The following is a 288,358-nucleotide window of genomic DNA, read 5'->3' as shown; positions in this document are numbered from 1 at the left end:
GTCTAAGTGATACATAGCAGATTTTTTTTTTTTTTTGTCTGAGACAGAGTCTTGCTCTGTTGCCCAGGCTGGAGTGCAATGGTGTGATCTCAGCTCACTGCAACCTCTGCTCCCGGGTTCAAGCAATTCTCCTGCCTCAGCTTCCCACGTAGCTGGGATTACAGGTGTGCGCCACCACACCCAGATAACTTTTGTATTTTTAGGAGAGACGGGGTTTTGCCCTGTTGACCAGGCTGCTTTTGAACTCCTGGCCTCTAGTGATCTGCCAGCCTTGGCCTTCCAAAGTGCTGGGATTATAGGTGTGAGCCACTGCACCCTGCCTAAGTGGCACATCTTTACCAGACAATCCATTAAATTTGAAAAATTCCATAATAAATAAGTGACATTTATCAAAAGCATATAATGTGTCAAGCACTGGGTTATCAGCCTTTCCACACAAACTCTTTCCTTTAAATTTCATGGCAACCCAATGATAAAAGTGGCATTATAATCCCTCTTTTTTTTTCTTAAGTACATGTGGAAACTGAGGCTTAGAAAATTGTTATGTCTCACTAAAAGTGACAAAGCTGGAAACTGACAGAAATAAGCCCAGGGATTGGACTGCAGCTGCAGAGTCCCACATAAGGGAAGCTCTTTCAGGAGCAGTTTGCCTGACTCTATGAATGGTGTCCTCCAGCCCCTGGAGGAAGGAACTGAGATCGTCTCTCTCTCCTTCGCCAGGTTTCACATACAGGAGCAGCTTCATGGACCCATCTGACAGGAAGGGATTTCTTACAGGCAAGCCAAGAAGTTGTCTTGCAGCTGACTTTCAGTTATGCATAACTACCACCCATCTGGGACCCGACGATTGGGCAAAGGAGCTCGGACGTCACCCAATAATGGCCCGGTGACTCATCTAATTGCCTCCTTGTCAATGCCATGGGACTACAACATTCTGGTGGCCTTAGTTGACTATTCATATCTCAAAGGACATGCCTCTGAGATGCAGCGTGAGGTATTTTGAAAGATTAGATATTGCTGAATTGAGTCACATGTGGGAAAGAGAGAAGAGGGCTCATTGCATTCCTCTCCGGTAGCAAATGATTTGGTGGGAGTGAAGCCCTGAGAAGAGATTGTCTGGGAGGATCGACCAAAAACCTCAAAACAAAGGAATGACTTTCAGAGACTGGCTAAGGATACAATCATTAAAATCATTCATTCAGTCACCATTTTCTGAGCTCACTGTCAGGCAGGCAAAGATACATAAGAGAAGTTGCTTACTTTCATGATCAAGTTGGAGACAGCAGTTAGCAGAACACTCTCAGTATTTCTGGGAAATCCTGCAAGTTATGTCACATTGGAGTACCTTTTTCTCTGAGCTTAAATCACCCTGTCTCCCACTCCGGTTACATAACCACTCTGAACTGCAGTTTCATCTTCCGTAAATTGGGAGTAATCAGTTCTAACTCATTTTTAAGGGAGATTCTTAATGTGAAAGTAACTTTCAGATGATTTAAGGTGAAGGGATATAAATACATTGGGAGTATTTTGGGAATCCATGAAGAGATTTACTTCTTTCGAATTCTGAGATCTTACTTTGCAGTCTTACAGGGATGCATGTGCTTTTTTTTTTTTTAATTATCCCCTGCTTTTGTTCTTCAAATGAGATGTACTCCATTTTTATAGATTTCTCAAGGTTGCAAAGCTCCAGAATTCCTAAGTCAGCGGTGACTATTGGATAATATCAAACCAAAGCATTGAGGGTTCCTTTAAAAACCAAAAAGGCTGTTTCAGGGCTAAGACAGTGAGGATTTCTGATATCTTGATAGGTGCAAGAAGCAGGCAAGGGAGCCTTGGAATTATTGACAAGAGCCTTTGTAAACACCTTCCAACCAGTTTTCCTCACAGTTGCCACAAAAGGAACAGGCTTGTGAGAGGGCCACAAAGGAGCTTAGGTTTCCTGACAAGCTCTGAATGGCCTTCCCTGTATTACCAAGGGCTGACTTTGTTCCTGGTGGTGCCAACAGTGGGCATGAAGCCAGCCCTTCTGTTTATGAGCAGCTCAAGGTCAGGTGGGCTTGGACTATCTGACTTTTCATTAGGTCAGTAAACATGTATATGAGTAAAGTGGCTATGGGTCAGCTGAACTGCTTGCTCCAGAGCTATTGACCTCTTGCCCAGCCTCCCAGCTTCCTGAATCCGTGAGGACACTCAGTGAATCAATGAGGACATCCACATCCTCATTGAGTTCTCCTTTGCCCTTCCCATTCCCTCCTTCATTAACAAGACCCTCTCCCCATTTCTCACCCTGTCTTGCCTTGACGACCTGTCCAGGCCCATCATCCACCTGACCTATAAACTTCAAACACTTTCTGGTGTTTCCTGCTTTCAAATATTCCTCAGAATTGAGGATCCTGAGTTGAATATCTGGAGTTCTCCTTTCTGATTTCTATAATGGTCGACATGCTCTAAGGCAGATTTTCCAAGCATTTCTGGACTTGCCAGAGGCTTTGTCCCTTGGCAGGTCTGAATCAGAAAATTCATGCACTGGCTGGGCACGGTGGCTCGTGCCTTTAATCCTAGCACTTTGGGAGGTCAAGGCGGGTGGATCACTTGAGGTCAGGAGTTCGAGACCAGCCTGGCCAACATGGCGAAACCCCATCTCTACTAAAATACAAAAATTAGCCGGGTGTGGTGGTGCACACCTGTCATTCCAGCTACTCGGGAGGCTGGGGCACAAGAATCGCTTGAACTGGTGAGGCAGAGCTTGTAGTGAGCCGAGATTGAACCACTGCATGCTATTCTGGGTGACAGACTGAAATAAAAGAAGATTCCTGCAGTGTCCAGGAATCTCTACCTTTTTTTTTTTTTTTTTTTAAGACGAAGTCTTGCTCTTGTTCCCCATGCTGAAATGTGATGGCACGATCTCGGCTCACTGCAACCTCTGCCTCCTGGGTTCAAGAGATTCCCCTGCTCCAGCCTCCCAAGTAGCTGGGATTACAGGTGCCTGCCACCACGCCCGGCTAATTTTTGTATTTTTAGTAGAGGTGCGATTTCACCATGTTGGCCGGGCTGGTCTCAAACTCCTGACCTCAGGTGATCCTCTCACCTTGGCCTCCAAAAGTGCTGGGATTACAGGTGTGAGCCACTGAGCCCAGCCAGAATCTCTACTTTTAACACATATCCTGGAGGATTCTTATGATCAAGTATGTTGGAGGAATAACTAGAATGCCTACTGGGGTGATAACAGTTGTAAAAAGTATTATGTTTTACTTCTTCATGTATATTTGCATGTTTTCCTAACAGACCCTCAATATTGCTAGATGACTGGCTATATGGATGATTTGACTGGGAGGTAGTGGCCCTAATGGAGTAATAAGAAACGCTGTGCATAAATAGTTGAGAAACAGCCCTGGGTGCTGACACATCCCAAACATTAAATAGGCCTTATGAAATATATTTTGGTGTTCTTGAGATACGAGGATGAATTTTCAAGAGGACAATTTAGTCTCATTTTAACTTGGAAGATAGAAGAGATGGTCAAGAGTCCTATCTAATGTTTATATAAAAAGACTGTAGAAAATGCATCAAAGCATTTGTGACATTACGCACCTCTATGCGCTTCTTGAGGTTAGACACCTCTACATGCTTGGTGTGGTATCTAGCACAGAGTAAGCTCTCAATACAACAAATAGAATGAATAAATAAATGAATGAATATGGTATTCATTGATGGTGACTGAGACATGTTCCTTTCTCCTCCCTGTCTGTCTAGGTCTTCTCACCTGAAGAACGTTGGGAAGACCTTAATTGGAATTAAAAGAATTGGGTGTAAACTTTGGCTCCACATTCACTATCTGTGGGACATTCACTATGGGCTTCATCTGTAAATGGGTGGGCTGTCTTTGGGTAGGTCACCCAGTTGAAACAATGGACCCCAAGGGTTTTATTACCTCCTAAGTGTTGAATAGGATTATTGTGTGTCTCCTTGGCTTAATCAGTCCAATTTCCTACCTCATGTAGCACAACCATCACTTCTCAATTTCATATTCTGTTTCTTTTAGGAAGAGTCAGTGCTCAAGATCTGTGAGACACCAAAGCACGTTTGCCTGTTTTTCTCAATATATGCACATTCTGCATATCTCAGTTCCAAAGAACTAAAGGTAAACTCTAATATGAGCAGTAGGAAATGGCCAGATAGGAGGAATGTGCACAGTGCCCTTGGGCAGATGTCTGAATTCTAAGGCCTTGTTTTCCTCCTCCACAACACGAGTAAATCAGTTTCAATCATCTGTTAGGTCCCTTCTGTGTCAGCCTGGAAGTCCCTGCTGGAGGTAAAGGGTGACACTGCTCAATGCACTGAGAACAGCCAGGAAGAGGCTCAAATGTGTAAGAATAGAAAAGGAAGGTTATGGCCTTTTTACTTGATTCCACGGTGCAAACACAGAAAGGTAAACAGTCATGAGAAAGAAAAGAGGTTTAAAAGAAAACAATAGTGACCTATCTGCTTTTCCTTTTGGTAAAGTAACCTTCGTAGGGCTGCTTACCATGTTGTATATATATTTTTATTCTTTCTGCCCATTATTTACATACTCATTCAACATATATTTATTGACAAGTTGCAGAGTTCTGCTGGCTGTCTCATCTTCCATCTTCTAAAGTGAAACAACAACAACAACAACACACAGTTATGCTAGTTTTTTGGCTTACCTTCTTACAAGGTCACACTGCTAAAACCCTCACTCTGGCATGCCTAATCTAACACATAGTTTGCCTTTGTTCTCCAGAGGTCTAATGAACAGCTCCCCGTATACCACCAGGTGCAGTCCACCCTCTTTGAGCTGGCCTTGAGCCCCTTGCCATCTGAGCGCCTCCCTTGTTCGTATTGTAGCTTCCTGCATGCCCAGGCAGCAAGTGACTTGGCTCCACAAACAGCCTGTTGCTATGATCTGCTTGTTCCTCTCACTCAAACCCTCGAGGCCTTGGGAAGTGGTGTAGCATGATGTTAAGAGCAAAGCTGTGAAGTCAGTGAAACGTGGGTTTTACCTGAAATCCCAACATTAACTGGTTTTGAAAACTTTGCCAAATTTCCTAAGCCCTCTGATGTATGAAAAGACGATGATAACCACTTTGCTGAATTGTCTTAAGGCTAAAAGGAGATAAATTATGTAACTTGTTTGCTTTGAAAATGGATTGATATTTGCTCATGAAATCTCCTTCAGGCGCACGTCACGAACCCTATTCTTGCAGTCCAACTTCTACTCAACTTTCAAAGTTGGGGTTTCGTGCCATTTTTATCATGAAATGTCCAACAGCGTGTGCTCCCTCAGTTGGACTCTCTGTTGTGGCCCATATTACATTTTATCATGTATTTTAGATATCTGTGTTGTTATTATATGGAAAGTAAACATCTTATTTATCTTTATTTTGTCTCAAAGCCTGGCACAGTTGATTGCCTATATGGTATGTAGTAGTAAAAAAATTCTTATGAAGTGAATTAGTGAATGAATATACAATGTATTAATAAATGATTTTGCTAGTAATAAATATTTCTATATGTAAGGAGCTAAAGGGGGCATGCCAGCTGATGAATCTTTCTGAAATAAAACTTTTTGAAAATCTTTCTCCAGTAAGATATTTGAGCTCATATAACTGACAAAAGTATTAGGATATAAAATATATAAAAATCATATGAATCAATAAGGAAAAAAGAACTAATTATAAAAAGGGGCAAAGGGCAGGAATAGGAGATTTCATAGAAAATAAAATCCAAATGGCCAATAAATATATGAAATGTTGTTCAACCTTGCTAGTAATTATAGAAATGAAAACTAGAATAATAAGAGAACATTTCATAAATTGAACACTTGGAAGTACTTAGTAGTGGTAAGGATGTAAGAAATGAGCATTCGAAAATTCAGATTTCAAATTGATTGTAGTAGATTCCTACAAGTAAATATAAAAATGCATGAGAATAATGAATCTGATCTACCTGTACCAACAGGAATAAATTCAGAAAACAACAGAAAATGATAAAGGTTACTTGCAGAGTTATAGAACAGTATGATGGTATTTCTATATAGCATCAACTCATACACACACATACACGTACACACACATGACTGTACCTGTATTAGTCTGCTTTCACCCTGCTGATAAAGACATACCCGAGACTGGGAAGAAAAAGAGGTTTAATTGGACTTACAGTTCTACAAGGCCAGGGAGGCCTCAGAATCACGGCAGGAGACAAAAGGCACTTCTTGCATGGCAGCAGCAAGAGAAAAATGAAGAAGCAAAAGTGGAAAACCCTGATAAATCCATCAGGTCTCATGAGACTTATTCACTATCATGAGAGAAGCAAGGGAAAGATCAGCCCCCATAATTCAGTTACCTCCCTGGTCCCTCCTGCAACACATGGGAATTCTGGGAGATACAATTCAAATTGAGATTTGGGTGGGGACACAGGCAAGCCATGTCATTCTGCCCCTGGCCCCTCCAAATCTCATGTCCTCATGATTTCAAAACCAGTCATGCCTTCCCAACAGTCCCTCAAAGTCTTAACTCATTTCAGCATTAACCCAAAAGTCCACAATCCAAACTCTCCTCTGAGACAAGGCAAGTCCCTTCTGCCTATGAGCTTGTAAAATCAAAATCAGCTAGTTACTTCCTAGATCCAGTGGGGGTACAGGTATTAGATAAATACAGCCATTCCAGATGGGAGAAATTGGCCAAAACAAACGGGTTACAGGGCCAATGCAAGTCTGAAATCCAGTGGGGCAGTCAAATTCTACAGCTCCAAAGTGATATCCTTTGATTCAAGGTCTCACATCCAGGTCATGCTGATGAAAGAGATGGGTTCCCAGGTCATGGACAGCTCCACCCCTGTGGTTTTACAGGGTACAGCCTCCCTCCTAGCTGCTTTCATGGGCTGGTGTTGAGTGTCTGCAGTTTTTCCAGGTGCATGGTGCAAGCTGTCAGTGGATCTACAATTCTGGGGTCTAGAGGATGGTGGCCCTGTTCTCACAGGTAGTACCCCAGTAGGGACTCTGGGGGCTTTGACCCCACATTTCCCTTCTGCAGTGGCCTAGCAGAAGTTCTCCATGAGGACCCCACCCCTGAAGCAAACTTTTCCCTGGGCATCCAGACATTTCCATACATCTTCTGAAATCTAGGCAGAGGTTCCCAAACCTCAGTTCTTGACTTCTGTGCACCCACATGCCCAACACCACATGAAAACTGCCAAGGCTTGGGGCTTCCACCCTCTGAAGCCATAGCCAGAGCTGTATGTTGGCCCCTTTCAGCCACAGCTGGAGCGGCTGGGACAGAGGGCATGAAGTCCCTAGGCTGCAAATGCTGCAGGGATCCTGGGCTGGGCCCAGAAAACCATTTTTTCCTCCTGGGACTCCAGGCCTGGATGGGAGGGGCTGCTGTGAAGACCACTGACATGGCCTGGAGACATTTTCTCCGTGGTCTTGGGGGTTAATATTAGGCTCCTTTCTCCTTATTCAAATTTCTGTAGCTGGCTTGAATTTCTCCCCAGAAAATGGGTTTTTCTTTTCTATTGCATAGTCAGGCTGCAAATTTTCCAAACTTACATACTCTTCTTCCCTTATAAAACTAAATGCCTTTAACAGTATGCAAGTCACCTCTTGAATGCTTTGCTGCTTAGAAATTTCTTCCACCAGATATCCTAAATCATCTTTCTCAAGTTCAAAGTTCCATAAATCTTTAGGTCAGGGAAAAAATGCTGCCAGTCTCTTTGCTAAAACATAACAAGAGTCACCTTTACTCCAGTTCCCAACAAGTTTCTCATCTCCATCTGAGTCCTCCTCAGCCTGGATCTTATTGTCCATATCACTATCAGTATTTTGGGCAAAGCCATTCAACAAGTCTCTAGGAAGTTCCACACTTTTCCTCATTTTCATATCTTCTCCTGAGCCCTCCAAACTGTCCCCACCTCTGCCTATTACTCCGTTCCTAAGTCACTTCCACATTTTCAGGTATCTTTGCAGCAGCGCCCCATTCTCCTGGTACCAATTTACTGTTTTAGTCTGTTTTTGTGCTGCTGATAAAGACATACCCGAGACTGGGAAGAAAAAGAGGTTTAATTGGACTTACAGTTCCACATGGCTGGGAAGGCCTCGAAATCATGGCAGGAGATAAAAAGGCACTTCTTACATGGCAGTGGCAAGAGAAAAATGAGGAAGAAGCAAAAGCGGAAACCCCTGATAAACCCATCAGATCTCGTGATACTTTTTCACTATCATGAGAACAGCATGGGAAAGACTGGCCCCCATGATTCAATTATCTCCGCCTGGGTCCCTTCTACAACATGTGGGAATTCTGGGAGATACAATTCAAATTGAGATTTGGGTGGGGACACAGCAAACTGTATCAGTACCCTATATTGTTTCTGGAGGGGGAGACATAGCAAGATTGTAAAAATGTAGACAAGAAGGAGTCACATAACATGGGTACCATGGTCTCCCCTGGGAAGGAATGAGAGAGGAAGGAATCAAGAGAACTGCAACCAGATCTTTGGCTTTATCTAAAGGTTTTCTTTTTTCTTGTTTTTTATTTTTGAGATGGAATCTCACTCTCAGCCTGGAGTGCAGTGGTGTGATCTTGGCTCACTGCAACCTCCGCCTCCCAGATTCAAGTGATTCTCCTGCCTCAGCCTCCCGAGTAGCTGGGATTACAGGTGTCTGCCACCACACATGGCTAATTTTTGTATTTTCAGTAGAGGTGAGGTTTCACCATGTTGGCCAGGCTGGTCTCAAACTTCTGACCTGAAGTGATCCGCCTGCCTCGGCCTCCCAAAGTGCTGGGGTTACAGGTGTGAGCTACTGTGCCCGGCCAAGGTTTTATTTTTATATTTAGAAACATCTAAATTAGATTAAGCAAAATATGGATGATGAAAAACTAGGTGGTAAATGTGAGTGTTTTTATTTTATTCTTATTTTTGAAATCAGTAATAACTTCATAGTTTTAAAAATTAAATGTAAATTTTCTATGACTCAAAAATGCAAAGAATTGACTTATGCCCAGATGTTTGTTCCCAGAACTTTCTACCAATAAGCTGAAGAATGGGGTAGGGCCTTTGTTGACCTGTACAGAATCATGTTTAAAGTGATATAATTATGAAAATGCCATTTAAAAGGCTCAAATTTTGCTTTCAGAAATGCTTCTTTCTGTAGGGTGACCATTGTGCCATTTTTTCTTTTCCTCCCTGCACGAATCACCTGCTGTCAATGCCTTGACCTTCAATGATGGATACTGAAGCCTTTTATAGAAATACAGAAAAACAGCTTTCCCCAGCGTTTTCTCCCCTACCTTCTCTCCTGAACAGTACTGACATGGCTGGTTGGTAGAAGTTTACCACTAAGGTCCTATGGAATAGACATACAGGACCTTCAGAACTGCTGTGGGGGAAGAAGAGAAGGTTAGTTTTGGGAATTGTTTAGTGGTGGGGAAGATCAGGGATGGACAGAGAAGGGGTGTAGATGCTAAATCTCTCTGAGATGAAATTTAACTCATCTCATTGTTGAAGTGGTGAATGATGTAACGTTTCCAGGTTTCCTCTAACATCTGCCGAACATACATTATGGCTTCATGGTTTAGGGGATCTAGGCTTTGTAGATGTTACTCCATTATTTCTCTAAACAACCATTGAGATTGTAGTTGTTTTTTTTTTTTGAGACAGAGTCTTGCCCTGTCGCCCAGGCTGGAGTGCAGTGGTGCAATCTCAGCTCACTGCAACCTCCGCCTCCTGGGTTCAAGTAATTCTTCTGCCTCAGCTTCTTGAGTAGCTGGCACTACAGGCATGCACCACCACTCTTGGCTAATTTTTGTATTTTTAGTAGAGACAGGGTTTCACCATGTTGGGCAGACTGGTCTTGAACTCTTGACCTCAAGTGATTCATCTGCCTCAGCCTCCCAAAGTGCTGGGATTACAGGGGTGAGCCACCATACCCAGCCAGAGATTGTATTGTTATTTCCATTTTTCAGACAAGGAAACCAAGGCTTAAAGAAGTTAAATGACATGCCTGAGGTTGTATAATGTGGGTGGCCAAGAGTTACAGCCAAGTCTCTCATTCTGTTTGCTGTTGCCTCTTAAATTCTCCAATTTGACCTGCTTTTCTCTGTTAAATAGCAAATCCTTCTCTCTCTTTCCAGGAAGTGTTCTTCAGTTGCCTGTAAACACTTATTTTGAGAATAGCACTGCACTTTTTCCTGCAATGTCCCATTTGAGAACGTCAGTAGACTCAGATGAAGAGAGAACCCTTTTTAATCACTTAAACCTTCATAAGTAGAATAGGCAATCAATGCTAAGTCAGAGTCAGAGCTTTCTGACACTCACCATGTGCGTTTTACTGAGACACTAACAGGAGAGAATCATGTATGATTACCTTTAAATGAGAATATTAACAAGTTTATGTTTCTTCAAAATATTTGGTAGCTTATGATGGGGTGTTAAGTGGTTTCTAATATTTTCCTAAGATCTGACATAAAATACTTGTTTCTAACGTTGTCTTTCAGTATCTGTTCATCTGTAGCTGAGTAACGCAGAGAGATTCTTCTCCAGGTCTTCCCTCTGAGTGACAGTCTTAAAGGCATCAGTTGTGGTAGTGGGGGCCAGCCATGTTCAGTCACTTAGGCCTTCCCTTCAGTGTGAAAAAATCTGGCTGGACCCACAGAAAATGGGTTGAGGGACTAGAGCAAATGGCTTCTGTTTCTCACATCGTTTAAGGAGTCCATGCCCAGATGGCTAAGACAGAGAGGATTGAAGAGGAAGGGTGTCAAGGATGGTACAGCTCCCAGTCACAGATATGGCGGCTTCCACGGAGATCAGGAGGAGTTCTGAGCTTTTGGAAACTACCTGAAAATCTTCCACTAGCTCTCTTTACATGCCTTGGTGACAGCAAGTTCCTGACCTTTTTTTTTTTTTTTTTTTAAATGGTGTCTCACTCTGTCACCCAGGCTGGAGTGCAGCAGTGTGATCTCGGCTCACTGCAACCTCTGCCTCCCAGATTCAAGTGATTCTCATGTCTCAGCCTCCAGAGTAGCTGGGATTGCAGCCACCTGCCACCACACCCAGCTAATTTCTATTGTATTTTTAGTAGAGACGGGGTTTCATCATGTTGGGGAGACTGGTCTCGAACTCATGACCTCAAGTGATCCACCCGCCTCAATCTCTCAAAGTGCTGGAATTACAGGCGTGAGCCACCATGCCTGGCCCTCCTTGATCATTTTTGAAAAGGAGAAATCCAGGAACAGACCCAAGGGAGTTACAAGGTGGAGAATGTTGAAGGTATTTCTCAAAGTGCTATTCCTCTTCTCAACACCAGTTCAGCATTCTCCTCCAGAGATCTGGTGTCTCACACTGCCTTTTGTGCTGTAAAAGCCAAATGAGAGGCATTTAAATTATTTCTGTTGCCTAGGAAAGAGAAATATTATCCACAGTAACAAAATCATCAAATTTTATTATGCACAAGTTAGTGCTGTATATTCAGGAGTTTTGCTTTAGAGGATGTAATTTAGAAAAATGGGACAGCTTTTCATTGGCTTGGAAGTTTCTATTGTCAAAACACATTACCAGGAAAGTACAATACATTGTAAAATTATAAGGAACTGCAATTCAGTCCTGTTTTGACTTTATTTATAAAAAAACAAATTAATAGCAAATGAATAAAACTTTTAAACCATTATCCGGGTAATAATACTAAACAAAACAACTAATAAAACAGCCGCATTCAAACAGCTGTTTAAGGAAACCCAATGATACTTCATCCATTGTCAAACTTGGCATTTGAGCAGAATAAAGACCAAAGTAAATATTTATTGATTCATGTGAGAATACTGAAAATTTCTCTTTTATAAGTAGAATAAGCAAATAAACCGTGATTTATAAAAACCCTGGCTAACTAAAATCAGCTAATGGGTCTATTCAAAAAATTCTTATCATGTAAACTGTGAACTGACAATTATAATTGAAAATTACCAGTTTCTCTATGAACTTAATATACATATAGTTAACCACCTGCTTGACTGTTATACAGAACCATTTAAACGTGCAAATGGATGTACAAATGTTTGAAGTCTTTTGAACCAAACACATTAATTGCCAGTCTGTGTTAATGGAAACACTGAATGGATGCCTGCCTCTCTCTGTAATAAATATAAAAATTCCCGGGGCTTCCGAGTCTCCATACTAAGCGCACATGGAGGCTTTTTATAGGAAAAGCTCATTTAGAGATTGAACCCCTCAACCCCACCCAAGTAGGTGATAAGGAGACAGGAAACGTTGTATTGGCCGGATTAACTACAAGCACACTTCATTCCTAACACTGTTCGGTCCAAGTAGGGGTCCGCAGCCCAGATGGCTACAGAATTGGCAGTGAGAAGTAAGGCAAAGTTCAAAGCAAGCCCAGGGGCACATTTAGTGCCCAGTTTCCTCCCTGTTGACACCTGGGCAGGTGACCTTGTGCTTTTCCTTAGTGGCCTGGGGACCCCCATTATGACTTCCCCTGGACCTGTCCTCACCATGCAGTGATCCACAGCTAAGATGCTCTTCCTCCTTAGCAAGATATATCAGCCCCCTGTCCTCTGGCCCCCAGGCCCTGGGTGTCTCAAGTAGAAACACAAGGACGGCCTGGGGTGCTCCCCTGCCCAGCCTCCCACTCAGCAGGGGCCATCAGCTGCCTGAGCTAGGGGCCTCTCTGAGGGCAGGTGGTAGGCCCCTCCTGCAGTCACTTTTCCATGACTCTCTGGCCATTGGGGTGTAGATGGAGGGGGCCCCAGCTTGACTCTGAGCCAGGGCTCAGTGATGTATGTTGATGCCTGGAAAACAGTTGGGGGCCTGTGGGGTCTGGGAAGACCCACCCTAAGGTAAGAGGATGCCAGGGAAGCTAAGCTTGGCTCAGTTCCAGAGCTTGAGTGTTCAGAAGGGAGGTGAGACTCGGGATCACCTGATTTTTGTCAGCAGCCCAGTCCTAAGATTGTACGTCTGAGTCTTACCCAGAGGAAAATCTGCAAACGAAAAGGTGAAAACAGCAGTTTCTCTAAAAACAAGGTAATAGGGTGGGGCACAAGAAGCTGTTTTTTTGTGGGGAGCCTCTACAAAACAAAATATAAATCGACCGGGTGCCGTGGCTCACTCCTGTAACCCCAACACTTTGGGAGGCCGAGGCCAGTGGATCACTTGAGGCCAGGAATTCAAAACCAGCCTGGCCAACATGGTGTAACCCTGTCTCTACTGAAAAAAAAAAAAAAAAAAAAATCAGCCAGGCATGGTGGTGCATGCCTGTAATCCCAGCTACTCAGGGAGGCTGAGGCATGAAAATTGCTTGAACCCAGGAGGCAAAGGTTGCAGTGAGTCAAGATCGCGCCATTGCACTCCAGCCTGGGTGACAGAGAGAGACTCTGTCTTAAAAAATATAAAAATAAAAATAAAACAAAATATAAAATGAAAAAAATCATTCTTCTTCACTTTCCCCAAATCAGTCCTAACCTGGGATTGTGAAGACTTCAGGGCATTAGAAGTGATGCTAAGAAGTAGTGGAGACTGACTTATTCCTTCACTTATTCTTGGAGACTTTTAGGAAATTCTTGGGAGTAGAAGATGGACTTGGCGAGAAGCTGAGATTTTTCAAGATCAAGTTGGGGTGAGAGTTAGCAACATGGGGATCTTGTTTTTAATGAACCCAATTCACCTCCCCAGGCTGACGATGCCTGGGAACACCCAGACAAAGCGAAGCATGAGTTCAGTATTACCTGTCGGATGTGTTTCTCACCTCCCTGTCAGATGTGTTTCTCGCCTCTGCTGCTGTCTTTCACCTCTCCTCTGCCTGGTTCCATCAGTGCCACACCCAGCCCGGCCTTCAGCTTTACTCTCCAGGCTTGTTTCTGAATGAGCTTTAGGTATTATCACAAATACTATCCTTTAACCTCAAAGGATAAAGACTCTTCCCTAGTGAAGATATAAGAAGACAAAGCCACAGTTTCTGAGGGCCATTTTGAGAGTGCTTTGGGCATCCTTTGAGCACATTTGTGTCACCCTCCTTTGCAGTTACTCCTCATACGATGAGCATACCACCCGGTCCTGGGATTAGACAGGGAGAAGGGCCCGCTTTCACAGGCCCCAGGCCACTGTTGACAGAGCCACAGGAAGAAGAAAGAGACCCAGATCTCTTGGGAAATCAGGTCCTCATTTATTTGTAGGCGAGAGAGAGAGAGAGAGAGCAGAAAATCAAAGACAACCTGAGAAACATGTCTGTAGCCTCTGACCATGGACACTTGTCCACAGAATACAAGTCCTGAAAGGAAATGGTGTGCAAATCATCTGTGGTCTGGCGACCTCTAATCCAGAGCCAGGCCTCGGTCCCTGGCAGCCCCTGTGGGCAGGCCCGGGGCAGGCTGGGCCTCCACACAGAATGGGGAAGGAGAGGGCACTAGAATTGGGGGAGATGGGAACTGAACCAGCTGTACTGCTGGTCTCTGTGGGGGATGCCATCCAAGTGCCAATGGCCAAAGGGGCCTGAGGTTTCTGGCCCCATCCCAGTGTCGTTGTTCATTTCTGGGAAGACACTCTGCATGGGGACTGTTTAGTGACAACAGGAGGAATTTAGTGCTAGAAGGCAGCAGGTGATGGAAGCTTCTTGGAGGACGACAGCTGGTGTCTGTGGATATGGGGAGCAGGGTTGCCCCAGTGGAAAGAATGAGGGGAAGGTGATCAACCACACCCCTTTACCTGGAATTTAGGGGTCCTGGGATGGGGGCTTTCAATGCTAAACCTGGGGAAACCCTAGGCAAACCAGGACAAGCTGGTCCTCTGGGGAAGGCCAGGGAATAGCTGTGGAGGGCATCAGGGCCCTGGCTGGGCAAGAAGAGAGCTGCCAACTTCAGCATTGTTTAGGTCTTAAGGCATAAAGCTCCTTCACAAAAATCAGATGCAAAGAAAACCCCAGTCCTCCCTCCTTTAACACACACGCACACACACGGGAACACAAACCTACAAAAAAGACAATTTCCTCACAGTGAACTTATCTAATGTATACAGCCCTCATTTCTGCTCATAGCAGCCATTTCTGATTTATTCCTTGCTGTAAGAAATTTCTTATACCTTCCTTCCCCTGGGGTTCCTGGTGTTGGAAGTGAAGTGTTGGGTCTCCACTAAGTGGGTTGATCCGGGAAGGGCTTCTTCCCAGTACAGGCCCAGTCCTCTGTGTGGGTCATCCAGCCCAGGGGAAGCAATGGGTGAGCACGGCAAGTGCTCAGGTGTCCAGGCTTAGACCAGTCTTGGGGCAAGATGACACATTCCAGCTCTCTCCAGCAGCTGCCATGGAGTCTGTGAAGGTATTGTTTATCTTGGAGCCAGTCACGCATTGCTAAACTTCAAAGACCCAGTGTCTCTGGCTGGCCAAGGCTGGAGAAAGAAGGTTAACATGTGGGTTTCCTGGCTTCCACCAATGTGTTTCTCCCCAGGAGACTTCCCTGTTGTGTTCAGTAGCAAGTCTGAGACCATTAGAAGTCTCCCTGTTCAATGTAGATACTGTTTTAAACATCTTCCCATTAGCAAAGGGAATTATTTTTGTTTTGTTCTTGGGAGGATAATTCTGGTTGTCTTAAAAAGGCTTTACGTAAAATGAGATTAATTTTCTTAAAAACACTGCCTTTATCTGATGTAATGCCGCCACTTTCTTAGAGGAACAGCTGTTGGTGTTTGCAGCCATACATGTTTGAGATGAGTTATCTTTTGACATCATGACCAAGCTTTTTTGTTATGTCAGATGAGATAAAAGTAAGTATTTGCTGCTACAGTTTCCCCTGATAAGCAGTATTCCACTTTTATAGGAGAGGGCCAGATGGTTGAATTAAGGATGAAATAACACATATTGAAATTTGCTTTTAAATCCACCTCTGTACACAGAGGTTCTCTTAAGAGAGGTTTGCCAGGAATCTTTGGCTTTGTCCTCTCCTAATGATACAGGAACTAGAAAGAAATTATTTAGGCATTTAGTGAGGGTAAGACAGTCTTTGTCAAGGTTTCCTTTTTTAAGAAAAAGCAGCCCCCAAAATTTCTTTTCTAACAAAGAGCAGCCTGAAAAATCAAGCTGCTGACGTAGAAAAGCAAGCTAGAAGCTTGCATGGGTGAATGCTGGCAGCTGTGCCCATGGGAAAAGGCTACCTGGGGGCCAGGCATGTTCTACATGGAGGCTCCATCTTCCCTTTTCTGTGTCAACCACATGTACAGTAAAGAAGCAGGCAACATGGTGCTGGCCAGGTAGAGAATCCAGCTGCCTCATAGAAGATTACCGTGGGCCTGCCATCTTCTTGCACTATGCAAATGACACACCTGGTCTGACCAATCCCTCGTACCCTATATAAATCAGACACCGCCTCCTCAAGCTCCTGTATAAAATCCCATGCATTTCACCATGGAACCGAAGACCTGCCCGGGAGCTCCTCTGTCTCTACAGCAGAGAGAGCGATTCTCTTTCTTTCACCTGTTAAAGCTCTGCTCTTAACCTCACTCCTTGTGTATCTGTGTCCTTGATTTCCTTGGCGTGAGGCAGCAAACCTCAGGTATTATTCCAGATGAACGATGCCACTTCACTAAGGAAGCTAAAGGAAACTAGAGACTAAGCTCAATATCACACCCCTCCCGTGTGTATGCATACTTACATATACTTCTTCGTTTTAATTTAAGCAGGAGAAAGAAGTTAGGAAAGTGTTTAGGTTCCTAAGCTGTTTTTCCATAACTTGAGCTTTGTCGGAAGTCTTAGAACAGATCTGTAGCGAAACTCAGCAACAGTGAACCCTCAGTGCAGTTTCTCAGATGTGCTCATGTGTGATCCTAGACCCATCTTAGACCTTGCTCTTCCAGTTTAATAGTAGGATATTGAATCTGGCTTCCTGTGCTGCAGTGATTTAGAAGGTGTATGAAATAGGGAATTGTTTTGTTGGACTCTTCCTTATTCCTTATCTGTTTACCACCCACCAATACAGCAACTACTAAAAATAAGGCTAGAGCTCTGTGTTCTTCTAGTAGTGAGATGACTCAGTGTTGATAATGTGCCCTCTCTTGATTCCCAGGTGTATAAACAATGACATTTTTGGTGAGTTTTCTTGCCCAAGGGGTGAAATCTCCAGCCAATAAACAGAGCATCTGTGTGTGAGTGCATGTCAGTGTGCACATGCGTGCATGCCTTGTGTGTCCATGTGTGTGCATTTGTGTGCTGTGTTTTGGGTGCAGCACACCAACATGGCACATATGTACATATGTAACAAACCTGCATGTTGTACATATGTACCCTAGAATTTAAAGTATAAAAAAAAGAAAGAAGCTAATTAACTGTAGACAATAAATCTTCAGATGTTACTGAATCAACTCAATCAACCAGTTCCAGCAAGTCCAAATGTTTGCAGTGGTGGCAAATATGAGTAAGCGATCACATACAGAACACTTGCCATGTGGACGATCAGATGCATTCTGTCATCTAAAATTTAAAAAGCAAAATAAAATACCACGGAAACCTTCATGTTATGGGAAAGTGACTGCATATTTGTAAAGAACACAGTCAGTACTAGATGTGTGAGCTGTAAATAATGTAATCATTATTATTTTGGTCTGGAATATTTTGTGTCCTTTAGTCATTACAATAAGGATCTATGAGGCTGGGGCAGCATGGAGAAATGACTATTACACCATGCAGTGACTTTTTTAAAAAAAAGAACAAAAATAAACTTAGGGCATCTATTTCCCCCCATTTTCTCATTTAATTACAATTCCCTGATACCTTTCTACTAGTCTCGTACTGTTTGGGGGCAAACTAGGAAGAAGCTGGGGGCGAAAGTCTTCTCTTCCAATAAATTCCTGTGGAAGTAGGAACCTATTATCTGTTTGTTCGTTTTGTAATGGAGCTTAAATTCTTACCTGAAATAGACACAGCTCTGGAGGTAAAGGGTGTGGAGGAGAGGAAGAAATAACAGCGTTTGTGTGTGCACATGCGTGTGTGTGCACATATATGGCAGGTGTTTGCAAACACGAGGGAGGCACCTGTGCTTTCCTTGTTTCCAGTGGGAGAAGCTGCCTGAAGCGTGTCTCTTCCTGTTCAGGAAGACATCTTGGTTCCCTGAAAATTTGTCAGGGATGGTGAAATCTCCATCAATGAACACAGAAACCTCCACCAAAGAGACAGTTCATGGTGAATTCATTTATAGTGATATTCTCTAGAAGTTGACACTGGCCAACCCTTTCTATCCACCTCTACCCCATCTCAGTGTCTTCCTTTTGCTGCTGCTGCTCATCACCAACAAACTCGTGTCTGGTTTTTGGGAAATATTAGTGTGTAATGGCTTCTATAAAATAAGAGCTCTCCTTTCTAGAAAAATTTAATAGTCTTAGCAAATAAGCCCATGTTTTATAGTATTGTTTCATCAGGAATAACCACATATATTGTAGTTAAAAATGTTCTCAGCTTCCGAGTAGTCTTTCCATTTCATCAGATATTAAGAAGTGGGAGTGTGAACGAAGGAATTAAAGAAGAAACAGAAGAGAAAAAATTCACAAAATTTAATACACAAACACACTAGGCAACTGTAGTCTCTTTCCTGGATAATTTATGTTAAAATTTATCAGACTCAGAAGCTGGTATGTTAAATAGCCCAATATAGTTTCTCCTTGTTGTCTAATTTCATCACAGGTCTATCTGGCTCATTTATAATGTAGTCTTTCTGTTTAAAGGCAAAATACTTCAAGCATTTGACAAGCTAAACATTAGCCCAAAAATTTGTATCAATCTGCATTTACATATTTTCTACATAAAAAGTTCTCAAACTCAAAATATTTACAAAGGTATCATGTGCTTATCGATGTCACACGTTTTCTTTGAAAAGTGCATAATGAAAATTTCAGAAGTAGTCGATTCTGTTTGTTTTAAAATGTCTCCATTAAAATACAAATAAACTATTGATGCACGGAGCAATTTGCATGGATCTTAAGAGGTGTTCTGCTGAGTAAAAAACTGCCAGTCTCAAAAGGTACATACTGAATGATTCCATTTTTCTAGCATTCTCAAAATGACAAAATTACCAAGATGAAAAACGGATGGGAAGGCTGGGGTGAGGGAAGGAAATGGAGAGAGGGAAGGGGTGACTATAAAGGGACAACCCAAGGGAGTTTCCCTGCGGTGATGGAGCAGTTCTGTGTCTTGGTGGTGGTGGTGACGATACACACTTCTACAGGAGGTAAAATGTCATGGGGCTAGACACAAAAACATACACAAGAAAAATGACTGCATGCAAAGGCTGGCAAAATCCCTGTAAGGTCTAAGCTGTAGTTAAATTGTATTCTCAATGTCCTGGTTTTGCTAATGTACTGTAGTTACTGCAGACGACCGGGTGATGAGTACACGCGACTTCCTTGTACTATTATTGCAACTTCTTGAGAGTCTGTAATTATTTCACTATATAAAGGCAGAAACATAAATCTCTGTTGAAGAAGAGATTCTGGCAACTAAACACACTTGGAAGCAACTTAGTCAAAGACTGGTATCCTTTCAGGAGGCAGAGCTCTTAAGTGTAAACACTGAAGACTGTTGATTTAGCATATGCTTAGTTATCCAGGTAACCAGGTCTGCAACTGTTAGGTTGTGTAACTGAAAACAATTAATTGTTCCCATTACTTTTATGAAGATGATAGAATCAGGACATTTCAGAGCAAGCAGGGACCACGCTGTCAGGTTACAACTCTCTGTTTTGGTATCCTGATTTGTAATGTGAGGGCTTTGTCCCAGTTTCTTTGCAGTGTCTTGCCTAGTTCTAAATTTCATACTAGACGTAAACTACAGAAATTGTAATGGTAATCAAAAATTTTGCCCCAGTATCGCATAAGACAAATATTTCAACTTACGTTGATTATAAATGTGGATACAGAAAGAACCTATTTATTATGTAACACTATCTATTAAAAATAACGGAAGAGCAAACCAGCTGGACTAATTCTTAGTCCTTAGTTCAGGTGGTAGTTTTCCAGGACAGAGGGGTCTGGGCGGTTTCCTTGAAGTGACACACCATTGCATCCTCCTTGTATAAAATTGAGTGCTCATAACTACTGGAGTGTTTGTGTAGAAAGGGGTGGCATACTTAGGTCAGTGTATCCCAGTAAGAGTCCCTTGACTGCCCATGAGATCTGCTAAATCGATCCTGGGGAGATTCTGGACAATCAAACACTCAAACTCAGGAGGCTTTAAAGAGTAATCCTTATCATTTGGGAATAAATGATGATAGGCTTTTTTAATCAATATAGCTTTAGTTTCCTTACTTGTCTCAACTACTTTTCTTCATGGAATGCTAAAATTGGACTACCTTGGGAAACTGAGCCCACTGGAAAAACAAAGTCAGGTTTTAGGGCTGTTCTTCCCTCATGACAACACGCCTAGAGAAAAGGATTTTAACTGCAGCAACATTTTTTTTGTGGTATTGAGCTCCCTTGTCTATAATAATTTATATTTGAAAAAAAACTAGCAACTCATAACATTAATGTAATAATTTTATTAATAAAACGAACCCATAGGGTTCAAACAAGTGTACAAAGTTTTTCCTGTGGGTTAAATTGTTACATTTTTAATAATAAAAATAAGAAAGCTTTCATAGTTAACTTACCAAAAACATAACCCTTGCCTATTGTTTCTTACTGTGCAAAACAAAAACATAAAGAGTTTTGCCCACAGAAGGATTTTGTGCACCAAAACATGCACATTGTCAATTTCAAAATTTCTGCATCAAAATGAAAAGTCCAAGGCCACGTTTTTGTTTTTTCAAACTAAAGAAGAGCAAGGGGGGAATAACCAAGCAAATAACAGCAGCTAAATTTTTAATCTTCATTCCCAGGTGTTTTCTGTTTCAATGTAGAACTCTCCACATTCATAAAATGATATCTTCAACCTACTGCTTATGGTCAGATATGCCAGTATCAGTTCAATAAGGCAAGTCACACCTTTTAGCTATTCTCTTAAGTCCTACAGAGATAGTTTCACTTCAATTTCACAGGGACACTTCATGATTTATCTAATAAAGATGATAAAACAATCCTAGTGAAGGATTCCTTAAAGTAGTTGCTTTTCTAGATGGAACCAAATAATTAAACTTTCCCTCTCTCCATACTGGAGTTTGTTTCTTTCATTATGTTTTAGTATCATGGAGTCGAACAAAGCCTTGACAAGGCATGAACTACCACTTAGAAGTCAATAAACAGTTGAAGATGATCTTTTCTAAAGTAAAAAATCAACTGTTTAGACAACACTTAAATACACATTAGCTGTTTAAAGACACACACACACAAAAGCAAAATTTAAAAACCAAATCAAGGAATAACGTTTTGTGACAATTTCAGTAGCACAATTACTGGTCTAACAGTTTTGCATTGTGGGAATTTAAATAGCGGCTTACAATGAAAGAACTATGCACGATGCTTCCATGATTGCAGAGAAGAGAGGTAAGCCCAGAGGGTGAAAAGCATACATTTGCCTAATGTGTGTAGAAAATTCCCTGATCAAATGGCCAACTAAGTTTTAAATACAAAATTTAACCTTAGAAGAACTTTTCTATTTTTGGTGAACATGCTGATTGAAAGAAAAATCAATCATTCTTTTAAATGAAGTACAGTATTCTGCAGGGGAAGCACCAGAGTTTCTAGATCAAACCCTTAGGACATGAAGAAAACTAAAGTACTCTGCTGGTTCAAAATCTCTATCACAGGAATCCCTGGCTCCCTTCCACGTGTCCAGAGATGCTCTCAGCTCACAAAACCAACAGATGGAAGGAAAAGCAAGTGAACATGTGACCATGTAGGAGAGGAGCTAGGGACAGTAAAACACTGCTCAGACTTTTAGCAGCAACACAATCCTGTTGGTCTGAATATCCTGAGGTTAAATGATAATAAAATATTGCACCAACACAATAAAGAAAAATCACAGTTTAAACAGAATTACTGAAGAACTGGAATAATATACAACGCAGTGACTGCCATCAGTAGACCTAGGTCTCTTGACAGGAATTAAAGTTGTGTCTTTTTTAAAAATGCCACTCCTACCTTCTTTTGGTTTGGTGTTTATTTTGACATTCTCTTAGGTATACATATATTTACTTCCATTTAATGCTAACTTACTGAATTTTCCCCTTAGCCCAGTTTCAGATTTCATGATAGCTGAGATTGTTGCTGTAAACAGCAGCAACTCCAAAGAAGAGTACTCAGGGTGAGAGATTTAAGAACATATCTGATAACCCCATTAGAGGTAGGTTAGAAAAAGGCCTTTTATTTTGGACTGTGTAGTTATCAAGGCATCCTGCAGATGCAACCTTTCTCCCTTCTTTCTCTGACGTGCTTCTAGGTAAATAAGATACGAGGAAAATCAAACATCTATCCTGTTAAAGCACTTAAAGGGGATAAAAAGTACAGCCTTCAACAAAACATGTTTTCACACTGAAATTCATCTTTCCCCTTTGAACCGACAAGCTTTTCGAGAAACCCTTTTTTGTTTTCATAATACTGTACTGCCAATTTATAAACTACATTTTCATCTACCCTTGAAACAATGAAAACTGTAGTACTTCAATAGGACCTCATATGACCATGATCTCAAGGAAAGATACTTTCGATGTCTTTAGGCCTGAATATGGTAGGAAATCATGAAGCACCCCCAACCTCAGGGTCTCATTTCGTATTTGGAGTGGGCCATTTTCCTATTCATGCACACCCTTGCTTTGTTACCCTCTCCAAAATCAAGTCTTCCCCCCTTCCGTTCATATCGCCTTCGTTCCACTCTTTAAAACACCATGGGAAACTCCCACAGTGTTTCCACTGTTTACAGATTCCTTTCTCTCAGGTCAGCGCAGGCACCCTTTCACTTACTCTATAACCATCAAGACTTCCATTACATTCTGTGACTTTGCACATCTTCATCCCAGTTTTTAACAGGGATATATACATGACCATCATGTAAACTTGTGCAGCAATCCTGTCGGCCCACCAGAAATTTCTCACATTCTTTAATTTCTATTGCCTTCAGTCTTGATGTTCATTTATGTTTTCAAGTGAAACTTTCCTGTCTCTGTCTCAAAAAGGCAGAAGGAAAAGAACCAACATTCTCATTTGCTGATGAACACAGTGATTTCTGAAATATGTTCAGAGAATGAAGGAAACAGGCTGGGTCTCTTCTACATCGCTAGGATGTGGATCAACCTGCAAAAAAAAGAGTGGACTGAGATTAGTGTTGTAGCATTATTTAAAAATGATTCTAGTACCTATTTCTAATTATATGACGGTTATATGCCAGGTTGATCAGAGCCTGTTATTAGTAAGTCCCAGAAGGTGCGTAAGTTCTCTATATTCCATGGCCAAATAACACACCTTAAAGGCAATCCACAATACTGTATATAATGCCATAGATCACGAGGAAAATAGTAAAATCTGGCAAATGAATCGGCGATGATCTATTACCACTGTATAAACAAATTTAAATGTATCCCTTACTAATTACGAGTCAGCAACAGACACTCTAATAAATGGATGACAAAAAATGATTATTTGAAAAGAATATAGTAAAAGTCTAATTTTCTTTCGCTTTGCTTACCTCTGAATAAAGAGGTGGGGGTTGAAACCGGAATTCTTGTATACAGGCAAACATAGGACAGCACACTTCTCCCTCACAGTTAGGCGGTTGAGGGTAAGGAGGAATGTGTCTAGAGAATTCTTCCTCTGATACCACATCTGCATAATTTGGTGGTGCTGAAATAGAAATGAAGTTGGAGTTAAGAAATCCACTCAAAAATTAATCTCAACTCTTAATTGTTACAAAAACAAGAAACAGCTAAATTTGAAGATAAAAATATGGCATTCTTTCCCTCTCATCAGCAAGGTTTTATGCATATTACAATAAAAATAGATTCTCCTTTTATTAAACTACTACTAATAGATTATATTCTAGTCTCTTGAGATGTAGGTAAACAAATATCACTGAAATATGACTACAGAAAATACATAACACACCATACATTTGACAATTTTTCATTGTTTTCCTATTACAAATAGGAATTAGGAAATGTACATCTTATTCCTGAACCTGCTATCCGCAGCTCTGCGTCCTAGATAAAGCTGAACTTTCAAAGTCCCTCCCAGGACTAATGCTTTATGACATTTTAGTAGTAGGAATAAAGATACCTACAGTAGCAGTACTAATCAACATTTGAGCATTTAATAGCTTATATATTCTGTTCTTAGGTATTTTCTAGGTAAAACTTCATTATGAAAGAACGCCAAAATATTTTACCTTCAGGCTGTTCTGGCAGGGTCAGTGTCAACCAGCTCATATCCATACTGAACTGGCTGGCAATGCTGGAGTTTCTGCTGCCAAAACCATTATATGGAATTGTACCAATCACTAATGGCAGTTCGAGCATCAATTTTTTAGCACCAGGAATGTGAATGTATACCTGATAAGCCAAAAAAAAAAAAAGAGAGAGGAACAAATGTAAGCTATACCTCCAGTAGGTAGCCCAATTAATTTCTTTTTTCATAGAAACAAATGCTTTTGTCAGCTGCCACCACCCCCATCACAATTCTCAATTGTCTTGATTAAACAAAATGAAGAGTATACAAAACATAGTGAATGCTCTGTGACAGAGAACTGTGTCCTTAACATGCACCATTGTAGGTTTGCATGGCTTATATAATAATTATAGAAAATTAAGGATATGTCTTCAATATAACAAACACCCCTTAATGTACCTCAATTCTTTTATGGCATTCTATTAAATCCCCTGTGGGGAATAGTTTTTTATTAAAAACAAGGGCCAGTCTTCATACAGTCCCCAACTGGTGTTAATGCTGAAATAAAATGACATTTTTATAGGTAACTCTACATACGCACAGTAACATGACATCAGCTATTGTCCATCATGCACATTTTTTTTTTTAAAGAGCTTTGCTTACAGCTAAGGAATAGTCCACTCTGATAATGCAGCAATCCAGGATGGACGGAGTAACAGGTGGAATTTTCAGCGTTTTCCCATTCCACGTGTCCGTGCTCCCAGAAGCGATGTGGTTTCCTCGCACATTGGCGACCATGTGTCGAATGGTCTTTGTTTTCCCACTAGCCAAATATGTCTGCGTTTGGAAAATAGCAGCCTTTGGAACAATCAGACGAGAGGAACAATTCTCTATTTCTGCATAGATTGGAATAGCTTCTCCTGAAAAGAAAACAAAACCAGGGAGGACTCAGAGACTCTTGAAAAAGTTCTCACCACAATGGATTAGGGCCAGATAGCTGAAATGTTCCAACATCACTTTAACAAATTGAGAAGCTTTGATGGAAAACATTGTAAATTCAAGCCAGAGAAATAAAAATTCACTGCAGGTTGTGGTAGATCTTACTTTCTAATTATTGCATTATTGACTTTTCTAAAGTAGCAATATTGCATTAGCAATTCTAAAGATATGTAAATGACCAGTGTCTATATAAATTAGGATAAGACATACAAATAAATGATTCAGGACTATGTTAAGTATAGAAGATCACTAACAAACTCATTAGTGCTTATCAAATTAAAATCTGCCCAACAGGAGAACAAAGCCTTTGCTTTTAAGGAATTCATAATGTTAAGGCACAGAAGGAATCAACGGATGAGTTAGGCAAGTTTTATAACATTATGGCTCCACATCATACCATTCCATACTGAATTCCTTTCTAACAAGTCAGAATCCTGGAGCAGGGGCCAAATCCACTGCTGGAAATGGGCCCTTCACTAATGGCAGTTCCAGTAACAATCTGATTGCTAAGTTTGTTAATACACTACATTCCAGTCCCATGTATTTGCATATATTAAGCCAGCATGGAATCAGAATGTCTAACAGCATTTCATACTCCAATAGTTCTCTTCTTAGCAATACAACCCTGGAGATTCTTTTGCAACATTAAAATCAGATGCTGGCATTTTCTCATTCCTCTAGTTATACTCTTTGTTACTAAAGTAACAGGATCGAAGTCAGAGACAAACAGGAGTTTGACTGGAAACAATTCCTCCGTTTAAAAATACTTAAATATCAATTATTTATATTAAAAATGTGTCACTATTCATGTTTTAAAATACTAAACACGTCATACAATCACAATAAAACACTATTTAAAATCACTTAAAATTAGCTAAGAAAATGAATAAAATCTTTCATTTGGACTTCCAAGCATTCTGCTTACCATTACAGTATCCCTTTCTTTCAATTTTGGCACTCAGCGAGACTGGACCAGAAGTGAAAAACCAACAGCCAACCATTTTCTCTTGAGTTTTCAATACAGGGGTCTTGAAAATTTCAAACAATAAAACAACCTTAATTAAACCACTCTAGAGAACTCATAGAACTTAAAATTATATCTTTCTTCACAGAATGGCTGTAAGGAAATACCAAAAAATGAATAAAACTTTCTTATCCTCATGTAACATATTAGGCCAAATATGCACAAAAACACAGGGTGTTAAGACTCCCCTTTTAGGAAAACTACAGTGAATTTTCAGAGTCAAAAATTAGCAGGACACCATCTCATTTTACCCTGAAGTCATTATGTTTCCAGGAAATAATATACCATGTTTTTTTTTAAAAAAAAAATCAAAAGCTGTATTAGTACTTATAAACATGACAGAATTATTTTTAAGACTTTATATATAAAAGTCAGGTGGAAGGATAAATGATATAAAAATAAAAAAGAATCAGAACATTATATTTATTTTGGCATTTAATAAGTGGAATAAGCAAACAGCCTTTTCCCATCACTTACTTCAAAATGCATTATCAAGCAGAAATTTCATATGTTCTTAATTTGGAATGGTTTTGGGGTTTTGTGTAATAGTACAATAACATGTGTAGTGTTAACAGATCTGAAAAGCTTATTAAACATACTGTCTCACTATAGTATTCTATAGTGTCAAGAGAAGTTACTGCAAGATTTACAATGTTCAGTTTACAAGGTACACACACCAAAGCTTTCTGCAAAACCCAGTTACTTGCAATATTTTTTCTTTATTTATATAAAGAATAGTAAGGGATCAAACAGCAGCTGTTTTTGGCAAAGACAAGTCCCTTTAAATCAATTCCCACAATGGTCATAAAAACTTTAAAAATATTTAACCTCCCAATTCTAAGTAGTTTTTAAAAATACAAGCTACTTGGCATCACCAATTTTCAAAAATGGTTTTAAAGCAGCTGTTAAAGTCATAGCTATAAGCCAGGCCAGCTGGGTGCTGGCTATTTTATGATTGCTACCACAAGAGGCCATGTAACTACAGCATATCTGCTATCTTTTCATAATCCAAAGGTGAACATTAAATTCTATTTCTTTTTCATGTGAAAATAAGACTTAAACAACAACTTCTAACTGCTAGCTTTCTCCTTGTCTTTAAAAACACAGGCTAGAAAAACCTCCAACATGAAAAATACATCTTTGTCACATCAGTATCGTGATGGAAAGTTTAAATTATCTCAGTATTTTCTATGAAGTAAAAAAAGTCATTCATTCATATTTAAATGAAGAACCATTAGGTCCTAGTAGCTGTCATGAAAGTACAAGGTCTAATTTTATATTATTTTGATAATATGGGTTTAGATAAAAGAATCTAACTCATTAGCTCCCATTTTGCCCATTCTGTTGTTACTTATAGCCTGATCTTTCTTATCAGTCTACAGTATTTCTGGTGATTATTAGAAGTTCAATGCTTTAATGTGGCCAAATCTGTCATAAGGAAATGATAAGTGAAAGGATCTCGGCGGCAGCTGCATGCACTTACTTAATGTTAGAAAATGACATGCAAAATGGCAGGATACATAGCATAATGGCCTGAGCTTCAATAACAGGCTGAGCATGATTAATACTCTTCCATAATTACTGTTCCTCAACCTGCTATTACTGAGGAGTTTAGAATACCCCAGTCCTGTAAATGTGGCCACTCTGGTAAAAGTAACTACTCTCTGTGTGTGCATTATTGTTATTAAGCCTTATTAATGCATTTCAAGCCTGTGTAACTTTTTGGCAAAAGAAGCCCTGAACAGCAGGGACATAATCAATAGTATTAACACACACAATTTGTAATTTGTCCAACCTAGAATCATATATTTATAGTGAATGCCTTTGGGTTACAAGACTGTGTTTTCCAAGCCATCAGAAAGTGACAGGACAGACTACCAGTAAACTGGCTAAATATAGACCCCACTGTTGAAAGGAAGGAGGAAGGGAGGGAAGGAGGAAGAGAAGGAGGAAGAGAAAAAGGAAGAACTTACTAATAATGCTGGTGTGTTGACATCGACATGACTAACAACCTGGAGTTCCCGCTTTACACTCTGATCAGGTACCTTGGGTCGTTCCAACACTGCCCGCACACAGTACTGAATGCTTCCATACTTCCCAGTAAATGAGGTGACCAAAGGCCTGAAACCAACCAAAGACATTAATTATGAGTTCACTTTTCAGTTAAACAAAGCCAAAAAAAGCATGGTTTAAAATGTTTTAGGTTGGAAATAAAAAAGAGTAAGTCTATTTAGGGGCTATGCAGTATAAACATGCATACTTGAGAATCAGAAGATACCTAGCAGTGATAAATTTGAATGGACATACTGCAGAGAAAGATAACCACAAAACTGTAGAGTTTCACTTACTCAGATGGAAGTTGAAAGCGAAATGGAAATTCATGTTTTCCAGGCTGTAATAAAATGATGCCTTCACCTGTAAGAGATTGTATTTTATTTTAATGAAGGGTGGTTAGTATTAGCTCAAGAGTTTTCACAATGTAAATAATTTTTTGAAGGAAGTTTTTCTCTCTACAAAATGCAGCATACTCCAAAAGTTCATTAAACAAATGTAGAGAATTAAATTTGAATGTGTGTGTGTGTGTGTGTGTGTGTGTGTGTGTGTGTGTGTGTGTGTCTATGTGTTTTAGAGATAAGGTCTCGCTCTATTGCCCAGGCCAGAGTGCTACAGCCTTGAACTCCTGGGCTCAAGCAATCTTCCTGCCTCAGACTCCCAAGGAGCTGGGACTATAGGCATGTGCCATGGTTCTTGACTAATTTTTAATAATTCTCTCCAGAGATGGGGTCTTGCTATATTGCCCAAGCTGGCCTCAAACTCCTGGCTTCAAACGATTCTCCCACTTTGGACTCCCAAAGCACTAAGCTTATGGGGTGAGCTACTGCACTTGGCCAGTTTTTACCAAGTACCATAACACTTACACATACATACACACATATATTCCACTCTCAAATAGACCAATTACTAAAGTGCTAAGGCTCAGAACTCTGACATACATATATATGTGTATATGGATATGTATATATGTGTGTGCGTGTGTGTATACGTAAAAATCACAACTGCCTACCCCCATTCTATTATACTAACGGGAAATGCCAATATTAAATTGGACCAAAAACTAATTTAGCAAAAGACAGATTTATTTTGGGTACACCAGAAACATCACACTGAGTGTTCTTCGAGCAGAAATGGAAAGGGGTGAAAACTTGATGAACATTATTAATACTGAGTATAACACAAAACAGCCAAACCAACAAGACAAGCTATTAAGCAAGTCATGTATGTATCATCCTTGAGCTCTCCTGACTAACAGAGAGTTTCTTGGTGGCTAACTTGGAATACAGAAAGGGCTTTACCAAGCATGGCCAGGGCCCTTTTCTCAGCTTTGGGTTACCAGCTCCATTTTATTTCATGCAGAAACTTATCACTGGATTGTGAGAAGGCCAAAATGCAAGGTGTGGAGGGACTTTGTAAGGCCAGAGGCACTACTGAAACCTCTGATGAAGGCACCAAGACAATCTGTTTAATTCAGATCCAAAGTAGACTTCATGGCTTTCACGGTTGGTCAGGAGGCTCTCTTGAGAGACTTATACACTGTCCTTTCATTTCATGCTCAGATTTAGTATTGAATTCCCTTATTGTGGATAGGATAAGATGAAGAAATGGGAACACAGAGACAGAACTCTGAGATTTGCCTGGTCATCTGACACTAAAATGAAGATTTCTACTTTATCCATTCACTAAAAAAAATTTAAAGAAATCAGTAGTGAAATGGGAATTTTTTATCCCTTAAATAAAAAAAGAGTTTTATTTTACGACCTTAACCAAGTCAGCTTACATTTCAACTTTGTACTTTTAGAAGATAGGAACACATTACTGACCCATTAAGTCTTCTGAATCTATCCCCAAATTTTTAATGTGTTAACATCAAGGGGGATAAAAAAGTGACACACCTGCCACTTAAGTCAATTTGAATACTCCACAGGTGGGTGACTGGAGGCAATGTGAAGAACGAGTCACAGGGGCATAAGATCATGTTAAATTCAGTTAAATTCAGTGGCAGGGCAAGTCCTAGTGGCTGAGGTGTGCTCAGGCAGGTTGCAGCACAGCTACAGTACCAGGGACCAGCTACAGTACCAGGGACCAGGGACCAGGGACCAGGGAAGCATCTCGACCTGACAGCTGTGGAGTGAAAGGCTCAAGGCAATCCCAGTGCTCCTAAAAGAGCTGGGCTAAAGTTCTAATTTGAAATTATTAGGTTACAGAACATGACCAAGTATTTACAAATGTTTTGAAATGTGTGTTTCATTTGAGTTTAAAATGTATAGTGCTTAGATTTCAGGCACCGTGGATAATCCTCAAATAGACCGAGGGAGGAAAGGAGATTACATGTTTGTACACAAGTAATGACCATAGAGTGCTAGAACCTAGAGCATCCACAAAGGAACATGGGTGGGCCCGACATCTTCAGGACCTGAGGGCTGGAATGAAGACAGGTAGGAAGGGAAATTTAGATAAGGGAATAGCATGAGGAAGAGCATGGCAGGCATTTGTGGGGAACAGAGTTGCCCAGGATACTGAAGAGAATGAGAGACATGAAGTTCCCTTTTCATTAAGAAACAAATCGACATAAGATCTATATCATTTAAAATGAGACTTTCAACTATCTCAAAACATAAACAGGAAAAAGAAATGGAAAAACTGATAAAAATGGGTTATAATATTTGGAATTCAATCTTTGTTTTCTTTTCCTCTTTCTCAATTTTTGTTTTTAATGTAAAAGGTTCACAAGCTGAACCACGTGCCCATTTCTGCTTGTGAACCAACCGCTCATTATTTCTGTCTTGTATACTGAGCACTACAAAGTCACAGGAAGATGTTTCAATCACTAATGGTCTTACAGCCAAAGCTCATAATTAAAGGTTTTGATGAGCCGTGGGATGCAGAAGACCATTACAGAGGCAGAGACTGGGGCTCAGGAAGGGTGAGGGACTTGCATAAGGTCACACTGCTGGTGGGTGACCAAGAACTGAAACCAACTCTCTGATTCTGTCTTGTTTTTCTACTACAATTTCTCAATAAAAATATGAAGAAAATCAATCACAATGATAGCAAGTAGTTGAATTAGATTAAGGATGTCAAAGAATTATCTGGAGAGCATTTGTGAAAACAGATCCCAGTGCTACATAATATGGATTTCTAAAAAATCTCCTTAGGTTATTGAAACACAGCCAGGTTTTGTAATTAAATTACCCCCAGAATCTAGACTGTGTCAAGATGCTAACTTCTTCCAGGCTATAGATATTAGGGGTGACTTATTTTTTTTCCTCAACTAAAAGAGACTATGATTTTAAGCAAAATGTAATTGTGCCAATATGTGCTATGATACATTCTAAAACAAGTTTAAGATTTCCAAATTGTCTAGTTTTTACATTCTGTTCCACATGTATATATGTGTGTGCGTGTGACGAATAAACATCTGACTTGTGAATTAAAAAAAAAATTTGTTAGCCCAGATTTTACCAAAGCAGTTTTTTATTGCTAATCCCAGGTTCAGCTGCTTTTAATTTTACATCTATTTACTCAGCAGTTATAGGCCCAGAGATAGAGTCCAAAGTCCTGGAGAAAAATCAATGTATGTCTCTCTCCCAAGGTCCTTGACTCCATTCAGCCGTCTTGCAAATTGTATTGTCTGCTTCCACTGGGGCCTGGGTTGATCCTGGAAGCCATACTGAGGAGAGTGCATGAAGGAGTAAGAACTATCACTAACACACTGTTCCCATTGATCCAAAAGGCAGTTTTGGTTCCAAATATGGTTTTCCTCACTACAGTTTTGGGATCACTCAGATGATCACTTACCTCGAGGACTTCACTGTGTCCACAGTAGGATAAGGCAAAACCACAACATATTCTATTATATTTTGTATAAGACATAGCACATAGATATAATGCGTTTACTTTTGAAGGAGAGGAGGTGCATACCATTGTTTTATTTGATAGATAAAAGCTCATGGCAAAAAGGTAAAAGTTTAAACTAGTTTCTATCCATGAAATAAGAGTAAGACTCACGGTTCTTAGTATTTTTGTGACTGAAGGGATCCAATCTTGGTATCTAATATTAATGAAACAGTCATGTAGTGTGTCCCCATATGGGTACTTCTGGAAAAGTCTACACTATGAACTGGACTTCACCACAGTGAGCAGGAAGGGAAATCCCGACACGCCCAGATGCCCTTGTCTCTAAAGGCATTTTGAGTGGAGAGAAGTGGGGGAGAGGGGAAGAAGCGGGTAGGAGGGGAGGAAGAGGATGCGGAGGAAACAGCAGCAGTATCAGGTAGAGGCACAACTCTTACTAAGTTGCCCTGCTCCCCAGAAGAGGGAAACCAAGCATGATGGTCAAGTCTAGAAAACACTTCCTCTGAACTCCTACCCCTCAGGAACTACTTCCCTATTCCCAAAACCAAATTTCTGCTAATTCATCATGAACCAAGAACGTACCCAGGATAGGGAGGAGTGGAGGCCATAAGACACGGGCACCGCAGAATGGAACCTCATAGCCGCCGGTTCCACCGTCCCTTCCTCGGACCAGAAGGAACAGGACCTAGATTTCTGGATCCCCCACTGTCCAATCACAGGTTCCCACCGCACGCAATGGCCCCCTCCCGTCGCGGTCCTAGGAAATCCCGAGCCACTGGTCCCGGTCAGGCCCCAGGGGCGGGTCGCCAGGTAGAGCTGCGCACCCAGGACTCGCGGTCTCTCCTTACCCGAGAGGCTAGGCCGGACCCCACCCCCGGAAGCCTGCCCTGATCTCACCTGCCAGGTGGGCATCCCGCGGGTGCGCGGCCTTCCAGCCCCTCCCCGGCCCCGCAGCCTGGCGGGGGAACCCCAGGCGCTCGCCTGCGCTTACCGGCCGGGGGCTCCCGCAGGCTGAGGCGCACGTTCAGGTACTCCACCTCCGAGAAGACAGCCAGGGCCGCGGCGCTGGCCGAGGCGCGGGGGCTGGTGCTCGGGCCCCAGGCGGCGGTGGCGCGCCCCTGGGCCTCCAGGCGCAGCGCGCGCAGGGCCACCGGCTCGGACGCCTCCAGCAGCACGTGCCCGGCCACCGTCTCGCCGCTGGAGTAGCAGCCCTTGCGCTCGTCCTCGAACACCAGACCCAGGCTCTTCACGCGGCCCTCGGCACCCACGGCCGCCGCGCACCCAGCCTCGCCGCCCATCCCGCCGGGCGACTCGTCCCTGCCCCTGAGGTCGGCAGAGGCCCGGAGCCGGGGTCGCGAGCACAGCGGCGCCGCTGTCACAGGCGCTCGCGGCAGGCTGAGGCCGCCGCGGCAGCCTGGGGTACCCGATGGAGCACCGGCTCGCCGAGAGGCCTGTCGCTTTAACAAACCCAGTTGGGGCTGGACAAGGGCCGGGACAGCCCACCCCCGGCGGGCGGCCATTGGTCAGCTGTGAGCCCTGCTTCTTGCTGATTTGTTGTAGATGGTCAGTGAGTCATTTCATTGGCGCTCCCACGCGTGGGTTGGCGCAGGAAGGCCGTGCGTGATCAGGGAGGGTTGGCCAATCGGGAGGCTCCGGCGTGCACGTGCACAGGCCGTTTACTGGCTGAGGCCAGGCACAGTCCTGGAGCCCAGGCCAATAGCGAGGCGGTGCGCCCATGTGGACAGACAGTGGGAAACAATATCTGTCAGGGAGGGGGCGGAACAGGGTTATCCCCGGCTCTCAGCGTGTCAGCCGTTCCCATAGTTACGAACGGAGGCGGGGTTTCTAGCAGCGTAAGGACTTTGCAGGAGCCACTGCGTTCTTGCTAGAGCATGAAGTTGTGGCTGTAACTGGCTTGTGGTTTATGGTTACATCTTCAATACTCGAGAGGAAATAGATGCTCTGGGAGACGAAACTCGGCAATATTTCCTTCTGAGATCTTGGGGGCCGGCCGCATCGGGACTTTAATGAATGACTTGGAATCTTCTAACCTCCAGGTTTTTGATCCCCGCCTCTCCCAGGTTTCAGAATTCCCAGCCCATGTAAGAGCCATAGATAAGAAAAATGAGGGTTGTGGTTTTAAACCTGATACATCCCCTAAGGCGTTCTCCTCCTAAGCTCCGCAGTATCGCTGTTAGGAATAGCTGGAACTCTGATTCTTCCTGCTGTAAATAAGGTCATGAATCACATTGTTTTTGAACAACATCTGTCACTCAAGTTTCTGCCCCACCCGAAAGTTTCCTGACATCAGTATCATATCCACAAAAATTTCCAATTGCCTTGATGACTTGTTCCTCACGCCCACTGTTCCTCTGGCTTGTCCTGTTACATTTTCCTTTTTAACCTTCCATTCTTTCTCTGTTCTGTTTTTTACCATCTTGCATAGCTGTCATTAGCTGGCCATCATTTTCTTAACTTTTAAGTTGTCCCCTTATCGACATGCCACGTTTGTGAGCTGTTATGTATTGATTAATCTCACAATGAAATTTAATAATTTTCCTAAAAAAAAAAAACAACTCCAAGTAAAGGTTGCTCTACTACCCTCGTCCCTCGTTGAGTTTAGATTATTAATGTGGAGCTTTAATAAAGTTTTATAAGTTCAAAATTCTCTTATTACCTCTCAGAGAAAGTGGAAAAGTCACAAATTAGGCTCTGTGTAAAGTTCTGAATAGTTGCTGTTCTCTGACCATTTCATCTGGAATAGCTCCCAACGTGCTCTTACTCTGCCTACTTTTTTTTTTTATAACACAACCTGACCTTACGTGTTTATCTGTGTATTATCCATCCCACTCATTTGAAACACAGAACTTGTTCTCATTCATTTTTTGACCTCTAGGGCCTAACACAGATCTTAGCATACAATAAGCGTTCAATAAATGTTGAGTGATTGAATGATGTATCCTAACCGTGTAGTATTATTGGCTCTGCAATACATGAATAGTGTTCTGCCTCTTATTCTACTAAACTTTCACTGTCTCCAGGTCATGCTTCCCTCCAAATTAAGTGGCCGGGAGAGGGAGAAAAGGACAATGGTCCTAACAGTGATGAAAGGACAAAATGGCAGGTTTTGCATTCTGTACTGGGAAAGACCAGACTCTCTGTTCTCATTTCAGTTCAGAACAGTTTTGGCCAGCCAGGCACGGTGGCTCACACCTGTAATACCAGCATTTCGGGAGGCTGAGGCGGGCACATCGCAAGGTCAAGAGATTGAGACCATCCTGGCCAACATGGTGAAACCCCGTCTCTACTAAAAATACAAAAATTAGCTGGGTGTGGTGGCTCGTACCTGTAGTGGCAGCTACTCCGGAGGCTGAGGCAGGAGAATCTCTTAAACCCAGGAGGCGGAGGTTGCAGTGAGCCAAGATTGCGCCACTGCACTCCAGCCTGGGCAAGAGAGCGAGACTCCATCTCAGAACAACAACACCAACAACAAAAACAATAGTTTTGGCTACAGGTAACAACAGAATGTGTGACCAACACACATTCTGCCTTTAAAAATATTTCTTGTTTACTAGACGAAAAGGTCAGCAGTTGAGTATGGACCCTTCAGATTGATTCATCAGAATCCTTTTATCTTTCTCCTTGACATACTCTGCTTTCTTCATGGTAGTAGGGATTACCACAGCTCTAAGCGTCTCCTTCTCTTCCTTACACCACAGAGTTCAACACATGAAGCAAGGGAGGGTCTGCAAGCAAACAAAAATTCTCTCTTCTCTCAGAAAGAAGATATATTTATATCCTAGATGCCCCCAACAGACTTCTTACATGTCATTGGCCAAAATTGAGTCATATGTACACCTATAGATTATTGACTGGCAAAAATAAGTCGGATTTTTACAATTCACTTACACCAGTGATTCTTCTCCGGGTGCTGAACACAATTAGAGCTCTGTTAACAAGGAAGAGGGGCAAATGGCTGTTGAGCAGTCAACATCGTAGAGCCATTTGAGTGGCTCAAGTGGGTCTGGCCAAATTTGCTATAGAGCAGAGCTGCCCCAGCCAGGCATTAAGAGGATATTAAATCAAAAATATTCTATAACTAGAGAGAAAGTAATTTATATGGTGACTCAACTCATTCACAGATACAATTCCATTTTTGTTGTGTATACATTACAATGAATATTTGAGTTCAGCTATTATTAATATACCAGCATATGACAGTTTAAAAAATTCAATCTGACAATCTCTTTTAATTGGCATGTTTACCATTTACATGTAATGTGATCTTTAATAACGTAACAACGTTGGTGCTATAACTTGCATCCCCAAAATTCATATGCTGGAATCCTAATGCCCAAGATGATGGTATTAGGAGGGAGGACCTTTGGGGAGGTGATTAGGCCACGAATGCCAGGGCCTTCATTAGTGGGATTAGCGCCCTTACAAAAGAGGCCCGAGAGAGAACCCTCACTCCTTCCACCATGTGAGGATGTAGAAGGCACCATCTATGAAGACGCAGGCTGCTATGGCTTAGATATGGTTTGTCCACACCAAAACTCATATTGAGATTTGATGCCTGAGGTGGCAGTGTTGGGAGGTGGGACCTAGTGGAAGGTGTTTGGGTCATTGGAGTGGATCCCTCATGAATAGCTTAACACCCTCTGGCAAGAGCGAGTGAGTTCTTGCTCTCATGGGACTGGACTGGTTCTCACTCGAGCAGGGTGGTAAAAAGAGTGTCGTCCATTTCTCTCTCTTGCTTCTTCTCTCCCCATCTGATCTCTTTGTGCATGCCTGCTCCCCTTCTGCTTTCTGTGGTGAGTGGAAGCGGCCTGAGTTCCTTACCAGATGCAGCTGCCCAATCTTAAACTTTTTGGCCACCAGAATCATGAGTTAAATTAACCCCCCCTTTTTTTTTTTGATATATTACCTAGCCTCAGGTATTCTGTTTCTTTAGCAACACTAAATAGATTAAGAGCCTGGGCATGGTGGCTCATGCCTGTAATCTCAGCACATTGGGAAGCCAAGGTGGGCAGATAGCTTGAGCTTAGGACAAAACCCTGTCCCTACAAATGATATAAAAATTAGCCGGGTATGGTGGCACGTACCTGTAGTCCCAGCCACTTGGGAAGCTGAGGCAGGAGGATTGCTTGGGCCCAGGAGGTCGAGGCTGCAGTGAGCCAAGATTGCGACACTGCGCTCCAGGCTTGGTCATAGAGTGAGACCCTGTCTCAAAACAAAACAAAACAACAACCACCACCAGATGAAAACACAGGTCCTCATGGGACACCAAATCTTCTGGTGGCTTGATCTTTTGACTCTGTAGTCTCTAAACTATGAGAAATTAATGTTTGTTGTTTATAAGCCACCTCGTTTTATGGCATTTTGTTATAACAGCCTGAACAGACTAAGACAGTCGGTTTTATGTGTGTCATTTTATTATTTGCTTTGTTTGTGCCTTCATCAGTGTGTCTGTTTCTTTATTCTTTTTTTCCTGCCTTCATTTTGATTATTTGAACATCTTTTAGTAATCCATTTAAATTTATTTCTTTTTTTACTTTATATATATATTTTAGCAGTTGCTCTAGGAATGATCGCCCTTCCCCTTTTATGCTATAGTTGTCATGTGTATTACATCCACATACATTAAAATTTACATTTATACAAACCTCAGAAAACCCACCAGACAATTTTACATTTTATGTTTATGCTACTCTCAAGGCATAAACCTAAAAATGGGGGAAAAGAGACAAATCTTCCTTACAGCAGAATCCCAAATAATTTATATAGATTCGCCTCCCACTCACTTGGAGTGGGTGCTAGACCTAGTGACTTGCTTTCAACCCAGCAAACACTCTTTTGACCAGGTGCTGAAGACTAACATCACCAGTGATAAGTTCTGTTGATAGTGTGTACCTCTCATATGATGTTATGTAAAGGGCACTTCACTTCTTTGATATTTTACCCTCAAACTGCAAGTCCAGTCTAAGCATGAGAAAAACATCAGCAAAACCCAATTTGAAGGACATTCTACAAAATATTCAATGCATACTCCTCAAATTCTCAAGGCCATGGAAAATAAGGAAAGACTGAGAAACTGCCATTGAGCAGAAAAGACTAAAATGATGTGATAACTAAATGCAATATGGTATCCTGGATTGGATCCTGGAACAGAATAAGAACTTTAGTGGAAAGACTAGCGAATCCAAATAAAGTCAAGTTTAGTTAACAGTAATTGGTATTAGTCTGTTTTCACGTTGCTGATAAAGATATACCTGAGACTGAGTAATTCATAAAGAAAAAGAGGTTTAATGGACTCACAGTTCCACGTGGCTGGGGAGGCCTCAAAACCATGGTGGGAGGAGAAAGGCATGTCTTACGTGGCAGCAAGCAAGAGAGAATGAGAGCCAAGCAAAAGGGGAAACTCCTTCTAAAACCCTCAGATCGCATGAGACTTATTCACTACCACAAGAACAGTGTGGAGGAAACCACCCCCATGGTTCAATTATCTCCAATTATGTCCCTCCCACAACGTGGGGAAATTGTGGGGGCTACAATTCAAGATGGGATTTGGGTGGGGACACAGCCAATCCATATCAGCAATGTACCCATACGGGTCTCTTAGTTTCAACACATGAACCATGGTAATGTAAGATGTAAATAATGGGGGAAACTGAGTGAACGTGTACAAGATCTCTCTGTACTATCTTTACAACTTTTCTGAAAATATAAAATTTTTCCAAGGTAAAATTTATTAAACAACAATCAGACCTACTCCCCCAAACTCTCCTGCTTGTAGATACCATTTTTCCTGTTACTCTGGATGAAAGATAGATTTGTCTCTAAGCTTTTGCTGTTTGTGCCCTCTGGTAGTTCCCCACTGAGACCGCCCTTGGTTCAAAGCCAGGAGGTAATAAAAGAGAAAACCCTACACAACATTTACTCTTGTTACAGTTTGCGCTTCAGATTTTGACCTCCCTCCCCAAACCACCTGCTAATGTCATTGGTGCTGAGATAATTGCTTTTATGATTATTCTTTTCAGAATTCTGGTTATGATGGCTAGGAGAGATAGGCTGTAATGTTTTAACTCTATGTTTTCCAATACCAGAAGTTCCAGTTTATCTTTTTGGACCCTTCAGGTTTTATGAAGGTGATTGAATCACTGCCTAAGTATTATGCCGATGCTCATTGGTTATCTTTTTGCATGGTGCATGCATTCATCTTGCTATTGCTTAGTTTTTTTATCTTGTGAATTTGTGTTTGCACACACTTCAGTTTTAATTGGGGGACTATATCTATATGTTTATTGATGTTGGAAATTCATTTATGGATCAAATTCCAGTTTCACAACTTCACAATTGGAAACAGTTTGCAAAGAAAATATCCGTAGAAAGAAGGACAAGACCTAATCTTTATTAAGCACCCACTGAACTCCTATTCAGATGTTCAACATAAACAATCCTATTCAAACTCATAAAAAGCTCTGGAAGTGCATCTTGGGATAGGGGTCTGAATTGACAGACAAGGCTCCCAAGGTTCAGAAAGATGGGCCATGTGTCTTGCTTTATTTTCCACAGCCAGTAAGTGGTAGGGACAGTATCACACCAAAGGTTACCTGTCCTGTTTTCACTATACTGCCTTCAAGGTTAAAAGGGAAAGAAAACTGAAGGAAGGGAAGAAGGATGGAAGGAAAAGGAGGAAGGGAAGAAGATGAACTTATTTTAATCAGTAGACAGGACAGATGTTCATCAGTTCCTGTGTGGGTTCTTTACCATCACGGTTATATGCACTGTTGACACTGAGGTACCGCTCTCTGAGTTACTAATACTTTACTGGAAATGGTTATCCCTGTACTAGAGCACTCCATGTATCCTCACGCCTAAATTTGCTCTCCCCCATCTCCCCAAAATGATTCTGGTAGCTGAGGAAGAAATAACAGAGCTTTTCTACTTGAAGGAATGTTTGAAGGAAAAAAGGGTATGGGGAAGAAGACGACTAATAACAGGACAATAAAACAAAACAAAAACAAAAAAATGAAAACATTGGAGACAGTTTTTGTTTCAGTTCGTACTTTGATGAAGAGACAGGTTACTATAAGGGCTCAGGATCCTTTTGCTAAAGGTATCTTATTCTGAATAGCAGAAAAGGTCCTGCCTTCTTATGTCATGGTTTACACATACATAACGTAGTTGTATTGCAATTACAACAGAATGAACAGAATGAGGAAGGAGTTTCCACGAAAGAACTAATAGTAGATTGCATTGCCATTACTAAAACTAAGCAAGCAAACACGAAATCAAGACACATAAGATGAGTAATAATTACAGGTCTTCAATAAATATAATTAGATTTATATTGAATGCAGAATCAATGGGAAAAGCTCATCTGTGATGAAACATTATTTGTTCTACATGATTGCCCTTTAATATCTCTTTTCCCCTAAGAAGGTCAGTTCCAATTGAAATTGCCCTGCGATAACTGACTCTATTATTGCTTAAAAAAAACCTGCTTATAAATATTTAGTGGCTCATGAAGTATTCTAATGGAATTAAATAATAAAATGATTATGAAAATGGTGGAAATTATAACAGCTTTCAAAAATCACGTTTTGAACTGAAGTCCAGAGAATTAAGACACTATGTTTTCCAATAGACTCATGGCAAAGAGCATGTGAGTGTGAGTGAGACCCATGCTAATGTTTTGGTCCTGTGCAGACCCTTCCACCCACCAGCACCCTTCTCCCTTGGTCTGAGGAAATATTCACTGCTCCCAGCCTTGTATATACAATTGCAAACACATGTGCATTTAGGAACATACGTATTTTTTATGTGACATAAAACCTGTCTTATATAATTGTATATATTTGCCTTACATACACATGCACACACACTGAAAACCACACCTTTCTTGAGGGAACTGCACCTTGCTTTTCTTCATTTCAGACTCTGGTCTGCTTCATAGTTTTCATGAGTAACATAGGATTTCATTGTGTGACTGAACTATTCTTTATATAATCTTCGCCTTGGCTGGTGCAGTGGCTCACGCTTGTAATCCCAACACTTTGGGAGGAAGAGGTGGTTGGATCAGTTAAAGTCATGGGTTCGAGACCAGCCTGATCAACATGATGAAACTCCGTCTCTACTAAAAATTAGTTGGGCACTGTGGCGGGCACCTGTAATCTCAGCTACTCAGGAGGGAGGCAGGAGGATTGCTTGAACCTGGGAGGCAGAGGTTGCAGTGAGCTGAGTTCATGCCACTGCACTCCAGCCTGGGTGACAGAGTGAGACATCATCTCAAAAAACAAAAACAAAAACAAAAAAACCTTAGCCTCACTAATAGGCATTTATGTTACTTTAGATTTAGGGTTATTAATAATAATAATGCTGAACACCCTTGCATGTGTCTATTTCCCCTAGCATAGGAACCTAATGGTATATTTGCCCTCCCAAAGATTTTATTCTCAAGTACAGTGAGTGAGATTGTTTTTTAACTGCCAGCATTGGATATAACGCATCTGAGATGCCAAATAAATAAAGTGATATTTAAATAAATAAATAAAAAAGTGATATTTCATTGTGGTTTAAATTTACTTTTTTGTTTTGTTTTTTGTTGTTGTTGTTTGTTTTTGAGATGGAGTCTCACTCTGTCTCCCAGGCTAGAGTGCAATGGCACAGTCTTGGCTCACTACAACCTCTGCCTCCCGGATTCAAGCAATTCTCCTACCTCAGCCTCCCGAGTAGCTGGGATTACAGGCGCCCGCCACCACGCCCAGCTAACTTTTGTATTTGTAGTAGAGATGGGGTTTCACTGTGTTGGTTAGGCTGGTCTCGAACTCCTGACCTCAAGCAATCCACCTGCCTCAGCTTCCCAAAGTGCCAGGATTACAGGCATGAACCACCACCCCTGGCCTAAATTTACTTTTTTAAGAATATGAGAGAATATTATTGAAGTTGAGAATACATTCATAATGGCATGTTTCTTCTATGAAATGGCAATTTATCTTTCTTGTTCTTTTTTCCGTTATGTTATTTTTCCTCTTTCTCATTGATTTATACATTTTTAAATGTATTCTGGGTATTAAAACTTGGTGTTATATACTAAAAATATTTTATCTTGTATATTTTTGTTCTTTTTTATTTCCAACTTTTGTTTTAAATTCAGGGATACATGTGCGTGATGTGCAGGTTTGTTACACAGGTAAACGGGTGCCATGGTGCTTTGCTGCATAGACCATCCCATCACCTAGGTGTGAAGCCCAACATCCATTAGCTATTCTTCCTGATGCTCTCACTCCTCCAACCTCCCTTTCCAACAAGCCCAAGTGTGTTTTGTTCCCCACCATGTGTCTATGCGTTCTCATCATTCAGCCTTTTATCTTGCAGATGCTTTTAATTTAAGTTGAATTAAATATACATTCATTTAATATAGTCATGTTCATCAATCATTTCCATTATGGCATCATTTTAAAAAATCATAAGAAGGTCTTCTCTCCCCACGGATTATAAAGACTTTACCTATATTTTCTTCTAGTACTTTTTGATTTTTTTTAACCATAAGCTGAGTATTTTGTCAAGAAAAATATTTAGTGGCCGGGCACAGTGGCTCACATCTGTAATCCCAGCACTTTGGGAGGCTGAGACGGGCAGATCACCTGAGGTCAGGATTTTGAGACCAGCTTGGCCAATATGGTGAAACCCCGTCTCTACTAAAAAAAAAAAAAAAAAAAAAAAAACCTACAAAATTTAGCTGTGTGTCGTGGCAGGTGCCTGTAATCCCAGCTACTTGGGAGTCTGAGGCAGGAGAATTGCTTGAACCCAGGAGGCAGAGGTTGCAGTGAGCTGAGATGGGGCCACTGCACTCCAGCCTGGGCAACAAGAGCAAAACTCTGTAACTCTGTCTCAAAAGAAACAAACAAACAAACAAACACAAAAGAGAAAGAAAAAAACAGAAAGAAAAATGTTTAGTCATTTTCCACCACAAAGAAAGTAAATTCCTCAAAAATAATTTATTGAATAATCTTTTTATCCACTGAATGGAATATTCATTTTTATTAAATAATTAATTGGTATAAATCCATCAGTCTGTGTTTGTTTTCTCTTGAACTGATCTACCATCTTTTTCTGCACCAAAACAACATTTTTTGTTCATTGCAGGTTTTTTTGTAGTATGTTTTGATAACTAGTAGGGCAAGGATTACCAGAATTCTTTTCTTTAAACTTTTTATTTTGGCCATTTTAAAATATTTTGTCACTTAGAAAAGAAGTTAGGACTCACTTGCTTGATTTTTATAAAAATTCTGGTTGATTGAAATAGCGTTGGGAAAATACTGAATTTATTCATTAAATTGCAGAGAACGAACATTTTTAAATGAGTTTTCTCATCCAGGAATTTGTTTATGTGTTCTTCAGTGACATTTTACATTTTTCTTCATATAAGCCTTGCACATTTCTGGTTAGATTTATTTTATAATAAGCATTTTCCCCAGTATTTTAGATGAACGGGATTTTTTTTTCTCCTTGACATTTTTGGATTGGTGATTGCTAGTGTAGAGGAAACCTGTTGCTTTTTGGATATGGATCTTGTACCTCAGCACTTGGGGGACTACATCTGTTAGAATACAGGGCTTGGACATAAACTTTCCTAAGGTTCTAGTAGATCACAGGCTAATGGGGAAATAAGGTGTTAAAATGATATAGTATTAAAATGATAAACCCACTTCTAGCTTATAAATTTTCACTTTCCTGTGTCCTTGCAACTGTTTGGCTTTACAAATGAACAGTATCAGGCTCGACAGAGAACCTTCCAGCTTCCTCTGTTCCTTGCCAGGCTGGGGGCACTGTTAGCCTTTAGCATCAGCTACAGAACTGCATGCTGGTGAGCATGGTGTGCTGTGTGAGGTTTAGAGGTACGTGGAAGGCAGGTAGGTCTCTGCTGCATGCCAAAGCCCAGGGACAGTAAAAAGATCAGGGGCTTTGGTTCCTGGGAGCAAGCCTTATTTTTAGCACTTGCTGCATAAAATTGAAGAAGGGACTAACTCTCTAGGCTTCAGATGTTAATGACGTCTTTATTGTGGGCCTGTTATGGTAAATGAAATATTACATAGAAGATGTCTGGTCAACGGAAAGTGCTCAATACTTCGAGGCCTTTGTCGTTGTTGACAAGGTGATGGTGGCTGAGGTGGACTTTGAGTCTGACGGGTCTGATTTGGAGTCGTGGCTCTACCACTTCCTGAAGGTGTGACCTGGGACAAGCCACTTGAATTCTTTAGGCCTCAGTTTTCCCAAAGTCGGGCTGGTCACAAATTCCTAAGTAAAAACATGTATGTCCGTGTATGTCTATTTCATGTAACTGTAGCTGGTAATCATGTCATTTCTGACTGTCTTCTTTCTCAGCATAAGAAAAGATATTCTCATTGAGATAGAGAGAAGAAATGTATTTCATTAGCTCGCATTAAAAGCACATTTTGTAATCACAACATGTAAAGGGAGCTTCAGATATCATTTGCATCCTGTGAAAAATTTCAGGATTTTGAGTTACTGGGTTTGTGTGCATTTTCAGGATGTTCTCAGCTAGGCTATTTTCCATAAAGATATGTAATAAGGATACCAGGTAATCAACCAAGCATTCACTCAAAACCAGGTGTCTTACTTCTCTCATGAAACTGAACATCTTGGGACACTGCTTTTCAAAGACATATGAGACTTTGACTTAAAGCCGTGGTTTCAAAAGCAATTTCAACAAAAGCAAATTGACAAATGGGATCTAATTAAACTAAAGAGCTTCTGCACAGCAAAGAAAACTGTCAAGAGAGTGAACAGACAACCTACATAGTAGGAGGAAATTTTTGCAAACTATGCATCTGACAAAGGTGTAATATCCAGTACCTATAGGGAACATAAACAAATTTACAAGTCTGAAACAAATAACACCATTTAAAAAGTGGACAAAGAACATGAACAGACACTTTCAAAAGAACACATACATGCGGCCAACGAGCACATAAAAAAAGCTCAACATCACTGATCGTTAGAGAAATGCAATGAAAACCATAATGAGATACTATCTCACACAAGTTAGAATGGCTATTATTAAAAAGTCAAAAGTAATAGGTTCTGGTGACGTTGCATAGAAAAAGGAACACTGTTGGTGGGAGTATAAATTAGTTCAACCGTTGTGTAAGACAGCGTGGCTATTCAAAGACCTAAAAACAGAAATGCCATTTGACCCAGCAATCCCATTACTGGGTATATACCCAAAGGAATTTAAATTATTCTATTATAAAGACACATGCACATGTATGTTCATTGCAGCACTACTCACAATAGCAAAGACATGGAATCAATCTACATGCCTGTTAATGGTACTCTGGATAAAGAAAATGTGGTACACATACATCATGGAATACTATGTAGCCATAAAAAAGAACAAGATCATGTCCTGTGCAGGAACATGGATGGAGCTAGAGGCCATTATCTTTAGCAAACCAAGGCAGGAACAGAAAACCAATTACTGCATATTGTTCCTTATAAGCGGGAGATAAATGAGAACGCATGGACACTTGCAGGAGAACAACACACATTGGGGCCTGTTGGAGGGTGGAGGGTGGGAGGAGGGAGAGGATCAGGAAAAAACAACTAATGAGTACTAGGCTTAATACCTCGGTGACACAGCCATCTGCACAACAAACCCCCATGACACAAATTTACTGGTATAACAACAGGTATCTGTTGAGCCTAATACTGTTCACTTGTAAAGTCAAACAGTTCAGAGGAGACAGGGAAGCTGAAATTTAGAAGTTACAAGTGGATTTATCTTTTTAATACCATATCATTTTATTGCCTTATTTTCTCCACTAGCCTGTGTTCTACTAGGACCTTAGGCAACTTTATGTCCAAGCCCTGTCTTCTGAAAGATGTAGTCCAAAAGTGCTGAGGTACAAGATCCATATCCAAAAAGCACATGTACCTTTAAACTTAAAAGTTAAAGAAAAAGCCTTGATTTCTTGCCTCAAGCCACAGGATTATGGATTACTTAGCGAAACAGTGAAGACATATCAGTTGTCTTAGGCCCAATATTCATTTGCTTTTACTAGCAAGACAGAAATAATCCTTCTCATTTAGTCATTGAATTTAGGCTGGGGTAAAAGAGGCATTTAAATTATTGTTAATCAAGAAGATTAATTGATTATCATAACTTTGAGTCTGAACCAGAAGTTCTTTATAATTGGACACAGTTGGTTGTAGTGTAAGAACTAACGTTTTATTGAAGCAAAACCTCATTGCTGAGACACTTTTTTTTTTTTTCCAAAGCATCATATCCTGATAGGTTGTGTACCCAAGCAGTGGCTGATTTGAACATTCTAGAAGAGAAGCCAGATATTAACCACTTACCAAGATGTGGCAATCATTCATTCTGTCCTTGAAAAAAGCTAGGAGAATTTTTGGTAAAGAAGCCATGAGAAGTAATGAATTGTTTTCCAAGTTGAGCTTTAAGACTGCCAATTAAGGCCGGGCGCGGTGGCTCACGCTTGTAATCCCAGCACTTTGGGAGGCCGAGGCAGGCGGATCACGAGGTCAGGAGATCGAGACCATGGTGAAACCCCGTCTCTACTAAACATACAAAAAAATTAGCCAGGCGTGTTGGCAGGCGCCTGTGGTCCCAGCTACTCGGAGAGGCTGAGACAGGAGAATGGCGTGAACCCGGGAGGCGGAGCTTGCAGTGAGCTGAGATCGCGCCACTGCACTCCAGCCTGGGTGACAGAGCGAGACTCCGTCTCAAAAAATAAAAAAATAAAAAATAAATAAATAAAAAAGACTGCCAATTAAATGATGTATCACCTTTGTCGCCAGTATCCAATATCCATCAATATCCAATATCCAATAAATATATTGCTCAGTGATTTTCAAAGAAGTAACTTACTTCAAGGGTTGACTGGAAAAACCCATTTCCTCTTAAAATGCCTGTGGAAGTGATGTACGCATAAAGATCCAAAGTGGACTTATGGGTGGGCATCTGATTACTAAACACCAAGTGACTCACCTGCAGCTTCACAAGCACAAGCACAGAAAGGCGTTGTGGGAGAGGTCAGAGGCTTTCCCCACCCTGCTTGTGAGTGACCTTTGTACATGGTGGGGAGGGGCAGAGGCAAAGATTCATAACTTACTGACAGGTGTTGGTTAAACTCGGCTTTTATTAGTATTTTTATAGGTTTCGGGATTAGGACTTAAGCAAGATTGTGCCTGAGTGAAAAATAAATGAATAGAAGAGCTGTTTCTTCACTGTCTCACATTTCCCAGGCTTGGGCACACCAGCTGCTCATGCAGAGGAAGCTTTGAGAGGCATGAACAGGGGAAGGTAAGGTGGTGCCAATTGCTTAGCCCAGATACAGCTCAGGGCAAAGGCACCTGGGAACAGTGTTTCTCTACCAGGGCTAGACTTTAGAATCACCAGGGGAGCACACATCCAGAGTGAGGACTAAAGCTTCCAACACTTACTGCCTGAAAGGTGAGTTTGTTTTCATTGTTCTCAACCAATGGAAAGCAAGCTGGTAAACAATGATAGGGTCAAGGTTTAAAGCTATAGTTCCAATGAAGAAATAAAAGTATATGAAAGGTACCAAGTGTGAATTCTTAACCTGAGGACCATGAAATCACAGGGGCTCTATAAACTGTTGAAATTGCATGCCAAACTTTGAGGGTACGTGAGTCTTTATATTTGGGGGATGAGGCAAGAACGGGAGAAGGCTTATCCCTTTCAGAGAGTTATGAGATGAATTCGCAGACACCAATCTTTTAGGAACCACAGAGTGAACATCCACCTTCATGAAATTGATGCCCACACAAGGGCTCAGCCACAGCTTTTTTTTTTTTGAGACAGAGTCTCACTCTGTCGCCCAGGCTGGAGGGCAGTGGCGCGATCTCAGCTCACTGCAAGCTCCACTTCCTGGGTTTACGCCATTCCCCTGCCTCATCCTCCCGAGTAGCTGGGACTACAGGCACCCACCACCACGCCCGGCTAATTTTTTGTATTTTTAGTAGAGACAGGGTTTCACCGTGTTAGCCAGGATGGTCTCGATCTCCTGACCTCGTGATCTGCCTGTCTCGGCCTCCCAAAGTGCTGGGATTACAAGTGTGAGCCACTGTGCCCAGCCAGCCACAATTTTTAAGAAAGAAAATCTACAGGTTAGGGAGAGGTGATCCTGAGTGCTTCCCCACATCTTCACTTTTCTCCCCTTGTTTCTTCATTCTGTACCTGCTCTGGCCACCTGTTCTTGGTTCCCAGGGGACTCCAGCAGCTGCCACCTACAATTCTGACCGAGATAAAGTCACCTTTCCTTGGTATTTAGCAAAGCTGAGTGAGTCTGATGTTCTCCAAACCACAAAGGATGCAAGGAAACTAACAATAAAGATGAGCAAACAATGAAGGAAATAATGACAAAATAGGTTGTGAGAATCAAGGTCAAGTGGAGTGTCTTTCTGTGCTCATGCTCCAAATTTCTGCCTCTTTTCAGATTTCTTCACTGGTTTCCACTCATTCCAACACCTCATCTCTGCTTGGCTGGGATGGTCTTAATACTGGCTACTTCATAACGTTCTCATAACCAAAAAACATCACTAATAGACTCTGTCCTTCTTTCTGAAATGAGGGATATGCTTCCTGCCTTCAGCATTCCTCAACGTCAGTCTATTTTCAAACCAGGGCTGGTGAATTGGTTAAATTCCATCAATGGAAAGTGCATCCTAACAGAACCTCTTAAACTGAAGTGTGCATTTGAACCCCATGGCACCTTGTTAAATATGCAGATTCTGGCACCCTCTGCGAACCACTGTGAGCAGCAAGGTCCTAGAGGATCTGTTGGGAATGTCTCTGCAGCTGGCAGCCTGCAACAGCACTGGCATTTTTTGGAGAGGGGACAGATTAGCCCTGAAGCCTCAGGTATCTGACATGCCAGTTGTTGCCTCCTGTTTTAGGTAATCAGCCCTGCTGTCTCCTGGAGCAACTCTCAGTGATTGTGTCAGATGTGCTATCACTGTGGGCTCTATGTTTTTCCCTTTCCTTGTCAAATGTATTTCTTCCTTCAGCTCAGAGAGCGAGATGGTATTAGCCCTACGTACAAGGACCAGCTCACATTAAGGTACTGCCTTCAGTCTGATGGAGAGCCAGTCTTGGCAGCACTGCAGAAGCTTCTCCTTTCTGCTGGTGGAATGGGTCTGGAGAGTTTCCACTGCCCAAGCCAGCACAGCATGAACAGAGCTCTGGGTGTTCGGTGGACATCAGTCCGCAGCCAAAGTCCAGGCATCTACTTCAGTTCTCTGCTGAGATTGGAGCCCAGCTCTGAAAGTTAGATGAGTTCTCACCTTTCTTCTGAGCTCTGACTCTGCTTCTGACACTCTTGGTCCAACCTGGATAGAGTGTGGAGGTGAAATGCTGACAGTGTCTGGTGTTGACCTCAGACTCTGGGCTCCAGCCCTACCTTCTCAGGTGGCTGCCCTTGGGGACTGATGCGAATCCTGGGTGGACTAGCACTAGTCTGCTGCTGAGGCTTGGTGAGTCAAATGTACCTTGTCTTGCTGTTCCAGTCTGGAAGCTACTGGCATGTTAAATTATTATTAGCAGTAGCAGTATTAGTAATTAGAATAATAAAAGCAGTAGCAATTCCATTTGAGTGCTTCCTATGTTCCAAGCTCTGTGCTAAGTGGATTACATATGTTGTTACGTTAATTATCAGAAGAACATGATGAGGCAGCTTCTATTTTTGACACAGTTTTCCCCATGAGGCAACTGAGGCCCAGAGAAGGGTTAAGTAGTTTGTCCAAGATTGCTCAGATAGTAAGAAGTAGAGCCAAGGCAGGAACTCATGGTTTTTGGGCTAAAAGGCTGTGCCCTTAATCACTAGGGCACAGTCTCTACTGTCAGACGCCAAAGCCCGTCCCTGATTAACAACTGCTGGAATTCCAGCCGAAAGACGCACTGATGAGTTTATTTTAGAAGCTGCTGATCGTAGACTGGTAGATATATTTGCGAGGATCTGATTGTGCATCATTCACACTCTCGGGTCTGCGTAAGCCAAGCTCTCAGAAGTTCGTGGGCACTCTTTCTGAATACAGATGACTGCTCAAAGTTTAAATACCCAAAAAGGGAGTTGATACCTTCTGTCATCCCCAAGTGGTGCAGTGGAAAACATGACCATGTAGTATAGTAAGGGAACATGACCAGCAGAAAGCAGAGTTTATTAAGCATTTCATGCCTGGAGAGATTGTAAAACTCAATTGCTCTAGACAAGCAAATAGAACAGCGGCCTGAAGCTGCCATATGTCAGTGGAAAGCAGGAGGCAGGAGACAGTTGCCTTCATAGCCTAAATATGAATATTTGGTACAATTGTCAAAATCTTTGGCCTCCTCTGGAATACGATAACCATGGCAGACAGCAGCACTGCCACATGGAAATGCTGCTAGACAATTCAGCCTTTGCAGAAAATAACATTTCAGGGTAGTTGTTGTCGCATTCATTGCTATTGCTTTGCATTAGTATATGTTTGTCCTTAAGGAAGTTTAAAGAGTTTTAAAAGCTATTTTTAAAATGCCAGTCATGTTCTGAGAGATTTCTCAGTGCTTTATTTATGGCATTTTCTGGCTTGTACCTCTTGTAAAGGACACTGGTGCTTATTAGAAGCACTTCCTAAGGAAACCATGCAGACACATGCTCCGTGCTGCCAAGGCCTCAGGCACAGGGACAGTGACTGGGAATGTAGGCTTCTTTGGTGGCAAGCCACAGAAACGGACTCTGGCTAACTCGACTAGAAAAGAATGGTGTTTGTTGGAAAGCACGTGGCAGTTTACAGAAAGGACTAGCTAAAGAACCATACAGAACAGAAAGTAGGGCAGCTACAGAAATGTAGCAGCAAGAACGAATGCCCCACCTCTTCAAACCGCTCATCATCGAGATAAAACCATTCATTTTCCCCCTTGAGGTCCTCCATCCAAGACTCCTGAGGTAGACAGCACTTGACTGCCCTTGCTTGGATGGAAAACCCACCCTTGGGACAAAGGAGAGGAAACACCTTGATTGACAAACTCCGTTGTGGTAGATGGATTACAAAAGTGACCTCAGATATTTTCCTCTTGTAATCCTTGCTCCTTGTCATGTGACTTTGAAGCTTTTTCACTCAAGGGGAGGTATTTATCTCCCCATCCTTGAACTTGGGCTGGCCCGGTGCTCACTTTAGCCAATGGTGTAGTTGACATGCCATTTCTGAGCATGGGCCTCAGGGTGCCCTGTAGTCATATGCTTTCACTAAACCTTGTTGTGATGGTTAATTTTATATTTCAACTTCACTGGGCTAAAGGATGCCCAGATAGCTGGTAAAACATTATTTCTGGATGCGTCTCTGTGGGTGTTTTGAAGGAGATCAGTATTTGAATCTGTTGACTGAGTGAAGAAGATCAGGCCTTACCCATGTGATCAGACATCATCCAATCCATTGAGGGCCCCAATAGAACAACAAGGCAGAGGAAGGGTGAATTCACTTCCTTTTTTTGAGCTAGGATATCCATCTTCTCCTGCCCTTGGAGACTGGAACCCGTGGTTCTCAGGCCTTCAGACTTTGGGGCTTATATTGCCCCCACTGCCCCTGCCTCTCTCTTCTCAGGCCTTTGGCCTTAGACTGGAAGTTATATCATTGACTCCCCTGGTTCTTGTACATTCAGATGTGGAATGAATTACATCACCAGTTTTCCTGGGTCTCCAGAAAAGATTGTGGGAACTTCTCAGCCTCTCTAATCACATGAGCCTGTTTCTATGATAAATCTCTTCCCTTCTTTCTCTCTCTCTCTGAATACACACACAAACACATATGCACACTGTCTTAGTCCCTTTTGTTCTGCTATCACAGAATAGGTAAGACTCGGTAATTTATAATGAATAGAAATTTATTGACTCACAGTTATGGAAGCTGTGATGTCCAACATAGAGGGGCTGGCATCTGGTGAGTGCCTTCTTACTGTGTCATCCCATGGCAAAAGGGGAAAGGGGATGAAAGAAAGAGTAAAGAGGTCCATACTCCTCCTATTGTGGGAAACTCACTCTGGCAATAACATCATAGATTCATGTACTTCACCCTCATGGCCTAATCACCTCTCATTAGGCCCCATCTCCCAACACTGTTGCATTGAGGATTCAGTTTCCAACACATGCTTTTTAGGGGAAACGTCCAAACCCTAGCACATGCATATCCTGTTGTGTCTGTTTCTCTGGAGATCCCTGACCAAAACACTTGTAAAGCCTTGAGAACAGATCTGGACTAGCATGATGGAAGATTAGAGTCCACGTAGAGCAGTGATGAGTTATTCCAGCTGAGGTTATCATAGCCCGTGTACCCATCATTCATTTTGCATGTCAGATTACTGCAAAAAATGTAGTAACTTAAAATAATAAAAAACATTTCTTATCTCACACAGTTTTTGAAGATCAGAAATGCATTGCAATTTTAGCTGAGAGGTTCTGCCTTGGGGCCTCTTATGAGGTTTCAGAGAAGATGTTGGTTAGGCTGTAATAATCTGAGGTAGGATTCACTTTCGAAGTGATTTGTTCATGTGACCAGCAAGTTGGTAGTTGGCTGAAGGCCTCAGTTATTCTCCTTGAGGGCCTCTGTCTACAGGCTGCTTAAGTATCAGCATGACACTAACTCCCACAAAGCAAGCAATTTAAGAGAGCAAGTGGAAAATGGAAATGCCTCTCTGCCATGTTCTTTTTTTTTTTTTTTTTTGAGACAGTCTTGTTCTGTCGCCCAGGCTGGAGTGCAGTAGCGCAATCTCAGCTCACTGCAACCTCTGCCTCCTGGATTCAAGTGATTCTCCTGCCTTAGCCTCCAAAGTAGCTGAGACTACAAGCATGCAACCCCACACCCGGCTAATTATTGTATTTTTAGTAGGGACGGGGTTTCTCTATTTGGTCAGGCTGGTTTTGAACTCCTGACCTCAGGTGATCCATTTACCTTGGCCTCTCAAAGTGCTGGGATTACAGGTGTGAACCACTGCGCCAAGCCTGCCATGTTTGATTCATTAGAAATGAGTCACCAAGTTTGGCTTACAATCAAGGGCAGGGGAAATAGGCTCTACTTTTTGTCTCTGTTTTTAAAATTTCCCTCACCATAGGCTCTACTTTCTGAAGGGAGGAATGTGAAAAAGTTTTCAGACATTTTTAAACCACTACAATGAGCCAGCCTCCAGTCAACCCTCCAGGTGACTACAGGTGTGTATGTAAGCCCCAAGATCAACCAGGCCGGTCCCCAGCAGCAAAACTTCCCAGTCTGACTGAAGATCCATGAGCCGAATGAATGTTTTTAGTTTGGAAACTAAATGAAGGTTTTAGTATGGTTTGTTATGCAGCAATAGTTAATTTATACACCTACTAAGATTGTGCAGTGATGGAGGGCTAATTCTCCAGAACAGAGTCAGGACACTGTCAGATACAGAGGTCAACTAAAATGCCCGTCTTCAAGGGGCTAGCAGCTCTGTAAGGGGATGGGACAGGTAGTTGTAATACAGTGAGATAATTACAATGGAAGCATTTTCAAGGTTCAGTTTTCACAGATGTTAAGCTCCCAGAGCATAAAGGTCATGTTTGTCTTGAGTAGCTCTGTAGCGTAGACCACTGTACATATGGTCGGTGGCTGAATCCTTCATAAATGGAGAGAATGGTCGAGATGTGAAGGGCAGTAGCATTGGATTCTCCTAAGAGATGTCTAATCCCCTAAGGTGGGTTTGAAAAGCCCAAGAAGCATTTCTGAAGCACTCAGTGGCGTTCTATCCAGAAGTCTTTGAATGTGCAAAGCCTTGAAGGTATGAGCAGCATGGCATATATTAAAGACTGTGAATAATTTGGAATTCTTAGAACCTGAGGTCTAAGGAAACACTAGTGGAAAACCAGACTAAGGAAAAGGGAAGACTATTATTAATAGGGTTCCTTTTTACAATCAGAAAGTCTTGTCTTGGATAATAAATTAAATAAATTAAACCATATGCAGGTTTAATCCTTTGCCATGATCAGAAGAACCAACACCCAGTTTGTCAACAACTGGATTTTTTGCTATATGATGAACAATGAAAAAATGCAACTGTTTTTGAGTTGAGAATAAATCAGAAAGAAGTAAGAATCATGGAAATTAATTTTCATGGATGATTGGCAAGTCAGGACTTTTACAAATACCTTCTTAGTCAGTTTTCCACAGATTATATTTTAACTTTTCCCATGGCCCTCTCTTTGAAATGCAAACTTAATTTTTAATATGAACAGGAATTCGTTTTGCTAAAGACACAAATTAGGAAGTTTAATGACTCATTATTTGAAAAAGTTGTATGAATTAACTATACTTTTTTCTTCTCTGATCGCAGAGACTAGTCATGAAAGAAACTTTATTGTTTTTCTTCTTTTTATTTTTGAGACAGGGTCTCACTCTGCCACCCAGACTGGAGTGCAGTGGTACAATCATGGCTCACTGCAGCCTCTGCCTCCCAGGCTTAGGTGATCCTCCCACCTCAGCCTCCTGAGTAGCTGAAACTACAAGTGCATGCCACCATGCCTGGCTAATTTTCGTATTTTTTGTAGAGACAAAGTTTCACCATGTTGCCCAGGCTGAACTCCAACTCCTGGACTCAAGTGATCCACTCACCTCAGCCTCCCAAAGTGCTGGGATTACAGATGTGAGCCACCACACGCCTGGCCTGTTTTATTTTCTCTAGAAAATATTTAATTAAAAAATGAGTGGTCCAAGTAATGACTCAAACCATACAGATAGGTTTATAATAAAAATTATTATTCAATTCCTTCTGATTTTCAATATACTCTCCTGAGTTAGGTAATGGTCTTTCTTACCTACCAAGTTAAGGTATTTGTCTTAATCCATTTTGTGCTGCTATAACAAAATACCCGAGACTGGGCAGTTTATAATAAACAGAAACTTAGTCTGGAGGCTGGCAAGTCCAAGATCAGTCCGTCTGACCTGGTGAGGGCCTTGTTGCTGTGTTCTCACATGGCAGAAGGTGGAAGGGCAAGATAGCAAGAGATTGAATCCATTATTTTCCCCCTTCTTGAAGTACTTCCTTTTGCATATTCTGTAGAGAGGGGCTTTCAGTGATGAATTCTTTTATCTTTTGCAAAGCTGACAAAGTCCTGATTTTGCATTCAGTGTTTGAAAGATATTTTTATTGGCTATAAAATTCTAGGTTGATATTTTTTAAAAAGTTTGCCTTCAATTTTTGGAATATATCTTTTTTCGTTATAGAGTTCTGGGTTGACAGATTTTTCTTTCATTACTTTAAAAATGTTGCTTCGCTGTGTTAAAAATTTGGGCAAAATCGATCATTTTGTCAAAATATTATGAAAAAATCAAGCAACCATAATTATATACATTGCTGTTGAAAGTATAAGTTCATGCAACAATATTATAAACTACTTTGTTACTATTTTTAAAAAATGAAGATGTGTATACTTTACAACCCAACCCTAAGGATATTCCTGATGCACTGAGATGTGTTCAGGAGTCTTCATAGTAGCAGTATTTCTGATAGTAAAATTTTAAAAATAAACAAAAATCCATAAACGAATTGTGGCATATTAATACAACGGAATCCTGTTTAGCAGTGAAAAAGAGTTTACTATAGCTTTGTATATTTCAACATAGATAAATCTCATGAACGTAGTGTTAAATAAAATAACAAGTTACAGTAAAACCATACAACATAATACCACTTAAATGAAACTCAATGGCATTTAATATATAAATAATATATTGTCTAGGGATTCATACACTGTGACAGTAAGCAAGAAAATGAACACAAGTTTTAGAAGACTAATTACCTTTAGGAAGGTGGAAGGTGTCTGGTATACAGAGGAAAGGAGGTGCAATGAATTGAGGCTTCAACAGTAACGCTGATGTTCTATTTGTCTTCTGAAAGGTTAATGAGTACTTTAAAAATTATTTTTATACCCTATAGCTCTATATTAGTTATATCCTTTAGGACATTGAATTATTTCATAATAACAAAAAAATAAAGTTTGTATTCACATTGGAACTATAGAGTATTTTAATTGTTTATCTTACTCAGCCTTCCAAAAGAGCTGTCTTGAAAACTATAATTTATTCAAATGTATTATAAACTAATTGAATTTTAAGATGGTGTTTGGAGGTTGCAAGTTCTTGAAAATGCGTCTTTTGAAAAGCTACCTTATGAGCAACCAATTAAAATATTTAATTGAAAATGTTAAACTTACATTGGCAAAAAGTGTAAACACAATCAACTTATTTTAAAATCTGTTTGAATTAATTAAGATGCACCTTTTGAAAATGAAAGTTATAATCATTATTAAAGATAAATTCCTAACAGTTACATTAAAATGCAATTATAATTCAAACTATGTTTCAATCATTAATTTTATTTCTGTAATAACTGTAACATTATATTTAAAAAGAAAACTAAAATAACTTCCACGATGGTAGAAGAGACAAAATGGCAAAAGTGTATTTACTCCTATAATAATAAGATGTAAAATTAAACAAATTTGGTGTGAGTGTATGTGTGTATGTATTCAGTGTATGTTTTACATGCAAAACTTTCCCAAAGCTAACGATTTAAGAAAGAAAAAAAAAAAGGAATTGAAGAAGTGTTGGTTTTGAATTGGGAAAAGCAACTTAATCTTCTCTTATGTCGGGCATGCTTTGCCTAAGTCTTTCTTGTCACCTTTGCCTGGAATGCTCTCATTCTGTGGATATTCTTTGGAACAGTGTCTTCATCTTATTTTTATTCCCTCTTCCCTTGTCCTTGATATCTTCCCTAGTCACCCCATCAAAATTGTTAGTTATCCCTCCCCTAACATCTTATTAGTGGTCTTAATATTTCCTCAATATCACTTATTATCATCTGACATACTATTTATTTTGCTTATCATTTGTTGTTGTTATTTGTCTGCAAAACAGAATGCAACTTTCTGGAAGACAGGGATTTTTGTCTTATTTATTGCTGTATCACTAATAGCTCAATAAATATTTATTAAATAAACAAAAGGTGAGTGAATATTTTCCAAAGTCAAAACTATCGATCATTAGAAGACCAACAGTTGTTGTTAAAATAAACTCAAGTTGTTGGATGAAAGTATACATTTGTTTTTTTTAATAAGTTCAGTGGAAGACAAATTTTTACAAATAATGCAAAATAAGTTTGTTTTAAAACATCAGGGAAATATGTTAAAAATTGTCACGAAGGCTTTAATGTTAAATCTTACATATCAAAGTGTTAAATTAGTAAATTTTTGACGTATTTTGTTGTTTGAGAAATAAATATATTTGTTTTAATTGAGATTTTAGTTACCAATTTGGAATATGTTAAGTAAGGAGTTAAAAATTCAAAGTGGCATGCAATAGGAAAATGTTCAAAAGTACATTTAAAATATCAGTTTGAACTCGCAATTTAAAAATTACATATTTCCATCTTTTGTCACTAGTTGGGTATATGTCACATGTACTGCAAACAAACAATGCTATTTATATCCTTAGCCGCAGTTTTGGGTTCTAATACTCTTCTCGCTATAAGCTATGTGATTGCTTAGAAAGAAGTAGTAAATTTACAAGGTGAGCCTGGGACATTTTTTGTCCACAAAAGTAAGAATACTTTTAAATGTTTAGAGATGGTATAGAAAATTTTCAGAAACCGTATTAAAGGTGACTTCCACTGGAAAAATTGTGATAATTTGGCTAACTAAAATAAAAATAAATCATAGATAAGACAGCTTACATCTATAAAAGCAGAAATCTGTAACAATATTGAAAAGTATAATAGTTTGACTGTATTCAAATAAGAAAACATTTTTCAAGTTCAATTGTGAGCATTCACCTGTCTATACTCTTGCTTTGTGATGTCAGACTGGGACTCTACAAATTACATTCCTTTTATACTAGCTGCCTTCATGTTGAGCTTCTGCCAATCTGGGGTCCTGGAGGCAGACTGCAGGGCCGATAGAGGGAGACTTCACTTCACTGGCTCCTTCATTTTCATGCCTCTGGATTTTGTATCTGGTTCCTTTTTCCACTCCAGAAGTAGCAGTTGATTAGTTTGCTTTTTTTTTTTTCTGACGTGTGCAAAACAAACTTTGTGACATCCTCAAAATCACTATCTGGCAGCTTTTCCTCCTAAATATCTGGGTCCCAGGCCCATGAGGCCCATCTCTGAGCTGTTTCCTGCAAGTTGCTCCTCTCTAATACCTTACAATTCTTTTTGTTCCCCCTCAAGTACCTAGTTAACAACCTTATACTTAGTTAATAAATTTTCATATTAAATTCTTTAAAATATCTATTACATGTCTATGATCAAACTGTTCGCTAACTGATGTCACACATCCATTTCTCCTACTTCCATAAGGTAACCTCTGTCAGGAGTTTGCTCTGAATCCTTCAACTGATTTTTACCTTGCTTTTAGAACCATGTATGCATGCAAATGTGCGGACACACACACACTGTGCAATCTACATAGCCTTGAGTATATCATTCTATGACTTGTGGAAGCCTCAAACCTTTCCAGGATTCTTTGTAATTCTTTGGACCCACTCTTTTATGTGTCTTCCTGCTCTAGGTCTCATGAGTTTACCTAATGCCTCTCTACCCTTCTATATTGACCCGCCAATGTATCTTGGAAGGAACGAACTTGTGTTTGATTTTACCAGCTCATAGATGGAAGGGACTTGCCTTGTCTCAGATGAGACTTTGGACTTGGACTTTTGAGTTCATGCTGGAGTGAGTTAAGACTTTGGGGGACTGTTGGGAAGGCATGACTGTGTTTTAAAATGTGAGGACATGAGATTTGGGAGGGACCATGGGTGGAATGATAAGGTTTGGTTGTGTCCTCACCCAAATCTCATCTTGAATTGTAGTTCCCATAATCCCCACATGTAGTGGGAGGGACTGGGTGGGAAGTGATTGGATCATTGGAGTGGGTTCCACCATGCTGTTCCCATGATAGTGAGTGAGTCTCATGAGATCTGGTGGTTTTATAAGCGTCTGGCATTTCCCCTGCTTTCACTCACTCCATTCAGTCACCCTGTGAAGAAGGTGCCTGCTTCTCCTTTGCCTTCTGCCTTGATTGCTGGCCGCCCCAGCAATATGAACTGTGAGTAAATTAAACCTCTTCCTTCATAAATTACCCAGTCTCAGGCATTACTTCATAGCAGTGTGAGAATGTGCTTATACACAGATTACATCTTTCTATTGTTTATTAAAATTATTTCTCCGCTTTTGATTAGTTGACAAAATTTTGTTTGTTCTCTTTTATCTACAACAATTTAGAATTTCTAATCTTCTTTCCAGTCACTGTGATCATATTTAAGAAGTTTTAAATTGAAGTAGAACATACTTAAAGAAAATTGCTCACATCAAAAGTCTATAGCATGAGGAATTTTTAGAAAGTGAGCACACTATGTAATCAGTACCCTAGGAGACTTCTTATTGTTCTTTCAATTGCTGTTCCTCCCTCAAAGATAGCCCTAAATCTTGATAAGCATTTTTCAGCCTCTACTTTCTATTTCATGAGTATGTATAATCCATAAAGAAAATAACAACTTTAGCTTTTCTAAACATTTGTGTTCATCCTCTTCTGTGCTCCAAGACCTAGGTTTTGATAATATCTGTATATCTTACATTTTGGTTGCAAATTTTTAAAAATATGATTTTAAAAGTTCCTTGTGCCTCTTGTTTTGAAAAGTATCTATTCTGAACAGTTGCATTACACTCTAGAAAAAAGAAGCCAGAAGTTTGGAAACTCTGACCTTGCTATTTGCATTGGTCCCATTGGACATTGGATATAAGATTTATACATAGTAATTTGAATTGCTTACTACTATTTTTGGAGGTCAAATTTTATTTCTACATTTCAACTCAGCCTTTTCCAAACAAAATGCCAGATTCTTTGATGGCACATTGCTGAGGTCCGAGCAAGTCTCCTGACTGAGGCAATTTTATAGCAGTTCTTGGAGAATTGTTTCAATTTTAAAAATGTACTCCGTGGTCAAGAATAGTTATCTGGGGATGTTAGTGTTGTCAAAGTATTATCTATCTTTTTAAAAAATATACAGTAAACATGTATTATCTTTTAAAGAAAATAAGAGGCCAACACTTACTTTGAACTATTATTGCCAGGAATTAAATTTTATCTCAACAGAATGCAAGGATACTAAAACTTAATGCAATAGGTGGAGGAAGCAGCTTCATGTATTAAGAATCAGTAACCTGGTTAGCCTCTTTACTTGTAACATCTCTCTAGAGATCTCCCAACCTGTTTTTCTATAGAAAATTGTTACAACTGGATCAACTGAGGCCATAGTTTATTAGTGAGGAGTAGAAATTTAATGTATTTTCCATAATTTTAGTGATTGTGGTAGTTAGTACTTACATTTCAATAGTAGAAATGTTGAAATATTTGAAATTTTGACTTTGACACAATAATTCATAATGTATAGTCTATTGACATTTATGAAGGTTTGTTCCACCCAAAATCATATTGTTTGCAGAATAATGAATTTTTAAAGCTTTTTTGTATTTCCCACTACTGGTATCATTCAAGTCTTGATCATAGTTGGTGTAGTAGCAATGACAGGAACTTTAGCAACATCCTGATTTGAATACCAGCATCACGACTTCTTAGGCTTATGGATTTGGTCAAGTCACTTAATAGCCCCGAGCTTCTGTTTCCACATCTTCAGATAATGAGGATAATAATATTATGTCTAGTAATGAGAAAAATAATATCTACTTCACAGCAGTGAGGATTAAGAGAGCAGGCTCTGGCAATAAATTGCCTGAGTTTGGATCTGCACCTAATGCTTAGCTGTGTAATTTGTTAAAGGCACCAACCTCTTCAAGGCTCAGTTTCTCCATATATATTTAATAAATTGAAAATAATAATTATATCTTCCTCATAAGATTGTGGTGAAAAATATAGGCGCATTACATTCCTATTTCAGAGTATAGCATATTATAGATATTTGGTAATTTTAAATTTAAAATTTAGTAAATATTTTGATGACTATCATAATAAATTAAAATATGGTTGTTGAATTTGCCTTCTTTCTCACCTTTCCACTTTTCATCCTTTATTTGTTCTGTACATGCTGAATACAATAACATCCAACAAATCTATTATTATCTGTATCAAATTATGTTGAGAAATACGTAAATAACCAACATAGTCACTGAGCCGGTTGGCAATGGAAATTTGACAATCTGAGACTTAACAGTTAATGGATATGTTGTGATTGGACAAAGAAGCCAATGTTTTTGCTTTGTCAGCAAAGTCTTACAGAAGCAAATATTTTAATCTGATAAGAAGAATAAACGTATACTATATTTGTCTTGTTCCAACTCATATCATTGCCTTCTTGATCATTTTCAAATGGGGTAAGAACATTATGGCTTACTGTGTGCCTTTTGTAAATTATCTACTAGGTTATTCCTCTTTATATATGTTATTTTTTCCAAATATGTTCTATGAGACAGATGTAATTTTTCAATCGCTTCTCTGTTTATCACGGGCACAGATGTGATTCATAATTATTGATTCTCCATATTTTAAATAGTATCATACCATGAATGTGCTGATTATCACCAAACACTTCTATTGAGGTTTAGGGAAGTATTCTATTATCAAAACCATTAACATTTCTTTACTGAGATATAGTGATAAAGACTATGAAAGTCTTATAGGAATTTAGGTCAGATTAATTACCAAATGAGTTTAGGTTATATTTTGTTTTATGTAAATTCTCTTTCTGATAGTGGCAGAGTGGGATGTAGCTTTTATTATGTGAATCATCCTGTAGAATACAATGATAAATACTCAGTAAAATGCTTTAAAAACTCTGTGCAGACCCTGGAGAGATCATAAAAGCATGCAAAAACTTTAGCAGAATTGACATGTAGAAGAACAGAAAGGCACTAAGTGAGTATTTCATGTTTTTGCCCTTTCTAGTTTGAGGGTAGGTTCCAGTTTGGGACATGTTGGAGAACTTTTTAAAATTTGGAAAGAAAACTCATAGTTCAATTGTCTTGAGTAATCAGGGCACATGGCTAGGGGCAAACTCAGAAGCTGGGAATTGAGATTGAAATCTAGGAAAGGAGAAAAATTAGAGAGGAGGAGCTCCAAATTCTGTATATAAACTTATAACCTTTTCAATCTTTGGCTCACCCCTGAGCCACACAAACCTAGGGTTGATTCTAAGCAGTCCAAATGAGGCTGAAAAATGGACTGAGATTTCAATTGCTGCATAATGCAGAGAAGACAGAGTTTGTAGTTTCAGTTTAGTCATTAACAGTATGCTAAAACAAAAACAACAAAGATACTTTCTGGATAAACATATTGGAATCCATACCCTCTAATATGTGTCATTCAGAATTTCTGGAACATTTCAAAATTACTTAATATACTTAGAAGCAAGTAAACATGACCCATGCTCAAGAGAAAGACAATGGATATTGACCCAGAGATAGTACATATTGCCATTATTATCAGACAGAATTTTTACTTATCAGACAAAGATTTTAATAGCAAACAAGGGTTTAAAAGCAGCTATTGTAATTGTGCTTGCATATAATCAATAGTTATATATAACTATTTACAATCAATGAAAAGATAGGAAGTCTCAGCAGAGAAATGGAAAATATTTAAAAAGTTTTAGAACTGAAAAATAGATTATCTGGCAAAACTAGTGAATGGGATTAATAGTAGAAAGAAGGAGACGGAAGAAATAGTTGGTAGACTTGTAAATAAACTAACAGAAACTATTCAATGTGAAGAATAAAGGAGAAAAAGGATTAGCAGGAAAAAGGACAAATCTTCATAGATATTGGGGAACAGGAAAGATCTAACATCCATGTAACTGGAGTCCTAGGAGAGTAAAGAGAAAAAAAAAGGCAGAAAAATACCATACGACAGTAAGCATAAGAAGATTGGAATGACTGTATTCATATCAGACAAAGACATTAAGAGGAAAATATTTACTGGCACACCTTGCTTTTTTTGTGCTTCACTTTATTGCACTATACAGATATTGTGTTTTATACAAATTCAAGGTTTGTGGCAACCCTGTGTCAAGCAAGTCAGCACCATTTTTCCAACAGCAAGGGCTCACTTGGTTTCTCTTCTTGCAATATTACAAATTTTTTCATTATTATTATATTTTCATGGTGATCTGTGATTAGTGATCATTGTTTAATTGCTTTGGGGTGCCATGAACTGTGTCCCTATAATATGGCAAACTCAATAAACATGTATGTTCTGACTGTTCTACTGACTAGTCATTTTCCCATCTTTCTCCCTCTCCTTGGGCTTCCCTATTCCCTGAGACAAAACAATATTCAAATCAGTGACCTAATTGTAGGGTTACAATTAATACTAATAATCCTACAATGGCCCCTCCGTGTTCAAGCAAAAAAAAAAAAAAAAAAACAGCCACATGTCTCTCAATTTAAAGCAAAAGCTATCAATGATTAAGCTTAGTGAGGAAGGCATGTTGAAAGCTGAGATAGGATGGAACCAAGGCTTCCTGCACGGAACAGTTAGCCAAGCTGTGAATGCAAAGGAAAAGTTATTCAGGAACGTTAAACACATGAGTGGTATGAAAGCAAAACAGCTTTGTTGCTGATATGGAGAAACCGTGAGTGTCTCATAGAAGATGAAGCCGGTTACAACATTCCATTAAGGCAAAGCTTAATCCAGAGCAAGGCCCTAACTCTTTTTAGTTCTGTGAAGGTTGAAAGAGGTGAAAAAGCTGTAGAAGGAAAGTTTGAAGACAGCAGAAATTGGTTTATGAGGTTTAAGGAAAGAAGCTGTTTCCGTAACTTAAAAGTGCAAGACAAGGCAGCAAGCGCTGATGTAGAAGCTACAGCAAGTACCCAGAAAAATCTAGCTAAGATACCTGATGGAGGTGGCTACACTAAACAGCAGAGTTTTCATGTAGACAATACAGCCTTCTATTGGAAGAAGATGCCATCTAGAACTTTCATAGCTAGAGAGGAGAAGTTGATGCCTGGCTTCAAAGCTTCAAAGGGCGAATTGACTCTCTTGTTAGGAGCTAATTCATCTGGTGACTTTTTTGAAGTCAATTCTCGTTTACTCTTCTGAAAATTCTAGGGCCCTTAAGAATTATGTGAAATCTTTTCTCCCTGTGCTCTATAAATGAAACAACAAAGTCTGAATGACAGTACATCTGTTACATCATGGTTTACTGAACATTTTAAGCCCATTGTTAAGACCTACTGCTCAGACAAAAGATTCCTCTAAAAATATTACTGCCTATTGACAATGTACTTAGTCACCCAAGAGCTCTGATGGAGATGTACAAGGAGATTAATGGTTTTCATGTCTGATAATGCAACTTCCACTCTTCAGTCCATGGATCAAGAAGTGATTTCAACTTCAAAGTCTTATTATTTAAGAAATATAAGGCCATAAGGTCATAGCTACCATAGATAGTGATTCTTCTGATGGATCTGGATAAAAGGAACTGAAAACCTGCTGGAAAGGATTTATCATTCTATCTGAATGCCATTAGGAACATTTGTGATTCATGGGGAATCAACAGGAATTCATATCAACAGGAATTTGGAAGAAGTTGAATCTAACCCTTATGAATGACTTAGAGAGGTTCAAGATGTCAGTGGAGGAAGTAACTACAGATGTTTGGAAATAGCAAGAGAACTAGAATTAGAAATGGAGCTTGAAGATGTGGCTGAATTGATGCCACCTCATGATAAAACCTGAATGGATGAGGAGTTTCTCCTTAAGGATGAAAAAAAATATTTTTTTCAGAGGGAGCCTACTCCTTGTGAGGATGCTATAAACATTGTTGACAGGACAACAAAGGATTTAGAATATTAGATAAATTTACTCGACAAAGCATTGGCAGATTCTGAGAGGATCGACTCCAAATTTGAAAGAAGTTCTGCTGTTGGTAAAATGCTACCAAACAGCATCACATGCTGCAGAGAAATTTTTCACAAAAGAAAAAGTCAATTGATGATGCAAACTTCATTGCTGTCTTACTTTAAGAAATTGCCACAGCCACCCTAACCTTCAGCAATCATTATCCTAATCAGTCCACAGCCATCAACATGGAGGGAAGACCCTACACCAACAAAAAATGCTGAAGGCTGAGACAATTGTTCGCATTTTTAGCAATAAAATATTTTTAATTAAAGTACGTGCAGTTTTAGACATGATGGAAGTGCACACTTAATATACTACAGTATAGTATAAACATAATTTTTATATGCTATGTGAAATAAAAATTTGTGTCACTCACTTTATTGTGATATATTCCAATTAGAAAACAGACAAAAAGTTACACAGACGTTCTAATGAAAATGATATGTAGATGATCATAAGTATATGAAAAGATGTTTAATATTATTGCCATCAGGAAAATCCAAATAAAGACACAATGAGATACGACCACACAATTAACAGAATGGCTAAAATTGAAAGTAGTGACAACAACAAATGCTGGTGAGGATGTGGAGAAACTAGGTTATTCATACACTGTGGGTGGGAATGCAAAATGATATAAGTACTATTAAAAACAGTTTGGCAGTTTCTTATAAAACGATATGTAATTACTATACTACCTACCAATGCACTCTTAGGCATATATTCCAGAGAAAGGTAAACTTATGGTCACACAAAAACCTGTACATAAATGTTTGTGGCAGTTGTTTTTTGTAATAGCCCAAAACTAGGAACAGTTCCAGTGTCCTTCAAGAGGTGAATGGTTAACAAATCGGCACACAAATACCACGGAGTACTATTCTGCAATAAAAAGAAATAAATTATTGATATATGTAATAAGTTGGGTGAATCTCTAAGAAATTATGCTGAGTGACAAAAAAGCCAGTCTCAAAAGATTAAGTACTGTATAGTTCCTTTGTACAACACTTTTGAAAAATACAGATTTTTTTAAAAAGTATAACAGATTGGTGGTTACCAGGGGTTCAGAATTAGGAGAGAGGAGCGAAAGAGAGATGAGTGTGTCTAAAAGGGCAATACCAGGAATCCTTGTGAGTACGTACCTGTTCAGCATTTTGACTCTGGTGGTAGATACGTTAATCTACACATGTAATAAATTGTACAAAATTTATTCAGATCCCCCAGTTTTTCTTGTACATGTGTATATGTGTATAGAAGTACACAACTTCCATTCTTCAGCCCATGGATCAAGAAGTAATTTCAACTTCAAAGTCTTATTATTTAAGAAATAGATGCCATAAGGTCATAGCTACCATAGATAGTGATTCTTCTGAAGGATTTGGGTAAAATGAACTGAAAACCTGCTGGAAAGGATTTATCAGAAAGGATTTACTCAGAAAGCATGCAGGAATCTCCCTATATTAATTCTTACAAATGTATGTGAATCTATAATTGCCTCAATAAAAATTTTAATGAAAAACAAATTTTAAAAAGTTATATACCCTTCTATTTCACACATATATAACAATATGTGTGTATATGTATATACATACATAATTCCATTAAATGTATATAAATTATTCTATATACATATTATTATTATTACACAATGTTGTTTTTCTAACACTGTAAGACTTATTCTTGTTGATACACACAGAACTAGTTCATTCATTCAACTATTGTAGAATAATGCATAGTATGCCTAAGCCAACATTTATTTATTGATTTCCCTTGTTTATAAGCATTTATTTCCAAACAGTGCAAGAGACTGTGCACTGGGAAGCTGCCTTTGCTGCAGGTACCTGGTGCTAGAGAAGTCAAGCCTTTGGAGCATGCCCAGTGGACATTCTGGGACCAGAAACCAAAACTTCTTTTTGCAATTTCTCTTATGTGTCCTCTACTGACAAAACTTAATATTGTGCCATCTGACAGCAAAAGTATTTAACAGGCCCAGATCTTTTTTTGCAGAGTGGACAAAAAGAATGAATTTGGATTTGAGAGGTAATAATAAATAACCAGCATGATAGATAACTAATTATACCAGCACTATTTCAGAATTTTCTATCCTCTTCCTACTGATCTTTACTGTCACATTTACCATATATGAAGTTTCCAGGTTTTTGCATGTCCAAGTGCTGTATTCTAGTTTCTTTGTCTAATTGTCTATTATTGGACCAAGTCCACATTGTTGTAATTATTATACCTTTTTAATATATATCAATCTTTGGCAAGAAAAGGCTTTCTACATCATTCTTCATATTAAAATTTATTTTGGATATTATCTATCTGTCTATCCATCTATCTTTGAGTAGAGTCTGGCATACAATAAGTACTAGATACAGTTGTTGTTGCTGATGTTGTTTTACATGGTATTGTACCTTTGTTGATGAATCATAACCATCCTTTGCTATTGGAGTATTGTACCTTCACATCTAATAAATGGTATATTTCATTTTATTCCATTTTTTGCTTCATTCAAAAAAATTTTTGTAAAGGTGTGGTATATTTGTAAATACCATATAGTTTATTAATTGTCAATCGTAGCTGTGTTTTTAACATAGCTCTCTAGTAGATTACGCTGCTGAATAAAGATACTATTGACTTTTTTTACATTGATCCTGTGCCCAGAAACTGTGCTAAGTTCTTTTATTCATTCTACTTGTTTGTTTATGGATTCCGTTTGACGTATTGTGTAGAACAGAAGTATTCAAACATTTTTTGGGAGCAGGCTAGGTGGTAAATATTTTTTTCTTTGAGGGTCTTGCAACCTCCATTGCAACTACTCAACTCTGAATTTTAAGATAAAAGTAGCCATAGACAATATGTAAAACAAAAATGAGTGTAACTGAATTTGGCCTACAGTAGGGCCTTATTTGGCCCATGAGTCTTATTTTGCAGAGACTTGATGTAGATAATAATTTTATTATTTTTGTTCTTAAAGCCATCCATTAAGCAAGCCTCTTGATTCTTTTTCTTATCATATTTCATAGGCTAGGATTTCTAGTATAGTATTATACAGTGGTGCCAATAGTGGGAATTCTTGCCTTTTTCCAGGATTTATTGGGATTCATTACAAATTTTAATGTTAAGAATGATGTCATCTTTGGGTTAAGAAAATTTATGTTTATTACAATGTGGCCAAATGCTTTTGTAATAAAAATATTATTTAAACTGTTTTGCACCTATAGAGGGAATAACCATTTTGTCCTTTATTCTTAGTGTTGATCAATTTTATAATTTTGAAATATCTTTGTCTTACTAATATAAATCCAACTCATTCATGATGAATTATTTTTATACAGTATTGGATTTGATTTACTACTATTGTATTATGCTTGCATTTATGCTTATAAATGAGTTGGGTTTTAAAATTATTTTTGCATGTCATAGACTGATTTGGCATATGGTTTTAATGATGGTATAAAAAGGAATGCTTTTACATTTTTTCTTGAAAAATATTTGTTAAAAATAGAGATTGGGGGTTTTGTGGATTTAATACAATTATTCTGTGTAGTTGGTTGGGAAAGATTTTTTGACTGCTGATTAAAATTATTTAATGGTTGCTTATCTATTCAGAATGTATTTATTTTTTAGTCCTTTTGGTAATTAAACTTTTTTTTTAGAAGATCTTACATTTCACATGTTTTCAAATGTATTGGAAAGATTGTTCATAGTATTAACATAAGTTGTAACTTATCTATAGTTATGTTTCTTTTTCATTTTTAATTATGCTGATTTGTGGCTTTCCCGCTTTTCTCTTGATCACTTTTGTCAGAAATTTATAAATAGTACTCATCTTTTTAAGAAACTAGAGTTTGGTTTTGTTGTTCGTTTCTATTTTTTTTAATGTATTCAATGTTATTCTTTTAGTTATTTCTTTTCCACTACCTAATTTAGATTTTTCTTGCTCCTTTTTATGTCTGCTTCAGTTAAATATTTCATTAATTTATTTTCAATCCTAAAAATTTTTTATTAAAGCCGCAAAATTTCCTGAAGTACTAGTTTAGCTGTAACTTAAAAGTTTTAATAGTTTCTGTGATTTAGTTATAAATATTTCATGATGTCTTATAATTTAGAAGTGTGTTTATTAGTCTCCAATGTATGATGATATTTTGGGACTATTATTGTAAGTTTTAAATTTTATTGCAATATTACCATGAAATATTATCTTAATTATATTAATTCTTGAAATGTGTTGAGACTTTCTAAGTAGCCTGTGTAAGTTAAAAGCACCTTTCCTATGTTTCATATATTCCTTGGAGTGCTGGGCTGGGTGGAGTTAAGATTGATGGAACTTAGGTATGGGTAGGGATGGCAGTGCCAGCAAGTGTCAGCTCACACAGGAAACACACCTGCATGTGTTTCTCAATAGTCTTTAGCTTTCGCATTTGTCAACCTAGCAAATTTTATGATGCAGATTTTTGTAGCATACCGTCTTGCATTTTAACATTCTCGACGTTTGCATCAGGTGTGTTTTTTACTTAAGGACAATTTACAAATCAAAACAGAAACTTGCAATAAACTCCCTTTACAGTTGTAGTTATAAGAATCCTCAGATCCCCTTCGGCTTGATTGATAAAACACGGCATTTATCCTATTTCTATGATGATGTTCAGCAAAGTTTATAACACAGGGAAACAGCTGGTAAAGTGGGTTCATGGAAAGGTGAAGGTAATATAGCCATAAAAAACAAAAGGATAATGATTTTAAAAGGGATAATAGTTGTAATAACACCATTAACCTTTTGCTTCAAATTATGAAATGTGTGGTCTTTTTTAGAGGGCTAATCAAAGGTTTGTAGTAACTGCAATGTGGGAGAAAGAAGGAGTACTATAGAATTTGTGGTAATTTTTTTCCCTTAAAATTATTCTGCTCTGTAGCCCATTAAGAAAACAAGACCATTGCTGGGTTTCTATTTATTCTGAAAGAAAGTTAATTTAATTTCCAAATAAAGGTATTGATGTTTGCAGTAGAATGAATGTTAAAGAACATATATGCAACAATATAGTAGACCAGGATTCAAATACCTGGTTTTAAGACAGATACTAGCATTGAGAGGCGAAGGCATTTTTGTGGAGTGAAAGCATAGCACAATGTTTTCTATTCGGGGTTTATAAATACATTTGGGAGTTTGTATGTTGTTTGGGCAACAGTTCAATTTAGTGAAAATTGGAATCACTCTCCTTTTCTCAGACTTTGTGATTTTACCACTGATGGAGATTATATGCATGCAAGAAAGGGGAAATTAATTGCAGAGCAAATAGTATCAGTAAAAATGAGATAAAGAAAACATTAGTGAAGCTAATTTAGATGAAAATCTGTAAATTTTTGTTGACAGAAAGGAGAATTTTTGAAACTAAAGGTTCTTGAGGTGCTATCCAGTGTCACCTCAATGTTTTTGGACTCTGAGAGTTTTATAAACCTCTGGAAATTTATGTACAATTTTATAAGAAGATACATTTATGAATTTTTTTTAGAATGTTTATATAGCTCAGTAACATCTCAAAGGTTCTGTGACACCCAAAATGGCTAAGAACAACTGATCTAGATTTTTCCCACATAATTACTTTGTTGCCTGGCAATGGCTCCATTTCTGCTTAAGTTTCTGTAGCAAGAACTTTGAGATTTGATGCCTCTCAACGCTGCCCTCTCCCCACAAAAGCTATTAGAAGTATGACCACTTTCTCAGGAGCTTGATTTTATAGAGAATTTACTTTTCAAACCAAACTTTGGGATATATAGTCCAACAAGTAAAAGAGCACCTGTAATATCAACAAGGTGTAAGAAGATGGGATGTTGACAACGTGGTCCATCCTGGGATGTCCGTGGCAAGGCCCCTGTATACATATACACCCGAATTCCTTAACTTTGTGTTTATGAAATATAAACCAAAAATAGTTGGCCCATTGTTAAGAATTTTGCTCTTTTGTTTTTTAAAAATTAAATGCAAATACATGCATTTCATTCCTATTCATTTTATGTACTACTCCCTTATAACTATTTTTTTTTATTCCATTGCAGTGGTCTGAGCTTAGGTCACACATTTTTAACCTGTAGGTTGTTACTGTCCTTCTGCTTGTGGGCTTCACTGAGAACCGGGGAAAGGCACAGAGCTTTTCCTCAGAGAAATGCTAAGTCCTACATTTGAGTCATATCATTCCAGGCCTTTCATAAACCCTTCAAGAAGTGTGGGTTCCAGGGGAAGTACTCTCAGTTTCAGCTCTGCTTGTTTCTTACCTGATTTCACTGCCTGTGGCTTTGGTAATGGCAGCCCAACTTCTCCAGGGGTCTCTCTCAAAGATCAATGTGATTCTTTTGCTCCCCTGCTTAAAAACCTTTCAGTGGCTTTTCTGTGCTTACACGCTGAAATCCATAAAGCACAGCCTCATCTAGGTGCCCCTATTCTGTCAAGGTTAGCCTCTTCACCACCTCCCCTACTGGTCCCCACTTCATTCTGGTTATTCCAGCCGTTCACATACTGTGCCCAGCTTTTCTAAACTGGCCATGCTGTTCTGAACTGGCCATGCCATTCTGCACATCCAGTCCTGGCATCTGCTTCTCCCTGCATGGCTAGCTGTTCCCTGTGTGTGCTTGGTGATTACCCACCCACCCTTTGGGCCCACCCACCCTTTGGGACCCACCCATCTCTCCTTCTATGAAGTGGCTCTGACATACCAACTGCTTGTCCACACCTGGAATGGCAACAGTTGGCTCCTTTGTGCCACCATGGGTCCTTGTTCTTGCCTTTATTACAGCTCTTAGCACACCGCAGTTCATTTAATTGTTTGCACATCTGTGGGCTAAAGGCCATTAGAAACTACTTTTTCATGAGTATCTCTTGCCCAGTTCCTAATAGGCTTTGTTTCAGTAAGGTTTTTGTTTGAATTTTGTGACTATTTCAGTTGGTCTTGTTGAGTACCACAGGAAATTCATTAGCAGAGAAGACCCAAAACTTTAAGGGATATTATCAGTAGCTAATATACAATTGCTCTGCCTTCTTTCCACAATATATTGGATCAAAATAGTTTAAAGATCCAAGAAAATCTACAAGGAGAACAACTTAATTCTTTCTTTTTTTTTTTTTTTGTAGTGGTATTATTGTACAGGGAGTGGAAAGAACATCTGATGTTGCTGAAAGAACTAAATTCAAATTCTGGATCTGCCACTTATGATTAGGTGACCTTAGTGGAAACACATTGCTCTGCTTAAAACTTAACCTCTTCATCTCCAAATTGGGGGTTATAAAAATACTTTATTATCTCGTGATAGAGCTGCCAGGATGGAATTAGTGCCTGCATGCATAGATTGTTTCGGGTAATGTGTCATAGGTGTGTTAGCAGCATTCATTATTATTATGCTGCTGGACTTGTAGAACCATTACTTTAATTTGAAAGTCAATGTCAAATGAGAGTGTGAGAATAGAAATATAAAAGAAAGCATCTTCACCCCCACTCTCTTTTCCTGTATCCATTACAGACATCACTAATAGATTGTTGAGATCTTTGTCCCTGAGACCACACTTTGTCTCAAATGGCCTTCTCAAGCAGTCATTGCCAATTAATCAGTGTTGGCTTTAAAACCTATATGCTACTTTAGTTCTAGAGTCTTGGACTGATGAAAGAAACAGTGCGTTAAAAAAAAGTCTTGTAAATGGTTTAATGTCCATGGGCAAATGCACATGTCACCATCAGCAACCATATTGTTCTCTTCTTCTTTCATAATGGTGAAATTTTGCCTGGATACATGGTTCCTCATAATAAAACTAAACTTTTTTTCCCTTTTTTTTTTGGCTGGATATAGCCACAAAGTATAAGTTTTTGCCAGTGGGATGTAAACTGTAGTGTTGTGTGGCAATTTCTGCAAACCATTCTTAGAAGGCAATTGGTGTAAGCTGTTTGCTGTTCTTCTTCTTGTTCTTTTCCTGAATTCTGCTGCCTGGAACGTGAATCTGCCATAAGAATGATGAAACCGTGAACTGGAGGAGCTTATGTCCTTGAAAATATTATTGAGCAGGTCTCTGTTCTAGCCCCTGACTGAACTTCTATTTGTTTAGGACACCGTTATATAGCCATTGCGATCTGCTGGAAGTTTGCTGTTCACCATGATGCTTTGTTTATTTAACCCTCCTCGTTAGAAATTCTTAGCAGATTAGGAGGATGCCAAAACAAAACACATTCACTTCAGGGATAGAGAGGCATTAGAAAGATTTTGTATACTTTGCCAGGTTGGAAAAACATGCAATGTTGATGTCTCATAAGTGGCAGCAAGGATGGGATGATGTGATAGAGCGACACATTGGGAAACTGGGAAGCCAGATTTTAGTTTAGGCCCTAATAAGTTATTTGAAATTGTTCTAACTACATAGAACCTCAATTTTCTATTAAAAATGATGTATATGTCTGACAAGAAGTGGTAAGAGGTTCAGGTCAACAGGGGAAGGTGGAAGATGGTGAGGACATGAGCGAGAGTAGGTCAGGAGGCTTCCAGATCCGAGATACCCAGCCATCAATTTGAGGACTGGCCTGTTCACTTGCAGATGTCCAGTCAGGGGACTGGCAAAGAAGGGACAGTCAAAGAGTGACACATTTGTATTGTGACACCCGCATGTTCGTGCACACGGCCAATGCACCTCATAAATCTAGGGTGAATAGTTGCCTACATTTTGGTATGCACTTCTTGATTTGAATTTCTATCACAAAGCCCCACTTCCACTCTTGTATTTCTATATATTCTGCTTATGTTTGAATATCTATATTTATACTGAATACAGTAAAAAAGTATATAATAAAGTCATTCACCATCAAGAACAGCTTTTCATCTGCTTTGTCAGAACATCATTTAAATAGCTACATTCTGTTAATGCACAGTAGTTAAATAAACTCCAAGATTCTTATTCTGCAATAACCCATTAAATCATCTTAAATACTATGTCATAATGACAACTTAATGCAACCAGATGTGATATTTGGGGATTAAAAAAATATGTTCCTAAAGACATAGCTTCCTGATTTTACATTCTCAAGCCCGTTTGCACAGCTGTTAAATTTCTTGGCTCTACTTTCTATGGGTGTATATCACTTATGTTCTGCTTCATGCATGACATTACTGAAGTGCAAAGGAGTGTTCCCCAGGACATTGTGGTACGTACTTGTGTGAGATGTGCATCAGCATAATTTTGTTCTCAAGGTATGATTTTCTCAGTCTGGAAAGGTGCAAATAAATGTGATCATGTGTCGACACGAGAGCGCTAATAACAGGTCTTGCAAGGTGTCCCATGTCTGAGAGTCATGGTAAGTCGATGGCGCCCAAAAGGACAGTGTTCATCATACCCAGGCTTGATAAAAGGTTGGTGGCTTGCATCATGTACCACTGAAATTTGCTTATCCACACCTGGATTAAGAAGTACTTCCTGGTCATGTATAGACACCATCAAAATAGTAATCTAATACCTCTGGTTCCTGCCCTGCATTGCAATTAATTATTCACAAGAGGTGTAAGCTTTATAATACTTGAAGTTTCTATGTCATATGGAATTGGAAATGAACTTTTGAACTTCTGATTTTATCAGTTGGTATAAAAGTTGGCAAAATTAAAAGTTTGTGTATGTGATGAACCATCAAAGAGGAAGAACCCATTTGAGAACCATGTTATGCACTGTGCACAGAGAAGGATAATGCCAGCATCAAGCAGGAATCCTAGAAATTAGGTCATAATAGGCAGTGCAAGTGGGCCCTAATGAACCCAGATTCATATCTGTGGTGAAATTATATGCTGGATAATGTCCTCAGAAAAGCTGCCATGTTTCAATCTGGAAAGAAGCCCATTGCTGATACAACAAATCAATTGATAAGAAGTGTCTTTATTGCACTCAGTAAAAGAACAGCACAACCCCAAATAAACATACACGGCTCATAAAACAAATTGCTCACCTAAAATGAATTACATTCTAAGTTTTTTTTTTTTTTTTGAGCAAATTACGCCACAGAATATTCAGTGATGTATCCATCCACTAAAGGGTAAGATTATAAACAGCACTAAAAGTAAATGTTTCCACGTTTCTTTTTAGTTTCGTTTTTTTTCAAGCTACAGGATTACCAAGAGCAAAATGTAAAAGAAAAAAAAGTGGTAGAAATGGCCTGTTTTGTGAAATATAGGAAAAAATATACCATCTGTGATTTAGCACAGTTCTCAATATTCCATCTGTGATCTGAACAGAGTTCTGAGCAAAGACTGAATCCCATTGTAGTTCAGTGTGATTTTTTAAAAAGTTTTTCTAAGAAAACTACTTTTGTAACACACTATTATTCTTGGCATGGAGTATCTTTTGAATGAAATAGTAAATGTGGCTTTTACGACTGTTTTAATGATTTGTTGTTGTTGTTGTCGCATGCAAGGGCTTAACATTCTGAACAACTCATAAACTAGACCCTTGTTCTAGCATCCTCCCAGAAAACCTCACTGTGAAGAAGTATATTTTGAATCCTGTGAGATGGGCCTTTGTTTCTGCATTCATCTAGTCAACAAATGTTTATTACTAAGCATTCTGTTAGAGGAATTTCCAGTCTATGGGAATCTAAAAGTATTAAATGACATTATGATGTTGCTTCAGTCAATGTAGTTTTGCTCAGTATTAAAAAGAAAACATAATAGCACATCGCACGATGATTCACTGGTCTTTTCTTAAGGCAATGCTGGCGTTTACACATTTCTCTCTGATGAGCTTATCTGGTGATATGAAGCCACACATAGGAAGTCACTGTCCCACATCAAATAATAAAAGAACAGGGTTTCTCAAGCTCAGCACTATTCCCACTTTCAACCAGATACTTCTTTGTTGTGGGGGCTGACTGTACCGTATGTGCACTCTGGGATGTTTACCAGCATCCCCGGCCTCTACTTACTAGATTCCAGTGGCAACCCTCCCCTGCAATTGTGAAAATCCAAAATGCCTTTAGAAATTGCCAAATGTCCCCCAGGAAGAACATCACTTTCGGTTGAAAACCACTTGTTTAAAAGGAATCATTAGATTTTCATATTATCAACTGTTAGAAACTACGGTTTTCTTTTTTTTCTTTTTGCAGGGTAGCAGCCAGTGATTTGTACCTAGTTTCTTGTTGTGAAGAGATATGTGATGAAGACTGATACTGAGCACAGGAACGACAGGAATGGGAAATGGTTTAGGAGAAAGCAGGGCTGAGAAAGCTGTTCTGTAATGCATCAAGATCAGGCATGAGACCAACTGCATTATTCTCACTAAGCACAGTCCACTAATCACAGATGTCTTTGGCCGTCATTCATTTCTTCTTGCTGTATCCTTAATGTGGGGTTTCCAGCCCTTCTTGGCTGGGAGAAATCTCATTTTGCAAATCTTGGCTCCAATGTCTTCTCCATCTTTTCTGTGAGGGCTTCCCATGTCTCAGTGGTAACAAAAAAATTCTCTTTTTGCTTCCATGTCGTGGAACTTTGCTTACCTCAACTTACTGATTTTCATATTGTTTGACATTTTAGTTAATTAGTTAGACACCTGTCTCTCTTAAGATGTTATAAACTCTTTGGATCTAGACTGTCATCTTTATAGCCCGTATCATCTAGTCTAGGGATGCATTTGCCTATAAGCAACGGAAATCTGCCTTAAGGTAACTTTACTGGGGAGTTTGCTTCCCTTACATCACAAGAAGCTTTGGTTAGGAGGCAGCTGAAGATATTGATTCAGCAGCTCAGCAATGCGTAGGCTAAATCTCCAAAATTGTCTTGGCATTGCCGTCTTGGTCACAAAGTGGTGGCTGCTCAGCCAGCTTTTCTCTGCATTCCAGGCAGATAGGAATAGGGTTCTGAAGCAACCAGCAGCATTCCTTTATATCTCATAGGTCAGAACTGAGTCACATGGCAATTCCCATCTGTAGCAGAGGTAGGGGAGTTGATTTTTATTGTTGCAGACACTGTAGTGGTAAATGGAAAAGGAAAGGAGATTGGACTGGATTTTGAATCTGCCATCCGCCAAAGGCTAACAGCATGTTGAGTGCTTGTGCTTGTGGAAGGACTTGACCATTTGGCTATGTTCAACAGGAACTCTTCATCACAAGGTCTTCTGGTGCAGGAGGAACAAAGACTAACACTTTAGAAAGACACTTGCTTTAGTGTGACATAAAACCATAAATTAGGCTTTAATTTGGCAACTGCTTTTCAAATAAGAGTTTCATAAATCATCACGCATCCTCCTCATCTTTTGCTTTAATTTTTAATGGCACACAGAATGAAATCAACAAAAGAAATGTGGTAAGAGAAGGCACAGAAATCAGATAAGAATATGGGAAAAAAGGAAGGAACTATGAGCAATCCATTTATACTGTGCGGGAAGATACCAGGGAGGGAGAAATGGAGGACTTTGAAGGCAGAAAGAAACTAAAAACCTGCTGATGTGACCAGTGGGAACACATGGGATTTTGATAAAAGGGTCACATGTTAAAATGTGATTTTAAGACTAATCTGCCAGAGGAATGCAATATTATTGTTTCTTCTCCAGACCACCTGAAAACTCAGATCAAATGGAGTAATGATTTAAAATTTAGTTGACCCTTTCCTTTCGGTCTTAACGCTTTCCCAAATAGTCTTATATAAAGTTCATAAACTTTTCTTTTTGAATCTGTGCTTGTATTTTTTTTCCTTCCCAAATATTCATATTGAGATTTTTACCCTGCAACCATGGGGTTAAGCGGAATACATTATTTTATTTTCTTCTTCAGTGAGTGTGTCAGTTTGAACAAGACTGGCTAAATTGCTTGCTTTCTTTCTTTTTTCTCCTAAATCAAACTGTCTATTCAGAAGAGGATCACGTTTGGTTCTATTAAACAAAATAACACGTTCTGCTCTGATATTTAACAGGGCGAAGCTCAGCCTCACCGTCTCTCTGCTGCACTGACGTGAGAGCCTACTGAGGAGCATTTTTCCCCCTTTGAGAGGTCTCGAGAGGGTCTGTCACATTTTTTTTGTTGTTGTTGTTCCCAGCGATTTCTGTTGCTGCACTGGGGCTTGGCTGTGATAAACGACATAAGCTTGTTGTGCCTTACATGCAAATGCAGAGAAAGAAAAATGGGAAGTAGAAAAAGGATATTTCACTTTCCTTATCTAAAATAATCAGCTTTACTTAATTGATTTGCGGGTCTTTTCTCATGAAACAGTAAACCTATTAGAAGAGAGACAAGATAATAAATTACGGGAAGATCTTTGCAAACGCTTGTCATTGGTTGGTAATGGTGATTGTAAGGACAGAAGATTGATCACATCTGGCTGGCTCTTGATCCATCTAGTCCAGTGGCCTGTCATTGGCACTTGTGCCAAGAGACGTGATTGTTCTTCACGATGTTTCCATTAAAAGTAGTTTATCCCCAAACATCCCACTGGACAATTAATGCTGTGACGGCTATGCATTTGCTAAACTGCAGATTTGTGTTTGTACTTTCTACAACCTCCTGAGGAAAACGATGCATTTTTTTATTGTTTGTGGGATTTTGTCTGGCTTTACTATGTACTTATAGATGTTCTGATTCTCCCTGGTACGTTATGCTTTAAGAAATGGATCATACTTAGGCTGGGTGCAGTGGCTCATGTCTGTAATCCCAGCACTTTGGAGGCTGAGGCTGGCAGATCACCTGAGGTCAAGAGTTCGAGACCAGCCTGGCCAACATGGTGAAATCCCATCTCTACCAAAAGTACAAAAATTAGCTGGGCATAGGGGTGGGCACCTGTAATCCCAGCTACTCAGGAGGCTGAGGCAGGAGAATCTCTTGAACCTGGGAGGCGGAGGTTGCAGTGACCAGAGATGGCGCCATTGCACTCCAGCCTGGATGACAGAGTGAGACTGTCTCAAAAAATAAGAGATCACAGTGAACATTCTTGGGTTTGGAAAGCAAGCTAACGTTCCTCTTATCCATACTCTTATTAGTTTGAAAGTTATAAAAGCAATACATCATAAAAATATACAAAATAGAAAAAAATCATAGAGGAATAGAAGTGCAGAAGTATGTGTGTTGCAATACTGATGGCAAGAGGTAAAATTTGGGAACAAACTAAATACCCATCAATAGTGAAACAGTTATATAAACTGTTGCCACAAACACATCACAGAAATCTATGCAGCTATTAAATAGGTAGATATTTGTGTATTGGCATAGAAATTCCTTTTTCCAAGACGTATTTTTAATTGAAAAAAGCAAGTTGCAGAACAATACATGAAGTGTGACAGCATTTATATTGCTAAAAACAACACAATTACATATTTCTATAACTATGAATGTGTCTATGTTAATGCGGACAGAAGATGCCCGCCCTGGAGGGGCTAGGCATGGAAAAGGCCAGGAAGTATTTTTACCTTACATTTAAATATTTTACAAAAATATATCATCTGAAGCTAGTGTATTTAAAAATAAATGTGCCAGGCGTGGTGGCGGGCGCCTGTAGTCCCAGCTACCCGGGAGTCTGAGGCAGGAGAATGGTGTGAACCCGGGAGGCGGAGCTTGCAGTGAGCCTGGATTGCGCCACTGCACTCCAGCCTGGGTGACAGAGCCAGACTCCGTCTCAAAAATAAATAAGTAAATAAGTAAATAAAATAACTTGTTTAAAATGAAGGGGGAAATAAGATTCTGAATTTTCTTATACTAACGAAAGTCCTATAATTTTTAAGATTTTCCTTCTAATAATTTTCCATTTGTTTCTATTTTTACATAGTTGTGCTAAGTACAAACACAACATTAAAAAATATTATATATAATTAGATTTGAATACAGATAAGTATATATGTATTATAAATATAGAAAAGGATGAAAAGGAAAAACAAACTGTCCCATAATTCCAGTGTCCACACAGTCCTATTTAATAATGTGGATGCCTAGGAAATGCAGGAAGTTCAGAAAGGAATAGAGAAAACTGGAGGCTTTGCTCATTTTGCCCCACAGCACCCTCCACCCAATTTCCCAAGGACAGTTGCTAGTAATGCTTTTAGGGGGGAAAAAGGCTATATATACATATATATATATTCACCACAGCTAATATTTAGTAGGCATTTATTATGTTACTATCAGACACTGTTCTAAAGTACTTTGTAAGAATTAGCCCATTTAATTCCTGTGGCTCTATGAGTTAGGGTCTATTGTTGTTAGCATTTCACTGATGAAGAAGCTAAGGCACAGAGAAGCCAAGGACACTGCTGACAATCACACAGCTAGAAAGTGGTGAAGCCGGGATTCAAATCCAGAGAATCTGTCTCCTGAGTCTCAATATTACCTAGTGCACCATGCTGCCCCGATTACAATAGGTCCTTAATATCACAAACTTATCTAATACCATATATCTACATGGGTCTTTAAATACCACACAAGGGGTGGGCGTGGTGGCTTATCCCTGTAATCCTAGCACTTTGGGAGGCAGAGGCAGGTGGATCACCTGAGCTCAAGAGTTTGAGACCAGCCTGGCCAACATGGCGAAACCCCGTCTCTACTAAAAATACAAAAATTAGCTAGGCATGGTGGCGGGCACCTGTAATCCCAGCTACTTGGGAGGCTGAGGCAGGAGAATCGCTTGAACCCAGGAGGCAGATGTTGCAGTGAGCCGAGATCGCGCCATTGCACTCCAGCCTGGGCAACAGAGCAAAAACTCTGTCTAAATAAATAAATAAATATTACACAAGGAGGTCACAGCATACCTGCTGTGCTAAACCTTGCATTTTCCTTTTGAAAAAAGTTACCTTAATATCAGCTCATTCTAAGGATCTTTATCCTTTTAAGAAATAACAATGTTTTCTATTGTAGGGAAACAACTCTATTCATGAACGCTACTGCTTTTTACTATTTCTTTTTTATTTTATTTTTTCACTTTTCTTGTTTTATTTATGTTTTCTCCCTCTTCTGGGGTCAATTTTGTACCTTGTATTTCCCTTGAAAATGCTCTACTTTTTTTCTGTTTTGTATTTCTTTCATTCCCGTCCTCACCTTTGTTATCCTCTTCCATGTGTTATGTGAGTTTATTTTATTTTTGTTTTACTTAACATTTTGAACTGGATGTTGAACTCATTAATTTTTTCTTATTTAATTATGTAGGTTTTAATGCCATGAATCTAAAAACCACATTTTTTTCTTGCTGTTCTGCCTTAAAAAAAAAAAACAAAACAAGAATTACTTAAGAGACAGTTTAGAATTTTCTAGATGGTTGACTTTTTCCTTTTTAATTTGTACGTCTTTCCTGACTTGCACTTCTTGTTTGATGATTAAGTCTTTTTTAAAAATATTATGAAGGCTTATTATAACATTTACCTTTTCCTGCCCATATTTCCCATAGTAATTTAGTTTTTAATTGTATATTTAAATACATTTCATCTTCATATCTATCACATTGTGTCTTGCATTGAAAATGCAACATTATTGTTTCATTCCTTATCATTTTTGATGGAAAAAGCGTGCTATTCTGCATATATCATAATTTCCTTGGCCATTTCTTTAGTGTTAGACATTCAGATTGCTTCCAGTTTTCCTCTCTTATTTATATTGAAATCACTTTTCTTAAGGATGTGTTCCTCAACCCCATATTTTGCACTACTTCTACAATGAGAGAATTCTCTAAGTGGGATTGTGTTGGTCATACTGAAGCCCTAGGCAATCTATACCTCTCAGCCTTGAGCAGCCCCGATTCCTGCAGGAACCGTGTAAGGCTGCCCTCCCATGGCAGCCACTGTAACTGCACTTACATGGTTACTTCTACCCTGTTGATGTTGGTCCTCGGAACTGTACTGGGCAACTCAACGAGAGACTGCTCTCTTTGAATTGAGGTGGGTTTCTCTTTATTCCTAGGATGTTCCTTCTTGATGCCCCGCATTTTCGTATACTAAATCTCAGAACCCTTCCCCAAATCATCTAGGAGAGTTGAGACTGACGACATTGCTATAAGAGAACCATATAATTTGTACTCTAAGAATAGTTGGGATCATTTTTCTGTAAGCACTTACCTGTATAAAAAACTACCTACCACTTTTTGGCCAGGCGCGGTGGTGCACGCTTGTAATCCCAGCACTTTGGGAGGCCGAGGCGGGCGGATCACAAGGTCAGGAGATCGAGACCACGGTGAAACCCCGTCTCTACTAAAAATACAAAAAAAAAATTAGCCGGGCGTGGTGGCGGGCGCCTGTAGTCCCAGCTACTCGGAGAGGCCGAGGCAGGAGAATGGCGTGAACCCGGGAGGCGGAGCTTGCAGTGAGCCGAGATTGCGCCACTGCACTCCTGCCTGGGCGACAGAGCGAGACTCCGTTTCAAAAAAAAAAAAGAAAAAACTATCTACCACTTTTTACCTTCACACGAAACCTTGAAATATTTCTCTGCAAGTTAATACCCATCACATTTTAACCTTATGTATAATGTTACTTTGTAAATGAAAAAGGTTTTTCTTACATATTTTCAGTAGTAATGAATGGCTGGGCTGGGGCTGACCCATGGACATATCCACAGGGGAGGCTAGAGAACCAATCTCTTGCTACAAAACAAGACTTTTCTGCAGTGGCGTTGGGTGCAATGTGGCAGGCTGAGCTGATTCTCTTGTTTTGAAATCGGTTCAAGCCAGCACACACTGAGACCCTCTCTTGACCATATTCCCTTACTTTCCATGTCCTGCCAATTCTATTTGTCAAGTATCACTCAAATCCATCCATCTCTCCTCCCACTGCCAGCACCCTGCCAGTTCTAGGTGCATTGGTGTCTTAGCTGGATTTCTGCATGAGCCTCCACCTATCTCCTGCTTTCAGACTTGCCTTTTTAGTCCCTTCTCTGCTTAGAAGCGAGAAGGATCTTTTGGTAAATGGAAGGGTCTTGTTCTGTTTCCCAGGCTGGAGTGCAGTAGTGTGATTGTAGCTCACTGCAGGCTTGAACTCCTGGGCTCAAGTGCTCCTCCTGCCTCAGCCTCTCAAGTAGCTGGGCCTATAGGTGTGTGCCATCACGCCAGGCTAATTTACTTTTTTTTTTTTTTTTAGTAGAGACTGGGTCTCACTGTGTTGCCCAGGCTGGTTTTGAACCCCTGACCTTAAGCAATCCTCCCATCTCAGCTTCACAAAGTGCTAGGATTATAAGAGTGAGCCACCATGTCTGGCCCTGGGATATTTTTTATTTTTTTTACTATGACTTTTTTTTTTTGCATAAAAGCCTTTGGTAGTCTCTATAACTCTTGTAATCAAATTCATATGTATTAACATAAGCAGACTGTGCTTCCTCTGCTGCCTCTGGGCCCTTCTGCATGCTGTTCTGTTGGAACACACTTCTCTCTCTTCTCTATGGGGCTAAATTTGACCAATCCTTAATGAGAATCTGAGGTTTGACTTCTCTGGAGAAATTTTCCTTTATCTTCCAGGTTTCCTGGATTTATGCCTCCTGTAATCCAGTATCCCAAATTTCTCATATTGTGTTAGTTCCAACAAATGAAACTGTAAGCTCTGTAAAGTCGAGGGTATCTTGGTCATGTTTGCTATATCAGTTGGACATTGTGTTTGACTACTAAGAGCAGAGACTAAACAGAATGTGATGAAAGGATGTTTTTCTCACATATCACAGTCTAGAGGAAAGCACATCAGAGCTGGTGTAAGGACTCCATAGGCTCATCGGAAAACCAGGCTTCCTCTGTGTTGCTGCTCTGCATTCTTATCGCTTGGCTTTCATCCTTAAGGTTGCCTCATGGTCCAAGACAGCTGCCAGAGCTCCAGCCATTACATCCATGATCCAGACAGAAAGACGAAAAAGAGAAGGACAAAAAGAGTTTGCATAGCCATTTTTCTACGCTTTAAAGAGATTTCTCATAACCCTCTCCAATAATGTCAGCTTATATCTCATTAGTCAGAACTTAGTTTCGTGTATGTACCTAGCTACAAGCTAGGCCAGGAAATAGTCTTAGAAACAATACCACCCCAACTAAAACAGGTTCTATTATTGGGAAGCAAGGTAGGAAAGAAGATAGGCTGGTGACTGGCCTGACATCTGGGTGCTTCCCTCTCTTTCTAGAGCTCCCCAGTTATTAGTGTGCACCTGTGGAAGTCCTGGCTCAGTTTCTCAGCTATCAGTAGAATATCACAGGGGCATTAAACAAATGAAAGAGTACATTTTTCTTTTTAATCTTTACAGCAATCCTTGGAGGTAGGGACCTTTGTTATCCTCATTATATAGACAAGGAAACAGGCTATGACCTTAGTAAGTCGTTGTGATGATATATGTAAACATGCAATATAAATGTGTGTGTAAATTCTGGCACCATTTTTTTTTTTTTTGGGACAGGGTCTCACTTTGCCACCCAGGCTGGAGTGCAATGGTGCAATCATGGCTTACTGCTGCCTTGGCATCTTTGGGCTCAAGTGAGCCTCCCAAGTAGCTGGGACTACAAGCACACACCACCATGCCCAGCTAATTCTTGTAGTTTTTTGTAGAGATGGGGTTTTGCCACATTGCCCAGGCTGGTCTCAAACTCCTGGGCTCAAGCGATCCACCTGCCTTGGCCTCCCAAAGTGCTGGAATTACATGTGTGAGCTACTGCGCCACACCTCTGACACCATTTGTAATGATGATAAGAATTGATATAAGTGCTGGTGCGCTGGAGCACCCTGCCACAACACTCAACTCAAACTAAGAGAATCAAAGAGGGGAGGAAAGACCAAACAGGAATGGGCTAAGTGAAGAGGGTACGATGGGGAAGGAGATCTAGCTTCTGGCATCGTTTTCCACTCCTTGGCTAGCATGTAAATTCTTTGTGGGAGGTCAACATCCTCTCTGTATTCTTCATAACTGGGTGTGAAAATAGGTGCATTGCTCATAATGGCAATTTGATCTTCTAGAAGATAAATTTAGGGCCACTGTCAACCTCATTGGTGAATTGTGCAAATTACAAACAGATGTACGTGACAGGCAAAAGGAAAGGCTCTCCCTCTAGGTGAAGGAAAAGGCACCCACCCTAGACTCTAGGGTCTATGGCTTTGGGGTTGGCCCCTATATGTCCCTTCAGCCAGGGGTCTTGTTCAGCGTACCCCTTGCACACCATTGCCAATCAGAAGTCACTGATCATGTCCTCCAGATTCCTGCCTCCTGGTCCCGGAATGCGGAAACTCCATCTCTCCAGTGCTTGGTTCCCTGACGCCAGGAAGGAGAAGTAACATGTCTGTGTCCCTTTGGGAAGGAGGTGAAATTGACCAGCACAAGATCTTTTCCAAGAGAAGGTTCTGATGGGGGCAACAGGAAGCAATCCCTGGAGGCTCCAGGGATCTGGGAATCTCTACTTGCTGTGCTTATCCTCAGAATCACTCTTCAAGACCCCACGTGCTTGAACAGGGTAGGAAAGGAGTGATTCTGAGGATTAGCACGGCAAGTAGAGATTCCCAGAGACAGACTTGTCCTCCCTCCCAGAGAAGCCTGGTATGGCTTTCCTTAAACACACCCCTCCTTGCGTCTGTACCTTGAAAATAACTTCAGGGAAAATAACTTTATCCCTCATTATTTTTATGTGACTAATAAATTACAAATAATTCCGGTACTCCTTCCTAATAGTAATTAGGATAAACAATAAGAGTCATTTCCGCTGCTTGACAATTAAGTTTCTAATGAGTGAAATTGAAGTCTTATGATGAGGATTTGGACAATTCATTAGTTGGAAGCATAAGCATTTAAAAAAGCTAATGAAGTCTTTAGCTACATTTTCCAAACAAAACAAAACAAAAAAAATGGACAGGAGAGACAGATGCCAGACACAGGCCATATTCTTCACAATAGAGAAAAAACTTGCTAAGAGAAATCTTTCAAAAGGATAGAAGAACAGAAAGTTAGAATGGTTTGAAATCTACTATACCATCATGGAACAGTAGAAGCTCAACTAGTTTTGGCAATCTAAACGTACAGCTCCATGAATTTTTACATCTGCACACACATGTGCAGCCACCATGCAGATTAAGAACGAACACATTTCCATTACTCCAGAAAGTTCCTCGTGTCCCTTTCCAGGCAATCAGCACCCTAGAGGCAACCACTGAGCTGTTTTCTGTCACTCTTAGTTTGCCTATCCCAGAACTTCACCTAAACGGAACCAGAATCATACAGCACATAGCACGGTCTTTTGTATCAGTGGCTTTCATTTAACAAAAAGCCACGCTGTTGCTCTTTTCAGCAGCTCATTCCCGTGATTTTATTTATTTATTTATTCTAGACAGGGTCTCGATCTGTCACGCAGGCTGGAATGCAGTGGCACAATCTCGGCTCACTGCAACCTCCGCCTCCTGTGTTCAAGCCATTCTCCTGCCTCAGCCTCCCGAGTAGCTGAAATTATAGGTGCATGCCACCACGTCCAGCTAATTTTTGTATTTTTAGTACAGACGGGGTTTCACCATGTTGGCCCGGCTGGTCTCGAACTCCCGACCTCAAGTGATCCGCCTGCCTTGGCCTCCCAAACTGCTGAGATTACAGGCGTGAACCACCGCGCTCGGCCAGCAGCTCATTCCTTTTAATTGCTGAAAGCAATTCCATGGTGTGAATATACCACAGTTCGTCCATCCATTTTCCTATTTATAAACATTTGGATTGTTTCCAGTTTGGGGCGATTAGGAATAAAGCTGCTTTGAGCATTCTTGTGCATGCGTTGTGGCAGTCAGCAATCCTTCGTTACAGTGGAATTTCCATGTCACTGCGTGGAGTGTGGTGCATTTCATTAGAAACTGTCTAATGGGATTTTTGGTTTGTTTGGTTTGGTTTAAGCTAGCCCTCCTCCTCCTCCTCTCTTTCTACGTGATCACTTTGTAAATGCTCCTTGTTGAACTCAGACCTCACCCGTGGGCGCGAGCCACGGGTTTAGAATAATTTCGTTCCTTCGGTTTCCTCCTGACCAGTCCTTCAAACCTCATTTTAACTAAGGAAAAACTAAAAGAGGCGACAGTCTTGTCATCAAAACGTGCCTATACATCTCTGCAGGGGGTTGAGTGTGAAAAAATAAAAGGTGGCGTGTTACTCAGCAAATGCGAATAGGAAGGTAGCAAGAACCCACGGGCTGAGCAGAGCCTGCTGCCTGGGATGGGGTCCGGTGGAAACCTCTCCCGCGGCCGGGCTCTGGGGGCGGTGCGCAGAGGCGCCGCCTCGGGCTTCCTGGCTGTGCGGCGCCACCTCGCGTCGGCAGGGCCCGGTGTCGGGCTTGCTTAGTGCCTCATGTCCTGGGGGTTTAGGAAATCTCCAGGTCTGGGTGACGTCTGTTGCCAGAAACCAGAGAGCTCTTCTCAGCATCTTTGGTCTTAATTGTCCGCAGTTCCTGACCTCTCTGGAAAGGGCCCCTGAGTGAGCGTCTCGTATCTTGGCCCCTGAGTCCTCGCTGAACCAACAGGCCACCTTTGTTCAGTTTCTTCTTCCTGCAGCCCCAAGACGATCACGACCATGGACAGCAGCCTGGGACGTGCAGAACTGCAGCGCTTGCCTCCCACCTCAGTCCTTCCGCTGTCTCTCTGCTGGCCCTGCCTGGACATTTCTGCCAGGATGGAGTCATATTTTAAAAGTTCTTCCAGGAAGCCAGAAAGGAAATTGACAGTGAGAATCCACTTCCCTCGGATAGGATAGGTGTGCCAGGTTGTGGCGCATTACGTGTTAATCTTCCAACAAGCCTGTGAGGCAGGTATCATGATCCCATTGTTAAATGGGGGAAAATAAGGTTCAGAGAGGTTAAGGATTTTGCCCAAGGTCACACAGCAATTCTAGAAAGAACAAGATCACAAACTTATTACTGGCTGATTCCTCAGTACAATGGTGTTTTTCAGCAGTCCAATGTGCCCCCCTGCCTCCTTCCCCGCCCCCCACATCATTTCCTCCTCCCACCTCCACGTCTTGTCCTGCTCTCCTGTCGATGCTCCTGCTTTAGAGGCCACATGGTGCATTGTTGGGAAGGAACCCCAGTTGACCCTTTCAGACTACTGCCTCCGTCCCCAGCCACTCTCCTTAGTCTCCTTGATAGGCCCCAACCAATTGCAGGCACCAATTTCCATCATTCTCCACCTGTGACCCGTAGCTTGTTGCTTATGGGGAAAAAAGAACCCGCCTGGGATTTGCAATGCTTTGGTCCTTTAATGCCATTTTCCCCTATAGTGATGCTTAGAATGAAGCAAGTAGAAAAACAAAAATGTGGAGCAGGAAGGGTCTTTGAAGTCCACTGAGCTCTGGCAGTGCAGGATAATAAGCGGGGAGCCAGGGCGTTTAAGGGTTTTGTCCAGCATGACTTAGCGGTGTGGACATCAGGGCCAGGACTGGTTAGAGGGAGGGCAAAAAGATATGCACTTACAGAAATGAAATTTGAGGGAAACAGTCACTTGTCCAGGGGCCCCTGAGAGTCCACAAGCATGTCCTTCTCCAGTCAGTGTAGGGGTGCTCTATTATGGGTTGAATTGTGTTCCTCCAAATTCCATGTGTGCAATTCCTAACCCCCAGTACCTCAGAATGTGACCCTATTTGGAGGTAGGGTCTTTACAAAGGTAATTAAATTAAAATGAGTCCATTAGAGTGTGCCTTAATCCAATATGACTAGCATCCCAATAAAGGGGAATGTGGAGAAAAACACACACTCAGGGAGAACACCGCGTGGAGATGAAGGCAGGCATCTGCCAGCCAGGGAACAGCAAAGATGGCCAGTGACCCATCAGGAGAGAGACCTGGAACGGGCTCTCCCTCACAGCTCTTGAGGAGGCACCATCCCTGCTGACACACCATGCTTTTAGTCTCCTAGGCTCCAAAACTGTGAGACGCCAACTTCCTGTGTTTAAGCCACCCAGTCTGCAGTGCTTTATCGCAACAGCCTAGAAAATGAATGCGTGCTCTACTGGCTGCCAAGTTGATGAGGACAGAGTCAAACGCATGTGCTAAGGACATCGTGCTGATGACTCTCCTCTGTCTGTGAGGGACTGCGTTATGCATTTGCTAAAAGATTGCAATCTCTTTCCTCATAAATCTGGATTGTTTCCACCCAGAAATGATACGAAACCAGTTAGAAATGCCAAACTCTTGTCTTACAAACCATTCTGGTTGAAAAGGAAATAACCTATTTTTGCAGGGCCAGGACTAAGGTGAGGGGAATGAGGCACCTGGGATGCAACACTTTCTCTCAGGTGCTGACTGCACGTTTGATCTGCTCTGAGACTTTACGTCTCTGGAAACTTTGCAGCCCAGGTATATCTTTCACCTCACTCTCCTGCACACCCTGCCTATTTGCACCTGGAGCCAAAGAGAAGGAAATAAGCATGAAAGATGTCTAGACACTGACGTGTGACTGCTGGAACTGCTGTCACAAGCCCCAAGATGGTTCTAGAAAAGGAAAGGCTCCTCTGGACAGTGCCTTCATTCTCCTGGGGGTTTCTCCATTCACATTGCTGTGCATGGGGTTGGTGTTAGGAGTTTCATTTTTAGTAATTATCCGATTGATGGATTTGAGAGAATTCTGGGAGGAGACATCGGCAACACGTTCTGATTTTATGAGCTCAAGCTGGCTTTGAAATGGGGCTAGGAGGGCAGGAAGAGCTGTAGCTCCATCAGGGATGACCAGCTTGGACTGACCACTAAGAACAAGTATTTTCCACATGGCAGCATCCAGCCAAAGGATAGAACTTTTATTTTAACTCTCAGTGAACTATCTGTTTTCACAAGAATCTCAGATGGGACACTTGGCCCTGCACCCTGGAATTATGGTTGCCAGAGATAGTAAATAAAATATAGGAGATTCAGTGAAATTTGGATTTTAGATAAACAATGGACAATTTTTAGAATAAATACGTCCCAGATATTTCATGGGCATACAAATACAAAAATTAGTTATTGTTTATCTGAAATAAATTTAACTGTGTAGCCTGTGTTTTATGTGGTAAATCTCCCTGGATCCTGTGTAAGGCAGCAACCTGAATTGATAGCTGGTATTTTATGTGCTGAGGAGAGTATGATGAGATACAGAGGATTTCTGCTGGTGAAAGTTTACCGCCTTTTCTTGGGACTTACATTTTTCCAGGTTCAAAAGAGGCTTTAATCTTGGTAGATCAAGTGCCTTTAATTATTTAGGCAGGCGTGCTCCACCTGGAAGAATTGAAACCAGGCCTTTTAGTCTATAGCAGAGCTACATTGTGGCTGCATAAAGAAATGGAAATGGGGTCGGGATAGCAGCCCGTTTGATTTGGAATTTAAATATGGTCTAGCCTCTAGGACAAGCCTTTCACTATTTAGAGCTCTTTCTTTGCGGTTTCCTCCCAAAGTTAGTGTTTAGGGACTTACCGTCTTTGAATGTAAATTGATTTTTCTTTAAAAATAGTTTGTTCTTAAGAACCATTTTAAGGAATGAGGCTAAGAATTTCCTCCTGATTGAGGTGATTTGAACTTGTGTGTCCACAGTGAGCCTGCAGGCAAGGGGAAGGTAGGGTTCTCCTCTCAGGAATGCTCCTCACTGATCCTCCACCCACACATGCATCCCTCCATCCATCTGCCAAATACCTGGGTCAGGCATATATTGAGAAGAGAGCGAGCAAAGATAGTTGTATTCTTCAAGGAACTCATAGTCTCCTAGAGAAAACAGGCATGCAATGAGACAATTATATTACATTTGACTTTGCCATGATAGAATTGGGCACAGGGGATTATGAAAATTCACAGACACAGATGTAGGATTTAACTTAGGTGCAGGGTAGAGAGGGTGGGAGGGACAAAACCACCCTCCCTCTCCTGCATTTAAAATACATCCTACACCTAGAGATATCACTTAGCCAGGTGATATATTTAGAAGGGTGAGGCAAGACTCACTGGTCATTATTTAATTTGTTGGAAAAAGGCGGAGGAATTTGAGTACTAGATTTCTTGCACTGCACATGACTTGCCGTACACAGGTGGCTATTCAGGTCTGGACCTTCAAAGGAGCCACTTTTGGAAGAATTGAAGGATTAGGTCATGATGCATGTTGGGAGCACTTCAAGATGTTTATGCTCTGTGAGAATCTCTTGGGAGATTTCACATTGATCAATGAAAAATATTCACCTCTAGTTGCTGGGAACCAAGAAACAAAAGAGCAGGGGTGGGGGCTGAGTTATTAAATAACTCGCAGGTCCAGTATCGCCCTTTAAAGGTTTCCTTTTCTTTTGTTGGAATCCATGATATCCTAAGCAGAGCACATCCATGAGCTTACAGGCTAAATGCAGGGAGTACAGGAAAAAGAGGGCTGGCCATGCGTTCCTGCTTGGTATGGCAGTGGCTGCTTCCAGAGCGTTGCCCAGCCAATGGAATGAATCACGAAAAGTTGGCAGATTCGCCTTGTGAATTGGACTGTGTCTTTGGACGGCACGCTGCAACAAAATGGGTAATACCCAGCTCCATAGATTGTATTTTTGGGCAAAATGTACTAGATGAGCTACAGATTGTATTTTCCATGCCTCTGTGACTAATGTTTGCAATTACTAATTGCTGGGGACAGCTCCCACTGGGACAGACATCTTTGGTATTTTTTAATACAAAATTAGTCATGTAGATTCCCTGAGACTTAATGTTTTATCAGATCAGTCTCTCAATTTCTCTCTCTCTGTCCTTTCAGAGGAGAGCTGTGTGCTGTGTGCTCCTGCAAGATTTGTTTGTTCATGTACATTTAAGGCAAAGTGGGCCGGTTTCTGCTCCGAATTCAAACAAATCCCTTTTCTGGTCAAAATGACAAAAGGGCCTAAAAGACAACTCTTTGATCAGCATGATCAACTATTGGATGATACTTTTGTTCTACACCAGTGCAGCTTGCAGAATGTTTATTTGGCAATAGAAAAAAGGTCACTGTTTTACGGCAGTTCAGAAACCAAATGTTCCCATAATATGGCAGCTTTCTCGCAAAGCACCCCTTGGCTTTGCTGCTTTGGAATCTGTGCTTTTGAAAGCTCAAGCTCTTTTAGATGTGTCAGCGTGTGTGTGTGTGTGTGTGTGTGTGTGTGTGTGTGTGTGTGTGTGTGTGTGTGTGTACGGGGTGAGGGGAGTCAGTGGTTAGAGGTCTGTTCATTACAAAAGCTGAGATCTCCACAATAAGGAAAGTATTTATATCACAAGGTGAGTTCTTTAAATAAGGGGGTGGTGGGCGGAGAATCTCTGAGCTAGGTGTGACATATGTAGGAACAGAACACTGTGTGCACAGAAACTTGAATCAGGTTTTGTTTTTTACTACCCAATCCTTTCTCTTAAGCAGCCTTTCTACATCCCGGCCTGAAACAGAAAACCTCTTTAATGGGCTTCTGCGGAATGTCTCTTTACCGCCACCTGTTGTTCAGGAAAATATTAGGGCTCGGACCGGGCGCTGGGAGATGGTCCGGCTGCCTGAGGTGCGTCTCTAGTCTGCACGCCATCCTACATGGAATTCAGTGAGGCACAAGTTACAGAAGTGATGCCAGCCAAGCCTGTCACAGCTAGCAGAGAGAGCTGGAAAGCGACATATTTTATTGACACAGAGCAAGCTGCACACTGAGTTACTAATCATTATTGATTTAGAATGTTACGAAGCCATGCTTCCCGTTTCAATAGAAGCAATGAAGAGTATTTTAGAGGTGGAAATTGCCTCTTCAAACAATATTAAGGAAAGATAAGTCGAGGTAAAGAATTCCAAGGTTCGGGTTGTGTTAAACACCATCGCGGCCTTTGATATGCTAATTACAAATACGTGGGGAAAGTTGAAACTAATCACAGTCATGGGTCAAAGCCCTAGTCATCTAAAGTTAACCCAGGTGGCCTACTGTATACATTATATTTATTTTTGCTTCTCTTGGGTATAGTAAATGTGACTGACTTCATTCATTAAAGCTTCAGATTTGGCTTATTTGGTTAACATCTGTTAGGACTAGGGGTCTTACTCTTAATTGGTCCCATCTGGACTGGAGGCAGAACATACAGAGGATGATCTTAATGGACTGAAGAATCCGCACTTTTATATCTTGCAGAAATACTTGGTTTTATTTGTTAAGCTAGTACTATAAAAATATATATATTGTTCATGTGGGATACTTCAATTTTAAAACCCAACATATAACAAAAGATGATTGGGATATGAGAGTTGCATCATTTAAGGTACCAGTACCTGGGAGCATGTGTGTGTGTATGTATATGTGTGTGTGTATGTGTGTGTGTGTATGTGTGGATGTGTGTATGTGTGCGTGTGTGTATGTGTGCGTATATGTGTGTGTGTGCGTGTGTGTGTGTATGTGTGTGTTTATGTGTGTGTTTGTGTGTATGTGTGTGTTTATATGTGTATGTGTGTTTGTGTTTATGTGCGTGTTTATGTGTGTTTGTGTGCATGTGCGTGTATGTGTGTGTGTGTTTGTGTGTGTGTATGTGTGTATGTGTATATGTGTGTATGTGTATGTGTGTGCGTATGTGTGTGCATATGTGTGTGTATGTGTGTGCGTATGTGTGTGTCTGTGTGTGTGTGTGTGTGTTTGGCGATGCCATGTGCCTTCCTTTCTGGGGTTTTCCTTTTTGCAGCTCCCACCTCTTGTGGCGCCATCTTCCTCCTTGTCTGCTCTGGTTTCCATAGCTGCGGCCGGTCTCCCTCAGTTGCACACAAATGCCGTTCTGCACTGAAAGCCACAATGCCACGGGGCATATTAGTGTTCCTGTGCTTTAGATCTCTCTTTATGTAATTTGAGAGCTCATTAATAAGTACCATGTCGTGTGATTGAAAAATAGAAAAGGAGACCTGGCATCAAAAATAAAATCTTAGAAGAATGGAGTTAGAAACACAATGCATTTTTTTTCTTTCTTTCTATCAATTACAGTCAAGATGAGGGGAGATCCAGATACTTCACTGTTCAGCCCCCACCACAACCTCCTCAGGGAGCAGAAATCTCAGTAGATCATTTGGATTGATTTTCGGATATATCTTCATTGCAGAAGGGCTTCTTTAACTTTCTGATTTTACTCCATTTAATTCTTGCCATCCTATCCTTGCTGGGAAGGTTACCTCTGTGTGTGTGTGTGTGTCTGTGTGTTTGTGTGTGTGAGTGTGTCTCTGTGTGTGTGTGTGTGTATGAGTGTGTCTCTGTCTGTGTGTGTGTGACTGTGTGTGTCTCTGTCTCTCCCTGTGTGTGTGTCTGTGTGTGTGTTTGTGTGTGAGTGTGTCTCTGTGTGTTTGTGTGTTCTGGTGTGTCTCTGTGTGTGTGTGTGTGTGACTGTGTGTCTCTGTCTCTCCCTGTGTGTGTGTGTCTGTGTGTGTGTGTGTGTGTGTGAGTGCTGGGGTAAAGGGATAAGCGTTTGAGCACTGATTGAGAGTCTTTTCTCAGGGATGCGAGGGTGTCACACCTGGATGGTTCCCTGCAGCTGCCCATGTACCTATTACCCCAGAGACTGGGGCTGAATTTGAAGCAACCTTTCAGAAAACTAAATTCCTGTACATTCAGGATAAGGGGGCCCTTTAATACTGCCATGGGGGGCTGTCAGCTGGACTTGGAGGTGATGACAAAAGTGACAACCCCACTAGATGTTTCCTTCCTCACATCGCAGTTGGCCTTTTTTTAGGTTTTAAAAGGGTGGTAGGGAACTTCCCTCTGTTACAGCTGCGTTTTCACAGATGAACTTTGGCCTAGGGATAAAGACATACTGCCTGTCCCTGTTGGAAGGTTCATAGAACAAAAATGTGTATTCGATAAGAGGCTTAATTTTTATGGGGCTCCAATATATTTGGTGATATTTTTCCAGCCTACAGTTTTCTTATTATTTGATAGACATGTGTGTCCTGAGATGTTTCATCTCATATATATATATATCTCCTCTCATACTCATATCTTCAGTTAGGACCATATATGCTTATGAGTTCAAGTTATTCCATTCTTTAGTGGGAAAATTATTGAATTATTTTGATACTTTTTGGAGCTTCAGATGATCAGAGGTCCCATGCTATGACAATTTTTCAGGACTGGCTTTAGGAGAAAATCTGTGCAGGAGTTGAGATTGTTTCCCACCATTTGAGAGGCAGCCTCTCACCATTAAAGAAAGGCCTCTGAGACTCAGGTGCTGGGGAGCTGGGCAAGTGCACGTGCTACCCTGTGGCCACCTTCAGGTCTGCTTCTCACATGCATGGACAGCTTTGAACAAATGGGGCCCAGTGCCCGGAAGCAGATTCTGCAGAAGCAGAGTGTGGCAATGGGATTATTGCAGTCATGGGGTGGCAAAGGAGGGCTGCAGGCCAGCAGACACTAGACATTTGCTGACAGTCCAGCATTTCCAAAGGAAAATTGGACTTCCATTACACAAAGCATCTGCATTTCATGTGCAAAATGCATTTGTGTAGATGTACATAATTTTGAGTTGTGAGAATGCATCCTCAGAACACACAAATGGAAGAAGATAGGGCATTTAAGAACAATTTAAATATGCCTTTTAGCCTAAGGAGATAGGTAGATTATTAATCAATGATTGACTTGCTCTTTAAGATTCTGGCATTTCCAACTCGTGTTTCAAAGTTCTTTCTTTTCCGTGGTGTTTTTTCAGTATTCGTGGTGGTACTGACGTAGAAGAGCTTGAATTTCAAGAACAATAGCATAGGGAAAAATTTAAGTTTATTGGAGTGAATTTAAACATCCTAACTCAATATTCACTAAAATCTTGTGCTGTACAGTTCAGAAGTCACTGGCAAGGATGACAGAAATTTGTGTTGTTCAGTTAAAGCTGCCATGTATCTTTCCTTAAACACAGTTCACAATTCATTTGGCTTTAGATCCCTACAATTATATGCCTCTTGGTTAAGTAAAAAAGTTTAGGAGAAGATTCATGTTTCCATTTTTTGGTATAATGTGATATTTATGAATATTTTAATTGTGTCTATTTCAAATTTGCACGTTAGAAATTTGCATAAAATGGAAATGCATCGTATTTTTGAGGGTACAAGTATCTATAAGTATTTAGAAGCTGAACTTTTCACTCAGGGCACAGTTGTAATGGTGTTGGTTTTTCCTTTTTTCTTTTAAAGACTTTTTTTCATTGTGGTAAAATACACATAATATAAAATTTATCTTAACCATTTTTCAAGGTACAGCTCAGTGGCATTAAGTACATTCACATGTTGTGCAACCATAACTACCATCCATCTCCAGATCTTTCATCTAGTAAAACTGAAACTGTATCCATTAAACCATACCTCTCAATTCCTCCCTCCCCTCCACCCCTGGCAACCATCATTCTACTTTCTGTCTCTGTGAATATACTACTCTAGTTACCTCATGTAAGTGGAATCATGCAGTATTTAGGGTTTTTTTTGTGTGCGTGACCAGCTTATTTCACTTAGCATAACGTCCTCAAAGTTCATGCATGTTGTAACGTGTCAGAATTCTCTTGTTTTCTAAGGCTGAATGATAGTCCATTATTTATCATAGAGTGCCTTATTTATGCATTCATCTGTCTATGGACAGTTGAGTTGCATCTACCTTTTGAAAATTTTGAATAATGCTGCTATGAACATGGATCTACAGATATGTTTGGTTGCCTGTTTTCAATTCTTTTGAAAATATACTCTGATTTGCATTTCCTTCCACCCCTCCTAATTTGAATGTTCTCTCTCTCTCTATATATATATGCACATATATACGTATATATGTGTGTATATATACATATATGTGTATATATACATGTGTGTGTATATACATATGTGTGTATATACATATATGTGTGTATATATACATATATGTGTGTATATATACATATATGTGTGTATATACATGTGTGCATATACATATATGTATATATACATACATGTGTGTGTATACATATATGTATATATACATACATGTGTGTGTATACATATATGAATTTATACATACATGTGTGTGTATACATATATGTATATATACATACATGTGTGTATACATACATGTGTATATATACATACATGTGTGTATACATACATGTGTATATATACATACATGTGTGTATACATACATGTGTATATATACATACGTGTGTGTATACATACATGTGTATATATACATACATATGTGTGTATACATACATGTGTATATATACATACATGTGTGTGTATACATACATGTGTATATATACATATATGTGTGTATATATATACACACATATATATATATTTTTGGAGATGGAGTCTTGTAGTGTTGCCCCAGGTGGAGTGCAATGGCACGATCTCAGCTCACTGCAAACTCCACCTCTTGGGTTCAAGTGACTTTCCTGCTTCAGCTTCTCGAGTAGATGAGATTATAGGCACATGCCACCACGCCCAGCTAATTTTTGTATTTTTAGTAGAGATGGGGTTTCACCATGTTGGCTGGACTGATCTCAAACTACTGACCTCAGGTGATCCACCCGCCTCGGTCTACCAAAGTGCTGGGATTACAGGCGTGAGCCACAGCTGCTGGCCTGAATGTCCTATATAGTCTATATGCTATTTGTTCATTCTGCTTGAAATATTCTTCCCCCTATTCACTACTGTCACCACCACCAAAGTCCTATTCATATCTCAAGGACTGACTGAATTTAATGTCTGTTCTTTGAGATGCCTTTCTGGAAATTCTCAGCAGAAAGCAGGCTCCCTATGCTGTGTTCCCAGGACGCCTTGCCCACATAAGCTGGGCATGGTTTACAGGAAAAATGACTGGGGCACGATAAACAATTGCCGCTATATGGAGGTTGTTGATGAACACTTTCACGAGCAAAGACAGGCCCTGTGATAGGTGCTAGCAGGGCACATGCTGGTTACTACATGGCCCCTCTCTTAGAGGCATTCCTAGCTGTCTCCTTGTACAGACAGGACATACTTATATAGAAGGAGGCACACAACAGGGTATCATATCTTCCATGGTAAACATGATGATGTTTGCAGACTAAATAGTTCTAATCTCTGATACCAGAAGCCTATTCCCTGTGTATTTTAATTGAACCAGAGTTAATTGAATATGTACTATAAATCTTGCACTGTAGGGAACATGAGTTTCTGTGGCATCTGGAACTGGCACGATCATAAAAATGATGAATAGACACTTTACTTCCTATTCTGGTGTTGAAACCATTTATGGTTCCCAATAGGTGCTACACATGCTTTTGAATGAATGAATCAGAATTTTGGAAAGCCTTAGTGAGTCATCCTATTTTTACTCCATTTCTGTATAAATGATAAGTTCTGGCACCTGATAGAGGAATACGGCCATAACATCATTTAACTAAAGCCTCCAATTGAGGATTTCAGCATTGCTCTCTCACCAGTCCCCTCTTGGAGGAGCTTAGGCAAGGAAAGAAGGAAAGGGGTAGAATCAGCCTTTTTTTCTTCACCAAAGGGTGGTCTCTGCTGCTGGTTCTAGGCTTCTGGCCAGGGTTCTTCACTGTCTCTTAACCTTTTCATTTTGTAGTTGAAGCCCCTTTACAGATGGCCCCCAACAGGCCCACTGGCAGTTGTCCACTGTCTGCCGAGTGGCCTTAGAAACGCCACCATAGCCATTTTCCTGGTAGCCAATGAAATGACAATTCCCAGAACTGCCCCTTCCTTCCACTCCTGATAGTTTTAATGTTCTGTATATTCAAGGTCAGCCACACAAACAATAAAATCACTGAGTTCTCAATAGATGTGAGTAGACCAATCAATTATTCAACCCAAACGGGGAATTTGGTTTACTCCTAAGAAACCAGCTTTTACATCCTTTCCACCACCAGACCAACTGCACCTTGATTTTCATAGAATTACTTTTACTAACTCATGTCAAAATGAACCATAAATTCTGATGTTGATGTTGATGTTGATGAGACAAAGTCATTCAATTCCATTTTTGGTTTCAATACAGAAGACATGTGTTAACTTCTTACCGGGTGCTCAGCAATGGAACAAGAGGGTCCAGGGGACTTCCTCTGTGCTTTCTGAGCCAGTGAAGATGAACATAAGATCATCAAATGTGGAGACAATAGTAACAACATTAGCAGCAGCTGTCAGTTATGGAACCTTACCATGTGCTGGGCGTGGAGCATGTTTGTATGCATTATCTCACTTAACTCTTAAAGAACTCTAGCTAGATAAATGTTATCATTATTTCTGTTTCACAGATGAAGAAATAAAGGCTCAGGGAGATTACTTCCTTACTTATGGTTGTGCTGCTCTGGAGTGGTGGGGCCAGGATTTGAATCCATACTATCAGCTTCTAGAATCAATGCCATAAGCCACATTACACTGCTGCTGCTGCTACCAGCTAGTCATTTACTGAGTGCTGAATCCTCATAACTGTACTGCGAAGGAGGTACCATTACCATCTTCACTTTTGAGACAAGGAAACTGATGCACAGAAAGGTTAGTAACTTGATCAAGGCCACGCAGTCCATGGCAAGTCCATGATTTGAATTCCTTAATCCAGCTCTACAGTAACAGTTTGTACACACTGTCCTAGCTCCCTCTGGTAGCAATACAGATAACCAGCATCTGGTCATCCAGGCAAGACATAGTGTTCTGTTTTGAGGAGAGTTGACACAGTGGTCTCATCACAGAAATGCAACCCCTTAGGGTTCTGCTGAATGGTGAAGCGGCCTCCCCAGCCATGGCCCGTCTGCAAAGCAAGTGAAGCTTCGGCCTCTGTGCCTCTCACTTGCCGGGGCCCTTCGACAGCCCTGGGAGAGACTGTCACGCTATCCTGTGTATTTTTGGTAAAATGTGGGATACTAAATAAGAATGTATATTCTTTTTGTTGAAGAGACCGTGACCCACGTTTGTATAAATCTGTGGTTGTCAAGGTATGGACGCTCTGTGTGGACCAGCCACTTTGGTGCCACCGAACAACTTGTTAGAAATTTCCCAGTCCCTCGCCATGCCCACTTGAACTGAAGCTCTGGGAATGATGTCAGCATTTGGGGTTGACCAAGCCCCGAGGGAACTTTAGAACAAACCTGAGCCTCATTACTCTCCTATGCCAGGCCCTTTCCAAGGCTCTGTAGCTAATGTTATGCTGTAACTTTTTATTCTCTTTCTTACACGGCACGCCCAAGTTGTGTAAGCTTCAGGGCCTGCAGCTGGATCTACCTCCGGTCACAGTGTTTAAATGTGCTTGTTTCCCTACCACTGAAACAGCTCACTTCTGTCTGGACAACTTTGTGTCTCATACAAATTTTATGATTTGGTTCAAATGTTTGAACTTGACAGTTAACAACATGAAAATATGGGTTACCCAGAGAGAGAGATTGGTATACGCAGCAGGAATTTAACCTGTACCAATCAGTCCACCTGTTCTAGGGTGGCTCGCATCACCCCAGGGCTTAAAGGCAGGCTGTGGCATGCACCCTTTGGAGTTTAAAGAGGCCCAGAAATAGGGCTTTTAAGAGCTTTGTAACATCTTCATCAAGCTATCAGTGAAAACCAGGCAGCATGAGGGCAGCCACTGTCCCACCCTCACCAGGATGTCCAGGCCTCCCAGGCTGAAGGGCCCTGCCTGCCTCATCTAGGAGAAGGTCCTGCAAGCCTCTGCCCAAGTCACCAGCTGTTGTGATCTTGTGAAGAGCAGAAGCAGGTGAGTAGAATTGCAAAATGTTGTTGCTGCATCCTTGGCAGCCCTTTCTCTTTTCTCTCCTGAGGAAACTCAGGCCCGGGAAGAGAAATAAGGGGTTTAGTGACAGAAGAAGTGATGGTGGGGCCAGGCACGGTGGCTCACTTCTGTAATCCCAGCACTTTGGGAGAACAAGGTGAGTGGATCATCTGAAGTCAGGAGTTTGAGGCCAGCCTGGACAACATGGTGAAGCTCCAGCTCTACTAAAAGTACAAAAATTAGCTGGGTGTGGTGGTGCATGCCTGTAATGCCAGCTACTTGGGAGGCTGAGGCAGGAGAATCACTTGAACCTGGGAGGCAGAGGTTGCAGTAAGCCGAGATCGCGCCATTGCACTCCAGCCCACGTGGCAGAGAGACCCCGCCTCAAAACAAACAAACAAACAAAAAAGTGAGTGATTTTGGAACTAGTATAACCAAAAACACCTACCAACTCCCCATGGGTCTTCCTACCCTGTTCTATTGCCTCTTGGTTAGTTCTCAACACCATCCCTTTTCCATTTTTTTTTTTTTTTTTTTAGAATCTAGAGATTCAGAGCTGTGTGCTAAGAGTTACCTGAAAGAATGCTCAGTGCAATATTTTTTTATTATAATAAAAATAAGAAACACCATGAATATCCCAAAATAGCAGAGTGCTGCATCTATTATAGAAACCCTTAACATGTGAAGTCATTAAAATAATATAGTCATTAAAATCATGGCAGGGAAAATTGCTAAATGATCAGGCAGAGAATGTTAGTGATTGTTGGCTTATCGTTGGTTTAGAGAACAGTTTAGAAATGATTATGCTCAGTTCAATTCTGGTTTTGTAAATATTGTATATAGAAAGAGCAGTGAATATAAATATTCCAAAATGTTATCAGGGCTATCTTTTAAACATGGTGAGATATTTGGTGATTGTTTTATTTCTGTGTTTTTTTTTTCTTTCTTCAAATAACATACACTAAATAGGTTTTGCTTTGTAGTCACAGAAAAGAAATGCCAAACCAGCAAATTGGATGGTAGTGCTATTTTTAGTATTGCACAGACGTTTTAATGTTGACAGATTTAAGTGAGACTTTTCGGTGTATATCAGTTGAGAGACTGAATACACAAACAGACAATGGCCAGATCGTGTATAAAAATAGAACTCTGAACTCTGACCTACAACCTGAAGCAGCCAGTTGATGGAGCCGAATATAAACCCCTATAGCCATTAGCCCAAGATGGCCAGGGTTTAACCAGTGACAGCACTTTCTTAATATTTGTCCCTCCTTCCAATTTGGGGCCAACTGGAGAAGCCCAGCTCCTCACTCCTAACCAATCCTATAGGATGCCTGGCTTCTAGTGAGCCTGTTTCCAGCTTTCTACACGCCAACAGCTTCCAATCAGGGCACATCGAAGCTCCCTCTTTCCTTCCACTGTGAGCTTTCTCACCCCTCTACCTGCCCTTGAGTCTCTGCCAAACATGAGTGATGCTTGCTCATGCCCTTGTTGTAGCAAGCTCTGAATAAATGGTGTTTGCATGTTCTTGTTTTGGTGGTCTCCTTTTATTTCCACACAAATTTTAGTCTTCTGGAAAACAATGTGCTTTTAAAAAAATTCACCATGATATATCATTATGTTGTCCCTGGTACGAAAAATCTGATTATGCAGTTTTGAGAAGATTTAAAACTCAAGCCAAGCTCTAAGGCCAAATGGTCCCCAATGGGTTGGCGAGATCAGGGTCCAACTCACCGTGAATGAAATAAACACAGAATTTAAAATTTTATTGTGTTACAATTTCCTAGTAAGGAAAAGCAGTACCAAGAGTGGAGAAATCACAGCCTTTATTAGTAGATCCATGGAATCCTAATGTTCCCAAATTATTTACTAGGTCTCATTTATGTGTCCCTCTGGTATTAAATTCAGTTAATAGAAAAATTAATAGCAATTTGATTACCTGGCAAATGAGCTAAGTCTATGGTAGATGTCAGACCTGCAAAGGGTTTGATCTTGAACAGGGTCAAACAGTATCAGCTGTGCTGTGAGCAGTCAGGCTAATACTTTTCACTGTGTAAATGATTATGCACCAGTTGATTGAATGGATCAAACTTTGTTATTAATAATGAAAACTAAGTATTTGAGGCTTTTTCATCCGGAGAAAGCCAGGACTAACTTCAGAAATTTGGAGGAGAAGAATGCCAAACAAATAGGAAGTGTGCTGAAATCGGGCAGGAGGGGCAGAGACAGTGTGAATATGAATGAGGAATTCTGGTTAGCCAATAGGTTTTCAGAAGACATCTGTAGTGAAATACCCTGAGAGAAATAAAACAAGGATAATTTGATTATCATTAATACCCTGTATTAATGAGTGTTTGTGGGTGGTGCTGAGGTGACATAGAGAAAAGTCACAAATCCAAGCCATTAAAAAGAATTGATGCATCTATGCTAATGCCAAACAATTGGCTTGCTTATCCAAAATCAGACAGTTTAGTTTCCACTTGTAACATTGATTCTGATGGCTACTTTATGTGTGGTAGGCCCATAGTATATGTGTAACAAATGTGTAAATTCAATACAATGAGCTGGAGATCAAGGGGGATCATACAAAATCAAAAAGGTTTCCCTAAATTCAAGCTGAGTAATAAAATGTATGCTGAATGGAGTTTTTCAGTAGGCAGTTTTTTGCTATAGAGGAATACATTATGCTTTTACCATATATTTTAATAAATGCTTCCAACTTCAGAATTTGGTGAAAAAATTGTAGGAGTATGGCATCCAAGAACAGTTGCAATTTATTTTGATTTTATGCTGAATTCAAATGTATAAAAAGATGTATCTGAATATCTTAAAGGCAGAAGCATTAAACCATTAAATAGTCAGAGGTGGAAGAAGCTGGCATTGTCATTACAGAGCATATTGCAGATGGACGATGGCCACTTTGTCCTTACCTCCAATATCAGAAGGGGTATGTTAGAGGTAAGGTCAGCTCCATAGGTAGGTAGTGGGGTGTTGTCATAAGTTTACTGACAGGTCCACCTTGTCCAACCAAGGTGATCGCCTTACCCACTTTCTTCGGCAGCTATCTATGGTTCTAGCAATTGTAATTTTTGTTTTTTGAGGGTAAGACAATTATGGCACAGAGTTTCCAACTTTCCAGTTGACTGTTCCACTGGAAGTGGCTGTGGCTGCTTGGAATCCAGTGTTAAGGACTGTAAGATTGTGTCTGGGCTTAGAGCGAACAGGTGCAGGTATTGATTGGTAGGGCCTGCAACAGAGACGAGTTGGGGAGAGTTGTCTTGGACCTCTGGTTTTATTCTGAGGAGGTGCCATACAACGCGTGCACTTAGTTCTTACCTTAACAGTTTAGATCTTTTAATGTCTACAGATGAGTAGAGTCTGCACAGGTTAGGTATGTTTGGATAGAGTTTGAAGAAAAGACTCTGTTGCTAGACACTGCTATGGTGAGGAAGATTAGTCTACTTTAAGTTTAAGCAGCAGGGAAAGTGGGATTCCTGGTCAATTGAGTGGGAAGTAGAAAAGCACCTGGCATGATGGTGGAAGAGAGGGGAGTTTATTGAAGGCAAGTGCTTCCCAAAGAGGAACTTACATGGTCGCCATTTTGCCAGCCCTGGATCCATCATCGTTTCTAAAATTGATGCTTAAATGCGCAGGTTTCCCAGCTCCAAGGGGGCAGTCCTTTCTGTCATACCCCCCACTCCGAAATGTTTTATTTCCTTGTGTTCTCAATGCAGTCTGAGCAGATCTTTCTGTAGAGCTCTTCAAGAGGAAGAGAGACATTTTTGGGTAATGAAAACTAGATGCATCAAGTGGAAGATGGCATGCTATAGAGATCATTCTGGAAACTGCTGAAGGCAAAACTGTATGTATTGATTTTCAAGTAGAAAATTAGGTGGGGAACATCATCTTTCAAAGTTGGCTAAAAAATAAACTTGTCCATTCTAAGGCCTAATTAAGATACTCTGTCAGAAAACAAGAAAAGGGCTGTATATAACATCACCGGGGGCAATGAAAACCCTTGGTTTCCTTTGCATTTAATAGGATGTCATGAATCAAAAAAGTTACCTTTTATTATTATTTTTTAAACTGAGGCTGGAAAATAATATAAGAAGCTTTTCTCATTAGGCTATGTCTGAGTGACCCTCCTGGTCTTACTCCATATCATAGTTAGAGTAAAATTCATGGATTGATGTGGTTTCTGAGACAGGAGGTTACATTTCATGTTGATGAGACTCAGGTTTACTTTATCATAGATGATTAATAGGTGTTACGTGTTAAATTCGATGATTGATAAACTATTGTATAGTTTAGTTTTCAATCTAGAAAATTTAGAATAAAAAATATTAAGAAAGTACTAAGCTTTGCCCCATTTTCCCTTTTTCCCCCAAATAAAAGAATACTGGACCAATTAATGGTCCCTGGCTACATATGGATGCAATATGGGTCTGAGAATACCTGATGACAGAAAGCAGAGTTGTAATCTATTCCAAATGGACCATCATCTGGATATTTGAAATGCCATGCTGTAAACAGTGTTCCCTTGTCTTATAGGATGTTATGTAGGATTGAATGCAGATGAAAGCCTAAATTTATATCATGAAGCAAAGCATAAAATGAACGCTAACCTTCTAAGTGCTCCTTTTTTCATTGTCAGATTCTGTTAACTGCCTGTCTTCTAATAGCAGTGCAACTTACGTCTTTAATGCTGTGGCCATTTGGTGACCCTCATCATTTTTCTCTCTCTGTCTCCCAAAGAAGGGGGTGAGAAATTTAGAATTCAAAGGGACTTTGGAAATCTTTTAGTCTGCCCAACCTCACCTTATAGATAAATAAAGTAAGGTACAGGGAATCTATATTGTTCTACAGCTTGGTAGGTAGCAGATGAATCAGGAATTTAGTCTACTGGTTCCTAAGACAGGGTAATTTGCATGCTGCTGTGGGATCTTTCAGCAAAGATCTTTCTTGCCCTGTAAGAGGCCTATCCCCAGGGGAGGACTGATCTCACCAGCTTATCCTCATAAACCAGGCTAGGGACACAGAATTAACAATTTAATTATGTAGACTTCATTCATTTATTCATTTAGAATAGATTTGTTTTCCTTAACCTCTTATTGAAAAGATATACACACTCAGCATAAAGAATATCAGCAGTATAGAAATAGATAGTAAGGGAAAAAATTTCTCCTTTTTCCACTGCATCCCACTTCCCAGAGATATTTGCTTATGAGAACATACTGTATATCCTTTCAGACATTTTCTATGCATAGGAAAAAATATGTGTTACAGTATATAATGTAGTATGTCCATAACCAGTTGTTAAAAATGGAAGTATATTGACATATTTTTCTGAACTTTTCCTTTTTTATCTTTTTCCACTTGATAACATCAGATACTTTTCCACATCTTATTTATCTAATTTGCTCTTATTATCAAGTACATGTGTATATACACTATATATTTATAGATAGGTAGCAATCCATAGTTTGCAAAGGGTGTGGGTGTTTATTTAACCATTTCTCTGTTGATGAGCATCTACGTAGCTCCCAATTTTCATTGCTGAAAACAGTTTACAACGAGTATCTCTTTGCGTGCTTATGCCAACAGCTCTACAGGACGTATCCCTGGAAGCAAAATTTCTAAGTCCTTCAACTTATATTTATTAACTATTGTGTGCAAAGTCCTAGGAGGGCTATAAACAGGAGACCATTTTTGCAGGTAAAGAAATGTTTCCTGTTCTCATGAAGCTTGCAGTTTGGAGAGCAAGAAATGTATACATATATGGATTTCCAGTAGAAAATCATGAGTGCTCTACAGAAAACACAGAGGAACCACAATGTGTGGATGAAAACGCCTTGACTTTCTAACCCAGCCTGTGCAGTGATAATTACTTAGAATTGGTGATCTCAGTGGGAATGCACCGAAAATGTCCAAATACAGTGATTTGCCTAGGTCAAGATGAATGAGTTGTGGCATATGGGAATGGACAAAGTGATCTGTTTATTGAAAGAGGTGCACAAGTGTCTAGAAAACATAATTGGTTTTGAACTTGTAGGAAGTATTTATATTTGTGAAGGAGAGAATTCTTGTGGTTTAAGAAATAATATAAACTGGAAGAAATTTTGTTTCATAGATCTTCCCTCCGTGTTTGATGTAAGAAAGGCTTTTACTTTGGCTTGAGGCTAATATGCTTTAGTTTTCAACTTCATATATATGCAAATTTAGCTATAGGTAGCCTTTGCTTGAATCTGGACCATTTTGGCAAATTATTTGTTTGTCTTTGGTGTAGTAGAGGTTAAGCGCGAACATGCCTATTTTTTTCTTCTTTCAATTATAATCCCAGCCTGGATGTTTCTAGGAGAGCTTTTTCTCAACCTTCACCAGCCTTAGTGAAATCATCTTCCTCCTTCAGGATCACACAATAGTATGTAGGTTTTGGGGCTTAAAAATCTATTCAAGCACAAAATATTCATTTGGAGATGAAGGTTATAGTCATGTGCTCTAATATCTTTTCAGGTGAGAAATTCAGTGGGAAAAAATTCTTGTTTCTATTTCAAGTGAGAAATTTAGTGGGAAAAAATTCATATTCTTCTTGAGTTTGATACTTAACAAAAATTCCTTCAGTAAAACCTCAGAATCCCCTTCTTTTCCATTTAGCTTCGTGGTGTTGAAGTTGCTTCATCTACTATGCAATACAAGCCTAGCCCCCACTTGTAACACTCAGCAAATTGGATGTTCCCATCATCACACAGTGAAATCCCACAGAATAGCAGGGGAAGGGACTGTTGTTAGGGCAGAATAAACAGCAATTTTCAGAGGCAGAACTGGGAGAACCTGAAAACATTTTCACCATTTGAAATATTTCTCAACTCCTGGAAATAAGAGGGCAACACCCCAAATCACTGGCAACTAGATCTCTACTTGAGAGATAAAACCCAGAGCAAAACAGAATCTTGCCTTCCAAGGGATACAAAGGAGCCAGCCCTGTTGGAAGGTTCCCTTAGATCTGCGATGTCATCAGACATTGAAGGAGGCTCCCTAAGAGCCTGAGTGCGACCAGCGATGACCACAAAAAATAATTTTGTCTTTCACAGGTGTCAGAACTGCAAACAAAGGACTGTTTGTGAGTGATGAAAGCCTCCCCGCCCCCCTCCCAGTCTATTCCCCTTTTAAAGTCAGCTTCAGTGGTTTAAAGCCAGGCTGGTAATTTTGAAGTTAAGACAGCATTTTGATAGGGATAAACACTCCTGTAGAGAAACCCTTCGGAAATGGTGCAGTTATCTTGCTTATTGACCATCAGAAATATTAAAAAATCGGGCACAACTTGCTTCCAATGGGATTTTGACTACTACATCATAGTGAAACATATCCTACAGATTTTTAAAAATTATAATTGTTTTATTATTTAAAATACTAATAAAAACCATTTGGGATGGTCATGGGTTAGGACACAGTGGGCTTAGAACCAAGTAAACCAGAGCTCAGGTCCTCCCTCTGCACTTACCAGATTTGAAAGCACACACGATTTCACCTTTCTGTGACTCAGTTTCTCCAGATGTAAAGTGAGACTGATAATAGAATCTTTCATATAAGTTTTCTAGGAGTAATAAATGAAATGATTGACAGCATGTGCGTAGCACAATGCTCAGGCATTATAAGTATCACAACTCATACCAGTAATGATTCATGTTAGCCTTAAATATCCATTATTTAGGAATATTACTTAATATTATATGCCAGAATTAACAGCCGTTAAGCCAATAGGACTAATTATGGTTGTTTAGTTTTCATAAACTCCACTTTATCCAAAGTGTTTATAAAATGAAAATTAATAATTTGGGCTAACAAGTAGGCATCAATATACCAATTGAGCACTGATTTTAAAAGTCATTTGATTTTCCTCCTTCATTCGACATCTCTCTAATGATACAGAGGACATGACCAAATTCTACTATGTGCTGGATCATCGTAAATCTCAAATCTCACTGTCATCCATGGAAGACAATTCTGAGAATGTGAAGCCTAGCGTTTTAAAGGGACTGACATGGTGCTTGGTTCGTGGTAAGTACTTAATAATGTAAATTATTTTTATTATCCTAAAGCTGTACTTTTCTGATATTGACTCTGTGTTGACTTACTCTGGCAGATGTCCCTTGCAAGGGTGCACAAGCCAATTATCTTGTGAATGCTTTGTCTACACAGAGTGTAGTTTGAGGACAGGAATTGTGTCTTCTGTACCTAGCAAGATAATGGCTCCCGGTAAGCATGAAGCATCTAGCACAGTAGTTGGCACACAGTAGTCTCTCAGTTAATCAGAATCTCTTTTTTTCACCTTGGAGTGGTGTTATTGACTCATTGAACACCTCTTCAGTTGGGAAATATGGAGATATACGTTCTTCATTAATTTTGTGCTGCACCAGGACTTTCCTTCTACATTTTATCACCTCTAGTTAAGAAACTAGGATTCTTGGAAGCCAGAGGACAACCTGAAAGCATCAGGACAGCAAAAACTGGACCTGCCAATGGCCTCATGGGGATTGGGTACAGAAAAGTGATAATGCTGGGGTGGTGGGTACTGCTAGGCTGCCAAGGAGGATGCTGGGGGCAGACATTTTATTTCTTGCTTGCATCTCAGATTGTGTCCCTGAGTTAGAAGGTTAATTAATTAATTGTTAAGCATTGCACTGTAACAGGAAAGCATAGAGATAGAAAGTATGGCAATGCTGAGGAAAAGTATGCTTCATTTAAGAGAAGGAGATGGATGGGTTTAAATGATGTGCTTGTTATTACAAATCACAGAGAGAAAAGGGATTGTTGAGAGTCCAAAATGGATAAGTATTCTGGAGTTAGTGAGAGGGGGTACCAGAGAAATGAAGGTATGAAGGAAAGCTAGACAAGACCCATTAGAAGCTGAGTACAGCAAAGCCACAGCAACTGGAGTGACCAGCAGAGGGTTAGGAAGTTACATAGTATGGCACCTTCACACTCTCCAAGTCTCCAATCATTCCTGTTGGAGATCAATACGTCAAAGACTAGATGTATTAGTCTGTTTTCATGCTGCTGATAAAGACATACCCAAGGCTGGGCAGTTTACAAAGGAAAGAGGTTTAATAGAGAACTCACAGTTCTACATGGCTGGGGAAGCCTCACAGTCATGGCAGAAGACGAGGAGGAGCAAGTCACATCTTACATGGATGGCAGCAGGATAAGAGAGAGCTTGTGTAGGGAAATTCTCCTTTTTAGAACCATCAGATCTCATGAGACTCATTCGCTATCATGACAACAGCGCCGGAAAGACCCTCCCTCATAATTTAATCACCTCCCACCAGGTTCCTCCCATGACATGTGGGAATTGTGGGAGTTATAATTCAAGATGAGATTTGGGTGGGGACACAACCAAACCATGTCACTAGGGTATCATATTACACATCTTTATCCTGACTAGGTATTCCAGCTCCCTTCTTCTCATCTTGGCTCCCATCTTTGTCACACTACTTCAAGCCATTGTAATGTTTAGCTGGACAATGTAAAAAAAAAAAAAAGAGAGAGAGAGAGAGTATATAAACAAACCAGGAGAATCAAAAAGAGATGGTGGGGAAGGAAGGGAAAAGAGTAAGCAAAAGAAGGAATCCTTCCTCTTCCAGCAGTTTGGAGGCTGGTTGGCTCTACCTCGGGTTTCCTTCATTAATTCACTGGTTGCATCACCAAAGGGAAGGAATCATGGCAGCATCTTTTATTCTTACCCTCTATGATTATTTTTAAAGTAGTGCTTCCCGTTTCTGCTGCAGCCCTGAGCCTTGTCTCTTTGGTTGCCTTTCTCTCCATGACCCTCCTTCTCTCTCCACTTGATGTCCCTGCACTCCCACGCCTTGCCTCCCTCTCCTGCTGCCTCTACCTTCTGCCCATCCTGTTGCATTCACCTGCTGTCCTTCCCCAGACAGGCAACTTTGGAGTGCAAGAGGGTAACTCAACAGGTTTCTAATTTTTCAGCCTGGAGAGTATGTCTCTCCGTCCTTGGTTAAGAGTGGGCAAAGGCTGTGGAGACGGGTTGGAGAGTGAGGATGGAATGGTGACAGTTGCAGAGAGCCCACCAGTGCCAGCAGGAGGAAAATGTTAGCCTGCCATTTCTGGATGCTGCAGCATATGGAAAGCCTGGATTGTTGTCGGCAGCCCAGATCGGGGCTGTGCCATCCCGACAGCTTTATTGTGGTTTTTTAAAGAAGTCATTTCAGTGAACTCTCTTACCTGTGGTTGTCAGAGGAAATGCCTCAAATACTGGTTGTGTATAGTTTTCCATGTTCCTGAATATGTATCTGAGTATCATTATTAAAGGCTGCATTGTGTTCCATTGTGTAAAAGTACTCTGTGATTTACCTAACAAGACCTTGATTTTTGGACATTTGGTTTGTTTTCTTTTTTCATTTTTTTTTCAGTTTCTAAACAATGATATAGTGACCACCCTTTTTCATACACTTACATTTTAGGAAATTACCTTGTTAGCAATGTAATTGTTAGATTAAAGAATATGTATATCCTCAGGACTTTTGATACATAATGCAAACCTGGTTGCTAGAAAACCTACACCATTTAATACCAATTCATATTTCCCCAAGACTATATGACAGATCACAAAACCAAGGCAAACTACATTATTATTATAATATTTATTTATTTATCTATTTTTGAGAAGGAATCTTGCTCTATCGCCCAGGCTGGAGTGCAGTGGCGCTATCTTTGTCACTGCAATCTTTGCCTCCCGGGTTCAAGCAATTTTCCTGCCTCAGCCTCCTGAGTAGCTGGGATTACAGGCACATTAGCCCACCCTAATTTTTTTTTTTTTTTGTATTTTTAGTAGAGATAGGCTTTTGCCATGTTGGCTAGGCTGGTCTCGAACTCCTGGCCTCATGTGATCCACCCACCTCGGCCTCCCAAATTGCTGGGATTACAGTGCCTGGCCCAAAATATCTTACTTATATGGGTAAGTACATGGAGTGTAGCCCCTGGTTCTGCCATGTATATGCTTATGTAAGTGTGTAGAAATAGTCTGAAAGATAAACACCAGAATGTTGACAATGGTCATTTTTTGGTACTAGGATTTTAGGACTTTAGGTTTTTGGGGGAAGATAGTGACACTAATTTCTATTCTTCAACTATAAACATTTACTACTTTTGTTATTAAAAATTTAATTCTGTACTTCTAAGAATGGATGTCCATAAGAGAAAATAATGCACTATTTAATCCTAGTTAATCTGTTTCTATTTCCTTTCTTCTTTATAGACTAATGGACTATTAGGTCCATGAGGGATCTTAAGGTTAATCTGGTTCAACATCATCAATGCACTGGTGTGGAAACTGAGTTTTCAGAAGATGGCCTGGATTGCTTATGTTCACAAGGCTGGCCCGTGGCAGAACTATGGGTGAGAATCCAATAATGTTCTTAACTCCTTGTTTATTGAGCAGTACAAAAATACTCTTTGATAGGGTTTGGATCTGTGTCTCTGCCCAAATCTCATGTTCAATTATAACCCCCAGTCATTGTTGGAGGTGGGCGCTGGTGGGAGGTGACTAGATCATGGGGGCAGATCCCTCCTGAACGGTTTAGCACCATCCTGTTGGTGTTGTTCTAGTGATAGAATTCTCATGAGATCTGGTTGTTTAAAAGAGGGTAGCACCTTCCACCGTCTCTCTGTCTTCCTCCTGCTCCAGCCATGTGAAGATGCCTGCTCCTGCTTTGCCTTCTGCCATGAGTGGAAGCTCTCTGAGGCCTCCCTAGAAGCAGATGCTGCTATGCTTCCTATACAGCCTACAGAACTGTGAGCCAGTTAAAACTCTTTTCTTATAAATTACCCAGTCTCAGGTATTTCTTTCTAGCAATGTAAGAATGGACTAATACATTTTTCCTCCTGCTGTAAAAAAATTAATTTGCCTTTATTTACTTCACATTTTAGAATTATTCATACTAACTAATGATTAACTAACATAGAAATAAGTAAACATGTTAGGAGATCCAGAAATGAGTTCTTAGCTTTGCCTAAGGGAAGATGTAGATGCCCTCTGATTTAGTAAGTGCTCATTTAAAACATTTGTTAATCAAAACTCTAGGAAGAACATTAAGAATCAGAAGACAGACCACTCCACATTTACTGTTGGTGTCCCTTTTTCTCTTTGGCTTGTTTTGTTTCTAATTTTTCTGTTCTTTGTTACCTGTACTAAATTAAAAAAAAAAAAAAAGCTTCACATTGTCTATTTAGGAAAGTCATTTTAGATCACAGAGAACTGTCTTCAAGTCTTCAGAATGCCTGAATAAGCCCCTCTGTGGTAATAACCAATGAAAATTTTTCTTTCTTATGGTTGATATAGATTGGAAAGCAATGCTACTGACATTAAAAAAATAATAAACGTCATTAAAAAAATGAGTAAGAGACCTGTGGCTCCTTAGATTTGAAAGCTTCCAATGTCACCCCCAGGCCCTCTTTGTTCCTCATCCTGGGACTGACTGGGTGTTATCACCTTCAAGGGAACAGCTGGGTCATCATGAAAGGGTGTTAATCTCCTAGTATCTTCCCTAACACCTTATTGACAGCGCAAATCAGGATGGCCTACTTTGATTTTTGTAAATCTGACTTGTCAAAATTCCTTTCAGACTTTATATTCATTTAAAAAATATGGTCTCTGCAATTTCTCAAGCAGGGCATATAATGATAACTATTCTGAATGACCTAGCCTAGTTGTATGAGAACCATTTCCTTTTCCTGGGAGGCATTCTGCCCTGCCGTGGACTCCTTTTTACATAAATCAGCAAAGACTTAGGTCTATATGCTGAAAAAACACTAACACACAACTAATGGTTTATAGACAGCCCTAGACATTGAATAGAGAAGATAGGTGCTCTGCCAGTTGAAGATTTTAGTGTTATTTACTGAGCGTTTTCAGCTAGAGTGGAATGAGTGCAGCTAGTTCCAGATTCTCCACTGTACTCCTGCCTGGCTTTGGGCTTCCTTAGATTGGGCCTGTTCTAGGGATCAGAACCAATCAAACAATCAGCAAATGCTGATCAAGTGTCTGCCAATTTTGACGATGTGCTGGTGCAAGGAACAGTCCTGGGTTTGCTGGGGAAGCAAGCATGTGCATACGATGTGCATGACAGACACCCTGCCTCTAAGAATCATCCAGAAGGCAAGCAGTTATACTAAGAACTAGACCATGGGTCAGTGGGCAATCAGTTATGGCGTCAGGCCATGTGACTTGGCCGGACTCTTCAGGAGGGAGGCATGTAAGGGATGTGATAAGGGAATGTCCAGTGAGGGGAAGAGCATTTGAACCTGGCCTTGAAAGGCTAACCATGGGATAAGAACATTTCAACCAGAGGATAAAGACTTAGGATGTAAAACCTTAATTCATTTATGGCCAGGGCAGGCAGGTGGAGTGATCCACTGTCATGGTTTGCCTGGAACTGAGTGGGTTCCCAGCTCATGGAACTGTCAGTGCTAAAACTTGCAAAGCTTCAGGAAAACTGGGATGAGTTGATTATTTTCAGCAAGGTGAGAATAAAAAACAAGGTTGCAGCCAGAACCCTGTTCATGGACATAGGGCATTTCTCTTCCTTGTGGGTTGTATGAGGAACTCTGCAGGCACTCACGGAAGTCACCTTCAGACACTCATGTGACCAATATTCTTTGAGTCTTAGCTCATGCCCCAGGAGTGTTTTGGGTGCATCAGGTCCACCAAAAGGGGTAGCCTGGTGGTTTAAATTCAAGGGGGAAAATCCCTACATGGAGCTTGCAATCTAGCTGATGAAGTAGGATGAGTGAGCCCTGAACTGTTCCAGCATTAAAAAGAAACAACACTGATCCGGTTTAGTGTTAATTTGTGCTTTGCACACAATTAGATTTTGGGCCAGGGGCTAATTGGACTGAATTGCAGCAGGAAAGGGGGTGTTCGGATGTTAAGGATGCTTGTTTGTCCAAAATTGGTGGGTTCTTGGTCTCACTGACTTCAAGAATGAAGCCACGGACCCTCGCGGTGAGGGTTACAGTTCTTAAAGATGGTGTGTCCGGAGTTTCTTCCTTCTGGTGGGTTCGTGGTCTCGCTGACTTCAGGAGTGAAGCTGCAGACCTTTGCATTGAGTGTTACAGTTCACAAGGGTGGCGCATCTGGAGTTGTTCGTTCCTCCCGTCTGGAGTTGTTCGTTCCTGCTGTTGGGTTGGCAGGTTTGTAGTCTCACTGGCTTCAGGAGTGAAGCTGCAGACCTTTGCAGTGAGTGTTACAACTCATAAACGTGGCATGGACCCAAAAAGCAAGCAGCACCAAAACTTCCTATGAAGAGCAAAAGAACAAAGCTTCCACACTGTGGAAGGGCACCTGAGCAGGTTGCCACCGCCGGTTGGGGTGGCCTGCTTTTATTCCCTTATCTGGCCCCACCCACATCCTACTGATTGGTCCATTTTACAGAGTGCTGATTGGTGCATTTACAATCCTTTAGCTACACACAAAAGTTCTCCAAGTCCCCACCACATTAGCTAGACACAGCGCGCTGATTGTTGTGTTTACAAACGTTTAGCTGGACGCAGAGTGCTGACTGGTGCGTTTACAAACCTTTATCTAGACATTTTGAAAAGTTTTCCAAGTCCCCTCCCGACCCAGAAGCCCAGCCGGCTTCACTTCTCAATGGCACTCGCTGAGGGACTTTGTGGCACCTAGCCGTGGCACTCCGGCACCCCAGAGGGAGCTCATCCCCACATCAAGCCCAGAAGGCGCCGGCCAACCGCGGAGAGTGCGCCAAGCCCGCGCCCTCCCGGAACCTGAGCCGGCTCGGCTCGCGAGCGCAGCGCGCAGCCGCAGCTGCCGCCCGCGTCTCTCCCTCCACACCTCCCCGCCAGCAGAGGGAGCCGGCTCTGGCCTCGGCCAGCCCCAGAGAGAGGCCCCCACAGCGCAGCCGCGGGCTGAGAAGGGCTCCTCCAGCGCGGCCAGAGCGGACGCTGAGGACGAGGAGGCGCTGAGAGCGAGCCTGGGCTGCTAGCACGTTGTCACCTTTCACTTGGAGGTAGGGCCTCGTAGTAGGAGAGGTGGAGAGAGACATTGATGAGGAGGGAGAACCTGAGTTTAGGCCAGGATTCCAACCGTCCATTGCAAAAGAAAATGTTCCTGCTGAATAATAAGGGGGAAACTTGACCAGGCAGGGCCTGGAAATTCAGATGGAAGCTCGAGGTTATGAGAGGCCAGCGTTTCGGGTGCCGTCCAGGTGACTAGGCCTCTAGAGGTTCTTAGAGAAAGCATCCTGTGTGGTACTCAGTCCGGGAAACACTGCATACTGTCTTCTCCTTGTGGAGATTCACAATTAATACAAACACATTAAAGGCTCAGAGAAGTCCTGCAGTAAAGAACATTTCCAATACAACCCTGTATTTCCAGCACAGATGGCCACAAAGCCACTTTTGTTGGAAGACTCGCCAAGGCAGGACATTTATAATATTTTGTGAAAGAAGAATTATTTTATTTAAAAAAATAGAGACAGGATCTTGCCATGTTGCCCAGGCTTGTCTCGAACTCCTGGACTCAAGAATTCCTCCTCGGCCTCTCAAAGTCCTGGGATTACGGACATAAGCCACCGCACCCCGCCAGGAAGAATTCTTTGGGAAGCACTAGCACTCTGGAATGCTTTACTATAGATATGAATGAGTGATTTTTTTTTTTTAAATACAAAAGTCATATTAGTATTAATTAGTTTTGGTGCATTTTAGAAAATACACATTTTAGAAAGCTTGCCCTGATAACGGTTGGAAAACACGCTGGAGGAGGTACCATGATAGCAAGTGCTACAGAGGGAGAGGCGTAACTGGGTTCAAATTTGCCGCTCGCTGCCTGTGAGTCAAGCCTCACAGGTTTGCATGGTTTGATTAAAATATGGCTTTAAAGATCTTGGCACAAAGCCTAGCACATGGTAAGCACTCACTGTATGGAAGCTATTATATTATTTTCATTTTATTATGATAAATTGGGGCCGACTAGGTCAAGTCATCAAAGTTTGGCCCACCTATGGGATTTGTAGACTTTTGCAGAGCTGTGCCTCCTTCCCTCCCCAGACAAAAATCCATCACGTCAGCAGTTGCAGGGCATCCTGGTTCCCTCTCTGAATGAACTGTTAAATGACTAAGCTGGCTCCCAGCAGAGGCAGAGCCCAGCACTATGCGGCCTGTAATCTGTCAGATGATACAGCAACAGGCCCAGTGAGGGGCCCGACACACGCCCCAGGAGAGAGGAGTCTGTCACTGCATGTGACGTGGAAGACGCCGAAGAGGTGAGGGACGCACCATATGCTGCGGGCCTGCCAAGGGAGAATAAACAGCACCGAAGCCTGGCACAGAGCTCTGGCTGCAACGTCCACCATGATGGGTCAGGCACTCTCATGGTGTCCTCCTGGATACAGGCTTTTGCTTTTGTTTTTAATTTTGGAACAATGAAGCCGAAAGTGAGGAGTGAGGACAAGGAGAAGACCCATTTGCTCCTGTTCATTCAAACAGCTTCTCTTCATTTTGAAATTGGCAAGAGGCAGTGCGGGGCTGTGGCCGGTCCTGTACACCACCTGTTGCCTCCCAAGTCACTGTGCCTCTCTGGCTTTCTTTACCCACGTCCTGTAAATTGCCAGGTAAGCACAGTCCCCTGGGTAGGGGATAAGGGGCATATGTTTTTACAAAGGAGGTTTTTAAGGGGCAGGAGGGGGCAGGCATATTTGGCGTGTAGAACAGTTGAACTCCATCTCTTTGTTCTCGAGATGTTTTGCTAATCCTGCTGCTGTCAGAGTGAGTGTAGAATTGGTCTTTCAAATGGGACAATTTTAAGGTTGAAAGAATATGCTATTTAGTCATATTACATTGGGACAATGAACTTAGATCAAGTGTCCCAGGCAAACCAGAGTGTATGGCCCCTGTTATGTGCTGAATTATGCCACCTTCACCCAAATTCATATGTTGCTGTCCCAATCCTTAGTACTTTAGAGTATGTCTCTATTTGGAATAAGGCCTTTAAAGAGGTGATTAAGTTAAAATGAGGCTAAGGTGGACCCTAATCCAATCTGACTGGTGTCCTTGTACAAAGAGGCAATTTGGACGCACAGAGATACCAGGGATGTGTGCACCATGTGAAGACCCAGCCAGAAGGTTAGCATTTGCAGGCCAAGGAGAGAAGCCTCAGGAAAAAACCAGCCTTGCTGATATCTTGATCTTGAACTTCCAGCCTCCAGAGCTGTGAGAAATAAAGGTGTATTGGTTAGGCCCCATCCAGTTTGTGGTATTTTGTTATGACAGCACTAGCTGACTAATACAATCACCTATTTTCTTCGACTTTCCTTATCTGTAAAAATGGAGGGAATCACGCCTACTACTCTGGATTAAATTAGGTAATATATACAATGACTGGCACATTGCACAGTACTATAATGCAATTTGTATGCACCTTGGCAGACATATGTCTACTTAAGGCTACATCCTGAAAGTTCTTAGTTCTACCAATTCCTAGCAATGCACTGGGATTTGATTATAATACAGACAGTAAGTATCCATCAATCCCATATAGCTCTTGAAAATGATAGGCAGCTTGAAGGATTTTTTCTTCTAGGGTTTTTATGGTTTTGGGTTTTATATTTAAGTCTTTAATCCATCTTGACTTAATTTTTGTATAAGATGTAAGGAAAGGGTCCAGTTTCTGTTTTCTGTGTATGGCTAGCCAGTTTTCCCAGCACCATTTATTAAATAGGTAATCCTTTCCCCGTTGCTTGTTTTTGTCAGATTTGTCAAAGATCAGATGGTTGTAGATATGTGGTGTTATTCCTGAGGTGTCTGTTCTGTTCCATTGGTCTACATATCTGTTTTGGTACCAGTACCATGCTGCTTTGGTTACTGTAGCCTTGTGGGTATAGTTTGAAGTCAGGTAGTGCAATGCCTCCAGCTTTGTTCTTTTTGCTTAGGATTGTCTTGGCGATAGGGGCTCTTTTTTGGTTCCATATGAAATTTAAAGTAGTTTTTTTCTAATTCTGCAACAAAAGTCACTGGTAGCTTGATGGGAATTGCATTGAATCTGTAAATTACTTTGGGCCATGTGGCCACTTTCACAATATTGATTCTTCCTATTCATGAGCATGGAATGTTTTTCCATTTGTGTCCTCTTATTTCCTTGAGCAGTGGTTTGTAGTTCTTCTTGAAGAGGTCCTTCACATCCCTTGAAGGGTTTTTTAACTTCAAATTTAAGGTAGAAAAAGAGATTATTTGTGAATGATTAAACTCAAACTCTGAAATGTGCACTAGAAATGCAGTTTACTACAATAAGGTTAATTTGAATATAATCCCAGGCAGAGAATATTCAGTGAAGCATGGTGGCGTTCTGACAGGCTTTCCTGGTCAAGGCTGCCAGGCCATGGTTTCTGGTTGGGGCTCATCCGCATGACTCATCTCCTTGCATTGCCTACCTTCCCCTGAGCCTCTCCTTAACCCCACCCACCTGTGGCGAGATCTTTCCTTTCTGTATCCTGACTCTGGTGACTCTCTGGATGTTTTCAGCTTCTGACTGCCATACCTCAGAGCTCAGTCTGTGATTGAGTTTGGCAGGTTCTCAGAAAACATCTCCACCTTCCACCCTCCATTGGTGGAGGATGGGGGCTCCTTACCATAGGACAGGGAGGGGGCTTTCTCTCCACTTGGGCTGGGTTCTCTGCATCTCTGCCCTCTGGCATGGGTGCTCTCAGTTCTGTCTCCTTGGGACCCATGGATATTTTCTGCATGGAACTTGCATGGGGAGAACACTGGCAGAGGCATCCCGCACATCCCTCCTGGCTAGAGGCCTCAGGAAGATCTTGGGGCCATTGCCTACCAAACCAACATCAGGAAGAAAGCTCCACTGAGCAGTGCCTAGGCAGCAGCAGGCGCTCAGCACATGGTGGCATTTTCTCCCAGGCAGCTTTCCTGGGAATTACTCCAAGGCTGTCAACCTTCACTTTTCTGGTCTGAGAAAGAAATAAGGCATTGCTCTTCCTTGTGAAATGTGTAAGGAAATCTGCAGGGACTCACAGAGGCCATCTTCAGACACTCATGTGACCAATATGCTTTGAGCCTTAGCTCATGGCCCAGGAGTGTTTAGGGTGCATCAGGTCCACCAGAGGGGCAGCAAGGACAAGGCAATGGTCAAGCTAAGGCCTGAAGACTTGGGCCTGGGTTCAAGTTCTTCTTGCCCCTCATTGGTTTTCTCCTCTAGGCTTTGATTTTATGTTCATCAGGTTGAGTCTTTTTGACACCTCCTGTTCCTGCAGCTGGAACATGCTGTAGTCATGTGATCAGTTTCCTGCCCTTTAGGGGGCTGCTGATTATTTTAGAGAAAGGCCTTATTAAAAGAACCAATTCTGTTAAGCCATTCCACAAAGTCATGTTGGACCCCCTATTTGTCAGAAACTCATTCTTCTTTTCTTTTTTCTTTTTTTGAGATAGAGTCTCATTCTGTTGCCTAGGCTGGAGTGCAGTGGTGTGATCTCTGCTGACTGCAACCTCCACCTTCCAGGTTCAAGCAATTCTCCTGCCTTAGCCCCCTGAGTAGCTGGGATTACAGGCTACTGTAAAAAAACCACCAGGCCTGGCTTTTTAAAAAATTTTTAATTATTTTTTAGTAGAGACGAGGTTTCACCATGTTGACCAGTCTGGTCGCAAACTCTTTACCTCAGGTGATTCGGTAGCCTTGGCCTCCCTAAGTGCTGGGATTACAGGCGTGAGCCACTGAGCCCCGTCCAGATACTCATTTTTCATTCATTTATTCCTTTATTTATTCATGTATTCATCAGATTTTTAAAAATGGTGTGCCTGGTAATAGTTATAGTCGCTGGGGATTCAGCAAAGAACAAAACAAAGCCTTTACCCTTATCAGAGGGAGCAAGATATTAAAGTTTAGGGTTAACCAAATATTACTCATTAGAGTTGATGCATGCTATGGGGAGGCCTGGGTGAATTGCAAATGTATGTAGGAGAGCCTGCACCCAGCTCTGTAATGTGAGCAGAGACCTGTTGGGATAAGGGGGTGAGTTTGCCAGAGTGCTGGAACAAGAGCATTCTAAGCAGGGCAACAGTAAGGGCAACGCAGGTGAGGAATGAATGTGTCATGCTCAGGACGCATGTGGCACTCAGAGTGACTGGTCAGAGGGGGCCAGCAGGTGAGGTCCAGGATGAGAGGTCAGAGGGGCAACAAGTGGCTGGACCAGGCAGGGCCTTGGGCAAGTGAAAGGACTTTGACCGTCACTCTGTGTGACATAAGTCGAGGTCTGACTTACATTTTGAAAGGATCACTTTGGCCAGGTGCAGTGTAATCCCAGCACTTTGGAAGGCCAAGGTGGGAGGATGGCTTGAGCACAGGAGTTCAAGACCAGCCTGGGGAACATGGCAAGACCCCATCTGTATTAAAAAAAAATTAACTGGGTCTAGTGGAACACATCTGTAATCCCAGCTCCTCAGGAGGCTGAGATGGATTACTTAAGCCCAAGAGGTCAAGCTTTCCAGACTGGAGTGCAATGGCATGATTATAGCTCACTGAAGCCTTGACCTCTTGGGCTCAAAATTCCATCTCCAAAAAAAGAATAAAATAAAATAAAAAATAATAAAAAGCAATAAACTAAAAGGATCAGTTTGATTTCTGTGTAGACTATAGTCAGTGGTGAAGGTAGGGGAGTGGGAGTTGCACAAGGAGACTGGTTAGAAAGCTATGGCAATGGTCCAAGTGAGAAGATAGCTCCTGGATGGGCTTTGTTTTGGTTCACCTACGTTGAATGAAATGGCTAAACAGATACACCCCAAGCTGCCTGCTGACGGGGCGTGTTTAGCAGTGTAGTACTGGTGGGGTTGTGCCACGTGGGAAATGATCCTGGTTAGACAGTGAGCCAGAGAAACCCACATCAGTTTCCATCGAGTTTCTGCCATACCCCAGGAACTTTCCATACCTTATGGCCAACTATCATAACAACATCTCAAGATATATTATTGCTTCCAACGTATGAATGAAGAAACTGAGGCCCAAAGAAGGTACACCACCGGTCCAAGGCTACACAGCCAGGACTTGGCACAACCAGGCTCTCCCTTAAATCCATCTGTCTTCAGATCTGCTGTTTATTCGCTCTGCCATAAAGCATCTTGCACTTCCCTTTTTTTCATATGGATCCTTGAGATGTAGCACCTTTTGGGACTTGAAAATTTTAACAGTTAAAAAAAAAATTCCATAAGCCATCTCTGCATCTCCTGTAAGTTTCTGGCACGTGACTGCCCCTTCTGCCCATATTCACCAAAAAAAATATACTGAATCCCTACTGAGAGACTGATCTGAAACTTCCATATCCTTCTAGAAGTCTAAAGCTTATGTTTCTATTGGAAAATGTGGTGCGAATAACCCCAAAAAAAAACACCTTAAACTCTGATGTCATGGTTAAAAATGTAGAGAAAGCAAATACATACAAAAATACTTAAAGAACTTACTTTTTGAATCTTGTCTTTCACTAGATCAAATTTAATGTAAGAATTATTTTTTGCAATTTAATGTAATAATTATTTTTTGATCACATTTAAAGTAAAATTGTCCACATCAGCTGACTATGTTATTTCTTTAGAAAAATAAATGAACACCCTAATCGTTTAATACAAGGAAAATGTACTGAATGACCCATATTTTCTTCAGGCCAGGTCTTCCTCAGTCAAGTGAAGCCAAGAAATGAGATGGTTATCTGGATAACTAGAACAAGTCCTATTTTTACCCTCAATCATTGATGGGATTAAAGACAAAGCATTTTTTAAAAATAGTTTTTGTGAATTACCCAAGTAAATTTTATGTTTTTAATATTAGTTTTGGGACCTGAAAGCACACAAAATTGCTCTGTTCTTCAGGTATTTTTGTGCTAAGATTTATCCAAATTAGTCTAAGCCTTTGCTGGAGGCTGTCAGTCTTTTTATCAATCTCAGAAAAACTTCATTGACTGTTGGAGACAATGTGGCGGGAATTGTAAGCAGGATCTCTGTGAAGATCAGGGTGGAGGTCTGGCTCCTCCACCTGGATCTTACCTGAACCTAACCTGGTCCAGGTGCTGCAGCACCTTTGTGACTTCCAGCATGTGTTTTGATTCAGTGTTCAGCCTGCAACAACATCGGGAAAGAACAAAGAGCTGTTTGCTCCTCGGGCCCTGGTTGCTGACCAGGAAAGGGTGTGGTTTGTCAATTGGATGTGGACAGGGCACCAGCAGGCGGGAACAGGGTCAGCTGTGAAGGTGGACAGTTGCAGCCAGACCTTCAGCGTCATTGACAGAACAAAGTCCTTGAGACGAGACTCCTTCTTCCCTCCTGGAAATGTTCTGCCAGTGCATCGAGTGTGGAGTGTGGTTCTCCTCTAACTTCTCAGGTTTCCCTCACATTTTTGTGCTGTGTCCTCCAGCCCCCCTCCACCACGGGCTTAGGTAGAGAGTTCCAGAACATCTTTAACATCAGGCTCTGTTTTTAGGCAAGGTATTATGCATTTCCCTTCTCTCTCTTCCTTGAAAAGCATCATATGGTTTTCATCATAAAGTTGAAATGCACAATAACCATGTATCTTTTTTAAGTTCTGATTATCTCAAATACAGGAAAATTTCCTGTAGACTTGCATTCAAGGTCTAGTCCCTGCACCAGCAGCATGGGTGCCCCCAGAAACTCTTATGATCTCTCAGGCCCCACACCTGAACTACTCATCAAAATATGCATTTTGACACGTTTCCCAAGGATCCTTTTAAGGCATGAGAGGGGCTGTCACTAAGTACAGTACATCTGATCCTGGAGGTGGCCGTGTGAACTTGCTGTGTTAAACTATTTAATGTCTGTTGCCTCAGCTTCCTCATCGATAGCCTGGGGACAGGAAAGGCTGGATGAGGGGAGGAGTGCCCAGTGCCCTGCCTGGTGTTTGGTGGGGAGCAGGGGTCATGGATACCTGGGCTCTTTCCCTGCATGGTGGTTGCAGTGCCCACTGGGAGTTGGGAGTATAGCAATAGTCAGCCTGGATCACGTGGGGACATGGAACGGCAGCCATGGAGAAACAGCTCGGGAAACGCAGCCAGCCCTGACTTAGAGGGATCGGCAGGCTCTGCTGTGATGCCAACCACCTGCCACGCTCAGCCCACCCCCCCCATCATGGAGCGTGCTGCATCCAAGTGCCAATCAGCTGCAACAAACCCCAGTGGGCCCCAACAACAGGTGTCTCATTAAACATCTCTCACCCTCCCAGGCTTACCCACTGACAGGCACCAAACTCACACTCAATCACCGCCTAATCACAGCCAAACTCCATTAACAAGTCATACTAATTACCAACTTCTAACAGTGTCTCTGGTTTGGAGGCAAAACACCTTATTCTTTTTAGATGAAAACTGGCTTGTGATCCTTCAGAAAGACCCATAATTAGGTCCTTTAAAAATGAGGGTCAAGGGAGGAGTCAGGGGAAAAGTTGATAGACCCAAGGTGGCTACGGTCCTGAAAGTGCACAATGCGTAGCTCTGTTTATTTTAACTTTGTGCCTGCTGGGTGGCCCACAAGGGTCCAATTAGCTTGTTACAGATGCTTTTATTGGTTCCATCCTCTTGTCTCCTCCTTCCTTCCTTTTTTCCCCTTTTCTGTTGTTTTTTCTTTAATTTTTCCCTAGGAGGGATAAACTTGTAGCACAGATTGCAGGCCTGCAGGCATCCAAAGATCAACAACTAGTTTTCTATGATCGAACCCCCTGTGAACCATGAACACTCATTTGCAGAATTCCTAATGCATCGGATGAGGCAGGGTGGGGCTTGAGTGGCTGCAACAGGGTCTGGTACAATTTTGAAATGGCCAGAAGGTAGACATTCTTCTCTGAATGGGTGCAACTTTGTAGACTGGCTTTTTTTTTTATTTCTTTGCCTTTTAAAAATTTTATTTTGGATCATAATAAAATTATTACTATTATTATTACTTGCATTGCCTCTTCTATCATAAGTCATTCCATTTTTTTTATTTGAAAGGGATCTTGCTTTTAGAGCTTATACTGGGTACAGAATATCTTTTGCCAGCCAAATATAACAAATAAACTAAAAAAAAAAATTCCTGATTAACTTGGATTTGCTCAGGTACTCAGCCCCTGGAGGGTGTTTCTCTGATGTCCAGGTCAGGGCAGCCAGCACTAGCAATAGTGAGAGGGATTAAAGCGAGAAGCAACCCTGCAATAAAATATGACATGGTTACCTTTCACCCCAATCTTCCATTGTCAAATGAGGGGTTATGTAGTCCAAATATTTGAATTCATCCCACCTTTAACTCAAGCATTTGAGATAGAATCAAATTATGTTTTGAAATATGTGATTTCTATATTCCCTAATGGACATGTGAGAATAGTTTTAAGGGCTCTGATTTATATGAAGTTTATTTTTCTTTCTAAATTTCTTCTCTAAAAATCCTTGAAGTATCCAAGATTCCATCCAGCAAGTTTATCAGATTTAGTTTCTGAGATGGGAGACAGGATTTGCCGACATTCACTGATGATGAAGACCTGGAATTCTATGGGGATTATGGAGTGTTTTGGATGCTGATGATATATAAATAACTGTAGGAGGGCATAGAAAAAAGCATGGTCTTTAAAGGCAGATGAACTTGATCCACACTTGCCATACTAGCTTATCTAAGGGTTAGACTCCTTTCCCAGAACACTGGGATAATATTTACCTCACAATGCCTTGAAAATAAGAAGACATAATGAATATGAATGTTCTTAGCCAGTGCAGCTATGCAGTGGGTGCTCCATTATACTCCTTGCCAGTTCCTTCTTCTTTTCTGTAGCCAGAGCCCCTCCTTTAGAAGCTCCCAGAGCAGGACAAGCTTGGTAAGCAGCAGCTTCTAAACCCTGGACTGAGCTGTAGTGGCATTAGTGTTGGGAGCCAGGAGTCTGGAGTCATGGCTCACCAGATTTGGCTGCCACTCTTAGGGCCTTAGATGGAGTGGCGGAGAAGCAGGAAGCCTAACCCAGGGATGGAAAATCCAGATTGGTGAATTTCTACTGAAACCCGATGCTTTGAAGACCTTAGAGGCAGTCATTAGCCTGTGATCCTGTAGGAGGGATCTGGCCACTCCTTTGGCCACCTCCCTGAAATGTTTTCTAATATGTACACTTGGGGGCTTCTTTCTGGGGAATGCATCGCTGAGTTGATCACATAAGTCTATAGGAAAATAGAATTTCTCTAACAGAGAATCACTGTAGAGCCATTTTTCAAAAATGAATTCCTTTTTCGTATTCCTTCATAGACCCTCATGAAAAGCAGTAAAGTTGGATGTATCTACATGTAACAAAATGTTCAAATGCTGGAGCTCTGCTCAAAGTGCTTTTCTTTTCAAAGTATGAGCATGTTCATGGTATTATTAACTCCAAGAAGCTGATTGGGACAATGGCATGATAGGACCTCCTCTCATCATTTGCAGTATCAGAACTGCGATAATAAACATTTTACTAGAAGGAACTGGAAAAAATGTACATTCCGTATGTCTCCATGTGCATATTGTAACTTTCCAGTTACATTTCAAAAACGACAAACTTATCTGGCAGTACTAAGTGTTAGGTAATATTAAATGTACATTTATTTTTGTATCCTGTCCTGATGGATTTCTTTCAGTCTCCACAGACACTGGGCAGCTGATACAGAATTGTTCAAGTAAGTTTAATTCGGTATTTTATGTATATATATATATACACACACACACACATATATATATAGTTTAATATAAGTCCAAATAAATGACGTCATATGTTTAGCAAGTTACAATTTTTGAGTTTTATGCAAACAGGTAACAAAGGCTCTCACCTACATACTTCTTGGTGTTAAGTAAGTGTTCTCATGCTCATAACCTAGTTGCTGGGTTAAATTGCCATTTTATAGCAATTTTTGTTTAGATGCCTAACCCCTGTATAGAAATAGCAGATACAGTATAGCTAGAGAAAAACTCACAGGTTTGGGTGCCAGTGACCTGGGTTGAAGACAATATTATGAACAATTTAATGAAAATAAATTTGAGAACTTAGATTCTTAGTTGTCAACTTTTTTGAAAGTGACAAATTAACAATGACCACACAAGAATGGCTTTACATATACTAAAGAAATGTAATTTGTAGTTTAAAACATTCTCAGAAAAAAAAAAACCAGTTGGCTTTACTAGTAAATTTTACTAAGCATTTTTGAAAATAATTTTTTTACAAAAGTCTAAAAGAAAATTGAAAAAGAGGAAAGGAGGGAATATTTTTAAATGGAATTTTTTAGGCTAACAGTACAGATACCAAAATCAGACAAAGATACTACCAGAAAAGAAAACAGAATACTAGTGTATCTTATGGGAATGTATGGAAGAATTCTAAACAAAATGTTGTCAAGTTGAACCCAATAATACATAAGAATAATACACAAGACAAAGTAGGGTTTATTTCAGGAATGTAGGATTGTTTTAACATTGGAAAATATCAATTGATGTCATTCATTGTATTAGTAAAATGAATTTAAAAACTGTATGATCATCTCATTAAATACAGGTAAAGCATTTTGACAAAATTTCACCATCAATTCCTGGTGAAAACTCTCAACAAACTAGGAAAAGAAGGGAACTTCCTAAACCCAAGAAAGAGAATCTACTATAAACTTTCACCTAACAATCATACTGAAGATAAAAGACTGAGTCCTTTCCCCCTAAGATCAAGAAAAAGACAAACATGTTAGCTTTCAACATTTTTATCCAACAATTTACTGGCAGCTCTTGCCACAGCAATAGGGCAAAAAAAAAAAAAAAGCATTTATATTAGAAAAGAAGAAATATAGCTTTATTCGCATATATAATTTTCTATGTAAAACATCCAATGGAATCTCCAAAAAAGCTACTAAAAGTAGTAATTTTAGCAAGATTTTAGCAACAGGATTAATATGCAGAATATGATTGCAATTCTATACACTAGCAACAAACAAAAGTAAATTGAAATTATAAAGGATTTCTATTCATAATAACATGGAAAAATATAAAATATCTCAAAATGAATTATAGTCTTATGTATAATACCTAAACTATAACACTTAAAAAAGAAAACAGATACAAATTTTAGCACTTTGAGTTAGACAAACATTTCTTTAGAAAAACACAAATGCATGATCCATAAAAGAAAAGATACATTGAACTTCATCAAAATTAAAAAATTTTGCTCTTCAAATGACATGGTTAAGAGGATGAAAAAAAGCAAGTCATAGGCTAGGAAAAATATTTGTAAAGAATATATCTGATAAAGGACTTGAATTCAGAATGTCTAAAGAACTTTCAAAATTCAATATGAAAAAAACTCAGTAAAAAAGTGGACCAAATATTTGAGTAGATATATGAATGGCAAGTAAACACATGAAAAGATGCTCAGCATCATTAGTCCTTAGAAAATGCAAATTAAATATACAACGAGATAATATTACACAACAAATAGAATAGCTAAGATGAAATATGATGACACAAAGTGTTGGTGGGAATGTGGAGTAACTCGAACTTTCAGGCAGGGCTGGTTACAATTTTCAATGGAAGCAGCCACTTTAGAAAACAGTTTGGTAGTTTTTTGTGAAGGGGGCAGGTAAGAGGGTTGAGAGGGAGGGTGAGGGGTTGGGTGGGGCAGGCTGAAGTAGAAAGGATGACAAAGGAAACAAGAAAATGATTAGACCTAACAGATCTGTTCATTTTCTTGATTATGGTAATGTTTTCACATGTGTATACACATACCACAACCTATCAAATTTTACACCTTAAAATGTGAAGTTTCTTGTACTTTAATTATACTTCAATAAAGCTTTCTTTTTTTTTTAAACAAGTTTCATTTCTTTGTTAGTCTGTGGGGCAAATCAAGCTTTTCTTTTATCTGTATTGTAGCTCCTCAGAATCCCGTGGTCCAGAGGATGTAGCCAGAAGGAAGAGTTAGCCCTTCTCTAAAGCTTTTTTTTCTTTCCTTTGTATAATCTATTGTCTTTAACATGTCAAAAATCCAACTTTATTAGTTGGTAGAACCATTGTCCTTTTATAAGGCTTTTGTGCACTTTAATTCCAGCTCTCATGGCTAAGGCTGTTGGGTTGACAGAAATTAGCTGACAAACCATTCCCCCCAAACAACTGTGATTTCTGCTTTAACTGAGAAGCAGAGCATGTTAAGCACTTTTATTGGGTGGTGCCTGGTGAATGACAGATATACTCTGTGTGATGGACTGCTGTGCACATCCTGTGTTAAAATGGGCCCATTTGTTGTAAAAACACATAATGAAAAGCTTGACTTGATAAAGATACATCCTGTGCACCAACTCCACATTGGAACTTGTTTAAATATGAATCAAGATTTCCAGGGAGACCACGGGCAGAGCTTCTCTGAATTGTTGCATTGACAGACCAAATGGGAGCTAAGTTAGCAGCTGGAGATTCAATGATTTTTGCACTTACGCAGAGTTTCAAGGTCCAAAACTGCTAGGAGAAGATGATTTCCTTTAATGCATTGAACTGTCAACTCATCAAGATTTGTTTTCTGACATTTCAAAGTGCACTGTATTATTCCGTTTTAAGCTATTCCTGAACTCTTTTAATCTTTTTTCTTAATGCATATTTATTACAATAGAGGTATTTTCTTATTTTATTCACAGTATGAGAATTTTAGAGAGGGATTTGACTTTGAAATGTGCATGAATACAGAATAAAATGAGAGGACAGAAACTCCTAATTTGGCTTTACTTATTGAGATAATAAGGAGCAGAAGTGATTTCCAAACTTTGTGAGAACTTGGGCACTTTTACAACTATTGGTGGGATTTTTAACTAAAATGAGTTTAGCAAGCTGAATGCTGGATTTAGAATGAGTTAAACTATGTGCACAGTTGACCAGCAGCTTAGCAGATGAGCCTACCCCACCCCTTTGATGTATTAGTAACAATTCATTCTGACTACTAGGGAGAGCCAGTCCAGCAGTTTAATATCTCCCCATTAGTAGGAAATTCTTTTGGGTTCTTTCTCTAGTTCCTATTTGTAGTTCAATAGATGTTAATCATCCATATTAATAAATGTTAACAATAAACAGCATAACTACTCACCTGGTCATTCTACTCTTCATTCATTCAGCAAATAGTTTGGGAGCACCCTCTATGTGCCCTGCACTGTGCTAGTTTCCAGGCCATAGGACATTTTCTCTCATTTATGAGTGTATCTTGTAAAATAGTCTTGATATATCTGGTAACAGTTAACACAGCATCTATTTCAAGGCCAGCTGTGATGAGCGCATTTTCTGAAGTTTATATGGGATTCTCTATATTTTTACTGTGTTCAACTCCCTCCCAGTTTAGTTCCTCTCCCCAACCCTCATTATATGTCAAACGGAGCTTTCAGAAAAAGAGACAAGAGAATTGAGTGGTGCAGGATTTTGTAGTTATCATTTTGTGACTGTATCTTCTTTGTGTGAGCTCTTGGGGTCTTGGAATCTAAAATATCTTCCTTGAATCATGGCCAGTTACCTGATGTTTCCAAGGCTGGTAGACATCAGGTGCCAAGGTTACTATCAAAATTCAGATGTGTTCTGTCCAACATCCTGCATCAAGTTAAGTAACAGTTGGGTACCTAAATCCAACACTGAAGAAGGGGAAAAGCAAAGGGTGTTGTTTCTACCTGACTATGACCTAAACACAATGGCAGGCTGTAGAGAGTCTTAAGGTAGAAAGGTGTTATGGAAAGCCCCCTGGTGCTCTAAATCTTCTCCCCTGTGATAGATAAGGTGTTATCCACCCAAAGGGTTCATGAAGGGCATAGAAGGAGCTTCCACTGGGTGCCTCGATAGTCCATTGCAGTTCCAAGCAGATCCTAATATAATTATTTTGTAGAGTTTAAGAACTTATTTTCTGGTGTCAGACTATTGCAGGCCTGATCACTGGCTTGACCCTTGAGTAAATTATTAATTTCTCAAGGACTCACTTTCTTTTACTTTAAAATTAGACTAATAAGATTGCCCATTCTATAGAGTTGTTGTTAGCATTAATCTTCTGTAATCATCACTAATTTTCTATAATGTGCCAGAAACTTATTTAGATACTGGAACTATTAAAATAAAGAGTTAATTCCTGACCTCTGGGACACCAGAGATTAAGGGAGAGACAGACACTAACAAGATAATAGTATGCATGGTGGGCATGGTAATAGAAATTTATGCTCAAGTGGGAATCTGAGGGCCAGCGAGGGCACCTCAGAGAAGGTGACCTCACATTGTGTCATAGAGATTAGGAAGCATTCGCCAGGGCAGCGTAGGTGGAGAACGGGGATGGCGGTGCAGCATGAGTGGTTCAGGTCCCAGCAAAGGCATGGCATTGAGAACAGTGCATGAGGGCAGAGATGATGGGCAACTTGCTGCAGGAGCAAGAGGGGCAGGCTTTGTGGGTTAACCAAGATCCAAAAATTAATAATGATAACAACAGAAGATTAATGCTTACAAGAACTCTATAAAGTAGGCAATCTTATTAGTCTAATCTTAATAAGAAACTAAATATTTCCATAATAGGCTGAAACCTAATGGTATTTAGTGGAAGCTCCTCCTTTGCCCACCATATGTATTATTATCTTGTTAGTGCCTGGGAGTCTTTGCAGGCTGTGCCCAGGTTCTGGAACTTGATGCTACTAGATGGCAGGATGGAAGGATATCCAACAGGGAGGTGGCATGGTGACATTTACTTTTTAGATGGAATTCTCTTGTGGGGATAAGGTAGTGCTTGAGGGAGACAAGGTAGAGAAGCAGGAAGGTGAGCACCAAGGTGGGCCCGTACTGTAATAGCCACAGTAACCATAGCAAGACGACGAAGGTTTGGAGACAGATGCCAGGCACCCTGGAACAAGGAGATTTCCAAAGTTCAGTGGAGAAGATGGCTGTTGATTGCTAATGTCTGCAGTATGTGTGTGCAAGTGACAGTAATATTTTCAAGTGTTAGATATTTGTCATTTATAAAACAGGAAGTGAAAAGTATGGGGATGATTGGATTGAGGGAGTGGGGTGAGAAAGAGGAGGGAACTGGGCATAATCCCTGGTTCTCCAGCTTCAGGAATTGGGAGGAGCACAGAGGACAAGACTGGGAGGAGAGGAAGGGCTGTCATCCTGGTTTTCCTCCTTCCTTTGGCTCTGAGCAGGCCCCAACCTCTTCAGCAGCTGCCAGCTGGAACTGGAACTGGATCTGGAAGTCCAGGTGCTTCTGGAACTGGAAACAATTGAGACAGACATTGGGAAGATGGACTGCTGAATCATTGCCCTTGAACTTCTAGGCATATTCTGTTTTTGTACATTGGTAATGAGTGAGCATATCTTCTGAGGCTGGGATAGTGCCTTTTGCTAATGACAGCACAGGGACCCTGACCAGGATCCGTGGTCATCTCCATGGGTCTCACGGAGCCTTCCCACTGTTTCTGTTTTATTCTTCTTGACATCCCATGCTCGGCTTCTTGGATGGATAATATTCTGCCTAACATCCCATCAAAATGACTTTGAAGGGGGCTGTATTTCCATAACAGGCTGAAACCTAATGGTATTTAGTGGCTCAGCAGAAGGTGAAAGGTGCTGAATTTTAATCAAGGGATTTTTTTTCTTTCATTTTCCCCACCACCAGATGTAATCCTCCTCCTGCCTTCTGTTTTATCAGAGACTCACAGTGCCAAGTGGTGATTAAATTAGTATGTGGCGTCACTTGAGTCTGAATGGAAATGTACAGCATGGGGGGGGGATTCCAGTGAGCGTTGGTTCCAAATGTCCTTCTCAGAATGGTTAAGCCAAGAGATCAACTGCTGTATGCAAAAGATGTAGAAGCAGGCTTGAAAATATTAGGCTGGGTAATTATTCTAGGCCTGGCTTTCAAAGGCAGGCAGAAGCAGCCTTATTAAATACAGGTGACACAACTCCTGAGCTTTCCTCGAGAGGTTTAATCCAATGCTAGGTGCCAAAACACCCTCTGCTTAGATTCCGCAAGCATTTCTTTAAGTCACGTCATTATCTACTGCAGAAAAGGGGATTCCCCACCTTTCAAGCACCAAAATATACTAATACCTCTCCTATCGTGAAACAACACCCAAATCAATTTTTTTCTTGCCTAGCTACTACCATTTTTTCTGCCCCTACTTAGAGCAAAATTTCTCAAGAGTTGTCTATAATACATGTTTTCTCTCCAATTCCTTGCCTCCTGTCTTCTGTATAGTGACTGCAGCCATGCTGCTGCCCCACACTCCACTGAAATGACTCGTATCCAGGTCACCTTCTGTTGCTACATCCCTTGGTCACTTCTCATTCCTCATCTCAGTTGGCCCTGAGCAGCGCTTGATGAATTCTCCTCACCTGCATTTCAAGACATCCCACACTTTCTTGGTTTTTCTTCCATCTCAGGAGTTGCTCTTCATCACTCTCTTTTGTTGGTTCTTCTTTTCTCTAAACTCTTGATTTTGCAGTGTGAAGCTCAGTCCTTAGGTCCTCTTTCTATCTAAATTCACTTTACTTGTGATCCCAATTCCAGGTTATGGCCTTAAAGGCTATCTACATGCAAATGGTGGGAAAATGTATATCTCTGGCCTAGACCACTTTCCTGAATTCCAGATCTTATATTACATTGGCACCATGGACCACTCACATCTGTCTTCAAAGAAGAACTTGGCCTTCAGCTGCTAGGAGTACAGCTAGCTACTGGTTTCCAGCTATGGTTCCTTCAGGGTCTGCTGTGTTGTTTGAGTCAAAGCTATATTATCCCCAGCCAGTCCCCAGTCAATGACTGAAGTTGTCAGGGATACTTCGGACTGGACATTTCTGCCCAATGTGGGGATTCTCTAACTGGCTACCTTAACTCCAGAACATATGATCGTGTTGGGCAAGACTTGTCAGATCTGTATATCACAGTCTATACATCTTCCTGACAAATGTTGCTTCGTCCTCTTAGTTACTTAAGGGTAATTTCACTGCCGGTCAGTCTTGGTGTGGTTGCATACTAGGAACTACGTTCTTTAGGATTTTTTGTTCAGCTTTAGAACCAGGCTTCTCCATATATCTCCTGGATGTTGGTCTTGTTCCTTCTGCTGATGTCCTTTGCCTGCATATTATCTGCAAGAAGTAAGTTGGCTCCTATTTTTTAAATGAAGCCCCCTTCTCTTTCTACTACCTACCATGAGCATGCACACACACACACACACACAAACACACACAGAGACACATTCCCAGGACCTCCTCTGAGGGCAGCACCCAGATGGTTGCTGACGGATTTCCTTCCTGCCTGCTATGTGAGGCCTGCCAGCTTAGTCCCTATAAAATGACCTATTTCTCAACTGGAAGTGGACCCCATGCTAATTGCTTGCCTGGAGTGTGACTTACTTCTGGAAATTTCCATTATTGTGTTGAGTCTCTGGCTGGACATCCCCTTCATTACTGGTTTCTAGAGCTCATCCTCCAATCTCTATTCGTATGTTACCTACAAAGCAGATTTTTTGTTTGTTTGTTTTAATTCAATCTACCTTTCTACTTTGTCATGCTGCAATGAACTCTTTCTCACCAGGCAACCATGTCATAAAGTAAGCCATATATTGGAGAAACCTAGATGTAAACTTTAAAAATTCATTCTCAAATTAGTGCAGACCCAATGACTAGTTAGAGACAGCTGTCCTCATGTTACAATATCACCAGGGTGACTTGGTTCTGGCTCTGGAGCCCATGACCAATTGATCAACACAAATATCTCTAGATACATCTACCCTTCCTTCTTTATGTGAATATCTGTAGTGAACAGCATAAGGAATTCTAGAGTGCACACCCCTTTAATTAGGGCTTCCTGTGAAATTCCCTGTGTGCTGCATCAGTGGAAGCTACATCTATTTCAGGACCATAGTCATTTGGTGGGATGCTCCTTTCACAGAATGCTTTTGGTGAAACATGCACAGATGAGGACAACTGTTGTCTGTATTTCAGGAAAGTGGATGATGAAGAAGAAAGATGCTATTTATGCCAAGGCTTCAAAAATCTCACAAACTGCTCTGAAATGAGAATTTTGCATTTGCACTAATTTACACCAAAATATTCCCATAGTGAAGAAGACAAGCTAGACTGCTGACATTAGTCAGGGTTCTGTAGATATCTATATATTTATATTATAAAGAATTGGTCCACATGACTATGGAGGCTGAGAAGTCCTAAGACCTCTAGTCTGAAAGTTTGAGAACCAGGAGAGCCAATGGTGTAAGTTCCAGTCCAGGTTTGATGGCAAGAGAAGACCAAGGTCCCAGCTAGAGACCATAAGCATATGACAGCGAGAGTGAGTTCTCTCTTGCTTAGTTTTTTTTCTACTCAATCCTTTAATTGATTGGCTAAAGCCTACTCACAGTGGGAAGAGTAATCTGCTTTACTGGGTCCATCCATTGGAATGTTAATCTCATTTAGAAACAACCTGGCAGACACATCCAGGATAATGTTTAATCAAACATCTGGGACCCTAGGGCCTATTCAAGTTGACACATAGAATTAACTATCACAAGTCTACCTCTTGTCAATGTCACCCATATGCATCTTCCTGCATCATATTTAATCTCCAAATAAAGATAATAACAAGGTCATAATTCCACCTAACATGATATAACTATTTTGTGTACAACTGGAAATGAATTAATCCCTTCCCCAGAAGAGAAAGTCCTCAAGTGATGTTTACGCTCCTCCTTTGTATTCGAGAACTTAAATATAATATTAATAATACTTAAATACTATGATATAAAGTCAATACATCTTGTGTTACATCATAAAGGAAAAGACAGGGAAGAAAACAAAGCTATTTGATGTGTGTGTGTGTATGTGTGTGTGTATGTGTGTGATATGTACACATATGCATGTTAATTACAAAATGAGGGGGAATATTCATGATAATTACAGCCCCTATTTTCATAACTTGTCACGAGGTTGTAGTTGGTACTTGTAACTACCTTCTTCCACTACCCATTATGTGTTCCTTTTGCCTTCAGCAAATACCTCAGCAGGCATGGATCCTTACCTGATGGATTGACACAAGCCTTCATTCCTGAAGGGTCTGGGCCATTCATAGTTCTACCTGGATTGGGATGTTGTAATTTTTCATTGACCTTAACTACAGGACATACTTAGGAATACTAAGAGATACCCTGAGGAACCTCCTGTATTCCAGATATACTCTTCCTTACCCCCATTGTGAAGTAGCAGTGTAATTTCCCCTTGGTAGTCAGGATCAGTTACCCCAGCCAGCATAGTACCTCCCTTCTTTGTTGATTCAGAAGCATGACGATTTCAGTGTGGCTGGGTGGCAGTCTTAACTTCTGGTTTGATGGAATCATTGTTGGGTCTCCTGGCAGAAGTATTTCTCCTTTTGGAACTAAGACCTCCAGGCAAGCAGAGCATAAGGTCACAGGAACAGGAGGTAAAAACTTGTATAGTTATTACTGGCTATAATAGTGAGTGGTGCCACTTCTATTTTTACCTCTTGATTCCTAGACTCATGAATCCTGGCTCTGGGAGAAACAGCACCATATATCAGATCCTGATTCAGAGCATATACAGCCTGCTGGAGAATGTTGCCTCAGCTCAGCAAAGTAGGGCTACTTAGCTGGTGCTATAGTTAAGTCTTCCAGGGGCCCCTCTATCATTACTTTAGGGCAAGTGCTTCAAGATGGTGAGGAACATGATAAAACCAATGAAGGCCATGAACATAAGCCCAACGCCACACTTCTTTGCTGTGAAGTGAGTATCTTGGTCAAAAGCAGTGCTGTGTGGAATACTATGATGGTGTATACTATGTAGATCCACAGATGGTAGTTTTGGCAGAAGCATTACATGCAGGGAAGGCAAATTTATATCTAGAGTGTCCATTCCTGTAAGAACAAATCATTGTCCTACTATGATGGCAGTAATTGGTATTTAGAAGTGAGGTGCTATAACAAATATAAAATAAAGTAAAAGCATTTTTAGAACTGGCTGATGGTTAGAGACTGGAAGAGTTCTCAGGTGCATGCTAGGAAGAGCCAGAATTGCCATGAAAGGACTGTTAAAGGTGATTCTAGGGAGGGCTCAGAAAGAATAGAGGAGTGCTAGAGAGAAAGCTTTCATTTTCTTAGGGAATACACAAATAATCATGAACAGGATGTTGCTAGAAATATGCACAGTAAAGACCATTCTGTTGCGGTCTCAGATGGAAAAGAAAACGGTTATTGAAAACTGGAGGAAAAGCAGTGCGTGTTATAAAGTGGCAAAGAGCTTGGTTGAATTGTGTTCCAGTGTGTGTGGAAGGCAGAACTTGTGAGCAATAAAATTGAAAATTTAGCTGAGGAGATTTCCAAGCAAAGCGCGGAAGCAGCATTTTTTTTTTTTATTGTACTTTTAGGGTACATGTGCACAATGTGCAGGTTTGTTACATATGTATCCATGTGCCATGTTGGTGTGCTGCACCCATTAACTCGTCATTTAGCATTAGGTGTATCTCCTAATGCTATCCCTCCCCCCTCCCCCCTCCCCCCCCACCCCACAACAGCCCCCGGAGTGTGATGTTCCCCTTCTTGTGTCCATGTGTTCTCATTGTTCAATTCCCACCTATGAGGGAGAACATGTGGTGTTTGGTTTTTTGTCTTTGTGATAGTTTACTGAGAATGATGATTTCCAGTTTCATCCATGTCCCTACAAAGGACATGAACTCATCATTTTTTATGGCTGCATAGTATTCCATGGTGTATATGTGCCACATTTTCTTAATCCAGTCTATCATTGTTGGACATTTGGGTTGGTTCCAAGTCTTTGCTATTGTGAATAGTGCCGCAATAAACATACGTGTGCATGTGTCTTTATAGCAGCATGATTTATAGTCCTTTGGGTATATACCCAGTAATGGGATGGCTGGGTCAAATGGTATTTCTAGTTCTAGATCCCTGAGGAATCGCCACACTGACTTCCACAATGGTTGAACTAGTTTACAGTCCCACCAACAGTGTAAAAGTGTTCCTATTTCTCCACATCCTCTCCAGCACCTGTTGTTTTGATTCCTCCTGACTGCTTATAGTAAAATGTGAGGGGGAGAGAGAAATTGAAGATGGAATTTTTAAGCAAAAAGGAACTAGAACTTGGAAATGGCAAAAGTTCTCAGCCTACCCAAATTACAGAAAATGACAATGCTTGCTTTGAAGAGAACAGTAAGGGTGTGGCTACACAACCATTTGATAAAGAGATCATAGGTGCAGCTTATGAATTTAATCAGCCATTTCAGCAGAGGCCGGGAGTAGAGATGGGATTATAGTAGCAAAGGCAGTGCAGTTTGAACTAATGGAGACAGAGAATACAGGACAAAATGAAGGAAAAGTGTTGGACTTCCTGGCTTCTGTAAGATGGAAGAATAGAGCTGTTTGGCTGCAAACATATGCTGTTCTTCATTAAAAGGGAAGAAGGATCCCTTTTAATTCAGGCAATTCAGAGATCATCAGGAGAGCCAGTCCCACCATAGGCCCACAGTGCACAGGCCTTGCAGAAAAGATCAAGTAAACCTCAGTTTCAAAGTGTGGGAGCACTGTCCCTGCAGAGAGCTGTGGCATGGATGGTAGGCCACCGAGCCCTGGGGGTGACATTGGCACCCCAGTAGGGCTGGAGAGCAGAACACTGAGCCAGAGAGGATTTTTCTGTAGCCTTGGCTCTCATAGAATTTACCTTGCTTAGATTCGGACTTCCTTGGGATCTGTCACCTTTTCTTTCATTCCTAACTTTTAGGATGAGGATATCTATCCTATGCCTGTCCCACCATTGTATATTTTGGCTTTTACAGGTTCACAGATGGAGAGAAATTTTGCCTCAGGATGGATTATATCTCTTATAAGTATGTGATTTAGATGATATTTAGATAAGACTTTGGACTTTTGACTTTAGAGTTGATACTAGAATGAGTGAAGATTTTTGGGGCTTTTGGGGTGGAATGGTTATATTTTGCATGCTAGCTGGGCATGGCTTTTGGGGGCTCCAGGGCAGAGTTATGGAATAAATATTTGTATACCCTCAAAATTTATATTTGAAGCCTTAGCCCTTTATGGGATGGTATTGGAGACAGGGCCTTTGAAGGTAATTAGGTTTAATTGAGGTTGTGAGGGTGGAGTCCTCATGGTGCCATTAGTGCCCTTATAGGAAGAGATTGGGGAGCTAGCTCTCTCTGTGTTCACCATGTAAGGCACAGGAAGAAGGCAGCCATCTATCTGCAAGGCAGCCAGAGAGCCCTCAACAGAACCCAACCATGCTGGCACCTGGTCTCAGGCCTTCCAGCCTCTAAAACTGTGAGAAATATCTGTTGTTTAAGCCACCCGGTTTTATTGCATTTTGTTACAGCAACCAGAGCAGACTAATACAGGTTGTTTCCCCTTTTGACTATTATGAATAATGCTGCTATGAACATTTGTGTGGAAGTGTTTATAGGGACATATGTTTTCATTTCTCTTGGAATGTAGCAGTAGAATTATTGGGCCTTCTTATGAAAGTTTTATGTTTAACTTTTGAGACACTGCCAAACTGTCTTATAATGTAATTGTACCGTTTTACAATTCTATCAGCAATGTATAGGAAATTCCCATTTCTCCACATCCTCACCAACATATCATTACCTACTTTATTCATTATAGCCATCTTAGCGCTTGTGAAGTGCTGGCTCATTGTGGTTTTAATTTGTGTTTCCCTAGTGACTAATCATGTTGAGCATCTTTTGGTGTGCTTATTAGACATTCATACATCTTTGGAGAAATGTCTGTTCATGATTTTTGCCCACTTTTGGATTGGCTTTTTGTCTTCTTCTTATTAAGTTGTAGATACTCTTTGTAAATTCTGGATGCAAGTCCCTCACCAGGTTTGTGTTTGCAAATATTTCTGAATTGTTTGATGAGAATTTTGAGGAGATTACTGAATGTGGGCTCTAGGACATAGAGTCTTTCATGCATGGTGCCCAAAGTCCTCTTCTCACAGACAGCATTTCTTCTAGTAATTTCTGGTTATGTGAAAAATCAAGCTGTTTATATTGTCAGATGGATCCACCAAATGTCTCTTGGATGCCAGAAAACTGCTGATATACTTCCCTGTTAGTTTTGGATGTTGGGGGAGGAGGGATATGGCTTGTTTTACCCATTGGTAACTAACTCTCAAAGAAAACTTCCAGCTGGTTACAGAAATTTTTGATAATACAGAGAACAAATGATTTTGGATATCCATTCAATTTATTACTTATTGACAATGTATTGAAATTTGAAGAGTGCAGCCTCTAGGGGTGTACAAAGCACAGGTACATGGCTTACCTGGCATGTGCTTCCTTCTGCACAGGCCTTCCTAATTTTTTCAGATAATGCATTTGGAATTTACAACTTCCTTCACTGATGTGATTTGAAAACACTTGTTCTTTTGTGGGAATAATATTTTTCAATGTGTGAAAAATGAGAATAGAATCAACTGTGTGAAATAAAAGAAAATCCAAACTGGCTTTTAAAATGTGAATTAATATCAGGGTTGACATGATGCTTGGAACTTTCCTTGTAGTAACATAATCCTCATTTCCTTTCGTCAGTGAGCCGCTACCCAGGGAATCACAGGGGAGTTTCCCACAATGTTCTCCTCTTTCTCACTTAATGTTAGGTTGTCATCCAAATTAACCTAAAATGAATAGCATCCTAAATATAATTAGCATTCTAATATGAACAGCATCCTAATATAAACAATGTCTTAAATTCCTACCCGAATTACAAGCTTGATGCATCACTTTCCCATTTTGCTAAATCTACTTTACTACTGGCTTTAATCATCTCTTTTTTCAGATGGATCATTTTACAGAAAAGTATGGTGCTAAAATCTCAGAGAAAACTTATAGAATCCAGTGACATGGTCCATGCAAGAGTCCTAGCTCTTAAGGGAAAACTCAGGCATTAAAAAAATCAGGCATCTTTGTAATAGAATGATTTGTATTCCTTTGGGTATATACCCAGTAATGGGATTACTGGGTCAGATGGTATTTCTGGTTCTAAATCATTAAGGACTCTATTATAAAGATACATTCATACATATGTTCATTGCAGCACTGTTCACAATAGCAAAGACATGGAACCAACCCAAATGCCCATCAATGATAGACGGGCATTTGGATAAAGAAAATCTGGCACATATACACCATGGAATACTATGCAGTCGTAAAAAGGAATAAGATCATGTCTTTTGAAGGGACATGGATGAAGCCGGAAGCCATCATCCTCAACAAACTAACACAGGAACAAAAAACCAAACACTGCATGTTCTCACTCAAAAGTGGGAGCTGAACAATGAGAACACATAGACACAGGGAGGGGAATAACACACATTGGGGCCTGTAGTGGGGATGTGGGGAGGGAGAGCATCAGGACAAGTAGCTAATGCATGCTGGGCTTAACACCTAGGTGATGGGTTGATAGGTGCAGCAAACTGCCATGACACACGTTTACTTATGTAACGAATCTGCACGTTCTGCACATGTATCCCGGAACTTAAAGTAAAATGAAATTAAAAAAAATCAGGCCCGTAAAGTTCTATTCAACAGATAAAATTTCTTTAGTCTTATTTGAGAGTTATAAATCCTTACTTCTTTCCTCACCTGTAAATTTTAAAAATACACTGGAGTGGGGAGGTAGGCTGTGCCCCAGCAATATGCCCTAGTGAAATCCCCACATTTCAGAGAGGAGAAGAAACTTACAATCATTAGAATTGCAATCATATGGCGAAATGCGTATAAAAACAACTAAATATGTTGTAACACATAGTTCCTATTATTGCTTGTGTTGCTCTGGGACAATATAAGAGTTGCATTTTTCACAAACATAGAAAATAAAAACCAAGACACTGTGAGCATTACCTCATGAAGAGACCTCTCTATTCCTACTCAAGTCACCTCCATATATCACCTCCTCTTTGCATGGCTCTCCTCATTCAACTTTTTTTGAAGTATTGATCTACGATAAGTACACTCAGGATTCCTTCGAAACAGAATTCTCATGAAAATCAAATTGTAATGAAGCAGAAAAAAAGGAAGAGATCGTCCATACTTCTGCCCTGAATTCTTTTAGGTCTGTGGCATTAGCTCAATATTTAGTTTCTTTTCTTAAAACATAATTTCTTCTAGATACTGATTTGAACCAACAATACCCATATGAAGAATACTGGGGTCACTAATCACTCAGTGTTAGATCCAGGAATACCGAATCACAGAAATCATACCATTTGACCTTACCCTAAGTTAAATGTGGGTTCTTGAAAATCTGTTTAATACATTTTAGTAAACGAAATCATTTTAAATACATGGAGAGGTCTGCACGTTTAGCAACAGGCTATGGTGGATTGTAGGAAGTGATCAAGCGGAGTGTTTCAGTGTCAGTAACTGCCTCCTGATTGGTTTGTTCTAAGAGTATGGAGCATAGTGTGTGTCTCTTGGATTTGTAGTGTGGCTGCTCCTGTCTGTGCCACAAGGGGCGCTTCTTAGGTCCACAGTGGAATTGTGTATGAGGGGGGATGAATTCATGAGGAAATAGGCTTTAAGTTCTCACAACTTGGCATCATCTGCTGGTCCTTTTTCTCTCCATCTAATTACTAACAAGGGGCTGGACCCAATAGGGGATCCAAGAGAAAGTATTGCTCACTTCCTGAAAGCTTCTCCAGGTTCAGCCCTTGCTAGAGACAAACAAAGCCAAAAGCAGGGTCTGATAAACGTGTCAAAGCAGGGACAAGTTTTGACTTTATGGAAATAAGGTATTTCCATGTACTACACCCAGTAGAAGAGAAGGTCTCATATTCTTGGGCTTTTGGGGTGCCATGTATCTATGTCTGTCTTCATCTACATCTTCATTTGTGTCTGTATATCTATATCCATAATCATCTATGTATCTATCTGTTCCCTCTTATCTGACATCTGTTTCCTCAATCTCTCCGGTCTTTCCCTCAGAGCCACCCTGTAGCCCATCACCTAGTGTCTCTACTTCCCTCTGTCAGATACCTCCTCTGCTCCTCCTAAGAGGAAGGAGTCCTAAATACTTGACCCCTTAATATGCTTAAATTCCCTGGCAGTTGAGAATTTAGCCTCAGTCTAATAGAGACCTTTCTTTACCCACATTTTTGGGGTACCCAATAGGGAAGGAGTAGGTTTAAGAAAATGGTGGTGCTCTGATGCCAGTCTATTTATGAAAGAGGTCTGTAGCTGACCTACCTAAGATCTTGCTTGCCACTCTCAGATTTATTTTCTTCCTAGGCAAACAGAGTCTGGTCCCTTACAAGGAATCATGTGACTTGATTACTAGAATTTTGCACCAACTTGTTATAAAACAACTTTTTGGAAAGCAATTTCTAAGCATTTGACTTCTCTTCAGTTTACTTATGCTTCTAGAGACCTTCGTGTTGTGGGAAATATCTCTTACCTATCCAGAATGAATGAATTACCACAAAAAGTCCAGACACTTGGGGTATATGGGTGTAGGATAATTCTCAGTTTATCCTTCTGCATATGTAATGCCATGACCAACTTCAATTGCTTGGAGTATGAGAGCTTACTATGTTGCTAAGTTTTCAGATTAGCTCCTTATGAACCGTCAAGTGCAGCTGAGCAGGAACTTGAGCCTCACCAGGGATAAAGCATTCTGCCTCCATTTATCTAAGAATCTAGGGAGCCTGCTCAGTCTATAGGGACCAGTCCTATTCCTGATCCTTTACCTAGAGATAAATGCAGAATCTAGTCAGTTTGCTACCATGGTCTTGTCCTGGGTCCTGATTACCATTGCTTTGCAACCATGAGGAAGGCATTGGTGATGCATATGGCTGCAGAAAATACAAGGGTTCTTTGGAGGCAGAAGGTCCCCTCTCCTTAGTATCCTATTTGGCCAGAGGCGTGCATCTTGGGCTCCTTTGGTTACAGCATCTTTAGGTGATACTTATGTGCTTAGCCAACCCCGTGGAGAATATTGGTGAACCATCTACCCCTCATGTCCTTATGCATCACTGGGCTCCAGCCCAGCTTTCTCTTTTCTATCCCTTGAACCCACAAGGCTTAATAACTTCTAAGAATATTTGCACAAACTACCCCTCTGCCCGAAAATATTTGCCCCTGATATTTGCAGGGCTCATTGTCCTTGAGATCCCTAATGTCAGGCCTGGCATCACTCTATATTAATTCTCTGCACAGCATTCATCACCATTTGATATGTGTGTTTGTTTGTTGCTCACTGTTTACCTCTCCCTATAGAAGGTAAGCTCTTTGGGAGTCTGGACTTAATCTGCCTTTTATACTTTTGTATTTTCAGTTCATAGAAGAGTGCCTGTAGAGGGTAGGTAAATATTTGTTGAATAAATTAATACTTGAATGATTTTTCTTGTTATGACTTCTTACCTTTGTCTTGCTTAAAAACTACACTGTCAACTTTTTTAGGACAATGATTTTCCTTATAGTTTTCTGAAAAGTTTAGTCATTTTTGAAAAAAGAAAACAGTGGGAACGAAGAGAGGAGACAATCATTTATAGGACATTTACAGAATTTTATTTACAGGAAAGCTACTTTTGACAGTTTCTCTAAGTAAAAGTTATTTATTTCCTCCATCTCTCTGTTCTCTCTCTCACTTGCTATTTTTTGTCCTCTTTCTTTACCTTCCTTTCTTTTAGCTTGGCCTCTATTTGTACATTGTTCATAGATGAAGGCAAGCAGGTCACAGGGAGGAGCACATGGAAAGGGAAGGCACCCTGATCCATGGTTCTTTGCCTATTCACTCTAAACCGACCTTGACAAATTAATAAAGAAATACTTATGGCCTCGTCATTTTACTCTAAATTATGTTTTATATTAATCAAGTATATCCAGTTAACAAAAACAAATATGTCTATAAATCTTCTAATAGAAATGCCTATTTATTCTATTTAATTTCATATTTCTGAATAAAATAGTTATATATATTAAGTTTTCAATTTTATAGAGTACTTATTAATATTCTGCTCTGAAGGATTAGTTCTTTTAGTTAGTTATTTTTCACTTTCTGTCTCTCCCCAACTTACAGTTAACTCCTCCATCCTCCTAATATTGCTAAATCAATATTAAGTGTTTATATTACTCTGCCTATGAAATATTGTTCACAGACAAGTTACCTACAGTTCTGTAATTACAAATACTCTCTTGTGCAGCTTTTTACTTTCTTGTGAGTTAAAAATTACATTATTTTACATTTGCTTAATTTTGTATGTACCTATTAATTCATTCCTAATTTTGCAACAAAGTTGTAAAGCTCCTCTCAATAAGATCAAACACACCCAGAAATTGAATCTATTAGTTTTATTTTCTTTCCACTGGAAGACCTCTTTCCTGAAGCCTTCCATTTTCCTGCTCCACGTTGCCCAGTTTGCACTCTAGGCCAGGGATCTGCAAGCTTTTTCTGTAAAGGGCCTAATAGTAAATATTTTAATCTTGCGGGTCATAAAGTTTTCATTGTTGCTACTCATCTCTGACATTGTAGTGAAAAATCAGCTCTAGACAATACATAAATGAATGGAAATAGCTGTGTTCCAGTAAAACTTTATTTATACAAGTAGACTGCCATCCCATTGCCATAGTTTGAGGAGTGTAAAAACTATGGCAGTGGTATGGCAGTCTACTTGTGTAAAGTACTGCTTCCCAGCTGTCATCCTAGATCCACTTTCACCATCATTCTGTGAAGTCCATTCATATCTCTCCTATATTTAATCTCCTGTTTTTGGATCTAATTTCTTCCTTTTTCTTTGTTTCCTTTCTTGGTGAAACTCAGCTTTCTGATAAAACTTAGCTTTCTAATAAAAGTTGCATGGTAGGTAATATTTTGAGACCTTAAATGAGTAAAAATGTCTGTATTTTCCTCTACCACTTCCTTGATGGTTTGTCTGGGTACAGAATTTTAAGTTGGAAGTTAGTTTCTGACAATATGAAGATATTACCCCATGGCATTCTAGTTTCCATTGCTCACTTTAAGAAGTCTGATGTCATTCTGATTCCTAATTTTTAAAAACTGACTTGATTTTTCAATCTTCTTTTTTTCCTTTTTTTCTATAAAGTGTTTTGGATATATAAAATGTTATACATGGTAACATGAAAATATCCATGTGCCTACCACATAGCTTTAAAAATGGAGCATAACACGGAGCACAGGTTAAAATTCCACATACAGCACTTCCCAATCCTATTTCCCTATTTCATTGGCAAAAGTAATCATAATTAGTGTTTTAGCTTTCCATGCATTTTTACTTTTATTACATAAAATACATCCCAAGACAATATATAGTACTGATTTGCAGATATTCAAATTTAACATAAATGATTTTATATTATATATTATTAATATGTTCTGAAATTTACATTTTTCTTTTTATGTTTATAAGATTTATCTGTGTTGATACATGCAATTTTATTTATTATTTTCTTTAATTAAAGGACACGAGTTTCCACATCAAAATGGCCACTAAATAGCTATAACAATGATGAACCAGGACCTACATTAAGGCACATCATTATGACATTTTAGAATTCTAGATGTGAGATCCTGAAAGCTTCCAGAGAGAATAATTAGGTCACGTGGTGTGCCAAACAGTCGTCTGTATATAAATCTATTCCGGTTCATCTGTGCTTTAGGAGACTAAAAGCCTGCCAGCTCTATTTCTTAGACTATTGGCTGCTGGGTTCTAATTATGTTCTATCATAGAAGGCCCTGGGATGAGATTGGAAGGTGGGAGAAAGAAAAGAGCCATATTACTTCCAGGAACAGTCCCCCTGGTGCCTCTTCATGCTCCATTATTAGCTGCATGGCACCTTCAGCAGGGCAAAAAAAGTGGAGGCTCAGGTGTCCAGCCAGGGATAATGGCAGCTTCCTCATCTGGATAACACTCAGACCTCTCTCGCTGCTTCAGGATCTGACTTCTGTCCTTTGTTTCTGCAGCTCTCCTATCACCTCAGTAACCAGTTCCCTGCATTCAATATAGCTCTGTTTTCGTACTTTTTCTTGATTGACACATTTGGTTTCTGCAATATGACTGACCAGCTTTTCTAAAAATTCTCCTACTGCAAGCACCCAGAAATGCTGGATGAAATATTATCATCAGCACCTAGAAATGCTGGATGAAGTGTATATTATAATATATATAATATACTTCCATTTAAATTATTGGTTTAGTATAAAAGAATGTAAACGAAATACTTATGGGCCAGAAACAAAGTAGGAAGTGAAATTTTAAACTTTAAAAATAACAAGTTTTAGTGAGGATTTGAAGCAATTGAGCCCACATAACCTATTAAGAGAAGTACAAATTGGTATGGCTTTGGAAAGCAGTAGCTTTGTTTACTAGCAACAGCTAGTAAAGAAAATGAGCATTCCTCAGGACCCAGCTATCATACTTCTAGATATACACAGCCTAGAGAAATTCTTTCATATTTGCCAAGGGAGAAATGTCTAATGAAGATTATAGCAGCATTGTTTACAGTAGTGAGAACTGTTGTATCTATCAAAAGGAGAAATGATAAATTGTGGTATAGTAAAAAGTGGTATGGAATACACCAGTTAAAATTAATGAGTATGGCCTGTGCGAATGTTGATAAGTCTCAAAAATGTAATCTTGGTTGAAAAAAAGCTATTTGTGAAAGCTTGGATTATTCATTCTTTATATGAAAATTTTAAACATGCAAAATAATACTGTATGTTGTTTACAAATGTAGGGTACTGAGTAAAAGTATGAATATATGTAAAAGCATGCATAGAAATTATAAATACCAGATTCTAGACATTGATGAGCTCTGTGGAGGAGCCAGAAGTGTTGGATACATTCGAGGGACACAGAAAGATACAACTGATTCTGTAATGTTTTATCTGTAAAGAAAAGAAAAGAAATGCCTAAAACAAATATGGCAAAACAGATTTGGTGTAGCTGGATTGATGGGGATTATTCAAATGTTTATTTTCTCTATTTTTTGCATATTTGGAATAAAAATAACATATAAAGTTACTAGGCGTGGGAATTTAATATCCCATTATAAAATCAGTCATGCATATTTTCATTTTAATGAAAGAATCTTTAAAGTCATTGAGATTATTAATTTTAATTTATTACATGAAAGGAGTGTCTCTAAAATATCACCATTTCATGTTATCCTCAATTGTAGTTTAAACTTTGTGCATGTCATCTGGGTGTGGTGGCACCTGCCTATAATCCTAGCTACTTGGGAGGCTGAGGTGGGAGGATTCCTTGAGCCCAGGAGTTTGAGGCTAGCCTGAGATTTCTCTGGTTTTGTTTTGTTTGTAGTGAGACCTTTCTCTACCCGTGAAACAAAACAAAACACAAATTTTTGTATGTTTTGAAATGTAAAACAGTATCTCAGACCTAATATTTTTGGAGACTGGAATAAGGATACACTTGAAAAACCACCTACAATTATAACTCGTGCTAAAAAACTTTTAAATAAAATATGTTAAATATATTATAGCTAAATCCTAATAATGACAAATCAATGTCTTTAAAATGAATAAAAATTAACAAAATATTAAAGGTGACTTCAGTCACTGATTATCATTACATATGTTCAGATATTCGGTATGATGAGATGACAATATTGGGATGTAAATAACAAAATAAAACATATAATTTGTAAATTAATATATGTTTCTTCTATATATTATTTTTCTTGCTATAATTTCAGACAGTTCTCTGTTTCATAATTAAAACTGTGTTTTGCTGCAAGGAGGAACCAAAGAATTGAATAATAAAATATAATCATATTCAAAGTGAACAAAATTGTATTCTCATTAAAAATAAAACTAAAATGAATACATCTAAAACATTAAAAAGTTCCTCCTAAAATATCTTAAAAATTATATTATAAATAAAAGAGAAATACAAATTCTACCATTAAAATTTAAAATAAAATTATGTAAGTAAAGTTGAAACATTTTCTTACTTTTTGAAAAAGTTAATGGTTAATAAAATCTTACAAAATGTTTGTATGAAAATAAAACTTTTCTCCATTCCAGGGCTCTATGTCCCTTTCTGTCAATATCAAGGAAAGCATCAGACTTGATTTACACTTAATCTACATCTCCAGCTATTCAGATTTTAGCTGGACATAAATATGTTTAGTGTTGCAAAATGATCCTTGGCGCCATGGGCAACTGTTGTGAACACCTTGTTAATTTGTAAGGTCCTCTGGAATCACCAACTGGAACAGAAAGAGAAGCTACAAATGAGAGCTAGGCACTAGAGGGAAATGATATGTCTATTGCATTCATTTTATCTAAGAGGAAAATACTGACAAGTTAATTAATTTGTTTTCTCACTTTCCCAATCAAACCCTCCCCTCACTTCTAAGCCACATGCATTCTTCATGCTGGCACTTCACAACCTGCAAACCCATGCCTGTTGGGACCAGTCGCCTTTTGTAAGAAAACTGAGGGCAAGAGGTGTGGCTTCCAGAGATGAAGTCACCAGCAGGGACATCTAGGGGACAGGCTGTGTTGTGCCTAATCCCAAGTGACAGAGGAGCTTGTATGCTCTTTAATAAATGTGTTTTTTCATGTAATTTTTATGGGGCCCAAGCGGGGGACTCCTCTTGCCAGGGTCTGAAGGTGGTGCTGTTAAAAATTCTTAAGATCAGAAAAATTAATTCTATTTGATTTCCAAGAGTCTTGAAAATGAGTCATGTACCTTGGGCTGGTCACACAGTATGGTATATCTATGCAAATGAACAGAATGAAAATAAGTCAATTTTAAATAAAGTGAAGAGAGGACATGTTAATATTATCATGAAAATTCTTTCCTCAAAAGAGCTTTTTAAATCTTATTTTTGTGTTTGAGGCAGTCTTAAAAGATAACAATGCATGCCACCTTCAGCACTCTATTGGGGGTTTTGGCATCTCATTAGCCCTTGCACCAACCCCATGGCTTCATTGTATTTTGGGGCCCAGTTGTTTAGCGGTTCCTCATCAGTAGAACTGAAATTCAAACCAGAGCTGGGCAATTTCAGTGTTCTTTCTCTTAACCTCTTTGTCAAGCTGTGGGTCCTCAAGAATACATGGTTTGTACAGGTGAATGGATAAACAAATGCAATCCATCCATTCAATGAAATATTGCTCAGTCATCAAAAAGAATGAAGTTCTGATACATGCCTCAGTGTGGACGAACCTCAGAAACATCATTCTCAGTGAAAGAAGCCAGGCACAAAAAACCACATACTGCAGGATTCAATTTATATGAAATGTGCAGAATAGGCAAATTCAGAGAGACAGGAAGTAGATTTGTAGTTTCGAGACTGGAGGGCAAGGTGAGTAAGGAGTGACTGTTTCATGGGTGAGGGGTTTTACTCTGGAGTGGTAGAAATGTTTTGGAACCAGGGAGATTTGTACAACATTGTGAGTGTACTAAATGCCACTGAATTATACTTTCAAATAGTTAATTTTATGTTATAGAAATTTAACCTCAATAACAAACATGCATAATTTTTATTTTGTTTTACCATAAAGTGATTTCTGCACTTTTATTATCTTAATGCTAAACCATATGTCTGCCATGGAATTTTACTTTGGGGCCCTTTTAATAAAACAAGATGGCATTTTTACACAATGTTATTGATCTTATACAATTTGAAATTGTTAAAAGAGGCAGTTTATAATATGTGCAAGTATATGTGCACTCGAATGCACATTTTGATTGGTTGTTGTATGTGTGGTGCTGGTGGGGATGTTGAAGATAGGGTGATGGGGGAGATATTAAATCAGAAACCTAGATGTAGATGTGGAAATATACCGTAAGTGACCCTTGCTTGAGAGGGACCACACTCACACAACTTAGTTCCTATAAGGTCACAGACATGGTTCTGTACTTTGAGATGTTGCTGTTGGCTGCAGATTCTAGGCTTGGGTCTCTGCAGCCTGCTATGGAGGGGGAAGAAGAGTAGTGGGGAGGATGGCTTACATGCCTGGGGGTAAAGCAGACAGGTTGTAACAGATGGTGGCAGGGTTCTTCTGACACTAGGCCCCTGATTCTTTGTGTCCTCATGAGCCTTGCTCACTCTCCCCCCTTATAGGGCTCTGTTTTTAAAGTACATATTGTTCCTCCAGCCTGCCCTCTTCCCTTTGCCCACCAGTTGCTGGGGTAAGCAACAAATAGGTGTTTGAGGGGAGTAGCCATCGAGATCAGACATGCTATGTGGAGAATGGTGACTCATAGACTTGGTGGGCAGACAAATCCAACACCCAGGAAAACCAGCAAAGACTTGTGGTGACCCTCCTTTTTTGGAAAGCACTCAACACGTGGCAAATATGTTCTCTGGCATTTGAGGCCATAGGACAGACTATGAGCTCTCACTAATGAATTTATTTGTTATTATTTTTTGGGAGAGGGTTGTGCTGTGTCACCCAGGCTGAAGTGCAGTGGCATGATCTCAGCTCACTGCATCCTCCGCCTCCTGGGTTCAAGTGATTCTCCTGCCTCGGCCTCCTGAGTAGCTGGGACTAAAGGTGTGTGCCACTATGCCTGGCTAATTTTTGTATTTTTAGTAGAGACAGAGTTTCACCATGTTGGCCAGGCTGGTTTTGAACTCCTGACCTCAAATGATCTGCCTGCTTCAGTCTCCCAAAGTGCTGGGATTACAGGTGTGAGCCACTGCACCCAGCCTCTTTAATGAATTTAATGCCAGTGACCAGTACATTGTAATTTGATCACATTGTTTCAAACATATTCTGGGACATCCTAAAGTTGTACATGCAGTGAGTCATCTTATGTGCTCTACCTAATTTGATTTCGTTTTGCATTTCAAATCATAGTTTACTGGGCAACTACTGTACAGTGCACGCTATAGGGAGAGTAAAGAAAATGGGTCCAACATTGCAATATACATGGAGCAGGTCCACTTTCATTATCACACAAAGCAGTCCTTTCCCAGATATTTCCAAAAGCTGAAATTGCTGAGCAAAAATAGCTCTTGTATGTACAATAAAGGTGTCCAAAAATATAAACTGTTCTAACTAATAGAGAACAGAATTGATGCATCCAAATGAAAACATTTTATCCAATGCAGTTCACATTGGTATAATAAAGTCCTCAGCTTTTTAGCATACATACCACATTATTAAATATCAAAATATGGGGTTAGTAGTAAAGGGCTTATCAGTACTAATTGAAGGGAGATGCTTGAGTTCCTGGTGCATTCTCTTTCTCCCATAAGCAAGCTCGCTCACCAGGGAATGACCAGGGCCTATGAGAACGTGGCTCATGCCCCTCTGTGAGCGGAACTCAGGCTTGCACATGGCTAACTTCTCCATGAGTGAACTCATCCTACCCTTTAAACATTGCAGTTTCATCATTTTATTTTGCTTTTTATACTCTTATGTTAAATATTTCAATACAGAAGGACACATGCATCGCACATTGTTTAAACACAATGGAAGTAGACAAGAAAGCTAACACTTTTCCCTCAGGGAGTAATTTTAATCAGATAATATTTAGTGTTCAGCTTAAATACTTAGTGGCACTTGCAAACAAATTCCCTTTTTGTTGAGGAGATAGATTTTAATTTTCCAGCCCTACAAGAAAGGACAGTTAGATCCCCTGAGAGTTTGGGGGTTCATTGTTTTCAGTTGGCTGCAGAGCGAAGAAGGACGATAGCAGCTTGAGGTCCCCTGGCATGTTCAGAAGCTGCGTATCACTTCTCCCAATTACAGCTCCTTGAGGATGCCATCAGTATGCACCAGCGGTTTCTCACTATTTTTTTTTTTTTTTTAGCCAGAAGCAAATGAATATATTATCTGTCCGAAGCAAGACATGGGGCAAATGGATCTATGAGTCGTGGGTGATTGGGATTCCTCGCTTGCATGGGGGTGTGACTATACTTCAGAACTCATTTTCGCTGATGCTGACATACAAGACAGTCCTCAGAGACCTGTCTATCAAACTGCAACATGCTCTGCAGAAAAATTAGATTACTTATGCTCAGACAGAGGGGGCGATGGCAATTTAGAGTGGCCCCTTAAATGCCAATTACACTTGTATTTACAAAGCAAATTAAACCCACGTATAGGACATTGTTCACACTGGCTACTCTGGCTGTGTATGTACAAGGTTCTGCACTGGTGTTTGGAAACTCGTGAAGAAACGCAAGCGTGTGCACACTTGGACACCCACCCACATGCAGTCAGCGTGTACAGCTTTTTCTCTCCCATTTAAATTTAATTTTAATAAATATGAAAGGCTCAATTTATTTAAGTAGCTAGATACACTGTTTTACTATTATTGCCATATAACTCGGTTGGCAAGTACACTGCTTAAATACCTGTTATCCATATCCAAATATCCATCATCAGTGAGAAATTTGCAGGTGGATTCTCTTTGTCTGTCAGAGGAAAGGCTAAAGCAAGGCTTCCTGTGCTCTCCATAAGGAGGCATTGCTGGGCTCTGCGTTTCATTCACAGTGTTTGCATAGTTACCGAAGACAACAGCTGGGTCAAAACCAATAAGATGGACCCAACTCAGTTCTGTGCAGGCTTGCCAATAAAAATCTATTTTTTAATTAAAACTAAACCGGTAAATCATGTAAGAAAAAATTATATATTGAAGGTGCAATGAAGTCTCATAGAAGAAAAGAATGGCTCAGGGAAGAGAGATTTTAAAATAATCCAGAGGAGCACATGGTAACTGTTGGCTGAAAATAGACTCTGGTGCATGGGGAGGTTGAGTACTTCCCAGCCCCTCATGGAGGGCTTTTCACAACACTGGATACTGAAAAAAGCCCGGCTGGGATAAGATTTTCCTCCTGGTAATGATACGAGAGTGCTAGGCTGTTTGAAACTCCCTGGGTATGTTCTGAAATGCTAATTGAGCATTTGGATCCCCATCTAGGAGGGTATTTATTTGGATTTACTTGAATCAGCTCAGTGGCAAATTCTGCCCGATTCTTGTGATCAGTGTAGTAATCGTGGAGGATTTCTCTCATTTACAACACCCCAGACTGTTTGGCACTTGCAGCTTAGCACCATTTTTTTTTCATGTCTCCACATTTCAGGATCTTTTGCTGTATAATGCAGCATGGATTTGTCTATCCAGCATTCTGTCATCCAGAAAACTCTATTAACTTTTGCATCTGTTCTTTGCTGCTGTTGGGATAATTGATGTTCATTATTTTGACCCTGAAGCAATTCAGGTGCCTTTTGAATCATGCAGGATTCCATTATATTTCATAGGTGTGGGAGTGAGGGAGTCTCTGGTCCTGAGACAGTGTAGCAGTTTGAGAGTCACAGCAGTGTCTAGCACAGGACAAGCTAGAGCTTAATAGAAGAAGAAGTCCTCCTTGTTTGCCCAAGAAATGCTTTTCCCTCACTTTTCTCCATCCTTTATGCATGCACCCAGCCCACATTTTCTTTTCTCTTTTTATGACAAAGGCCGTTTATTCAAAAAAATATAAAGAATTCTGAAAACTTACAGTAAGAAAACAAACATCTCAATAAAAAATGAGCAAAAGGCTTGAGCAGAAACTTTGTCAAAGAAGGTAATATGTGGATGGCAAATAAACACATGGAAAGATGCTCAACATCATTATTAATTAGGAAAATGCAAATTAAAACCACAATGGCATAACACTATTTGCTTGTTAGATTGACTAAAACAAAACAAAACAGAATGAAACAAATGGACAATTCCAAGAGCTGCTGGGGATGGTGTGGAGCAACTGGAACACATATTGCTGATAAAAATATCAAATGGTACAGTCATATTGTATTCTTAGAAAATATTGGCAGTTTCTTATAAACTTTAACATATACTTATTGTATCGCCCAGCAATTCCACCCTTAGGTATTTATCCAAGTGAAATGAAAATTTATGTTCACACAAAAACCTGCATACAAATATTTAAAATAGCAGTACCATAAATGCCTCAAACTGGCAACAACCCAATGTCTTTCAGTTGGTGAATCCATCCAATGGAATGGTATATCCATCCAATGGTGTATGCATCCAATAGAATGCTCTTCAGCAATAAAGAATGAACTATTTCACATGCACCAAAATGAGTGACTCTCAATGCACTTTTCTAGGTCAAATAAGCTAATGGCTACATAAGGCATGATTCAAATTACATGACGCCAAAGAAGGGATAAACTACAGGGACAGTGGTTTCTAGGAACTCAGGGAAAGTGAAGTTTTGTACTGTGATAGGGAAGCATATAGGCATTTTTGGGATAATGGAGCTGTTCTAAATCTTACTTGTGGTATGATTATATCACTATGTGTTTTCCATGGCTCAGAATTATATGCCCAAATATATGAATTTTACTAATGTGAATCTAATCAAAAATTTAAAAGGTAAGCCAAGGCATATCTGACTCAGAACTGTCAACAGAGCAAAACCAATGTTTATTGAGTTATCTGTTATGAGCAGGGCCTCGACTGGTGGTGTGAGGAGAACAAAGTCTCATAGTAAGCTCCTTCTCTCCATAGACACCAATCCACTGGAAGACACAAGCAAGCACACAAATAACTGCTATGAGGCAGTTGAGGAATATGAGATCAAAGAAGGAGCAAAGAAGGCAGAAGTGAAGAACGCTGAATTCTTTTTTTTTTTTTTTGAGATGGAGTCTCACTCTTTCACCCAGGCCGGAGTGCAGTGGCACGATCTCAGCTCACTGCAAGCTCCGCCTCCCGGGTTCAAGCCATTCTCCTGCCTCAGCCCCCCTCCCCCGAGTAGCTGGGACTACAGGTGCCCACCACCACGCCCAGCTAATTTTTTGTATTTTTGGTAGAGACGGGGTTTCACTGTGTTAGCCAGGATGGTCTCGAGCTCCTGACCTCATGATCTGCCCGCCTCGGCCTCCCAAAGTGCTGGGATTACAGGCGTGAGCCACCGCACCCAGCTGCTGAATTCTTACAAGGAGAATGCTAAGCTTGGAGAACTGCAAGGCTGAATCATAGTAAAAAATAAAGCAGATTGTACACTGACAAGAAGGAGATAGGAGAAAGTTATGAGTATGCAAAAATATTTGATCTGGGAGGGTAGGGTAATAAAAGAGTAACTGCAATTAGATTGAGTCAGTGGATGCAGCACACAATTTCTGAGTGTGTACATCTACCAGGCCCTCTACTGGGCACAGAGACACAAAGATAGATTAAAATCAGGCCCTGTGTCTAAGCAACCCCCAGTGTAGAGTGGGACAGACTCCTGATCTGATAGTTATAAAACAGTGATAATGATTTGCAGTGTGTTTTTGAGTGCGGAGGATGGACACCTACATTGGCAGAGGCTTGAGAGAGGTAGGGGTTCGGGCTTTCTGGTTGAGATAATGGTCAAATTGATTGTGAAAGCTTGGATGGGGGTTAGTGGGGTGGATGGGGCTAGGCAGAGGGGAGGGATGAACAAAAGCTTAGGGCTGTGATACAACGTCTGCTGGGAAATACAAGTTGTTCATTGTCTTTGGAAGATAGTGTGCAAAAGGAAGATGCTGGAGTGGTGTGTGTGTGTGTGCGTGTGTGTGTGTGTGTGTGTAGTGTGTAGTACAGATCGTGAAAGTCCTTGTATCACATAAAGAAGCAGCTTCCTTTTGAGCCTGTTAGGGACCACTATAGGGTTTCAAACAGCGGCCTATCCTAAGTCACGCTCATGGTCAAATTTTTGTTTTAGGTTGGAGTTTTCTATAACTTTTCTTTTTGGCGTCAGAAGATCACCACTTTCTTATTCTCCAAATTCATTCCTAAGAGGAGATTGCTTCGTGCATGTTAAGGGGCAAATGCTTCTGCCTCATGAAGCAGATTGAAGTGGTGCTTTTCTGTGAGTAGCAGCTCTTGTGGCTATGAGCTGCCTGGATTGACTTTTCCGGGCCCCTAGCTGTAGGGCTTCCTAAGACACTGCCTGAGGAACTGGAGGCCTTTTGTATACAGCTCCTTTATAAAGTTGAGGAGAGGGCTGATTAGGACCTGGACCGAGCTGGTAAAAGCAGGACTAAGGGAGAGGGAATGATTTGAGAAATGTTTAGAAGGAAAATCTGGTACATGTAGGAGGAAGCCCTATGAAAACTTTGCCTCTTTGATTCTGTTACTTCAGCAACTGATAAAACAGCGAGTCCTATTGCTTGACCCTGTGTGGGAGACTCATTGGGTGTCATTAGTAAGACATAGATGGTATTTTCCCTTCCAGAGAAGATGAAGAAACTTCTTAGTGCTCCTGGATTCAGAGCCCTTCTTAGAGAAGCTGAGGTTTTCTGGTGTGTGAAAGGGAGATAAATAAAAGCATTGATCACAAAGTTGGAAAAGAAAGCAATTTGACCTTCACAAAACCCGAGGAAGGGCTGTGGCTTCAGGTGGCACGAGAGTTAACTCCCGAGCCCTCATTGATGGTGAGGTCCCAGAGAGGATTCTCTGCATGAAGCTGAAATAACTCAATACTCAGAACCCAGGCACGATATTGGCATATGTCAGGGTCATGGCAGGGGAGATCTTACCAAGGCATAGCCCATTCAGATAAGGGTGTCTGGTGTTTCTTGCTCTATCATTTGGCAATGAGGCTGCAAAGGCAGTGACCAAATCAGGAGGGAGACCACCACTAGGGCCTGTCCTTCAATAGCATTGCCATTGCCTGGGCAGACTTTCTCTTCAGTTTTCTAGAAGACCCAGAAGATGGGCAGCACAGCAACGGGAGTAGTGGACTTCCTGCCTATGTGGCAAATGGAAGTTGTAGCTGATTCTAATGTAATTTATGGAAACAGAAGAGATACAATTGGGCAGCTATTTCAAATGTGAACAGCTCCTGCCTAATAGAATTGGACTGATTCAATTCATGGATGAGGGCGAGAGGAAAACTCAAAGAGTACTCCCAGGTTTTTTAGCTTGAGTCACTGGTTAGATGGAATAATATGCTACAGGAGAATAACACAGGAGAAAAGGTGGATGATGAAACACTCAATTTGAGGGCATTAAATCTAAGGGCACAATCGATTCAAATACAGAGAGGCTGCATCATTCTAAAGTTACATGTCAGCTCAGGATTTAGATGACTTGATTATGGCTGGGGAATTTCTCTGTGCCTCAGTCTCCTTCTCTGGAAAACTGATAAGTAAACGGTGTAGTGGTTTTTAAAAATGGCCTAATAATTCTTTGTCACTTTTCCCATTGAGATGTTGGATATATTTCCCCAATTCTGAATCTGGGCAAGGTTGTGACCGCTTCAACTGACAGAGCATCACAAAAGTGGCACAGTATGACTTTAGGGGCTGCATCATAAAAGGCAATGCAGCGTGTCTGTTTCCTGCAGGTGCACTCATTTTTGGAGTCCTGAGCCTGCATATAAGAAGTCCAACTACCATGAGGCTGCCATGCTGTGAGGAAGCCCAATCTACATGAGACACATGTAAATGCTTGATTGATTGCCCTAGGCGAGGTTCCAGTTGAGAGCTAGTTTCAGCTGCCACACATATTTGTGAACATACTTTCAAAAGCCCCCAGTTTTTCAGTCACCCTAGTTGCCCTATCTTCCCAGGTGAGAGGTCCTAGACGTCATGGAGCAGAAACAAGCCATCCCTACTGAGCTCTGTTAGAATTCTGGATCCACAGAATAATAACATGATTGTTTTATTCCACCAAGTTCTGAGACACTTTGTTATACAGTGATAATGTATCCAACACCAGGAAGAGATTAAATATGGAAGCTACTTATTAAAGAAAATACCGGGAAGAGAACGTTGAGAGAAAGCCAGGAGAAACTTGGAGGGCTATCAGTTGATAATGCATGTCCGTCCCTTACTGAAGGAGAGAGGGAAGGAAGGCGGAAGTTTGGGCAGAGCTGAGCTGTTATAGGGCAAGTTCAGTGGGGCTGTTGAGGAGTCCTTGAGCTAAATCCATCCGTCAGAGGATCTTCATCCCTGAAGCATTGAAAAATGTGGCCTCAGTACAAAGGCTGTGATGATTTTCAGACCCCAGGAGCTGAGATCTCTCAGTTAATAGCAGAGATCAGAGAGGAGCGTTCTCCTGGCTATCATAAATACCATCTGGAACAAATAGTAACTGCCTTATTTGATTGTTTTGAAAATGAAATGATTCAATATATGTACTCTCCTTAGAGTAGTACCTGATACATTGGAAATGATTAATAAATGTGAATGATAATCAGTAGTGATCTTTGAAATAATGAGAGTGAATAAGACCACTTGTGAAAAGTATAGTAAGAAGAGCAATAGGCTCTGAATAGGACCATGGGGACATTAGAATTTAAGAGGCATTCAGTAGAAAGAGAACCATGTGTAAATCCAGTGACTGGTGTTAGTTGAGCACCTACTACATATGGGAACTAAGTTCCCCTGAAATATAGACTCCTAGAAAGCAGAGACGTTTGTCTGTGGTATCTTCCTGGTATCTAGAACAGCCCCTGGATGAACACTAACAATTAAATTTCAAGGCAGTGAAAGTATTTCAGGTAAGAAGGGAAGAAATGTTAGAATTATAGTATAATCCTTCTGAAGCCTTGGAAGAAATAATGGATCTTGGCAATGACCATCAATGGCTGTTGACATCAGAAATTAGAGACAACCTGGCATTATGTAGCTCTTGATGGAAGAACACATTACAGCTTTTGGAGTATTCTTCTGTGGTTGTGAGTGCATGCGTGTGTGTGTGTGTGTGTGTAATAAAATTTGAGGCTAATCAAGCCTCTAGATCTAATCATGAATTTAAAATAAATATAAGAAAGAGAGAAACATGTTGACTAACACAAAATTTTCCAATCAGCAAAATTCAGACTGTAGAAAACTGCAGGATAAATTACTCAGTTTCTTTTTAAAAATTGTATTTTATTATTTTATTATTTATTTAGTTAGTTATATTTTGGAAATAGGGGTCTCTCTATGTTGTCCAGGCTGGACTCAAACCCCTGAACTCAAGAGATCCTCCTGACTTGCTCTCCAGAGTAGCCGAGACCGTAGGCATGCTCCACCCCACCACTCTCCCAGTTTCTTTGTTAACTAAGTTGCAAGGAAAAAAGGGAAACACATTCAACCACTTGCAGTGTATGGGCATTGTTTGGATATGATTCAAACAAACACATTATTAGATGATATCTTTGTGAGCATAGATATTAAAGACTTACTAACATTTACATTTGACAATATTTTAAAAAATTACTTTCAAAAGAATGATTTATCTTTTGAGATACATACTGAAATATTTGCTAATGAAGTGACACATTGTATGAGATATTTTCAAAATAACCAGGGATGAGGGTGGTGGGACAGAGAAGAGATGAAACAATATTGACAAAAAATTGAGAGTTCTTAAAGTATATGGAAGTTTATTATAATAGTCTCTCAATTTTTGTATATATTTGAAGTTTACCTAACATAAATTTAAATAGTAAAAGTGAAAAATAAATTTTGTGTCATTTAAATAAAACCAATGAGGTAGTAAGCAATGGTGTCAAACGTAGCAAAAGTCTAGTTAGATGAGAATTGTAAAAAGTCACCTATTTAGCAGTTAGGAAGTCAATTCCATGACTTGCACAATTTGAGGCATAAATTTGTAGTGAAGGAAGTATATAGGCTCTTCAGATTCTTCTGTGAGGAAGTCTGAGACAGTAAGAAAAAACTGGATAGCTTGAGAGGACTTGAGGTCAGGTGATGAAAAGCAGGTGATGAGGTGGGCAGGTCTTAAAGAAGTAGGTAGGAATTGGATGCAAGAGAATAAAACAGGTAGATGTGCTTGGCATAAACTGAGTAACCTTTTGGAGGGAGGAACATATAATTCAGCTGACAGGAAGAAATCTGGAAGCCTCAGTGAAGTAGGAAACTTGCTTGTCTGCTGAGAGTGAAGCCAATGTGGTTGTGTAGGAATAGGAATAAGGAAAGTCATAAATTTTTGGTGTTGATGTATCAATTTAGGTTAGAGGTCATGAATATGTGTTGACCAAGTCAGCATGTTTGATGCGACTTTCGTTGTGTGGGTTTAATATGCCAGAACAGAATCAGTGAAGAGCTCATGTCGCTTCTGGTTTGGCTTGCCATGTGCATTAGGAGGATGGTGATATGGTTTGGCTGTGTCCCCACCCAAATCTCATCTTGAATTGTAGCTCCCATAAATCCCATATGTCGTGGGAGGGACCCAGTGGGAGGTAATTGAATCATGGGGGCAGGTCTTTCCTGTGCTGTTCATGTGATAGTGAATGAATCTCATGAGATCTGATGGTTTTATAAAGGAGAATTCCCCTACTCTCTCCTGTCGCCATGTGAGACGTGTCTTTGCTCCTCCTTGCCTTCTGCCGTGATTGTGAGGCCTCCCCAGCCACATGGAACTGTGAGTTCATTAAACTTCTTTTTCTTTCTAAATTACCTAGCCTCGGGTTTGTCTCTATTGGCAGCATAAGAATGGATTAATATAGATGGCATGGAGAGGGCTGTTCAGGGACAGGTTCAGACCATCAGCCCTGGGCTTCTGACAGGGTCAAGAAGGGGGAATGACGGTCAGGGACAGTTCAACTGGGCTATGATGAAGGGGGCCAGGGAGGAAGCTGTGGTTTAAAGAGTAAGTGAAGGTTCTGGTAGAGTCAGAAATTATGGTCAGAAGCTGAAATACAATTGATTGATTGATTGATTGATTGATTGAGACAGAGTCTCGCTCTGTTGCCCAGGCTGGAGTGCAGTGGCATGATCTGGGCTCACTGCAAGCTCTGCCTCCCGGGTTCACAACAGTCTCCTGCCTCAGCATCCCGAGTAGCTGGGACTGCAGGCGCCTGCCACCACGCCCGGCTAATTTTTTTGTGTGTTTTTAGTAGAGATGGGGTTTCACCATGTTAGCTAGGATGGTCTCGATCTCCTGACCTCCTGATCCACTCGCCTCAGCCTCCCAAAGTGCTGGGATTACAGGTGTGAGCCACCACGCCTGGCCTGAAATACAATTTATTTGAGGTGATGGCAAGTTCCAGGGAAATGGAGTGACATGTGAAATCTGGGTCATGGTCATTGAAGTTGAGAAGGTCAAGGAATGATGAAAATAGGGTATTGAATGGTCATCTACATGGGCTCTGAAGCTTCCCAGTGTGGAATCTGGACTTGCCATGAGAGAATGATGGACAGAAAGAGGGTAGAGTCCTCTATGAAAGCATAGTAACCAGATCAAAATGTGATAATTAGGCTTCATGACCTCACTAGGGATATGTCAGTCTAAAAGCCACACAGAATGACTAGTCTGATTTGCCCTTTCAAATATCCTTTGAATTTTTATTATCTCTGTAAGAAAAGAGTGATTCACTGTGAGCAAAAGGTGACATCTCAGAATTGTAGTCTATATTGTCTCATCCCTCTGCCTCCTTCTCTGAAGGAGATTGATCTTGTCAACAGACCTAGGTTGAAATTTACACTCCCACCAACAGCATATAAGCATTCCTTTTTCTCTGCAACCTCTCCAATGCCTGTTATTTTTTAACCTTTTAATAACAGCCATTCTGATTGGTGTGAGATGGTATCTTATTGTGGTTTTGATTTGCATTTCTATAATGATCAGTGATGTTGAGCTTTTTTTCATATGCTTGTTGGCCACATGTGTATCTTCGTTTGAAAAGTGTCTGTTTATGTCCTTTGCCCACTTTTTAATGAGATTTTTTTTTTGCATAAATTTAAGTTCCTTATGGATGTTGGATATTAGACCTTTGTCAGTTCATAGTTTACAAGTATTTTCTTCCATTCTGTAGGCTGTCGGTTCACTCTGTTGATTTTCTTTTTTTTTTTGCTATGCCAAAGCTCTTTAGTTTAATTAGATCTCATTTGTCAATTTTAGCTTTTGTTTGCCTTTGCTTTTGGCATCTTCATCATAAAATCTTTGCCTGTTCTTATGTCCAGGATGGTATTGCCTAGGTTGTCTTCTAGGGTTTTTATAGTTTTGGGTTTTACGTTTAAGTCATCAATCCATCTTGAGTTAATTGTTGTGTTTGGTGTAACAAAGGTGTCCAGTTTCAGTCTCTTGCATATAGCTAGCCAGTTATCTCAGTACCATTTACTGAACAGAGGGTCCTTTCCCCATTGCTTGTTTTTGTTAGCCTTGTTGAAGATCAGATGGTTGTAGGTGTGCAGCCCTATTTCTGGGATCTCTATTCTGCTTCATTGGTCTATGTATCTGCTTTTATACTAGTACCATGCTGTTTTGGTGACTGTAGCCCAGAAGTATAGTTTGAAGTCTGGTACTGTGATGACTTCAGCTTTGTTCTTTTTGCTTAGGACTGCCTTGGGTATTCAGGCCTTTTTATGGTTCTATATGAATTTTAAAATAGTTTTTCTGGTTCTGTGAAGATTGTCATCGGGAGTTTAATAGGAATAGCATTGAATCTATAAATTGCTTTGGACAGTGTGGCCATTTTAACAGTATTGATTCTTCCTATCCAGGTGCATGGATTGTTTTTCTGTTTGTTTGTGTCATCTCTGATATTTTTTTAGCAGTGTTTTGTAGTTCTCCTTGTAAAGATATTTCACATTCATGGTTATCTGTATTCTTATTTTTGTGGCAATTATGAATGGGTTTGCATTTCTGGTTTGACTGTTGTTGGTATATAGGAATGCTATGATTTTTGTACATTGATTTTGTATCCTAAGACTTTGCTGAAGTTGTAATACAACCATTGTGGAAAAGAGTGCCGATTCCTCAAAGAACTAGAAACATAAATAGCATTTGACCCAGCAATCCCATTACTGGGTATATACCTAAAGGAATATAAATCATTCTGTCATAAAGACACATGCACACATGTGTTTATCACAGCACTTTCACAATAGCAAAGACATGGAATCAATCTAAATGTCTATCAGTGGTAGACTGGATAAAGAAAATGTGGTACATTCCACAATGGAATACCAGACAGCCATAAAAAAGAATAAGATCATGTTCTTTGCAGGAACATGAATGGAGCTGGAGGTTTTTATCCTTAGCAAACTAACACAGAAACAGGAAACCGAAAACTGCACGTTGTTATAAGTAGGAGTAAAAGGATGACAACACATGGGCACAGAGGACAACAGCAGATACTGGAGCCTACTTGAGGGTGGTGGTGGGAGGAGCTACAGGATCAGGAAAAATAACTCATGGGTGCTAGGCTTCATACCTGAGTGATGAAATAAACTGTACAACAAAACCCCATGACACAAGTTTATCAAAATTACAAACTTGCATGTGTACCCCGAACTTAAAATAAACAAAAAAGACTTAGGTTGCCCATTATATTTTGGATGACGACAGCTATATAAGCTATTGTTTTATGAAAACAGTTTGGCCGGGCGCGGTGGCTCACGCTTGTAATCCCGGCACTTTGGGAGGCCGAGGCGGGCGAATCATGAGGTCAGGAGATCGAGACCATGGTGAAACCCCGTCTCTACTAAAAATACAAAAAAAAAAAATTAGCCGGGCGTTGTGGCGGGCGCCTGTAGTCCCAGCTACTCGGAGAGGCTGAGGCAGGAGAATGGCGTGAACCTGGGAGGCGGAGCTTGCAGTGAGCCGAGATTGCGCCACTGCACTCCAGCCTGGGCGACAGAGCGAGACTCCGTCTCAAAAAAAAAAAAAAAAAAAAGAAAACAGTTTGTCTGCTCATAGCTGTCGTACCTGTGTGAATGTTAGTATACCTGAGTGTTTATGCTTTCAAAAATATGCATTTATTTTAACATTCAAATATTTTATTTTATTACTATTTTATTAAATATTTTAATGTTTAAATGTTATTATAGCCTATTTTATTGTGTTGGCCTATTTTATTATGCTGGCCATGAAGTGTTGTCACTTTTTTTTTTTTTTTTTTGAGACAGTGTCTCGCCCTGTCGCCCAGGCCGGAGTACAGTGGTGCAATCTCGGCTCACTGCAAGCTCCGCCTCCTGGGTTCACGCCATTCTCCTGTCTCAGCCTCCCAAGTAGCTGGGACTGCAGGCGCCTGCCACCACGCCCAGCTAATTTTTACATTCCTTTTTTTTGGTATTTTTAGTAGAGACGGGGTTTCACCGTGTTAGCCAGGATGGTCTCGATCTCCTGACCTCATGATCTGCCCACCTTGGCCTCCCAAAGTGCTGAGATTACAGGCCTGAGCCACTGTGCCGGGCCCTGTTGTCATGTTTTATATGACAAACATGTTAAAAACAACATGCTTTTAAATACTCTTTAAAATGCAAACAAATATATTTTGAATAATTTTTAAATTATTTTTTCAAAATATTTTCAGAATTTTTATCTTTGAGGATTGTGATTGTTGGGATTTTAGACTTTAGGGATTTTGATGTTTTCTGATTTCATCATTCAGGATTATGGTGTTTGGAATTGTGTCTCTCAGGATTATGACCCAAACCAAAAATAACTGATTAATATGCTAAAGACTCTAATGGACAAAATAGACAAGATGCAAGAACAGATGGGCAATGTAAGCAAAAAGGTGAAACTTTTAAGAAAAAAATCAAAAGAATAGCTAGAGATTTTTAAAAAAAGAATGGAGAATATATACCATGATAACCATAACAGAAATGAAGAATGTCTTTGGTGGGCTTATTAGTAGACTGGACAGGGCTGGGGAAAAAATTTCTGAGCTTGAGGATATCTCAGTAGAAACCTCCCAAAATGAAGAGCAAAGACAGAAAAAGCTGAAAGAAAATAAAACAGAGCGGAATATCCAAGAATTGTGGGATAACTACAAAAGGTATAACATGTGTATAATGAAAATACTAGAGGGAGAACAACTAGAGAAAGGAACAGAAGAATTATTTGAAGCAGTAATGACTGAGAGTTTCCCCAAATTAACGTTAGACACTAGACCACAGATCAAGTAAGCTCAGAAAACACCAAGCAGGATAAATGCCAAAATACAACATGTAAGCATATAATTTTCAAACTGCGGAAAAGCAAAGATAAAGAAAAAATCCTGAAAGAAACCAGAGTGGGTGGTGGGGTGTGTGTGTGTGCAGAAACAGCTTGCCTTTAGAGAAGAAAAGATAAGAATAACATCTGACTTATCCTCAGAGACAATAAAAGAAAGAAAAGAGTGAGGTGAAATATTTAAATGTTGGGGAAAAACCTCCACCAACCTAGAATTCTCTACTAAGCAGAATTATTCTTCAAAAATATAGGACAAATAAAAACTTTCTTAAACAAATAGAAATTGAAAGATTTATTTTATTTTATTTTATTTTATTTTATTTTTTGCCGGAAGACTACCTTACAAGAAATGTTAAAAGAAGTTCCTTAGAGAGAAGGAAAATAATGTAGTTCAGAAATTCAGATCTACATAAGGAAAGGAAGAGTGTTAGAGAAGGAATAAGTGAAAGTACGATAAAAACTTCTATTTTTCTTATTCTTAATTGATATAGCATATAATAGCTTGTTGAAAATAATAATAGCAACAATATATTCAATTATATATACTTATGTATACGTATAAGCTTAGATATGCTTATGCATAAGAAATGAATGACAGCAGTGATACAAGGTACAGGAGTAAAATTTAAGATTACTTTATTATTATAAGGTCCTTCTATTCTCTGTGAAGCAGTGTAGTATTATTTGAAGGTGGGCTTGGATTAGTTGTAATATTTCTTATGCATAAGCATATCTAAGCTTATGTGTATACGTAAGTATACATAATTGAATATATTGTTGCTATTATTATTTTGAACAAGCTGTAAACTCTAGGATAACTATTTTTAGAAGTTTTGAAAAAAATAAGTATAACTGATATGTTAAAAAATGAGAGAAAATTGAATCATGTAAAATACCAAATACCCTTTTGAAGTCAACAACAAAAAAGAAGAAGAATGGAAACAAAATTAGAAACAAAGGGCAAGGGCAATAAATAGAAAACAGTAACAAAAATGGTAGTTATTAATCTAAGTATATCAATAATCATCTTAAACCCTAATTACTACTTTATTAAGAGACAGAGATCTTCAGAGTAGACAACAAAACAGTGTCAACTGTATGTTATCTGCAGGGAATCCAATTAAATATCAAGACACATATAGATTAAAAGTAAATGGATGGAGAATGTATACCATGATAACGCTAATCAAAAGAAAGCAGATACAGCTATATTAATTTGAGACAGATAATATTCAAGGCAAAGAAGTTATCAGGGATAACTTCAGGCATTGCATAATGATAAAGGGGTCAATTCTCCCAGAAGAAATAACAGTCTTCAATGTGTATGTGCTTAACAACAGAGCATTAAGATAAGTGAGGGAAAAGCTGGTAGGAATAGAAGGAGAAGTAGATGAATCTATTATTATCGGAAATTTCAACTTTCCTTTACTAGAAATGAACAGATCCAGCAGACAGAAAATAAATAAGAACATAGTTGAACTAAATAATGTCACTGATTAACTGAATATAATTGACATCTATCAATTTCTTCATCCAACAACAGCAGAATACACAGTCTTCTTAAGTTTTCCCACGTTTTCTAAGATAGATTACACTCTGGGCTAAAAAACACACTTTTAAAAAGCTGAAAGATTAGAAATCATACAAAGTATGCTCTCTTACCAAACTAGAATTAAATTAGAGATAATAACAAAGATAGATGGCAATCCCAAAATATATGAAGATTAAACAATCCACTTCTATTTCTCTTCCACCTTTATGAAGGTATAATCAACAAGGGAGGCGGAGCTTGCAGTGAGCTGAGATCGCACTACTGCACTCCAGCCTGGGCGACAGAGCGAGACTCCGTCTCAAAAAAAAAAAAATTATATATAGTTAAGGTGTACAACATGATATTTTGATATACATATGCATTGTAAATTATTAAATCAAATTAAATGATGCATTCAAAACCTTACATGCTTATTGTTGTAGTAGGAACATTTAAGATCTATTCACTTAGCAATTTGCAAGCATACAATACGTTATTATTAACTATCATCACCATGCTGTAAAATAGATCTGCAGAACTTAAACTTACTCATCCTGCATAACTAAAACTTTGTGTCCTTTGACCAACATCTTCATTCCTTCCCCTTCCCCCAGACCCTGGTAACTATCATTCTATTTTCTGCTTCTATGAGTGCAACTCTTTAAGATTCCACATATAAGTAAGATTATGCAGTATTTGTTTTTCTTTGTCTGTTTTATTTCACTTAATATAAGCCCATCAGGTTCATACATATTGTTGCAAATGACAGGATTTGTTTAGGACTGAATTTTTGTGTGTGTATGTACCATGTTTTATCTATTCATCTATCATTAGACACTTAGGTTGGTTCCATATCTTGGCTGTTGTAAATAATGCTGCAATGAACGTGAGAGTGCAGATATCTTTTCAACATACTGATTTCATTTCCTTTGAATATATACCCAGAAGTGGGATTGTTAGATTATATGTTAGTTCTATCTTTAATTTTTAAAGAATTTCCAAACTGTTTTCCATAATGGCTGTCCTAATTAATAACACATGAGTCAAAGAAGAAATCATATGAGAAATTAAAACATATTTTATCTAATTAAAAACGAAAGCACAAGTTATCAAAATTTTGAGATGCAGTGAAAGCAGTGCTTACAATAAAATTTATGGCATTGAAAAGTAAGAAATATCTAAAATTGAAATCTAAGCTTCTACCTTAGAAACTAGACAAAGAAAAATTAAAGCCAAAGTAAGCAGAAAAAAAAAATAAAAATTAAAGCAGAAATCAGTGTAAATTGAAAAACAAAAACTGCTAGAGAAAATCAACAAAGTCAAAAGCTGATTCTTCGAGAGGATCAATAAAATCAATAAACCTCTAACCAGGCTAGCTAAGAAAAAGTAGAGAAGACAACAAATTACTAATACCAGAAATGAAATAGAAGATATCAATAAAGATCTCATGGACATTAAAAGAACCTAAACATCAAGTTGTGATATCATCTCTATGTTCAGAAATTTGGTAACTTAGATGAAATGGACCAAACCCTTGAGAAACACAATCTGCCAAAACTCATGCAAGAAGAAATAAACAATCTGAATCAGCTTCTAACTGATAATGAACTCGAAGAAATAACTAATAATCTTCTAAAACAGAAAGTACCAGGTCCCAACGGGTTCACTGGTGAATTTTATTTAAGAAAGAAATTATACCAATTCTCTACAGTCTCTTTTATACGATAAAAGCAAAGGAGCTACTTTCTGATTCATTCTGTGAGGACAGCATTAACCTAACACCGAAACCAAAGATATTACAAGAAAGACCAATATCTCTCATAAACATGCATGTAAAAATCCTCAAAAAATATTGGCAAATCAGATTTAAAAATATATAAATATAATTATACATGATGATCAAATGAGATTTATCCCAGATATGCAAGGCTGGTTCAACATTCAAAAATTAATGTCTTTAATTGCATCAACAGTTTAAAGAAAAAAAATTACATGATCATATTAGTAGATACCGAAAAAGCGTTTGGCAAAATCTAACAGCCATTCATGATAAAAACTCAGTAAACAAGAATAAAGGAGAACTTCCTTAACTTGACAAAAAATGTCTACAAAAAAACCGATAGCTAACAGCATAGTTAACGATAAGAAATGAGAAACTATCTCATGAAGATTAGGAACAAAGCAGGGATGTCTTCTTTTACCACTCCTTTTAAACACCATACTAGAAGCCTTAGATAGTACAGTAAGACAATAAAAGAAAACGTATACTCATAGGGAAAGAAGAAGTAAAACTGTTCATAGGTGATATGAGTGTCTATGTGGGAAATCAAAAGAATTGACAAAATAATTCTTAGAACTAAGAAAAGATTATAGCAATTTTTCAGGATACGAAGTAAACACAGAAACATCAATCTCTTTCCTACATACCATAAATGAATACATGAAATTTGAAATTTAAAACATAACACAATTTACATTGGCACCTCCCCAAATTAAATAGCTGTTAATCAAACAAAATATGTGCAAGATTGTTATGAGGAAAACTACAAAACTCTAATGAAAGAAATAAAAAAATAACTAGATAAATGGGAAGATATTTCATGTTTATGTATATTAAGACTCAATAGTGTCAAGACATCATGTCTATAGGTTTGATAAAATCCTAGTCAAAATCCAAGCAAGTTTCTTTGTAGATATCAACAAACTGATCCTAAAGTTTTTCTGAAATGGCAAAAGACTCAGAATAGTCAAATACAATACGGAAGAAGAATAATAAAGTTGGAGGATTGATGTTAACTTACTTCAAGACTTACTATAAAGCCACAATAATGAATATAGTGTGATATTAGTGAAAGAATGGACAAATAAGTCAAAGGAACAGGATAGACAGTCCAGAAATAGATAACCTAAGTATAGTCAATTGATCTTTGACAAAGGAATAAAGGCAATACCATAGGGAATAGGTAATCTTTTCAACAAATGGTGCTAGAACAACTGAATATCCATATTTGAAAAAAAATAATCTAGATATAGACCTTACATTTGTCACAAAAAATAACTCAAAATAGATCATAGACCTATATGTAAAATGCAAAACTATAAAACTCCTACAAGATTACATTGAAAAAACTTAGATGGCAAAGGCTTTTTAGATACAACACCAAAGACATAGTCTTCTAAAGAAAGAATTGGTAAGCAATATTTAATTAAAATAAAAAATTTCTGCCCCGAGAGACACAATCAAGAGAATGAAAAGACAAGCCACAGACAGAAAATATTTGCAAAAGACATAACTGATGAAGGATTCTTAACCAAAATATATAAAGAACCCTCAAAACTCAACAATAAAAAAGAACAACCTGATTTTTAAAATGGGCCAAAGACCTGAACAGACCTCTCATCAAAGAGATATGCAAATGAGAAATGAACATATGAAAAGATGCTCTGCATTATATGTCGTTAAGGAAATGCTAATTAAAACAAGTGAGATACTGCTGAAGGCCTGTTAGTATGGCCAAAACCTAATACACTGACAACCCTCATTGACGGCAAAATGGAAAGCAACAGGAGCTCTTATTCATTGCTAGTGGGAATGCAAAATGGTACAGCTGCTTTGGAAGAATATTTGACACTTTCTTATCAAACTAAACATACTTTTATGATGTGATCCAGCAATTATGCTTCTTGGTATTTACCCAAAGGAGTTGAAAATTGTATCCACAAAAAAAATGCACAAGGTTGTTTATTGCAGCTTTGTTAATAACTGGCAAATGAATCCAACATCTTGGAAGCAACCAAGATGTCCTTCAGTAAGTGAATGGATAAATGAACTGTGGTACATCCAGACAATGGCATATTGGTCAGCTGTGAAAAGAAATGAGCTATCAAATCTTGAAAAGGAGACTTAAATGAGTACTTATCTTATTACTAAGTGAAAGAAGCCAATATGGAGAGGCTACATACTGTTTGATCCAACTCTATGACATTCTGGAAAAAGCAAAACTATGGAGACAGTAGAAAGATCAGTGGTTGGCCAGGGTTAGAGGAGAAAGAGATGAATAGGCAGAGAACAGAGGATTTTTAGGGCTGTGAAATTATTCTGTATGACACTGTAGTAGTGGATACATATTATTACATATTTGTCAAAACCCACAGAATATACAACATCAAGAGTGAACTCTGATGTAAACTATGCACTTTATGTGATAATGATGTGTCAGTGCAGGTTGATTAATTGTAACAAAGTATCACTCTGGTGCAGGGAATTGATACTGGAGGGGGAGAGGCTGTGCATGTATAGGAACGGGCTTTATGGGAAAGCTCTGTTCCTTTCTCTCAATTTTGCTGTGAGTTACTAAAACTGCTCTAAAAATAAAGTCTATTTTGAAAAGCATTAAAAAAAATTACTCTGAAGTCTACCTGGATTTATGTGAGAAGAAATGTGGTCTGTTAGTGGAGAATAGAAATATTCAAGGTAACCTCAATGCAAATGTGTTTTGCTTAATGATTGCTGCTGAAAACTAGGACAGCAGAGAAGAAAAAAAAGAGACAAGTGGGAAAGACATAAATTATAAACTCTGTTTTTCATAAAGGATAAGGCTCTCCCTTGGGTTCTTTTACATTGCTATGGAATTCTCTGAACTTTCTAATTTGATAAGCATTTCTTCAGCTGTGTTATTTATTTTTTCTTAGTTTGTATGAATATAGGGATTTCCACTGGTGATCAAGTAATTGTAAAGAGCATTATTTAACATTCATTTAAATATGTATTCAGCTGTAGCATATCTTGTTACATGGTATTTTTGGATTTAATAAACCTCCATACAAACACATAATGTTTCATGTTTATCTAGTCTCAGTGACCATCTGAGTTTCTGAGTATGTGACAGTAGATTCACTGAAATCACAGGGTAATAATTTAAAAAACAAATAAATTATTTGGGAGAAGGCATGAGTTTACAGGTAGTAAGGGATCTTGTCCGTGGGCCCTTAGAAGACACTATCAATTATAGTCGTACCTGGCTTAACAAAGAGGACACTGATAAGGTTTGGATGTTTGTCCCCTCCAAATCTCGTGTTGAAATGTGACCTCCAATGTTGGAGATTGGGCCTGATGGGAGGTATTGGATCATGGGAGCAGATCTCTCATCAATGGGTTAGCACCATCTCCTTGGTGATGAGTGAATTCTTGCTCAGTTATTTCACGGGAGATCTAGTTGTTGAAGAGAATGTAGGACCTCCCCATTCCCTCACTTAACATGTGATAGGCTGGCTCCCTCATTGACTTCCACCATGATTGTAAGCTTCCTGAGGCCCTCACCAGATGCAGTTATCTGTGCCATGCTTTGTGTACAGCCTGCAGAACCATGAGCTAATTAAACCACTTTTCTTTATAAATTACCCTGCCCCAAGTATTTCTTTTTTATAGCAACACAAGAACAGACTGACACAGATACCTTCTGAGAAATATACCATTAGGTGACTTCACTGTTAGATGAGCATCGTAGAGTGTACTTACACAAACCTAGATGGTATAGCCTACTACAGACCTAGGCTATAAGGTATGACCTGTTGCTCCTAGATTACAAACCTGTACAGCGAGTATTGAACACTGCAGGTAATTGTAACACAATTGTAAGTATTTCATGTATCTACACATAGAAAAGGTACAGTAAAAATACGTTATGGTAATCTTATGGGACCCTCATCTAAATTTCATTCTACAGTGCATGACTGTATAGGAATTCTGGGGACTCTGGGCTGATTTTAAATAGGAAACATTGAAGAAGTGATGGAGAGTCTGGAATTTTCAGTCAGGAGATCAAAGTTGTGCTCTAGATTTTGGTGCTAACCAGCTCCATGACTTTAAAAAATTTACTCAATTTTTGTCTGAGTGCAAAATAAGGGGAATTAATGCAGTAATTTCTTAAATACCTTTAAGATTTACATCATCTACATTGTGGATACATTGAAGGTTTTATTTTGTGACAATTAGATGAAATCAATGCTTATATTAGGCAAAGATGTGTTTAAATCAATGATACAAAGAAGGCTGCAAATGAAAATCATCCAGACAACTAAAAAAATTGAGATTTCCTGGAACCAAACCAACCAAGAATTACTAAATTATACTGTCTGATTGAAAGGCTCAGCAATCTACACTCTAAAACTGTCCCAGGTGATTTTAATGCAGGAGGTTCTGAGTCTGAAAATCTCTGGTTTAGTCAACCTCCAAGATGTTTCAGCATCTCTGACTCTCACTGATATTTATTAACATACTAACTTCATGTTTTAGAACTGCATGCAAATGACAGTGCACTAAAATGAAGAAAACCTGTCCTTAAGAATCACAATTTCAAAAAATGGCACAGGCATATATTACACAAAATCTATAAATGAATCCACTCAATCATGAAGCTCCTTATATAGATATGATTAAAACTCATGCAGTTCTTACAAAAATGGAAAATAACTTCATGGAGTGCAAAACGAATCAAATTCATATTGTTTTGTCAAGATCCCAATATAAAAACTCTTGGAAATTTAGAATGCATTGGAGATGTTCAGACACGACAAAAAAAAAAATTCAGAGAGTAATTGTTAAGTGCAACAAACTTATTTGGTGTGACTCCAGGACACTGAAGTGCGATCATATTTCAGAATTGCAGAAGAAAAACAGCTTCCCCTGCTCTTTTCACACATTCTTTTATATGAAATGCGGGAGACAAAAAAAGTTGGCTAATCATCAGGAAACGATGATGCTTCTTCATGCGATTTCTCTTTGATTGAGATGTATCCCACAGGGCAAATTCGGGCTTCTAGGTGGTTCATGACATCATACAAAACATGCACGAAAATGCAAGAAGAACCAAAAAATAAACAAAAATGGCAACAACAAAAACAGCTAAAGAATCAAAATAAAGGCAAGGGAAATATTTATGAATAAATCATGCATCATCTCTGATCTCAGCAACATGACCATTGACTTGGCAAGCACTCAAGAAAGTATTTCTTTTATTTGTAAAGGTTGAAATGATTCCCGTCACATTATTTTTGGTGCCAAAGCTGAGGTTATTTTCTCTGGCTCAGCATCTGTGGCTACCCCCAGGAACTAATTGGGCAATAAATGTTTTTAGGCTCATGAAAATCAAGCTTTAAAAAGATGACCAATAAATATTAGTTTTATAAATGTAACAATAGGGTTTGGTAACTGATCTCTACCCGTTTTGCACAGAACAGATTTCAAAATGCTGTAAGTGAAACCGATGTAGCCATGTGTCAGAGTTGAGGATGTTTGCCTTTGTCTGCACTTGAAACAACTTTGATGTGGCTTAAGATGTGTTTTTGTATTTCAAACAGCCTGCAGAAGGAAAACGAGCAAGGCACAGAATTATTTACCCTTCCCAGGAAAATATTTTAAAAGCTCTATGAGGGCTCCATTTCCTAAAGCCACCTGTCACCTAAAGCACATGTAATAAGCCCCAGATGCTGGATCCCAACCTGCTAACCCCGTGACTCGCAGAGAAAATATTTCACTCATTCCTGGGCACATCCTTAATTCGTTCGAAGCTAAACTTTCAGGCCATATTTTCTGCTTAAACTTAATAACTCAGCTCTGACATTCCTTCCCAGTGACCCTAAAGTTCCGTTTGGCCACCTCGACACCTGCTCCTAAATGCATTAGAAGCACTCAGAATTTTTTTTTTCAAGTATCAATTTTGTTTTCTTTGCTCAGCCTTGAGGCCATCCATTGAATGCACGGAAGTAAAGGATACTTTGTTCTATTCCATTGTGAATTGTGTTAGTATCTTAGGTTTCTCTACTTAAGTTTTTGTTGATGTTGTTTTGAACACAAAAATGTGTTGGTTCATAGATTTTTGAGATCTATGAAACTTAAGTTTCAAATGTTGATTTTGGAAGATAATGAGGGAAACATCCCCCAAATCCCCTAAAATTATTTGTATATATATAAATTCTTTTGCAGAAAATAAACTTATAAGTTTATGAATAGTTTCTATGATGTTAAAAAAATTGTGACTATATAGTAAGGCTGGCATGAACATTAAAACCCCCAAATGCATTATTTTAAATGTGTTTAAGAAAATGTACAGTTAAAGATTTCAAGGATCAGAATTGAGACTTTTTATTCTTATTAAGTTTTTTGAAAATCTGAGAACGTAGAAAAATTGCCATTTTACTGAAAAATTATAACTATACTCAATTTCATTGAGGGAAGAATTATAGGTAAAGTTATTGCGGTACAAATAAGTGGCTAAAATTACCTCCCTTAAGAAATTATTTTCCCATATTTATCTATTTTTAAAACCAAGTATATTTCTCATGTTAATGAAATTGCAAATCAAAACATGTTCTACACAGGAGAAAAATGTGTTGATTCTGGAGTGTGTGTGTGTGAGAGAGAGAAAGAGAGAGAGATTATTAGAAATAAATGACTGCTTATGGAAAAAGGATAATCAGAGTGCAAAAAGAATTTTTAAGTCTTAGGACTCCTAAGTTGACTTTGTAAAAATATACAATTTTTTCTGAGAACATTTCAGTGATAAGTGACTGTTTTGCTTGTATCAAGGCAATGACACCAATTCATGATTGATACCTCTCTGTGAGAAGATTTCAAAAACACTGTTCTCAAAATTGCCATATGTTTCAGATAGTGATCGTAAATGGAGGACTTTATTTTTTGGAGGGGGTAGGTCAAGAGGTTAAAATAATAATCTCCATATACAACCTGTTTTGAGCTGCTTTATTCTATAAACCTGGGGTAGGCATGTGTAAAGGACTAGAAACTGGGCTCCCCTATCATATTTCCCTCTAACTCCAGATAACACCAAATAAACCCTTAATCACACAAGAAATCACTCAACTTTTACTACTCCTCCTGCTCCTTGACCTGCCACTAGCCCATTTCATTTCCCATGGTGTGGCCTCTGGCCCCTGTCTTTATAAGCCGTATCACCTGGCCATCACGCAGCTTCCAGCTCCCGGATCCTGTCTGGTTTCTGGTTTCTTCCAGGTTACCCAGAGTTTACAGACTGGATGCACTGCCTCTTGTCCTTCTCTGCCCCTGGAAATGCTTTCTCCCCCAGCCATAAAATCTTCCTCTAGTGCTGGGTCTGTTCTCCCACCAGCCATTTTGAGATCTTAACTGTTTCAGGAAGTTTTTTTTTCTTTCCCATCGGAGAAGTGAAATATTTCTTTCCACTTAAGTTACAGACTTAAAATGATGGCAGTTTTCCATGTGGTTTTCCATTTGCAGGCAGGTTGTTCATAGGACTACGTACTTAACGTACAAGCCTAAAACCAACCGAACATTCTTTGTGAAACGAAAGAAATATGTAATTTCTAACCTGAATATAAGTATCTAATTCTTAACAATCTCTCATTATCTCATCTTCAATATATCTCAAATTATCTTCACCTCCATCCTTCCTTTCCCTACTCTCCACCTAATGCTTAACTAGTCCCTTTTCTAATGTGTCCTGTTTCTGCTCATGGCACCAAGATGCTTCCATCCCCAGAATTTCAGTGAGGCTGGGCCTTCACTCCTCCTTCTCACCATGATAGAGACCGAATGTTAATGGCCAATCACCCAGAGTTAGACAGATATGGCTTTGAATCAAAAGTGTTGCAGGATTCTGGATTTGTAAGCTATTAAAATGTTCTCCTGCTGAAAACTGGAGACAGGAGTAGCTACCTAGGGTTATTGTAAAGATTAATGTAATTTTGTAAAATACTTTGCATACCACTGGAAAAATAGGGAATAATAAATATCAGTTATTTTTTTCTATTATTTAATCATTTTTATTATTATAAATCTTTAATATCATATCTCATTGCCCTTCTCCGTTAGTGAGAGTTAAACCAGGAAATTAGACCCCTAGAACTGGAACACACACACACACACACACACGCACACATACATCATATAATTTATAGGAATTTGGTTTATATAATTGTGGCAGCTGATTAAAGAGTTTCTGTAAAGCTGTTGTGCTGTTATCTTCACATCTGATACCGGAGTTTCAAGCCCAGAAGGCAGGCAGGCAGAAAGAAAAAATGGGTGTAAAGGGCAGAACAGCAAGATAAGTAGGATGAAAGGAGACGTGTCAGTTCTTAGTGACTCTGAATTTGATGGTATCATTGTCCCCCAGAAACTGAGACCCTTTGTTATGAAGCTAAATGCATAAACTTGACCCAGGAGTTAGAGAAGCTGAGGGATGCTCTAGGGGAAGGTGGAGCGGTTGCTGGACCAGTTGCTGCCTCACACAAAGGAGGCAAGTCAGCAGATCAGCAACAGTGTACGAGCTACAAAATGTCTGTTTCTTCTTTGCACCCTCAAACGCACTTAAAAATCTTCTTTGTGGTCCGTTCAAGCCAGAAACATACAAGAAAGAGGGTTTGGGGAGACGTAGATTTGACTGGCCTAGTGGAGCCATTACAAAGCCACTATGCCTTTATTTAAAATACGTCATCTTCATAAAGCATTGGTTTCCAAATCGTTTTTTGCTTATTCATTTTCCTTTCTTTTCCATCAGTTTTCCCTTTACATTGTCCCCCATAGACCTCTGCTCTTCTCACATTCCCATTCCTAATCTGATACCACTCAAGGCTTCCCACAAGGAGAGGCCCACTCGTTAACTTCACAGTTATGTGCTTGGGGTGGCCAGGTTGATCTTACTGCTCTTCCCAAAGCACACTGGATTATTTTGTCTTCTATGATTTTGATCATGACTGTATTCTCACTTAGAAAACACTCTCCATTCCTGATTTACCTTAGACTCCTCTTATCTACAATATAGCCACTTTGGAATCCAAACCATATACTACATTTTCTCCGGAATACCTTCCAACTCCAGGCAGCTCATACCTTTCAGTGGCTTCTGGGCACAGGCACGTGCTCCATATTTGGGGCAGGGAATGTGTCTTATATGATATTTTAATCTCACTTGAAGTATCTTGCAAAGCTGGGAAACTGGTAGGAACTAATGAAATGCTTTTACAGAGAAGGAAATATAATTTTATATGATTTCTATTAAATACAAGTAGACAAAAATAATGCCTCTGTGTAAAACCCTACTCTCCAGCATTTTAATGTGTAATTCCTTTTCTGGCTGTTATGGCAATGTCTGCCCAAGGACTCTTGCCTGAGATGTAATCATATGCAATTATCATTGTGTTTTTGTTTAATCCAAATACAGATAATTCAGTATTAATATTCTTCCAGGAAGACTTTTTCTTTTGTATTTTTTTCTCTTAGTGGGAGAAAGCCTCTTACATGCTGTGTAGAGTGGGTGGATTCTCACTTTGCTGAATGTCAGTTTCCCTCTTAAAGTAGGGAAAATGATAATACTTCTTTCATAGAGCTGTTGTGGGGATGAAGTAAGCTAGAAAATAGCTCATTTTGATTCCGTGGATATGACATCAAGGTACAGGCAAGAGAAACAAAAATAGACATACAGGACTAAATCAAACTAAAACTTCTACGTCTCAAACGAAACAATCAATAGAATAAATAGGCAACCTATGTAATCGGAGAAAATATTTGCAAATCATATATCAGATAAGAGTTTAATCTCCAAAATGACAAACGCTTGCAACTTATTAGCAAAAAAACACCCCTAATAACCCCATTAAAAAATGAGCTAAGAACTTGAATAGACATTTCTCCAGAAAACACATACAAATGTCCAACAGGTATAAAAAAAAGTGCTTATCTTCACTAAATATCAGGAAAATGCAAATCCAAACCACCACAAGATATCCCTTCATACCTGTCAGGATAACTATTATCAAAAATCCAGTGGCAACCAGTACAGACAAAGATGTGGAGACATTGAAAGCCTCATGCACTGTTGGTGGAAATGTAAAATTGTGTAGCTGATTTGGAAAACAGTATACAGCAGGGGTGTCCCATCTTCTGGCTTCCCTGGGTCACATTTCAAGAAGAAGAATTGTCTTGAGCCACACATAAAATATGCTACCATTAACGATAGCTGATGAGCTACAAAGAAAAATCGCCAAAAAAATCTCATAATGTTTTAAGAAAGTTTACGAATTTGTGTTGAACCTCATTCAAAGCCATCCTGGGTTCTGGACTGGACAAGCTTGGTATAGAGTTTTCTAAGATAATTAAAAATAGAACAACCATAGGATCCAACAAACCATTTTTGGGTATTTATCCAAAATAATTAAAATCAGGATCTTGAAGAGATATTGGCACTCCCATATTCGCTGCAACACAATTCACAATAGCCAAGATATGGAGGCCATTTAAATGTCTATCTACAGATTAATATATAAAGAAAAATGGTCTATACATATAACAGAATACTATGCAGCCTTAAAGAAGGAAATTCTGCAATATGTGACAACATGGATAAGCCTTGAAGACATTACATTAAGTGAATAAGCCAGTCACAAAAGGGCATGATTCCACTTATATGAGATATCTACAACAGTCAAATTAATAGAATCAAAAAGTGGAATGGTGGTGGCCAGGAGTCGGGCAGAGGGAAAATAGAGAGTTACAAATCAATAGACATAGAGTTTGAGTCAAGGAAGATAAATTTGCTCTAAAGATCTGCTGTACAACATTGTACATATAGCCAACAGTAATGCATTATACACTTAAAATTTTGTTAAGATGATATATTTCATGTTGAGTATTCTTACTACAATAAATGCAATTTTAAAAACTCATATAGAATGTTAGACATCAAACAAAGAAATAAAATATATTTTCCATAGTTTCTCCATTTTTAAAAATAATCACCTTGGCAGATAGATTTTGTAGCTGTAGAAGTCTGTATTGCCATTGATGAGTTTTACACAGAGCTGAATGTTCTGTGGGGTAAGGAAGGGAGTTTCAGTTTCAGTGGGCGGTCCAGGAAGAACCAAAGCCAACAGGGTTGGGCCTGCACAAGGCTTGCGTAGGGAAGGGCCCTGAAGGGAGAAGACTCCAAACAATGGCACAGACACTGGAGAAAGAGACCAATTGTGGATTTTTTCCAGAGAAAAGTTACACACTATCTGAGGCAAACTTCTCATGTTTAGTAAAATTTTTAATAAAATTACAAAATTACAAAAAGAAGTAGCTCAGTGCCTAATGCATAGCAAATGATCACTAACTACAAAATGATGTAGCTGATTGAATAATGGCCCCCTAAAGATGTCCACACTGGAATCCCCCTACTGGCTATGTTTCTGTGAGCTCAGCTGGCGAGCTCTTCCACTGGTCTTCTGCTGGAACCTGTGAATGCATGCCTTACAGTGCAGGAAGGACTTTGCCCATAGGATTATGTCAAGGATCTTAAGAATAAGGAGATTATTGTGGGTTATCTGAGAGGGTTTGATGTAATCATGAGCAGCCTGATGAGAGAGAGAGGTGTATTAAAGTTAGAGAGGGAATATGTAAGGACAAAACAAGAGGTTGGAGTAATGCACTATGAAGACAGAAGGAGAGGCCACAAGCCAAGGAATGTAGGTGGCATCTAGAAGCCATAGAAGCCAGAAAAAGCAAGGAAATGGAGAATCTTTAGAGCCTGCAGAAGGAACCAGCCCTGCTAACACCTTAATTTTTGTTCCAGCAGATTCCTATCACACTGGTGACCTCCACAATTGTAAGCTAATAACTTTGTGCTGTTTTCAGCCACTGTTTGTGGTCATTTGTTATTGTGACAAGAGGAAACTAACACACATGGTATCACTATATATTCATTTTCTACTTGGCCCATTTTTATCCCCTAGGCACTGAAGTTACTTTTAGCTCTTCTATTCCCAACCTTGCCAGACACCATTTCTGTGCTTTCTCTGGTGGAGGACTCAATATTCTGAATGCTGAGGACTGACTTATTTCTGTTTCACAGTCCAGATCAGAATTGTGACATGGACAATGTCGTTTTCCACACCTTGTTCCCCAATGATGTTCTTTATTCCATTGTGGTACTTTATTTTCAGGGCTCAGGGTCCTCTGACATCTGACCTCAATTCGCCTGACCTGCCACCTAGTGTACTTTTCAGTGATGGATGGCTATGCAAAACATCTACCCAAACTTGGTGACTTAAAGCAACATCCACCTTCTTATTGCCTAGGTTTCCGTGAGCTCAGCTGGGCAGTTCTTCTGCTGGTCTTGCTTGTGGCCTCTCATAGGCTTGTAGTCACCCAGTGACTGGGGCTGGAGCTATGGAGGCTTGGTTCCTATGGGGGCAATGCTGGGGGCTCGCCCTCGTTATCTAGTCTCAGGGTCTTTCCACTACAAATGGGACAGATGTACTTCTTATGTGTACTCTCTGCATGCTTATATTCATTTCCTGGGGTTGGTGTAAAAGATTAACACAAACTGGGGTGGCTTAAGAGGAATTTACTGACACTTCTGGAGGCCAGAAGTTGGAATCCAGGGGTCCGCAGGGTTGTGCTCCCTCCAGTGACTCCAGGGGAGGACCCTGGAGAAACATCTTCCAGCTGCTGGTGGCTCCAGGTGTTCCTTGACTTGTGGTAGCATCACTCCAATCTCTGCCACTGCCTCTGCATGGCCTTCTCCGCCTTCGTGTCTCAAATCTCTCGCTCTGTCATCCAGGCTAGAGTGCAGTGGCATGATCAGGGTTCACTGCAGCCTTGACTTCTGGGGCTCAAGCGGTCCTCCTCCCTCAGCTCCCCCAGTAGCTGGGACTACAGGTGCGCACTACCATGCCAAGCTAATTTTTTTAATTTTAGTAGAGCTGGGGTCTCACTATGTTGCCCAGGCTGGTTTCAAATTGCTGAGCTCAAGCAATCCTCCTGTCTCAGCCTCCCAAAGTGATGGGATTACAGGCGCAAACCACTGGGCCAACTGACCTTTTGAAAAATAAGGACATTGTTATTGGATTAAGAGCCCACATGGATAATCCTGGATGATCTCAAGATCTTTAACTGAATAAGATATGCAAAGACCTTTTTTTCCAAATAAAGTCACATCCACAGGTCCTAGAGCTTAGGACACAGACATATCTTTGTAGGCGATATCATTTAAGTCACTGCAACTCCCTACAGCAACCACTTCAAGAGATAAAGTAGAAGCTGCCATGCCTTGTAAGGCCCAGAATTGGCCTGGGGTCATGGGGGCCCATGTCCCTATTTATTACATCTTGCAGGTCCAGCCCAGATTCAGAGTATCACATGAACACCAACCCAAAGAAGCATGGCTCACTGGGACAATGACTGCTTATTTGGGGGGTCATTCTTCCTGAAACCACACACATGTCCCCCTGCCTCATGAGTTAGGGCTCTCTGAGTGGACTGACAGTAACCCGGCTCCTTAGAATAAATGGTGATTAAAAGATAACAATGTCTTAATGTGGTTTTCTCCCGAAAAATAGTGACTTTTAAGTCAGCCTCTTCAAAATTTCATGTGAAATCACAACCTGGTAAGAGAAATATTTTCAGTGGAGTGAGGGCTAGGGTGATTATTGGTGCTTTGCAAGTCTCTGCACAAAGACCACTTTGTGCTTTGCCACGAATGGGCTAAGTGCAGCGTGTAGGACTTTCACAGGGACAACTTTGAAGGGTGTGGATTTTGCAGGCAGACAGATCTGGGCTCCACCTCAGCAGTGATGGTCACTGTGAGACCCTGGGAAAAGTATCAAGGGTCTCCTCTATGAAATGCCGGGAGTATGCCTAAAGTCCAGGAGTGGATATGTGGGCTCCATTGATGATAAGGATGGTTATGACCATGATGAAGATATGGTATTGTGAGATCAGTGTGACCTGTCCGAGGAGTATGCAAAAAGTATTGATGTACACTTGATTCAAATGGAGCAACGTAAACAAATTTACCTTAGGTGGATACCTAATAGTGAGCTGCATTGTTAAGACTTAACTCTTAATTGCTTTTAATTAATACATAATTTCTCTTTTTCTTTTATTAGTTAATAAACGTTCCATATGCAGCACCTGTTGGTTTGCAAACACCATAGAAGAACTTCTGATAATCCCACGTCTCTGAACTTGATTTAGGGGTAAGAAAAGGATTGGCTTGATAATTCCTTGAAGAATGAATTTAGTTTAGATTTATTCTGTGTAAGAAGAAAACTCTGATTATGTAGAGTCCAGGTTTGCTCTGGTTTCCTGACCTTTCTCTCTCAGAGCCCACTTCTTGGAAGCAGTCACCAGAGATGTGTACCTGGTGTTAATCGAGGTACGCATCTCTGGATGGGGATGCCACGCTCTGATGACAGCAGGGTTTGGTTTCTGTGAGATATTACTCAGAGGGTTTTCTTTTTTCTCTCTCTCTCTTTCTTGTTTTTAGAGATGGGGTCTCACTATGTTGCTCAGGCTGGTCACGAATTTGTGGGCTCAAGCAATCCTCCCACCTTGGCCTCCCAAGGTGCTAGAATTACAGGCCTGAGCCACTGCACATACTTGCTGGCAAACAGTGTCTTTGTGGCTCTAAACTAGCCCCCACTGTGTGTGGCCCTTGGTAGGTTCAAAAACCAGGGCTGGAGAAGGATTCCATGGGCCTAGGAGCTGGCAGAGGCTAAGGGTCCGGGTGAATTGAGCTCTGTGTTGGTGGGTCTCACTGCCTACCCATGAACTGCCTCTGATAGCCGCCAGGGTTCTTCCTTCCTCCTCTCTCCTTCAGTTCTTCCCCTTCACGTGTATTTTCTGATTAGTAGTTTATGCATGTATGGAATTTGGAAGTACAAGGCCGGTTTTAAATTCAGCTCAATTGCTCATTTCTTCTTCTCGGATTTTTGTCAAATTGTTTTGCTTCCCTGAGCCCAGAATGTTTTTTTCTGTGAAAGGGAAAAAAACACAACTGCCCTGGTCTGTATATGTGTAAAGACGATGGGATTAGATGAGGCAGTATCTGTGAAAGCTCTTTCACAGAGCTACCTGCCAAGTGCTCCTCACAGGTGAGAGATCATTTGTATATTCCCGGCTGGGGATGAGTGCTTAAACCCATGGATGATTGGAATATTCCAAGAAGTGCCGAAAGGAAGTGGACAGGTGGAACTGGGCAGATGGCATGGCCTGGGCCAGGTGTTCTAGGTGCAGAGGAACAAACCTTGAAGATTATCTAGAGTCATACTCATTCTGTAGATGAGGAAACTGAGGCCAGAGGGGTGAAGGGCTGAATCTAGCTCCCAGACTTCCTTTTCTGTCATTATTTTAACAGCATTTATTGTCCACTGCAAAGACCATCTGTAGATTTGTTTATTGTTTACCTGCTGTCCTGCCTACTCCAATATCACCTAGGCTGGTAAGCCCCCACCACCCACAGAGAGCTGGAGCCTGTCTTGTTCATGTCTGTGGGCAGTGTCACATAATGGGCCCTGATGAAGAGGCATGAGCAACGTGCCTGATGCTTCTCGTGACTCCCAGTCCAGGGGCCTTGCTGGTTCTGCTATTATTTTCCCATTTCAGGGATGATGCAAATCCTGCAGGGTTGCTCTTTCTTTCTTTTAAGCCTTGGACATCTCTGAAATAGAAGTCCTCAGCAGAGACCTGGCTGTCATTTCCCATCTGCTCCTAGGAAATTAATAGAAACGGAAGATTGCTAATAGGTCAAGAAGCTACCCATGTGGAAGGTGTGAGAGAAGTGAGCTCCATGAGGTCAGACACTGGGCTGGCATGTTTATGGTTGTATCCTGATGACTGGGTGAGAGACTGGCCCAAAGGAGACCCTTGGCAAATGTCTGTTAAATGAAGGAGAGAATGAAGGAATAGCCTCTTTAGAATATTGATAAACGTTTAGCACAACTGCAAGATGATTGTTCAGTTGACATATCGATGGCCCTTTACTATTCCAAAAGAGGAGGGAAGAGGGCAGAGGGATGACAGGAGGACACATTGTATTTTTATCTGTCAATGGACTTCAGAATATCTGGTTGGGTAGTTTCTGTGCAGATGGGGGTGGGGCGAGGGCGCAACTGCAGCTGCTGTGGGAATGAGCAAGCCATCACTGAAATCGTAAATATGCCATGGACCCACACTGGGATGCTGACAGATGCCCTCTCTGCAAGGCTCAGATGGGAGGGACTCCTGGAGTCCAGATTTTAAATTAGATTCACCTGAGCCCAGTCAGTGAACTGTCATCCTTCAGCTGGAATGGAAAAGGGGAGGGGGGAGGAACGGAAGAAAATCTTTGTAGCCCAGCCGACCTGACTTTCCCCAGTGGGAGACACATGAGTAGTGTTTCATGTCAAGGAGAGGTAGTTAAAATGCAGACTGCTCGATCCTGGTCTCAGAATTCGGGAGGTGTGGTTCGTGCCTGTGGACCACTCATCTTCCCTTCCTTTGATCTATCACTTGATGTGGAGAAAGGTTTTTATGTGTGATTCCCACATAATGGGTAATTTAGTCCATCCCACTATGAAAAAGTGGTAAGTCTAGTTCTAGTACATTTGCTTCAGTTATTCTTAAAAGTACCTAAAAATATGTTATTCTTGTATGCTTTAGATAGCCTGACTGCATTTTCTTGGTTGTTTATAATTTTTGAGTTCCTTTTAGCCAGTTGAAAGATAGTGAGTTGCAAATTAAAAAACAAAATAAGGATGAAGGCATGTATTCTGCCAGTGTGCACATTTGGGTGAGAAATGTGATGTCAATGGAATATATTGGCGCATTGACCAAATAGGGTTTGCCTTATTTATAATTGAAATTGGCACATCACCATGCATGTTAAGTTTCAGGTCCTTTCCTGGTCTTTTTATGCAGTGTAACCCATACTTAAAAAAATACCTCTCCCCTGATTAAAGCCTGAGCATTGTATTTTTGAAGTAGCTTTCTCAGCTAGTCAAACTGAGTCCTAAAGTAGTTTACAAGGAGTCAACCACAGAAACTTTAGATTTAAGGCTCAGACATGACCATATCTGACTGAATGAAGTGGCTGCCCACAGAAAAGTTCAAGTTCATCAGATTGGGATGAACATCTGCAAAACAAGACTAGTAAGCTCTGATTCACACACCTCACACCTCATGTCTACTCTTCATTTAAAAGTGAATTCAAAAATTTCAAGGTTGCAGAAGAATTTTCCTTCACATTTTCATTTCTCAGAGGATATTCTACAGGCTGACATTTCTCCAAGAAGAATATATATTAAAATAATAACTGGCCAAATTGCCCTTGGCCTTTAAAATAGATACTGCCTATCCTTGGTCTTTCTTGGGGAAGGACTTGAAGAAGTAGAGAAATATGAAAAGAAGGAAGAAACCTCTGAGTTTCTGTTTTGGTTGAAGAAATATAAGGGGAGAAGAAGGTGGCTTCCAAGATCTAATGGGATGGAAGAGATTTTGATTTTTTTACCTAACTGGGGAAATGGAGAAAGAATATGTGTGACTATGGTGGTTGAGTAATTTCTGAAGTTTCATATCTGACTGCATGTTTTGCCAGCTTCACACCTGATAAAACAGGATGCTTTTTGGACCAACTTTCAGTGGAATTGGGGTGACAGTATTTGTGAACAGGGCTCAAAGTGAACTGAGAACAGGGTATAAAACCTTTGTGGAACACTCTGAGTGAGAGAAGACCTTGTCTGCTGAAGAGAGGCTTGATAAGACTCGAGCATAACTGCTTTTTGCTTCTATGCTAAAAAGTTCTCTTTCAAAGCAAAGTGCTCCAAGGTTTCCCACACACTTCATTCATCATTAAAGGAAAATAAAATCTTTTCATACATTTTCAGCTTCTTACAATGTACTCTTCTGTGCTTCAGAGAACGTTCGAATGGTACCCTAAACATTTTAGTAACAGGACAGAATACTTAAGACACGTATGCCATTCTCCCTGCATTTCCCTCCCTTACAACCAGGCAGCCAGGTGGTGTATGTCCTTGTTTCCAGAGAGGCAAGACAGAGAAGAAGGTCATTAAAGCTATGATATTTGGTGTCTCCGAGAGGAAAGGAAGGGTGGTTTCCTGGGCTGTAAGGATTCAGGGCAGCTGGGGCTGAAGCTGTTGAGACCTTTGAACCAATCAAGGGCAGCACTCTGGCTCAGAGAAGAATGCAGGTATGGTCTTCTTAGACACTTGGTTCCTTGCCTCGGTAACTACTCTGGCTCACGAATGCACAACAGCAGGCAAAGGCACGTTGCCGGGAATTGCACAGGCTTTAGCTATGATGATATTAGCTGTGCCCAGGATAGTATTAGAGATTAGAAGCTTTTCTTCTGTTTCCATGAAACCAAGTATGTTCTATGGAATCTGGAGTGAACCTGGGAAAGGGGATGTGGCCCAAATAATGCCTGAATTCCATACCAACCCACGAAGATGGGGGCTGGGGTAATTTTAAAAAGAAGGTCCACAAATTCTTTGATATTTTTCCCCTATAAGAGGTGCAGCTTATTTACATTCTCTTAAGTGTGGGCTATACTCAGTGCCTTGCTTCTCATGAATAGCCTGTGGTAGAAGTGATAGATGTCACTTCCAAGGTTAGGTTATAAAATGACTGTGGCTTCTCTCTTGGTGTGCTGTCTCTCTCTGTCTAGTGGATTGCTTGCTGTGTGAGAAGCAGGCAGTGATCAGCCTGTGTGAATGGAAGTCCCCAGCTGGCAGCCAGTGGGAAACAGAAGATGTCTTTTATGTGATAGCCACGAGAGTGCCTCTAATCTCATGAGTGATATCCCCCCACCTTTGTCTCATGCTATTCATTAGGAATGAATTAATAGGTCTAGGCCACATTCAAGGGGAGGTGTTTATACAAGATTATGTATTACAAGAAGTGGGGATCACTGCGGGGAGGTCATCTTAGTGGATACCATAAGGACCAATTTAGCTTCAAAGATGTATTTTAAGGATGAGGCCACATTTTTTCCTCTGTAGATGGCTCTACATCTCTGTAGATGGCTTTTCCCCTCTGGCTTGCTCTAGTAGTGAATTCCTTACTGAAGAGAATTTCTTGGCACCATGTTTTGTGGCACTCGGGGAAGCATTGTTACAGAAAGCAAAACCCTAGCTCCTTTTCAGATTACAAAATCAGCTGCATGTGTGGAGAGCATGCGTATAAATCTTTCCTTTCTAACAAACCAGGCCTTATAAATAATCTCCAGTTCAGAGCCTATTAAACCTGGGCAGGCCCCGAGTGAGGCCACACCATATTGACTACAGAATCAGCACTTGGGCTTGGGAATGTGGCCTGAGGTGTACTTTTGGAGGGATAAGATTGTTCTCAAGAATCAAGGAGGAAACATCACTATGATCAAAATCATCCACTCAGAGAAACAGCGGTTGATGTTACTTTAATGGCATCTACAGAGCTTCCAAATATTAATAATAAAAATCCAGTATTGATTATTTTCTTTTTTTTTTTTTTTTTTTTTTTTTTTTTACCTGCAGTACAATCACAGGGGCAGGGGAAGAGATAGAATAGCAACACGTCAGGAACATTCTGTTACTAAGCTAATTATAAACTTTCAGCACAGAATTCATTCTACTGTCCATCAATTGGGGTGGAGAGGGACGGGGGAGAGAGAGAGAGAGAGAGAGAGAGAAAGAAAGGCCTGACTGAGATACTAGAATTCTGCAGTTGCAAGCCCTTACAAATAGCAGAAAGCTGAGAGATGATAAATAATATATGAAGCCAGGTACTGAGCCAGAGGCAAGTTTTCTCCCTGTGAATTCTGCCATTTACATCTCAGCTGCGTGTCTCTCAGCAGCACCTTGCCAGGTATAAGGAATATTCTTGGTTGGATTTTGCCTCTTATTTTGTTGGGTTCTCACAGGACTTCTACTTTCAAAACCCCCACCTTGTGAGTGCTGCTTGCTCTCCTGGGCTGCAGGTCTCTCTGTTTTTCTGAACTTCAAAATGCAGATTTGTAAAATAGGATCTCTTTTTCTGTCTCAGAAGGAAAATACTGTGCTGAAACTTTAAGTAGATCTGCTAAATGTACATATTAGTAGCTCTGGCAGTGTGTAACTGACCAAGGGAATCAGCTTGTGGAGCAGATGTGTGGTGTTGTGAAGCCCCGGTATTGTTCATGTAGTGTTGTGGGTCCCCCAGCAGAAGGTGGCCACCATAGCATGGACACAAGGCTGATACTGTGACTGGATTTGCTCCTCCCAAGTCCTTTTGCCTCTGATGACCAATGATTCCATCACTGTAAAGCTCCTTGAGGATGCTGGATACATCCCGTGGATCTAAGTTTTGTTTTGGTTCTCTGACCACAGGGCTTTCAACACATGATTTTGGAATAAATTAACATATCAATTGAAAATATAAATTACATATATGCATACACATGAATGAAACATTCTAACATTGTGTCAGTTTTTGAATGAGCTACTGACATGTGGTGGAAAGTATGTGTGCCTTGGCCTCGGATGATCTGGGTTTAAGCCTTTCACTTCATACCAGCTGAGTAAACATGGACACATTAATTAAATTCCCCTCTCCACAATGCATATAATACTGGTAATGCTGATCCCACAGGCTTCTGAGTATAAAAGTATAAACACAGGATAGTCGCTAGGTAGTAGTTGGCATTTAGTGGAAGCTCAACAAATGTTTGTACTTCAGGTGGTATAGACAAATGAACAATATGCACTTCTTTTTTTCCATATATTTATTCTTTATTGGTTTATTGCCTTTATAGGTGTGCTCCTTTCTCTCAGATTGGAAGACACTGATGATTTCGTAAAATTTCTGGTGTCTCAGTGCCACATTGAGTACTTTACACAGTACTCAAATTGTTTTAGAAATTAATTTTTTTAAAGAGTTGATTAAATGAAAGAAGGTCTAGAATCAAATCACAGTCTGAATTCCTCTGTGACCAAGAGCTTTAATATTTCTGGGCCTCCTTTTCCTCAGTTATAAAAAAGAAGGTTAAAAACATCTGTCTTTCAGAGTTGCAATGACAAATGAATATGTTAAAGTGCTTAGTATGGAACCTGGCACACAGTAGGTCCATAACAAATTTTAGTTCCCCTTCTTCCTTCTACTCAAAATGCTGAGAATCTCTCATCTCTGCTCTGATCCTGGGTGGCTCTGGTGACGTCTTTTGTTCAGTAAATCCATGTCTCAAGGGGCATCTGACTGGAGGCAGCAGATTGGATGTGTAAAGGTACAAGAGAAGCCATCCATGACTCAATTCATCTCCCTCTGCTGATGGATGGATGGGTGAAAAAAATAATAGTGAACACTCAAAACTCAGTGGCTCAGCTCAGGAAGTAAAGTAGAAAAGAATGTAAAAGTAGAGCTCCTTGTTGCCTGTTTTCTTTTATGTTTTCCCTTTCTGCTGCCAGTTTCCTTGCTGTCTCCTGAACCCATTTGAAGCCAGACCTTGTGTCAGGCTACCGTTTTTCAGTTCTTGCCTCTCTCACTTATATAACTTTATAGGTTGGTTATCATAAGTCCATCTGCCTGTTTTCTAAAATACTTTAAATGCAAGAAAGCATTGTTAGCAATATACCTGATGTTTATCTTGCTGTGTCAATCAGCCCCTTGCTTAAGGATAGGTGCTCATGGCTAAAGACAAGTGGGCTGTTTGCAACTCAGCTCATGCCTGAGGCTTGACTAAGCATCTTCTTCTCAGGGCATAGACTCATTTTCTTCCCAGATGGTAGCCATGTTCTCTTAAGGAAGGGAGCTAAGTTGACTGGGAACTCCAAGAGCTTTTGGGAAGACCTACTGAGAACTTTATGATAGGCTGAGAAGTACTTTGTGGAATAAGATAAATTTGAGTAAAAGCCTATGCTCCTCTTCATTTTCTATTTCTCCACCCTCCACCTTCCCAACCCACCTTCCCCAGCAATTAGTGGGCTTCTGCTAACTCTGTAAAATGGACAAAATGGACAAAGAGAGTTAAAAGTAGTTTCTTGGTTTTGGTTTCATAAATCATAAACCTATTAAAAGAATTTTTAAAGTAATTCCTAAGTACACCATTAAGGAGGAAGTGCCCCTCTGGGAGTCATCAAAATTGAGCAAAGGGGATGATTTCTTCTAATATAAAGGCAGATTTCTTCTGGGGTGGGAGTGGATCCTGAGCCCTGGATAGATGAGCCTAGAGTCAGGTTTGGGGCAGAAGCCTGGTGAGTTTGCCAATCCTCGGAGAGAGAAGGTCTGTCTGGTGTGCCCCAGTAGATGGGACTATGCCCAATCTCTAAGAGATGTCTGTGCTTGCAGGGCAATTCAGAAGTAAGAAAGAGCCTCTCACTGGACTGCAGAAGGACTCAAGGTCCAGGGTAGCAAAGTCTCAGTAGACATACAGGTGGACATGGGGCTTGGGGACATCTGGAAGGGCTCCATGACATTGACTGGGGTGTAAGTTTCTACAACCCTGCTGAAATAGGTGATTGAAATAAAGATGAAATTTAATTAGGGAACAAGGAAAAGCAAATTCCTTACACAATAGAGTTTATGGCTCTAAAGCTATTTTCTCTACATTTGTCTCTATTTTGTTGACATCAGGTTGATGTGTACAAGGACTTTACACTTTGTTTTGATGGGAATGGGCAAAAGACCCCACCTGGAGCTCTCAGGGAAGTCTTCTCCACCATTGCCTTTGCTCTGTCATCTCAGCTTGCCCAGATCTCACACACTGGTCATAGCTTTGTCCTGATTTTACCCAAAAGTGGACCGTATATCTTCAGGCAGATAGATCCATATTAAACAGACAGACACCAAAGACATATAAAATTCCAAGCACTGAGTAGAGAAATGCAAGTCGTTTGGTGCACTGGGTGCAATATTCATCAGGACTCATGTTGAAAATCACAGAAAAACTAACTCAGTTTAGCTGGAGCCCGTAGGCAATTTCCTGAATGATAGACTCAGAAAGTCCAAGGAGATTCTGACTTAGTAGAATCAGGTACAATTTATTGAAGACTAGGTTTCTTTCTTCTGTTTATTTTGGCTTCATCCATAGGCGTGGGTTGTTTTCGTTGTGGTCCCCAGTAAGTCTGGGTTAAAACCAGGCAGCCCCTCACCCTTCAGAAAGAAAGTTTCTCTCTGTCAATATTCCTAACAAGGTCTCAAAGGGCCATCTACTTGGTTTTCATTGGTTTTCGAAGTTTTTCCTAAACTAATCACTGTGCCCAAGAGATGCCACAGTCTGATGGTTTAGCCTGAAGGATATTTTTAGCCCTCGATGTACAGAAGAGTTTCTGTTCACTAAATGCAGGGACTGAAAAGAGGTCAAAGTCAGAGTGTGCAGGTGAGGATGGTAACAGTGGGAAAACAGAATGCTTTTTAGCTACAGAAGAGAAAGGAATGCTGGGCAGGTCCAAGCAATGCTTATCAATTAGAGGTTTAATTTTCAAGAGAAGCAGCTAGAGAAATTGGTAGGGTCTGATTAGAAAAGGTTTGGGATTCTGAATTTGGAAGCTTGGACTTGTTTGCATTGCAGCCAGTAGAGCACAGTTATTGGAGACAGCAGAGGTGGGAAGATCACACTATGTGAGTGGGAGGGGACACAGGGATAGGAGAAGGAGCAGCATTGGGCATTTATCAAGCCACAAATGCTGGCACATCTTCATTTTCAGCTTTCAATTTTCAAAGAGCATTGTTTTTGATAGTAGTGCAAAAACGGACTCTGATGCTTCCGATTTTCTCCCTCAATACAAAGAGTCAGATTAGTCTGCATGAATGACCACGTTTGTATTTGTCATTATTTGTTTGGTGCCATTGGAGCCCCACGCCTCACAGACTATTTAATGGGTCCATGAACAAAGGAAATACAATGCATATACTCACAATGCTCCATATTTTGAGGGTTAAAATGATTCTGTCCTGGAAAAGGGAGTTGAGTTTTAATTTTTTACTAGGATTTCTTACCTCTACACTGTCAAACAGGTAACCTATGTATCAAACTAGATGCATGCCAGCCACCCTGAATGTTGCTATTGGTGTCTAGTACATATCAGCCGAGAGATCTAGGAGTTCTAGAAAAGAAAGACTCATATCCAAAATTGCTTTGGTGATTTAGGTAATGCTTGTACTATTTGAAATCACTCAAAATCTGATTGCCATAATTTTTAGAAGTAGGCATCTTCTTTCGAAGTAATTGTCCATAATCTAAACAAAAAAAGACGAAAGGCTGACAGCATGAAAAGAGGCAAAATGGGGACATTCTTCCGGCATTGCCCCAAGAAGCTTAAACATTGTTTTAGAGCTTGGCTTAAGAGCTCCACACGTTTTACAGAGTTCACAGCTGCTGAGGTTTAAAACGTAATTACGTTTAATTATCAGTGTCAGATAAAACACACACAGCCACTCCGGCCCAAGTGGAAGCACAGCAGTGAGGAAAGTGAAGTTGGTGGCAGAAAAGTTACACTTGAAGATATAGCTTTGATTCTTTTCAAAAGAAGCTTCTTGCCATGAGACTTCTCTGAATGTTCATCAGAGGAAAATGACAGTTGAGACTCTGGGTATAAAGGATGTTGGAAGATTTATGCGCCAATTCTCAGATTTATTTTGATAAATTGTACTGTATCAATACGTAAAAATCTAATAAATATAACTCTTTAAAGAGGGGGCTGCTGTAATTTTACTGTTTCAGAGAAGAGGTTTGGCAAAAAGTCAGACTGTGCATTAAAAACACACTTTCAAGAAGTCTAATAAATAAAGTCTTTGAAATATGGTTTCCCAGTGAAAGGCATTTTAAATCATTTTGATAAAGAATCTAAATTAGACCTTTAAATAAGAAAGGCAAGTTCCCTTAACATATTATTTATAGATAGTTTGAAAATAAAATCTTTGCAGACTGACTTCTTCTATTCTTTACAAGGCAAATATATTGTCAAGTTTTAACAGCACATGTGGTTAGCTGGAGAATGTCCTCATTAAAGAAGGAAGGCCATGGCTAGCTAGCTAGTATTTACTGAGTGTTTAGTATGTGCTGGGTGCTGTGTGAGATGCTATATGTATACTGTCTCATTTATTCTCAGGTGAATAAATTAACCAAGTAGACCCTGGATTCAGAATACCTGTCACGGTTGAGCTGTGTGACCTTGAACAAATTACTTAACCTCACTGTGCCTTAGTTTTCTTACCTATGAGGCCAATCATAGTATCTGAGTAATAAGGACTATTGGAAGGTTAGTTAAGCCTGTTCCATAGAAGATATCAATGTGTCATATCATATAATCATACTCATTTTAACTAGGCTCAGATGATTAAGAGATTTGCCCATAAATAACAGAGCTGATCAGAGATAGCACCTGGACTCAAACTCTGGGTGTCATCTGTGTCTGAGGACATTCTCACATCAGTGAACGTTCAGAACAATATTCTTCACAGCTTTCATCTCAGACTGTACAGTGTTTGCATTCATTCATTCTGTCATATTTTATATATATGTGTTATATGTCTATACTATATACTGTATGCTATATTATATAATAAAATATATTTTATGTTATGCATTATGTATCATTAATGCAACATATGATATTATATAATACATTTTCCATATAATTTTATCATATAATATACTCTATTACAATATATATTATGTAATAATATACATACTGTATAGTACATAACATACACATATGTATACACACACATATACATACCGAGGACTAAATTTGTGCCATGAACTGGGTATAAAATGTGGCAAGAAAGATTCTGTCCTGCTGGACTGAACTTACAACAGAAAAAAAGACCACAATAAAGTATGCTAACGGTTATATGTGCAAATCAGGCACATAATAATGGTGGAGTGGAGAAGTTACTTGTTGTAGGACAAACAGATTTTGACAATCTATTTCTATTAGTATCTCTTTGCTAAGGTAGAATTTCAATTTCTTAGAACACCCCATTCCCCAAATGTTTTGGATAATCGAGCTATCACTGGAACAAACACAAAGATTAGGAATGGTCAAGATATTGCTCAAGGCAGTTTGTGTTGATTACGTGCAGCTTGGTAAAGTTGAAAGGGTAGCTGCTACAGTCAGCCATGCTTGGGTTAGAATCTGCTCTCTACCACTTCCAAGTTGGATGACTTAATGATGATATTTAAATAACACTTAAGTTTTCAGAAACTCAGTTACTATCTCTTCAAAGCAGGGGACAATTTGTGGGTGTTTGACAACCCCTGACCTCCCCCAACCTGTCCACCACTGCCCCACATCATTTGCTTCATACCCAGAGCTTCATTGTTCCTGACAGGTGTGCACAGGGGATGAAGTCTGGAGAAGCGCTCAGGGTCCTGGTCCCTGGAATTTGAGTCATGAGTAACATGCCATAGATGTGAACCACCTCAGTGACCAGCTATTCTTCCTGTAGATTCTCCACGAAAGGACTGAACTCTGGATGAGACAGAACACAGGGTTTATTGGAATTGGCTGTTCATTACTGGGAGGTCCTCTGCCCTACTTACCCTTAAGTTCACTTGGTTGGATCAGCTCAACTCTCTTGGGGCAGCAGACTTCGGGGACACTTTACTGACTATTCTGGGATCAATCTCTCCTTCCCCTTGTGTGCCCACAGTCAGTTCCGAATTCCCTGTCTAGCCTCCAAGCCCTTCTTCTCTCTTTAGAAAATAACACACTGCCCTGAGGAAACACATGATGACTGGTAGAATTTGGAGGATGCTGCATCAAAATGAACTAGAGTTATTTCTGTATTTAGTGACTCCCCCAGGCTTTGATTGGAAAGACATTAAACTTGAAACAGTCACCAAGGGGATACACATGGACTATCGCATTTCTCTTCTGGATCTAGAATCTAAAAAGTCTCACTGGAGAAGTTTTGCAGCAACTGAAGCCACCATCTCCCCATCTCCAGATCCGCAAACTGGCAGGAAAGAAGGGGCTGTGAATTTATAAACTCTCCTTCCTCTCCTATATGTGGGCAGAGACACATATTTAGTGAGAAATTTATTTGTTAGGCACTGTTTAAAACTATTTAAAAATCATTTTTTATTTACAAAAATGCTATTGCCACTGCAGCTTAGATTCAATGCTTTTGCCCTTCAAACTTAATAACAAAATACACCAAGGAAAATGACTTCTCCATTCCCTCCAACATTCATATTCAGGCAGGCGCCAAGGGCCAGCACTTTTCACATTAAGGTAATCCACATGTGTTCATATGTCCTGCACCCAAGGAAAACGAACCTGCATCCTTGATGAATAAATTGCATTTCTCTGCAAGAGGAAAGACATACAGTAAGGCAGTTAAATGTCAGGAAAAATCACGTTCAAAAGCCCATCTGAAATAAAAAGGATGCCACGAGATGTGACATTCTTAACTTCATCGCTACCCAATAATTGTTAATTAGATTAATTGCTGTCCGGTATGCTGAGCTGGAAGCCTCATTTTCATGCAGTAAGGTGTGATGTTAGCTGCTTTGCCTGCCTGGGACTGATCTTGGGGTTTCAGAAGCAGCTGTAGGAGGAAGTATAGCCATAAGATTTCGGCAGTCACAGCAGAAATAGAGAAAATAAAGTCTCAAAAGCCTTCAAGTGTCTGTGCTTGCTCCAGAAACCCACTTGTCGATTAAATTAAAGCATTCCTTCCAGCTCAGTTCTCCAGTCTTCAAACGCGTCTCAATAAACTGTTTGAGATCTCAGCCCTTCTAAGAAATTAATCATATTTTCTCTGTCATACTTGATTGCTGTTGACTACTAATTCACCCTGTATTGATCTCAAGTCCATATTTCTTACTGTTACGATGGGGAATTATCTCATGCTATTAAAATGCTGCCAAGTTGCAGAAGCCTTTACAATTGCTGTACCCAGAGGCCAAGTTCATCCTCCTGAAGCATGGCAGGGTTGGGCATTTAGATGCGACTTCTTGCCCCTCGATTTCTTGTGCCTTCTTTGGTATATGTGTCAAGAGGCCCTATTATTTGTGAGAGAGAAGAAACATGGTGCTTACGTAGGAGTAAAAGCGGATTTAGAGGGAGATGACATCTCTGTAAAGGAGCTTGCCAATTTGCCGTATTCTAATACTTTTCTCTGGTCCTGGAAACTCCAAAAAGAACCTCATGAAAAAGACTCCTTGTTCTGAGATAATTTTTACTTTGTCTAAAACGCAGACAATATGAAAAGAGGAAGACTTGAAAATATCATGTTTTCCTGATTATAAATATTGCATGCTTTCATTACAAAGAATGTTACAACCTAGAGAAGGATAAATAAGAAAATAAGGCTGATCCTCCACCTCACGTCCCAGGGGTTGCACTCCTCAACCTCTGTATTTTGGAAGAAATAGCATACAGTGTTCAAGAGCATAGACTCTGATCCCAGATGCCTGGGGCATTAATTTAGACACTAGTATTTACTAGCTGGGTGACCCTGGGCAGTTTGCTCATCTGTATCCCAGGGACAGTAGTGATAACTGTAAAGGAACATATAAGGCGATCCATTCAGAGAACCCACTTTGATGCCTAGCACGTAATAAGTATTTGATGTTTGCAGCTATCACCATTTGATTTTTTGTGTTATGATTTCCTCCCTCCATGCACAGGCATGTCAATGCTTACGTGTGGCAGAGTTTTTCAGGCATTGGTTGCCACGTCAAAAAAAAAATGTTGATCAGACATTTTATCCTATTTCATATATTGAACACCTGAATTTAATGTACTTGTTATACAACTTTACTTTATTGAATCATAGTAATTTATATTGTTGCATAAATCATAAGCCTGAATAGGAAATGAAGGTCCATTTTTCCCCCAGGCAGCTGAGAGAGTGATTCAACTTGCAGCTCTCGGAAATACAGCCAGATGCCTTATGGGATGGTAGAGCGCCAACTTGGCTCCGGGCACAAGGCCCATATTGGGAAGGGAAATGAAAGCTAACCTTACCTGTTACCTTTCCCAGCAAGAAAATTGTAGAGGCAAAGAAAGGAGGGTGAAGAAAGAGTTCCCAGGCCCATTACCCACCACCTGAACGTTAACAGAGGTCTTATTGAAAGCACCACCTCCGTAGCATTTGAACCCATGACCTATGAAACATGAAGCAGCTCTGCTGCCCAAGGTCCTGGAAAAGCTTTTGTCCTGGCGGGTGAAATCAAATTGGCCAGAACTGGCTTCTGGCCAAAATCCCAGGGAGAATCATTACTTTTTCTTTGAGGTGGGAAGAATTGGTGGGAGGGAGTATCCAAGTTGCTGTAATGACTGTCTTTTTAAGTAACGACCTTGCTAGGGAGAGTGCAATTACCTAGGTTGAAATATAGCCAGAACCTAGTATCTCTGCTTTTGTAAGACGTGCTAAGGCATTGTTAATGACCTAGGGTGAGGACCTAGGTTTGCCGGAAAGAAGAGACTGAAAGAAGAGAGGGTGTTAGGCTAAAAGGAAGCAGGCTTGGCTTTTCCAGCCTTCTCATCAGGCATCAATTCAGAGCTGGCTCAGATGGACGAGCAATAGCACTGAGGTTGCCTTGAAGGCCTTTCTCATCAACTTGGTATATTGACTCCTTTTGAAGCTATTCATTGGCATTGCTGTTGAGTTGGTGGGGGGTGGGTGGGCTTGTTTAATGGTGTGGGGGAATAAAACCAATAATTGTTAATTAGGTTAATTACTGTCTGGTATACTGAGCTGGAAACTTCATTTGCATGCAATAAGGTGTGCATCTTTGGAAGAGGGCTATTCTGTCCTGCTGGTACATAGGACTTGGAATGGTTTCAAGAAGTGCTGACCCTAGGACCAGGGGGAATTCCCATGGGCTTGAGTCAAATGCTTTTAGAACAGCCAAGCTCCTCTACCCATGTCCAGGACCCAGGCCTGAAGGAGGTGTCCCTCGCCATTTTCCTCCCAGCCTATCATTCCCTTTGACCTCTTCTTGTTTTTTGCACTCTTCCTCTCTTATACATTTGACCAAATGCTGATTTTATACATGCTTGGAGATTTTTGCCCAAATTGCAGATATACACTTGTCTTTTTAACACATCTGTACAGTTTATTTCAGGTTACAAAAAGTATTTGCGGCCGGGTGCGGTGGCTTACGCCTGTAATCCCAGCACTTTGGGAGGCCGAGGTGGGCAGATCACGAGGTCAGGAGATCGAGACCATCCTGGCTAACGCAGTGAAACCCCGTCTCTACTAAAAATACAAAAAATTAGCCAGGCGAGGTGGCGGGCGCCTGTAGTCCCAGCTACTTGGGAGGCTGAGGCAGGAGAATGGCATGAACCCCAGGGGGCAGAGCCTGCAGTGAGCCGAGATCACACCACTGCACTCCAGCCTGGATGACAGCGAGACTCCGTCTCAAAAAAAAAAAAAAAAAAAGGTATTTGCACCTATCCATCCTCCATCCTCCTTTCCACCTCATATATTATCTTCCACCTCATATTATCTGGGGTGTGAGCAAACGGTACCATTTCACAGATGAGGAAACTGAAGCCAAAATATTGAGCAATTTATTGTGAACCCAAAGTCCATAGGAAGTCAGTGATGGAGCCGGGGAATGAACCAGCCTTGACCTAAAGTCCCTCTTTACTTCGATTAACAAGAAACACAGTCAGTAACCTTACCTGTTACCTTTCCACATTGCCCGCGCAATGTTTTGTATAGTAGATTAGATTAGATTTTTGCTGAAATTAGAGTTTCTCCAAATAATTTTCATTGTGTATGTTTAGGGTTATGTGCTTGGCTTGTGATATGCAGGAGAGAAACCGTGTATCCCTCCAGCAAGGCTGTCCTGAAGCAGTGCCTCCCTCTGGCCTCTTTGACGCTGACAAGTCACTGGGCCCCAGGGCTCCAGTCCTGCTGCATCCCAGCTCCTGGCCCCTCTCCATCTCCCTTGTCCTGGATGAACTGATTTTTTTTTTTTCCTGACGGCCCTCCCCCATCTGTTCTACTTGCCCCATCTCACCAGGATGTCTTTTTGATTTAAGGCCAAGCCTTCTCTCCTGGGTCAGAGGGGGCCTCCGGTGGGAGCTGCTGCTGCTTTCTGCCTTCCCCTTCCCAGCCAGCGTGGGGGCTGTTTCCCGGGAACGACATGCCTCTCCTCACACCACACCTCATTTGGTGCCTTTGTTTGCTCGTTTCTTTGCCAAGTCCTGGCAACCGAATAACACCTCAACACAGTTATAAACTTCTACCATGAGTTGTCACTGATGTTTTGCAGGATCGAAACTGCCTGATTTTTTTTCACCTTCTTCCACGTGAGGCTAAATGTCATCCTCGGAACAGCCCAGGAGAGCCTGGCAAACCACCTACCCTGCAGGGAAGAGTCCACTCTGGCTAGAGAAGAGACAAACTCTCTAAACTGTAAAACTGTAGGAGAAACAAAGAGAAGTCAAACCCCCATGGCATGCATTCCTCAGGATCCAGTCACTCATTTATTCAATAGATGTTCAGGAAACACTGACTTCTTAATGGGGCAAGCATGGTGCTGGGTGCCAGGATTATAGTGCAGAGTAAGACGTGCCCCTACTCTGGAAGAGACACAGAAATGAGAGTGTGGCAAGGTAGTTACCGTGAGATTGGTGAGAATTGGGTGCCAGGCACACTTCAAAATAAAATGAGAGGCACAGACCCTTAAGCACCTCCCAGAGTGGGAAGCAGTCAGCAAACTTGAGCTTGGTTAAAATTTGAGCTCAGGAGTCCAGCTAAGGATGGAAAAAGCATGCTCAGGCAGTGGTAAGCATCCGGGAAAGCCCAGGGAAGTGAGTGCTGGAGGGGCTGCAAAAACAGGGGAAAGATGAGGCTGGTGCAGAAGGCAGGAGCTATATCAAAGGTTTGAATGGTGCCTTGAGAAACAAGAGCCACCTCTGAAGGCCCTAACCAGATTTAAGTTGTAGGCATCATGGAGGCAGGAAGCAGGTGGGGTGCTGTTTCATTCTTCCAGGTGAGCAGAGAGGAGGACCTACACCATTGTGGTGGTAGTGGGGATGGGGCCACGTAGTTTTTCAGAGGCTGAAGCTACAGGGCTTGGAGCCGATGATGAGTGAAAGAGAGGAGAGATTCTAAGGACACCCTATTTCTATACAAGGCAATTGTTGGATGGCGAATGGTGTATTTGGCGAGATAGGATATGCAGGCATTGGTCTGGCAGGGAGGAGAGGGTGAGTTTTATTTTGAAAATAAATGTTTATTTCACTACTGAGTAGGTATTTGGACAGGTTGATATGAGCTTGGCACATAAATGTCTTCTCATAAGAAGGGCATTTGATTGTTGGCTGTGAAAGTTTTCAATGACCACCTGGAACCCATTCTCATCCCTTGGAGAACAACAGATAGCACCAGAAGGCAAAAACATCACAAGTCCGTTTGCTCCCAGGATATGGGCAAGGCAAGAGTGTGCTGCTGACTTGGGTCTTTTTCTGTCTTCTCTTCCCAGAATCTTGTAAGAAGGCAGGAGTTGTAGATCGGTGAAGAATGTGGTTGGGAATGCACTTGATAGGGCTGACCGTGCTGTTGACACCATGGACAATGCAGTCGGATGTCCACACAGACTCCCTATACTCAGAGAGTCATGCTGCAAAGATGCTTTTTCTAGGAAGAGGCCTCTCTCCTCAGTAAGACTCAAGACCTTGTACACAAGATATCTGTTATGGAAGAAACAAATTCTCTAAGCTTTGATTCAAGCTCCCCAAGCTGTGAGAAGTCAGGAAGGAGCTTAAGGGGAAAGGTATCAAATGGCCACCTCAAATCTGAACCTAAGTCCTCAGCAGGAAAATACTCACAGTCTATAAGGAAAGAAACAAGTGGGCTGTGGAAGAAACTGAGCCATTAAATCTTATATTGAATGTTTCCTCTGTCTTTCTAGATAGATGAATAGATAGATAGATAGATAGATAGATAGATAGATAGATAGATGATAGATAGATAGATAGATACGGCCAGTCAGACAGATGGAGAGATAGATTTAGATGGTGTATAGGTACAGACATAGACATGCCTGTAACTAGCATTTATCATCTCTCTATGTATCTTATCCTGTCTATATCTGTCTGTCTGTCTGTCTGTCTATTATCTATCTATCTATCATCTCTCTGTTTATCATCTATTATCTACCTATTTATCTATCATCGGTTTGATTCTTGAAGAATAGGCACCAGAATATGAATGGGTCACTTTTCCATTCATTCAATGTGCAATGACTCAGTCTTCTAGTAGTTGGGGACTCAACAATAAACAGACAAAATCCTGACCTCTAAGCAGCTTACAGTCTAGGGAGTAATTTTTCTTCTCCTGTTGGGATTGCTTTTGTGGCTCAGCTTCTCACTGTGGGACCTCGGGTGGCCTTTTCTGGCTTTGGAAGTTTCCCTTTGAGGAACACTACACCCTGAGCGCGCTATGCTAGGTGCATTGTATGCAAGCTTTGGTAATGGTCTTTTGGTTTCTTCTACTAAAATTTCCTCCTGATTATAACACTTTCTCTGGATTTCCAATAAGCCCGCCTTCCTAATGGAGGTGAGCTACCAACTTTGACACACATGAAGAATCCAATTTTCTTTGAATTGAAAAAAGGAAAAGTACCGTTAGTGAGTTTTCATCATTAATTTGGCTTTTATAAAATATAAAAGCACTTGGTTATTGCAGTCTAAACACACATCAACCTTGCTGTGAGGGACTTAGGCTGTGGAATACAAATCATGCTGACTAAGTGCACAGAATAAAATCACCCTGTGTTCACATTTTACTAATGTAGAATTCAATAAAAAAAGAATGCACTGTTTACAACCACAGAATCCAGGAGCCCTGAGAAATCATCATGTTTTATCCTCCTTTAAAGGTGAAGGTGTGGAGACCTGGAGGGGCTAGTTTCCTGCATTTCCCAGGGCTCAGTCCCCAGAGTCCTAGCCCAGTGTTCTGCTCCCTAAATTGAGGGAGATCATTCCATAAAGGCACGAGTGTGCTCTTTCAGAACCGCCACAACCTCTGCCCAGCTTAAGCCTCACAGTCGAGCCTTTCGCAGGGCCTAGGAGATCTGGTGTTCTCCGCCCCACCTCTTTCCAAGGCCAAAAATGTAGAACGTCAGCCGCAGTCTGGGAATCTTACCCACCCTGTAAGCCTCCTCTCCCTCTAGACAGTCATCTCCATCTAAAGAAGCCAGGGAGTGATGCAATGTCCCAAGAGCCACAAGCAATAGATAGTATGGGCATTTTACAGATGAAGAAACCGAGGCTCTGAGGGATGAATGACTTACTTAATGAGAGGGTGGTGGGGATGAGAGGTCTGCACTCAATCTCAAGTTTCTATCAAAGCTTTATATGTCCTCAGCCACATATTCCACAGCCTCTTCCAACAGCCACTGCCATTTATAGTTCTACGCCAGGCTTTGTGCTGAGGGCTCTACAGGTGTTACTTAATTTAAACCTTACAGCCACACTGTGAGGCAATGGGTGCAAGAAAGCAAAGCAAGCCTGTTCTGGCCTTTCCTGGATGTCAGAACTTGGCTGTTTGGATGCCTTCATCTTGCTGCAACCGCCAGCCTCAGGGTGCCTGCGAACACAATGCGGGGGCAATGATGCAGGCCAGAAGCACGCCAGGGAGAGGTTGCTCACTCTTCCCCCACTTCTCAGAACAACAAACAAACAGACAAAACTCTTGTTATTAGTCAGCTCAGCCTGAGAGAAGGAAATATGGCAAACTGGGTGGCTTAAACAGCAGAAATAATTTTTCTCATAGTTCATTCAGTTTCTGGTGAGGGCTTTCTGCCTCGCTTGTAAGTGGCCACCACCTTCTCATTGTGTCCTCACAAGGGACTTCCTCACTGTTTGCAGAGAGAGAGAGAGAGTGCTCTGGTGTGTCTTCTTATAAGGACACTAATCTTATTGTATCAGGGCCTCATCCTTAAAGGCTCCATCTTCAAATCCAGCCACACTGGAAATTAGGGATTCAACATATGGATTTTGGAGAGACACAAACGTTCAGTCCACAGTAATCTTCAAACTACAAATGCCAAATAACAGCAGGCTCAGCCGGACTCTCCAGGGCCACCTTGCGGCTTGTGGGGCTTTCCCAACCTAGGGTGTTTCCAGATTTGCCTGAATTATCTTTTAAAATGTATATCATTAAAATGCTTTCTATTCAAATAACTTCCCAAATATGGTGTAGTCAGTTGTCCAAGATTGGGTTGAGCCCACCTGCCCCAGATTGACTGGTCTTGCTGCACAGTGGCAGTGACCAGGCTCAGGGTTAAGAGCTCTCTTTGCATGACTGATTGCACAATGCATTGGTCATGATCTTAATAATGAAAATCAATGCCCTTCCCATGTCAGTAATGGTGCTAACCTGTCTCATGGGGTTATTATTAGCATTAACTCAAGTTAATGTACATAAAGTGCTTCCGATGATGCCTTGCTCATAGTAGGCATTTTATAAGCATGTGCTAGTGTCATGGTTGTTTTGTTGTTGTTATTGGTTATTAAAGCTGTTTTCCAGTTAAATGTAATTCCATTTAACTAAAACCTGTAGTTACTTTATCAATAGGCTGCCCTATACTTTGTGAAGCACTGGGTATTTGCTACAGGGTAATGGAGACGTGGCCTCTGAATGCACAGTGCCTGAAGGTTATCAAAATAGCACAGGAATATAACAATACTTGGGCAGTGGAAGTGCCGCACTCACCTTGAATGTGGCAGGTGAAATAAAGGGAGCACTGAGCCTGAGGGAAGGTCTGGGTTCTAGTCCTGCCCACCAGCTCTATCAAAGGGCAAAGGCCCTCTTCGGCTTCAGTCCTTTCCTTTGTAATAGAAGAACTTAGATATATAACCTTGGAGGCTTCCTCACTCTCTGCATTCTCCGAGGTAAGTCACTGAAGACACTCCGTGTCAACTGACTTCTCTGTCCCAAAATATCTGCTGCAGCATTATCTTTTGGTTCATCAGCTTCTGTAGAGCAAGTTTAGATTCAGTTTGTGTCTATATGTTGTAAGACAGGGATCCCTAACCCCCAGGCCCCAGATCAGTACTGGTCCATGGCCCATTAGGAACTGGGCCGCACAGCAGGAGGTGAGCAATGGGTGAGTGAGCATGACGGCCTGAGCTCCATCTCCTGTCAGATCAGTGGTGACATTAGATGCTCATAGGAGCACAAACCCTATTGTGAACCGCACATGTGAGGGGTCTAGGTTGTGTGCTCCTTATGAGGATCTAACTAATGCTTGATTATCTTAAGTGGAACCGTTTCATCTCTAATCCATTCCCCCTCCCAGCCCCATCCACAACCCGGTTCCTGGTGTTGGGGAACACTGTTCTAAGATACACTTGTGGAAAAAAAAATCAGTTTTCTAGGCTGCTTAGTCATTGACGAGCTCCAAATATCTAAATGCCTGGCTGCCTTTACAGTTTTTGCCATCATGAAAGCAGGACCCAAATACAGAGCTGCACTCATCATTTGGATATGCTGGGATCCTTTGCCTGCTCAATGTCATCCTTTTAAGGACCATGCTGGATGTTCCTTAAGCAATGGTTCATCACCCTTAAGCAATTCCAGTCTTGAAAAGAACATCTCTCTGCTTTGTTTTTGTGCATCCCCACATGTAGGCCATTTGTGAGTGAATATATGAGGGCTTTCTTCAAGAAGAGGAAGGGCCAAGAGCCACATCAAGAGAGCAATTGAATGAGGAACTTCTAAATGCCAGGCCTTAAATCATCCTGGCAAATGGTTTTTCTGCTTGTTTCTTTTCTGGTTGCCAAAGCTTGATGATGGATTTGCATTGGCTGGAAAGAGTTGGAGCTGCTGATATTAACCCAGTTGCTAGAGTGATGGAGGGCATCTGTTCTCCACAAATAATGGGTCTCATTCTGAGAGTGTTGGCTATCGTAAAGTATCTCAAGTTTTGATGAGGAAATCTTTGGTTGAGAGGCCCTTGCTACACCACCCCATAAATGAAATTGGCTACTATAGAGAAAATGTTGTTATGAACATTTGAGAAACACACCCAAATGTCTTTTCTCACCTCGTGGGTGGTCATATTCACCGAGAAAGCTTTATAATCGTGTTTGAAATTTATTGAATTCAGGTAAAGCTATGATTTAATAATGTTGATGATGAATTATACTGCACATTACCATTCCTGGGGATGACTTCGTTACATTCTTATAGTGGATAGAAGAAATGGAGTGCAAAGAGGTTTTCTTATTTTCCCAAATTCACTCAGCAGCGTAAGAGCCACAACTCCTCCTGCCTTGGTCTTCTTTGAAGGCTTTCTATCAGATGCTAAAGTTCTGAGATCTCTTGCCTATGTCCATATCTGCAAGATTCATACCTGTAATCTCTATGATTACACAGTCTTCATATAGTAAAGGAAAAAATCCTTTAACTCCAGGACCTCAGGAAATTCCAATAAAATTCTTTACAGTTGTGCTACCCAGAATCAAATTTTCATGGTTATTTTCCTTTACTGACATTACAGCCTCCATATATTTTGAAATATAGAAAATTTCCCCTTTACTTAAATATTTCCTAGCTTTCTCTTTTCATCATGGGTACTGACCAATCTTCTGGAAAAGTCATTTAGTTTAGAACTGCAAGAAAGAGTGGCATTTTTATAGAGTTTCTAGTTCAGATCATTCATCTGAGAATTTCATTTGCAGAATCTCCTTTCCAAGGTGATTCTGCAGTGACCATAACACTAACATCCCCTTAATATTAATTTGTTTTTAAAATTATGTTTCAGCGTTTATCATTTAGTCACAAATAGCATCACTTTACACATAGGTGAATAGAAGTAGGAGTGTATCTTAAAATGCAATTTACAGATTGCTTAGTTATTGATATTTAAAACAAGTAAACATAGTTGGGTCAAAGCAAACCTCAGTGAAAAAGTGAAATAAGTTTATACTTTTTGCATTTGGACATTTTCCACATGTTGGTGCTCCAGAGATATTTATTACTTTATTTATTTTATGTATTTATTTTTTTGAGATGGAGTTTCTCTCTGTCACCCAGGCTGGAGTGCAATGGCGAGATCTCGGCTCACTGCAACCTCCACCTCTCGGGTTCAAGCGATTCTCCTGCCTCAGCCTCCCAAATAGTTGGGACTACATGTGTGAGCCACCATACCTGGCTAATTTTTGTATTTTTAGTAGAGACGGGGTTTCACCCTATTGGCCAGGCTGGTCTCAAACTCCTGACCTCAGGTGATCCACCTACCTCGGCCTTCAAAAGTGCTGGGATTACAGGCGCGAGCCACCGCTCTTGGCCTCCAGAGATCTTTAGTTCTTCTTAGGTGGAAGTCAGATCTCTGTGGGATGGGAAGGCAGCATCTTCACTTATTTATATGAATGGAGAAAATAACCAATACCATCAGCCACTACTCTAAAACTTTGCCTAACTCAGTAAACTTCATACGCTGAGTCATGTGCTACCATAAATGGAGTTATTTTTCCACCCTGTGTGATGTGGACAGCATCTCACAGGATCCTGAGCATTGTACCTCATCCATAAAAATATACCATTCCTTTTTTTTTAAGGATCACTGTATAGCAAGCAATAAATTTTCCTTCTTAGTTGGCTTATATACTGGTAAGAATCAAGACTTCCTTGTCTATGCATTTCACTAGAACCTAGCATGGGCATTGAACACCATGATGCTCCATAAACGTAGACTGAATGCATATTGATTGGCTGATCCCAGAAAAGGAAGAATTGGGAAGTATGAGGAGATGGCTTTTCTGTGCTATTGCATGGTGTATTGAGATTCTGACGGTTACATTCCGAATGCGTGTGTCCTCCAAAATTTGTATATTGACATCTGTCACCAAAGTGATGGTATTAGGAGGTGGGGCCTTGGAAGGTGATTAGGTCATGGGAGTGGAGCTCTTATGAATTGGATTAGTGCCCTAATAACAGAGACCTAAGAGAGCTCATTTGCCCCTTCCACCATGTGAGGACACAGTGGGATGACAGTTGTCTATGAACCAGGAAGGGAGTCCTCAGCAGACTGAATCTGCCAGTGCCTTGATCTTAAGACTTCCAGTTTCCAGAACTGAGAGAAACACATTTCTGTTGTCTATAGTCTGTCCAGTTTATGGTGTTTTGTTATAGCAGCCCCCGTGAGCTAAGTCATTTACTCAAACACAGAAGTGAAGGCCAAAATGGTCACAGGGCCATAGGAGAGGTAGAATTAAAAGATCTCTTCTGCCATATATTCTGGAGCTTTTCAGCAATGAATCCTCAGTCTCTTGTTCTTTCAGGCATTTGGAAGTAGAATATAAAAGGTTCTAGTTGTTTCAAAACAATCAACCTATGATGAAACCATTTGGAAAGTTATTAGAATGGTAACTCGAGCCTGATATTTGGTTTTTGAGACTTCTTGGCTGCATTTCTCTGCATTATCCCAGCATAATAACAATTCCTAGAGCTATACTCTGTGGTTTGCTACGTGTTGTTTAGTTTTTAGTGTTGTCGGTGCGTAAATAGTGAACTGGAAATCAAATCATTTTTGTACCGGAGTTTTAAAACTGATTTGTAGATTAGCCCTTCAGTTATAGATGTCTGGATTAGGGACTACTCAGTTTATACAGGAAGGCTTTGGATTTTTCAAACACTTCCTGAGTGTCCGTCTACCCAACAAGAAAATTGGCTACAAATACAATACAGCAGTCTCCCAGCATGCCAGATGTTTCGTCTGATCTAAGTCTCTTTGGAGGAGGTCAATTAAAGCAGCGTAGATTTATCCCTATCTCTGTTAAAAATAAATTTCCATTCTTTCTTTTACCACACATAAGGTTTCCTCCATACAGATAAACAATAAGAAACAATGAACTCAGTGTTGTGTGTAGCCTTGATATGCAGTCATTGCACCCGGGACATTGGAGACAGGATTGTAAAGGACTTTGTTAATTGCACACTGGGGCAGATGCCCTTCCTCTGAGGATGGTTTTAGGATAAGTCTGAAACAAATAGTCCCTTCACCTCTTGTTATGACTCACGATATACACGTGCTATGAAATTATTTTCTCTCATATATCTACAATGCTGACTGTACCTTGGAAACATAGCCTGAAGCTTGGGAGGAAAAATATAAAATTTAGGACATCTTCCTCTATGTATAGCATATGCTCAAAATATATTTTCACTCTTTAGAGCTACATGTGGCAATGTTTTTATGTTCATGGAGAAAAAAACAGCCCATTTCTAGAAGTCTGATTTTTCTTTGTTTTTCTTCCTGTTTAGAAGCTGTTGTGATGTTTATAAATATCCCAAAAAAAATAGCTCAATGTTAATTTTTTGTGAATAGCAATTGTTTGAGAAAAAGCAAAGGGAAATATTTAAAGCAGAGGCAGTTTTGCTTCCTGGAAATGGGTGATTTGCCTAAAGAATGTATTTCAGAAGTTGCAGAAACAAGCCCATTTCATCTCAGGTTTTATCCCATATGCAGGTTATATTAATTTTTATGGATGAGTTACAGACTTAGAAAAAGAGAGGCAGGGGGCTTTGGTAATGGAGAAACAGAGTGACCCACACTCTATAAGAGCAGGGGGTGAGTTCTTTAACTATGGACAACTGATTTTATTTTCAGCTTTAAGGCTTTCATCACTAACAAAAAGGTTTACAAATTAGTTGAGCTTTCTCTGTCACTGGTAGATTAAGGCCTACAGACAACATCTGATGGTTACATAAAACCACAGTTCACTTATTATCAACATTAGAAGGATTTATAACGCTTGAGTCATTTGTTAACTTACATCTCTTTTCCATATCACCCCAAGATCAAAGTGTGGAGAAACAGGATTGATAAACATCGTAAGCATTTTTTTGAGGACACAACTCATCACACTGCTCTCTATATAACATTTCCTTATTTAGCGGATATCAGTTCTATTGGTAATGAAAGCTGCAATGCTGAAGCGTCATTTTCTTAAGCCTGTTGGAATCGTTGGAGCACATCAAGGAGAACAAACAAAACTTGTGGTCAAGAGGCAAGAAGGATACAGGTGTTGATGGTCAGACAGGGAGAAAATCTTGCCAGGAACACAAACCTTTGTGTTCTAAAGTAGGAATACTGTGTCTGTGCTTGCTTTCTCTGTTCTGACAATCTATTCTCTCCATTCTGGTTAAAGACTCAGATCTAGCCTACTAGTGAACATTGGTCATGGAGTAAACTCACTTTTGTACTGGGCCCTACAGTATACACAGTGCCCCCACATAGGACTCCACCTGATCTTCACAACGCAAGGGTTGGTGTCTCAGTCCTGAAGAAGAACCAAAGCTCTTAGAGCTAAAATGATGCCCCTAGAGTTACACAGCCAGCCCATTGCAGTTCTTCAGTTCCTGTGAAGGCCAAATCTTTTGCTTCTCTTCTTTCTAAGATACAACATTTCTCTAAATTGAAGGGGAAGGGGAAAAAAGAGTTGGGTTTTGTGCCCAGCTGCACCACTTTGTCACCATCTGGCTTTTCATGCATCTATTATCATATCCAGTTTGGGGAAATTAGTATTTATAAAATAGCCCCAACTGACCCACTGGGTCAAGTTATGCTGCTTCTCCACAAGTATGCAAATGTGTTATGTCCTACAGGGTCAGGATAGAGTTCAAGGCTTAAAGTTCAGAGAATTAGACATATGGTACCAAAATATCCCTAAATTATGGGCTAAACATGTCATGCATCTTTTTAAAAATATATCTTCACTTTTCGTGGCCTCTTTAGTAGTGAACAGCTCTATGATTAAAAACAACAGTCCCACAAGTTTATTATCTGTGGTGTGAGTAGTATTTAAACAAAATTGTTTTGTATTAGGAAAGCGATTGATTTTCATTGTAGGTAATTTATATATACGTATATTTTGAGATGGAGTTTTGCTCTTGTTGCCTAGGCTGGAGTGCAGTGGCACAATCTCGGCTCACCGCAACCTCTGCCTCCTGGGCTCAAGCGATTCTCCTGCCTCAGCCTCCTGAGTAGCTGGCATTACAGGCATGTGCCACCACACCCGGCTAATTTTGTATTTTTAGTAGAGACAGGATTTCTCCATGTTGGTCAGGCTGGTCTCGAACTCCCGACCTCAGGTGATCCACCTGCCTCGGCCTCCCAATTTGCTGGGATTACAGGCTTGAGCCACCATGCCCAGCCTATATATTTTTTAAAAGTGAAAATAAGCAAATAATTTACTTACAGTGTTACATTATGGTTTCAGCTTATTTACTTTAAATTTTCATTTCATCTGTTTATATCCTATCCATAAATTTTTCATATCATGTCATGTTATGAAATGTCATATCCCTGAAATAATTACTAAAATGGAATAATTATTTTACATATTAATTTTTTTTTGAGATGAAGTCTCGCTCTGTCGTCCAGGCTGTAGAGCAGTGGCACGATCTCTGCTCAGTGCAACCTCTGCCTCCTGGGTTCAAGCGATTCTCCTGCCTCAGCCTCCCAAGTAGCTGGGATTACAGGCATGCGCCACCATGCCTGGCTAATTTTTGTATTTTCAGTAGAGACAGGGTTTCACCATGTTGGCCAGGCTGGTCTTGAACTCCTGACCTGTGTTGGGATTACAGGCGTGAACCACCGCACCTGACATTTCTTGAGATATTTAAGCAGGATTATTAAGGAATAATAGACATACAATAAATTTCACATATTTAAAGTATACGATTTTTTTAAGTTTTGACCTACATGTATACTTGTGGAACCATCAGCACAATCCGGATAATACACATATTCATCACTCCCCAAAAGACTGCTTGTGCTCTCTTGTAATTCCTTCCTTCTTGTCTTTCCCCACACTTCCATCCCCCATGCAAACAGTAATTGATTGTCTGTTAATATAAATTATTTTATATTGTCTAGAACTTTATATTAATTTATTTTCTATTAATATAAATTATTTTATATTCTCTAGAACTTTATATAAATGGAACCATAGTATAGTTCTTTGCTTTGCATCATTTACTCCGCATACTTACTTTTTATTCATTGATGTTATGTCTTTCAATTTTTCATTCCTTTTCAGTAGTGAGTAAGTAGTCTATTTTATGGATGTACTGAAATGTGTTCATGTATCTATTGATGGATGTTTGAGTTGTTTCCAGGTTTGGATATTACTAGAAGTCTTTATATGGACTTTAATTTATCTCAGAGAAATACCAAAGAATAGAATTGCTGGATCATATGGTAGGTCATTGCTAAACATTTTAAGGAATTGCCAAACTGTTTTTCCAAAGTGATTCTACTGTTTTCCATTTCTCACCAGAATTGTGTGAGAGTTCTAGTCCTCTACCTCATGCCAACACTTGGAAGGGCCAGTCTTTTACATGGAGGGTCTAGTCTAACGGATGTGTAAGTGGTTTCTTACTGTAGTTTTAATTTGCATTTACCTAATGACCACTACTGATGTTAGGCAACTATTTTTGTCTTATTTGTCATCTGTATGCTCATTTGAAAATTTTAGTAGTTTCCTTATTATCAAGTTTTGAAAGGTCTTTATATATTCTGCTTATAAGTCCTATATCAGGTATGTGGTTTGCAGATATATTCTCCTTATATGTGGCTTGCCTTTTCATTCTCTCAACTGTGCCTTTCAAAGAGAGTACATTATTAATTTTGATTAAGTTAAAAATATGAAAATTTTATTCTATGGATCATTCTTTGGGTGTCATGTCAAAGAAATGTTTGCTCGACTCAAAACCACAAGGGCTTTCTCCTATTTTATCTAAGTATTTTTTAAAAACTTTTATACTAGGTTTAGGGGTACATGTGCAGGTTTGTTATATAGCTGAATTGCATGTCATGGGGATTTGATATACAGATTATTTCACCACCCAGGTAATAAGCATAGTACCCCATAGGTAGTTTTTTGATCTTCACCCTCCTACCATCCACCCTCAAGTAGGCCTTGGTGGCTGTTGTTCCCTTCTTTGTGTCCATACATACTCAATGTTTAGCTCTCACTTGCAAGTGAGACTATGCAATATTTGGTTTTCTGTCCCTGTGTTATTCACTTAAGATAATGGTCTCCAATTTTATCCATGTTGCTGCAAAGTACATGATTTTGTTCTTTTCTACGGCTGCATAGTGTCTCCATTGTTTGTATGTAGCACATTTTTTTCCAGTCTACCATTGGTGGAGATTGAGGATGATTCCATGACTTTGCTATTGTAAATAGTGCTTCAGTGAACATACGCATGCATGTGTCTTTATGGTAGAAAAATTTATATTCCTTTGGGTATATACCCAGTAATGGCATTGCTAAGTTGAATGATAATTCCGTTTTAAGTTCTTTGAGGAATCGCCACACTGCTTTCCACAGTGCCTGAATTAATTTACATTCCCACCAGCAGTCTATAAGCATTCCCTTTTCCCTGTAACCTCACCAGCATCTGTTATTTTTTAACTTTTGAATAATAGCCATTCTGACTGGTGTGAGATGGTATATTATTACGGTTTTGATTTGCATTTCTCTAATTACTAAATATGTTTAGCATTTTTTTGTTGGCCATATGTATGTCTTCTTTTGAAAAGTGTCTGTTCATATTCTTTGCCCACTTTTCAGTGGGGTTGTTTGCTTTTGCTTGTCAATTTGTTTAAGCTCCTTATAGATGCTGGATATAAGACTTTTTTCAGATGCATAGTTTGCAGATATTTTCTCCCATTCTGTAGGTTGTCTATTTACTCTGTTGATCCTTTACATTTTGCTGTGCAGAAGCTCTTTAGTTTAATTAGATCCCATTTGTCAATTTTTGTTTCTGTTGTAGTTGCTTTTGCTGTCTTTGTCATGAAATATTTGCCAGGGCCTATAACAAGAATGGTATTTCCTAGATTAACTTCCAGGATTTTCATAGTTTTAGGTTTTACATTTAAGTCTTTAATCCATCTTCAGTTGATTTTTGTATATGATTTAAGGAAGGAATCTAGTTTCAATCTTCTGCAAATGGCTAGGCTAGCTAGTTATCCCAGCACCATTTATTGAATAGACAGTCCTTTCCCCACTGCTTGTTTTTGTTGACATTGTCAAAGATTAGGTGGTTGTAGGTGTGTGGTATTATTCCTGCCTCTCTATTCTGTTCCATTGGTCTGTTTTTGTAGTAGTACCATGCTGTTTTGGTTACTGTAACCTTGTAGTATAGTTGGAAGTTGGATAATGTGATGCCTCCAGCTTTGTTCTTTTTGCATAGGATTGCCTTAGCTATTTGGGCTTTTTTTTGTTCCATATAAATTTTAAAACTTTTTTTTTTCTAGTTCCATGAAGAATGCCATTGGTAGTTTGAGAGGGATGGCATTGAATCTGTAAATTGTTTTGAACAGTATGGCCATTTTAACAATATTTGTTCTTCCTATCTATGAGTATGGAATGTTTTTCTCTTTGTTTATGTCATCTCTGATTTCTTTGAGCAGTGTTTTGTAATTGTCATTGCAAAGATCTTTCACCTTCCTGGCTAGCTGTATTCCTAGATATTTTATTCCTTTCATGGCTATTGTAAATAGGATTGCATTCTTGATTGACTCTCAGCTTGGACCTTGTTGGTGGATAGAAATGATGTTCAATTTTATTGAAAACCTTTTCTGCATCTATTGAGATGATTTTGTGGTTTTTCTTTTTAGTTTTGTTTATGTAATGCATCACATTGACTGATTTGCATATGTCAAGCCAATCTTACATCCCAGGGATAAAGCCTGCTTGATCATGGTGGATTAGCTGTTTGATCTGCTGCTGGATTTGGTTTGCTAGTATTTTGTCAAAGATGTTTGCATTTATGTTCATCCAGGATATTGGCTTGAAGTTTTCTGTTTCTTGTGTTTCTGGCAGGTTTTGGTATTAGGATGATTCTGGACTCATACAATGAGTTAGGGAGGAATCCCTCCTCCTTATTTTTTTGAAATATTTTCAGTAGGAATGATATCAGCTCTTCTTCTTTTTTTTTTTTTTTTTTTTAATTTTTGAGATGGAGTCTCACTCTGTCACCCAGGCTGGAGTGCAGTGGCACAATCTCGGCTCACTGCAAGCTCTGCCTCCCGGGTTCACACCATTCTCTTGCCTCAGCCTCCCGGGTAGCTGGGACTACAGGTGCCCACCACCACGCCCAGCTAATTTTTTTGTATTTTTAGTAGAGACAGAGTTTCACTGTGTTAGCCAGGATGGTCTCGATCTCCTGACCTTGTAATTCACCTGCCTCAGCCTCCGAAAGTGCTGTGATTCAGCCCTTCTTTATACATCTGGTAGAATTGGACTCTGAATCCATCTGATCCTGGGCTTTTGCTGGTTGGTAGGCTTTTTATTACTGACTCAATTTTGAAACTCCTTATTGGTCTGTCCAGAGATTCAGTTTCTTTCTGGTTCTATCTAGGGAGGTTGTAAGTTTCCAAGAATGTACCCATTTTGTCTAGGTTTCTAGCTAATAAGAGGGTTTTTGTTTGTTTGTTTGTTTGTATTTCTGTGGGATCAGTGGTAATGTCTCCTTTGTCATTTCTTATTGTATGTTTTTGGATCTTCTCTTTTTCTTTACTAGTCTATCTAGTGATCTATCAACCTTACTTACTCTTTTAAAAAATCAACTGCTGGATTCATTGATCTTGTGTATGGTTTTTCATATTCGATTTCCTTCAGTTCAGCTCTGATTTTGGTTATTTCTTGCCTTCTGCTAGTTTTGGAGTTGGTTTGTGCTTGTTTTTCCTAGGTTGTTAATTTGAGATCTCTCATACTTTTTGATGTGGGTGTTTAGTGCTATAAACTTCTCTCTTGACATTGCTTTAGCTGTATCCTAGAGATTCTAATATTTTTGTTCTCATTAGTTTCAAAGGATATCTTGATTTCTGTCTTAATTTTATTGTTTACCCAAAAGTCATTCAGGAGCAGGTTGCTTAATTTCCATGTAATTGTATGCCTTTGAGTAATTTTCTTTGTATCAATTTCTGTTTTTATTGTGCTGTGGTCTGTGAGTGTGGTTTCTAATACTTATATATTTTTTTAATTTGCTGAGGATTGTTTTATGGCTGATTGTGTGGCCAATTTTAGAGTATGCGCTATGTGTAGACAAGAACAATGTTTATTTTGTTGTTTTTAGGTGGAGCATTCTGTATATGTCTGTTAAACCTATTGGTCAAGTGTCAAGTTCATGTCCCAAATATCTTTATTGTTTTTTCCACCTCAGTGATCTGTCTCAATCCTGTCAGTGGGGTGTTGAAGTCTTCCACTATTATTGTGTGGTTATCTATTTTCCTAAGCATTTTATGGTTAAGTTTAATTTCTATGGTCTATTACAAGTTAATCATACATGGTACGAGATAGATCAACGCTTATTTATTTATCTGCACAAGGACATTCAATTGTGCTAGCACAATTTTTTGAAAAGCCTATTCTATCTCTGATGAGTTGTCTTTATACATTTGTTAAAATAATTAGTTGGCTATATATGTTTTTATATATTTCTGAATTCTCTATTCTATACCTTGCCTGACTTGCCTATCCTAATACTAATACCATAGTATTTTCATTGTTGTAGCTTCATAATAAGTTCTTAAATTAGGTGGTAGTGTTAGTCCTTCAACTTTGTTCTTTTTCAAAGTTGTTTTGGGTATTCTATGTTGCATTATCATATACATTTTGGAATCAGCTTGTCAACTTTTAAAAAGGTGTCCTGGGCTTTTAATTGGGATTGCCATATATAAAATGTCATTTCATCATGTAAAGCTATGAAATCATCAACATGACAGAACATTCCTAAGTGATTATGTACCTAGTAAGAGATCATCAAAATACATGGAGAAAAGTTAATATAAGTCCAAAGACAAATAAACAAGTTTATAGCAATGATCAGAGGTTTCAGTACTGTCTCTCAATAGTTTATAGAACAAGTATATACTACATCAGTAATAATATAGAATATCTAAATAACACAATCAGCCAACTAGAACTCAGTAATTTTATAGAACACTCCACTTAAAATAGCAGAATATGCATTCTTTTCAAACACATATGGAATAATTACCAACATATACCATATGCTTCATTCCTTGGATATCTTACTTGGTTATGGGGTATAATCCTTTCTTATATTGTTGGATTTGGTTTGCTAGAAGTTTGTTGGGTATTTTTGTGTCTATATTTACAGAGGATATTGGTTTTGTAATGTCTTTGTCTGGTTTTAGAACCAGGGCAACATCAGTCTCATAGAATAGATAGTGTTCCTTCCTCTTCTATTTACTGTACAAGTTTGTAAAGAATTGGTATAAATTTTTTTAAATGTTTATTTGAATTCATTAGTGAACCCATCTAATTCTAGGCTTTACTTTCTGGAAATTTTTTAAGTTACTAACTTAATCTTTAACTTGTTATATATAAATTTATATTTCTTTTTTCTTTTTTTTAGTCAGTGTTAGCAGTTTGTGGCACTTTGCTACTTAATCTAGGTTATCTAATTTGTTGGTATGCAGTTGTTTATATTATTTCCTTATAATTGCTCTTATTTCAGTAAGGTTGGTAGTTATGTCCCCTCTTATTCTTGATTTTAGTAATTTGAGTCTTTTTTCTTTTTTTGGTCAATCTAGCTAAAGATTTGTTAATATTGATCTTTCTGAAGAACTGATTTTTGTAATCATTGATTTTTATAGTGTTTTTCTATCCCCTACTTCATTTCTTTCCATTCTAATCTTAATTACTTCTTTTCTTCTGTTTGCTCTAGGTTTAATTTGATCTCCCCCACCCTGCCCCTCTCAGTTTCTTAAGGTGGAATTTTAGGTTGTTCATTTGAGATATTTCTGTTTTTTTTAAAAAATTAGTCTTTCTCTCTAAACAGTGCTTTAGCTGTATTCATAAGTATTGGTATGTTATCTATAATTCATCTATAATTATTTTCCAATTTTCTTTAAGATTTCCTTTTTAATTCATTGGCTATTTAGGAATGTGTTGTTTAATATCCGCATGTTTGGGAATTTCTAACATTTCCTTTTGTTATTAATTTCTAATTCTATTTGGTTGGACAATATACTTTATATAATTAAAATTATTTTGTTTATTTTTTAAATTAAGTTTTATTTTAAGTTCTGGGATACATGTGCAGAACATGCAGGTTTGTTGCATAGGTAAACAAACGTGTGCCATGGTGGTTTGCTGCACCTATCAATCCATCACCTAGATATTAAACCCCACATGCATTAGCTATTTATCTTGATGCTCTCCCTCCCCCCATTCCCCGCCACAGGCCTCAGTGTGTGTTGTTCCCCTCCCTGTGTCCATGTGTTCTCATTGTTCAACTCCCACTTATAAGTGAGAACATGCACTATTTGGTATTCTGTTCCTGTGTTAGTTTGCTGAGGATAATGGCTTCCAGCTTCAACTATGTTCCTGCATAAGACATGCTCTCATTCCTTTTTATGGCTGCATAGTATTCCATGCTGTATATGTACTATGTTTTCTTTATCCAGTCCATCATTAATGGGCATTTGGGTTGATTCCATGTCTTTGCTATTGTGAATAGTGCTGCAATGAACATACATGTGCATGTATCTTTATGATAGAATGGGTCAAATGGTATTTCTGCTTCTAGATCAGTTGACACCCACCCATGAAGGAAGCATTTAAACCAGAGGGGAATTGCCAATCTTAGTGGTTGGTTCTTCCAAGACTCTCCATTGCAGGGTAAGTTGCTCTGGGGCCCTAACAGTCTAGGCCACAAGGACTGCAACTCCTAGGTGAGTCCTAGTGTTGAACTGGGCCCAGAGCTAGTGGACTGGGGGTGGGAGGAACACAACCTATAGACACCAGCTGGGGTGGCTAAGGGAATGCCGACATCACCTGTTCCCTAACCCCAGGCTGCACAGCTCATGGCTCCAAAAAAGACTCTTCCCTTCCACTTGAGGAGGGAAAGAGAAGGATGAGTGGGAGAATATTCTCTTACATCTTGAATACCAGCTCAATCACAGCAGTATAGGGTACCAGTCAGAGTCATGAGGCCCCCTTTCCAGGCCCTAGTTTCTGGATGACATTTCTAGACACTATGAGTCAGAAGGGAACCTACTTCCTTAAAGGGAAGAACCCAGTACTGGCAGGACTTATTATCTGCTAACTGAAGAGCCATTGGGCTTTGAATAACCAGCAGTGACATCCAGGTAATATATCATGAGCTTTGGGTAAGACTCTGAGACTTGGTGGTTTCAGGTGAGACTCAACACATTACCAGCTGTAGTGGCTATGAGATGAGACTCCTGTTTGAAAAAAGTAGAGGGAAAAGTAAAAGGGACTTTGTATTGCACCTTAGGCACCAGCTTGGCAACAGGCAGTAGAGCATCAAGTGGGCTCTTGGGGTCCCCAGTTCCAGGACTTCTTTCTTGGATGGCATTTATGGACATGCCCTGGGCCAGAGGGAAGCCCACTGCCCTCAATGGTGAGTCCCAGGCCAGGCAGCATTCACCACAAGGTGACTGAAGAGCCCTTGGGCCTTCAGAGAACACCAGCAGTAGTCTGGCAGTATTCCCCATAGGCCTGTGTTGGCAATGGCCACATGATAAGGATCCTCTGCCTTTGGAAGGGGAGGGAAGACTGGGAAAGACTGTGTTTTTGTAGTTTGAGTTCCAGTCCAACCACAGTACAGCAGAACGCCAAGTAGACTTCTAAGGTTTTTGACTCTACTACCTGACTCCCAGCAGCACCTCTGGACGTGCCCAGGGCCTGGGAGAACTCACTGCCTTGAAGGGAAGGACACAGGCCTGTCTGGCTGTGGCTACCTGCTGATTATGGAGCCCCAGGGCCTTGAGCAAACATAGGAAGTAGCCAGGGAGTGGTTACACCAGGCCTTGTGTGAGACCCGGTGCTCTGCTGGCTTCAGGTCGAACTCACCACAGTCCTGGTGGTGGTGGTGGGCACAGGGTTGCTTGTGTCACTCTACCCCCAGCTTTAAGTTGCTTAGAACAGAGAGAGATTCTGTTTGTTTGGGAGAAAGTAAGGGAAAAGAACAGGAGCCTTTGCCTGGTAATCCAGAGAGTTCTTCCAGACCTTGTCCAAGACCATTAAGGTAATACCTCTATGAGTCTACAAGAACCACAGCATTACTGTGCTTGGGGTGCCCCTTAAGGCAGATGCAGCTTAGATCACAACATCTAAGTCCATTTGAATATCTGGAAAGCTTTTCTAAGAAGGATGGGTACAAACAAGGCCAGACTGTGAAGACTATGATAAATACCTAATTCTTCAATGTCCAGACACAGAAGAACATCCACAATCATCAAGATCATCCACGAAAACATGACCTCACCAGATGAATTAAATAAGGCACTAGGGACCAATCCTGGAGAAACAGAAATATGTGACAGTTCAGAAAGAGAATTCAAATAGCTATTTTGAGGAAACTCAAAGAAATTCAAGCTAACATAGAGAAGGACTTCAGAATTCTATCGAAAAATATAACAAAGAAATTGAAATAACTTATAAAAACAATCAGAAATTCTGAAGCTGAAAAATACAATTGGCATGTGGAGGAATACATCAGAGTTGTTTAATAGCAGAACTGATCAAACAGAAGAAAGAATTAGTGAGCTTGAAGACAGAGTATTTGAAAATACACAGTAAAAGGAGACAAAAGAAAAAAGAATTTTAAAAAGACATGTTAAAATTTACAAAGTTTACTGTTCTTACTGAAATTCATGCTTTTCTTAAAGAAATGCTTCTTTAATTTCCTCAAAACTTTGGTTTATTTGCAGTCCTGAAAAGTAGGTTTTGACATTTGTTCTTAGCGTTCTCCTTGTTTTTATAAAGGAGTACGTTTCCATAGGTCCTTACTCTACCATTCCAGATGTGCTTATCCCAGCTTTCTTTTGATCAGGGTTAAGAGGATGTATTTTTTCTCATTTTTAAAAATTCTATTTAACTTGGTAATATAGTCTAAGTTCACTTCCTAGAGATCACAAATATTTGACTCGTGCTTTTTTAAAAAAAATCCCTGAGTTCTAGTTGGGATGTTTAAATGATGCACATTTGATGTAATGACTGATACAGTTAGATTTACATCTGCCATCTTGCTATGTGATTTACACTAGATTCATCAGGTTTTTGTTTCCCTTTCCTCCTTTACTACCTTCTTTTGGATTAATTGATTCCATTTTTGCAATTTCATGTCCAGGTTGGATTATTAGCTGTAACTTCTTTTGTTACTTAGAGATTGATTTATGATTTATATAGTATAACCCTCCATTTTATCACAGTGCATCCTCAAGTGATATTACACCATGGAACCTTACAATAGTCTGTTTCCTTTTCTTCTCTCAACACGTTTGGGCCACTGACGCTACACGTTTTTTTAAAATGTGTTATTAAGCAAATACTAAATTGTTACTATTATTTAAATATTTATATTTAAATAACAAAATAAATTATATATTTTGTATGTTTTTAATCCTTGAGAATTTCTGGTATTCTTCCTTCCTTTGTGTAGATTCATATTTTCATCTAGCATCGTTTTTCCTTCTGCCTGAAGGATGTCTTTTGATAATTTTTGTTAGTGTGGATCTGCTGGTGATCAATTATTTCTGCTTTTTTACATCAGAAAAAATCTTAATTTTGCCTTTATTTTTGAAAATTATTTGTTCTTAATTCTAAGTTGACTTAAAAATTCAGTATTTCAAAGATACTGCTCTACTGTCTTCTGGCTAGCATTGTTTCTGATGAGAAATTTGATGTCATCCTTATATTACATGTCTCCTTCCTGTGGCTTCTTTTGAAATTTTCTCTTTATCGGTGGCTTTTTGAACAATTTGATTGTGATGTGCCTTAGGGTAGTTTTCATTATGTTTTCTGTGCTTGGTTTATTGAGATTCCTGGACTTGTGGCTTTATAGTTTTCATTAAATTTTGACATTTTAAGGTATTATTTCTTCAAATATTTTGTCGCACCCAGGTTTTCTCCATCTTAATATCTAAAGCTCAAAACTTCGGTGTCATACTTAACTTCTCTTTCTCTTTCATGACCCATTTATCAGTAACTCTTTTTTGTTTCTTTATTTAAACTATATCTTGAATCTGTCCACTGATCTCCATTTCCATTACCACCTGCAAAATTGCAGCTGCATCATCTGTGCAGCTTGATATGATAGACTCATGAGTGGTCTCTTTATTGTCCTCTCTCTTCTTCCCCAAACCATTCTCCATTCATATCCATAGTTTTTATTTTTCTACTGCTTGAACCCATTTAATGGTTTTGCCTTACTTTTTTTTATATTTTTTTGAGACCATCTCACTCTGTTGCTCAGGCTGGAGTACAATGGCGCTATCTTGGTTCACTGCAACCTCCGCCTCGCGGGTTCAAGTGATTCTCCTGCCTCAGCCTCCCGAGCAGTTAGGATTACAGGTGCCCGCCACCACGCCCAGCTAATTTTTGTATTTTTATTAGAGATGAGATTTCATCATGTTTTTCAGGCTGGTCTCAAACTCCTGACCTCGTGATCCGCCCGCCTCGGCCTCCCAAAGTGCTGGGATTACAGGCGTGAGCCACCACACCTGGCCACATTTTTTAAATAAAATTTTTTTGTTACAGGTTTGTCTAGATGAGAAAAGTTGCAGAGATAGTTTGGTGAGTTTCCTTATGCCCTGTACCCAGTTTGCTCTATTTTTAACAACTTAACATAATTATATTATATTTTTCACAACTAATGAACTAATGCTGATATATTCAGATTTCATTACTTTTTACCCAATGTCATTTTTCCGTTCTAGGATCCATCCAGAACCCCACATTGCATTTAGTCATCTTATATCTTAATCTCTTCTGGACTCTGGTAGTTTCTCAGAATACCAGAGTGTTTTTTGATGACCTTGACAGTCTTGAGGCATAGTGGCCAGATATTTTGTAGAATTTGAGCTTAAGTTAAATTTGAGTTTATCTGATGTGTTCTCCTGGTTAGTCTTGAGTTACAAATTTTTGCAAGGAAGACCACAGAGGTGAAGTAACCTTATCATCACATCTTATCAAGGGTTCCTAATGTTAACATGACATGCCACCAATGATGTTAACTTTGATCACCCTGCTGAGGTAGTGTTTTCCCACTTTCTCCAGCATAAAGCTACTACCCCCTCATACTTTTCTCTTTATAAGCAAGCCACAAAGTGCACCCAAACTTAACAAGCAGCAAATTAAGCTCCACCTTTTCAAGGAAGGAATAGGCACATAGATTATTTGAAATTCTTCTATGTGGAAGATTTGTTACTTCTCTCCGTTTTGTTTATTTACTTAATCACTTATTTATATACCTGTGGATTCATGGATGTTTATTTCATACTTTTTTAGATTATAATCTTCAAGTAATCTACATTTTTAATCTTGTTGCTCAAATTATTCTAGCATTAGTTATTGAGAACCCTTTCATTTGGCTCCTATGTCCCTTTGACACACCCTCATCATTTTCTCTTTTGAGAACTTCTTTACTTATGGGACTGCAAATGGTCTAGGGTCATCTTGTACGGTCCCTGCTTCAGCCCTGGAATGAGTGATTTCTCCAAACCATCCTGCTTCATTTTGCTGGAAAATATTATACAAAGTCACAATCTGGGCACCCATCACATTTTGAATTAGATTCAAACTCCATTTCTTTTTTTTTTTTCTTTTCTTTTTTAGACAGAGTCTCGCTGTCGCCCAGGCTGGAGTGCAGTGACACGATCTCGGCTCACTGCAGGCTCCGCCCCCTGGGGTTCACGCCATTGTCCTGCCTCAGCCTCCCGAGTAGCAGGGACTACAGGCGCCCGCCACCTCGCCCGGCTAATTTTTTGTATTTTTAGTAGAGACGGGGTTTCACTGTGTTAGCCAGGATGGTCTCGATCTCCTGACCTCGTGATCTCCCTGCCTCGGCCTCCCAAAGTGCTGGGATTATAGGTGTGAGCCACCGCGCCTGGCCCAAACTCCATTTCTTAGCTTACAAGACCTTGAAGTATTTGGTCCCATTCTGTTCTAGAAACAAGGCTTCGGTTAGTTCCTAAACCATCTCACTCTCCTTTCTGCCACAGGACATTTGCCCTTGTTCCTTCTGTCTATAATGTTCTTCATTAGGCTCTTTACAGGACTGGCTCCTTGCAAGGTAAAGGTATTTACTTTTAAATATATCCTCCCCTAATATCCTGTTGAAAGTAGCTCTTCCCCTTCGTTTTCTGTCACAGAAGGTGTTTTTTTTTAAAAAATAATCACAAATATCATTACTTCATTTATTTACTTATTTGCTTAATGTCTATCCCCACATTAAGAAGTGAGCTTCACGTGTTCAAGTACCTTCTCAGTTTTACTCTTTGTGTTTTCCTAGCATCTATTACAGAGAAGATAATAAATAAGTGCTAATTGAAAGGCTTAGTCCCTCTCTTTACTGCCTCTGATGTGGATGTTATCTATGTGTTTGCATGCTTACTCTTCCTGCAATCCTTTTTTATTTTCCCTGTCTCCCATGATTGCATAAATCTGACTTTATAGAGGCCACTTTGTTTTTAAATTATATTTAGGATTGCCAAGTAGCTTGAAATTTATTTTCCTGATCTTACGGCAAAATATTTTCAGAGCTTTGTGATTTTTTCCCCCTAGTTTATTTCTTTTGTTCTGAATCATTTCCTGTAGCACTGATAAGGATTTTGTGTTTTGTTCTGGTTTCTAGTATAGAATGAAGAAAGATTTTTAGGTTCTTAGTATTATGCTTTGTAAAAGGTTGTGATTGTAGTTGATCCTACTCTTAGCAATTTGGGTGCCAATCATTCTCCTTTTCAGATCTATAGCTCAAGAATGAGTTGACATGTACTATGACAAATTAGTTTCTATTTCTGCATAACAACTAACTACCAAATTCGTGGCTCGAAACAATGCACATTTACTATCTCATAATTACCACGAATCTGGACACAGCTTAGCTGTGTCCTCTCTTCAGTGTCTCAGAAGGTTGCAGTCAAGGTGATGGCTGGGCTCCAGTCTCATCTTGAAGCATGACTAGGGAGGAATTCATTCCCAAGCTCATCCAGATTGGTGGCAGAGTCTGTTTCTCGTATGGCTGAGATCCCTGCCCTTTTACTGACTAGAGGCTAAAAACTGCCCGTAGGTTCTAGAGCCCGCCTCCTCGTCTCTACCTACCACCCTGTGGTTTCTTGCCATGTAGCCCTCTCCATAGTTCAAAATGTGGCTTTTTGCTTCTTCAAGGTCACCAGGAGCATCTTTCTCTCTCACTCTATTCTTCTTAGAGCATACCCCCTGCTGCCCCCAGCCATACACACCAAACGATCTCATAAGTTAATCTGAGGAATGACATCTTTTCTTTTACCTTTGCTATATTGGATAGAAGCAAATCATAGGTTCCACCTGCACTCCAGGAGAGAGGAATATAAAAAGGCATGACTCTTTGGGAGGTCACCTTAAACCCATGATTAACAGAATGACCAGAGTCTGTCTTAGCTCTTTGACTGACCTGGAAGTCACTCTACCACAACTGCCTGGTTATCTGTCATTCTGAATAGATAAAGTTCATGTTCTCTCTCTTTCTCTGTCCTTTTCTATCCCATTTTTATTTATATTTATTTATTTATTTTTATTTATTTATTTTTTTTTTTGAGATGGAGTCTCACTCTGTCACCCAGGCTAGAGTGCAGTGGCGTGATCTCAGCTCACTGCAACCTCTGACTTCCGGGTTCACGCCATTCTCCTGCTTCAGCCTCCCAAGTAGCTGGGGCTACAGGCACCCACCACCACGCCCGGCTAATTTTTTATATTTTTAGTAGAGACAAGGTTTCACCGTGTTAGCCAGGATGGTCTTGATCTCCTGACCTCATGATCCACCCGCCTTGGCCTCCCAAAGTGCTGAGATTACAGGCGTGAGACACCGCGCCCGGCCCCCATTTTTATTTGGTCAAACTATACTCCCTAGAAAGCAATTCTTTTATTAGGTTTTAGTTTTCGATTGGTATGGGAATAGCATTAGTGGTGATGGCCTCAGAAGAATTGACTCTAGAGGCCACCACAAGCACACAGGAAAGGGATGATCACTGAGTGATCTAGAAACATTTTTTTACTTCTGAGTCCTCCTAACTATTTCAGTCAGAAACAACTGTGACAGGGGCTGCTAATACAATATCACATTAAACACAAAATCAAGAAGCATGTATTTTTATTTATTCTCGACACCCCTGTTAAGGGATAGATGGTGTCTTTCTAGGTCTGTTGTCCAAAGATTTGTTGACAGAGTTTATGCTTCTTTCTCCAGCCTTAATGACTCTTTTATAATTTATGCAGATCTGGAAGTCACAATTGCCTCACAGTGATGGCAATCTCTAATGATCCATTTACATGTATGCTGTTACAACATCTTCAGTGCCTACTGTGTATCAGCTTCTCTGTTGAGGGAACAAAGTCGATGAAGAGACTATGATCTCAATAAATCCCTAATCTGGTGGAGAAGGAAGACTTAGAAACAAAAAAGATAACAGAGAAGCTGAGTACAAGTTCTGCAGAGGACAGCAGAAAAAGGAATTTTCTTACGGGATATGGGGAACCAGGGATGTCTCTCAGGGCATGTGATGTCTGACTTGGGTTTTGAAGAAGAGAAGATCACTGAGAAGTCAGAAACCAGAAGAATATTCCAGGTGGGGAAACATGGAGAACTTACAAGCTAAATCCAAGGGTGGCTGCACCAATGTCACACCTCTGATGGCTTTTTAAAAGTAAAATTAGAAACAGATATTTTAATAAGTCTTTTAGAGGAAGAATCCCATTTGTATTAGTTTTCTAGGGCTACCATTACAAAGTACCACAAACTGGTGGCTTGGACCACAGAAATTTGTTGCGTAGTTCTGGAGGCCGGAAGTCCAAGACTATGAGAAGTTGGTTCCATCTGAGGGCTGTGAGGTCTGTTCCAGGTGTCTCTCCTTGGCTTGTAGAGGGCTGTCTTCACACTGTGTCGTCATATTGTTTTCCCTCTATGTATGTCTCTGTCCAAATTTCCCTTATAAGGGCAATAGTTATATTGGATTGGAAGCCACCCTAATGACCTCATTTTGACTTAGTTACATCTGCTAAGGCCCTGTCTCCAAATAAGATGACATTCTGGGATCCTGGGAGCTATGACTCCAACACATCTTTTTGAGAAGGTACAATTTAACCGATAACACTGCTTTAGAGGGCTTGAGACAATACCACATCAAGAGGAGGCCTCAAAGGACTTGAGATGGCTGGAGTATTGGAGAAATTCAAGGCAAGGGCAGCTTATAGGAGGTCAGTGGATGCTAAACTAGTGCTGGTGTTGCAGCAAATGCAGGAGGCCTTTTTTCACTGCTTGGTTGCAACATTGCAGGGCCTGGCACATTCTAGAGACCCATGTCTATTGAATGAGCAAATAAATGAATAGTAACAGATATCACTGGCAGCCAGTGGGGCTCCCTGCTGCCTTGGCCACAAAGTTCCTGGTCCTGAAGCTGGCACTGAGGAAAAGGGTGATATTGGTTCATGAATTTATTTCCCATGGTGCTGTTTCAACCAGGCACCCTGGGCTCCTTCCAACCTTCCAAACTCTCCTCGTGCCAGGAATATCCGATGCTCACTATACTTCCCATCTCTTTTGTGCTCAACCAATTCCTCTTCACCCTTAAGGCTTTGTCATCGTTCTTAAAATGTCTTCAACCACTTAGAGTCCTTCTGTGTGCTCTCTTTTATTCCTAATTATTTTGTGTGAGACTCTTGCGTGCTTATTTAGGCATGAGCTGATAGAAGACAAATGCCTAGTCATTGGTTTTCTTATATTTTCTCATCACTATTACTACCACCACTCCTTCTCTTCCTCCTCCTACGCCTTCTATTACTACTGCTACCACAACCACCAATACTGTCAATGGCAAGAATAGCAATGACTAATATTTGTTGCATATTTTCAGGATACCAGACACCATGCCAGATTATCTTTAACCCTGACAAAACTCTTTATGATTGACAAAAGGACATTAGTGAAATTGAAGTATTTACATATAACTCCCAAGTAAGCATTGAGCTCAAATCTGTCTGATTCCAAAGTCCGTGTGGTTAACCTTCATACATGGTCGCTGGCCGCTAGTAACATCAATTGGAACAGCTGTTCTTATAATTCTTACTATTACTTTTACCTCCCTGCAGGCCTCCGAGTTTACTTTGATATATTTCTTGTGACCCATTACTTTAATTTCACAATGATTTCAGGAATAATTATCCCGCATGAGGGAGTGAAAACCAGAGGCCATACCTTTGACGATTCTCTAGAACAAATTATGGCTAATGATGGGAAGAGTCTAGTCTGTGGACAATTCAGATGTTTCAACTCTAGGATATATGATTTGGGATAAGAAACTACTGGATGACTGCTGGCATTTTCATTTTGAAAAGTGGCAAAATAAACTTCAATATTTTGGTGTCTATTAGAACCTCAGGAACAAGACCCATCACAAGGCAAGTGCAGGACAGTCTCTAATTCAGGTGGGGCCTTAACTTTAGACTTGTGGGGTCATTTCCATGTAAGATCATACCTGCAGTCACAGATATATTGATAAGGTTCATGAGAAAAGTTATCATTTTACTTAATTTTTAAATGTAAACTATTAATATTTGTTATAATTTTTATAAATCTATTTTGGCATTTCTCAATTAAAAAAATTAGAATTAAAGTGTTCTAGGTCTTACTTGACCACTAAGAAACCCTGAGGAGGGAGTGTAGGGAAATCTTGCTCTTGGCCTGACCCCTGCAGAAAGGTCACTGGGCAAAGATGTTCGATTTTGGGTTTTGGGTTATTTCTGCTGGAATGTAAGTTGATCTTTCCAGTTCTCTAGGGAGAGGAAAAGTCATGGGTTTTCTGGCATAAAGAGACTTTGAGAGCATAGAGTCTGACTGCCTCATTCTCAGACATGCAATCTGCAGCCGCACAGCATTTGGGCCTTGTCCGCTCCCACACACTCTTGGTTGTAGGTGAGCCCTAGTCAGTCCTGGGCTGCTGTCCTGCTGTCACCCTGCCTTCTTGAGTTTCAGGGTTCAGAACACAAGCTAACTCTGCACCCCATTTATGGACTCCTTTGTGGGCTGAGGTGTAGTGGGGTGCAGTAAACACATGGACAAAGGGAGCCAGAGAGGAGTTTCAGGCAGTAGCGCTTCTGAGGGCCAGCCCTCCCGGGACAAATGATGGAGATGTATAGATGGGGTCTTTCCCGCTGGTCAAAGACAACGGTGCTCAGACTGTGGCCGTCTGTTCTTGTGGCAGATAATGGCAACACTGGTGGATAGAGCCCTCAGAGGGTCACTCTGACTTTGAATCTAGCCAGGTAAGCTACTCCAGCCTCAGTTTCTGTATCCGTCCATTGGTAATAATGGACTCAACCAGTTATTGTGAGGATAAACTGAGATGAAGCATACACTACATAGGGCCAAATAACATTCGGTTCCTTTCTCCTCAACTTCCTGGGTGTAGATTATAGTGGGAACCCTTTCTGAAGTAAAATGAAATCTATTGTAGCAACAAATGGTTACAACCAATAGCGAAGACCTCAGTCTTACCAATTTGAGAAGCACGCGGCCATTTTTTCTTTTACATGTTATCACGCCACCATTTTTTTCTTTTGCATGTTATCTATGTCATCCAAATCCAGGAAATGTCAAGAAATCACGGCTATTCTAGTTAAAACCTTAAATTAAAAATAACAGGGATAAAATATAATCCTCAAATAATCATAATTTTCTTATGATGCATCCGAACTTAATAAAAATAAATGTAGTCTTGACCTTCAACAAGCAGGGCCCGTGGGTGCTGTATTTTTGTCTCCCATTTACCTTTAAATCCACTCTGCATAGTTCATCTGTGGTTCATCCATGATTTTGCTTATCACTGTTAGTTTCTGCAACCACTAGAGTCACAAAAGCACTACCTCAATTTAATTATTTAAACGTCCAGTCCTGTTAATCATGAGAAAATATTCTTTCTTCAGCATTCCTCTCTTCTGGCTCTGTCTCACTTCATGATGACCACTGACCAGATGGCTGGGAGGTCGGGCCGACTTCCTTCTCATCCCGCAAGATTCTCCGCGCTTCCTCCTCCCTCTAGCTCAGAATGGTTATGAGGCTGACAGGATTGGAGTCACAGCAAGGAAAACAGTTAAGACCAACAGAAAAACAGGTGGGTATTTTTTAAGAGCTGGGGTCTCATTCTGTCACCCAGGCTAGTGTGCACTGGTGCAGTCGTGACTCACTGCAGCCTCTACCTCCTGGGATCAAGGGATACTCTTCAGCTTCCTGAGTAGTTGGGAATACAGGTGCACACCACCACACCTGGCTAGTTTTACAGGTGACTTCTTACCTGACTGTTACTGACCTGGTTACCCAGCTCTGTACTCTCTGATCTTGGCATATATTTAAAATATTCTATTCTGAGATTATCCTCTATCTATCTATCTATCTATCTATCTATCTATCTATCTATCATCTATCTATCTATCTATCTATCTATCTATCTATCTCACACACACAGTGACACACACACACGCACACACACACACATCTCTGAGCCCCTCTCACCAATTGTTCTCTCTTGGTGGGTTTAATACCCCCCACTTCAACTGGTCACTTGTGACTTCCTCACTGCTTCCGACCAGTTTCTTCTGAAGTTCTCTTCTTTCCTGGTGACCCTCTGTCATGTATAAGGCAAGCCGAGACCTTTATCCTGTGTGGATCACAGCTGGACAACAGGAAATATCAAGCATCCATTCTCCTAACAAACTCTGGGGTGCAAGTCTGTGCCCACATAGCATCAGCCACTCCCGTGTTCTGCCATCAGAGAAACCAGCCTAGGCACTGTGGCCCCGAACAACAGAGACACACATTTAAGCTATCCAGACTCACATTTCAGCTATATGCATTGGGCTATTCAAGCCTCTTTCTCCAGGAGGTAGTGATAAATGGTTGCCAGGATTGGAGTTGGGGAAACATGCCCATTATTTTTCAATTTCAGATAAATAAGAAAAAAAATAGTATAAATATGTCCCATGCAGTATTTGGGACATACTGATACTAAAACAAAATCATTCTTTATCTGAAATTCAAAGTGAATTGGATGTTCTGTATCTTATCTGCAAAATCTATGGTGGTCAGATTCAGAAATATTCCAGGTCCTTTTATGTCCACAATCTAGGTGAAGTATTAAATATCTTGTGACCAATTTTTAGCAAACTTTTTGAAAATGTTCCATCCATTCTGAGATATCACGTTGGAAGCTGGTATTTATGGTGTTGGGCTATGGCTGAAATTTCTGTTGAAATATCCCACTGCATTTTTAAGAAAATGCTCTTTGCTCACCATTCTCAGCACCCAAACCTCCCCAGCCCTCAGAAAACCTGCGTATTTAGGACGTGTTGGTTCAAGTTTAACTTAGCCATTATACCAAAGACATCTTTACCTTCATAATTCGGAGACAGATTTCACAGGCAGTGCTTATGCTGAAATAGCAACTCATTCGGAGGTGTCGGGATTCCTAATGTGTTAGAAATCACTGCGCTTGATTCCACTTCTGCAGCACAACTGGCTCCTGCCCAGTGTTGGAGAACAGGGCATCTAATTCACAGGGAACTAAGGCCAAGATTTCTACATACGTTTGTCTTATGGAGCCAGATCTTTTTTTTTTTTTCTTTTAAATGGATGATATATGATACAAATATTGTTCTTAATCAAAAGTACATTAGCAATCTACCACAAATGCAGAGTTACAAGGAAACAGTACAGCATGTTTGGAGAGGATTATTTTCACAAGAAACACGTATTCATTGCTCTGTCTGCCTTTATCAACATGTATTTATCAAAATATGGAAGCTTGTCCATGGGCCACATTTTAATTACTCATAGGTTGCTTGAAGACAGCTGCAGTCTAGGAAGGAAGAGAGATTGAAAAGAATAAGGTGTTCTTAAAATTTGACCATAATTGTAACTAGAGGATTCTGTTGGCTTTATTCCAAAACTCTAAGGAGCAGTCTTCCCGTAGTTTTTTTTCCCATCACTGACGTTTCCCCATGCAGCAATTACCCTGGCTCTCATTGACTTCATCAGCTGTTATCATGTATATTTTTGTTATTGTGTATATTTTTATTTTTTCTCTAGTAATATTTTCATAATAAAATTGTATAAATTCATCAGAGGAGATTTCGAACATATACCTACACAAAAAGAGAAAGAAGAATGTCTTGAATCCTACTATAAAGGCATTACCTTTTGGAAGTTATAGAAATACTATGCATGTTATTTTTAACAAAACAGAAATCATGTGAAATATGCTATTTTGTAAATGACCTTCTTTGCTTAACTGTATAACATAACATTCTTTTTATTAAATAAAATATCCATAATGCCATCTTTGGCTGTGGAGTATGTCATCATAAAGATGCACCACAAAAACCCCTTGTTGTTATATCCAACAATGATTATACATACATATTTCTTCTCATTTTTTTATTAAAAAGAAAAAAAATGAAGGGAGTTAAGAGTCCTGGGGGAAAAACTGGGGTGCAGTGAGGCATGAAGCTCAGGTCTTTATTATACATTCCTTGTCCTATTTGCATATGTATAGTTTTTCTTATTTTTGAAATCACCGTGAATAATTCCATAGCAAACATTTTGGAATACAAATCTTCGTATAGAGCTGATTGGCGTGTTTTAGTATACATTTTGAACAATGGAATTTTATAGATCAAGGAGAAGCACATTTTGGGTGCCTTTGAAGCGTATCACCAAATCGCTTTTTGGAAAAGCCGCATTGCCCTTCCACTGATGTTCTATGAGACTGAATAATTTTCTAGAAAATTTCCTGAACCCTCATGAACATTGAGTGTTATTGCTTTGGAAATAAAAAATAAAATCAAATTTTATTTAGCACATAAAATTTTTCCAACATTCAACAGATAAGCAAAATGGATGGATATTTTTTTTAGCTCTGTTTTATTTATTTGTTGTTGAGAGGAGGTTCTCAGCTTCAGCTTGTTACTCTAAAATTTTGGGCGGCCCCTTATAGACAACCTCTTATTCAAAATATGAAGGATTCTTGTTTGCATGAGTTAAAGAAACTAGGCTTCTTAGAAAGAGTGATACAGAGAGAAACTGTACATAGGATGCCAATCATTTGTCAAACACTCTGCTAGGCATCTTCCCAAGGAAAATAACCCCATTCCAATTCAACTGCTTCCTTTTTTTTCAAATATGTCTCACAGATTGTGGTTTCCTCCATTAAAGCCACAATTGCTGCTGAGTCACCGTGTATACATAGATGTGTATGTGTGCATGTTTGCTTGCATTTGTGCATATGTGTGAGCCCGTGTGTGTGTGTGTGCGCGCTTGTTTATTGGCTTTTTGGTTCTCTTCATTCTCACTAAAACAAAACAAGACAAATTTGATTTTCTAATGGAAGCCGTGTGGTGTACTTGTACACATTTTGGGTGCCCTGTGTATCTGGGAATGTGCGTGGGGTGTGGAAGAGTGGTTTTCTTTTGTTTTGTTTTGTTTTTGTTTTGTTTTGTTTTGTTTTGTTTTTTTTGAGACGGAGTCTCGCTCTGTCACCCAGGCTGGAGTGCAGTGGCGTGACCTCGGCTCACTGCAAGCTCCGCCTCCCGGGTTCACGCCATTCTCCTGCCTCAGCCTCCTGAGTAGCTGGGACTACAGGCGCCGCCACCACACCAGGCTAATTTTTTGTATTTTTTAGTACAGACGGGGTTTCACCGTGTTAGCCAGGATGGTCTCCATCTCCTGACCTCGTGATCCACCCGCCTCGGCCTCCCAAAGTGCTGGGATTACAGGCGTGAGCCACTGCGCCCGGCCGGAAGAGTGGTTTTCATGCCATGTGGTGCCTGTCTTGGAGGAAGGAAGATTCGGGAGGCGTGAAAGAACGAGCAGCCCTTTCTCTGCTTTTCTGAGTGTGTTGTCTCTGGGCTGTGTCCCTGCAAGTCAGGCATCAACAGCAGGCCCCAAAGTGAGTGGTGACTCCTCAGTAACAAACTTCCACAATGATGCACAGTTAATCAGGATCCCCTTTTGATTTTAAGCACTATTGTTAAAAATTGTTCTCTGTGCTACTTGAATTCCTATTAATCTAAGTTAATTCTTTTGAAACCTTAAATATTGTGACATCTTAGTGTCATGGTAATCTATTTTTTCTCTTATAGATGAGGACATAGAAAGATGAACTTAAAGCTGAAAAATGAACTTAAAGCTGGAAAAAATGAAGTAATCTCAGTTAAGATAGTTGTAATAGAAAAATGGAGTTTTCCTCAGTTTTTCTTCCTCAGAATAAATGGGATGATCCTGATGGCTATTTAAGTGGAGAGGATTAGTTTGGTAAGCACTTCAGGAGGAAGATGCATACTTTAATAGATTCCCAGATGAGGAAGCACCTATATCTATGCTTTCCATCTGCTACTTCTTTGGGAAAAAAAGGAAGACAGAAACAACAAAAGTTGTAGTTGCTCCACCTACATCCTCAGAGCACAAAATATAATAGACAAAAGCCCTACTAAACCAAGTTTATGTTGAATGAAAGCAAGGGCATAAAAGAAATACATAATGTCTAAAGTAGATACATCAAGAAATAGCAGTACCTGTGCAAACAACATTTTTAGAGATTATAGAAGTAACTGCTGAAAAGGAAAAAAAAATGGAGTTAAGAGTTCTAGGGAAAAAACTGGTGTGGTGAGGCAGGAAGCTCAGGTCTTGCTTTCTTAAAATATATTTTCATTTATAATTTTATAACATGAAACATTGATTTCAAAACAAAACTTCAATGAAAGACAATGAGAGATAGAGCAAGAGTAAGAGAGAGAAAGAGAGAGGCTTGAAAAGGTGAATGAATGAGCCTAGGAGTTGGAAGGAACTTGGATAAAGGGGGAAGAAGTAGTGCGGTATAAGGAGAACAATGATCTATTACTTTGTTTAATTAGTGCAGGCTCATGAGAGGAGACTGAAGCAGGAGGGAGGGGCATACGGCAGAAAACATGGAACCTTCCACCTGCTGTTTCCACTGCATTTTTGCAAGTCTTCCTGTGTGTCAGGTATGGCTGCTGGTGCTGGCCTTGGAGGATCTGCATTGGCTACGGTCTGCAGTTAGGTCCAGACTCCCTGTCCCAGTGCCTTAGAGACCTCTGGAAATCAGGCGAGGAGACCAGCTGTCTGAGAGAGCTCCACTCTCTGGCTGCCCCTGCCAGAGTGCCCAAAGAAGGTATTTTTTGAAATCAGCTTTTATTAGTGCCTGTTTCTCTTATTTCTGATTCCCATATATTTTATAACCTTGTTATACAAATGTGCTATTCCAGGCCCTAACATTTAGCCAGAGGTTAAAAATCTTAGCTGGTTCTTATGACATTTATCAGAAGAGGATCGTTTTACTTGTTAGGTGATTTTTCGGGTTTTCCTACATCAATGGACTTTTTAAACCACTGAATTTTGTTTTTAGTATTTAAAAACTAATTTATTTTAAAGAAATATACAGTTTGAAATTTTGGTGAATGTTCAATTTGTCTTTTTTTCGTAGTGGGAGAGATATTGACCCCTTTCTCAATGAGCTGTTCTGGATTAAGCAAAAGCTGTCAATATTGGTCCAATTTCTAGGAGTTAAAAATGAGTCATTAGATCCCAGCACATACAGGGTTTTATTAAAACTAAATAACTCTGACCTAAACATCTTCATTCTGGGTTGTGTCAAGGAACAGAAAACGTGGACTGTGCACCGGAGCTGTGTCAGTCTGTGCCAGTCCTAGGATGCGCTGAGACAGGCTCAGGGACGTGGTGTCACCTGCTGATGCCTTCACAGCAAGGGGCGGAGCCAGCAGCAGACAGAGGTCCTGGCTCAGCTCAGTGGCTCCAAAAGTTGCTGCAGAGCAAGGGCGGAAGGTGCAGGCTCTTTCTCTTCTCTTCTCTTCTGCTTCCACCTTCTCTTTGATTCAGAATGTGGCTTCCTCCTCAATAGGAAGAATGTCTCTTAGGAGAAGATCTGAAGCCAAGGTGGGGACAGTGGGAAGGGGCATTTTGCAAGATGACTGCTAATTGTCCAAAAGCACTGAGACTCCTGCTAAGGTGATGCCCTCTGGGAGCCGAGGGTCCTGCTGGAGGAGAGGATCTCCTTTACCTGCGTGAAGAGCAGAAAGGGCAGAAGATGAGCTTCAGTTGCGAATGACAATCGATTGAATGATTGTATTATTAGAACTGATCTTTGTTTCATGGTTATTTATGTCATAGGTTTTCTTTGTATCATATATTTGTACTAATTATTTTTATTGATGATAATCATAAGAAGAGCTGTCACATCAAGGTTTTGTCATGTGCTAGGCACTGCACAAAGCACTTGCATGACATCCTTGAAACTATTCCCATACTGATCATACTGGAGGATGTCCAGAGAAATACAGAAAAGTGGTTTGGAGGGGAGTGGCTGATGGTAAGTTAAATAAATAATAATAAAATTAGCCAGGCGTGGTGGTGCATGCCTGTGATCTCAGCCACTTCGGAGGCTGAGGTGGGAAGATTGCTTGGACCTGAGAGGTCAAGGCTTCAGTGAGCTGTGATCATGCCAATGCACTCCACCCTGAGCAAGAGAGTGAAACTCTGTCTGAAAAATAAATAACTACACAAATAATATTGATCAATAACAAATACAAGACCACTATGAAATTGGAAAAGATAGCAGAATTAGGATACAAATGTATTGACAGGCTGGAACCATGGACCATCACCAATAAGAGTATGTCTTAGATCACTGAATGAATGTATGGATAGTTTCTTAGTTTCAAAAATACAACTGCATATGTCTATTAGGTGAGCATAGCTTAGCAGCCAGTAGCACAGATAGAAAGATCTAGATTTACTGAGTGCAAGTTATTACATGGTGTGTATAGCTGCCAAAATATTGACTGTGACCTATGGTTGCATTGACAAAGGTAGAGCATGCAAAGGGAGGTGCTCTATCTATTCTGCAAAGTGTTTTCTTTCAGATGCAGCATTTAATGAGAAAAGTACGTGAAAGAATTTATTCAGAGGACAGCTATCTGGCTTTTGACGGGACTTCAAACCATGTCAGATGTGGAGCTAATAAAGAAAGGTAGGCTGCTTAGCTTGGAAAAGGGACTGAGCAAATGAGAGAGAGAAACAGAAACAGAGAGAGAGAGAGAGAGAGAGAGAGAGTGTGTGTGTGTGTGTGTGTGTGTGTGTGTGTGTGTGCGCGCTCGGTGGGTGGGTGGGAAGAGATAGGATGGGCTTGAGCATTGCCCTCCGAATTCTGAACAGTTTAAGAGAAAATCAGCATCCTCTTTATACCAGTGGAGGGCAAGGCAAAGCTCAGGAGGTGGTATTTACAGGTAGATCGAGTTCAGTTCAGATTAGGGAAGTATTTTCAAACATTTGGAACAACTGCCAGAGTAATGAGCTGTTCCAGTAGAGCTTTCAAAGTGTTTTCTTTCTAAAATTCCTTAATGTTATGAATTTAAACCTGTACCTTTAAATCATAATATTTGAACAATGGTCAGTAGATGGCGGTAGGATACCATAGATTTTACCAGTAGCAGCTGGAATCTCACCCTTCAATATGCTGGAAGTAGATGTTTTTTTCCAATTATTATTGGAAGGTGTATCCTAATCTATTGTTCAGAGAGAAATTGCTGATTTGAAAAACAGGAAATAATACTTCCTAATTAAATAGACAATAATGAGTAACAAATACTTTTATGTTGCCTGAATGCTACCATGCTGTTTCTTTATTGGCCTCTAAAAATCTGTGGTAGGAAGTGTGTGTGTGTGTGTGTGTGTGTGTGTGTGTAAATGAAAGGTCTGGTTTGTTTTAAATAATTCCAAAATGTAATATACTAATTTTGTGTAAAATTTTAAAAATACCTGACTGAATTGAATAGAAAATATTTCTATGAAGCATTGCATTGAAAAATCTTATTTTCTTCTTTATACTAGCACCTTTTTGTACTTAGACATTATGAATTTTAAAATAAAAGTGTGTATTCTTCATAAATGCACTGAATTAATTATTTTTTTCCTAGTATTTTGTAAAATAAAGTTCGTTCAGGAATGGTCAGCTTGGGAGATTTTAATCTATATAAGATTTTTCTCTCCCTTTGAATTTTTTGGGGAGTTTTGTAATAGAGGAAGGGCCTGTATTTTTAGACACAAAAGCCTTAATAAATATTCTTTAAAAGTGGATGTATGTCCAAAACATGTGGAAAATAAAACATGTTGATATTTAATTTGGAAAGGGGAAGATAATGCTGATGCCACCCCTTCTCCACTTTTTTTTGTTTTTCAGAAAGTGTAGGAAGATATTCTTGTCTGTTAGGTTCTTAAGTATCTAGCATAGCAACACCTTTTCCCCATCTAACTCTGAGCAGCGTATTTAGGCTGGCTGCCTGTCTAAAAAGTTGTTTGTGGAGAGCAGTTACTCACAAAAGCACATGTGGGTCCCTTATTCCTCTTCAATTCTAAGCAGTGAATATACCCCGGGCTTCCAGGGAGACAAATTGTTTTAATTTGCTAACATTTTGGGACTCTTCAGGACTGTGAGAAGCTAATTTTCAAGTTTTGGGAGACCCCTGATAGAATCTTAGGTAGACATTTTCTAAGATTATATCTGAGACAAAAAAACAGGCAAAATATCAATTTCTGCACATGAGTCCCATGCAAACCATACAGTCCATTCAAGCACGTTCTTTTTCCCATTCATTTTCTCTCCCTTTCTCTCTCTCTCTCTTTCTCGCTCTCGTTTTTATTTCAATTGATGGGAAACATGAACAGAGTTGTACTCCCCTATGGAGTGAATGGAAGCTGGGAGATCAACACCCTATCACAGAAAGGCTGTGTGCCCTTTGCCAGGTCCCTGGGCTTTCTGAATGTCTGCTTAGTCATCAACAAATTTGCTCTTCTGCTGATGGAAATTTGGCCAAGAATTATGAAACGAATGTCTGAAAATTTTTCTTGTTACTCCCGTAACAAAAAGCTCTATGTAAAAAGAAAGTAACGTGCTTGTATCTAGAACTATCAAAGAATTTCTTCTTTGGCTAGTAAAATAATCATAATTAATGGTCATCTCTGCATTTTCCCTACAAAATCTTTATATCACCCTTTAAAGGAAAAACTCAGACAGGACTAAATGTTCTTTTTTATTTTAGCAAATAATGCTAATGTTCTTTTTTTATTTTATATACATATGTATACACACACAGGCCACACGCACACACAGACACATATATTATTCTTCCTATATGTGTAGAAACTGTATAAAAATATGTTGTACATTTTTTCTAGCTTCAGTGTTCCTGCATGGGTTAAAAATGTAACAAAGTAAAATTTAAGCTCTTTCATGCAAGCATTAGTTCTTTAATATATAAATTTTTATCAGTTAGAGTACTGCTTTAAGGTAATACTTTTTCTTGCTTTCTTTTTTTTAAATTGAATATTATTTAATGAGAGGCTGGAATCATATGTACTTCTTTTATGAACATATAATGTAAAACTTTTAGAGACTTGCTTTAAATAAGAAACTTGCTAAGATATCTGAACAGTTGTATACTGATTTCTAGATTATCAAGTTGAAACTCAAAGGTACGTCGCGTGTTTTTCTAAAAAAACATCTCAATGTGACAGAATTTGTCAGTAAGCAAATATTATGCTCATAAAACAATTTTTTGGAGAGTATCATGATAGAAATATTTCACAGCACACAAGTTGTTCAACTTGAACTCATAAAACATCATATTATTTACTTGTCTTTTCCTTTGAAAAATAGTTAATTATTGAAGCACTGAGAACATTTTACATTCCTGGCTTGTGGTTGTGTCTTGCAAACGTGAGACTAATGAGAGCAAGTTCTCACCCTAACTCTGAACTTGCTGACTTATCTGATTTAAAATCCGAGCATTTGAACATTGGTAAGTTATTTTAAATAATGATTGTATGTTGTTGTTGCTGCTGTTTCATGAAGAGTGATTTTTTTTTTTTAATTCAACAGAGACAATGCCTTGGATCTGATGTAGGAGAAAAAGGAGTGATGGGTCTGGCAGACATCTATGGCATGTATATTTATTTAACGGTTTGCTATAATGCATATTATTAATGATGACAATCATGAACTTGCATGCATTGTTTATTTTGTAAATACACATAATGGAGCTTTCAAAAAAGGAGATCAGCTGCCCCTTGCAGCGATGGCCGTCTGCTGTGGAAGTAACTACTCAGAGACCCTTTGCGACTTGGGTTCCTGACCCAGTCCATTTCACTATTTATGCTCTTGGAACATTTTGTGAAGTCCATTTATAATTTCCCTGCTCCGAGCATCTAAAATGAACTGCAGGTCTACGTTACATCTACATGGTAGATTAGATTTGAGTATCTATAAGTGGATTTGAACACCAACAGTACCTGCAAAACTAAATATGCATTAAATGCCATTAAGTTGCGGTCATAAAATGTAAAAAGGATTTCCGAGTTCTTGGGGCACTGGGGACACTCTTCAGATGGGACATAGGTAATTTGATTAATGTGCACCTTGAATCTACTTTGTTTTGATTCTGAAGAGCAGAAATAAAATGAGCAAAAACTCTACATGAAACCGGAGGCATCTCAGTTTATTTCAGTACTTTTAATTTTTATTTTATATCTTTATGCCAACTTATAAAACTTCTACTGGATATTTAGGCTTCATTTTGACCTTTCCATGCTCTTTCCCTAGATCTGAATTATTTGGTTTTAGTGAAAATGGAAGGAGTACAATAAAAAGAAGCTCAATCCGAGGGGCACATCTATTCCTGCATTAATTCCGAGTTTAATTGTGTGCTACCTGAACTCTGGGACAGCCAGCTTGGTGTTTATATCTCCCTCTCATTGGAAGTCTGAAAATCCCAGGGAAACATTCGAAAGAAAGGAGAAAATGTTTGTTTTCATAAATTTTACAAACCCTAGCTCTAACAGATCTTAAAAGGGCATCTTACATAGTGCAGAGATGCTAAATACTACATCTGCTTTAAATATTGTTGGGTGTCTCAGGCCTTTGTGGAGAGGGTTTGATGCCGTCTTTTGTTGTAGGACAACTAGTGTACTCTGTGATGCAGGGGAGTTGCTAGTTCAAAGGATACAGCCTTACTTCGGGTTTCTTTTCTCTCTTTCTTCCTTTCTTTCTTTCTTTTCTTCTCCCCTCCCCGTCCTCTACATTGTGGTTTTTGCTTGGGGGGGCTTTAGTTTTAAACATTCACATGGAACTCCCAGGCTTCTTTCAAGAAAAGACAAGCCCTTTATAATAATAATTACAAAATCTGCAGTAAGGTTTGTAAATTGAGCATACATGAAGCTATATTGGCTACTATCGCAACCTTTTGTCTTAAATTGGGTAAATAACTCTCAACTTTGTGCTTGTGGAATGGAAGGTATTTATAGATATTAATTACAGTCAAGCTAATTTAAAGTATCCTTTATTAACTTTCTTCCAGTTTTACGATTTTCAGGAATAATTGCAGCCACCTACATGCACAGTCTTCACATAATATTCTTAATCGTATTAAATATCTACCCCCACTCAGTTTACATAGCATTTTAATATACATCTTTTATTCAGCAGAAGTCTAAAGGCTTCTCTTTATTCAAACTGAACCTTAGATCAGAAAGTGAAGAAGTCAGAGAGCCAGGAATGAAAGCAGGCCTTCCCTGTTTCTCCGACAATGATTTCGGGTAGGTGACTGTGTGTCTGTTGAGAAACGGACTGGATGGGATATTGACAGTTTCCTATCAATAGCTAGACCCTAGAGGCCTGGCTGTTTGGGCCCACACTGATTGACTACTCTTTAATAGACATATAATTGTTGACAAATACCTTCCAATAGACTGTGGCAGCGCCCAGGCAGACAAAGGAGATTTCAGAATGATAGAGACCAGAGCTGAGACATTTGGTAGAGGCAGTGCCTTACAGAGGAAAGGACTTTGCACATAGTGAACCTACTAAGAGAAACCAGGTCAGGGCATCTCTGTGGCCAATCCTGGGCAATCCTGCCAAAACCGAGAAATTTAAAAAGACTCATTGTTTCCATGTATCAGAGTTTGCTGGAGAGGGATGAACACAGACTGTTTTGTGCAGTTTTGTATCCAATCTATTACTTTGTCCGTGTTTAAAAAATTATAGATAGGGAGAGAGGGATGTGTGTGTGTGTGTGTGTGTGCATGAGATTTGATACCTAGAATCTTGTTTAGCTTGTTTATGGATTGTAAAACCTATCAATCTGATCCTTGCAGAAACACAATAGGCTATTCAGATAATTTCAAAGAGTCTTGGACAGTAATAAGAATTATGGAAAAAATTGATTTTAGACATCAGCCCCATTTACAACTGAAGTATCAGAGGAGCTTGGAGATGTCCCTATAAGGCTGATGCATCCAAGAGTATTCGGGAACCTCCATCTCAGCCTCCGCGGCTTGTCTGGCCAAGCCTGCCTTCCCAGATCAATGCCTGGCTGAGAAATAGCTCTTGAAAGTTGGCCTCACAGGATGCATTCTCTCGGCCCGTTCAGTTTCAGTAAATCTCCCTCCTTGGGGGCTTACTCTCAACCACAGGAGGCCACAATTGCTTTCAGTATGTGACAGGAGCCTGCTGACAATGGGACTAGGTGATCTCATTTAGATCTGCAAGCTGGTGTAAGCTTAATAAAATAATAAAATAAAATATAAACAGTTAAAATGCAACCTCAGCCTCATTGTCGCCATCATACACCAGACAGAATAGCAGATCGAGCCAGGCCTAATGTCATCTGCGAGGCAGGTTCCCTCATACTGTTCTGTGAACGCATTGGGTTGACACGGCAGGCCGCCTCCTGACGTCCTGCGTGAAACTGAACCAGCTCGTGCCCAAAAGACCTTGAGTCCTGCCTTTGATTCTTATTGATCAAATACGCAGATTAAATCCCACATCACAAAGCAAGGCAAAACCCAAGCTTTCTCTGTCAACTTCTAGGAATCCCAGTGAAGTCCTTTCTGAATTATCTTCTTAGGCATGAAGGAGAGCTGGAGTGCACATGTATTTCAGGAAGATATACATGGTGGGCAAGCAGATACATAGGTCTGATAGCTCCCAGGCTTTGTGGCAGGAGGATGAGACAGATAAGAATGTTGTGCTTGTTACCTGTTGTCAAATTCAAACCCATAGTTAGGATTCATTTGGAGAGAAGAAAAGATTATTTTTGAAGTTGCTTCTTTGCAATCTGTAAGCATTCCTAAACAGGCAGGCTTCTGCAAACAGCTGCCTCAAAATGTTGTGTGTGTGTGTGTGTGTGTGTGTCCATTAATTCAGAATTACTCCAATTACAAGCTTTTGATGCTCTGAAACCCTCTCTCTAACCCAAAAGAGATGGAGAGCCCTCGGACCATCCAATCAGATCATTTTCCCTGCCGCCTGCAGCAGATGTAAGCAATTTACTTTTTTATTTCTGCATATTCAGTGTGAGCGGAGCTGTTGGAGACCTTTCACCCCAGAGCCTGCAGGATTCTAACCCTATCAAATTAAAGCATTTTGCTCACTTATTCCCAAACGCTTTGCTGGTGCTAAGCAGACATCCCGCTGCATAGCAATGGCGGGTGTTCGTGTCCACTCATAGCCCCAGCCTAATCAGAGGTTATTAAGGAAAATATACAGTGCTTTAATTTGATGAGATTGGTTATAGGTAGTGCAGTTAAAGGTCACACTCCTGCGTGTATCTCCCTCCGTCTCTGTAATATTTTCTTCTTGCTTGACAATCCTGAGCTGCAAACAATAGGCCAAGGCGACACATTTATTTTTGACATGCTGTGATGGGCTCAATAGGGATAAAGATGAATTATTTAAGGATTGCATAAACAAACATCCTGGGCCAGGTTTTGGTTACATCTTCCACTTTGTGCTCTGTGTATGCTGTTGCCTTAAAAGAACATGTTCAAGAAATGAGCCTCCTTTGGGCAGGAGCGCATTTAGATGGAGGGCCCAGATAGGCTGCTGCCAGATGGCTGGGTCGCCTGCCTAACTCCTGTTGCTGGCTGTGCAGGGAGGGGTGGTGGCTCCCAGCTCCCAGGGAAAGGTGCCTCTGAAGGACTGATTTGCTCTTCTGACCCTGGAAACTTCTCCACCTGCTGTGAGCTAATTGAGCTGGCCTGTCCGCATCCATAGGAGTGGTGGGGCCACTGGGGGCCCATAGTGGCTGTTTATTTGTGTCCATCGCCTCACTGAGAAGAAGCCAGGTAATGGAAGGTGGCCCAGTCTTTCCCCGGGCAGAGAGAGAGAATTACCCAGCTCTCCCTGATCTTTTGACGGTTGATTTTCAGACCAAGTTTTCTCTCTTTCCCGGAGAAGCCGTTCTGATTTCAGCACATCCCAGCCTTGGGGAGGCACAGTCCCAAGATAAGAGTCCTGCTTCTTTGGAGTGTTTAGGCATTCTCATTTTCCCATTTCAGACACATCGTCGAAGGCACAGAGAAAGGCATAGGAAGGAACAAGGGCAACTTCTAATCTTCTGTCAAACTTAATGGTTTTTGTGTATGTGTCCCTGTAATAGACCAACTGCAGGCTGAATTTACCTAGAAATTTACATGAAAATTGCTTTATGCAGCTGTATGTAAAAATTCAAGCCGCACAGTGTCACTGTACCATGCAGGTCAAGGCACAGCCCGGGGTATTGTAGCCCAAAACAATTTGTTTTCAGTCATGGGAGGAGGGGGAGGGATGCAGCAGGATGGGGGCCGAAGGAGGACACCGTGGGGGCTCTTCAGGACAGCACTGTGTTTAAGGGAGCAGCGAAGGCAGAGGGACATCCTGCCTCCTCCCTCTCTTCCCTGAATGTGCTCCCTGACTGGCATCTGTCTTTAATGTCTTTTTTTTCCTTGAACCTTTAATACTTTAAAGGAATATTATACCCGATTTATCATCTTAGTCCTCAAATATATGACCTAATGCAATACTAAATTATTTGAAAGTCTTCCCACTTGAACTGAGAAATACCAGGGATAAGACTGCTTAAGAAATGGTTGCTGTGTGCTCCTGGAGACCGGTTGACAATTCCACAAAAATCTTCTCTCCATATGTTGTTTTGTTTTCAATTTTCATATGCTTGAAATGTGGTAATTTGGAGATATTAGAGAGCTAATAATAAAATAATAATATTAAAGTAGAGGGCTTTGGAGCAATTTCTCATTGGGAGCTTGGGGTGGGGGGCGGGGTCAGCTGTGGGCAGCCTCCTGGGTCTGGCTCAGGTCTTGAGGATGTTCCTTTCCTGCCTTCCCATTGCAACAGCCACGGGACGCCAGGAAGTTGGGTGTGATTCTTCAGGAGCCCTTATTGCATCTACAGCTCGGCGTGCGATGTGTTTCCCCACTGTGTGCAGGTGGCCCCGAAAAGGTGGCTCTGCAGCCTGCAGATCAGAGACCCTGTCAAAATTCTCTGCGAAGATGCAGGGATGCCTCCATGCACAAGAACATTCAGCCTTTTCTCGGATTGCAGAGCCTATGGGCCTGGCAATGAACTTCCCAGATTTCTAAGGAAAAATGCCATAAGCTAAAAATGCCAGCAGCAACTGTTTAGTTCTACTTAATGCTTTATAAATTTGAGTACGTGTGCATATATCTGCATCCATCAAAATTCTTTATCATTGCTTTATGTTATTAAATGTTTTCATGAAGACAGTTAATATGATGACTGCCATTCTCTGTATTTACATAGCTGAGTGAATATCTTTATCTGGAACAATTCATCACAACTGGGATCTGGGTGGTTCTGAGAATGCCTTAGAACTGGGTGGGATGGGGTGGCTGAGTGAGAGTGAGGGCAGCCTCTTCAATAGACGGATTTTGTTTCTTCATCTTTCTCATAACCCTGTCTCCAGACTTTCCCCCCCTTATTTCTGTTGATTCTCATTTAAAACTGATCTCTCTGGTATGTGTCACAATTTTGCTTTGCTTAGCTCCAGATTACATTTCCCCTGATACAAAGCACACCTAAAATAGTCAAAGGACAAATGAAAGGCCCACTCCCCATTCGTACATAACATGCAAACCAATTTTTAAAATTATTTGAGTTTCAGCCTTTTAATTTTAGGACCATAACTTTGCCATGAGTGGTACTCTAAATTCTTGCCCTTATTTAGGAATTTATGGAACAATTAAGATAGGTTATTACCCTTCCTTGAAGGACAGAAGGCAAGCTATAGGTCAGCTGAGAATACGCTGTTTTGGAAAATATCTAAAGTGTTATTTTGACAGAATATTTTCTAACGTTGTAGGACATTAAAATACAAACCTGGTTATTTGGGAATTCGTAGAGTTTAAAGTATGAGAATATTTGATGATTATAGTACAAGAAAAAATGGTTTTAGTATATGCTAAATAATGCTGTTATTGGTAGACAGATCTTACAGGGCTAGGTAAAGAATTACACTGACTTTGCAAGTTGTCAAGCTGATTACACAAATTAACTAGGGACAAATACTTAAATTACTTCTTCTATTGGCTTATCTCTTCAGTTGTATTCCAGAATATTTTTTGAAAATGGAATATTCCTTTAAATTGTCTGCAGATTGATGCCATTATAGTATCATCACCAGTCTCATAAAGTGGCTTGATTATTGGGATTTAGTAGACAGTGCAGGGTTATAAAAGCTGCATCTTCCGTCATGATTTCTCACATGAGTTTCACATCATTGAGCCCCTTCAGCTGTCACATGCATCAGTGACTGCGTCATGTTATTGAACATAACCTGGTAATCAGGAGAAACTGAATAGAGAAGTTTATCGAAATTTAGATGAATAGTAATAATAAATTCCAAAAAGGTTATTTCTAAATATTTCTAATAAAATATTTGAGTTACTCTTGGATATTTTATTGTCTGTGTAGAAAACATGCTACATCTAGTTTCAAATAGATAATTTTACCTCCCCCAACCCTGCAAAGAAAAAAAGTCCAAACAAACTGTGTTTGGAATTTAAATGTCAGAAGGCGCTTCAGTCTGATAAATATTTTCCTAATGTGTTCATTGTGATTCTTTCCTTGTGTGAACAGGTTGCTTTTGAGGATGATGACTTTCAGCAGCGTGAGCGTCATGCTGAGACGCTCTCTATGTAATTCTGAAAAGAGCCGCTAGGTGGGAGTGGTGCCAACAAGGGTAGTTAGGTCTCTTAAATGAACTAGGTGGGATCCAGAGATTGTGTGATTTCCATCTATGAATATGGCTTCCCACAAAATAGAGCTATTTGTTAAAGCAATAAATAAAGTATTCCATTAATTAAAAATTTCCAGTGTTTTATCTTAATCTAAAAAGAAGTACAATCTGAAAAGGAGAAAAAAAGCCATCTAGGTATATATAAAGCAAGCGCCCATCCAAGACAAACTTCGGTTGTCTTAGTTGCTAATCATTTAGCCCTGCCAGGCTTATGTTACCATCAGGGATAACAGTGAAAAGTTACTAAAGCACACATTTTTTACTCTGCTAATAAAAAAATAATTCCTTTTGTAGGCATCTATTGAGAAATTAAAAGAAAAAAATCAGAAAAAATGATATTCTAAGCCATGAAAAAGACCTCCCCAAAATTCCAAAACTTAACATGGGCTAAAAAAATTTTAAATTAACCTATTCAGCAATTTAAATATACTATTGCAAATATCTAGCATGTCTAGAAAGAAATTATGAATATAATTATTTTAAAAAGAAAAAAATGGAATACAACTCATAAAGACATTGGATGCTTCCAAAACAGTAGTAAAAAGCAAATTCGTAGCATTATTAAAGAAAAATAAAATGAAATGAGTTAATCGTTATACTCAAGAAATTAGGAAAAAAACTCTGTAAATATAAAGAAGCAATATTGGTAAGGAATATAATTGACAAGTAAATGGAGAGGTACATCTAAGACACTATTTTTATAAGGAAAACAATTTCAAGACCTATGTCTGGAATTCTCCTTAAGATAATAAAATGGCTAGCTCAAATAAACAAAATTAGAAGTTAGAAATGATGAAACAACAAATATAAAGGGGACAGAAATTATAAATCCTCTAAATCTATGCCAGAATATTGAAGCACTCAGTAAAATAAATGATTTTCTTTTTTGGAAAATATAAAATACTGATATTAATTCCAGATGAAAAAATATTCTGAGTGCACTAATACCATTTTTAAAAGCATAGATGAATACTTACAAATTTTAAAAGGCTATAATACAAATAAATTTAATCAATATTTAAAATAATGCAACATAGAGCTTATTCCAGGAATGCAAAAGGAATAAATTCAATCTCACATGCAATTATTTTATAAAGCTGGGAATATACATCTTGAGTGACTAATACACTTATCAACAATACATCCTCTGTATTCACATAAGAATCAGAAACAAGACATGAATATTGATGATGTCCTTGTTATTATGGAGAATGTGATAAAAATTAAACAATCAAAAGATAAAATAACTCTGAACATTAATAAGGTATTTTATTAAGATGGCTGAATATAACAAATAAATATGAAACTCTCAGATGTTTCCTATATACTGTATAAGCAATAAACATTTACAAGTATAATGGAAACAACTAATTCAGAGGAGAGAATTAATTGAGGGACATATGAAACCCTATGTTAATTAGGAGATATTTTCAAAAGACAGTATGGCTATTGCAGTTCCATGCTGATTTATTTACAGTTTTAACAAAGTCATCGAAATCCTAATGTCATTGTTTTGGCACTTTTTTTTTTTTTTTGTTATTAGAAAGTTCAGTGGATGAATGGAGGGTTGGAATAACCCAACCCCTGAACAAAGACTAAGTAAGGAAGACTTGCCCTAGTAAATAGTAATTTTGTTAAAAGAAAACTGGACACAATTTAGAAAGGCACATTTGGTATGAGCATTAGTAGAAGAGATCAATTAAAAAGAATAGAGCATCTTGAGATAGACCCTCCAATGCAGATGTATTTCAGCAAATGTTTAAGTTGGCATCACAAATTAGTAATTTTTTTCCAGACAAATGGGGTTGAGACAATCGGTATTGACAAAAATGAAGATCACATCAATATATCATTTCAACAACCCTGAAGGAGTGAGGAGTCCTGAAGTGGCATCAAGGTAGGAACACAGAACCACTATGCTTGAATTTATGGCAGAACACTTCACATCTGTACTTACTGCAGATGTTGCAGGGGTCCAGGCTTCCCTGGCTACTGTGCACCCTGAATTCTCATCTGCAGTCTGTTTTATGTGTACCCTAAAAGGACCTAGTCTACCATTCTTATTCTTTCCTTCAACCTTTGCTAATTTTTCTAATGTTGTTTTCTTGATTTCAGCAAGAACTCTACATCTTCAACATTTTGTAGAGCATTCCCTGCGACGTGGAAAATTCTGCTGGGCCATTCCCTGAGGACACCTCTACCTTTTGTGTCCAGAATTGGTGGGTTCTTGGTCTCACTAACTTCAAGAATGAAGCTGCGGACTGTCGCGGTGAGTGTTACAGTTCTAAAGGTGGCGTGTCCGGAGTTTGTTCCTTCTGATGTTGAGATGTGTTGGGAGTTTCTTCCTTCTGGTGGGTTCGTGGTCTCACTGGCTTAGGAGTGAAGCTGCAGACCTTCGCGGTGTTACAGCTCTTAAGGCGGCATGTCTGGAGTTGTTCCTTCCTCCCGGTGGGTTCGTGGTCTTGCTGGCTTCAGGAGTGAAGCTGCAGACCTTCCTGGTGAGTGTTACAGCTCGTAAAGGCTGTGTGGACCCAAAGAGTGAGCAGTAGCAAGATTTATCGCAAAGAGCAAAAGAACAAAGCTTCCACACTGTGGAAGGGGACCCAGGCGGGTTGCCACTGCTGGCTCGGGCAGCCAGCTTTTAGTCTCTTATCTGGCCCCACCCACATCCTGCTGATTGGTCCATTTTACAGAGAGCCGATTGGTCTGTTTTACAGAGAGCTGATTGGTCTGTTTTGACAGGGTGCTGATTACCTCTTAAGAGTTTTCCAGGCTTTGTAAAGCCTTGGAGCTTTCCTGAGTCAGGGCCTTTGCACATGCTATGCCTTTTGCCAGAGAGGCTGATTGCTCAGCATTATGCATGCCTGGTTCCTTCCCATCATGTAGGTCTCCTGGTCAAGTACCCCCTCTTCAGAGAACGTTTTTTCCCCACCCTTCCCCTCCAGTGCACACTGCCAAACCCTGCTCCCAACCACCCTGTTCTCTGTCCTGTGGTCACTCAGTTGACATCACAATCCGAAATACTATTCATTTCCCTTTCTGGGAATAAACATTACAGGAATAATCAGAGTTGTAGAATGAGATTTGTAGACAAGGCTGCCTATGTCTGTGTTTTTATAATGGCGAAATATTAGAATCAGCTTCAACATTGACAAATATGTGTAAGGCTCAGTAAATTATAGTATATCTTGAGGGCAGAGCATTAGTGCAAAGACATTGAAATTCTGTTGTTCAAGAATGACTGTTGGGCACAGTGGCTCATGCCTGCAATCCCAGTACTTTGGGAGGTCAAGGTGGGTGGATCACTTGAAGCCAGGAGTTCAAGACCAGCCTGGCCAACATGGCGAAACTCCATCTCTAGTAAAAATACAAAAAAAAAAAAAAAAAAAAAAATTAGCCAGCTGTGATGATGCATTCCTGTGTTCCCAGCTACTTGGGAGGCTGAAGTCACAAGAATCGCCTGAACCCAGGAGGTGGAGGTTGCAGTGAGCTGAGATAGCACCACTGCACACCAGCCTGGGAGATGGAGTGAGACTCTGCCTCAAAAAACAAAACAAAACAAAACAAAACAAACTATTGATTTATGAATGATTATTTGGATTTTTATTTTTCAGTTTTTCTGCACTACAAACAATCCCATATTGAACATCAATAGGTATCTATTTATATCTATTTATCTAGTTACCTATCTATACATATATGGATATAATGGGATATAATGACTAGTGTTTTCATTTTTGGTAGGATGATTCACAGAAGTGGAATTGTTATATCAAATAATTAGGATCTTTAACATTTTAACACTTCACACTGCCTATTTCGCTATAGTGTTGTCAACATTGATTGTTTTCAATCTTTTATTTATTTACCAATCTCTTATAACTTGAAATGGAATTTTACTGTTTAATTTGCAGTTCTATGACTATTAGTAAATATCAGTAACTTAAAAAATTTCCATCTCCTAAAATTCCTTTCTTGTGTGTTTTTCTTTCTTCTGCATCCAAGGGTAGGACTGAGGAAACAGGAGAGAGAGGCTTCCATTGGTCCAATGACAGCATCACTAACTGAAGTTATTTACTCATCACTATTTTCATAATAGCTAAAATCTGCATAACAATTTTCTGTTTATAAAGTACTTTCATATCCATCATCAAATTTAATATGAGTTACAAACCATGCACAAGACGGTCTGTAAAGCACAAAAGTAGCTCATTATGCATAAATATAAAGTGGTTTTTACTACTCTGAAGATTCCCAAGAGAGAATGTGTTCTTATTCCCCATTGCTTCTAATACTGAGTTGGGAGGAGGCATGAGTTGGATAAGTTAATTTTTATGTTTGTGGCCCTGCCACATCCTCAATCTTCCATTGTATAGTACCTTTAAGATGCCCATTCTTGATACCAAGTACTATTTGGGGATGCATTTAAATTTTCTGTGTGTGTGCCCTAAAGCTTGGAAAAAGCATAACAGCTAAACGTGGCAATTTCCTGCTTACTTTAAAACTCTGCCTTAAAATGTTGCCAGTCTGGGGCTGTGCAGAGAGAGAAGGGGCAGCAGCCTAAACACAAGAGAAAGGCAAGCTCTGTTTAACTCGATATTTCCTCACTATGGCATGGCTGATGCTGCCTGGAAAAAATACTGTGAGCCCATCATTTCCACCAAGGGACCAGGGCATGGTTTGGCATACCTATGCCACGATGCATCCACAAGGTCAAATTAAGAGAGGATGGCTCTCTGGGTCTAGTTCAAGGAGAAAAGAGCCCTCTGCAAACAAAACCTACCTCTGAAAAGGCTCCACAGGACACAACATCTAAAGGTATTTGCCGCAGTCTGTATATTGGAAGTCAAATAGCTCTCATTCAGGAGCAAAGCCCATCTTCCCTTTTTATGTCTTCAGCACTTATTGACAAAAGCAAAGTTGAGAATGGCAAAGAGGGATTGTTCTGCTGTGGCTTTCATGCAGAGGAGGCACTGGCTGTAAAGACAGGGCGTAATGATCCACCCCTCTTGGGAGGGATTGTGGACGGATCAATAAAATGCAGACATTGATAAAGAACAGGCACATGGTATTCCTCACTCCCACATCCTCTTTCCTGGGGGCACTCAAAGGCTATTGACTTTGGGGATGTTGTCATGAGCTGGGGCCAAGGCAACATACGGTGGTTTCTCTTCCTTCTGCCTGTTCCACCGTCTTGGTCATAAATGGAGGATAATAGTACTAGAGAATAGGGAAGACAAGGGGTCTGTAGGGCCACCATGTCCACCAAGTCCAGGAGGTGCTATTTACAGGGGCTGCAATGTGAACGACACCCTCAAGGGCTGGGTAACACCCTATGGCTTGGACTCTTGAGTGACCTTTTCTTGTATCAATGTCAGTCAGAATGCTATTGATCATCCTCTTCAACTCCCAAAGCATCCATCTTCTTTGGTGAGGATATAGAGCATTGCCCCATGGCTGCTCTGGTCACACTGTTCTTGCCCATCGGTCCACATTGAAGGACACACTCCTTACTTCAAACCATTTCACATTCTCTTCAGGCTTCATCGGCAATGAGAACTTAATTGAGGAAAATTAGATCTCCACACTCCTACATTGGAATATAGAAAAGTACCAGGACACGCACAGCACTTCGAAGGCTTTTAAAACATGCAATGCCAGACTTCGGTGTGCCACATGGAAATGCTTCACATTTGCATGCCTACACATTTTATCCTGCGAACTTTATCTTATCTGCTAGATAAGTTGTTCAGTGACTTTGAATAACTACTGAATTAAAAAATCTATAAGGTTACCCTGGGTTCAGGTAGTCATTTGCATTGAGGCAGTAGAGAGAGCCCAGGCTGGGATGAGCTGGTTAGGAACTAAACTCACAGGGGCTCCGCTCCTAAGAGGATGAGCTAGACCTATGTGACTTCCTCCTTGCGAAGGGGAGGTGACTCTGGCTGGCCTGATCTTTCAAAGGATGCTTTTATAGCCTTTGTTCTGATCATCCAAATGGATTAAAAAATTACAGTCTTTTTAACTAGGTGGGTCTTTCTCATTTATTATTCATGTTCTGAGATCCATTTCTGATGCTTAAGAATAATGCAACCCTAGTCAGAGGCAGCAGACCTGACGCGGGATCCTGGGTCTAACATAGCTAGGCTGTGGAACCTAGGCAACTTATTTAATATCTTTGAGCCACATTTCCCACCCCAGTAATGAGGGATTAATTGGACATAAGGGGTTGTTTTGTGATATTAGGTAAACTATGCCATACAAGACTACCTACATAATTCCTGGTTCACTTTAGGTGCTCAGTGGAGATCAATTAAAGCTGAATCTGGCTGTGACTAAGAATGCAGGAGGAAGTCGGTATCTGGTGAGTGCAAAGGGCCTGGGGTCATGTACAATTAATTACTCCATTATTCCTCAGTTGTCCCCAATGCTCTCCAACTGATGCATCCACCCTCACTCTTCCTGCTCAAATGGTATCAACCCACTTTAGATGTTTATTTTATTCTTCAAGATCATCTTTCCACAAATATTAGATGCCTACTAAGTTCTATGTGTTCAAAGTAGTTGAAAGTGATACAGAAGATTTAGAGATGCATTAGAAATTGATTGAAGACCTACCCATATATGTTCATTACAGCAATATTCACAATAGCAAAGACATGGAATCAATGTAAATGCCCACTAATGTTAGACTGGATAAAGAAAATGTGGTACATATACACCATGCAGCCATATAAAAGAACAAGATCATGTCCTTTGCAGCAACATGGAGTTGGAGGCCATTATTTTAAGTGAACTAACACAGTAACAGAAAGCCAAATATCACATAGTCTCACTTCTAAGGGGGAGCTAAACATTGAGTACATATGGACATGAATAAGGGAACAACAGACACCAGGGCCTACTTGGGGGTGGAGGGTGGGAGGAGGGTGAAGATCAAAATCCACCTATGGAATACTGTACTTATTACCTGGGTGATCAAATAATTTGTACACCAAATCCTCATGACACAAGTTTACTTATATAACGAATCTACACATGTACCCCAGAACCCCAAATAAAAGTAAAACAAAAGACAACAACAACAAAACAAACAAAGAAATTGGCTGAAGAATTTATATTAAGTGGGTTACCCGTGAATAAAAATGTGTTATGGTATTGAGGTTACTCATGCTGCTGATGGTGACGACAGTGAGGGAGAAGCGAGTTTTAGTTTCCTTGGGCCACATCTTTCTAGGGATGAAGCCAGTTGTTCTCATTCATCTTTACATTGCCAGCCTCTATTATAGAGGTCTAGGCATCCAAGTCAAATGACTGAGTGTATAAATGAATAACCTCTGCCCAGCAACTGCTGGGTTTACCACAGTGCCCACACTCACACACATTTGAACATTTCTCATTTGAAACCCTTTGAAGAACTGCTTGTTTGCATTCTGTTCTTTAAAGAGGTTCTTTTACAAATGAAAAACAGTACAAAGCTAAAATTACAATACAACACATGCTGAAACTTTCCTGAAATGGCAAAGATCACAAATCCAACAACTGCAATAGAAAAGCAAAAGAGGAGGTGAAGGCAGCAGCTAATCAGGAGGCAGAGAGTGGAGATCTGATGGAGTTTCTACAAAGCTTTCTGTGCCAGAGACTCCTTCCAAGAGCAACCTCAGGCCTGCCTCCCTACTACGAAGGAAGCATTCAGAGCTACATGCACCTCAGAGCATGAGATGGATGTTTTAACATTGTGATGAGAAATTCGCTTTCTCTCTGTTCCAGTTTTTGATACCATGGGAAAAAGCCTTCTGGTCCTTGCTCTTATCCAGAGATGCTTTCAAGAAACAATAGAAGTTTATTTCCTATCATGGGGGCATTAGCATCACTTTGTCTTGTCTGTTGAGTAAGGCCTGAGCATGCTAACACCTGGGAAGCCTCAGGAAGGCCTCTGTGGGCTTCGTGTCCCTTAACCCTGAGGATTCTTTGCTTCTGAGATATGAGCAAGAAGGAATTGCTGCTTAGTAACTTCAGTGTTATCATTATACCTCAAACACTGAGTTCTCCATCTCCTGATGGGAAACTGTTGTCTTACTTATTAACCTCTCTCCACAGTATCAGGAACCAGAAAGGGATCATTATTCGAGCTCTTCTAATTTAGAAATGCCCCATGTTTTTGATCATCTGAAATTTCTTTTTTTAAGAGACAGTTGGTGAATGATGTTAGCCCAAGCTCCGTGGCCCAAGTACGAAGTACTCAGTACCCTTTGTGAGTGTTTGCTACTTACAATATGCTTTTATATGCATAATCTTACTTGAGATTTAACACTCTTTCGAGGCAGGTGGAGAGGAACTGTTATCCTTATTTTATTGCCAAAGAGGGAATTGCCCAGAGAAGTCATCTGATCCACCAACAAGAATCCCAGGTCCCATAGAAATAGAGTTGGGGCATAAATCCAGGTTATCTATGATTTCTAGTCCAACGATCTCTATTACATGTAAGATTAGTTCTTTTCCTCTAGGGATTCTGAGTAGAAAGAACTAACCAATACTGAAAATATGTCTCCACTAGGACATTTTCCAGTCCTCACTTGTACTGTTGAATATTGAGTTGTTTATCTCCTTATGAAAGTCACCCAGATATTTGCTGACTCTTATTTTCCTAAGATACCACCACAGCAAATAGATTAGCCAACCAGCAGTTCCATACTGTTATGTATGTTCTCCTTGGAAATGTTAAGAAACGAAGCTTGAATGGGATGAAGCATTGGGAAGTGAGGGCTGACCCCCTTCCTCCTCACGGCTGGAAGCAAGTTAACACTGGCCTTTGGCAGAGGAGACAAGGCTCCATGGCCCCCACAAAGCCTTCCAGCTGCATTGGCCTTTGCTCTGTGAATTCTGCCCTCTTTTTTACGATAGGACATTTCTAAAACAAAGCCAGCATTTATGAAAGGTCACCTGCCAAGAAGAGCAGAAAGTATCAGTGAAAATGACAGGAAGAAGATAAACAAACTGGAAAACATCTGTCTCTAGTGTTTACCCAGGCTGGCAATTTTGGAATAATGGCCTATAGGGCTGATAGCTAGAGATGCTGGAAGGTGAGGTTCCCTGCCCTCTTCTCCCTACCCCCAGACATTAAGGGGACTGTTTAGAGTCTGGCTTACTTACTGATGGTTCCTATCAATGGTTCTATTATTTATATATGTGCTGCTATCTAGTTTTAATACTTAAAAGGGACCATGCTTGGAAAATATATTAGCAACTTGTAAATTATAATATTTCAAAGTAGTAAACTTGGTACAGGGGCTAGGAGAGGAAGCATTGTTTTCCCCAACTACTGGTGTATACCACAGTTCATTTATTTGTTGAAGGGCTGCTCATTCCTGTTTAAGGAACAGGGCATCTGGAAGAACACAGCTCAGCCTGTCCACCTACCAAAGCCCAAGGCACACTTGTTTCATGGCCCTGTTTTTCCCAATCTCTTTCTAATAGTTCTTGACTGACTAACTTTGTCTCATTGCAAATGTCCTTGTTTTGGGGGACACATCTGAAACCCTTAAAATGGCATGGATGTCGTGAATATAGCTTGACTGGATTATAACTCAATCTACCAGTGACAGCCACAAAGAACAAGGAACTAGCAATGTTTTAAGTGGCCATTTATAGGAAATGTGCCCAGAGCACATGAGGGCCCAGAGTCCCCTGGAGAGGACGTACATCTCAGTGATCCCATCTTGAGCTTAGTGGAGATTATGATTTACTCAGATATTATTAGGTGAATCTTATGGCAGCATCTATCATGAGAGACAAACTTCCTCTAGATTTACCATAAGGTTCTGGACTTTGTCTTTGAAATCAATATCATAAGATATTAATGTTTCTATATAGGTCAGTGCCAAAGATTTGCGGTGTGGGACTACTAAAATTTATTCATTTATAATAGCAGTAAGGATAATTCCTGGAAATTTTCACTCTTGCAAGAATAGCTGAAGGCCATCCCCTTGTTAAATAATGTGGCTTATTAGAATAGTGATATGCATATCCTGGGGGCTAAATCATTTTCCTTGAAATGAAGCAATTCTAACAATTAGATCTTGATGAAAAGTTGCCTATAACACTGGTAGCAATTCTGTCTCCTGCACCAAACTTAGGAAATAAATTCTACTTAATAACTGTTAGAACTTTTTAGGATTTTGTGAAAGAGCTTAATAATATGTTATTCCTTTTGGCCTTATAATTTTAGTTTTTAAAATATGTATTTTCTATGTATGTATACGCACTCATGTATAAATGAAAATATAGTTATATTATACGTATATATATATTTGAGACTCCTGTCCCTCAAACACATACACATACACACATACAGCTCTTAGAAAGCCGTTTGTCGTATAAACTTTTTCTTTGTTCTTTCAAAGTTTTATCCTATACTAGTTGAAACTTGGCTTGGGGTGGTCTTTACACTGATTTCTGTTTATACTTCTTTATTACCAATGCACTGGGATCTTGTCAAACACATGCATTATCTTTCATGAAGGAAGTGTAGAAGATGGTTAAAAACACTTGGTTTGGGGTGAAGTTAACCTGGTTCAAATCTTGGTTCTGCCATTTACAGGCTACATGATTTTAGAGAAATCAGATAACGCTTCTGACCTCTGTTTGCTTCTCTGTGAATTGGCGTGATAACATTTACCATGGAGATGTTCACGTCTGTGGATGTCCAAGAGGCTTCTCAGGGCGTCATCTGAAGCCAAGTGCTAAATTATCATGGCTATTGTTATCACTTCTGTAATTATAACAACAACTCACCAATCATATTGCTTTTTTCAATTTATAATAGATTACCAATAATATTTTGTGCTCTCAGGCAGTTAGAATAGTATAGCGGAAAGTACAGGGATCTATTGTTTGAAAGCCTGATGAGTCTTATCTTCCAAACAATGAAATGCGAATGATAATGGTCCAATATCTGATGTTTTTCTTGCCCTGCCCCTTTACAGTGTGGCTGTGAAGACAATTGTAAGTAAAGAAATAATCTAGGTAAATATTCTCCATCAATTGTAAAATGATCTCCAAAAGTTGCTTATTGTTCTTGCTGTACCTCCTTTTACTGATATGCTAGGTGAGGTGAATTTACTTTGCATCCAGCCCCGTAAGTTATCAAATTTTGGCTATACATTCAGATGGAATACTCAAAGTCCCTTACGATAAAATTACTTTTTGGTAATGACCCCTTACAGCAATGTTGTCATAAAGTTTCAGTGAGGACACTTTTGTGGTACACAGCAATTAATAATTTCTGTCGACTCGATGAGTTTTTAGGAAGTCAGGCACTTCAATCTATGGCACAGATAGCATCTTTAAATAGGCATTTTTTGGAGGGGGATCTTTTTGTACATTTACCATCAAAATCCCTGGATTAGGGTCCCAGAGACTCATGTAGTTCAGGCTGTACCTCTTAACAGCTGATGATCTCAAGCAAAATGCTTTACCTGCCATGCCGTGGGTTCTTCCACTTCAGGTAGCGGAGGTGTTGGGAGCCAGCGGAATTAGATGTTCTTTTTTCTAAGACCTCCTGCAGATCAAACACCAAATAATTTAGTGAAGACTGAGGTGAGTATACTTAGGTACATGTGAATATATGTGTATATGAACATCTTTGCTTATTCATATATTTGCTCAGTAGCTAGAAGGGAGTCTCATTTTGAGAGAGGGAGTCACTGAAAAAAACGTATTTGATATACATTTGAAAAATTAAAATTAAGGCCAGATTATGCCAATGTTTTTTTAAAAAATACAACCCTTTGGCTAACTCTACCATATCCACATCTGACTCTTAAAATGCAAAGACTTGCTTTAAATCATAACTCTCTTAATTAGGGTCATTGCTACAAATGAAAACCGATTTGGGTGCTCATCTAATAAGAAAATGCCAGTTACGGTATATTATCAACCCCGACTTGCCAGGCATTGAATTTCCTGATATGGTCTGCTGGGAACCTTAAATGAACAAGAGCAATTATAAACCTAAAGTCTGCAGCCATTTGTTGGCATTATCTCAGGATAATTTCCCTGAAACATTCATGATGAAATGCAAAGGTAGATAATTTAAAAATCCATTTAAAATAGCTGTGGTGTAATTTAAGCTAAGGTCTTTCTCTATAGTGGACATTATACTGAGACTGTGCATTTTAAAATGGATCCTTTATAAATGATCTTTTCTTAGATATCATTGCCCTGGGAAGCATTTTAAACAAGTTTAAATAATTTTCTTAACTATGGTGTGAGTAAAACAAAAACATTTGTACTATTTGTTTTCTATTTAAATGAAGAAAATCAAAAGAAGTTCACCTTGAAGGAAGTCTGCCAAAAGCTCATTATTATCCAGAGGAAAAAGGAAAAACATCAACAAGAACATCACTACCTTCTTCTGTCCTGGCTTTTACACAGTGTTAATCTTCATGCTCTTTAGGTGACTTGAGTAGCAAAAAGTAAAGATATGGTTATTCCATAGACATATAAGTATGGTGAATACATAGAGTGAAAAATTGATTTGATTTTATCTTTAATATTTCATCTGTCAAATACTTTCTCCTCTGTCAAATAGGTCCCATGAAAAATGTAAGCAAAATAAGACAAAAGTGAGTCTTACAATAGGAAAACTGCTAAGATGGTAGATAGATAGATATATACATACGTACATATATGCACGTTGAAATTGCAGTGACAGATCTGTAACTTCTTTCTCTTTTTATCTCTCTGTCTCTCCACCCACCTCTCTTTGATTTTTTTTCTTAAGTTCTTGAGCAGGGACTAAATATCAAAATTAAGGCTCAATACTAGCCCAATTTTGTTGTTGATTTCTCAACTCAGAAAATATGGGTTTGTAATGGAAGTTCTGACACAAGCTTTGCTCTAATAACCTATAAGATGGACCAATAAACTACAGCAATAGCCTATTACCAAGAACCATAACTGCTCAGAGAACAGAGCAAAATTTATTTTGTTCTCTATCTTGCTTGAGATCTCTAGCATAACCCAGGTAATTTGGGACTTTTCTTCATAATGCTGGGAAATCTCATGCTTAGCCCAGAGAGAAGCCCTAGATTCTAAGAGAAGGTTTCTTCCCCTAACATCCCATTCGTATGACCTCAAAGTGAGATTTAACTCATCTCTGAAGAAATTTAAATTGGGATAATATAGAAAAGGCCTATAGATTGTTATTTATGAATGATTTTGAAGAGAACCTCTTGAGAGATTATTAACAATGCTTTTCATTTCTTGGTATTCTATATCTTTTTCTTCACCGTGGTGTTACTTGGATGGATTACTTTAAAAGTCGTGCAATAGTCATCTTTCAGAAATTTATTTTTAGCAGCCTCTAATTTCTTCAAGTTCCAAGTCATATCTCAGCCATAATATTTCAGTCACTTAATAATGACCACTTGTTGGGAATGGTCATTTCATGTTGCCCACAGTAGAACAATGAATAGTGGCTGGACCTGCTGCCTCCCAGGCCCACGTTCTGACCCTTAAATTCATTCTTCTTCCATATATCGCATGTCTCTTGAGTGCAGAGTCACTGCTATTCACATAATAAGGCTCCCAGTTTCTGGCGCTGAACTCAGAGTCTTACATTTTTAAGATGGGCTTTCAGAAAGACGGATGCAAACGATTTCAGATTTGAGAAAATGATCCCTGGGTGACTGCCCCAGACACTGAATCTCCTACCTTCTTCAGATTGTAGTGGCTTTGATCATGATTCAGCCTGGAGATTTTTGTCTCTTGTGTTTGCCCTGCTAAGGATTTAATTTCTCATTTGCCTTACCAGAATCTGGCATTGATGATTTTCTCTGAACTATTCTCTGCCTTACAGTTCAGTCATGACATCCAAGCTCCTACCCTCTCTGGGTTGTCACATTCACGTTTCTGAACACCTTCCTTTTTTCTAATCCCCAACAAACACCTGGGTCACATCACTCCATCTCAGCAAAGGGTGATTTTAGGGTTGGAATAAAACTGTTTTTTACCAAAAGCTAGGCAAACTGTGCATCTACATGAAAAGCAAACTCACAGACCAAAAGTATAACTCTATCCGAAAATGAAACTCAGGGGAGTCGTGTATGCATATTTACGAATTATATACTGGAAAAGAAGAATAAAATATCAAGGAGTAAGAAGGAAACAGTGGTGAGTCAATACATCCTGTACAAAGATCTTTCTCTACTACTTTGTTGTCTTTCTCTCAGCTTGTTGGTTGTTACAGTAAATAATTAGAGGCAGAGCAATTCTGATCCATTTTATGTGAACATTGTTAAAAGAAATAAAGGTGAAGGCAGACAAACATAAAAACTACTAAGAAACCAAGAACAGAAATGGCTAATTGTAGAGCTGCTATTAAAATGCATTTTTTCCTTTCTTGAAACAGAATTTTTGTTTGATAATTAACAGACCTACAGGGCCCATTACATTCTTAGACTCTGAAGGTATTGATCCTTCTGTCTCTTGCTGCCACATTTGTTCTTTCTGGGTCTTCTTCCCCTGAGAATTTTGCTGATTTCATAATTGGAGGGTGGAGTGAAGGCCAGGGAAGTTACCAGAGATGACCCGCTGTGTGTGTGGTTGGTGGTGGTGGTGGTGGGGCGGGTGGGGGCTGGGGGTTGCTGCTCAGTCCTCCATGCAATTTCCCTGCTTTATTTTATTTTACTTTTATTCTTTGGTGATTTTCACACTTGAAAGGTTCTATGTCAGGATATTGTTTTTAAAAAGCAAAAACATTCAGATGTACAAAATACGTACACTTAAATTCAAACACAAATACTATCACTGGGGATATATTCCTCCCGTACAGCAAATGGTTCCATTTACGTCAGATCCCTCTGTGTCTGGTCATTTAAAAGAAATGGAGAGTAAACAATTTTTACTATGCTGAACTCAGTTCACAGCCAGAAGCTCTTGGCTGCTGGTGAATTTAATAATGAGATAGCTCACGCCATTCCATAAAGAGATTTTGCTTTGAGCAGAAACTTCCCTGCAAAGACCTTCTTGCTTCTCCTCCAGGACCCAAGATAGAGCCAAGTGGACTTCTGGGAGTATTTTTCTGGGCTGTGAATGGAGGAGCAAGGGAGAGGCAGGCTTAGTTTTGAAGGCTTCTTGGAAGCAAGCTAGGTGCCAATTCATCTTAGGGCAGTCTTGTCAAAGGAGAATGGGGTCTTCTATGAATATTGTTTCTACCGGCAACAAGCAGTTTATGTGGCTCCTGACTCCATTCAGAGTTTTCCGTTAGCAAATAGTTCCCACGAATGCTCTGACCAGTATAAAAACACACACCAAGCCATCTGATCATAGGTAAGGTGTAGTCATGCAAGCCAAAATTCAAGGAGTAGACATGGAGAAAATGTAGGACTTCTTTTCTTTTTATAGCCTCCTAAAATCAGATTTTTAAAAAAGGGACCTAATTTTAATAGTAGAAGACTCATTTTAGTACTAAAGAGCAGTTCCAGATTGAATATACAGAGTGAAAGGATTTTTCCTTAAACTTCTGAAAGGACCTCAGTAAGTTTTTGCTGGGTGATCATAAATTACATTCTCTGGGAGTCAGTGAAATAAGGAAGGAAAAAGAGAAGGGGATTTAGTGTTTAATTTCTCTGCTGTATTCTACTCTTGCGTATCTTCTGCAAAGAGTTGAGACTATGGTATTGGGAAATTGGTGATGTGGACAGGCCCTCATTCCTTTATATGTTCAGATTAACAAAACAGATAGATGAGGGAGGAGGAAACAGGTGTCCATTATGGGAGAATAAGGTTAGATCTATTCTGACAACCTGGCAATGGAAAACCTTTTAATTCAGAGGGAGCCATGAAATCCCACGATCTAACTGAAGGTAGTCCTTGAATGCTAAGAATTCATGCAGGGTGTAAGTTCCCTTGTGGGTTCACCCTTTCGGGATGTCCCTGGCCATGCTGGTCCACAGCAGATCAGAGTAGACTGCTGATCTGACATTCTCATGTGTCGCCGGCCTGTGTCACAGCTGTAACCTTAACACCAGGGCCTGAGATTTATTCCTGACATCTGGCACAAGTCATCAAGACAATACAGCCCAAAGTTGAAAGGCAGCAAGTGTGCCTATGGCTGTCACTCAAACCGTATGTGCTAGGCTCCCCACACCCTTGACTAACCAGCCTCGTTAGAATGTAATCTGAATGTCCTTATCTCTTTGGCCCTGTCTGTGGCTTGTTTCATTTTCTTTTTTCTTTTTGAGGCCAAAAGCCTGAACAATAATTTGATTCTTTATGTTCGGCAGTACTTTTAATGGTCATTTCTGAAGTTTAGCTGGTTCATAACCTCTGTAATCACAAGGCTTGGCATTTTTCTTCCTGAAGAATCTAAGGGAACAGGCAGGAATCCGTCCACATTCTGAGCCCCGGCCGTGCCTCCTTTCATCCTCCTCTCTCCCACACATGCCCTCGTGGCTCCGCCACTCACCCCCCAATGCAGGTCTGTCAGTGGCAGCGAGAGGTCGACATCAAAGCTTGTTCCCAGCCAGCGGCTCGCCTCTAATGCTGGCATTACAGAGAGACACGAAGAGTGAGTGTGAGAGAGAGAGAGGGGCCAAGGGAGAGAGTGAGGGAGAAGTACTGGATCGCTTGAATGGCCTCTCACACAGAAGGAGCCTGAAGAATAGAACAAAACCCTCCATTCTCCCGCTCTTTGTAAGACTCTGGGGCAGAATGGGCATGTGTGGTGCACAGCCGGGTTTGAACTGCATTAGCACTCTTTCAGTTTACAAACAAGAGGCCTAATTTAGAAGAAAAATCTCCTATCTGATTATTTCTTTGTGCTCATCCATGTGGAAAAAATGTCTGTTCAGGGTGGGGGTGGTATTGAGGTGGCTTATTAATTCTTGAGGCTGAATGATGATTGTGAAGGGCAATTGGGAGATCATTATTCATCCTTAATTTCCAGACTTAAAAAAATAAATTAAGGATTGCTAGTTTCGAGCACTATATAAAAATATTAAGCGGATCTTATTGCCACTCTAGCTTTTTCACAAGCAATGCAGCAAATACTTGTAGTATGTGATCAAATGCCTCCTTTCTCTTAATTATGTCTCATGGCAATGAGAGAGGATGCAATTAGGGTCACTGATAGAGAGAAAGCTTCAGATAACAGAGAACTTTTTGAAAACTTCTCAGTTTCCAGCACCATGACAGGTACTGATCCTCCGAGTCCAGACTGCTCACAATACACACCAGAGGTACTGCCATCAGGTTTTTCAGAAGTGATCAGCTCAGATAGGTGGGGAAGAAATGGACAGCAGCTTCAAGGCTAGATGACTGTTAAGTCCTTTTTGTTTGTTTTGTTTTTGAGTCGGAGTCTTGCTCTGTTGCTCAGGCTGGAGTGCAGTGGCACGATCTCGGTTCACTGCAGGCTCTGCCTCCTTCAGGTGGTTCTCCTGCCTCAGCCTCCAGAGTAGCTGGGATTACAGGCATGCACCACCACACTTGACTAATTTTTGTATTTTTGGTAGATTAAGGGTTTCGCTGTGTTGGCCAGGCTGGTCTTAAACTCCTGACCTTAAGTGATCTACCTGCCTCGGCCTCCCAAAGTGCTGGGATTACAGGTGTGAGCCACCACACCCAGGCTGATTAAGTCTTATTGTCAGATGATTCCAAAACTCTCTGCTGAGAAGGCTTATTAATTTCTCAATAATGAAGGAGAGGAAGAAATGTAAGGTAGAAAATTCTGCACGGTAGGGGGAGAGTAATGTTTTCTTAAAACAATATTCCAGTTTTTTATAAGGTAGGTGAGATAGAATTATGCCATGGAAGAAAATCTCTTCTGGCATTTTGGATATGAAATATGTTTTAGGGAGAAATAAGATGAACCCAGACATTGGTTTTGGAATATGTCTGGTCTTCCATTTTAGACAGTCTTTTTGTTCACTTTCATATTGGCATATTTTCCTAAATTCTCAGAATTTGGATACTTGGTGGTCTTATGACTGTTACTGAGATCTTACGCAAAGTCACAGCCTTGGGAAAACAACAGAGAAATCCAACCATTCATGGCTGGGGGCAGCCTCTTGTCTACAAGTAAGAATGAGAGCTGAGCTGGAATTCTGAACTTGGAGAATATCTTCACTGGAAATCTGAATTTAGAGACAGTATCGTTAGCTCTCAAGAGTTCAGCTGTGTTCTTTCCTTGAAGACAAGAAGAATGAAAAAGTATTTTTTATCACATGCGACCACTGATTGATCAGCGGGGGTTACCTAGAGTACAAGGTTAAAGGGAATGCTAAGATTGCACCTGGACTCAATGCCAAAGACGTGATGTTAGATTATTGACATCTGCTCTGTGTGCCTATGTTTGCATATTGACAGGGATAGTGGCATGCACACTGCATTTTTTTTTATTCCTGGATTGGGTTATATAAAGAATCCTTTCATTCCCTGAGATCCCAGATACTGCAGGGCTATTACTGACTTCTATTTTGTCTTGTAATTAATAATAAGGTGGCTTTTGTGATTCAGCCTTGGTATAGCAAACACTGCTGGTCCTATCTTCGTTGACTTTATCTGCTTAGGAGAAAGCTACGTTCTGCCCAGTTTTTCTGGAGAGGGAGTTCATTTTTCTTAATGTGTTGGTGGTAGATCTATTATCCTGGCAGTGTTTTGAAAAAGGGCATGTGAGGCAATTTAGATCAAGAAAGTCTCTTTCCTAAGTCACAATTTGCTCAATTTTATTAGCTTTAATGAGCAATTCGAAAGAAGAGAGCATTATCTTCTGGTCTTTGTTTTGTGAGAAGGTAATGATTAGAGCTGTTCTATCCATGATACGACAAGGCTGAGGGGAAAATAATAGCATGCTGAGTGCAGCATTGCAAAGAGATAGAGAAAATCTGCTTCTCTGATGAGGTTGTTGAGCTCTGAAAAAGCCAAGTTGGAACTGCACTATCTGCAGACTTCTTGATATGTGAGCTAAAATCTACTTATAACCCAACTCGAGACAGGTATAAAACATCAGTGGAAATCTGCTGGGTATGTGCCCATAAGAAAGGGAGGAGGTTCTGAGAGGAACTTGTAAAGAAAGGCACACTGGAAGAAATTGCACTTGTTTGCCTTTGGCCACTGTTCTGTTAGAATATGATGCTTGGAGCTTCTCTAGCTGTCTTGTAACCACAAGATAAGAAGCCCAGGTATAGATGCCTGGGCTCTTACCAGCATTCTGAAGTGCTGGTAAGCTGACTTTATTAAACAGTAAGATCAACTGTCTTTAAAACTAATGTACCCTTTTTTATTTTTTATTTTTATTTTTTTGAAATTGTGTGTTCCTTTAATTTTCACGGGGCAATGAAACAAATAACAGGGAAAGTTTTAATATACAAATAAGCATATGTCTGTAACCATATGATGAAATACTATACAAAAGATGGTTTCACCATAACTTGGTAAAAGTTCATTGAAGTCTATATAATGTTCATTAAGCTGAACATATTAACAGTGCATAACTTGATCAATTTTGACATAGCTGTGTACTTGTCAATACTGTTTTCAGTGTAAGATCTTTTGTAGGTAGTTGTAATGGTATTATTTGGTAAGCTTCAGTTTCTAATTAGTCATTGCTAGTATATTTTTCTGTATATAATTTGTAATAATATCCTTTTTATGTTAGTATTGTATTTGTATCTGCAACCTTTTTAAACTCACTTATTTATTCTGTATCTTTTTTGCAGAAAATGACAGATTTCTAAATAGACAATATATGATCTATAAATAAACTCGGTTTTATTTCTTTATTTCCAATATGGATGCCTTTTGTTTATTCTTCTTGCCTATTCCATTGGTTAGAACTCCCATATAATATTGAATAGAGATTGTGAGAACAGACATTCCTATCTTACTCATAATCTGATAGGAGGGGACATTCAGTTCTTTATCATTAAATATGATGTTAGCTGTGAATTTTTCATAAATGTCCATTATCAGGTTAAAAAATTTCCTTCTATTCCTGGTTTGCTGAAAATTTTTATCAGAAATATTAAATAGATGGATTTTACCAATGTTTATGTTTGCATACATTGAAATAACTATAGAGTTGATCAATTTTGGTTTGTTAATGTGGTGGATTACCCTGCTTAATCTTTGAATGTAAACCAACCTTGCTTTCTTATGATAAACTCCACCTTTTTATAATGTATTATAATATCATTTGGATAAATTGTTGGATTCAACCTACTAAAACATTGTCTAGCATTTAGGCTTCTATGTTCAAGATAGATATTTTCTTTTTTCTTTTTTTTTTTTTTTTGAGACGAAGTCTAACTCTGTCGCCCAGGCTGGAGTGCAATGGCTCAATCTTGGCTCACTGCAACCCCGGCCTCCCCAGTTCAAGGGATTCTCCTGCCTCAGCCTCCTGAGTAGCTGGGATTACAGACATGCACCACTATGCCCAGCTAGTTTTTTGTATTTTTAGTAGAGACGGGGTTTCACCATGTTGACTAGTCTGGTTCTTGAACTCCTGACCTTGTGATCTGCCCACCTCAGCCTCCCAAAGTGCTGGGATTACAGGTGTGAGCCACCATGCCCGGCCTAGAAGGATATTTTCTTTATTTGTTATTATAATTTATGTGCCTGAATTTGGTATGCATGTAATATTAGCCTCGTAGATTACATTGGGAAGTATTTTCTCACCCTTAATTTTCTGAAAGAGCTTATGTAGAATTAGTATTTTCTCTTCTTTAAATGTTTGTGAATATTCACTCATGGAGCCATCTCAGCCTGGGGTTTTATTATTGAACAAATATTTAGCCATATATTTAATTTCTTCAGCAAATATAGGGCCATTCAGATTATCTGTTTCTTTTTGAATGAGCACTGGTCTTTTGTATCTTTCAAATAATTGATCCATTTTATCTAAGTTGTGGAATGTATTGACATCATGTCCTTAATATTTCTGTATTAGATCCATAACATCTGTAGAATTTAAAATGATGCTACTGTCTCACATTCATGGTATTTATAATTTATGAATTCTCTCTTTTTCTTTACTGATAAGGCTAGTTAGAGATTTGTCAATTTTGCAGAACTCCTCAAAGAAGCATATTTTGCTTCATTGATTTTTTCTATTATTTTTGTGTTATCTATTTTATTTCTACTTTGACCTTTCTAATTTTCTTTCTTCTTTTTACTTTTGTTTTAATTTGCTCTTGTTTTCCTTCGTTCTTAAGGTGGAAGCTGATATTAATTTGATAACTTTCTGCCTTTCTAATTTAAGAAGTTTCTTGCTATCCATTTTTTGGTAATTCTTGCTTTAGAAGCATCCCACATATTTTGGCATGTTGCATCTTTGTTTCCATCCAGTTCAAAATGCTTCCTACTTTTTCTTTTAAACTCAGTTATTGGGTTATGGGTTATTTTTATGTGTATTATTTTGTTTGCAAATCTTTGGAGATTGTCTGGATATCTTTGTGTTAGTAAATTCTAATTTGTTTCCCTTCTAGTTAGAGAATATACTTTGTACCATTTGATTTTTAAATTTTATCCACATTTTTGTGGCCCATAATACAGTCTGGCTTAGTAAATGTTCTCTGTGCACTTTCATGTGCAGTCTTCTACTGTTGAGTAGAGGTTTTATAAGTTTCAATTAGGTCAAATATTTTGACAGTATTGGACATCTTCTATATCCTTACTGATTTTTTGTCTAATTGTTTTATCACCTATTAAGGAAGGTTGATTCAATCTCCAAGTATAATTGGGAGTTTTGAATATTTCTCCTTAAAGTTCTATCAGTTCTTATTTTCGTATTTTGAAGCTCTGTTATTAGGTACATAAACATTTAGGATTGTTATCTAAATATCCTAGGATTGAAATATATCCATTTATCATCAGGAAATGTCCCCCTCTATCCATAGAGATATATTTCCTATGAAATGTACTCTATCTGATATAAAATAGCCACTCCGACTTTGACTATTATTAGCAGTGTGTAACTTTCCCTATTTTTTCTTCTAACCTATTTGTGTCTTTATATTTGAAATTCATTTCCTATAGGCAGCATAAAATTGGATCTTGCTACTTTATTCAAATAATAATTTCTAGCTTCTTAGTCAACTTTTTAGACTATTTAAGTTTAATGATAATCAATATGATTGGATTTACATATACCATGCTTCTGTATGTTTTGATAAGCTACATCTCTTCTTGGTTCCCTTTTCCCTCTTTTTTTCTACATTCTTTGGGATTAAAATTTTTGTATGGTTCCCTTTAACTCCATCATTAGTTTATTAGCTGTCGCAGTACTCTTTGTTAGTGGTTGCTTTAGGGTTCATAGCATGCATTTTTGAATTATCAGTGTTGACCTTCAAACAGTAGCACATAAAATGATACATATTACAGAAACCTTACTATGTTACTCCTCCATGTCCATATTACCTTTTCTTTATTATTGTTTATTACTTATACATATGTTACAAACCCTTTTAAAACATTATTACGTTTTAAATAATCACATTTCTGTGCAGAAGATTAGAAATTACAATCAAGCTTATTTAAATGAAAGAGAAAAATTATGTATTTGCCCATGTCGTTGCTATTTCTGGGCTCTTCATCAGTTTATGTCCATATTTCTCTCTGGTATAATTGTCCTTCTACCTGAACAACTTTTAACATTTATTGTAGCATTACTCTGCTGCTGCTGAATTCTCTCAGCTTTTGTGTGTCTGAGAAAGCCCTTATGTTTTGCTGGGTATATAATTCTAGGTTGAGAGACTTTTTCCATGTTTAGTACTATAAAGAAATTTCTTCACTGTGGTCTTGCTTGAATTATTTCTGAGAAATCTGCTGTCATTTAGATGTTTGTTCTCCTGCAAATAATCCCTTTCTCCCTGCCTCTGGCTGCTTTTTTTTTGGGGGGGGGGATTATAAATTTTTTTTGTTATTATTATACTTTAAGTTTTAGGGTACATGTGCACAACGTGCAGGTTTGTTACATATGTATACATGTGCCATGTTGGTGTGCTGCACCCATTAACTCGTCATTTAGCATTAGGTATATCTCTTAGTGCTATCCCTCCCCACCCCGGCACCCCACAACAGTCCCCAGTGTGTGATGTTCCCCTTCCTGTGTCCATGTGTTCTCATTGTTCAGTTCCCACCTCTGAGTGAGAACATGCAGTGTTTGGTTTTTTGTCTTTGGGATAGTTTGCTGAGAATGATGGTTTCCAGCTTCATCCATGTCCCTACAAAGGACATGAACTCATCATTTTTTATGGCTACATAGTATTCCATGGTGTATATGTGCCACATTTTCTTAATCCAGTCTATCATTGTTGGGCATCTGGGTTGGTTTTAAGATTTTTTTTCATTACTTCCTTTAACAATTTCATCATGATATATTTTGGTAAAGTTTTCATCATTTTTCTTTATGCCTGGAGTTCTTTGAGATTCTTGGATCTGTGGATTTATAGTTTTTATCAAACTTGGAAAAATTTCAGCCACTATTTCTTTAAATAATTTTTCTCTTTCCCTTTCCTTTGTTCTCTCAGGGACTGCAGTTACATGTATACTAAGTCTAAATTGCTTTAGGTTGTCCTATGCCTCACTGAGGCTATGTTTACTATATTCAGTCTCTCTGTGTGTGTTTTTTTAATCTTGGATTATTTTGTGTATTTAAGTTCAATAATCTTTTCCTTTTCCATATCTAATCTACTGTTGGTTCAGTCCATTGTATTTATCACCTTGTATATTTTACTTTTTATTGGTGTAAGTTCAATGATCTATTAAAACATTTATTTGTATGTTCCTTGTAAGTATGGACAGTCTTTACTTTCTTGAATATATGGAGTATAATAGAATAACTTTTAATGTGTTCTATTATCTTTGTCATTTCTGCATCTATTTCTATTGATTTATGTTTCTCTTAATTATGGGTCACATATACCTAATTATTTATATACCTGCTAATATTTTATTGAATTTCAAATTTTGTGGAATTTTCCTTATTCAATTCCTGGATGTTTTTATATTTTGGTAACTATCCTTTTGCTTTGTAGTGTGATTATCTCATTCAATTTACCTGGAAGTGTCTTTTTTAAAAACTAAACATCCTGCATCCCAGGAACCTTTCTATCCAGGTAATAGTTTGATGATTATCCATCCTAGTTATTTAGAAAAATTTCGACCCAATACAGCTTGCTTTTAAACTTTATTAACTGGATTCAGGGCATCATTATTCTAAGGCTAAATTTGCTCCACTGGTGAGGCAATATGCTTCTCAGTTGTCTGCCTGATTATTTTTGAATTATGATATTTTTCTGTCTGGCAGTGAGAGCAATAACTGTGTAAGCTTCAGGGATTATTCCTATTGCTCCTTTTAGGTGGTTCCTTCTCTGATCTTTGTCTCTTTTTTTTCACAAACATGTACCCAGAAGTACTTAGCTGAAGTATCAAGTGTGACCCTTTGCTAATGTCTGGAGCTATCTATGCAGCTCTTTCTTGTCTGATCTGCTTCCCAGTATACGTTAGCTGATTTTGTCTCTCTAGAATTCTAGTATTGTCTCCTCAACTCCTGGAGATCAGTAGACTGACAGGTTCTCTTTCTCTGCATTGTGGCATGGCAGATTTTTATAGACTACCTGTCTACACAAGTAAAATGCAGTGTATCTACATTTACTGATTGTTTGTGTGATCACACCTTTCAAGTTGCCATTTAAATAGACACTGTGGATTGTGTATTCGGTAGCCCTTCACATCCTTTCTTACTGGCAGAGATCTGATTTTCTTTAGATGTTCACCTGACTTCCTTCCCCCAACTTGGGTAGATCCTGATTAGAGTAAATTAACATAGACATTATATTTGTAAAATTAATCCCCATTGAGGCATGCAACTCTAAATCAGTTCTTTCCCCACTGCTGTGAACGTTTCATTGTGCAAATACAAATGAACTTCAAAAAGTTCACAAAAAATGTGTATTATGAAGAAACTATGCATGAATTTCATTTTTTGCACCAAAATAAACTTGTACTAACTTGTTATAACGTGTCTGAAGGAGATCTAGTTTGAGGTACTAAGAAGGATAAGACATCAGTTTGAAAAGAGCCTTTATCAGAGCAACAAAAGTTCTGAAACAAGAATGAATATCAAATTTATGGTGAAGCTTGGGTGGAGAAGGGTGAAATCATTAATACTTTATGAAAAGTTCATGGATACTATGCCCAAAGTAAATCAGTATTTACAAATGAATAACTCATTTTAAGAAGGCATAAGACAACGTCAAAGATGAAGCCTGTAGCAACATATCATCTACATCAAATTTGTGAGAAAAAAAGTTCATCTTGTTCATGCTATAATTGAAGATGAACCTATGGTTAATAGGAGAAACAATAGCCAACATGATAGACATCTCAATTGATTCAGCTTACACATCTCAATTGATTCAGCTTACACAATGCTGACTGAAAAATTGAGAGTTGAGCAAGCTTTCTACTCCATGGATACTGATACTGTTATGACCAGATCAGCTGCAAACAAGAGCAGAACTTTCAATGGAAATTTTAAACAAGTGGAATCAAGATCCTGAAGCATTTCTTTGAAGAATTGAAACAGGTGATGCAATATAGTTTTACCAGTATGATCTTGAAGCCAAAGCACAACCAAAGCAATGGCTACCAAGAGGTGGAAGTGGTCCAACCAAAACAAAAACAGACCAGTCAACAGCAAAGATGACGGCAACAGTTTTTTAGATGCTGAACGTATTTTACCTGTTGTCTTTCTGAAGGGCCGAAGAATGATAACATCTGCTTATTATGAAAGTGTTTTGAAAAAGCTAACAAAAGCTTTAACAGAAAAACAACCCAGGAAAACCTCATCAGTTTTTCTTTACCATGACAACACTCTAGTTCATTCCTCTCATTAAACAAGGGCAATTTTGTGAGAGTGTTAGGAAATCATTAGGCACTCATCTGATGGTTCCAATTTGGCTCCCTCTGACTTCTTTTTGTTTCCAAATCTTAAAATATCTTTAAAGGGCACCCATTTTTTTTCTGCAAATAACAATGTAAAAGAGATTGCCTTGACATGGTTGAATTCCTTGGATGCTCAGTTCATTTGAGATGAACTAAATGACTGTATAATCTCTTATAAATATGTTTTAACCTTGATAAAGCTTACATTGAGAAATAAAGGGTTTCTTAAAAAAATCTTTTAATTCCATTTTTCCCCAAACTTTTTAAAGTCCCCTTTTAAAATGGATCGATCTATTTTCTTGTTAACGGTTATATTGATAGTTTCTTGCTTTTTTTTTTCATTTATGACACTAATACCATGAGCATCCTTGTGCATGCCCTTTGAAGTGGCAAATTTTATTGTTTATTTCTTTCTCCAAAGAAACAACTTTCACTTGTTTTCCTATATGCTATGTTTCTGTTTCTTATTCTGTTATCTTTTTCTTTCTTTAATTCTATTAAACAATGTGCTAAAGAGGCAATTCATTAAAAAAACATAAAAACAGAAAAAATCAGTCATTATCATTTACTTGGGGTTGTATTGACCATTTTAATTTTATTCTTATGTATTTATGTTATTTTACAAATAATAGAATAATAGAATTAAGAGAGAAAGGATAGTGAAAAACAAGTTTATTAGAAATTTTAGTAGGAGTATAAACATAATAAATTCCAAGTTTTATTCCAGATTTTCTTTGTTTTTTAAGTATAAATAAACACATATTAACATATTTATAAACATAAATATTATGCCCCAAACAAGCAATGTTTTTAATGCAACAACTGTGAGTATTTATCCGGCTTGTACATACTGATTCTGGGTATCAAAACATCTCTAAAACTCCAGCTTAATGTTATCAGTTTCTTCTTGTATTTGCATTGTCAAAATAAATAATTTTGAAAAATCTCACCATTTTGTTGAAGGGTTGACTACCTTCTTTGCTCTATTATGGAAAATGTTTTCTTATTTTGACTAATAAACAAATTATTATAATCAATTCTATAAGCTTTAATATATTTCATATCATCTATTCCTTTCTAATCATCTAAATACCTGCCTTCAGCATATCTCTAGTTAAAAACTGTATTTTGGAGGTAAAAGCTATAGATACCTGCTACAAGTATCACTGACAAATATAGGGATGTCAGGCAAACACAGCATATGTTTGAGAAGGGAGCAAAGAAAGGGTGATATGGTGTTATTTTGAAAGAATCTTGGCTGGGCATGGTGACTCTTGCCTATAATTCCAGCATTTTGAAAGGCCAAGGTAGAAGGATCACTTGAAGCCAGGAGTTGAGACCAGCCTAGGTAATGCAGAAAGATCCCTATCTACAAAATATAAAAAATAATTATCTGGGCATGGTGACATGCACCTGTAGTCCTAACTACTTCAGAGGTTGAAGTTGGAAGATTGCTTGAGCCCAGGAGTTCAAGATTACAGTGAGCTGTAATTGTGCCATTGCACTCCAGCCTGATTGGCAGGAGTGCAATAATAATTAATAAATAAAATAATTAATAAATAAAAATTGTCTCACAGATATTACTCTTAATGTTCATTTTAAATGTCGTCTTATGACATCTTCTATATTTCCTAAGAGATAAAATTGTTCTAATTTTAAAACTTATTTTTCTGTCAAGAAAGGGCTAATTAGTATTATGAGAGTTGAGATTTAATATTATTTTATTGTATTAATAATGATCTCAATTATTTCTTTTGATTTTACTCCTTCTAGGTCAGTAAACTTTGTAAAGAAGAAGTATGATTTCATCTGTGTTTAATTTAAGATAATTTTGTTGCAAAGAAGAGAAGTGCACTAAAACTTTCTTAGGTGGAGGGGTTTATGACAAGGGATGATGAATGGAATCTTGTAAAAATCCAAGAAATGGAGTTATACCAGAATTACAGCACTGAGCCTCTATCTTTTGTAGCTATTGCTGCAGAGTGCCGTGTAACAAACTGTCCAGGCTCAGTGGCTTAAAATAGCAAACAATTATTTCTCACTCCCAGGTCTATTGTCTAGCTGTAACTCTACAGGGACAGTACAGACTCTCCAGGCTATCAGAGGATTCAAGTATGCCCCACCAGGTCTCATTCTGGGGATAGACTGAAGGAGCAGTAACTACCAATGGCATGCTTTTCTCAAGGTGACCCTTGCAGCATAAGAGACCAAGGAGGTGACATAAGCACATCAATGGCTTTGCCACCATCTTGACTGCTGACATTCTACTGGCCAAAATGATTCACATGGCCAAGCCCAATAGCAGTGGGATGGAGAATTAGATTCCACTCAAAGTGGGAGGGTATTGCAAAGTTCCATGACAATGCGTGTGAATATATCCTTATTATTCACTGGATTCAAGTATTGGGACCCATAATTCAATCTCCCAGAGCTTTCTTGGAGGCTGACATAGGACTTAAGGCTATTTTGAGGTTCTTAGCAAAGAATTTTGTTCCTTTAATTGGAGAGAACTATCTAAGGAGTTTAACCTGTCATCCTCCCCTCTTTGTAGTGTCCTTGACAGTCAAGGTCATTAAGACTGTAGTCAGTGACATGATCCCATGCCTCTTCTGCTGCACTAAAACTTGAAGGAATCCACAATGGCCACGTGGCAGTAACAGCTTTCAATTTAGAGGAACTATTATTTGATACCATAATGGAAGCATCTCACTCTTACATTTAAAACCATTAGATATACAGAGCTAGAGTCTTTATTAGAATAGCTGACATTTTGCTTGCAAATCATGTGTTGTAATTCTGCATGGTGGCACATTTGTTTTTATATCTTTTTATGCTTTTGACTGTGGGAGAAACATCTCTGTATGTTAGTAACTGATTTGTTTCATATGCCATATACTACAAGACAATATTGTGACAATGATATTCAATAATTAAATCTACAGCTGAATATTCAACAGGGCATTTGTATTAGTTTGTTCTCACACTGCTGTGAAGAAATACCTGATTGGGTAATTTATAAAGAAAAGAGGTTTAATTGCCCTACAGTTCCACATGGCTGGGGAGGCCTCAGAAAACTTACAGTCATGGTGGAAGGCACCTCTTCACTGGGCAGCAGGAGACAGAATGAGTGCTGAGCAAGGGAGGAAGCTCCTTATAAAACCATCAGATCTCATGAGAACTCACTCATTATCAAGAGGACAGCATGGGAGGAAACTGCCCCTGTGATTCAATTACCTCCCACCGGGTCTCTCCCATGACCCATGGGGATTATAGGATTACAATTCAAGATGAGATGTGGTTGGGGACACGAAGCCAAACCATATCAGCATTCCAATATTCTATTATGTCCACTGCTTATAGATGATAAGCACATGGTGTGACCAGGAAGTACCATTTCAACCTCCCTAGGCAACCGTAGTAAGAGTGGGACTATTTCCAGTACACTTAAAAATTGCTTTGTTTCCTACAAATGATGCCCTTAACGTTTCACCGAAATTAGGTGATGCATTAGAGCTTAAGGTTTGAGGCCCAGTCTATGTGTTGGATGTATCATTTTGTGTCAGTTAATTTCTCAGTGGTATTCTTTGTTACTTACAAAATAGAAACAAATAATCCTAGTTGCCTCTGCGGATTGAATATCTGCAATGCATGTTTCTTGTTAGCGTGGGCTACACAGAATGGTTGGAGGACAGAGCAAGGCAGCAGCCATATCGTAGCTCTACACACTCTATCTCAGTTATTCTGTCAAACATGAATCTAGGTGCTGCTGCGAATGTATTTTGAAGATATGAATGAAATATTTAATACATTGACTTTAAATTAATCAAAAATAGATCATTCTGTGTAGCCCTGCCCAATAAGGCAAGCTCTATAAGAAAGGGCATAGGTCTTTCTTGGGTCGAGAGACTTCAAACAGCTGTTGGCTATGCAATTGCTCTCCCTACCCTCTGGGTTTTCTTTCTTGACTGAGGCATGTGGACAAAAAATTCAGCTTGTATGCCTAGGGTTCCAGTCTGCTTGTGATCTGCCCTTCCCAATTGCCTCATCTGTGAACTTTGAATTTCTCTAGCTAGCCCCAACAATTGCATGAACAAATGCCTTGAAATAAATCTCTTTATTTATGTACATATAGACATATATAGATAAAGATGTAGACCTATGTCAATCTATATATTTATTTCCATCTAGATACCTATATCTCCTACTAGTTCTAATTCTCTGGTTGAACCCTGACTTATAGAGACCATCAGGATCCTTCTAGTTTAGCTTCCAGAATGCCAACTGGTATTACCAATTGGATGAAGAAGGATGTTCCACAATATAATTTTTGAATCCTCAATAATTTCATGAGTAAGTCTTACCAGTCAACAATGTCTGTAACCCCAGATAGATCTTTGATATTTTAATCAGACTGTATTCCATATTAAATAGGACTGGAAAGCCAAAAATCGCAGGACATTTAAGTAACACATCCAGAATGAAGGCAAACTGAAATAAATATAGAAAAGGAATCCAGAGAAAAAATAAAGTAGAAGAAAACTCTTCATTCCACAAAAAAAAAAGAAAACAAAGAATTCATATCCTAAGACAGTTAAGAATAGATATCTCACTCATGAAAGAACAATTTGAGATGAAAATAATTGAGTTCAGAATAAGAAGGGACTCATGAAAACTAAAAAATGTTTCAGCCAAAATAAAATCTCAGTAATCAGGTTAGATGTTAAACAAAAAATATTAATAGAGTACATATTACAGGATTCAATTATATAAAATTCAAGAATAGGCAAAACCAATCTATGGTGATAGAAATCAGAGCAGTGATTATTCTACAGAGTATGGGTGGAACTGTCCAGATGGGGTAATGGAAATGCTCTATATTGTAACTGTGTGGTCACATGGGCCACACAAGATGGTCACATAGGCCTACAGTTTTCCCTCGCTTATTCTGGGGAAATAAGTTCCAAGGCTCCTAGTGGATGCCTAAAACCATAGACAGAACCAAATCCTATATATAATATATTTTATCCTACATGTAGATGCCTATGATAAATTTATGAATGAGGCACAATAAGAGATTGATAATAATAACTAATAATAAAGTAGAACAATTATAACAATATACTGTAATAAAGGTTATATGACTATGGCCTCTCTCTCAAAATATCTTATTGTACTGTACCTTGGGTAACTAAGACTATGGAATGTGAAGCTACAAATAAGTGGTAACTATGGTATACACCCATCAAAGCTCATTCAACTGTGCACGTAAAATCTTTGCATTTTACTCCATATACCTTTTACTTTGATTTAAAAAATCCTGAAAAAATGGAAACAAAAAGTGAGAGATAATTATTTTAAAAAATAAGAAATTCAATATAAAATCCAGGAAATTCAATATTGAACTGATAGGATTTTCAGAGCAAAGCAACGGAATGAAATTATAAATTAAACAAGTTTCTTTCTAAGAATCCAAGGCTATGGATTCCCAGATTCAAATGGCCCCACTAAGAATTCAAAGTAATGAATGAGAAAAGACCAGCATCCAGGTAACATATTGTGCCATTTCAGGAATTCAGGAATAAAAGTCTTTAAATCTCTCAAAAGGAAGAACAGATCACATATACATACAGAGTAGGAAGAATCAGAATGTCTTTGGCCACTTCAAAACCAATACGGAAGAAAGTGAAAGAATGTTTTTACAATTCTGAATTTTTTTTTTTTTTCAACCTAAGACAGGCCTAAACTATGGATCAGTTGTGAGGAAAAATGAAGACGTTTTCTTCTAAAAGTTCTCAAAGTGTTATTCTTTCATGCTTCTTTCTGAGAAAGCTACCAGAGGATATGCTCCGCCTAAATAAGGAAGTTAAGGGAGCGAAAGAGAAAGCAGGGATGTGGGCCACCAGACTCAGGCAGGACATGCCCAGATGACAGCTCTGCACTGGGCCTGGAGACAAAACTGTCCAACTTGAGACAAGAGGCGGCCTGAGTATTTAGAAGAATGTATGTTTGTATGTGTTTTTTAAATACCGTTACCTAAAATATAAGATCAAATTGAGAGGAGTTTGGGATAAGATTCTTGATAGGTATGTAGGAAACTAAGAAAAAATATTACATTTATTAACTTCAGGGGAGAAATAAAAACAAGAAGTTGAACAAAACTGTGAAATACAGACAGGAAATTTCGTACTTTCTGCTGTAACTGTAAACAATATTTAAGTGGTCATGGTAATGTAAGCACTAAATATTGACTATTGTTTTATAACTCTAGTGAGAAATTGACTGAGAAAGTATGTATCTGTGTGTGGGGGGGGTGGGGTTAAGAGCTCTTGATTCTTATCTTCCACAGTAGAAGTTAATAGGTAATATCTAAAACTGAACAATTGAGAAATAGCAATGCAAAGTTATTATTTATAAACATGGGGATAAATACCAGAAGCAATAAATAAAAGAGTTGAAAATGGTTTGTTTTGAGGGATGAGGATCTCGAGGGTGAAAGGTCAAGGAATGGCTGCTTTTCATTTTATTGTACATTACAAAATGTGTCCATTTTGCTTTTGTACAAATATTAGGAAAAAATAGAACAATATAGAGAAGACTCGAGGGGCTGCTCTGAAAATCAAATGTGATAACGTGACATACCCCTGTTAAACTGTAATTTGCTATATAAATATTTGTTATTATTTTCACCATAATAGAAGACAACATGGATAGATCACTATAATAGGCATCAAGAAAATGGAGACCTTATCACAGTCCTGTCACTCACTACCTGTGTGAAACAGGACAAATCATTCATCCGCTCGAAACATCAACTTGTTCATTTATAAAATAACCTAATTTCTGCCTGCTCACTCTGTAGAGTGGTATGAAGCTCAAGTACATGTAAAAGTATTTCACTAGCTGTAATTGCTGTTCCTTAATGGATAATGATTATTATTTCAAAGATCTGACTCAATAGTCTAAATATGTGGGAAATTTTAGACTGACTTGAAATCACATTTGCCAAAGTGATTTACTTCTGCTTCCAGAGACAGGCCATGTGAGAGTTTTCATTCATTCATTCATTCATTCATTCATTCATTTCTCCAATAAATAAGAGTGTAAGAGCGTGAAGGATGATCTGAATATTGTGCCCACTGGCTTTTCTTGTTCTAAGCCAGCCTGTCACCATGGCTTTTTGACTAACGTGGGTTTACTCTTGCTTTCTGTATCAGGCAGGAAAATAAGAGCATAAATATTTAACCTTCAAAAAGGGACTCATTTACTGGAACTCTGACTGTATGAAACAGGGTTATAAATCTTTCTGAGCTATTTCAATATGCATAAGAGAATGAAACCACATGAATGACGGAGTGAACCTTAACCTTTGACTGTTTAAAAGCATAGTTTTTTTTCCTCTCTCTTGAAAAAAGGGGGCCTCTGAATGTATACACGTTTGTCAGACATACATGATGAAATTTATCTTTTAAAGCGGCCCCTCCTTTTTTTCCTGTGATCTGAAATTTATAACAAGTCTGTCAAGAAGCTGAAAGGAAATTATATTTTATAGCTGCCTATAGGTTTTGTTATGCTGAGAGAGAATCATTTCACTTTGCTCACAATAGACTGAAAGGCAAATTCTCATTCTTTGGCTGCCTGTCAGTAAGAAGAGAGCAGAGGGTTGATCTTCAGTACAAAGATAGGCGACAGATTCCTGTAGACTGAGGTCCATTGTGGTACTTATATGTGCTTTCTGAGGGTTTATGTTTAATTAAAATAAGTTGTTAACCAGCAAAAAGAAACTGAGTTCTTTCTCTATGCATGATACTGTCTTAGATGCTAATACAAGATGTAATCTAAGTAGATGCAGAGGTTGTGCAAAAACGCTTACACACTCAAACTTGGGAGCAAACTATAGCTGAGGCTGTAGGAAGGAAGGGGAACAGAAGTTTGTCGGTCCCATGTGCAGATGGTTGTACATTTGCATGTAACATTTTATTTAACCATTATGGTCTCCTTTACAATCCACATTCCTCACATAAGAATATTGAAATTCCAGGAGTTTAACTTTCCCTCAAGTCACTCAGATGAGATATGGTGGAGCCTAGAAAAACCCTATTATGTCTTGTCTGGGTCCTTTTCACCTCTTTACCCTCATTTTGATTTATTTCAACAAACAAAGGTTTACTAAACGCCTAGTATGAATCAATCATTATCCCTGACCTCAGGGCTTTTTGAGATTTTTTTTATTAAAATAGATACTTTATTATCATCTTATCAAACATCTAATTTACTGTATCACATTTATAGATGGCTAGAATTAATGTCATATTAAACTTAGCACAAGCCTTGATTCTGAAGACAGTTTTTCCATCAGGTGAAATACCTTATGTATTTGTTGTTAAAGTTCTAGGTTGTGACTTATTCTCCCATACTTCCTCTCTTCTTAGCATTCCCCATCTTAAACCATAGCACCATTTCACACCCTGTAGCTCAAAACAAAATTCTACAAATCACCTCTGACTCCTTCCTTTCCCTATTCCCCCACTCTGATGCATTGCCAAACCTTATCTGTATTTATAGTATCCGTCAACTTCTTGCTGCCACTTCATCTCCTCTGGCTCTACCCAATTCCCAGACATTATATTTCCTCCATAGGCTTTGTATTAGCGTTCCCCAGAGAAGTAGATCTAATAGGATAGATGTAGGTATAGATGCACAGGAGATATGCCATCTTCAAGTTGGAGAACAAGGGAAATTCCATATTGCAATTCAGTCCGAGGCCAAAGGCTTAACCATGTGGGGTCCACCAATGTTAAACCATACAGTCCAAAGACTCGAGTACCAGGAGCTCTGATGTCCTAGGGCGGGAGAAGATGGAAGTCACAGCTCAAGAAGAGAGAGAACTCACCCTTCCTCTGCCATTTTTTTCCATTTGGGCCCTCCGTGGGTTAAATGATGACCACGCACGTTAGTGAGGCAGGATCTTCTTTAGCAGTCTCCTGATTCAAATACTAATCTCTTCAGGAAACATCCTCATAGATATGCCCAGAAAGGTTGTTATTCCAGTTCTCTAGGCATCTCTTAGCCCAGGCAAGTTGACACATATAAATAAGCATCACAGACCCTATGGCAACACCTTTCCTGCTTCTACTGTTACCCTAATCAATTTATCTTCCACATGCAATTTGTGCCAACCTTCTTCAAACATAGATGATCCACTGCTTTGAACTCTCCCAGGATTTCTCATTTCTCTTATCACCTCCACAATCTTTGCCATGGGCACCGGGTCCTGCACCGTCTGGCCTCATCTCTCTCCACCTCATCTGACATCGCTTGCCCCTTGCCCAGGAAGCTGTACCTCTGCTGCCCCTGCCTGAGCCTTCCCACATCTGGGCCTTGACACTGGAGGTTGCCTCTGCTGGAAATTCTCTTCCCTCCCTAGCTCCGCTGCATAGATGGATCCTTCTTAATCCTCGGGTCCTTGCTCAAATAACAACTCCTTAAGGAGACCTGAGTTTCCTAGTGAAATTGGCCACCCGCCCAGTACCCTATGCCCCGACGAGTCTTAATAGCGCTATTGACAATCTGCAATTAACTTGATTATATCATCTTGTTCTTATTAAAAGACTCTGTCTGCTAGTTTTCTGCTGTCGTTCTAGCACTGAGAACAGTGCGTGACACCAAGGAGTTGCAGTAGAAATATCTATTTGATGGATGCATAAGCCTGAGTGAGTTGCTCTAAACATTGTAACTGAGGAGAAAAAGGAACCCGTGAGCTCACTTGGAACCTGTCCCTATTCTTGCCAGTTGTTCTTTGTGGAATCCACCTGCAGGCTTTGCCTTGCTAGGGCCTGCGATTGGCTCCTGCTCTAACAGAAAACAGAACCGTCTGTGCAATGCTCCTTCTGTAAGGTAGAATGCCTCCCTCAGACCCCTGGAGTTGATGCTTACTTGTGTTATCATGCAGCTTTCATACAATAGACATGTGGTTAGTGCCTGTTCTGTACCAGTCATTAGTTGAAGTACTGGACATAGACATGAAAGTGTAGTCTTCCCCCAGTGTGGTGCAGTGGATAAGAAGATGAATGCAGCAACTGGGATGCCTGGGTTTAAATGCCAGCTCCACCTCTTACTAGCTGTGTAATGTTGAAAAGATATTTAATCTCTGCTTGCCTTAGTTTCTTCATATGCTGAGTGGAAGAAAATAATAGTACCTACCTCATAGGGCTATTTTATAGATTTAATGAATGTATGTTTGTAATTTCTTAGCGCTTCATGTAAAGTAACTGCTATGTAAATACCAGCAAATAAATATACTTGTAAATAAGATATTTCCCTTTTCCTAGAAGGTGATAGGCTTTTGGCGGCTTATCACTGCCACGGTGTTAAGCTTCGTCAAAAATCCTCTTCCCTAACTCTTCTTGCTCACCCTTCTTGCTCAGTACCGGGTTATTGGTGGTTCCCGGGCCTCACTGGCTTCGCTTTTGGTCTGCTGGTGGTCCTTGCACATAGCACGGCGTTTCACTCATGATAGATGTGCAGTGCAGAAAAAAAATGAATTAATAAAATGAACTCTTGCATCTTTTAAGGTCAACCTGACATCCGGGACTCTGCAGCCCCTGTCTTCTCTGACCTTCACTTCCTCACCAATCCTTTAAAACTTCCCTTAGCATTTGTGATCCGTGAATTTCATGCCATCTCTTTACTGTTTTAACTGGGCAATTGCTTCCTGACACCATTGCACTCTTTCCTTAGAGCTTATTTGTCTCACTTTTTGTTTGAGTTGATTTTTCTTTGTTACAAGAAAGTTCTAGCAGCTGACATGGTAGCATGCAAGTCCAGCTTTCTTCTGGTGTGTTTGTGGTCTCTCTGTAAACTTAATTTTTTTTTCAGTTTTTGAAAGCAGAAACAATATTTGGGAAGTCTCGCTTTTAATCAGTGAAGTTAACATGAAAGTGTGACCTCTAAGCCAAACCTTTAAACACTTGACTTGACAATTTATTACTTTGGCAGTTATTGTTATTAGACCAACCCTAGGAACAAGTAACTCATCTAAAACACGTTTTTCACCTGCTGTTGTTATTAAGACAGGTGCAAACCTACATGGCATCAGGCAACTGGTCATTTACAGACAGCAAAACGTTACAAGCTGGAGTTACCGTCCACACTCCAGATACTTGGCATTGTGACCTCCTCGTGCCTCAATAAATTGGCCATAAAAATTGGCCTTTTAGTGAAACACAGATCTTTTCTTAGAGATAGGAATGGTTATATATGTTAATTATATCTCTGATCTCTCAAAGGCACATATAGCCGTCATTCAATGTGAATCATGAAATGTGGCCCAAACACTTCAACAGAAGATCAAATGGAAAAAAATTAAAGTGTTTTTCTTGCATTTGCGTATGTATCAGTACAATTGGATTTCTGACTAAACAGACAAAACTGTTTGCTTTTTATAAATGTACTTAAATAAGTCGTAATACTGATATAGCTATTCCAGTTCTAAATGGGATCTCAAACTTCACTTAAACATTGTAAAAGTCTCCACACCCTAAGTCTGGATTAGGTTCAAATGAGCTAAGCAGCTGGCTGTTTCGTTCTCATTGTTTTTCTGAGTACATGGTGTGTCTGACTTTTCTCAAGAGTGAATGAGGGGGACACATTTCTCTTACTATAAGCTAAACATGTTCTCCCAGTATAAAATGTCTTTAAAAGAGAAATTGTACTGATAGGAATTTAGGGAAAGTGGGAATAAAAGCTATATAAGATACATAGCACAAAATACAGAGACTTTACTCATTGCGAAGGTTATCCTTGAAATCCTTCCTATTCCTTTAATAAATGACAGGCTTATCTCCCGCTTTTCTAATTCACAACAATTTAGCAATAAAAATAGAAGTTTTGAGAAGTTCCTAGAGGCAGGTAAACTCACAGCCACATGGACTGCCAACTTAGCTCCTCAAAATAGAGGATCAAAAAATAGTAACAACAGCATTATTGAAAAGTAACAATTACAGAAAAAGAATTCTTTGGGGCCACTTAGGATAGGGATAAGTCGTCTTCCTGAAGACACTCCTATTGCACCCTAAGGCTAAATTTAATATTCAATATGATTCCTAGAGGCAATTCCAATTCTTCCAATATGTAAATATGTATTAATAACAGATCTCACAGTTAGCAAGAGTTCCATCCAAAAATACCAAAAAACGAGTATGTGTGACTGCTCAAAGTATTAAGCCTCAATCACTGGAAAATTCACTTATGAGACATATATTATCCTCAGTGCTTCATAAGAATGGCAAAGGAATAATCATTAATAATAAAGGCAGTAATAATTAACCACCTCCCTGCCAGGCTTTGTTTGAAAGACGTTGCATGATGGTCTCACATAATTCCTTCAATAACCCGTGAAGTAGCAACTACTGTCATCTTCATGAGGGCACTGAGGCACAGAGAGGGTATGCATCTTGCCCAGCATCACACAGTGAAGACAACATTCAAATCTGTATGCCTGAGGTAGAAGTCCTACACCATGTCACCTCTCAGGTCTCAGGGCAGTCAAGTTCCATGGCTCCATGCTCTCAGGGACTCCCAGTGAGTTCCAATGGGGAAAAAGATAAGTGGCATAATATTAGTAATCTATAATTTTACTAAAAAGCTAAAAATAAAAATAAATATGTGTTATGACATTTTAGTGTAAACACTCAATTTGTTATATTGTACACCGTCTAATCCTATACAGCGTTGGCGATTGAATCAGCTTTCACAAATGAATACATGATTTAATAAAATAACATTTTAGACACTGTAAGTGAAGCAAACATCCTATGTAAGGAATACAAAGAGAAGCCAAATACTAAGAATCCTATGGGTGCACACTTTACATCTTAAAAGAAGAGTTAATTTCAAGAAACCACAGTTCAGTGCTTTTGGGGACCTACTACAGATTCAGATACTCATGGAATTGGGTTTCGAGTCTCCTACCTAGACAATAGGAAATCCATTTGTGAATTCTAAGGACTAAAATAGTTAAGAAATATAAACTCACAAGAGACACATAAATTCTTGATAATTTATTCAGTACACAGCAAGGACTGGAGATCGGTGTAATATACAAGATCTCCTGCCAGAAAGCTTATGTTGAGTAAAATGCAACAGACTTTATTTGTATTCTTGCGCTTTTCTTTTCTTTTCTTTTTTTTTTTTTTTTTTTTTTTTAATTGAGATGGAGTCTCTCACTCTGTCGCCAGGCTGGAGTGCAGTGGTGCGATCTCGGCTCACTGCAACCTCTGCCTCCCGGGTTCAAGTGATTCTCCTGCCTCAGCCTCCCGAGTAGCTGGGACTACAGGTGCACACCACCATGCCCGGCTAATTTTTGTATTTTTAGTAGAGACGGGATTTCACCATGTTGGCCAGGATGGTCTCGATCTCCTGACCTCATGATATGCCCACCTCGGCCTCCCAAAGTGCTGGGATTAGCTCTTTTTCAAGTCCAAATTTCCCAGCCGTGACTCTTCAGTGCCCACCTAATCTGGCCCTGCTCACCCTCCATCATGCTTTCTTGCTATGCCCATGCTTGCTTGCCGGGCTCCTCAAAGTTCCTACAATTTTTCTGAGCACTTACTCCCCTCAGGCCTTTGGACTCACCCTTCCTTCTGTGGATGATGCTGCTCAACAGAGTAATCTCAGTTCCAAGTGTCATATGCTACTTCCCTTGGAAAACCTCCCCTGGCCTAGGTGCCACCATGTGATCCTTTGGGATCTGCTTCCTGTCCCTAGCACTTACCCTTTTGACCTGTGACTGTTCCTTTGGGTGTACCTCTGGTCCCTCCCTTTCTAGGCTGTAAGCTCCACCTTACAGCAGTCCCTGCTCCCTGTAGTAGGTGCAGGGACAGGGTTTGTCCTGTTTGTCTGTCCCAGTGCATACCACATGAGAGGCCCTGAATATATTTCTTGACTGAATAAACAAATATATGATTTTATTATAATCTTGTTTTTCTACACAGGGTTCCACTGACAAAGTTTGCTCACCTGTGTCATCTTATTTACCATCTCAACTGCACCGAGCCCCTCTGGGACATCAGCATGGGGCCTGGGACTGCCAGCCCACCTTTAGCACACGTGAACTGACAAAGTAGGGCTCCCCTACCCCTATTTTGTAAGCTTATTCATGTGAGGGGTTTTCTAAGAAATTTTAAGGAAAATTACATTTAATAGGATATTTGATGAAGATCCATTTATAAAGATAAGAACATTATACGAGCTGCCTAGGAGATGCCGGGAGCTGGGGCCCCATATGGATAAAGCTCTCGTTTGCCAACAAAAGCAGTTCCTCCCCATCCCCAGGCAGCAGCTCTAGTAAAGGATCTACTGTCATTTGAATCCTTTTTACTGACAATCTCCCTTTACCACCTGGTTTTCAGTGCGCTTGACAGAATTTTTTGTTAAATCATATTTCTAAGCTTAGAGTGTGCGTTTTCCCTATTTATCATTCTGTCCTTGGTCTAAGTTTCTCCTCAAGGCCACTTTCACTTTTCCGACAGGCTCAAGTATATCTGAATCGAGAAAAGCAGACATGATTGAAGCACATTTATCTCCACTAATTAAGAGGTGAGTATCAGTTCTAACAGCTGGGCCCTGAGAGTGTCACTACAGCAGTTAAAGCAATGGGCCTTCCACAATTTGACATATTTCTTTCGCATCCTTCCCAGGAAAGCTTACCAATAAGGCCCCAGCTCCTTGTCTTGGCATTGAAAGTCTTCCATCTCTGCCCCAAGCTCCTTTTGGACATTTGTCTCTTTTTAGTTCTGTGCACACATTGGATGCCTGTGGCCCAGGCAGCACTCCTTGTCTGGAACTTTGCTCCTAATGTCCTCTCTACCTAATGGCTTTTATCTACCTGTGGGAATTACATTAACTCTTAATTCAGCAAATGTAATAACACCATGGCTTACCTACCTAACCTAGGCATTAGGAAATTCCGTGTTTTTTGTTTTTTGTTTTTTTTCTCTGAAGGGAATGGATGTCCCCAGTAAAACTCACCTGAGAAAGAAATTGCTTCTGGGAAAAGAGCAAGAGACAAGGAGAGGAACAAACATGTACCTCTCTCAGAATGGGGACAAACTGGTCCAAAGTTCAAGTTGTGAATATTTCCAGAGCCTTTCTGGAAGTATCTACCCTTGGAAAATTTGAAGGAGGTTAGGAGCAAGCAAAGCAAGTAGTCTTCCCAGGAAGGTCCTATTAATAGATTG

At 39.7% G+C, this 288,358-nt stretch overlaps 1 protein-coding gene and 1 long non-coding RNA gene across 2 annotated transcripts; one reads left to right on the top strand and one right to left on the bottom strand.

Annotated features, from left to right (window-relative positions):
* Window positions 1-20,514: 20,514 nt before the first annotated feature.
* ARRDC4 (arrestin domain containing 4) lies at window positions 20,515-33,859 on the bottom strand. Its single transcript, XM_030815067.1, has 8 exons — window positions 33,234-33,859; window positions 28,678-28,744; window positions 28,303-28,450; window positions 26,231-26,333; window positions 24,970-25,226; window positions 24,308-24,470; window positions 23,612-23,766; window positions 20,515-23,220 (listed from the first exon to the last, which is right to left on the bottom strand). Exons 1-8 carry the CDS (start codon window positions 33,760-33,762, stop codon window positions 23,164-23,166), a joined length of 1,479 nt encoding a protein of 492 aa, XP_030670927.1. The 5' UTR covers window positions 33,763-33,859; the 3' UTR covers window positions 20,515-23,163.
* An 82,954-nt stretch (window positions 33,860-116,813) lies between these two features.
* On the top strand, window positions 116,814-250,558 carry LOC101177288. Its single transcript, XR_001115887.1, has 3 exons — window positions 116,814-117,411; window positions 234,132-234,303; window positions 249,288-250,558. It is a non-coding gene; the product is annotated as an uncharacterized LOC101177288 (long non-coding RNA).
* Window positions 250,559-288,358: the final 37,800 nt, after the last annotated feature.

This window comes from Nomascus leucogenys, chromosome 6 (genome assembly GCF_006542625.1).
Source record: "Nomascus leucogenys isolate Asia chromosome 6, Asia_NLE_v1, whole genome shotgun sequence".
NCBI classification, from domain to species: Eukaryota; Metazoa; Chordata; class Mammalia; order Primates; family Hylobatidae; genus Nomascus; species Nomascus leucogenys.
Note: the sequence above shows the minus strand (reverse complement) of the source record. Positions and strands in the feature narration are given on the sequence as shown.

Bases quoted from the DNA above. Each gene is read 5' to 3' on its own strand.
- ARRDC4 (XM_030815067.1), bottom strand. From the start codon at position 33,762: ATGGCCGCCCGCCGGGGGTGGGCTGTCCCGGCCCTTGTCCAGCCCCAA. The intron at 23,767-24,307 runs GTAAAATATTTT...TTTCTATTTCAG, and splicing joins CCTGCCAGAACAGCCTGAAG to CACCACCAAATTATGCAGAT. The intron at 23,221-23,611 runs GTAAGCAAAGCG...TTTTTTTTGCAG, and splicing joins CCCCACCTCTTTATTCAGAG to GTTGATCCACATCCTAGCGA.